This window comes from Drosophila sulfurigaster, chromosome 3, assembly GCF_023558435.1.
Source record: "Drosophila sulfurigaster albostrigata strain 15112-1811.04 chromosome 3, ASM2355843v2, whole genome shotgun sequence".
Classification (NCBI taxonomy): Eukaryota; Metazoa; Arthropoda; class Insecta; order Diptera; family Drosophilidae; genus Drosophila; species Drosophila sulfurigaster.
Genome location: NC_084883.1, coordinates 49880068 through 50168425, shown reverse-complemented (window position 1 = coordinate 50168425; position 288358 = coordinate 49880068). Strand labels below are relative to the sequence as shown.

Sequence of the window (288358 nt, the reverse complement as noted above, 5' to 3'; positions counted from 1 at the left end):
AAAAACCACTCAAGCATACTTTCCCCGGTCGAAAGTGTGGGTGTGGGTGTAAGTGTGAGTTGGTTTGCCATAGTCAAAAGTTACAAATGCGCGCCGTGAGTGAATGCCATTGATCAGACAGTGAGACGTGGCAGTGAAGCAGAGCGGAGCGCGGGGGGGCAGTGGCTAGGTAGCAAAAATAAAGTCGTAAACCTGAAATAAGCCATCAATGGCATTAAAACCCAGTGACGGTGTCGCCAACGCGCTGCTTTTACAGCTAAAATCCAACACTCCAATCCGAAGCCCTCAACTTGCCCCAGCTGCCTGCCAGCCAGGCTCTTTGCTTTAGCTTTTGCTTTAGCTGTAGCTGTGTGTTTCATTTGTCAAAGTGCTTGGCGGCACTCTTCGAGTTCTTTTCAGCAATGACTGGCACATTTTTTTTGCTGCTGCTACTTCGTTCTTTTTCCTGGCGCTGCTGCTTTTGACTGCGGCTTTTACGTATGAGTAATCTTATAGGCGGGCGGCGTGCATTACTCATACGCCGCATGTGCTCGCCAAAAATCACAGTCAGGAAGCACGGGCTCACATTTAAAGTTTGCTGATTACACAGCAAATCATATAATTTCGTTGTTGATTTTTGCCCTGTCTCTTCAGTGTGTGTGTGTGTGTGTGCGTACTTTCGTGGCGTCATCTTATTTAAAAATCAATATTTGCGGCATTACGTGTGCGGCATATTAATCATACGCACCGCTGTACCAAAAAGAGTCCACTTTGTGTTGCGTTTCGCCACTCAACTCTCTCGCTCTTCCTTTACGTTTCTAATAACCAGGAAAGAAAGCTTCATTCGAGAGTACTCGACTGTGAGATACCCGGTACCTATTGTGAATAAAAGTAAAACATTGAGGTATTTATTATAAAATATATTATACCAAATTAATCTACCCAAAGAATTAAAATATTCCAACTTAATATTTGGTATAGTTATATAATGCTACATTTAAAATCTACCATACCATAACAGGTATACCATATTGTCAGCCAAAGCATCTAAACCCGTAGAAAGTACGCGTTTTTTCCGATACAAAAGTATTTCTTTAATAACTTCTACAACTCTTATAAAATCAAAAACCTATTTTTAGAAATCTTAAATACTATAGTCATTATTGTATGTACTTCAAATTTCAATTAAAAATTACGCTTATTATTCGACTTTTTTCGAATTGCGGAGGATGAGGTGGGTGTGCCACAAAAATAAAACAAACTTGATCTGCGTGTAAACATAACAAATGCTGTCGAAAAAAAATTATAGCTCTATCTCTTATAGTCTCCGAGATCTAGGTGTACATACGGACGGACGGACAGACAGACGGACGGACAGATATATCGTCCAGACCCTTTATGCTGATATAGATTTATGGGGTTGGAGACGCCTTCTTCAAAGTTATAATACCCTTCTACCCAATGGATAGCTGGTATAAAAAGAAAACTTTCGCTGCCAATACGTGTGCGGCTTTGAATTGGCCACAGCGTCAGTTGGACTCCCCGCTGGGAAGTTATTTGAATATTACCTAGAGTTACAACTGGGAGAGCGACACTTGCACCTAGTTATAATAAGCAAACTTTTCACGCGGCTTAAATGAAAGCAAAATTAAGTTGAAGTCAAGACTTTGCTTTCAACTCGAAGCGGGAATATGCATGTGTTGTGTGTGGGGCGCAGTGTTTGCATTTGGGACACAACTTGATATGGCTAAATGAAGACATTAACTTTGGCGCTGGGCGAGGGCAGAAATGTTTGCAGCATAACCTGCAGCCAAAGCTGGTTGCATAATTGCCATGGCCGCAAATTAGTTTTATGCCGTGCGCGGCTTGGAGCTGCTGCTGCTGGTTCATCTGGTGCCTGGCCAGGCTGAAAACTACTCCTACAACCAGGCAGGCGAAGGCAAGTTGCCCAGACTCATAAATGTTTGAACAGGGCGCTGCCACAGACGCGCCGCAGCTCTTTGTGTTGCAAGAATAACGCTTCCGGTTTGGCAGATATTCAACATGGTTGCCGTTCACTTTGTTTTCGTGCTTAGTTACTTGTTGTTGTTGTTGTTGTTGTCGAGTTGCGTTTTTGTATGCATATTAATTGGATTATCTAACGTGTGCTCACACACACACATATACACATACGTATATGAGTGCACGTTAATCTCTGGGGGATCAGCGAGTCCTGGCCATGCAATTGTTGAAAAAGCATTTGCGCAAACAATGCGCTTGGGGGCGGCTGCTGACTGCCTTAAGAGAGCGAGACCGAGCGCAAAAAGACGCAAAATCAACATTAGATGCGGCCTGTTATCCTCCTTTCTCCCTCCAGCTTCTTTTTACTGCATAAATCAACGCACGGCGGGGGAGAAGTGAAAGCAGATACGGCAATAACAGCAGCTGCTGCTGCTCTCGCTCGCTAGCTCAGCCTGGCAGCTTGTCTAAATATTTATACAATGCCAATGTAAATTAAAAAACAAAGAAAGAGAATGGGCAACAAGTTGAAAACATTGTTAACAAATGCAATGGCTGAGTACGAGAAAAAACACGAGGTAGCATTAGCAAAAATAGAGCTTACATGGCTGACTAAATGCTCTGTAAACTAATATTTAAGTTGACTGATTTAGCATAATTTCAAAATCATAAGAGAGTAGACAGCAATACGGTAGGCTAACTCTTCAATTCTATCTATAAGTGAATAAATAAGGAAAAAAAATCAATACAATAAATTAATGTAATAATAGAACAAATAATTAAATATAAAATACAAATTTAAGGCAAAGGAAAGCAATTCAAACTTTTTTAAACAACAGTTTAGGCTCTTACTTTTAGTATTGTATTTTAGTATTATAATATTATAGTATTATAGTATTTTAAATTATTAAAGTATTGAAGAATAGTACTTTAGTATATTATTATTTCAGTATTTTAACATTTTAGTATTTTAATATTCTAGTATTTTAATATTCTATTAATATTTTAGTGTTTTAGTATTTCAATAGTTTGTCGTTTTAGTATTTTGGTATTTTAATATTGTAATATTTTAGTGTTTTAGAATTTCAGTATTTTGGCATAATACATAATATTTTAGTATTTTGATATTTTAGTATTTTTATTAGTATATTCATTGAGTCTACCAATAAGTGATGAAGTCTTAATATCAATATAAATGAATTATGAAAAAAAAGTATTGAAAAATACTATATTTCATTTTGCTCTTCAATATAAGCAAACTAATTTAGCGTTCCTATTAAGTTTAGCTAATGTTGTTTTTGTGATTTCACCCTTCTAATATTTTTAAGAATAAACTTTCTTTATCTCAGTTTAGTTAGTCAATCGACTTCCTCAAAGTTAGAGCACTGTGTGTATGTGAAGTCATTGTAGCGTTAACTAAAGGGCTGCGCAGACAGACAAACAGAATCAAACAGCCTCAAATACTAGACGCCAAAACATAGGCCGCTGTTGTGGACAGGCATCATTAGGCTGTCCGTTGTGGACTAATAAACTACAGAGTGTGGCACAGAGCAATGGGAAAGTATGGGAAAGACACTGATGCAGAGTTAGTATGCGGCGTAACTAAGCCATGAACGTAGAGAACACACTCACTCTCACCCTCTCTCCTGGTCCACCTCGAGGATTATACAAACCGAGAAACAAGTAGCTTAAAAACGCTTGCGGCATCTGGCACAGGTAACCAAGGGAGTTGAGTTCGTGATTCCGCTACTGCCACTGGACACCTGGTTACCTGGAATCAAAAGGGGACACCTGGACACCAACGAATATAAAAGGGGTGCTGCTGTTACTGCTGCTGTTTTTGTTGACTTCACATATTTGATGCTGCGTGGCTAAATTAACAAATAAATGGCATGTTGCCGTAAGTCCTTTGTTCAGCTACGAAGAGTTGAAGTTGGAATTGGAATTGGAGTTGGAGTTTTGTGCGTTGATTTGCTTCGCTGCTTCTTTTGCAATTTCATAAATTCCCCGATTCAAATGCGTAAAATGTGGCCAAGCAACCCCAGGCAACGTTAGATTATTTACCTTTCCTTTCGCATCGTTCTCTCCCCTGCATCACAAAGGAAACACAGCAGAGATGTGAGTCAATGCGAGAGTCGAGCATTCGTGTCCTTTTTGTATTTGACCACAAACAACATTGCACTTGCCTTTGTTGCATTTTTGTGCGTCTGACTTCCTGCCAATCTCGATATCTGTCTGAATTCATTCTCTTTCTACCTCTCTACTCTGCTTTTATGAGCATTGCATACATGTATGTGCTAGAGAACCTCAACTGGCAACTGACTTGACTCGATAGTCGAGTCCAAAGCGTAGCGTAGTTATGACTTTGTCACAGCAGCAGACACCGAATAATGTATGAAATATTTAATTAAAATCCTTGAGTTAATATTTATACTAAAATCAATATTGGCAGAGCAAACTAATAATGGTTTATCAAACAGGTACGGTGGGGCATATTGTGTGTGAAACGAGTGCACACATTCAAGTTAAAGCTGCAATTCTGTGCTATAAATTTGGTATAAAAATTGTATTTTTAATTGCTAAATGCAAGATTTGGTCTGACTATTGATATATCTAAATACAGTTGCTTATATATTTAAAAAAAGTAAACATTTTCTAATATTATCAATAACTGTCTTTATGAAAAAAATTGAATTCGTACACTTATTGCTTTTGTTTTTAATAAACTAAACTTCAAGTTTCTTAATTCGTACATAAAATACAATTTTCAATCCAGTTTGGAAATATTAAAATTTCTCAACAATACCTAAGCTGATATATTTTAGGAATATTATTAAAATTTCTAGATTTAAGTAAGGATTTTAAAACACAGTATTTCTTAAACATATTAAACTATTAATTGAAGATGTATTCTAAAGATTACTAGTTCATCTTACGTAAACTATAATTGTGATTTTATGATATATCATGATATTATGATATATCATGATATTTTTATACCCGCTACCCATAGGGTAGAAGGGTATTATAACTTTGTGCCGGCAGGAAATGTATAAAGTATATATATTCTTGATCAGCGTCAACAGCCGAGAGAATCGAGCCATGTCCGTCTGTCTGTCTGTCAGTCCGTCCGTATGAATACCTAGATATCAGAGACTATAAGAGATAGAGTTATAATTTTCGTTCGACAGCATTTGTTATGTTTGCATGCAGATCAAGTCTGTTTCAAATTTCCGCCCCCACAAACTGACAAAACTCGAATAACTAGCGTAATTTTAAAGCTAAGGTCGAATTTTTCTATATTCAATAATAACTATGGTCTTTGTGATTCCCGAAAATTTGGTTGCGATCAGATAAAAATTGTCGAAGTTATTGAAAAAATATTGTTGTATGGGCAAAAACGCCTACTTACTAGGGGTATATATTGAATGTAGTACCATATCAATATACCAAATATACGATTTGATATAATTTTCGTATTTATATGGCATATTCTACACCGTAATATTTTGCTTTTATTCAAAATGGCTAGCTGGTATTTCGCAGTCGAGCACACTCGGCACTGTTTTTTGGTTGAATTCATCTGTAAAATAAGAGGAAAATAAATATACTTATAGCACCCACTATAATACATTGCTTTGTGTAATTATTATTACTTTTTCATCAACTAATGTTGCAAAAACATAATTTGTTATGTATTATTAGTAACATTTATGTTTAGATAAGAAACGAATATGTGAAGATCATTTCCTAAATTACATTAATATTCAATGTTCGACTGAAAGGATATATACGGGATAATCATTCATAAGTTTGCCGACTTTTAAGTATTTGCACCTCTATAGCTAAAAAAATTTAAAATTTGCTACATCAAAATATACAATAAATGCATTAAAAACTGATCTATTTCCATTCAAAAAATAAATCGCTGCATTAGATAGTCGATCGTTTTATTTTTCAGAACGCAATTTCTTAATGCACCAATTATATATATGTTAAATGATTACATAATTGAGTCAAATATGGGAATTTCAGCTTATCAGTTTATCACTTTATCATCGCTTCTTTGGGGCGAATTAGCATCTTAACTTCCTCAAGTAAAATGAACTTATAGTCAAACCAAAGTAGATCTGGCCCATATGGTGCATTTAAATAACTGCATAAGAAACAACAAAAATCTATAATTATATACATACCTTCGAAAATAAAAATTTGAAATATTTACCCACGAGTACAATAATTGTACCACCAGCCACTTTCATACAAGTCTGCGCAATTATCATAATCATTTCTGTCGTTGTCGTGATCGAATGTTGAGAATTTCATGTTTTCAGACTTTCTCATGTCATCAAAAAAAAACGAGTTCCACTGAATTCACCCAAACTCAGTGCATATCCATTATCTTCATCAGATATTTTGAAGTCGTCATAGCGAGCGTAGTACGTTCTTCCATTCTTATCAACCAAATGTATGTAAAGTTCGAAACGCTGCAAGCTCGTGATACGATGTATTTTCTCTAGACCAAGAAAGAAATCACTTTCAAAAGAACCGAAACCTTTGCGATACGTTGCCCAATCCCTATTGAAATTCTCATCTCCCCCAACTCGTTGTTGTATTACAATCCATCCAGGTCCAGCTAACTGACTATCGCACAAAACATTGAATAAACCTATGCCAGAGACATTGAGTTGATTAACTCCTGAATATTCTCCGAAAGGGATGCATGTTGTGGGATTTAATTTATCAAGTTCAGATTGACTTAGCTTAGTTTCACATTCTGTTAACTTCAATTGAATCTCTTTCTGTTCTTCTCTAATGTTCTTTGATGTGCTATTTAATTTGTTGATTTCTGAACGACATAACTGAATATCATTTTCATGATTTATTAATATAGATTTACTCTTCTCTAATTCAAATTCGAGTGTTCTCTGATGTTCTGTGTTATTTTTAATATATTCATCTTTTTCAATTAAACTAGAATTAAAAGATTTTAATTGAATTTGACAATTTTCTAAGTATGTGGATTTATCTGTTAGTTGTTCTTTTAATTTAAGAATAATATTTTGTTGTGAATTAATTTTAGATTCAGATTTATCAACTTTATTTTGACACAATTGCAAATCGCTTTCCCCTTTGATTACTTTGTTTTTATACTTATTTAATAGAGCTGCCTCCTTCATGAATGTTTCATGAATTCTTACAATTTCATGATATTTTTCCATAAGATCAGAATTTAATTCACTTATCTGCTTTTCCTTAGTTTCACTTTGTTCTAACTTATTTCTGACCTGTCTAATAATATCGAGCAACGGTTTTACAGTTCTTTGGTCTGATTCATACGTCTGATAGGAAGAAAACGTATACACTTTAATCACTCTTTATTCTTCTTAGTATTATGTCTTTGATCTCACTTCATCTACAGTTGTTGTAGCCACCAAGAATATTTGAAGGACCATCAGTAACAAAACTCCGTTAAATTTTATTCCGCCCATTTTAAATGTTTCGACTGCCCGCAAACAATATGAATTTGGAACTGAATATTTCGTTAAAGTCAGTGCAGCCGATGTGGATTCCGCTCAATAGATCTGAACGAGAGAGGTCACGTAATGATAACCGAGAGTCTCAGTCTAGATTCTCTGTCGGCAGAAGAGATTTCAATGTCGGATGATTGTTTGGAACTTTTTTTAAATCCGAAAAAATAAATAAAATAAAAATATAAAAAATATATAGCATCAACATTGTTTTCAATTTCTTTCAGTCGCGTGTTGACATTGGGGTCAATCTCCGAAGTACTCGAAATTATGCCCGAATACTTTCAAAACGACAATGGAATGCATTTTTATTAATACATATGCTGACAACTATTTTGTTAGCAAATTTAAAAACAACTTGATTAAGTTAATAAAAGTATAATTATATCCGCTACCCATAGGGTGAAGGGTATTATAACTTTCTGTCGGCAGGAAATGTATGCAACAGGTAGAAGGAGGCATCTCTCCACCCTATAAAGTATATATATTCTTGATCAGCGTCAACAGCCGAGACGATCTAGCCATGTCCATCTGTCCGTCTGTCTGTCTGTCCGTACGAACACCTACATAAATCTCAGAGACTATAAGAGATAGAGCTATATTTTTCGACAGCATTTGTTATGTTTCTACGCAAATCAAGACTGTGTCGTGAATTTTGGTATACATATATAGTACAATAATAACTATGGTCTAACTATGATTCCTGAAAATTTTGTTGCGATCAGATAAAAATTGTCGAAATTATTAAAGAAATACTTTTGTATGGGCAAAAACGCCTTCTTACTAGGAGTTTTAGTTGCTTTGGCATAGAGCCTGGTATATTTTGCACTCTATAGTATATCTTGAATGCAGTATCATATCAATATACGAAATATATAATTTTGTGTATTATTAGTATTTTTGCGGTATATTCTGTTGGTATATTTTGAAAATAATACAGCAATATTTTGCTTTTATTCAAAATGGGTAGCGGGTATCTCACAGTCGAGTCTGCTCGACTTTCATACTTGTTTTAAATAAAATATGTTTATTAATTACAAAATATATTTTTCACAACTTATCTGCTTTCTAACTTGATTTATTACGAAAAGTCAACTATTTTAGAATTTAATTAGCGCATGTCGAAGAAAACATATGTTTTGTAACTTTGGCTGTTGACTAAGTGGTTTGCTTAATCCTTGACCTGATCCTTAATATTTTTTTTTTTTTTTGGGCATGTGTAAACAAATTCCTTATTGATTGCAGCGTTGTCAGCAAATTTGTTCACCTGAAGCCAATTGCTGTGGCAGTGCAAGTGGCATGCAGCATGAAGCATGAGGCATGTGGCATGTGGTTTGGGGGAGCGGCAAGTCATTCGGACAACTTCTCAATTAAATTAAATGCAAGTGGCGGGAGAACCCGAAGAGAGAGAGAGAAAGAGAGAGGGAAACGTGCTGAAGAGAAACAGAGTTGAAGGCTGCAACTGAAACTCTTTAGTCATTCGGGCGCTATAAATCTCGTGCTGTGAAACTTTTTTAAAATTAAATGACACAAACACACACACACACACACACACACTCTGACTCTGTTACACAGAGAGTAAAGTGCATAAGTGTGCGTGCGTGCAAAATGCATTTAATTTGCAGCAAAGTGGCTGTCGGGCCTCCAATGTCGACTCTGGCCAGGCATGGGCACAACTACAGCTCTGACTCTGACTCTGACTCTGCTGACTCTCTCTCTGGCTTTGGCTCCAGTCGTGTCGGCACCGTCAGCACGCCAGCTCAGCTCCAACTCCCAGATCCAAAACTTCAGTTTCAGAAGCAGCGACAGCAACTGCGACTGCGATAGAGGCAGAGGCAGAGACAGCGACAGGAGCAGCACAACGGGCGGGCGGCTTTTAAAATGATAAAAGTCGCCGCTTGTCGCGACAATGAGACGCCGACAAAGCGGCGTAAATTTCAATTAAATGTGAAAGCAAAACAAATTTTAACTTTACTCGAGAGTTGGACGAAAAACGTGTCGCTGCTTTGGCTGCCATTTATTGGCCGGCTGCGTTCATGCGACAGAACATTTTGTGATTGCATTTGGTAAGAAGAAAGGCTTACAAATAGTGAAAAATATATCCTGAAACATTCAATGAAACAATATTTGAATAAAACGAAAATATATAAATACAAAATAAATTTATTGAATTGAGTTTCTATTGAAAATAGTAGATTTTTGAGGAATATAATTATTGAAAGGAGGATATAGGATATATAATTATTGAAAATACAATTAAAAGTTTCTCAATACATATATTTTTTTAAATTCTTTGAAAATCCAAATAGCATATAAAGTGGTTCAATGGTATATCATTAGTAATCTGAAAGCCTTTGCTGGTTAGATTTCATTGTAAGCTACTTTTGTAACAATTCATGAATAGAAGGTTGAGAGGTTCATATCTCTAAATAAGCATTTTCTCTATAATTAATACATTTTTTAATTTGATGTATAATTGATATTACGGACTAATTAGTAGCTACAATTTAAATTCAGTAAAATAATGATGATATCGAAGTTAAATATACAATATCTAAAATAGTATATTATAACTGTTTTTAAATATAATATAATTAGTAAAAATTGTATTTAGTCCAAACCTAATTATTGGGACGTCGTACTTTTTTTTAGGAAGAACTGAAATAAATAAACTCTTTACATCACTTATTCTTTGTGAGTTTGAACAATAAGTATTTTTCCTTAAACAAATATATTAAGACTAAAAGCTCATGTATCTTAATTAACATAAAAAGTACACAAAAGCAAGTAATGTTGCTTAGTTCCGTGGACAATTATCTGTTTGTGATTTCAAGCAACGCATGAACCTAAAATACAAATGCGAATATGTGAATATGTATGTTATGTGTGTGTTAGTGTGAGAATGCGAGTGTGCGTGTGCCTAAATGTAATTGTGAATTCCATATTTCAATGTGATTGTGTGATTGTGTGTGTGTGCATGTAATTGCCATGACCCTCACGCTGAATGTCTGCGAATGTGTGAGTGTGTGTGTCTGTTGTAGCTCTTGTTGTTTTTGCGTTTGTTATTACAACAATTACTTGAAAAATACTCCGATATCAGCGGCAACGGCAGCGTCAGCGTCGACAGCGCCAGTAAAATTATTTAAATGCTTTTGTGTGCGGGGATTACAAGTGAAAACACACGCACACACACACGCACACACATACCCACACTAGCGCGCATTTCGATGTGTACTCTGAAGGATACACACTTAAATGGGGGGAGTAGGAGGAGGAGGACGTGGGGGCAAGGCCTTGTTATACAAACACAAAAACATATAACAGCTCCCATTATGATGCAGCTATAGGGCTAATGGGGGACTGAGTGTGTGTGTGTTGGGGGCTGTGCAGGGGGCGTGTCATGCATGTGCGTATGTGCGTATGTGTCCGTCCCTCTGTCTGGCTGAGTTCCGGGCTAGGCCCCGGCGCGGCCGACAGACAATTTGGTTTAATTGATAGTTGGGATAATGTAATTATAGACAATTGCGTTTCATGCGAAACCGATTTGCTGCTGCTGCTGCTTCGATTATAATGAACCTCCCTTCACTCTCTCTCTCACAATACTCAAGTGATCATCTGTGTGTGTGTGTGATGCACTGCAACTGCAACTGCAACTGGAAAAAATGTAAAAAAGAGTGAGAGAGATTGACCAAGTGGCGGCCACTTTTGTAGATAAAGTGCGGCCAAGTTGAGAGCTGTTAAGTTGTTAAACATTGGGAAGCCCTCGATGACAATAATGGTGCTCCATTGAATAAACCAAACATTCACTTCCAACCACACACACATCCAAACACCATGGCAATGTAATAAGTGTGCAATGATTGTGCTTTAGCGTTTGCAGATTATCAGCGAATTGAATGCGTCGCAACCTGTGTGTAACTTCAGTAATTAAGTGTGCAATAAACAATCTCTTGGCTTCGTGGAATTCTTAATAATGAGTGTAATTTTTCTAGGAAATTTGTCTAGGAATTCACTTTTGTAAGGTAAATACTGGAGACAATAGCTAAGAGGGCATTGATTTTTAACGTATGAAGTCCTCAGGCTAAAGGGTAGTCGGAATGTGATATATGTATGTACTCTATGATGGCTATAATATGTGAGTTTAGCATAGAATCAGAAACAAAAGACTTTAAATTAAAGACAACATTAAATTATTAAAGTAAAAGTTTTCCAAAATGAGAAACAAAAACTTTAAGTTAAAAATATATTTAAAAATAAAAAAAATGTTTTTGTTTTTTGCGTACTAGTATAAATATTGAAATAGAAAAGACAGTCAAAATAATCTTGTTTAGTTGTATTATGGTATAAAATGTGAAATTTGTGCTGTTGGATATTTGATTCTCTCATAATATTTTTATAGGAAGTGAAGGACTTATTTGAAATGAAATAAGGTTAGTTCTTGATGAATTTTCAAAAAAGAAGTTGTTAGAAGAAGTTATTAGCAAGAGTTACCAATAAAAAACGTTATTATTGTTATTCGTATACTTGATATAAATATGGAATGTGAATAAATGAATCTTGGAATTGAATGAAAGTAACCTTTGCATAATTATGAGAAGTATGAAAAATATTGATTGTGAATAAATGAATCTTTGAATTAAATGAAAGTAATTTTCACAGATGAACAAGGTGTAAAATTTGAATTTAATTTAGGAAACTAAGGCCTGAATAGAGATTTTTATTATAAGAAGCACAAATAAACAGTAAATTTTAAAACTTAACTTTAAATATATTTTCTTTAGTGCGATAAACATTTGTCTAATGAGCATTAAAATATATTTTTTCTTAAGTAAACATACAGTGCAAAGCAAAAATAAATGATGAAATGTTGTATGATGAAACGTAAATTGTATTTTAGTAAACAAAGATGAGTAGGGCAAAAATAAATGATAATAATTGTTTTGTATTATGTTTCTCTTTTCGCTTATACCCCACTACAGCATTCCGCCTTTCCAGGGTAACGAAAAGAATGTGTCGCGCCATAGAGTCCGTTGGCGTTGGCCATTCAGGCGGCTCAATCAACTGTCGCTAATTGGCAGCATGGGGGCCAATGGGGTCAATGGGGCCACAGGTACATGCAATTAATTATGGTCATTTTCAGGTGTGCATCAACTAAACCCCAAAAGCAGCAGCAGCAATAGCTGGAGCTGGAGTTGCAGTTTAACTTGGAGTTGGAGTTGGAGCTGCATAAGTTGGAGGCAGGCAGTTTTGCTGTTTGACGCCGCGATGCCTGTCAAATGAACGGTGGCTAAATAACAAAGCGGCGCCGTTTTGCAATGACTGTTGCATACTTTTGTGCGCGACTGTAATGGAGTGCGTGGAGCTGGGAAATTGCATTGAAAATGCGCGCAAACAAGCGCATAAACGTTGTTTCCCCTATCCCCCTTGGATTGGGGGCAACTACGAGACAAATGGAAACAAATGATGAGGTTTTTTTTGGATGTTACTCTTTGTTCTTGTTGTTGTTGTTGCTGGCGTAAAATGGCGCCCAATTGGCAATTGTCGCTTCCGGCGGCTGATTGGCTGCACCAGGCCAAATCGAAATGGACAGAGGGCAGAGAGAGAGAGAGAGAGAGGGGGCAAAAAGAGTGTGAGTGCAGGTGGAATGTGGCAAGAGACAACGCAGCTGGAGCTGAAGCCGGAGCCGGCATAATGTGCATCCGTATCGATGACAATCACCAAATCGCGCTTGCCAAATGCACACCAACAACAACAACAGCAACACAAACAACACATAAATAGCTGCTGCACATTTGCAGTTGGCAACCAGACATTGTGGCGGCTTTTCTTGATGCGTTTTTATGATGGGGCTTTTCTTCTCCCTTCATCCTCCTCTTCCATTTCGGATGCATGCAACTGATTTGCGGCCGTTAAGTGAAAATTTCATTGTAAATTGAGTCTGGCATTTAAAATATTTCTCAAAGGCTGCAAATTGACTTCAAAAGGCATTTTTTTTTGCAAGCCATCACTTTTGCGTAGTTTTCGCCTTTTGCCCAGGCATCTCACGCGGCATCGCGGTAAATGAGTCGTAATTATTTTCCATCGACTTTTCCGGCATCGCGGAAAAAAAGTGTGGAAGGTGAACGTTTTAACAAGTATATTTGAGTATAATTAGTTTAAATTACATTTAAAATTCGTTTGCCGGTAAGTATCGATGTATTAATGTTTAAGTAAAGAGCGAAAAACTTAGTGCAATACGTATTTATATATTAATGTTAAAGAAAGCTTATTCAAAGTTGTTGAAGTTAAGCAACTCGTATGGCTAAAGTCCCGATTCTTGAAATATACAATTTTAAGTCGTTATAATTACTGATAATTTGGTTGCAATCAGATTAAAATGGAAGAAATAAATTTATGTGGCAAATGAAACTGTTTCAGTCGGTTCTTTCTTGATAATTTGGAATATTTTGTACTCTATGGTATATATTTAATGTGTAACAATTTAACAATCTAGTATAATTTGTACTCAATATATATAACTGTATATCAACATGCATTCAGCGTATTTTAGTATGTTTTTCTATATTATTTCGGTATATTTTAGGAATAATACTGAACTTTTTTTTTTATTAAAAATTGGTAGCTAGAATAACTTAGTCCAGAACATTCGAAAATATGTTTCTGACTTGTTTATAAAGATATTAATTGTTAAATAAGTTTTCAAATTTTCAGTTTGATTAAAGGTGAATTCAATAGGCATAGTTACTTTAAAAAATTGAATAGTTGGTGTTTAGGTATAATTTAAAAATATAGCTAATTTAATTCTATAAGGCTTATCATTTGATTAAATCGTAAAGACACTTAAGTAAAGTCCAAGCGCATTTAATAGAAAAAGTGCATAAAATTGCAGGCTGCGGTATAATGAACTTAGCTGCAAGGCTTGGTCAATCGACATACCCTGTTAAATTTGTGATGGAGGAGGTCTAAGAAGGCATTTAAAATACGGATTCAATACAATATTTTGACAATTTTACGAAAAAATATATTTTTTAAGATCAAAAAGTTCTGAAATTAAAGAATTTAGTTCTTGAAAAGAAAAAGAAATAATTTAAAATCTTTTCAGGGCGAATGTTGTAATTTCCTTTCTCTAAATTTATAATTTCTTATTGATATTATATGCATTATAGACTTGTCAAGTTTCGATAGAATCTTAGTATTAAATTATATATTTTTATATTATTTTTCTACCATGTCAATCTTCGTGTAAAGGATATTTTTCAGGCAATCAATCTCAGTTGTTGTTTTGAATTTGCAGTTGTTGTCTCATTTTGTATTGAAGTTTACCGTGCTTAAGCAGGCAACGCTACTAATAAAATTAATCAACTTTAATGCACTTTAGGCGCCGGCTCGTGCCCCATGTTGAGTGGCTGAGATAACAATAAAAGGAATCCGGCCATGCGGCAGACAGTGGCAGCATTGGCAATGGCAAAATGAAGCAGTCGTGGTTGTAGTAGATGGTGGCATTTGTTCTGCTAATGTTGTTGTTGCCGTTTGGCTGCAGCACTAAATAATTTCTAATAAAATAAAATAAATAATGAACGCAGCAAGGATACGATGCCATTGCAGCTATCCCAGCTAGCTATATAGATAGTAGAAGAAGAGCTCTTTTCTGGGCTCAGTCTCCGACTCAGTCTCTCTCTCTCTCTTTTAGGTTCGTCCCAGCTCTGGCCATATTGCGCAAATATTGCTGCAAGCTGCCTTTGGCAATGTGTTTTACTTTTATTGCACTCGAGCCGCCGGGCGCTGCACATTTTTAACGCCAGTCATAAAAAGGGACGAGCAGTAAGGTCGTCCTACTATCCAGCTGTAGTTGCAACTGGAAGCTGCAGTTCCCCGTCTTGGCCAACACTCTACTTCACTTCCCTTCCCTTCTCCTCTCTTTCTTTCTTTTTTTTCCAATTTTAAGGCTGAGTAGCGCACACGGCGTTCGCCAAATGACCGTAGAAATGATTGCTTGCTCGGATTGAGGGCGTTTGGTTGTGGGGCTCCGACTTTGGCCCGAGGTCGAAGCTGGAGCTGGCAACGGGGTTGGGTGGGGTGAATGGGGACAACTGCGTAACTAGGCAACGACACACAGCAAGGGTCATTGGTTGCTATTGCCCCTGGGGTAACCCGGGTAAAGCCTTCACAGTATTTTCCTCTGTTGTTATTTGCCTCGGCTTATTTGCTAAAAATAAAATCAAACTGCATCCCATTCACGACATAATAAAGGAAATTGCGTGAAAAGCGGCTTCAAGCGAAGCAAACAAAAAAAACAAAGTTCTAGCAAATTATAGGCTAAACTATTTTAAGTTTTAAAGATAACACTTCCAAGTTGATCAATCTGATTGGCAATTTTAAATATTTTATATGATTTGTTTATGTGATGCTGTAAACAAACAAACATATCTTTTCATTGAGTTTTTATATAAAATATTGATGCACGACAAAAGAAAACATTTTCGTACATTTCATGATTTCAAGTAAAATAAATAAAGTTTTTTTTTTTGTGGAATTTCCGTTTTGATTGGTTGTCAAACGAGAGCAACAGGGATTAAAATATGAATTTATTGCTTTACAATCACAGTTTATGCAACGAAATTTTAATTCGTTTATATTGTAGTCTTTAATATTATCTTAAAGAAACCGTTAATGAATTAATCAATTTTTAATAGTGTGCAAAGATTGTATACGTATTTATAGCATTTTCTTGATATTCACTGTCTTTTTAAGTCTAAAACGCCATCCTGTAAGAATCGTTAGTAAAGTATAATACTTAAACTTAAATTATCCGAAGATTGAACTTGTTTAAAAAAAGACTTGCTTATATAAACATTGAAAATAAAACTAACTTAAATGAAAGGAAATTATATTTGATTGTTTTGTAGAAATTATGTTTAAATTTAAATAACATTTGGACAATGGAATTAACACAAAAAGTTGAGTGAATTAAATAGATTTGAAAGAGTTGTGATGACTGGTTAGTCTCATTTTATTAAGTAAATACAATATTGAGTAGTTTAAAAATATATTGCAAATAGAATTCACTGCTCTGAACTTGCTCGAATGGAAGTAATTGTGTTCCTAGTAGTGTCCCTGTCCAGCTGATAAAGTTTCTTCTTGTTTTATTATTGTTTTTGTTGTCAACGCAATTTCAATTTATATTTATGACCTTTTAAAGCCATTTTATGAGCTGCCAACCTCGCGACACACCCTTCGTCTGTCCTTCCCCCCGCCCACGCAAGAGTTCGTGCAGCTCATGTTAATGTTATGACGCATTTTGCGATTTTAAAGTAATAAACTTGGGCAATGATCAGACCATCAAAAGCGGCGGCCATTAAACTGGCAAACTGACAAAGACTTTGCCACCGAGCAGACAAGCAGAGGGAGAGTGACGCTTCGCTGTTGGACCCTCAGTCTCTTCAGTTAGTTTTCGGAAATTGGCGCCTTCATTGGGGCCCGGCCTGACATATTGAGTCACATCTATTAATCGTGTGGCAATCGAGTTGCGGGCCAAAGACACTCTCAAGTCGGGGGACTGTCGGAAATGCCTTGCCATCAATCAGCCAACGACTTCATTAGACACATTTGCAGTCGCAGACGCAGTTGGAGTTGAAATCGATGCGAAAGTTGCTGCCCAATGCGCAGGACAGCTGTCCTGTCAGTTGCCGTCTAATTAGGTAGCCAATTTCAAAATTGCCAGCCTTTTTGGCAACTGTGAAAAAGGTTATTAATATTTGTCAACTGGCCAACTAGCCAACTGGCCAACTGACAACGGGTGGTGTGTGAATGATCTGATTGCAAGCCATAAAATCAAACCGAAAGCGTAAATAATTGAACAATTTTTGCAAATAACCAAAAGTCCCCGGAGAGCGGCCAGACATTAAATAAAGTATTGTATTTGAAACGAGCAAATATGCTGGAAATTATAATAATTGCAGCTGCTTTCAATGGGAATGTGGCGTATACGTAATATTTTTAGTGTTATTGTATTAAATTCAATTTAGATATAAATACTTAAATTATGAATAAATATGATTTAAAATTAATGTTTTCACAGTTGCATTTCTTAATTCATCGAGTATAAAGTTACTGATGTCGTAAACTTAATAAAGACATTATATTATTAGATATATCTAGAAACATATTTATATTAATTGCATTTACAATATATATGTTGCAGACTTACTTTTATATTCATTTTGCCCTTTGATTAGTATTTCAGATTGAAATTGACTGAAAAATACATTACGTATACTTAATATTTCTTATATATTGTAATATATACATATTAAAATTGACAGAAAACATCATTTTAATCATGCAATCTATATAGTCTTGCATTCCTCCTCCAATTTTTAGCTTGTTAACAGGGTATGCACATAGCCCCGAAAAATGGCTAAGCACTTTGTTTACATTGTTAGCTATTTATATCGCCAGCCTTTTTGGTTAGAGATCTCTTTTGTTGCCGCCTCCACTTGTGTGTCGTTGTCGTCGTCCATCTGTCTAAGTGTCCAGACGGTTTGTGCGTCTGGCTTGTTGCTTGGCCACAATTCGAATTGTGGTTAAATTGTATTTTGTCGTCTCTGCATTTTTGAGACATTCCTAAACGGTTTGCGTTGGTTTTTGCCATACACTCTCGCACACACACTCAACTAAAGGTCTAACATGCTGTCCACTTATTGGCAACTGTCGAGCTCAGCTCTTGCCAAACACTTTGCGGTTTTAATTTATATACAAAACTACAACATACCCTCCATCTTGCCCCCTCACTTAATTTAAAATCGGGTTATAGTTTTAGCTAGCACATAATCCGAATGAGTAAAGTTTTCGACTGTCAGGTGAAACATTGTTGTTGGGTTGCAACAAGACAACAAAAGTTTTAAATAAATACACAAATTTATAAAGGAATCTATATGCAAAAATAAAACGCCGAGCTCATGTCACTTGAGAATGTATTAAATTGTTTGTTTTAGGCGCTTTCGCATTGCATTGCAAAGTGCACAATTCTTTTACTTGGTAATTGCATTCGAGTGAAATCCATTAGATAATTGAAATCGCCAGATAAACGTTTCGATTTGATTCGTTATCGATACGCCAGCAATTCCTTTGACTTTGGCCACACACAAGCCAAGCATTGACGTTTCTTTCACCCTTTTTTTATTTTCGATAATTGAATAATAAACGTGACGCTGCTATAAACGCAGTTTCCACTTGACATTTTCCATGTAACTTGCTGTCTTTATACTTTGTTTAAAAAGAAAGAAGAGTATATGCATTATATGGGTATTGAGAAATGTTTGTGGAAGTGGAGAATGTATTTATTTGTGACATAATAACAAACAATTGAAAATCGAAGATCTGTCAGGTGAACGCAGCTTCATTTAAAGTAAATTAATAAATCAATTTCTTTTAAAATATTTATTTTATTTTATTTGATATGTAATTTCTATAAAATGTGCACTAATTTTTCGCATTCTTTGTTTTTAAAAATACAACATATTTTTATGTTTTTTTTTTTATATTTTTTCATTACAAAATATTGCTTTTAATTTCTTAAGTATTTTTACTACATTTTCTACATTGTTTTCTTTATTAAGAAAGCGTATTTCGTTTTCGTTAAATCAACACCAATTTTTCTTTTATATTTTCTCATTTTTTTAACGACACGCTTCACTTGGCTCGTTACAATTTGCCAATATTTACCTGTTCACCTCGCTCACTTGCCCTCTTGCATTTTGAGTTGCATATATTGTGTCGTCGTCGTCGTTGTTGTTCTTGTGCGTTTTAGCCAAAAGCTTTTAGCTGGACGCAATCGCTGGAGCGTATCACTCGTTTGGTTCTCTGTATGTATGTATGTCCTTTGATCCTTGGATCGCTGCATCAAACGACATTTAGCTTGCGCATAAAGTTCACTTCATTGCCAAGTTGTTTTGCCATGTTAACTATATTAGTATCAAGCCATCACCCACTTCGCTACTCTCTACTTCTCTCCTCTTCTCTTCTCCACCCATTTCATGTCGCTGTCAAAGCTAACAACCTGCCGAGTGCCACATTGATACGACAGTCTGTTTTATTTGATTAACTTGCAAGTTGCAACTCTCGCAAGTTGCAAGTTTCGACTGGCATGCAATTTGCCGCAATTGCTGCAGCTGCACACGACTCTCTGAAATTATAATAACAATCAGTTTGCAAATATGGCAAATGAATAATACAATGACAGAGAGCAAAGGAAATGCTGAAAACCAAAACGAAAAGGAAAAGCAAAAGCGAAAAGGAAACGAAAGAATTCCACGCAAATCGCAGGACATGTTGCCGCCTTTTGCGGCATAGACAGATGTCAATCACTTGCTCTAGCTGAGCCCCTCAGACGCGTCATACACGATATGGACTTGGTGCAAGGAGTTTGAGTTTGACAATCCTTGTGGCTACACTGCGATAAATTGTAGACAGACTCGATAACTTGGGTGCAAGATACTGTACTGAAAATTTACATCAATTTTGGCGTTAGACAATAGTCGATATTTTAATAACTAGTACACTGATTAAATAACTAAAAAAAATGTTCCTGTAGCTGGGGTCTACAAAGCCTAATGTCTACTCGGGAAATGCAATTAATCTTTACTACATATTGTATTGACTTCTTATATCCGCTACCCCTTAAACAAAAATCGAATAACAAGCGTAATTTTACAGCCAATTCTGGTATAAACAATAATAACTATAATATTGCAGAGAATTTGATTGTGATCTATCCAAAATTGTTGAAGTTATTTAAGTAAATCTTTCGTTTGGAAAATTACGTCTAGTGCAATAGGGTTCTTTAGAATAAAGTCTTCGGTATATTTTAGTATGTTGGTGGTATGTTTTTCGGTAAACTTTTGAATAATACGACAAAGTTTAGCTCTTATTCAAAAGTGGTAGCGGGTCTTAATGTGTTTCCTTAAAAAAATTATTTGTGTTTTTGGAGCATTTATTCACGTGCACTTGTGAAGTGTTCATGTTCTTCAAATAAAGTGCTTTAAATAATATAACATTTTATAATACGCTCTTATAAACTGATATCTTAACGGGTTCAGATTATATTGCAGTAATTATGCATTGAAAAATATATATTTAGATTTACGTCCATGCTTCACTTTCTTTTTAGAGTCAATGTTACATATAATATAATAATCTTTGCAATGAGAAATTAAACAAAACAATTTATTTTCGTAATTCTCTCTATATTATCCTTAATACTTTCACTCAAACTATATATACCTACATATGTAGCAGCTATCTGGTGTACTATTTTTCGCAGTGCATTGTGAAGCTTGATTGATTTTTTAGCCGCAGTTTGCCGTTGACTGCGTACTCCACGTTCTCTATCGTGCTCATTCTCCTCGTTGTCGGTGCTGCCAATGCCTGTGGCCGTTGCCAGGCATATCGCGTAATAATAGGGACTCCGCCGAATGGCAGACTCTCCTCATGCAGCAGGCACAGAGAGTGAGTGAGTGAGTGAGTGAGGCACTTCAGCTTGAGCCGCAGGCACTTGGCAGCCCACAGTGGGCACAACAGTTAGCTATTGCCTGCCATTGTTGTTGGGGCTGCTGCTGTTCTAGTTGTTGTTGTTTTTAGCGTTTTGTTTGATATTATCGTCTAGCAACGTGTCTGGCAGACCGCGTGACGTAGGCAACATCGACGCTCACGCACACGAATGCAATGCACTTCCGCTTTCAATCTGATTCTCTTCGCAGCCGTTGGCATAATCAGTAGCAAAAATTTGACACGTTGCACAGCACAAACAAAAAAATGTGCAAAAAGAAATGCGTTTGGCTTAGTCCTTTAGCACCCATTGCCAGCGGCTTTCCGCCTTCCATTTTTCCCACTTTTTGATGTTTGCTGTTAACGTTCATTTCAGCGCCATTTTCTTCTGTGCGTGTGTGTGTGTGTGTGTGCATGTATTTGCATATCTGTTTTTGATTTTTGTCGCTCTTGGCGTATATTCAATTTGACGTCGCTCTCGACGACGACGATGTTCCCAGCTTCTGCTGCCTGCTGTGCAACCATGAAATCAATAAATCTGCTCCACTGTTTGAATCCAATTTATCACTTTGCAGACTTTTCGCGTTACCTTTTTTCCCCCCCATTTTTTTGTATTTTACATGCCACGCCCCCACAACGTTCAATCAGGCATTTATGAAGTGGCAAACAGGCGTCACCGATTGGCGGCTTATCCGCGCCAATGTGCAATACAACTTCATTAGGTAACGCGTCGTATGAGTAATGTGTTTGTCGCCCTCCACCGCCCATTTAGCAATTTCTTATGCAAACCTAATGCGAATGATGCGTTGCAACCACACACACACACACATACACCGATACAATGGCAACGCCTTTGCTTTGGCAATCGATCAATAATGAAATTTAGTAAAATATTCCAGCGCACAACAAAAGGGGCAAAATCGCGTTTGACGTTTAGTCCTGCGGCGCATATTTTGCAGCTTTTGTGTGTGTCCTTCCGCATAATGCCTGGCATACTTTGTGTGAGCGCGATTAAATTGCGGAAGAGGAAGCCTTTTATTTATTGTAATATCCCTGCAAATTGAATAAACAAAATTAAGAAAACACAATTTGATCATTTCTTTTTTTTTACATTAAATATATTTAGACGTTTTTCATTCAAAATTGTTTTTGTCACGCAACTGTGTGTGGCTTGAAGCGGCGGCAACTTGCACTTTTGGAATGTCTTGGCGTCCTTTCCACCTTGCCACACTCACCACACACACACTTGCTACAGAATCTGCAGTATATATATATATTTGTTTTTTGGGAGTTTTCTTGACATTTTCTTTTATCGTTTAGCAAACTTCTTACATCAAGTTACATTTATATAAGTATTTTATAATTATGTTTTTTTTTCGGGTTTTTCGTTTGCTGGTAAATATTTCACTGTATCCGCTTTTTTGTTGTTGTTTGTTGTGTGTACATTTAAGTTAAAATAATTATGTAAGCTACATTTAATTGTAATATTATTATTATTATATATATATAATTAAAATTACTTTTCCTCGGTGCTATTTGTTTACCAAAAAAAAAAAAAAAACAACACAAAAATTAACAAAAACAGACAAATTTTATTTTCATTATAAGCGAAACATAAACAAAATGCTGGCAAAGCTTCAAGTTGAGAGCAGGAACTCAAGAGTCTTTGGTTTACGAAAGTTAAGTTAATAAGCTTATGCCTAATTTTTGTATATATAAAAATTTGTTTGTAAATAAAGTGTTTAGTTAATTTATTCAATTTATTACAAGCATTTAATGCATTAGATTGAGTCACTAAACTATTCAAATATTTCACTTATTTCTCAAAGACCGCAGCTGGGGAATTGCAAAGCAAAATGAAAGCAATTGGTTAAAACTAAAGAAATTGAATAAAATTTGTCGAACAAAGAACACCAGTGAAATGTGCTCAGAAATTTCACTTTTTGCACATTTTTTTTTTATTTGAGTTTCTTAATGTGCTTAGTTCTAATCAAAACTCTAAATACATTTAGCTTATGTTCATTTGCCTAAACTAATTTTCCATTGTTTTTTTTTTGTTTTTGTGTTTTTTTCTTAGTTTTTTGTTCAAGTGTTGTTGTTTTACTTTTGCTTTTTGCGTGCTGCTAAACTGTCAAGTTTTCTTTCCCGCTTTTAGTTTGTTGGCTATTGACCAATTTTCTTTGAAGTATGCTTGGCTTTTTCTTGTTTTCTTTCTCGTTCATTGCGTTTTTATTTTCACATTTTGTTTTGTTGTTCTTCTTTGTTATCTGCTGATTGTCCACTAAAAACTATGCTTGCTTCTAATGCTTTGCCATTTATTTTATTTTCCTTTGTTCTATTTGAACTCTGTAATATAATTATATATTTTCGCTTTTCGTTTTTTTCCGTTTTTATTTGCTTTCTGTATTTTTACACTTATTTTGCAATATCGGGTTTTTATTTGTTTCATTTAATACACATTAATCAAATATATAAAAATGTTGCTGAGTTTTGTCGTGTATGTAAATTATATTTTGTGCATAATGAAATTGGCAATAAATTTATTGATGAGCTTAAATAAATTGAAATATGCCCTTATATGTATATTAACTTGATGTGTACTCATATGTAAGCACGCATGTGTATGTGTGTGTCTGTGTGTTATCATTTTTCATATTCGATTTTAATTTTTATCATTGGTTTCTCTATATAGAAATTGCATTACCCTTTCCCCCAGCTTGCATTTATTACAATACAATTAAACATACAATACAAATACAAATACAATAATACATGATACACGCATACACATATACACACACATAGTATATTTTTGAGAATATACTATATATAGTATATAGTATGTGGTGTGTATATATTATCATAATTTACCTTTATTTATTCAGTCTTAAGCTACAAAAATCGTTATGCATATTTCTGCTTTATGTTTTTTCTTTTTTTTTTTTTGGATTTTTCTTTTTTTATTTTCGTAGTTGTATTCATTCATACAGCTGCTAAAAATTTGAATCTATTCAAATGAGTACTTTAAATTCGCAATTTATATTTGAATTATTATTTATTCACTTATTCACTTTTCATTTATGGTTGAGTGCAGCAAATGAAGATGTAAAAGTAAAAGTTGGGCAAAAGTTCTCTGGAAATATGGAAAAGTAGGCGACAGTTATGCTTGTTTTTGTTTTTTGGGCGTGGCAGCAGCAGTTGTAAAGACTAAGAAGTGAGTGTGAGTGTGTGAGTTTGTGTGGCTTACAAACTAGAAAGCAATCTTAATTGTTATACGTACGTTATATTTATACTCGTTTATAGATAGAACATTACGTTATGTATCTAAGTATCTGTATCTAATTTCAGCTGCGGTTTTTCGTTTCGGTTTTTCTCGTTTTTTTTTTTGGTTTTGTTTTTACAGGCATGCCTCTTGTGGACCTTAGTACACTAAAACTGACTCTAGCTAAGTTAGTTAGTTGTTGACCTCACTGTACCTAAGACGTTTAGCGCTTTCCAAGTTTTATTTACTGTATTGTAGTTGTGTACCTTGCTCAAGTTTCAAACGAATCTCAAATAATTCAACTCTATGGCTAGTCAAAACTATATGCTATGTAGTACAGTTAAGATTTTCGTTTTTAATACGGTTTTTTATTTCATTTGGTTTTGAGTTTTTTCTTTTTAAATGAAACGCCAGTTTGCTCGGAGGTTTTCAATTTGTTTTTGGTTTTTCTTTTTGGTTGTAGTTTCGGTTCTGTTCGGTTTTTTGGTTTGAAGTTTTCAAGAGAGTTTTTGTTTTAAGAGTTAGTTCGAGAGAGACTAATATTACAGCTATCAGCTAGGATTAAATTAGTAGGTTAATCGAATTTTTTTTTTGCATTTTTACATATTTACAAGACTTTAGTTTAGATTTCACGTTTCTGTAGCTGTAGCTTTGTCTGTGGTGTCTGTGTGTGTTTTTGTGTGTGTATTTTTGTTTCGAAGCTCGTTTCCAAAATAGTTTTTGCCATCTCACCAGTTGAGAAGTTTCTCTCTGCATTTAGCTTTCACTTCTTGTGCTTCTCTTCCTGCTTGACGAACAACCAAATGAATGCTCACGAGTATTTACAGCATGCGAAAACTCAGCGTTCAACCGAGATTCAGAAAACTGACAACCGAACTGAGCAGCAGACAAACAAGCAGCTGCAGTGTCTGCAGTGGAGCACCATTGATCAGCTGATCCTGTCCCGCATTGCTGCGCACATCCATCAGATCTCGTGACAGTGGCAATTCGGTGGGATCGCTCAGTTCATCGTGGCAGGGCAGCATCTCGGGTTTCAGCATAAACAGACGCACACTGATCGAATTCTTGGTGGCAAGTGCATCGAGTGCATCACCAATTGGTGGCTGATGCATCAGCGTATCCACATCATTGTGATTCATCGAACTCGAGGCGGAGGAACTGCCGTAGAACGAACTCTGTTTGTGTAGATTCAAATTGTCATCCATATCGAGTCCGCCATGTCCCAATCCAAGCCCTGAAACATGTCCTCCATTCGCCTCGTCGTAGTAATCGTAGCGTTTTTGCGTTTGTGCCACGGCTGCCACACCAGCCACATCCTTGGGCTGCGGCTGCTGTTGCCGCTTACGACGCTGCCGCAACTTCGATTCGAGCGCATTATTCTCGGCGGCATCATCCGTAAATTGCCGCTGGCCACGCATCGCTTGACGCGATTTACTCGACGTGCCGTGTTTCCGTGTGCCGATCACATTGCTGCCATTGAGCTCATCGAGTGTCGCATAATTGCTGCTCACGCTGCTCACACTGTTGCCAATGCCGCCCATGCTGGCGCTGTTGCTGCCAATCGCCGTGAAGCCGCCAATGTTCAGCAGATCGAGTATGTGCGATGGAACGGGGTCAACGAAATGCGACAGCTTTGGGTCCTGTAACGTGCAAATGAAATTGTCCAGCGAGTCACGCAGCTGCAGGTGACGTGTGCGATTTTTCAATTCAAAGATCCATTGTAAGCGGCAATCGCAGATGAATTTGTTGTCTGCAAGTAGAGTAGAGAGAGTGTGGATATGAGTTAAAAGGAAGTAAGAAATGTAAAGTCGAGTGTGCTCGACAGTAAGATACCTATTGTGTATAAAAGCAAAAGGCTAAATTTGGTATATTGATGCAGTACTATATAAAAACAAGGAAGAAATCTACAATGAAATGTACACGTCAGTAACATAGCCTCTGTCCATTTTGAAAAAAACAATATACCAAATATTTATACCGCAAAATACTAAAAATATACCAACGGATATATCTGGTATATTGGTATAGTAACACACACAAAATACCATTGCGTATAAAAATACTAAAAATATACCAAAACGTATATTTGGTATATTGATTTATTGATATAGCATTATATGAATATATATATATAATCTACTAGATTGTCAGCCAAAGCAACTAAGATCCATACAAGAGTATTTCTGAAAAAATTTCAAAAAATTTTATCTGAAATTGTATTCTCAGGAATCATTAAGACTATAGTTATCATTCTATTTAAAAAAACCGTGACACTACCTTTAAAATTCAACATGTTACTCGATATATTTCTATTTTCATGGGCGGAAATGGGTGTGGCAAATATTTAAAACACACTGGATCTGCGAACAAAGCGATGTCGAAAAAACTGTATCTCTATCTTTTATAGTCTTTAAGATCTAGGTGTTCATACGGATGGACAGACAGCCAGACGGACATAGCCATATCGTCTCGGTTATTGACGCTCATCAAGAATACTTTATAAGGTCGGATTCATTTCCTGTCATCACAGAATAATAATACCCTTCTACCCTTTGAGTAGTGGGTATAAAAAATATAAGAGAAAGAGAAAAGGCACACTGAAATTGCTTTTGTCAAGTTGTCACCCAATCCCTCCCCCAAAAAGTGTGGCCTATTGTCTAGTCCAGGTGAGTGTGTGATGTGTGTGGTGTCTTCTTTCGTTTGATTTTTGCTGCTGGCTAAGGCCGTCAGCTGTTAAGTGGCCGCCAGCAACAATTGGCTGTCATTTGCTGGCCAGACAACGACTGAATCGGATATGGATTCTGTCTAGCATGACCTGACCAGACTCACAGACTCCCAGACTCTGAAACTTCGAGACTGAGGCCAGTTGGCAGTCCGTTTTAACTGATTTTACCGTTAAATTCGTGCCTTCTGCCTGACTGCCAGGCTTCAATCGCTCGCATGTCCATGCAACTTAAACGCCTCAATGACATTTCCAATTTAGACGACGCCACAGCAGCAGCAACAGCAACAGCATCAGCAACAGCAGCAGTTGCAGTTGAAGCAGCTTTCCAGAATCCCACAACGATTCCCCTGCAGCTGCAGGATTTTGACTGTGCCTGTCTGTTGCTCTGTCACTCAGTTGAACGCCCGCCCAACTTTGCCTTCAACTACTTCTGCTGCCGCTGCCTCTGCTGCTACTGCTGTCAATTATTTTGTAGCTCTCCAGTGTGTCCTGCGTGCCACAGATGACAGCATGAGGACGACACCCAAAGGAAGAACGACGTAGACCGCCTGCTGCTGCTTCCACTGCGTCTGCATCGATTTTCATTCGATTCGTTTCGAGCGCAAACCAATTTGTTGTTTGGTTAGTTAAGTTTGAATGGTTTTAGCCCCCCAAATTGAGCACATAAATGAGGAGCGGAGCATCCACAGAGATTCTAATGAAAATCGTCGTGCACTGAGCCGTTCGCTGAGAAATCCCCATCATTAAATCGACTTCAACAAATTATTTACAGCATTGGCCAAAGACAATCTATTCTCGAGCTGTGGTCATATATTTAGGCATACTTATAGTTAATTATTTAGCATCAATTAAAAGGCTTTTAATTTGATCTATAAATCTTTGATAAACTTAACTAGTTGCGTCACAATTATACCCATTAAAAAATCAGTTTTTAAAGAGTGTATTTTTATGTAGTTTCGAGATTTGAACAGCTAGAAAATAAGCATTAAATTATACCTAAAAAATGGATTTAATAATTAGGATTTAGAATTTATAGAAATATATATTTTTTGATACCATGAAACTGGGCATAACTTTTAAAAAAGATTAGAATTTTTAACTAATTTTATAATCATACGAATTAAGTATTAATACTTTGGCCAACAAGGTATATTATATAAATATTTAAGTCTTAATTAAAAGATGTAGAAATGCTCAGCTTGAAACTAAGTATACAAAATATACTACTTTTATACGATTTCATTAAAAATTGGAAAAAGTTTATCCTGTTTTTTTTTGGCCACACTGCACTTATGATTAATAGTTTATGGCTTAGCCTCAATTAAAAGGCTTTTAGTTTAATGACTGATAACGTCAGCAAGCAATTCATCATCTAATTAATGAACTATTAAAAGAGCTAGTTAAAGGACTTATAGAGTATCTCCTAGTCAGCTACACAACGTTATCTTTCTCAATCAATTAACACTCTAACCACTAACAACAATATAAAGCTTTTTGTCGACTTGCAGTGCAGCCGAAAATGAGCTGCCTACTTTGCGTTGCCTTGGCAGGGTCAAAAGATGTCGTCAGTGGGTGGGTGGGGGGTGGGTGAGGAAAAGCTAGTTAATGTCCTCGGCTGGCAAATCTCTCGAGTATAATTAGGCACAGTACGGTGACACAGTTTTGCATGTCAACATGCATAATTAGCATAAACGTTACAAACAAAATATTGACTCTTTGACTGACTTACTGACTGTGTGTGCGTTGTTCTGTGCTGAGCCTAGCTGAACCGACTGACATACGCAGTTAAGAGCTCTGCACATCATTATCCTTGCACACACAAGCCAGACTGACAATGAAGAGCAAAGGATACAATGACGCCAGTCACTAGGCCAAAGCTAACTGAAAAGGGGCGGAGAATATCAACAATTGGTAGGGCGATGATTGGTACAATAATTCGTGGCATATATTATCTCTTCTGTGTCTGTGTGTGTATGTGTGTGTGTGTATGGTAAAGCCCCAAAAACTTGCCACAATATGACAAAAGAAAAGTTTCGTTGGCAAAATAGTTGGTAAATTAGTCCCGAGCAGCTGTACAGAAAAATTCTAATTTTCCATATGAAAACACAAAAAAAAACAGTATATAAAAAGCATAAATAAACTTAAATATGCAAAGAAGCGACTCCCGGAAAATGTTCCAAATGGCCAACGACAACTTGGCAACATTTAGCAAGCAAATTACAACAAAATTAACATGATAATGAAGTGCCACCACACAAAAGGGCGAAGGCAGCCAGAGAGGATGAAAACTGAAGCCAGCTGAAAACTGGCAGCTGTTTGCAAGCTGACCAAATGACAATGACTTGCCACGACAATGCGCTCAAAAATAGAGAGAAAAAAAAATAATGAATAGATATTTCTGGTTATATACAAAAGCAAGTATATAAGGTTACACTCACACACACTCACCAACGACGAAGCTAAAGCGAAAGGACACATGGAGATACTTTAGTCATATGACGAACTTAATGTGCAGCAAACTTTCCCTCTGTGCATAAAATACTTTTATATTTTTAATGATACTCGACCAAAGCGGTAGGAAGTGTTTTGGTCTGCTGCACACACTCCACACACACTCTACACACACACACCCACACACACACACACACTCTCTGACACACACGCCTGTCTCGTTTTGCAAGCAACGAACTTCGACTTGAAGTGCTGCCCAACTCCCACTCTTCTCTCTCTTTGTCTCTCCGCTGCCCATCACACTCTAGATGACTTTCAACTCTACCTCAGACGGCTGCCTGCCACATGACGTTGCAGCTTACTATCTTTCCATCTCCTATTTTTTTTTGTCTTTTTATACCCGCTACTCATAGGGTAGAAGGGTCTTATAGCTCTGTGCCAGCTGAAGTTGGCTCTTAGTTGATTTGACTGATAATCTGGTATATATTGTGTACTTTGGTATATTTTGAATGAACTAGTATTTTGATTTACCAAATATATAATATTATATAACAAATCGATATATTTTAGTATTTTGTCAATATATTAATTTAATATATTTTAATAATATTGTCGAGCTGGTTGGTATATTTTGAAAGTAACAGTATATCAATATATCAAATATATAATATAACAAATTGGTATATGTTAGAATATTATTTTGGTATATTTTAAGAATAGTATCGCATTGTTGGGAATGTAATAGTAAATCGATATACCAAATATAACCATCGGTACAATTCAGTATTTTTGTCAGTATATTAATTTAGTGCATTTTATTAAAAATGGTTAGCGTATATTTTAAAAGTAACAGTATATCAATATATCATCTATATAATATTACAAATTGGTATATTTTAGTATCTTTTAGTATTTTATTTCGGTATACTTTAAGAATGGTATCACATTGTTTGAATTGTAATAGTATATCGATATACCAAATGTAACCATTGTTAAAATTCAGTATTTTTTCAGTATATTCATTTTGTGCATTTTATTAAAAATGGTTAGCGAGTATCTCAAAGTCGAGTGCACTCGAATGTAGTTCTCTTACTTCTTTTTTTAAGGTTTTGGCGCTGCTGCAACAGTCGGAAACGTTTTTACGGTTAACAGAGGACATTTACATATATATAAACACACACACACACACCCACATTCACTGCAGTAAGTGACATGCATATGCGTCTATGTGCACATTAAATTTTATTATTGTCATTTTCATAGCCATGTCCAAGCGAGTGGGTTGAACTCAACCTCAGCTCCCCTTTCCTTACTTCTCTGACTAACAAGCTCTAAGAGCCGTGTATGTGTGTGTGTGTGTTTGTGCTGTGCCAACAGGCAGCCAGCCAAATTAGACTCAGCTCAACTTTGTTTGGTCAGTTTTAATGCAAATATGTTGGTCCGTTCGTCCGTCCGTCTGTCCCCTCTGATTGTCCTTCGTCTTCTTGTCTGTCTGTTTGTGGAGCAGTTCATGTGTCGAAACATATTCATAATTAGTTGTCATTTCCATTTGCTGCAGTTGCACATTCAGCGTTGCGATAGAAACGATATGATAACCAGCTATAGAAATTGCAGCCATGACAGAGGAATTCTTTTGTTGGCCATTTTCATTTAAACACGATTTGAGTTCTTACACCCAGCAAGTGGAATGCGACTTTCTCATATCTAAAACAAAAGCTGCAATTCAAGCTAAGTAAAGTTCTTAATTTGTTTGGTACATATTTGTAGCATTAGACTTCATTATTGCCCTGCAGTATTATGCAAAGAATTTTTTATAATTGCTTTCATTAATTTAATATTTGGGAATTACTTTTTAATGTTTTATTATACCAGCTATCTAAAGGACATAGTTTCATATGTCAAGAATCGGCTGCTGCAGTTGGTTCTTAGTTGCTTTTGGCTAACTTTATGGTATATTTTATGCTCTATGGTACATTTTCAACGTAATAGTATATTTTAATATTCTTTGCAAGGTATTGCTCCTATTGAAAATGGGTAGAGGGTATCTTATATTTGAGCACACTCGACTATAGTTTTCTGTGTCGTATTTTTCAAATAGAAACTTCAAACTTGGAAGAACTTGTAGTATTTTAAGTTAATTAATGAATAGGAAATACATATTACTTCAAAGTGTTGTGTTTAGTTTTTTGTATTTTCGAAACAGAATTATGATTGATATATAAAACATTTCTTTTAAATGGATTTTCATATTATATAAATAATTAATACCTCAAAGTTCAACTTCAAAGTTATATTTTTTAAATTAAAACTAAGCATTCCGTCAGTTCACAAAATACTTGTACAAATTCTGGCTTTTTTATAACATTTCTTAATTAAGAACTCTGCATACTAATTTGCTTAGTTTCTCTCATTTTCCAGCTTAAATTTTGTAGCATTTCCACACTGTCTTTATACTTGGAATTAAAAACACACAACAACAAAAAAAAAAACGCTACCCAATTAAACATCATAAGCTGTTTACATTTTCTCAGTTTGCTGCCCCAAAAATGGTTGTCAAAAACAATTAATTTAAATTAATATATATTTAGTGGCAACTTCCTTGTACCTTGGCCCTCACGCTCCTCATCTTTCGGGCCTTTAGAATCGATGTATTTAGCTTTAATGGTGCTGGGGACAGCGGCTGTCATACATCAAGTTGCGGCCTTGGAGCTCACTCTAAATGGCATTTCATTAGCCCAAGTTTTTGGTTGGTGCCCCAAAGTCCCAAACGGCGCAAAAAGAAAAACATTTATTTTAAATTTAATACACTACACACACACACACACACACACATACAGACTTGCACACTTACACACAAAGGAACAAAGCAAAAGGAAGAGAAGGCAGCAAAAAAATTGCAGGTCCGTTGCTTTAATTGGTTGATGGAGGGGAGCGATTTCTGCTTTGCTTTTTTTTTATTCGCTTCTCTACTTGGTTTGGTTTATTTTGTTTTCTTTTTTTTATGAGCAGAGCTTCTTTTTGGCGCTTTAACCCAGGGCAGGCAGCATTTGCTTCAGTAGATTGAAAAGAGCAAAAGAAAATGCGCGAGGCAGCTCGCAGTTCGCAGCTTGAAATATCAACACACAGATGCCAAAAGTTGCCGCACATCATGCTTCCCTACATACCTCCATCCCTTCTCTGTCCGCTTCACCTCAGCTTACCCGAAATCAGCACAGATGCTGCTGGCCTAGTTACCGCCTTTGTTTCTGACCGGATCCCGTCCAGGCTCTCTCTCTTGGTTGGTACAATGAATGCCGCCAACGCCAACGCAGCTTTGTTTGAAATCAGCTCATTTTTAGGTGGTTTTTTCGGTTTTTTTTTGGGGGGGGGAGCCGAGAGAAGGGGGCAACTGGCCAAATGCGAGGGGCAATGTGGTAACGTGGCAACTGGGGAGCGCGCTGGTTCGTTTGTGGCCGGGCCAGGAGCCTTTGGCTCGGCTCTGTGACCCGCTAACGCCACCAGGGGACAGCACGCACAGTTAGCAACTTGGCGTAGAGTTGCCTCACTTGGCCAGCTACTATGCCACGCTCCTGCCTCTACCCCTTCCTCACCCCCTCTGCATGCCTGCTGGCTGCTGATGCTTCGTACTCTCGCTCGCTCTCTGGAGAGTTTTATCATTTTTTATTACATTGCTCGAGAGCGCTATGTATGCAAATGAAGTCGAAAGTTTCGCTTTGTATAGTTGCCCCGTTAGTTCTGGCCAGCTGGGAGTGCCAAATGAAGGAGTGAGGCAGAGTCAGAGTGACTGGCAGAGTGGCAGCGTGTGGCAACGTGTGGCAACAACAGTTGGTAACAAGCATTGTTCCGACGAGCAGTCTTCGCGGACTTCTCTATTCTCATCTTTTTGTTGGTGCCCAGTTCTATTATGTAACAATGTGTAACACTATTTCTACACTTTCACAGCAAGGTCAGCACACAGGTTGTTTTAGCTAGAGTAATCAAAAAATGAGAGACCTTCGTAGAAATATCTTAAATTACGTTTGAAGCAAAATTTGTTTCTAATTTCTCATCTTTTAAAACAACGAACTTAAGGAGTAGAGGTTAACCTTCTATAAAACATATGACTTCCATAGTTTATGGCTATTTTATTTTACTTTAAAGGGTTAGAATCCTAATTAGTAATAACCAAATTATTCTAATAAATTTTACTTTTTTAGTGGTTACGTAATATTGAAATATGTTTAAGTTTACACCTCAGTAATTTAGTTCTCAATTATTTCCTTCCTCATTTTGATTGAGATCACAAAGTAATAATTGTTGAGCGTTTATAAAGTGAAGATTTCTTAAAATATAATATTTTAAAGACTTTATATCTAAGAAATAAAATGTGTATTATTCTGCATTTCTAAGTTTCTTTAGCAATATTTAAGTCTAACTTGTTTTAATAACACAATAGTGCACTAGCACTCTTTATTTTCAGAAAATTTGATTCTAACCTTCAATTTTATCAAATAATACGAAATATAATATATTGTAATATCTTTATTTAAGGAACTATTTTGTATTATATTTTTCCTTAATTAATATATAGTTGTTAATCAGTTATAAATTGTTCTTGCAGCTTGCTTGTGTGGATTCATAATTCTAATAAAAGGCAAAGTGCATCAGGCATATAATTTTCTCTCTAACTATACACACATTCCCCTCATATGATTCTCGTTCTTTGAATTTCAGAAATAATGCGTAGATCAAAGGTATAAAGGCAGTCTTAATTATAATATAATCTACTTTGAGGACATTACAATGATCCTTTCCTTTGGTTGAAGAGTATACAGACTTCATTACATTTGTGAAATCCTCTCTTTGCTTTTTTCTGCATTCCCTGTGTTTCTTTTGACTGTTTGTTTTTGTTGTGCCTTCACATGGTTTATTTTTTTATTTTGAGCCGCCTTCGTTTTTTAATGAGCCTCCGAGTCCGAGTTGCAGAATATTTTTTGTGCGTTGAGGTTCCCTTTTATTTAGCTTGTTTTCTGGCTTGTTATGGGCTGTGCGTGATTTCGCACACTCGTTCACAGTGCGTAGGACAACTCACAGATAAACAGAAAGAGAGGGAGAGAAAGAGGGAGAGGGAGTGCAAGAGAGAGGGAGAGAGGGAAATATGAGAACTTCCCTAGCACAGAAGATATTTAATTTTGTTGCCTGCTTTTCAGGCGTCCTGCAACTTTACTCAATTTATTCAAAATCAAATGGGTTTTTTTCTCTTTATTTTATTTTATTTCATTTGCCACGCCCCTACCTCCAGGCACTGTCTGCGCTGTTGCTTCTATGTATGTGTGTGTGTGTGTGTGTGTTTGGCCATTGAAAGCCATTTCAATGGCCGTCGCTTTTCTCGCCAATTTTCTTTATGCTGTAGTTGGGGTCAGTCTCGTTTTTTTTGGGGGGGTGGGCTCATTGAATGTTTTTATTACGCCAAATGAATGAAAACTGCGACTGGACTGGACCCTGGCTACAGTTGTTGTTGTTTTCGTTCTCGTTGTTGTTGTAGTTATTGTTGTTGCTCTCTTATTTTCGCTTGCGAGAAAGCCATAAAATTATATCACTTGTAAAGATTTTCACAGCATTCTTCTTCTACTTGTGCAAACCAGCTGCCACAGCAGCAGCAGAAGCTACTTTTTGATTTTATTTCGCTTTGCTGGATTTCAGTTTTCGTAATTTTAATAACATTTTATAAGCAATCTTTTAATGTTGCTCTGCTGCTGCTTGCTTTTTAAATTTTGCCCACGCAAAAAATAAAAAAATCGAATGGAAATTGTAAAAATGTAATAAACAAACAGAGATAAACGAAGAGCGAAGCAGAAGAAGTAAACGGATGGCAAACGGCGACTTTCAATCAGCAAACAATTACAGTTTATTTCTTTCATATCAAATTATTTTTGGCAATCGAGCGTGAACTCAAATAAGCAGGCTGAAGATCAAACACTCGACACAGACAGACAGTTGCCAGGATGTCGCTTCAGGCAGTGCTTCACTCCCCTTCCCCTTCTCTCTTCCCCTTCTGCGATATCCTGTATGGCTGGCAAAAGGGAAAGTCATTGCAGGCGATTTAACAACTACGCTCGAGGATAAATATTTTATGAAATCGCATAAACAAATCAAAGACGAATCACAGACACACCAACAGCAACGCAGCAACAACAAGCAAGAAAAATCACTTTGCAAAAAACGAAAGCAAATCAAATGGGAAAGCGAAAAGCGGGCAGCATATAAAATATACAAGCATATAAAAAAAAAAATCAAATGCGCCGATCAAATATGACCACTCAACCGCGTTAAAGTACAAACACACACATACGCACGTACACACGTACACACAAACACACACACTCATAAACATTAGCCCTTCGGCTAGGCATTAAGTTGCCTTTTGCCAAAATATTTGCACAGCTGAGAGAGGGAGATGAAGAGGGAGAGTAAGAGAAACCGAAACTGAGGGTGAGCTAGTAATGTGTTTGTTATATGCTAAATCGCATAAAAAATAATACAGCAAGACAACAATCGAGACAGATATGCGCTCATAACAATAACAAGCAAAGCAACTAAACAACAATAGTTGTGGAGAAGGAGGGGGGAAGCTAAGCCGCTGCCTCCCCCGAGGAGAGAGAGAGCAACATGTTATTACCACCCTCAGTGAACCCTCGAGTTGAGCTTTGCTTTATTGAATTGTATTTAATAAAATATGCGAATATTGGCCTGAGAGGGTGACCTCTTCACCCTCTTCCAAGGGTTGCTCGCAAATTATATAAATAAATAATGAGTCTGTTGTTATTTCGGTGATTGCACCGAAAGTTGTGCAGCGATTTGCGGCTAAGCGTTGAGACGTTGAGTGAAAGGCGAGTCCATTAACAAGCACTGAGCACATCGAGTAAGACGTGGCCATATATCAAACTGACATAAATTGTGCACTCAAATGTCTCCCAAGTCCAAATGTGTAGTATAACCCTGACCAGTGCCATCCATCAATGCCAACACGTTTTGCAGTGGCAAGATATCGTTCAATATATGTAGTATATATATAGACATATTGTAAATTCGAAATTATTACATGTGAGTTTTGCTTATTTATGACCAACTGCATTAATCGATGCGACATTCAATACACATTGCATTGCATTTTATCGCATGCTGCTGGCCCCCAAAATATTCAATTAAATGTTTGTCGCTCTGACTGCACATTCAATCGATGCTTCTCTAATGAGTTTTTCGAGACAGCGCCCAACGGCTCTCTCTCTCTCTCTCTGTCTCTCTCATTATAGTTTACAATTAAGTACGTGCACACAAATAGATATGGCAAATGAGATAAATAAGGCACATTTCTCTCGCTCTACTTTGATAAAGTGCTCTGCAGTTGCTTTTGCTTTTGCTGTTGCAGGTGACACACATTAATTAGAAATTGTCCAGCAAAGACGTAAGAAAATAACAATAAATGCTGCTTTGATCTATTTGACAATCGATTTATTGTGAAATATTGTTAATTCGTAGCTCAAAATGTTTATTTATTGTGAGCTGCATGGGACACAACTTTGACTGTGAAAATGATTATAGAATTGCGTTTAGATAAAAGCATTTTTAGGTGAAATGTCATGTTCAAGCTATCCTAATTAGTATGAAATCTATAATTGCAGCTGGTTTTTGGGTCTGATTCTGATTTTATTAATGGATTAAGTTAAATACTTAACACCATTTATAATAATTTTATCTGAAATGCATATCTCTTCTTTTGTCTGTTCAAACATTTCTAGGATTATAATTTCATTTATTTGTTTTGTTCTCATGCATTGAAATCAACCTTGACACACAATGAAAATATGAAGATAAATGCAGAGAATATTATAATTATTGAAGTATACATAAATCTGTTAGGCATAAAGACTAACGAAATTACTTATCTAATTATATCTTATCTCCTATTTTATGTTCACTATTTCTTGCTGAAAATTATTGATTGTTTCTTATTTCAAATTGAAGCTTGTCATCAATTGACCAATCAGTTGCAAACCTTTCTCACTTTAATTACTTTTAAGATGATTTAGAGGATTCAGTACAATAATTTGGTGTAGCTAAAGAAATGTATGTATATCCTTTTCAAATGACTTATTCTATCTTTATTGTCAACTGCTGAACTTTTTTTCTATTCTGGTTTGAAACTTTTCCTCAATAAACTCATGTAAGCTTTATGGACATTAAAGAAAATATGCAACTCATGTAATTCAAAGAACTTAGAAATATTCTTCAAAATGTTGGTAATGTCACTTTTAAACTTTATTATCAACTGTTTAACTGTTTTCCTTTTTTAAAATATAACTTTATCTCGGATTCTAAGATCCTCCTTTATCTGCTTTTAAATTGATATTGCATTTGATTAATATTTAATTCTCGCAGTTCAAACTTCAATATATTCCATATCAAATGCCATATTCTACACTTAGTGTCAACTGTTTAACTGTTTTGCTTTCTCAAAAGTGTAACTCTTCATCTATAAGTCGACGTTAAACGTGCCTCCATCAACGGCTTTCAACTTGATGCTACCCCTTAGCATAATGGCTTAAAACACACATTGCCAAATTAGGTAATACGCGGAAAAGCAATAACAAAAAGCCAGTAGCATGAGATTGACTGAAATGAACTATAATCAAAGGCATTTTGTGTGTGTTCTGGGCGCTGACGAAAAACCGCAGGCGCAAAACCCATCGACGGCAGTCTAATCTGCGACTGCCTCCAACTACGTCTGTCTTTCAGTCTGTCTGTCCTTGCATACATTAAGATAGATTACCGCACACATATAAACACCCACACACACACACAAATCAAGTGCTTGCAATGACAGCCATGAATTTGTATTAGAAGCAAAGCCAACATGCTTTGAGAGGTCCCCAAATAGTAGCAACAACAATAAGTGAGTTACGCTCAGTTTGCCAGTAAATCCCCGAATGTGTGTGTGTGTGTGTGTGTGTGTGTTGAGTGTCGAGGGGAAGGGGGAGAAATTGGCTTACGTGGTACAAAATTAACACGCCTAATGCGTTGTCTTTGGCATCACACCTTTAAGTGCGCATAAATTATAAACAAGCTTCATTATGATGCCAGCGAAATTCAGGAAAACTTTTTGGGGCGACGCCTAAAACTATGCAACGGCTTTTGTGCGCTCCAATGACTAAGCCAAACAAGCCAACAGCAATTGAAACCAGTTAAAGGCGGCTGCTGTCGCTGCTTCCGCTTCTCCCGGTTTGCTGATTATAATAAATTTGAGCTAATAAAGCGCGCTAATGTGCAGGCATCAGTTAAACTGTGACAAAGGCAAAAAAGCAAGGCTTAAAGTTGACTCGCAACTGTTTCGTATTTTCTGAAAATCATTTTCGTAGCTGCTTCGCTTGCGCTTAATTGACACATTTGGCAATTTAAAGTGTCGTTGGGTGAAACAAACTAAGCAAAAACTAAGCAAATCCTATAATTCGATACAGATAATGATGACAATTAATTTCAAGGGGCGATTTAAAGCGACTTTTGTGGAGTTTGCGACAGCAATTGATGTGTGGCGGTGAAATGTGTTATAAAATATGCAAAGCACTGAAAGTTAACACACGCACACACACACAGACATGTGTTACAAGCGGCAAAGAAATGATTGAGAGGGGGGGAAAGGAAGAGAGGAAAGCAAGTTGGCCGCAAGGCGTACAAAAGTTTTGCACATTAAACAATAAAAACTCATTAATAATGTGCATTTAAGTTTTAATTGAACTACTTAATAAGGCAGGGAGAGAGAGTGATGGCAAAAGGGGGCGTGGTGTGGCATGTGGGCGGTTGTATGCTTTAAAAACATGCGATGTTGTTGCTGTTGTTGTTGTTGTTGTTGCTGTGTTGTGAAAATGCCGCTGGGCCTTGTCAAGCGACATGAAAGGAAATTGTTGTATGCTCTCATTATACATGGATAATGGCCGCAGACAAATTGCACTACACACACACACACACACACGCATATGTGTGTATGTATGCGTGTTATCTTCTTCCTTCCTCTTTTTTTCTTGTATGCAGTTTGAGTTTTTATTCAATTGAAATGTTGCTGCTGCATAGAAGAGGTGCGTAATTAAAACGATGCTGCAGCAGACAATTAAGCGCATGCCACACACAGACAAATACACACACACACATGCACACTCACTCGTACAATGAGCTAAAATGAGAGATGAATTTTGTGTTTAATTGCGTTGACAGACAAAAGTCTTTAAATTTATGGCACGTCGAATGTGAGTGGGAGCTGAGTTTTAATAGTCCGAAAGAAATGCGGCAGAGTTGTCAAGTTGCCGGAAATTGAATTCTAAAATATTTATAGTGGTGTCTGTGTGCAAGTATGTGTGTGTGTGTGTGTGGGTGTGGGTGACTAAACAATTGACTGTAGCATACTTTTTGGGGCGGGTTGATTTATGCAGCGCTTTTGCAAATGGAACGCAAATGAAACCAAACCGAAACTAGTGGGGGAAAAACAGCATGAAATGCTACTTATGCATGCAGATCGCACCGAGTGTGTGTGCGTGTACGTGTGTGTGTGTTTGTGTGTATTTGTGTTTGTCGAATTATACAATATGTATATAAAATTTGCTTGCTGGGCAATCAAATTGGCAGCACGACAGCACAAAAACTTATTAGTGTGCGCATACGTTTGTCTCCCACTGTGTATCGATGTGTGTGTGTGTGCGTTCGATGTGTAACACAATGTTTTGAGCCATAGATTTATTGGTAGCAATCAGTAGGATTTGCTGCCTGGATAGGAAACAGGACATCGACATCGACGTTGACTATCGAAAGTCAATTTCGGGTGCGTGTCACATGCTCATTTGTCCAGTTTATTGGGCCCCCCCCAAAAACATCATTTGCTCTCGTCCATTTTTCGTTCATGTTGCAGAGGCTGGCTTCATAGTCTCCTTTTATGCCTTTCAATAAATTCACGCTTCCGGCCGCAATGCCTAATACCTGTTTATTGTTGTTTGTGTCGACATCGTTTCTGTTGTTGTTGCTGCTGTTGTTGTTATTGTCGAACAAATGCAATTTTAAGCTGCAACACATTGCATGCATTATAAATGAGCTCAAAACCGCCTGCAATAGAAAGTTTAATTCAGTGTCCTTTTGCCAGAGGATTCGACACGGCAAGCCACGGGATTTACTCATCGTCCGCTCATCATGCCAAGTTAATCCCGGGGATCAGCAACAAAACACAGCCAAGAGAGAGAGAGAGAGCAGCCAAAGCACGCAATGATGACAAAGTGCGAAATGATGACATCTCGAAGGCAAAAGCTTTTGCCAAACACCAACACCAACAACAACATCATATATTATAAGTTAATGACATTCTGATGAACGTAATTGCGTACAACTTGAGATGCACTTCAGCAGCAAAACATGTTTTAATGCTCCACATTCAGCTACTACACATTAATTGCATTTAAAATGCAAATCAATGCAACAAAATGGGGAATATAGTGAAGGCGAATGTTTGTATAAATATTAAATACAACAAATATTAGAGAATGCCTTAAATCTGTTTATATATCAAAAATACAAAATTTAAGAATTTATATATTAATAGTATTTTAGTATACTAAGTAATATTTAATACCTATTTAACAAATGAGAATTATTTAAAAAAAAAAAAAATAATAATTGTACGATTTATTCATAAAAAAAGTAAGAAAATAAGAATATAAAAGCAGTGAGGTGTTATTACTAGAATATACTAAATTAATATACTAAATCCAGTTAATCGATTTACCAAATAATATACTAAAAATACTGAATTATACCTAAGATTTTGATGTCTTGAAATATGTCTGTTTACATATCTGTAAACATGTCTTAAGCAATATTTAAATAATAAAATCATTCAATTCATCCGTTATATTTTAACTACTGTTATTACATTCATTTGCTTATCTAAACTATAACGAAAGTAAACACAACCCTAAAACGAAAACTATTTGTGCAAAAAAACACCTGCACCTCAATATACAGAACCTATCTATCTATATATATAGTAAATGTGTATCACTGCGAATTTAATAAAAAATTCCAACAAGTTGCGCGCATGAAAATTCATAAAGTTCCAAACAGAAAAACTTTATTAACTGGAAAACATTTGACAGCCAAAAAAAAAAAAAAAGATGAAGCGAAAAATGGGTAGTGGAGAGTACAACTTTTAGAGAAATAATCAAATTGCAGTTTTCAGCTGTCAGTATCATGCGAATGCCATGCATGGGGCTTTTTTTGAAGAGGCACAACAAAAAAAAAAAAAAGAAAAGAATACACAAAAAATCTGTTAGAAATCCTATTTATATTTCGAAACAATAACCATTCAATTCGAGCTAACGACTGGGGTCCAGCTCTACAGCGCATAACGAACCAATTGAGCCGGACACGGACTCGTATGGGGGATTCGCTTTTGGACCTTTTGGGGGTGCGAGTGTTGTCGCATTTATTACCAGTGTTGCTGCTGTGCAAAAACTGGCATTGGCTTTAAAGTGAAAGCATTTTGCAAATGGTTCCTAGGTCCACTCTGGCCACAGGCGCGACGACACAAACAAAACGTGCGACGCATACAAATAAACAAGGCTCAAACAGAAAAACACACCCACACCCCCATTCACACCCCCCCCCACACACACACACACATGTGAACTGTGGTTTGCTGGTCAGCAATGTCGTCCTTAGAGCGACGCGTCGACCAACGGAATTGAAACAAATGCCACACAGCACTGGGCGTGCCTATAAATTTTTTACAAAATACGTGGGCATAGGTGCAGCTGTAGCTCTGTAGCTCGGTAGCTGCAGCTCAGGCCATGCCCTGCCAATGGGACAAACAAACAACACACACAATACACACAGCACGAGTCTTCAAAAGGACAAAACTCGAGCATTGTTTAGTGGCAGTGTTTGGGCTCGCAGACATCAAATGGCATTTAAATGCAGGCAGCATGTGTGCTGGGTAGAACAGAAAGAAAAGCGAGCGGAAGAGTGGGTGGTAGAGAGGGAGGGAGGGGCAGCTGTGTCTACAGGTGAGTGTGCACTTTAGCTTCCAAATTCCAAAGCAGTTTAAGCGTCTGTTTAAGCTGCAACACTTAAACGCTGAAAAGTATGCTATACTATTTGCTATATTTTATGGCTGAAAAGTATGCTATACTTTTTGAGCATAATACTGCTTTCATTTGCTTCGATTGTTCATCTAAGATCGGAACGCTTAAAACTGCGCTTAAATTGCGACTCCTAGACGTTAAAAAGTATTCTACACTTCTTGCTATACTTTATACCCGAAAAATATGCTACACTTTTTGAGCATATTACTGCTTTCATTCGCTTCGATTGTCCATCTAAGATTGGAGCGCTTCATTCATTCGCCTGTCAATGGCAATTACATAAAAGTCAATCCTCTTCCACAAATCACAACGTGCTCGCTGAAGCTTAACGCTTTTTCTCTTTCTCACCCTGTCTCTCTCTCTTTCGCTCTTTTAGATTACTAACAATCTGTCGTTCTCTGCTCATCTCCATTGGCATCTGTGTGTGTGTCTTGTCTCTGGGCTTCCCAAACTGTTTGATGCATGTGCTGGCAATCTGTTAAGGTTCATGTACATCATTTGTCCTGGCGCTAATGGAAATCCCTCAGTTGATGCCACTTCACTTCACTTAGCTGGGGCGTAACTGCAGCTTCAAACTTGATGTGCATTTGTCAAATAGTTGTGCTTCAGACTGAACCGAAGCTCAGCTCATGGCGCGTCCAAAATTGTGTTGCACACCTTCTTTGCCAGCTGCCAACTTCTCCGGATAACTGCACCAAAATTCATCCTGGCGTTCGATTAGTTGACGCGCAGTTGCCAAATACTTTGGCCAGCTTTGCTTCGCCTCCTTCGCCAAGTTCGCGACTCCTTCACACTGCTCTCTTCAAAATGGTTGTCACTTGGCATGTGATGTGGCCACGACGAACGAACAGCAATAGTTGCTGCTGCACGTTTTATGGCCACACTGGCGGCGGTGTCGGCAACTTTATCCTTAGCCCAAAACGTCAACGTCTGTTTCGAGTCATCCTAGCTGGTGACGTTTCTCACATGTTCGCTGCAATTCTGTTGCAATTTTTATGTGCTTTTATGCACTTGAGGCTGCTTCTGACTGCTGCCTGTCTGTCTCACTGTCTGTCTGTCTGTCTGTCTGGCTGGCTCTTCCTGCTGCTTCCTTGTCTAAGATCTTCCACAGAGTAGTGACCTGCCTCACGCGTCAACACTTGCACCCAATGAACGAAGTGTTGCATCTTTTAGGCGTCTTCTTAGGGAGTGTTTTTTAGGTTCATTTTCTTTTTATTTATTCTTCTTTTTTTTGAGTTGGTGTGCTGGCAACTTATAAATTTGTTATACGGCAAATTGAGCACATTTTTGAGCATTTTGCCAAAGACGTGCAAGTTTCCTGTGGCTTTGAGTTCTTGCTCTTGCTCTTGATTGAGGTAATTCAGCAAATGAAAAGCACTTAGTTAATTTATCTGCGAGTTGCTCAAGTGTTAAAGAATTGAGGAAATTAAAGGCAAGGATATGCAGCTTTTAAATTGATTAATTGTAAGCAAACATGTACCGCGAAATGTTAAGAACAAAGTGGAGTTTTAAGTTGTCTTAAATGAATTTGATTATATAATATTCAACGAATTTTTAAATTGCCAAATAGTGGTTTCATTTTCCATTTTCATAGTTTATAATTTGCCCTTTAATATTTTAAAGCATTTTATTTTACTATTGCTTTCATTATTTTATCTCTCCATAAATTTGTAGTTTAATATTTTCAATAAAAAATGCGTCTGCCTTAAGTACCCTTAAATATTTAATTTCAACATTTCTCTTCCTTCTATAAAACTCAGCTTGCTGCTCTCAAAAGCCTAATCAATATATTATTTCATTCCATGCTTCAATTCATCGCGTTAATTTGCCTTTTCACACACGATTCTCTTGGATTTTTGTTGGTGGTTTAAAAGCGATTTCCATGGCATTCAATAAAGTGAAAGTGTTTGGTTCATTAGAAGCTTTGAGCGCAACTTTGCAATGTCAGCAAAAAGTTCAAAAAATTGAATTACAAATTTTTTTTTTTTCATATGTGATTATTTTTGCTATTTAACTTTGTCGAACTGACGCAGCGAGAGTTGAACATGAAGTGTTCTAATCAACCATTTGACGCTGCAATATGCAAAGTTAGCTTAGTGTGTGTGTGGATGTGTGCTGATGTGAGTAAGGCTGTGTGTGTGGGTGTTAGGGTGTGTTTGTTGGGTCTCTCTCGATGTGTGTGTGCATAATCACTGCACATGAATTAAAAACTTTTTGGCAAGCGAAAATATTTTGCAGTTTAAAGCAATTTGAAGTCATTTGTAGCCAATTTACAAATGTCTGACTGCATATAAGCGTAGTTAAGTGTGTGTATGTGTGCTTATGTATGTGTGGCTGTGTGTGCATAGTTGCAATGCAATTACGTCTCTATACACGCACGGCCTTTGTATGCCAATGCGCTCAGACTTAGTGTCTTTCAGCGCTGCCTGTTTATGGACTCTGAGCACAGACTGAGTTCTAAAGGGTATGATAAGCTATGTATAAGTTAAAAGTAGTTGGTGAAAATCATAGATATTTATATTAATGTAATATAAATTTGACATTGAATTGAGCTCCTAATTTATTTTTAAACAATTTTGAAAAGAGTTGGTAAATATTGTTGCTTTTTATATAAGAATTTCGCAATGAATTCAGCTCCTAAGTTAATTATTTATTTTTCAGATTTGTTATTCCAAATATAAGTAGTATTCATTAGATTCAAATTGTCAAATTTTTAACATTTTCGCATGAAAATTCGACCTTTAGACTGCGAATGTCTTACAGATCTTTTTATAAGTTGATTAGGACTTACTTCAGGAAAAATTGGTTTAATTTTTGGTGAAATTTTTAAATTATATGTTTGGAATTTTCATATTTAAAAGAATACAAATTTAATATTAAATTCTTATTATTCTGTTTTCATTATTATTATTTACATCCATATTTTCCATTTGTCATTACATGTCTTCCACTAGTCGAACATACTCCTTTGATTACAAATTGTGTTTTTTCATTTTATTTTTGACTTAAATGAGTCATGCTAATGGCAAACCATTAGCAAAAATTTCACTTGCAGACACAGACACATGTGAGCTGATGAGAGTGCCTCAGTGTGTGTGTGTGTGTGAGAGTGTATGCCATAATTAAGTTGCATTTGTTACTGCCATTTGTGCGTATGTGTGTATGTGTGTGTGTTTGCATGTCGACTGCGACTTTGTTAAATGAAAGAGAAATGCGATTTTGAAGGCTGTTGTTAAATATTTAAATGTATTCCTCAGGCCGCAGGCACACAAACTATTTCTGTTTCAATGTATTATTGTTACCGTCGTTGTTTTTTGTCCTCGTCCTCGTCCTCGTCCTCATCATCATTGTTGTGGTTGTTGTCGCTGTTTTGTTATTACTGTGATTGTGATTGTTGCTGCTGTTGTTGTTGTTATTCTTGTTGTTACAGGCGCTGATTACGCAGCGTTTACGTCAAAGTCTAATTGCGGACTAGGCTAAAAATAAAATTGCTTAAAGTGCACGAGAGCTGCTTTCAAGGCGATGCGCCAAACAGGTCATTAGTCAGCCTTGGCAAACGCATTAAATACCCTGTAATCTCAGCAAAATTACTCGCAAAAGCATATAATGAGCACTTTTGTAGGGAATGTCATTACTTGGTGGCATATTTTTTAAGAATTTGAAATCTTAATTTGAGGTAATTTGTCACTGAAGAGCGTTACACATTCGTCACCTGAATAAATAAATTATTTTGACACTTTTGGGCGTGAAGTTTTGGGTTAATAGTTGATGAAATAATGTCATAGAAAATTTCAGAAGTCTTATTTAAGATTTTAACTAATGTAACTTCTTAGGTGTATTTTTTTTGTCACACAATTTCCTTTTAAATAAATAAATTATTTAGACACATTTGAGTGCTAAGAGTTGCTGATATAATATTGTGAAATATTTCATTACTTTAAGTTATTTTTTTGCTTATTTTATCTTTATTCATATATATTCCTTGGCACACATTTTCCATTTAAAACTAAATAATTTTGACTCTTTTGAATGTGAAGTTTGCTAAATTATGATGAATGATGAAATCATACTATATAATATTTACATTATCTTTTTAAAGATTCTTGAAAAATGCATTTATATTCTTTTGCGGAAACCATGCAATTATTAGGTCAAAAGAAAGCTTTTATTGACAACTGAATTGGTGCTCAGGTCAAACTTAAATTGAAAGCTAAATTGATGGCTTGAAATAAGTCTTAGCCTGCCATTATTATAATTTCAGCCAAGGCTGTTCTATGAAGAAAGTGTGCACTGCAACTTAAAGAGTTTTTAAATTTAACCTAATTGCCATATCTTCCCAAAAGTCAAGTGAAAACTTTAGTTCATAATATTAAAATTTTGGCTTAAATCATTTTAGAACTTATATCATCTTTTCGAAACTGCTTTGAAGAGTATTTCTGCAACTAATTGCATTTTCGCACTTTCGATTTCCAAGCAGAATAGGCAAAATATATTGGCAACGGAATTGAAGGCTTGTTTTAGATTGTTTAGCTGAAAAAGATTTATGCTTAGTTTATACCCAGCAATCTCATCTTAAATTGCAAGAAAAACGTTTACCCAAATTCTTTGTACAACTTAAATTATCCGTTCAGCAATTGCAGTACAGGATATACTTTCAACTAATTGCATTTCTCACTTTCCATTTCTAAGAAGTAAGCCGAAAATATATTGACAACTGAATTGAAGGCTTGGCCTATTTCACTCACTTAATGTACAAAAGTGACTATGTGTATTTTACGTTCTTTTTTTTTTGTTTGTGGCTAATAAATGCGCGCATATAATTGGAATTATTGTTTTTTGATGTGCACTTTGCCAGTGGTTGACAACCACATGAAAATGCGGTACAGTTGCACTTAATAATTCACTTTAATTTATCTTTTAATTGGGCTAATCAACACGCTAATAGCCAGCGCTATTAACTTGCCCACACACACACAGTCGGAGTTCTCACGCCCTCGCCTATGGTCGTTTTGTTGTTCACATATTTTATTGTTATGAGTTTTGCAATGAAGTCGAGGAGTGTAGACACAGTGAGAAGGGGGACAGGACATTCATGTTGAGTGGCTCGAATGCCGTTGGCCGCTTTCAAAATTGCACTTTAATGACTAATTTGGTTTTTGTGCACGCCGCTGGCGGAGTCCGAGTGTTCAGGTCCAGCGTATGCAATTAACAAAGGGCGAGAGTGAGAGGCAGCTAATAGGTATCACAGACTATCTGTCTCGCTCTTAGATACAGTCACACACACACTCATAGTCTGCAAGTGTCGACGGAAGCGCACACTTGAGCACTGACGATATGACATTTCCTTAATGAAGCCAACAAAACACGCACACTCTCTTTCTCCTTCTTCTTTCTTTCTTTCCTTTTCCACCTCACACTCTGTCAGTGTGTGTGTGTTTGCTGGCTAATTGTGTGCTTTGACAAAACCTACAAGACCCTGGGTCACAGTGTGCGCTGTCATAAAACTTTATGCTAGTTCCACACAAACCTCAAACAAACCTAAGCTGAGCTCAGCTCATTTGCACTGAACTGGCGCACAGGGCGTATGTGTAATTATAATAACTTGCAAGGTTTTTTTTCTGTTGTTTTTGTTGCCCCATCAGTTTGCTGCATGTCATTCACTCAGCAGTAGTAGTATAGTAAGTACATCATCACTAAGTTTTCTCCCCTTCCCCATCCTCCCAAATGAGCTGTCAAAGTTTACATTTTCATCGTGTAAGCTATGGCAAAACTACGAGAATCACAGAATGAGAACTCACCTGACACCAACAGCTCGCTGGTGCTGTTGACCAAATTGTCCATAATTGGCTGAAACGTGTAGAACGTCAGCGTTTCCAATTTGTTGGCCTGCACATTGATTGACAGCAGCGCCGGTGTTCCACGCAGCAGACCATTGTCAATTTTCTTCAGCAAATTATTGCGCAAATTCAATGTCTTCAAATTGTTCAGACCATCCAAGGCACGCTCCGAGATGCGCTGCAAAATTATAAAGAAAGAACAAATTTTATTTAGATTTATTGAGAAATACTAATTAATGAAATTCAGCGAAAAGTAGCTTATTTTTTTGTGAATTTAATGATAAGTACTAAGAAAGTTAAACACAAATCCGCTCGACTGTTAAATACCCTTTACCCATTTTCAGTAAAACAATACGGTGTGTAAAAATAAACCGAATTAATATAGCCAAGAATACCAAACTAAGCCGAAAGCTTAGTATATTGTTATACTATTATATTCCGAAAAATATTAAAATATACCGAGGGCTGTAATTGGTAAATTGTTATACCGTATTATTTCCAAAAAAATACTAAATATTTCGAAGACCATATATTAGTGTATTGATGCGCCACTCCTTTAAAAAAATATATGGATCTATTTGGTATATCGATATACTATTAAGTTCAAAATATACCATAAAGTACAAAATATACGAGTGTGTTCGACTAATGAATCATTGTACTTTTAAATTGTAAACCTTTTCATGCCGTAGCTTAGAGAATACACTGCGGTAATATTATAAAAAAATATACCAAAAATACTTAAATATACTGAACGCTATAATTTTAATGTTCTTAAAAATACTCAATTATACCAAAGACTATATTTGGTATATTGACACACTATTGCAAGATAATACTATAGACAATATTTGGTATATTAACATACTATTACATGCTCCAATTATACTAAGAAAGTACAAAATATACATGTGTGTCCGGCTAATAAAGCTGTCCGCTGAGGAAGTTTTTACTGTACTTTTAATGTGAAACATTTTTCGTGCTTTAACCTAACTTGTCTTTAGACTATTTATTCGTTACCTCAATGCAATCAAAATAATTTTTCATGGCACATTATTCAGATGCTACATTTGTTTAGCCTAACTCTGAAATGTTCTGAATTTTTATGCATCACTTTCAATTGCTATTTTTGGACTTTTCTAATTGTTTTTATAGCTTTATGCAACTGAAATTGTTGAGAAACTTTTGCAAAGTTCACAATGAATGATAATAAAATGCAACTAGCTGGCTTTTTTATGGGAAGTCTTTTAGAATTTGTGCTAAAATGCATTTGTTTTAGGAAAAATATATATCATATTTAATTGTATTTATGCAACAATATCAGTTTTCGGCGAAAAACTGTTGGCGTTCATCTTTGCTAACCTCACAAACTTGTTGTTGTTGTGAGCTTTTTATGTTTTGCTTGGGTGACCGAGCAAACAAAAAAATATTTGCTGCCATTTTTCCGCATTTCTGCGTATTATTTTCATTGTTTTTCCAACGGTTTTCGCTGTTGGCCCCACGCTTATTGTTCGCGTGAATGTGTGTGTGTGTGTGGGTGGGCACGTGTGTGTAGTGTGGGTGTGTTATTGTTGTACTCTCTGTCTTTGTTTGTGTATTCATTTATGCATATACGACGATATATATCTGGCATATGTAGATGCATGTTTTTTTAACTTGTATGTTCCAATTCGTTTGTCTTGAATTTTATGATATGAGAACGAAAGCAACAAAAATAGAAGTGTTTATTTTCGTGTAGTGAAAGTTGCTCCATTTATTCGCTGTCTTCTTCGCTGGAAGTTACAAAACTCGAGTCTCTTCCTGTTTTTGCGCTATTATTTAATATTCAATATGCTTGCTCTAGTGAAATGGAAAAATTATGCATATTAAATGCCAACAATCTAAAGAGAGACATGTGCCGTTATTTATACAACTCCGCCTCGTCTGCCAATTGTGAAGACATTGAAAAATACGCGAACGTGTTTCTTGGTCACAACATGAAAGGGCACAACGAAGCGAAAAAAAATACATATACTATAGATAGGGAAATACCCCAACCCTTATTTTTTTTGCTTATATGACATATCTCGGCTGTTTGTTTGTTTGTTTGTTCGCCACACTGATTGACATAAAAAAATATATTTTATTGCGATATTTTGTTAGTTTGATGAGCGGCACTTGGCGTTTTTACGAGGCGCCGCCAATTTATCGGCTACAAGCCAAAAAGAAAAACCCAACAACAAATAACAACAACATGAAATTGTTGTTGTTGTTGTTGTTATTTATGCGCGACTTTTGTGGCAACTACGTAAACAAAAGTTATGATCAAGAAAAATGGTAAACATGTCCCAACACTTTATATAATCCGACAGACCAAAAATAGAGACAGCTAAGCTAACGAAATTAATTGGTGAATCAATTAATTTACACAAGTTTTTTTCAGGCATTATAATTTATTTAGATTGGAATATTAACTGATTAAAAGTTGTTGAATTGATGTCTAGAATTTCATATGTTTTTTTGATGAACTAGTTATATAGAACTTAAATGCTGAGACTCTCTTTATAGTTTTTAAAATATTTATTGTTTAAATTGCGATGCGTAGTAATTGAAGAGTTAAATTCTCTTATTTTATGTGATGCTTGTTGAAATAGTTTCTTAAATGTTTATCAGCTAAATGGCAAAATGTAGAGCAACTGCAGTCAAGTGTAAAAGAGGCAAAGGTCATGTTGCAGCATGACATTTATGCATCAAAATGTGGAGCACAGAATATGGCAGCATGTTCAATGGATGCACGTGGCATGAAAATGGAAAATCGCAGTGAATTTAGCTCATGTTATGGATGCCGCAGCATTGTAGAATAGAGCTCCCTTAAGACAAGAATTATTGATTACATATATGAAAGAATTTTATTCACATAAAAATATATTTTAAATTATATATTGGAGATGAAAAATTCCTAAAAATTGATTGAACATTTTTCTATCTTTTTAACAACTTTAATTAACTAATAAGAATGGATTCTAAGCGAATGCCTTTTAAATTGTTGGTATTTATTTCAGTATTTCTTGATATTTAATTAATGAGAAATCTTGAATTTAGAGCACAAAATATATTTGTGTCAAGGCTTAACTAAATTTTGCTTCGCAAAACAAATTCGCCATTTTTCATTTATTGCTATAAAATTCTAATAAATATTTTAATAGTTAACTTGAAAAATATTTAGTAGTTTCATTCTCAATTAAACTTGACAACTTTGTAGAATCAAAAAGCTGCTTGCAGTGTTTTAAAGTTGGCAATTCAATTGAATGGACACATTTAAATGATTGTTCTAGTTTATTAAGCTTAAATCAAGACTGCTAATGCACTTGTTTGGCTGATTATCTATTTAATGCTGAGACTGAAGCTGCTCGCACTTGCTTAGCTTTTTTTTATTTTGTGATTTTTTTTTTGGTGTGCTGTTGTGTCAGTGAAAGACCCCGAAAAACCCAAAGCAGCTAAACCTTTTAACAGCAAAATGATTTATGAAGTACACAGGCCAGACAAGATAAAGAAAAAGAAAAGAAATATAAAGAGAAAGGGAGAAAGAGAGAGCGAGAAAAAAGTGAAATGGATAACCCAAGCAAAACATGCAACGCAATTTGCTTTTATTGAAAACGACAAGAAAGCCCCCAAAAGAGGGCAAAGGAATTTTTGGTAGCAAAAGCAGAGTCAAGTGAAAAGCATATTATGCGAGAGAAGGCGAAAGGGAATTCCGTACCCAGAAAAGCGAAACAATGCGACACTGAGGCGATAACAAGCCCAATCATTATGGCTATGACTATGACAGAAAAAGAAGCCACAGTTGGAGAGGAGATTGTCAGCAGCAGCTACAGCGAAGATGCTGGCCAAAAACACTTGAACAGCACTTGAGTTGCCAGTGTAAATGTGTGCGAGTGTGTGTGCGTGTGTGTGTCCTAGTGGCCTGACACATATGCGAGTTGTCTGGGTGTGACATGATATGCGAGCACTTTGTAAAATGGAAAAATGAAACACGCAGCAAAATGAAAAGCAAAGACGTTGGGCGAGCTGCTTCTAACAATGTTGAACCAGGATATGCAGGATTTGCGCTTATCGTTGTTAGCCCACACACACACACACACACACTCATACATAGAGATAGATGTTAGCTAGCGACATTTTTTATTTACACTGGCCGTGGCCATTTTTATGGCAGACACACAGAAGGGTCCTTGCATATCAGATGGCGAAAAGGAGTGCCATAAATCCATTATTCCCATGATTTGTTATTCAATATTTTGTAAGTAGATTAACTTGCAAAGGCGCACATTTGTTTGCCACACCAAAGGCGCTGAAAGGCTAACACACACTCATCCACACACACTCATCCACACACACACTCTCAGCGTGTGTGCTCAGCTATGTATCTTTTTTGGCCTCGAGAATTAAGCTGTCGCTTGTGTTTTGTGGTGGAAGAAGACTTTCCTCTCTCTCTCTCTCTTTCTCTCACACTGGTCTCCATTCTCTATCCCACTCGCTTCTCACATAATTTACCAATCTATTTATCATATTAGCGCCTACTCGGCAAACAGCAGGCGAACTACACTGAACACTGAAGCTCAGCTGAGTGACCACTTAAATCACCACAAAAATGGGCATTCGAATTGAATTTATGACACCCGGCCTGGCCAAGTTTTGTGTTTGTTGTGTTTTCTGCTTTGCCCCCAAGGATGTGCTATTTATGAGTCTCTCTGTCTCTTATGGTCAGTTGGCAATTTATGGCCACTTAAGTGAGCCATGAGATAAACTTCTTGTTCAAGAAGAAGAAACAAACATAAACAAAAAAAATTTCCATTTATCTATACGAACTCACCTCAATTCGATTGTCATCCAACTCCAGTTCACTCAGACTCCACAGTTCGGCAAAAACGGTGTCGCCAATAAAGTTGAGATTATTTCGCGTCAATTTGAGTAGATTGAGATTTCCCAATCCACGGAAGATTTCACTGGTCAGCACATTGATTTGATTGTGAGCCAAATTCAAATACGTCAATCGCGCCATATCCACAAAAAGTCCTTCATGCAACGTGCTAATGTTATTGTTGTTCAAATACAAACGTTCGCAGTGCGGAAGATTTCTAAAAGCATAACGATCCATTTCAAAGATTTGATTGTGCTCCAAGTTGAGTTCACGCAAACGTATGTGATTGGCAAAAGCATCCTGATCGAGTGCCATAATATGATTGTTGTTTAGAATAATACGCTCGAGGAAGCTCAAACTGGCAAACGCATAACTCTTGACGATCTCCACTTGGGAGTACTCAATGACAATGCTTGTTAAGTTTTTCAACGGTTCAATTATCATGCTGGGTATGTAATCCAATCGTGCATTGTTTTGTATGACAAATTTGAGTTCACGCAAACTCTTTTGCTGATAGAAACGCGTCCAAGTCGTGTCGTTCTGGTGCAGACCTTCAGAGAATACCCAGCACTCGGCCTTCTGAACGGGTATATGATTCTCATCGGGTGTGCAATAACACATCAGTTTCATATCACGACGACGCGTGCAAAAGCCAGTGCTGTCCATGGGTCCGTTGTAGCCAGTGCTGCCTGTATTCGAAACGGACGACGATGAGCTGCCATAGCCAGAGCTGGAGCTGCTGCGATAGTATCCATTGCTGCTGCCCGACATCGCTGATGAGCTGGACATGGAACCAGAGACGGAGCCGGAGTTGCTGCCACCGCGTCCACGACTGCGTCGCTCTTCGCGTGCTCGTGATGCCACCGGCGCAACGAGGCAACAACTGAGTAGGAGCAGCGTGCAGATGGCGAGTTGAAACAGTTGCGACGCCATTTTATGGCGCTGATGATGCGGCAACATTGAAGCGTTCACGTGGCGTCGTTTGCCTGCAAAATACGAGAGAGAACAGAATGACTCAGTCAATAAAATTTGTTTATCTGCAGCTAAGCTTGAAAGTCATAAAATTCTTGGTGGGAAATGATTGAAAATTCTCGTTGTTGTTGTTGTTAATGCTGTAGCCACAAGTACTACGTAACGCCGTCAAATTCTGTTATCTCTTTGATGATATTATTATTATTTTATACGCGAAAAGCAAAAGAAAAGTTTCAACTCGAATTGCGCCCACATCAAAAATGTTCGTCGGAAAAACACCTCGTCAGGGATAGGAATATATATTTTTTTTATTGTACACTGAATACGTCTTTCAATTGTTCGCATTTTCGGCTGGCAAAGTTAAAACGCTCCATAAAAATTGCTAATTAATGTTGTTAACTTTTTTACTTTTCGCTCGTATTTCATTTATCTCGCTCTCCCGCTCCTTCTCTCGCTCACTCCGTCTGGCTGTCACTCTTTCGCATTTGGGTCTTTCTCATTTTCCGGTTTATTCAATGAAAAGTTCATGACATTGCTGTTTTCCTTTTTATACCCGCTACACATAGGGTAGAAGGATATTATATTTTTGTGCCGGCAGGATAAGTGTGTAAAAGGCAGAAGGAGACTCCATAAGGTATATATATTCTTGATCAGTATCAACAACTAAGACGATATAGCAATGTCCGTCTCTCTGTCTGTCAGTCTGTCCGAACGCTTTTGTATAGTCAAAAAATCCAACTTACTACGGGTCATGACAGCATTGTCTGAAAATTTGATATATTTTGTACTCTATGGTATATTTTGTAATCAATGGTATATTTTGAATGAGATACTATGTAAATATACTAAATATAGCTTTCTTTATCTTTATCTGGCATATTTCGAGCTTTGCATCATATTTTTCATGTATTACTATATCCATATACCAAATAAAGCCTTTGGTTTATTTATTTTAAGTATTTTACGGTATATTTATTTTGTATATTTTAATATTAATACCACACGGTTTGTCTTTTATTCAAAATGCGTACCGGGTATTTCATAGTCATGCACACTTGACCGTATCTTTCTTCCTTGTTTTTTTTCTGTGTGCCTCCTGCTGACTTTTTGCTGCTTTCATTTGACGCTCCGCTGGCTTCCTGTGGCGTCGGCTCACTTTGTAGGCTGCCGCTTCCCCCTCCCCACTCTCTGTCTATCCAACCCTTGAGCTTGGACTGCCCCCCATAAACAAATTTATTGCGCTCATAAATAACTGCAACACTGTCGCTGATTGTTCGCTCGATGGCAACGGCTTCATAAAGTGTCCTGCCTTCCACTTTCCACTGCTCCACTGTTCAAACACTAGCTGCTCCGCTACTCAATTGCATTTCAAGTGTCATTTGGCAAAGTGCTCTCTAATTACGCTCGTATTTTTAATAAATTAATAAGTCACATCTGACATTGGGCATATTTTTCGGGTTGTACCTTCCTCTCTTCGCTCCCTGCGTTCTCTCTTTGCTGGCTGGCATAATGAAGTGTAAATAAGTTATTGGCAGTTGTCAAGTGAGTCATCGTTATCGCAGTCAGGCAGTGATTTGCATAAAATATTGTCGCCAGGCTTAAAAAGGAGGGGGTGTGAGGGAAAGGGAAAGGGAAAAAAGGAAAATCCCGAAGCCGAAAGTCATTTGAGTTATTGACTTTGGCATGCTTCATTACATTGATTTTCGTTATAAATTTTAAATAAAACGATGATAAGTGTTTTGATTGTTGCGTTGCGTTTGCTGCTGCTGCTTAACAAACATCCTGCCATATCCTGCCCACTACGATTGTCTATCTCTGTCTGTCTGTTGCCGCCTGTCATTGCCTGTCGTCAGGGCAAAAGTTCAAGGCTCGACGGGCTCACACCGCAGGATTAAGAACTCAAAAAACACTTAAGAGCAACAGCAGCAGCAGCAGCCAAGGACTTGATGAGTTCAATTTAAATATCAAAGCAAAGTGAAAACTAAAATGCCAGCAACACACACACACACATACACACAGGAGTATAGAGTGTTATTTAACCACATGAGAGCCACAGCTGTGAAATGTAGCAGGATATGGGAATTTTGTGAGGTGGCACACTTTGAAGATATTTCTTGGTTGGCATTTTTAAGTGCGCTGTCAAGCAGCAAATCAAAAAATATGTATCACAACGTTCGTCTGTCTCTAGTATGTAATTAGATTTTCAAGTGTGTTACACACACGTCGATATCCATGTATATTCATTGGCAGAGCCACAGCCAATTACTCAACTGCCTGCCAGCAATACTCAATGGGAAGGGGAAGGGGAAATTTTGGAGGAAGGGGAAAGCTATGGCACAGTGCAAGCAAATGAAAAATCAATTTGTTGATTATGCATAAATCATAAGATTTATGCGACTTCTCACAGTGTTCATAAGTCATTTATCAATGGCAAAAACTTTTTGCCAGACAACAAAATGCGACCAAGCGCCACAAAAAGACACATTCACACACATATAAACTCACACACATACATTCACACTCACACCCATCGATACACTTTCGAAGCAATAAATAGGTTAATAAACTGCCAGAGAAATCCAATCGAAACTTAAAGATATCTGCTGAAATTTACAGCAAGCTGTATTTAAACATGATTGAAGATCCTCTATTGTGAAAATGAAGTGCTGATAAATCTTGATTTGTTGCCAATTGATTTCTACTTTCATTTGACAGAAATATATTACTGCACTGATTTTCCGAGCTTAACAAAAAAATGTTAGAAAAAAGTGAAAGCAAATTAAAAATGCTGTCAAAAAGCAGATTCGATGTCAATCTAACAAAAAGTGTTACTTTTTCAACATCCATTGATGGAAATGCTTTATGTACAAAAGCATTGCACATATTTTATTTCAATTTAATTTTAACTCTTACTTTAGAAAAAAAATTATTTTTTGTCAGTGAAAAATATATGGTGTACATTAATACTATATAACTTTTTTAGTACAGATAATATACTACTATACATCACATTTTATAATTAAAAATGTTTTTAAAGAACTTGAAATGTCAGTGAATCATTTGAAATTTAATACGACTGTGTTCTCATATTTTAAATAAAATTTATTTTTCTACTTCAACAGAAAGCAAGCTTGTGCTTATTTATGAATTGAAAATGAGAATGCCACAAACAAAAATTATACTTATAATTCATTGAACTTGAAACATTTATGAAGCAGCCATGGCAACGCAATTAAATTTGCTGCTTGCAGCCGCAAAAGAAATATAGGCTAAATTGGAAAATATGAAAATGGAAGATAAGTAGAAGGTATCACATTAAAGCGGAAGATAATTGGAAACTCATTTTCGGTATGACACATTTATAATGTTTTATACCGGCTATCCATTGGATAGAAAGGTATCATAAAGTGTGCGTATCAATATACCATCTATATAGTTTGGTATATTGCAGTAATTTTTAGTATATTATTTTGGTATATTTAGAAAATATTACTACACTATTTCGCTTTTATTGACAGTAATGGTTTTATCAATATACATATGTATATACGATATATACGTTTTGGTATATTTCAGTATTTTGCAGTATATTAAATTTTTATATTTAAAAAATAATACTGCACTGTTTTGCTTTTATTGACAACAATTATTATAACAATATATGTACAATATATATTTTAATATATTTCAGTATTTTTTTTTCATTATACATGATTGGTCCATTTAAAAGATAATACTACTGATGTTATTTAGCACGGGTTGCACCCTGGACTATAGTTTTCTGATATTTTTTAATAAAAGCTCAAATTTGTAAAAAAAAAACAAATAGTAGATTTAACAGATACATTCAAAATGTTCTTCTCAAACCAAAGTGCAAACGAAAGTGCAAAAAAAATGCTATATCTTTTTTTTCAGCTGAAAAGTTATGTTTAGAAATTGCTGGTATGCACGTAAAAAGCAAGTCGTATAGTATTATGATTATTATTATTGTTAGATTATGGAAATGTGAAGGCAATATTCATGCTGGCATTTCGAAGTGCAGTGCAATCAAGAAACGTAAACAAGAGACAAACGTAGCAATAACAACAGCAGAGAACCAAGAACTGAGAACCAAGAACATAACTGAACGGAACAGAAGCAGCACCAAACACAACCTTGACAACATGGAAAATTATCCTTGCAGGCATAAAAGCAGAAACTGACATGAGACCTTCTTGTGCTCCTTCTGCTTGTGTCTTGTCTCCCTTGCCTTGCCAACATCCTGATGTTCCTTGGCTTGTTTTGCCCCCACCTTCCCCCTCGTTCAAGTTGTTTCAAGTGTGCAAAATTGCAACAAGAAGCCATTTGTCTTGCTGTTTATAATTTCGATTAAACTTTCAAAGTGCGAAACGCATATGTTTTAAATTGTGTGTGTGTGTGTGTGTCAACAATACTGGAACGTCTGCTGCAAAAGTGTGACAGAACTTGTCGACGTCGACCCACTAGGAAATTGGAGCAAAAGCCGCAGCTTAGCTGTCAGTTCTCCCAGCGACCACACGAGCTTCCCCAGGGGCAGCTCAAGATGAGAGGGGGAGAAGAGTGCTGTGTATATTGCACATAAATTGTTGCCAATGCTTGAATGGAAATTTTCCTTGGCTTGGCAATACTTTGGCTCTATGCTTTTGTTGTGTGTGCTCTGAAGCTCTGGCACTCGTTATGGCCCTGTTTGCAGACGACGAAGTCAGGCAACAACGTCATGTCTAAGGCAAAGGCAAAGGCGAACGGCAGAGAAAAGTTTGCTTATCAGGCCGCATTGAATATAAACATAACAGCTTTCAAGTGGCAGAGGATGAGTGGAGGTAGCTGAGTGGCTGAGTGTGAAATGAAGTTGTGCAAGAAGCTCTGAAGAAGACAATGCCAGTCTAAAAATCTGATCTCGTTGCTCCTACTGTTGTTGCTGCCAGTGTTGTCTGCGTGTGGAAATTGTTTTCAATTTTCGTTATTTGACAAATGGTGACACTTCCGCTGTGGCATAAACCCCGGGCACCAGCAGGACTTTAACAATATGTCTGCCAGCTGGGGGCGCCTCTCTCTCTCTCTCTCTCTCTATCTCATTCCCCTCCCTTTCCCTTTGCGTGTGTATGTCATGAGGTTTTGTCAACAATAAGTTTATACGTCAGACAACGACGACGACGACGACGACGACGACGACTCGTTGTTGTTTATGACATGCCCGTGCGCTCATCATCATTGCTCTGTCGCACACACATTATGAGCGGGAGTGAGCGAGTCACCCATTCTGGACAGGGCCAAGGACAGCAACAGAACTAGGGACACAGGACTCTCTGAATAAGTTTAAGCTGTGACATGCCACACATGGCCAGCGGACGTGCTTGACTTTGACTGACTGCTGCTGCTGCTGCACACACAGACAGTCACCATTCGCTGACAACTTCCCTCTTTACTCTTCTCGCTCTTTAGTTTATTTGGCTGCAAATAAAATGGTACAAAACAGTTGGCGGACAGTTGGCGGCATTCTTTCGACTTTATTCTATTCCCTTCTCTTCCTTTTTCGCCTCCTCTTTTTTTGGCCAAAGTGCATGTCTCGATTCGAGTCAGACTCTCAGAGTCCTTGACAAATGGCAAACAAAGCTGGAGCCCATCAATCAAGCCAGTTATGACGTTCGCACGTTCTTCGCTCTTCGCTTCATTTTATTTATTTTATTTTTATTGAAATGTATAAATTTGATTTCTTTTAGTTTATGCTTGATGCTCATTCAACTTGATTTGCTTGCCTCACCGAAAATGAATTACAATTGCCACTTGGCATTGTCACATGTCAGCAACAGTAACATTCCCTCCGCTTCCACTCTTGTGGAGCTCAAGAGGTGAACAAGTAGATACAAGTCTGCTCTTTATGTCTGCAGGTGGTTTATGAAAATGTGATTCATCAATAAAAAAAGGAAATCAAATGCTAGACAGGTGATCTATTTATGTTGATTACAGCTCAAAGGACTAAAGTAAACGCTATATTAATTGGGCTGCAAATAGTCATTAATAAATAGTATGGAAAGATTTACACCAAAGCATTCTCATTAAAGAATTAGTATGACACAGAAGAATAGAAATTACCCAAAAGATATTGAATTGGTTTAAATCATTCAAGTCAATTCGCATATGGTTTCTATTTTAGTGAATTAACAAAACCGAATATAAAGTATAAAAGAAATATAAAACATATACATATGTATATATTAAAATACCCCAAAAATACTGAAATATATCAATTGCTCTATTTTTGGTATATTGATATAGTGCCATTCAAAATATACCATGTAGTCTAAAATATACCAGATAAAAGTAGTATAAAATCATTTGTTCCTGACATAAAATGAAAGGTACTTTGTTTAACATTTTTAAGTCAAATAAAGAATAATATTTTTGTCTTTACAATTTAAACTAAAAAGATTATTATATCTTAATTAAATTAAAAAATCTTAAAAAAAAACTTAAAAAGCAAATAAGAATTATTTATATAACTTGCTCTTAAGTAAACTAATTTTGATGTTGCACTAAAAAGACTTATTTTATATCTTTTTCAAATTGTAAAAATTGAATAATGGAATAAAACAGCTTTTGCTATATTATTTTATTATATTTTAATTTATTGAAAATATAATATGGCGCTTAGCAAAATAAAAAATAATAAGCTATTTTAAACAACTTTTTCCCAAGAAAATTTCTTTAAAAAATGCTTGAGGCACTCGCATTATTAGAGCTCAAGCAAGTTTTCAAAATGTAGAGTTGATGTTATTGAAGGTTCTTCAAATTGAAGAAGTCGTTCAATTGAACTTATTTCAAAAATCTTTACAACTCTCAAAACTAGCTCTTCTTATTTTTCTCTATCTCTCTCTTTCTTTTTCTATCTCTGTTATGCAGCACAAGCGAAAGTTTTAAGCTGAATGTGAAGCAAGTTTGGAGTGTGTGTGCTGAAACTTCGTCGAGTCAGTTGTTCAATTGAATGTATTGCTAGCACAACAGAACGCAGCAACTGCCAACTGCTGCGAACTGCGAACTGGGTCAATACCAAACACACACACACACACACACACACACACATACACACACACACACACACACGCTATTGACATTTTATTAAACTGACGACACATCAGTTTTTTGTTTGCTTCTTTTCTGTCACATCATATTACTGGTGATTATATTTATTGTCAGGGTTGTCGCACTCTATAAATATTTCATAAATAGCTTGTGCCATTTGCATGTGACGAACGCTCCAAGTTTTCTTTTTTTGTCATTTGCTTAACCCTTTTGCTGTTATTATCATGCGAAAAAGTCATTGCCAGCTGTCACATGGAAGTCTCCTCTCCTCTTTTTCGCCCCCTACTTCCCTACTCCACGAGTAGTCCCTCTCCCTCAAGTAGTTCCTTCTTCCCTCCAGTTGAAGAGCAGCTTTGTCAAATCTGCACACATTGTAGTAGGAGCTGTTAGTGCTGTTCCCCTCAGTTCTCTTCTCGTTGCAGCTTCTCTTGCGCACTTTTGACTACTTTTCAGTTAGGCAGCATCCCCCACTTCACTACCTACTGTACTTTTTTTTTGGCTTTTAGCATACCTGTCAGCAAAATAAAATGAAAAGTAGTTTCAGTGCAAACTTTCGCTCATCGTCGCCTGCTGCCTTATTGTTGACACATATTTCTCGTTATATGCAAGTGACTGCCACGCCCCCGCCCCCGTCCATTACGTTGGCTGTCATTTCACTTGGTTTCCTTTTCTTTTTTTTTTCTTTGCATTCTTTTCACTTAGATTTTCGTGGCTGTGCTCTCTTTTATTTGCCCTTTTTTGCGGCAAGTGTAGAGCTTTAACTTTTGATGCACAATTTGTTTGCCAGTCTGCAGTCCCTCTCTCTCTCTTTCTTATCATCTCTCTCACTCTCTCTCCTTCTTGACTGTTTAATACTGAAATTGGCAGCACCTGGCTTAAGTGTTTGGCGGCTGGCTCGACTGTCCTGGCAGATAAGTAGTCCTTGGGCCTTGCCTCTTCGCTTTGCTTGTCGCTTCCTCAAACTTGCCACATTTCTTTCGTTCGCTCGTTCGTTGTCTTTTTGGCCAAAGTCCCCTTCACAGCTGTGTGTGTGTGTGTGTGAAAATTATTATTTTGCGTCGTTGTCGTTGTCGTTGCAAGTTTGTTGCAACTTTTTTCGACGCAAAGTGAAAATTTGTCATGCTCGTTGAGCAGCTTTACTAAGTATGTTCCTGTTGCCTTGATATAATAAATTCCTTCAGTTTAGCAAAAATGCTCACGAAGACAAACACAAACATAAACAGCGAAAGACAAACACAAACACTACAAACACACACAAATGCACACCAAATATCTCTTGCACAGGGGCCAACGAAATTTTTGAGCCGAAAATGAGTTGTCCTCATCTCGTTCTCTCTTCTGGGCGAAAACTTTTAACTCGACTGTCAAATATTTTAACAATTTTGCATAAAACATTACGAAGATGCTTAGCAAAAGCTGCTGACGAGCTAACTGTCTCTCTCTTTCACTCTCTCGCTGCATCTCTTTCGTTCCTAATGCCAGCTTAACATTTGCCATATCTTTATCTCTTTTATAGCTCACATGTCTGAGCTGATGATTCTGAAAGTGAATTTCAAATAAGTGCCAACTCTTTTCCCCCTCTCTCTCTCTATCTCTCTCTTTCCCTCCCTCTTCCTCTTTTTCTACTAATACATTTCAATCCCCCACTTAATTAGCTAAGTTGCCTAGTTTGTTTTTGTCCCAGACAACTGCTTGGATTCATTTCTAGACAACTCTCGTCTCTCATACTCACCTTTTGATTAAGCGAAGAAAAAGGGCCGCGTCACGTGCGGGCCTCTGGAAAACTCTAGATTTTTCCGCTGACTAATAGGATGAGCTGCAAGAAAATAGAGAAAGAGAGAGAGAGTGAAAAAACGTGAAAGCAAATAAATAAATATGATAAAAATCAGCAGTGGCAGCTATAAATTTCGAAGTACTTTCATTTTCGGGGGCCTGAACAAATATCTATTAGGGCATAGACGTGTTTCCTCTACCCTAACAAAGGGCATAACAATTGTGTTGTTTAGTTTGCAACATCAGCAGAATGATGCAGCATTTTTTGTATGATTGACAGACTTTGTTATATTAAGCACACATTTTATTTAGATTAAGAAACGTACATCAATGAAATGCTATGGTGACTGTGCTTAGACTCCTATCTTAAAAAATAAATGAAAAGCGAGTGTATTTAATTTACTAATTATTATTAAATTTATCGCTGCTATTTATAGTATATATACTGCTATTTCAAAGTTCACAGCTGTATATATATTTTATATCAAAGTAAGGTAGGGTGAAAATTGAAAACTAAATCTATGATATTTCAATTGTGCAAAAATAATATTTATTGCATAATATAAAACACAAAAATATTTAATAGTAAAAGTACTCTTATGTGTCAATACCTTAAATTCTTTTATGCAGAGAATGCAGAGAATCTAGAAGACTAGAAAAGGAATCCTGATCTTAAAGACTTTTCTCAAAGTAAATCTGTGACAAATCTATTATTTGACAGAAGAAAAGTAAAATAAAAACAAATCTAATATTTGACAGATTTATTTACATAGGAAAAAATAAAATAATAAATCAATTAGAATGTACAAATACTGTTTTACGACTACTGCGAGTTTTAGTTGATTTGGCTGACAATCTGGTATATTTGGTATACTTCTATAAAATATTTTTAATGTAGAACTGCAACGATATACCAAATATGATATTCAGTATATTTTTGTATTTTTGTGGAATATTATTTGGTATTGTTTAAGAATTAAACCGAAATATTTACCATGCATTACCATACCATACATTATATAGTATAACTATCTTGAGAATTGTCAACATTGTATAAAAAGGTTATCTGTAAGCACATCTAATCATAGACAATCAGAGGAAGAATTCCCCTCGTATTTTTTTCGCTCATTTGATGCTCGTAATAATATTATGACCCGTCACTTTTATAGAGTACCGAGTAGGCTAAAAGGGGCGTGGTCAGGTTAGGTTAGGAAAATATGCGCAGCAGAAATCTAATTGCGTTAATTTCTCAGGTAATTGTGGCACAGCTCGGCTGTTAGACGACCGAATGGGGACCAGGACATGCGACTACGTAAAAACTATTAACACGCGCAGCTGCTGCAGAGAACGGGAAGGGGACAGGGCAGAGGGAAAAGGACAACAGCTGAACCACACACATGTGTGTTACACCAGGGGCGTTGGCTGTAGGAGGAGGCGTGGGCGTAGTAGTGGGCGTGGGCTGTTGCGCGTTATTCAAATAGTTTTATTTTCCACACGCGCCTCATAATTTGCTGCGTGTCCATTGTCCATGTGGACGTCGACGTTGCTGATGATGACGACGACGAACCGAAGCAATTCCCCAGTCTGTGGGCTTAAATGTCACGGAGCATATTTAAGTAGTGGAAGGTCTTTTTTTTTCGTTATCGGGGCATGAAATGAAATAATTGCATTTTGCTGCGCCTACAAAAAAATAGAAGAAAAATACTTGCCCCGCCCTCGCACACAAGTGGCGCCACTTCCTCTGGTGGGGCAAGCAATTAACTCTGCCCTCTGTTCCCCTCTCTTCCCTTCCCTTCCCTTCCCTTCCCTTCTCTTCATAATCTCAGTTTATACACAATTTACATACGCTTCTAATGTCGCTTTTTTTATGCGTCTGCAATTATAATCGTTTCCATATCTATCCCCATCGCTGACCAATTTCTGCTTTTTTTTCCTTTCCCCGGTTTTTTGTTCGTTGATAATTATGCCCGCATTATTCGAATAATATCCCGCTCTCTCTGCAGTACTTATCTGAATTAAAGTCTAGGAGTTTAATAAGCTTTATGTGCCTCATAATGATACGTTGCACTTGTGGGAGTAACAGTTGCTGTTGCAGCCACACACACACATACACATATATACACACTTATTATCGTAGCATTGGCATCAACAAGCTATAAGCTATAAGCAACAACAAACTGATTGCCGTGACGAATGTCAAACAAGTTCAACTTGTCGCTTGGCGGCTGCCCGGGGCAACCGACAAAACTGAAACCAAAGCTCCCAAATACATTGACAATTCGTTATTAAGTGGGTGTGTGTGTGTGTGTGTGTGTGTGTGCATATGCATATAATAAACTTGTAGCAGGTTAACTTCATCACCCTTCCAACTCCTTTCTTGCCCCTTAGGGAATGGAAATTGATGACAAACTGTTGTAAGCAATTTTTGTGTCTGTGCAACATTTGAAATGGCATCAGTTGTAATAAAAATTATTTGCACACAATATAAAGTTTTTCATTTGCAAATAGTTCACATTCTTTGTTTTTAGCAATTTCAGTCTATTGAGGAAATTAAAATTGACAATATTTATGGCACAAAATAAAATAGTAGAAGTCTACGTATGTATGACAAATTCAATAACTCTTATTTATTTTATTAAAAATCGGCTATGAACCGTTGAAAAACAAGTAAGAAAGATAAAGGCGAGTGTGATCGACTGTGAGATACCCTGTACTAATTCTGAGCAAAAGCAAAATGGGACTTAACTTCAAAATATAATAAATCAGTGTAAAACAAAAATACTTTATGCTTACGGAATTCTGTTTTCAAAATATACCATATAGTGCAAAATATACAAGATATTTATTTTGAAATGTACTTGGTCTACTTTTTTTAAAAAAATAACATTTTGGATAATAAAACAAGTAAGAAAGTTACAGTCGAGTGTGCTCGACTGTGAGATACCCGCTACCCATTTTTAATAAGGGCAAAATATTGCGGTATTATTTTCAAAATATACCGAAAATACTAAAAAAATACTAAAAATATACCAAAGGGTATGTTTGGTATATCGATACAGCACACCATTCAAAATATACCATAGACGACACAATATACCAGATTGTCACCCAAAGCAACTCAGACCCCTAGTAAGTAGGCGTTTTTGCCCATACAAAAGTATTTCTTTGATAACTTACACAATTTTTATCTGATCGCAACCAAATTTTCAGGAATCATAACTACTATAGCAATTACAGTATGTACCAAAACTCGTAACTCTAGCTTTAAAACTACGCTTGTTATTCGATTTTTTTGATTTGCGGGGACGGAAGTGGGCGTGGCAAAAATTTAAAAAAAAAAAACTTGATCTGTGTGCAAACATAACAAATGCTGTCGAAAAAAAAATTATAGCTCTATCTCTTATAGTCTCTGAGATCTAGGTGTTCATACGGACAGACGGACAGACACACAGACGGACAGACACACAGACGGACAGACGGACATGGCTATATCGTCTCATCTGTTGACGCTGATCAAGAATATATATACTTCATAGGGTCGGAGATGCCTCGTTCTACCTGTTACATACATTTCCTGCCGGCACAAAGTTATAATACCCTTCTACCCTATGGGAAGCGGGTATAAAAAGCATTTGAGAAATATGCATTGATAATTCTTAGGACATAAAAGTAAATGTTACTCATGTATATGTCAAATTTAATAACTCAGAATAAATTTATTTGTGTTATATTAAGGAAAGTCGACTATAAAGCTTTGACATTGAAAAATATTCTTTTGTTTATCTTATATAAAGTAAAGTCAAGACCAATTTCTTGATGTATGTCAATAAAAAAACTTAAAATTGACAATATTCACGACACATATTTTATTGGAGGTCATATATTTTGTAACTTTTAAAGTTTTTGAAATACGGCTACTGTTTATCAGTATAACAAATTTAATATTTCTTTTGGTATTTTTATTTATTTTATATAAGTATTCTGTGAAATTTAGTTATTTCAAATTGAGTGCCTAAAAACTTTGCAGATTCTTAAGGTCATTTTAAATTAAGACATTGCATTATAAATAAATTTTAAACTATGTATTGAAAATTAGAAATTCAAGAATTTTGGATTTTTATTCAAACAATCTTCACCTCAAATTAAAATTCTTTGTGTGACCATTAAGGACAGACTTGAAAATTTCAAAGTTTGCTTAACAGCTTTGTATCAAAAGTTGGGTGATAATTTGAGCGACTTTTGTCGACAAATATTTCACATAAATACTGCTGTTGCAAGTGCTGGGTTAAACCTGGTTAATGAGTTCATTTCCAGTTGCAGTTGTTTCCTCTCTTCCTCACTCTTCTCTCAATCTGCTTAATAACTTCTAAGCTTAACCCCCGCCCCTCAGAGTCATTATTTGCAAGTGAATAAAGTGCAGAAGTTGCTCGTGCAGCAAAAGAGGAAACGAAAGTTGCTTGCAGCAAACTGCAGCAACGTTTCCATTTCATGTGAGGCAATAAAAATTTAATATAATTACGCACAATTTCCAGTTGAACTTTATGACACACACACATACACATGAAGTATATAGAATTCACTTTTGTAGACTAGTTGCTGTGACTTTTGACAGCGTCGTGGGTCGCGTTCTGACTGCTCGCTTTTTTGCTTTTGCCTGAGCAAAAAGTTTATGAGTCGCCACCAAGACAAACATAAACACTTGTGAAGACACAAGGGATGCTCCAAAGGGAGTGGGAGGGGTTCAATCGAGGGGATGCAGCTGATTTCATAAAGTGTAACAAGCCAAAGCTTTGAGCTCGGCGACAAATAAGCGAAGCAGCAGCCAAGCAGCCAGCCCTCGAGCTGCCTGCAAGTCGACAATAAAGCGTTGCGCAAAAGTTTACAAGTTGCCTGTGGCATGAAGTAGCCGAGTGTTGTGTGTGTGTGTGTGGCTCCACAACACACACACACGAACACACTTCGCTGCGAGTTAAATATTTGTTTCTGTTTCGCTTGTTTACATTGAGGACCCCAAAGCAAAGTCGACAGCAGCAGCAACAAGAGCAGAGACAGGAGTTTAAGTCGCAGCAGCAGTTGATGCTGATGCTGTTGCTGTTGCTGCTGCTGTGGCATATCTGTCGCCCAGAACTTGCATTTTCCACATTTGCCTCCGGCAAGTTGTTATTTCTTAATATCGAGTCGCTGCCGCAGTCGCTGCCTCAGTCGCAGTCGCAGTCGCTGCGGCGAACTCTCAACCCGCGGGCATATGTCAGGCGACTTAACCTTTGACAGGCGCCGCTGTTGGCTACATCCTGTCCCCTCCCCTTCTCCTCGACTTTCCACCATTTTCCCACTCACCACTTAGCCATAAATTGAGTGGCGTTTGTCTGCTGCTTTTGCTGCTGCTGCTGCTTCTGTTTCTCTTGCTGCTTCAGCCAATGTAATCAGATCATTTTGTACGCTTCAACAAGTACGCGAAACTTTTATTTGATTTGAAATGAGAAAATCTTTGATAGAACGTGCCTCAAACACCATGCCACAAAAGCAACAAAGTTTCTCTACGCTGCTCTGGCCAATTAACCTGTTGATATCCCAGATGGATTTTAGCTTCTTGTTTTTACTGCTTCTTCTTGTTTATGTTCAGCTGAATTTCATAATAATTAATTGAAAGTTGTGCAGAGGCATATTCGGTTGACTCTTTTGAAATGGTCTCAAGTGTAATGTCAAATTTGCGTTGCTTATAAATTCTAAAAAAAACGTACAATATATCAAACGAAATCAGAATCTTATAAGTAAAATGTGTACTAGTTTCATCTGAACATTTAATGAGAAATGGTAATTTTAATTATTTTGCTCAATTACAAAATAAATTTAATCATTTTTATTGAGTTGAAATGATTATATTAAAATTTATTTTACTTCTGTTAAAAAGAGTATGGGAAGCCTGCGTAAATTCAGTCTTAAAACAAAACTTTCTTACCAGTTAAACTAAGATATATGAGACAAGTCAGAAAGCTACAGTCGAGTGTGAGATATCTTCGAATCATTAATTGATTAATAAAAGCAAAACAGTGCGGTATTTATTTTAAAATTAAAATATCGCAAAATTACTGTACTAATTTCGAAATATACCATAAGGTCCAAAAATTGTCACTTTGTTTCTTAAATATTTATTAAACACTTTCTTCCATTTATTTGATTATTTCATTTACATTTTCTTTTAATTTATAATATATTATATTTGCTTTGCTATGCTATGTATTTTAATGTGATCCCTTCATGGTTTGCTTAATAATCCGAAAATAAATTTGATTACTTAAATGAAATCAAAATTAAAAAAAAAAACAAGTAAGAAAGTTACATACATAACAAATGCTGTCGAAATTAGAGCTCTATCTCTTATAGTCTCTGAGATCCAGTGTTTCATACGGACGGACGGACAGTTGACGCTGATCAAGAATATATATACTTATAAAGATGCATTTTATTTTGAATATTTTGTACAGTTAATTCATCTATTTAAAAGAAGTTTATTAAATACTCTTCTTGAATTTGCTTTAAAAATTTAAATAGCTAGTCTAGCTTTTTGTCTATTCCTTGCCACAAAAATTTTCCATTTACTAATTTACCAATATCAACACATTAATGGTTAAAAGCTTTCCACTTTCCCCGCCACTTTCTCTCTCTCTCTCCCTCTTTGCTTTCTGCTTGCTCACTTTAGCTGCGCTTCCCGAATGTGTCAATTGGCGTTAATGTAATTATGTAATAAACTTGTGTTATTTGGTCGACAGAGCAGGAGGAGGAGACGAGAAGGGGAAGGAGACGATACGGGGGTGCAGCTGCCAGCCAGCCAAGCTAACAACAGGCAACAGCCGCTAATATTAATTAGGCAGACAAAGAAGAAGAAGCAGCAGCAACAGCAGAGGGCAACAAGAAAATGCTGGTCACATTTTTGTTTACATTTTGGGCGCTTGAATTGAGCTCGTGTCGTCAGCTGGCTATTAAAAGTGCTATGCTAAATGGCCATAACAACTTCCGTGTGCCACACACACACACACGCATCTATACACACACACACACACTCACACACACACACACTGAGACTTGCCTCACCCAGTAGCCAGGCTAGGCTCTCATTTACAACAATAAACAGCAGCATAAAAGCCATGAAACTGATTTTTCACGCCATTTTCGTTTACATTTTGCCATTGTTGTTGTTTTTGTTGTTGCCTTGAAACAGCTGAACAGCGCTGCCAACGCATGTGTAATTAAAATATAATAATTTTTGCCGAACAAAAGCAACAGTGGAAAAAAAAAGCACACAAAACAAAAAATGTTGTGGAGAATACAAAAAAAAAACAGAAGCTCGCTCTCTGCTTTCTCTGTGTGTGTGTGTGTATGTGTATTTATGACGAAAGTTTCAAGTGTGCCAAAGAGGAGAGGTGGGGGCGTGTAAATGGATGTAGAGCAAGAGGAAGAGATGGGCTGGCGTGTTTCAAGGCAATGATGATCATAATGATGGCCACTCTGCACGCACCTGCCACAGACTCGCCTCAGTTCTTGCCTCCTCCTGTAAATGTCCTTCACCTTTGTTTTTCGCTCTCTCTCTCTCTCTCTCTCTCTCTCTCTTTTTTGGCAGTTGTTTTCATATTTTTGCTTTCCGCACATTTGTTACGCACCATAAATGAAAATGCTCATATAAATATTTCATATTTTAACACACACCAAAAAGAGAAAGAAGAAAACCACCCACAAAATGACAACAAGTCGTCGCGTTGTTTTGTTTAGTAGCATCTTGTGCAGCGTTCACCTCATTTCAGAGTAACCACCCAACGCACCACCCACTCACCACCCACTCACCACTCACCAGACACCACACTACATTTCACTTTTCAGTCGAGAAATTTCCGCCCATTAAATTGACATACGCGCATTCGCCATTCGCATTCATTTCCTCTTTCCATTTCGGTTTATTTTTTTCTTTGTTATTTCTTCTGTTTTCTTTTTTTTTCGTTTTTATTGCTCTCCCTTTGCCTGTTTGCACAAGTTTTGTAATATTTCGGGTTTATGTTTACAGTTGGCAAACGCATTAAAATCACAGATTTACATTTTTTTATCCTTCGCTCTTCGCTTTCTTATACAACATATAAATGTATGTGTGTGTCCTGCTGAATTATTTAGTGTTGTCACCCTGTTCCCCTTCCTCCCCCCCTCTAGCATTTGTGCAAAGTATTCGTATTATTGAATTTGAATTTGAGTTTCTTTTTTTGTGTAGACTGGCGACAGCTTCGAGGCTTATTGTTTCAAATGTCCCCGACGCAATCTCGAGAATGTAAACTGTTGATAGCTTGCTACACACACACACACTTACACTCTTACACCCTTGCACACACTTGCGTCTTAAGCGGGGGGCTTAGGCTGTGTGCCAAGTTGAGCATGGAAATTATTTTTTAATAAACACAAAGCACTCGCTCACAAAGGGGAACAAGAGACACACACACAGGCAGACAACTGAACTCAACTCAACGCATCCGCATTCGCATTCGCATTCGCATTTACTCTTGGACTGTTGCAGAGACTCACCGGGTGGGGGGAGTGAAAGAGGAGCAGGGGGGCGGTACGACAGGAATCTCTTGTTTTCGCTGCTGTTCAGCGAATGGCAACAGCGTCGAGCGCAAAATAAATAAACCCACTTTAATATGCGCTCGTTATATTATTTTCTTTTCATTTTCTTGATTTCGTTTCCCTTTGCTTTTGCGTGCTTCTCTTCTTCACTTTTTCTCTCATTTTTCCTCGCTGCTATCATGTTTTTCTTTCAGCTTTCTTTTTTTTATTTATTTATTTATTTATTATTTTTTTTTGACGTGTTGTTCTCCCACCTTCTTCTTCGCCCCCGCCTGACATCGACCCGTCGGTTTCGCTTGTTTGAAGTGCCACGCTCTATTTAAAGGCAAATTGTCTGTAGTCCTTTTTACAAATATTGTGTTTCTTTCTTTTGCATATTTATCCGTTGCTTTCTGCTGCACTCATCCTCCCCCCCCTCTCCCCTCCCTCACCATTTTGTTGTGGCACAGCCAAAAGACAAACTCGCTGGCTGGTTGGGAAAAAAAAATGCGCTGCTAGCAACAGCTTCGCGTCTAGACATTGTGGAATTAGGTAAAGCAAACGGGCCAAATAGCTCTGTCTCTAAAAATGCATAACCCCACCAACCCCCCTCTTCGCCCAAAGTGTCCGACAAACTCGAGACGTCGACGGGGAAGGGAAAAAAACTGAGGGGGATCGACGTTGGGGCAGCTGAGAACTGGACGCTTGAATTAGCATTTGAAGCAAGTGCGCTGACCTGTGGAACAGCAGCTGCAGCAGCTTCCCTCTACTCCCTCCCTCCCTCCTCCTTCCCCTTCTTCTTCTCCTTTTCGTGCTCGCTTTTTTATTGCATCCACAATGCGGGTCAAGTCACTGGGGATAGCTTTAGAGTGCTTCACATTTCAAGTGGATATTATTAGGGGATTGCATTACGCTGTTCACCAAATGCTAAATTGCCCAAGCTGAGTGCTATCATTCCTCACTACTACTCCAAACTCTGCTTTGACTAAGCGACTCAACTTAATTGATCTGAGCTTACAACTAAAGCGAGGATTCCACTTTTAACGCATTCTACATAAACCTCAAATATTCATTTGCTTCTAAAAGCTGAGACAACAAATTAAACTAAATATCTTCCATTCAAATAAAAGCATTTTATTTTGAAAAATTCGAGCTATTTCTTTCAAATCTTAGCTTAACTTAAAGCAACTTATTTGTCATATAAAAGATAGCAACGACTTTTTCATTGGATTGTTTTGGGTTTACTTTGACTATATTTAATTTACTCAGTTAAAACATATCCTATGTTAATATCCTTAACTAACAAAACGGTATTAAAATATGCCTAATTGTTATTCAGTAAAAATACTTAAATATTTCGAATATTAGTACACTAAAAATATACCACAAGATATAAAATATACCATATGGTCTTATTGCATTATTAATGGGCAGAAAGCAAAGATCAGGCATATTAATATTGGCGACATTTCTATCCAATGTTAATATCCAAACTTATAAATGTAATAAAGCCGCTACTCATTTTCAATAAAAACAAAACAGTATTATTCATTAAATATACCAAATTATTATTTAATATTTTACATAATAAAATTACAAAAATATATCAATGTCTATATATTTAGTACATTGATATAGTACTACATTCAAAATATACCACAGAGTACAAAAAAATACCAAATTTTTAATCAAAGCAACTAAAGCCCGACTGCTTCAGCCTTTTTTTCCATACCAAGTTTCTCAAAATTATTTTTCATATTAATCATATCAGTGTTCATAGGCTTTCATTGTTCCACAAGTTTGTTAATGATATGTAATTAGAACTTTCTACTTCCTTAGCAACTGTCTGTTCTTTTTTCCTACGCTGCTTTCGTTTTAATTATAAACATTGAGCACACTAAACAAATAAACAACTTCCTACTTTTGTCGCTTTATTGGAGTTATAAAATGTCACACAAATTAACTAATTTGCTTACCAAAACTATTAACAGCTAATAGGTTTATGATGTTCAATTGCTGTTGTACTTTATGGCTAAACTGTTAAACATAATTTATATTCATGCTATTCTTAGTTGCTTTTGTATTATATAAGATCTATATTAAATATTTTTATTGTATAGATCATATCTTTTACAAAATATTATTATTGTATATATTGTAACTATATATTATTTAAGATCTGTCTATATAATAATTTAATTATTTTGTGCATTATTTATCCTAATAATCAATGCCACTAATTGTAAGCGTATAATTCATAATTATAAGAAGTTAATAATAAATCTCATCATTTTTACATTCTGTTCATTTGTTAGCTTAAATTTTATAAGAAATATTTTGATTGGATGGTATTTAAAATCGAAATGTTATTATATTATGGTCTAACCTAATTGATTCGTTTCCTAATGAAATCTTTTTCTAAATTTCGATTATTTCACTGCAGAAAAACTGTTTTGATTTCTGATTTACTTAAGTTGGCCAGTAAGGCAACACCTTTGTACCTATCTTTGTTATCATTTCGTTATTATTTTTAATAAAACAAAAAAAAAGAAAAACAGTTTTTATTGAATAAAAGTTTATTTCACTAATATATATATATAAATACATTTACTATAGATTCAAGTAATCCAAGTAACTAAAGATAATCTATATTCACCGTAGGAACATATAGGGTTACCCTAATTAGATTGTAGATTAATTATAATCATTATAAAATCTAAACACCTCAATTCACTGATTTGTATACATGACTGCTAAGCACTTTTAATCCGCACTCATGATACGCACATTAGGGTTGCGCTTTTAATACATGTAGCATGGTAACCCTAATGTGCATAACTTTCCGCTTGGTTCAGTGGCCTTCGCTGCACATAAATCCGAGCGGAACAAGAAGAAGAAGAGAAGAAGAAGAAGAAGAAGAAGAAGCAGCAGAAGTCGCACTAGAAATACGCAGATCCATAAGGGCGCCTAGTTTCAATTACACACGCACTTGGTGAATGTTAGAATGGGGGAGAGGGAATAGTAGGGAAAAGAGAGAGGGAGAGGGGATGAGGGAGCAGGCTACGCATAAAGTACAGTCCCCACCATACTCCTCCATATACATTCTATATACACATTCGCTTCGCTCTCTCTGCAATTGTTGCGCCTTTTATTTGTTTGCTTTTTGTTGTCGCTGTTATTGTTGCTGCTGTTGTTGCTTCTGTTGTTGTTGTAGTTGTTCTTGTCGTCGTTTCGTGTCATTGCCTTTGTTTGCTTTTTGCAGCCTTTTGCACCCGCCACTCACCCGCTATTTCCTTGTCCCTACTCTGCCTCGTGTTTATTTTCTTTTTTTTTTATTCCTATATATATTTCGAGCATGGCGCACATTACACATTTACACACAAAAGCGAAAGCGGAGCAAAGAGCACGGACACGCTGTGGCACGCATGTTGCCTGCCACCCCCCTCCTCGACTTACCCCTCTGCCCTCACTCACCCCTTTTCGGTTTGCCAGACACTGCGCTCGGCACTCGTTAAAGGTAAAAATTTATTGTGTCTTATTATTATTTTTTTATTGACAATACGTGACGCGTACGCCAAAAAGGACAATCGCTTTCACTCGCTCTCTCTTTCACTCTCCTTCTCTTTCTCTTTCTGTGTGTGTGTGTGTGTGTCTGAGGATCCTCGCTGCTGCTTCGCATACATAAAAAGATTTTGTTCAATCGATGGCAAGCGCCTTTTGTTATTTTATAATTTTCGATTGTTTTGTTTTGCTTTGCATTGCTTTCGTCCTGCTTGGGCGCCGTTGTCCTGTTTGCTTTTTTTTTCTGCTTTGTGGCTGTCGCCAGTTATTTGTTTTGTTGTAGCCTTTCGTCTGTTATTACGTTTATAATGCCGACAACGCGCTTTTGTTCGCTTTCTCCATTTTCAGTCTCTTCTCCTATTTTCCTCTTACTTTCTCCCACTTTTCCTCACCCATCCTCAGTCTCTTCTCCACTTTCTCCTATTTTTACGCCCTCATACTTTGTCCTGGTCAATGCCATTAAAATGCGCTTAGACCTTCAACTAGCAGCGTTAATTATTATTTGCAGTTCTGTGTGTGTGTGTGAGGGGAAGGGGGCAGCTAAAGTGCCGCAAATCGAAGATTACGGCAAACAATTAAGTTAATCACATCTGCTTTGCTTTATTTCGCCAGCGACTTCAATAAAGACATTGCGCATACGCCCCGTTAACGTGCTTACCCAAAAACCAAAAACTTCGACAACAATTTGCCAAGCCACCCAAAACACACTAAACGAATGAGTGAGTGAGTGAGTGAGTGAATGAGTGCACAACAGTCAGACGACGACGACAAGCGTTTATCTATGGCATCAGGGAAAAAGTTTTGTGCTTCGGGTTTTGCTTTTTGGTTGCTGTCGGTTTTCTGGTTTCCTACTTTTCGCGCTGCTCGCCTGCCCGAGGTTAAGTTTTTCCGTTTGCTTCAATTAATTTTCATTTGTTTACTAATCTAACAAATTAAACTAACGGTAAAGGTTTCGCTGCCGAGCGGAAATTGGAAAGGATTTCAATGGCCTCTGGGCAAACGTCTTCGACTTCATCTCATCTCATCTTCATCTCATCTTCTTCTCATTGTCAGCTGCCTGCAAAATTTTGTAATCATAATTAAGCTGATGTTTTCTTTTTTTTGGCTAACAAAATGCGCGGGCTCAATCGATAGTTGGTTTTCAATTACATTCGGAATTTGTTGAGCAAACGTTTTGTCGCATTTGTATTTCGATTTTTTTTTTTCGATTTTGTTCCTCTACTCATTCAGATTTTTGCTATCAATTTATGCATTTGCCATTTCCTGACCCTTTGACCTCACATACATATTGCTTATCTGCTGCTCGGTTGAGCTCTGCTTTTCCATTTCCTTTCTCTGTGCTCGTTTCCGTATTTGCAGTTGTTAAACAAAACCAATTTCTACCTCTACTCTCTCTCTCTCTTTCAGATGCTATGCTAATTAATTTTGCAACTCGACCCACACACACACACACTCACATCGTTCGCTCGGTCGCCCTTAGGCATTTGTTGGCTAGCCAGAAAATATTTTGTGTTTGTCTTGGTCCAAAAATAATTCATTCTCACTCTCATTGCCCGCATTTTGGGACTCGCTTTCTTCTCTCTCGCCTGGAATGCGGCTCTTTGATGTGGCCCACAGCCAAAGCAATGGCCACTTAAGCAACAGCAACGATATTTTAAACACATGCAACACAGCCGACTTTCAACTTCGAGAGTCGCCAAATTAATTGGAGCACTTTTTTAAAGCGCTTCCTTGCTACACACATTTTCTCTGCCCCTTAACTATTTTAATACCCACTACCCTGAGGGTAGAAGGGTATTATAACTGTGTGCCTCCAGCAAAAGTATGGAAGAGGAAGAAAAAGTTATGTTTGACTCCATGAAATATAAAAAGACTATAAGAGATTCGCTTTGTTTGACAATCTTGGTATATTTTTTTACTATATGGTATATTTAGAATATAGTAGTGTATCAATATCAATATACCAAATATAGAGTTTAGTATATTTTAGTATTTGTTACACTATGGTATATTTAAAATATAGTAGTGTATTGATATCGATTTACCAAATATAGAGTTTAATATATTGTAGTATTTTTTACTCTATAGTATATTTATAATCGATATTCCAAACGTAGCCTTCGGTATAGTTAAGTATTTTTTGTAGTATATTAATTCGGTATATTTTAATATTAATACACGGCTTTTCTAATTTTTATAAAATACATATAATGTAGTAGTGCATCGATATAGCTAATAAAGCCATTGGTGAATCTTAGCATTTTTTACTTTATGGTATATTTTACATGTAATAATATATCAATATTTCATATATGTACATATATCCTTCAGTATAGGTTATATTGTCATAAATATATTAATATACCAAATATAGCGTTTGGTATATTTTAGTATTTTTCAGTATTTTAATTTGGTAGATACAAATAATGATACCGCACTATTCTACTTTTTGTATTAGTATATTACACCAACTATAGCCTTCGGTATATTTTTTCAGTATTTTAATTATAATTGGTATATTTTAAATGCAGTAGTATTTTGATGTACCAAATGTGGACTTTGGTATATATTAGTATTTTTGTGGTATATTACTTGTTTATATTTTAAAAATACTACTACTCTGTTTTACTTTTATTACAACTGTGTTGCGGATATCTCACAGTCGAGCACACTCGATTGTCGCTTTTTTTTAGTTGTTGAAATATTTTATGTAAAAATTCTTGACGGAGTCGCTCGCTTTGGCTGCTTGTCGCGTCAAATGTCGCGCCGAAAATTATACCTCTAAAAAACTGCAAATGGCAAATAGCAGTGCAGAGTCAGGCAGGACCCCAAAGGACCCTCTGTGATCCTGCTCAGCACACTCGCGCGTTGTTGTCCCCGTCGTCGTCGTCGTCCATTGTGTGTGTGGCCAACCAAACAACTTGGGCATTTTTCCGGCTTTTCTTTTTTCGTTGACGTTGACGTGGCGATTGCTGTTGTTGTTGTTGCTGTTGTTGCTAGCAATGTGGTTGCTCGAGTTGCTGGTGTTGTTGCTGTTGCTGTTGCTGCTGCAGCCACGCCTCGCACACTGAGTTCGTTTTATGTATTCAGTCTCAGTGCGCTCACTTGACTTTAATTCTTTTTTCACACGCCCACTTCGCGGCTGCTGTCCCCCATCCCCCCCTCCCTCCCTTCTCCTCACTCTTCGCCTGGCTGGCTGGCAAGTGCAATTTTCTAACAGCTCTTAAGTTGCAGCAGCAGCAACCAGCAACAACAACAAGCCCTTCGACGACCACAACAACAACATTTTTGCTTGTATTCGTATTCAGATGAGCATGTCAGTTGAAAGGTGCGCCAAGCTTCCCTTTTCCCTTCTACTTCCTCCCCCCCTCTCTACAACCCTCAACATTGAGTTGTAATTGCTGAACATGCCAAGTTTTCTGCAATTTTATGTAGATTTAATAGCTTCCTGGCCGCTCCCCACTTTGGCATTTTTTTCCCTTCTTTCTTCTGTGTGCTTGTCTCACATTTCATTTGCCTTGCGTGACATTTCATTTGTGTGGCGCTCAGATTTGTAGATAAGAATAAACCCATTCTTGATCTCTTTTGCCTGACATTCCCGGTCAAGGCAGCAGCAGCAGGTGTAAAATTTAATTGATTCGAGCTAAACAACGGAACAACTGCGGCCAGCAGCCATGTCAGTCATGTCAACAATCGCGTGGCTGACTTCACAAAACTTACAACTTTAGAAAGAAGAAAACTCAAATGCCGGAAAAGCTTTCGCGAGCACGACCAATAACTTCCGGCTCTCGACTTCAACTTCGACTTCGACTTGGACTCACTTTCTTTGGCGGCAATTACAATCGACTGACATGTTAATTGGCAGGCAAAGCCAAGCCCAAAGACTCCACTCGATTTGCCTCGATTGATTGCCTATGCTTTCTTTCTCTCCATTGTTCTGCCAACTGTCAGAAAGTTTTGTGCAACAATTGAATTAAGTCCAGAGTTTATTTAAAACAAAAGCCGCATCATTTATTTTAAACTAAATCTGACATAGAATTTATACGCGCTTTGTTAAATTGAATCAAAATAGCTTGCACAATAAAATGTTTTTAAAGATATACTTGTACACTATGTCCATCACACTGTATTTCAGAGACTATAAGAGATTTTAGTCTATAGTCTTTATGATTCCAACAATTTTGTTGCGATCAGATAAAAAATGTAGAAGCTATTTTGTTTAGTTGCTTTGGCAAGTTATATCTTGCACTCTATGGTATATTTTGGGTAGTATGGTATTTTTTTTGTAGTACTATATCGATATATTTACTACATCGGTATATTTTGCACTCTATGGTATATTTTGAGTGGTAAGGTTTTTTTGTAGTACTATATCGATATACCAAATATAGACATCGGTATATTTTGCACTCTATGGTATATTTTGAGTGGTAAGGTTTTTTTTGTAGTACTATATCGATATACCAAATATTCTCTTCTACATATTTTACACTCTATGGTATATTTTTGTAATACAATATCAATATACCAAATATAGACTCCGGTATATTTTGCTCTCTATGGTATATTTTGGGTAGAATGGTATATTTTTGTAGTACAATATCGATATACCAAATGCACCTTTCGGTATGTTCAAGTAGTTTTGGAGTATTTTATTTTGGTATATTTTTAAATTAATACCACAATGAGTATTTGGCACTCTATGGTATATTTTGAGTAGTAAGGTATTTTTTTGTAATACTATATCGGCATACCAGATATAGACTCCGGTATATTTTGCACTCTATGGTATATTTTGAGTAGTAAGGTATTTATTTGTAGTACTGTATCTATATACCAAATATAGACTCCGGTATATTATGCACTCTATGGTATATTTTGGGTAGTATTGCATATTTTTGTAGTGCAATATCGATAAATCAAATTAACACAGGTATCTCAGAGTCGAGAACACTCGTCTTTACCTTTTTCACTTGTCTACTAATGACTAATATTTTACCAATTATTATTCAAAAATATTTCTATTCACTAGTCGATTTTAACTCTTTTCATTTGCACTTTACTTTAATATCAGATTTCATTGTTTACTTATGTTATCAACAACAGCTCGTTAAACACTTTTGTCTCAAACACACGTGAATAAAGTTTACTTCGTTAAACAAATTTCACAATATTTTATTAAGCAATGCCATTGAATGCTTTTCTTCTCATAAGAAAACAAACACGAGCAGCTTTATTTTCTTTTACTTTTTTTACAATACGTTTGCTTTGCATTTTTCATAATTCTCATTGTTTGAATCAAATGCTGAAGGTTTCAGTGAATAAATGGAGTAGGTAAAACAGAAAGTAAATAAACACTGCAAGTAAAAAACAAATAAATGAAAATATGCTTTCACATAAATTGTAAATATAAATATTGCTGTTAATAATAATAATAACATAAGATTCTGATTGCTTGGCAATGATTTTAAATTCACTTTCACTGTGTATAAAATATGCAAACCAAATAAAAATGCAATATATAAATTCAATATGAAGGTCAAATATATTTACATTTGCTAAAGAAAACGTTGATATTTATAATATATAAAATGTATTTATGTAAATAAAACAGTTTGTAAAGTTGGAAAGCAACAAAATATATTTCAGAGACTTTCGCAACATTTTTTGGTACTTTACTCAAATTTCATAATTTATAAAAGCTTTTAAATTTATTGGCCATCAAATTTAAATTATATGAAGCTATTATTTTCCATAATGAATTCACATTTTAATTTCAACACAATCAAAATAAATGAGCTTAACTTTAATTTTACGTTTGATTAAATGAACTATAAATTTGAGCGTAATAATGAAAAAGTATTTTCTATTTGTAATTTGATATGCGAAACTAAAATAGTTCTATTATTTGACTCGTTCATTTTTTTAGATGTTAACTAAATAATACGCTTTTAGTGCCGCTTCAATAAGTTAACCAACAATTAAAGCCACTAATTATTATTTTTATAAATTATTATAGTTATTATAAATACAAATTATTCAACATTTGCAAAGCTAAACTTGTTTAGCTAATTATTTGTCTCGTTATTACTATTTATATTTATTATTTATAACAATAATTACTAATTTGATTTAAAAAACTAATAAAAGTTGAAGATATTTTTACGTTCATACATTGTATGGAAAACTAAAGTAGATTAACATTCTGACTTTTTCATCATTTATAGTTAATGTTCATTAAATGAAATGAAAAAATATTTTCTAATTGCAAATGTTATGCAAATTTTGCATAGTTTATCTATTTGACTCGTTTATCATTTTTGCTTTTATTGCTTTTTAATTTAGCCATAAATAATTGTCAATAATAATATTTATGAATTATTGCATTTTAATAAAGTTTTGTTTGAAAATAATATTTTCTATTTGTAAATGAAATGCGTAACTTTGTAAATCGTTTATCATTTTTGTTGATATTTGCCTTCAGTTGGCACTTCAATAATTAAGCAGTAAACTAATAATCTATTTGAGTAATCACCATTTCATAAAATTTCCTAGTAAAAAATTTGTCCTGAATTAAAATCGTTTAACTATTTTCCTACCTCACAATTTGTTGTTCCTATTTTCACTTCAATAATTTGACTATAAATTAACGACAATAATTATCTATACGAATTATAGTCATTTAATATATTTTTTTTTGTAGTAAAAAATATTCCCTATTTTTAAATTAAATGCAATACTAAAAGAGCTTAATTTGAATTTATGATTGGTATCAATTTCAGTTTGCTCTTTAATAATTAAACTATAAATAGAAGTCAATAATTTTCTATATGAATAATCACAATTTGATAAAGTTTCCTAGTACAAAATTGTTCTAATTTGCAAATTAAAAGCAAATATTAAAATGATTAAACTATTTTACTAGCTCATATTATTGTTGTTATTAGTTTCACTTTAATAATTTGGCTGTAAATTAACGTCAATAATTATCTATATGAATTATAGCAATGTAGTAAAGTTCTTCACCCATATTTCTTCTGCAACTTAAATTTCGATTGCCGCATTTCCTATTGCTTCATTTCTAATCTTCCTCAACTGCAAATTGGCAACATGAATATTGGCATTTCAGTCATATCACTGGCAAAAGTTGCAGCTGCAATTGTATCTGGAGCTGGCTTTAAGTATCTGTTGGATACTTTGGCACACATTTTGCATTTCAGTTGTAATTGCAAGCAATTGAATGCAGCAGTCGGATAAGTGAAGTAGCAGCAGCAAATGGCCAAAGGGAGGGTGATAGAGAAGGGGGCGGGCAGGGAGAAGGGGGCGTGGTTGACGGCAAACAACAGCGAAAAGTGCTGTGCGCTGCTTTTGCCTTTGCGGTAAAGTGGAGCAAACGCTAAAAGCTGTTTGTTGGAGTCCCCAAGAATTGTCGCGACTTTGCCTCATGATGAGGTAGTAGTTGAAGAAGAAGAAGCAGAATCAGATGAAGTCGTGTTTTCAGGGGGCGTGGCCAGTTTGCCAGTTGCCAGTTACCAGTTTGCTAGCTCAGCTCTCGGTTTGCCCAGCAATTGACGTTGCGGTTGCATTTAGCATTTTCTCATGCAATTTATCTCTCCACTCTGTCTCGCTTTCGCTTTTCAAGTGAAGTTGGCTAAAGTATCTACGACTTCTATGTGTGTGTGTGTGTGTGTGCGTTTGTTTATGGCTTTTTATTTGCTCACGACTAAGCCCAGTCAGCAAAAAGAAGAAGGAGGGGGGAAAAGAGTTGGGTTTTGGTCTGCTTCTGTTTGTTTCTGCGGTTGTAAATGCATTTTTCAAACAAATTGCAAATCATTGCCTAACAATAGTTTCCCCCAGCATCCACTGTGATTCACTCTCGGTTCCTCTTTCACATTCACTCGCATTCTATCTCTTTCTCTTTGTGTGTGTGGCTTGTGAATCTCCGACCACAATGACAGTGATTTAGTTTTTGGCTCGAAACATTTCACATACGCAGTCTATTATATTCAGGGTTTTTGTAGCTTTTAAGCGAACTCTGCTCCACAGTTTTAAAAGCGAAATTTGTGTAATTTGTCAGTTTTTGGAAAAGGAATCACATTAAATTACATTTATGCCGTGTCGAGTGTCGAATTGAATTTAGCCAAAGAACTTTTTTTTCGCACACTTTTCTTTTTCATTTCAATTTCCACGAATTTCTAGATGAGAGATGTATTCTGTTTGATTTCCGTCCGTCTGTCCGTCCGTCTGTTCTGTTCTGTTTTGTTTGCTTTATTTTTTATTTGCGCCAAGTTTCGTTAAGTGTACGCTATTTAGGGGGCAAAGAGGCGCCTCTCAAAGTAGTCTCATTTTCAGCACTTGCCGCGCTCACTTTCCACATTGTTATTTGCATGACGTCCATTGACCCACAAAGCATTTACAACTCTCGTAATGCGCCCAAAAGCAGGCTGCACAAATATTAAACTTTCGTTCGCTCGCTCGCTCGCTTTTTATTTTACTTTCGCATGAGTTGAACTTACTTGCTATGCGGATGATTACGACAGCGATGATGACGTTGATGAGAGGCAGCCAAAAATTAATTTCTTGTTGTTGTTGGTTTGTTGCTTCGTAATTGCACGCACTTTAAAGTTGTTCTAACTTGTTGCACTGTATTTTTTTTTTGTGTGCTAAACTCACTTTTTCACTGCGCCTTAAAATAGGCAACACTTCTTTTGTTTTTGCTGTTTGCTCGTCTTCTTCTTCTTTTATTTCTTGTTTGCTGTGTTTATCAAAGATTAACGAGACGCACGCACGAATCGCACACGGACACACTCGTTATTTGGGGGCCGGGGGTGGTGCAAGGGATCACGCAAAATTTCTTCTTTACGTTTTGTGTGTGTGGAGCAACACGTTGTTGACACAAAGACCGCCTAACGAAGACTAATGATAGCGTTTGTTGTACGTTTGTAGCACTTGGGGAGCCAAACACGACGCACAGCAATTTGTAACTGGCAGCGTTGCTTGCACGACGAATGTTAAATACGAACTGATTGCTTGCCTGCCTGCTGACTGCTTGCTAAGTATCTCTAACAGACACTCGTGTCTGCACTGCTGGACGAAACGATGGCACGCGAACTGTCTTCGGCTCTCGGCGAAGCAGCGCTGTGGCCGTGACAAAGAGGGTGAGCGAGAGTCCCAGTGGGAGTGCAAAGAGCGCTGCCAAAGAGCAGCGACAAACGAAACGAAATGGAATTGCTGGGCATAGCCGTGGCAGCGCTGCCGCAGCGCATTGCTAACGAGCTGCTGCCCACCCCCATGCAGCACAATTGAGATGTTAAACGTTTCATTTCGTTTCCATTCGTCTCTCGCTCAGCTTATCAATTGCGGCGTGCTCTCTTTCTCTCTCTCCGTAACTGTTGCTTGCTTTGGCGTTTCGCTTTCAGTTTCCGCTATATTATATGTGTGTTCCAATTTTGCTCTGCGCCTGCGCAACGCACGCTCAATGCGCTCTTATCTTCAAATTGAAAGTCTGCTTTCAATTCAATTGCAGTTTGCTCTTTGAACGTCGTTGCGTGGCCCGGGACAATGTTTCAGTTCAGTTTGTTTCACAATTGTTGCTGTAGCTGCCGCCGCTGGCGCTTTAAAGCGTTCTGTTTGTCAGGCTTAAACTTTTCATTTTGGGTCTGAGTTGTTGTTGCTTGTTTCGTGTTTCTGTTGTGGCGCGCAACAGGTTCAGTTACAGAGTGCGATTGCTTTCAACTTTCAGCCTGCCTTTGCCTGTGCCTTCGCCTGTCTATGGGCTTTGATTGGCCTTTCTTCCTGGCTGGTTTGGCAACACTTTGCTCTAGAGTTGTCGCTCACCTTGTCGTGTATTTATTTATTTGCAGTTCATTCAATTTCGTTTTTTTTTTTTATGCAAATACGTGCACAAAATCGTTTTCTGCACGCTTTGACTTTGCCTTGACTAAAAGTCTCTCTCTCGCTCTCCGTCTCTCTCTTAGGTGTGCGTGCTTGTGTTTGTGTGTGTGAGAAGTCGTGTATAAATGAATTTGCATATAATTGTTTGCATGCTGAGTGCCTTTTAATTGATTTTATTGGTTTGCACAGCAACAACAACAACAACAATGACAACAACATTGGCAACAAGCAACATTTCTCATTTTATCGCGTGAGCTATCTCCGTGGCCAGTTTATTTACTTGTAAGCACTTTTTGGCCCAATGATTGAGTTCGTATGAATTCACAATGTGTGCCTCTTATTTGTATTTGTGCTTGTTATGATATCCTGTAAACATATTATAGACTTAAAGGGTATGCTAGTGATTTATTTTATCAGCTGCACTAGAAATCAGAAACTGTTTAAAGACTACTCCAAATCATAAAATTCTTATTCTTTTTTGTTTTGTTCTTTAATTACATTATATTAAGGAAAAGTAAAGTAGTTTTCTCATTATTTCTATATCCTAATGTTAAAAAAAAGAATGCGTATAAGCTTCACATTTATTATAGATATTATTTCTATACTGTTAAATAGAAAAATCCGTATAGGTTCGATCCATATTGATATGGAAGAAAATTATCGATCTGAAAAACTTTTTTAATTGTTGCTCAGTTTTACATTTTGTATATGAATACCTTAAACAATAAGTTTCAAGAAGCCTTTCCACTGTATTTTGTATAAGGGGAAGCATACATTTTTTATTAAAGAATTTTTATTGAATCAATACAAATAGCGTGACAGATTTGAGAAAAGGAATAAGTTAATAGTAGACTTGATTTGAGTGACAAATCGGAGTGTCTAAAATCTAAGAAAGGAAACTACAGTACACACATGACTATTAAAACCACTTTGTTTTTCAGCTAATTATTAATTCAGAAAAAATCTAATTTCTTTACAATATTTTTATATGAAGCGAGAATGCGACAAATTTAAAGAGAAAATTTGTTTAAAAAATCGATATTTTTTCTATTTTATTTATCTATGAAAGCTAACTCGAGTTTCTTAATTATTCCAGCTCAATATTTTAATAACTACAATTTAAATTTCTACAGAGCGCGGATTTCTTGGACTTAGTATAATAATTGTTGACTATGCATACTAAAAATTGAATGTAACATTCGAAGTACAGAGTAAAGTAATTTTACTATTACATTTTGTTTTTCTATAATACCAGTTTGACAGTAATACTTTAAAAGTACTAAATAACAATCTAGGTAACATAAATAAATGTCAGTATTCATTTAATTGCAATTCAGTAAAGAGCAAAACATAAAATAAATGGGAAAATGAACTAGAAAGAGAAATGGAGTAGTTTTTAAGCGAAAACTCATGTTTTCAATGTGTTTCTAATTGAATTAATAACAGAATGAGAAAATCATTTCAAATATACGAATGACACTCAATTGAAATTCTGAATGGGAAAGAGGAAAAGCGATAGGAGTGATAGAGAGAGAGAAAGAGAGAGAGCAAGGAAAGGAAGAAACTTTTTCGAAATAAATCTGAGCATCTTAAAGCAATTATTCATTTCAAGCTTACCTCAAAATGTACTGCAGGGTATAATTGAGTTCAGCAGAGTGACTTGCAGCAATTATTATACAAATGAGCTCATTCATACATAACATAAATATGTTTAAATTATGCAGTTTATAAGCTGCATTGTTTTATGTAGGTCGTAAATTGTGGCCTCAACTCGGCTCTCTCATAATTATTACGATAACGATGATGAAGTTCGTTCATAGTTATTATGTATTTGAATGAAAATCGATATTTGAGATTATGTGGTCTTAAATGCGTAAAAAAAAAAAAAAGCATTTAAAGCTTGAGTGAGGCTCAATTTTAACGGAGATTAAAGAGATTATGAGAAAAGTGTAGAGAGCGTGACCGTGGGGCAAATTGCAAGACTAATTGATGGATTAAGTAGCATTTGCACAATGGTCAAACAGAGTCAATGCAATTTATAAGCAGTCTTTTGTGCAAAGGAAGCAAAGGTTAAATACCTATGCAGATTAATGGTGAAATGGAGTAATAAATGCATTTTTATTGTTTTACAGAAATTGTTTTATATACAAACTAGTTCATTTATAAATTATTCGTAGCTGCAACTTTAATTCAGCTTAGTAGCAGTTTTGATGAACACAAAATTTACATATAAAGTTACGGTCAGACGGAGGCCCGACTATGCCTCACGCTAGCTAAGCCTGGATTTTAAATTTGCTTGACAGAAAATCCAGATGTAATATATTTTACTTGTAGCTGCAACTTTAACTTATATCAGTAGCAAATTTCATGAAGCTAGGTTTAAAGATTTACCGGACATTCGCTTTAAAAGTCACGGACAGACGGACAGCAGGACAATACTAAAAGTTTTTAAAACAATTGTTTATTATATCAAAAATGTATTTTACATCTAATTAGTAGCTGTACCTCCAAGCCATAACCGTAGCAAATTTCCCCAAGTTTACTTTAAAGCTGTAACAGCAATGTGCATTTAAAGTCACGGACAGACGGACGTCAGGATAATACTCCACATTATATAAGCCTACATTTTGAATTGATTTCATAGATAATACAGCTGGTATTCATCTAACTTTTAGCTGTATCTCAAAGTGATATCAGTACCAAATTTCCTAAAGCTTACTTTAAAGCTGAAGCAGCAATTTACATTTAAAGTCAGGATAAAACTCAATCGGCATTTACCTTAAACCTTGTTTTAAAGCATAACAAGAAATTTACATTAAAAGACCTGGACATACAGACAGCAGGATAATACTACAAGTTAGCTAAGCCTGCATTATGAAATTGCTTGATAGATAATACAGCTATTATATATGTAAATTTTAGATTTATCTCCAAGTAATATCCGCAGAAAATTTTACGAAGACAACCTTAAACCTGAGGCTGTAATTTCCATTTAAAGTTTAGGACAGCCGGACGTCAGGATAATACTCCACATTAGATAAGCCTACATTTTGAATTGATTTCATAGATAATACATCTGGTGTACATCTAACTTTTAGCTGTATCTCAAAGTGATATCAGTACCAAATTTCCTAAAGCTTACTTTAAAACTCAAGCAGTAATTCGTATTTAAAGCCATGGACAGACGGACGTCAGGTTAAAGCTATGTAAACTAAACCTGCACTTTTAGGCAAATCATAAAAAAGTGGATTGGTTTTAAAGACGTTAATTAGTTAACTGGGAAGTTGGAGCAAAACGTGTTGACCACAAATTTTAGCGGCAAACGAAAAATTGTGGAAATGTAATCAGGAAAATTGCAAGGATATTTGGCAGGCGGCGTGAAACTAATTTAAAACAGCCACCAACTGTAATTAGGCGCTAATGAGTTATGCCCCCAAAAGTGGCAAGCGTGGGAGTGATGAAGCGAGAGAGAGAGAGAGTGAGAAAGAGGTTTGGTTGCCGCAGCAACCCGAAAGGGAGCGACAGAGAGAGAGAGAGGCAGAGGAAGAGGAAGAGAAAGAGCTTGCTGCCTGCAGTTGCTAATCAAAAACTGCGATTCATTTGGCCGGCATTTGAATGGTGCCACAGAAAGCTGCAGTGTGGCACACAGTGTGCTTGTCGCGTCTCGCTGTCAGCGACAGTTGAGCTGTTGGGCGCCAGAGTGGGCGTGGCACTAAGCCACAACTGTAGCTGAAGCTGGTGTCAATGACTGCAGCTGAGAGATTGAAAGAGAGAGCGAGAGAGAGAGAGAGAGAGTTGGCAAAAGGTGATAATAATCAGACAGGCCGTTTTAACAAGACACACGCACGCCTTGCCCCCAAACAGCCACGCCCCCCGTTCCAAGAGATAAATAAAGGGAGTAGGGGTAGAGAAGGAGAGAGGGGAGTGATGCTATGGTAATCCATCTTCCATCTTGACAATGGTTGCTCTGGACAGCAGCAGCAAGTAAGCTCTCTCTTTTTTCGCTCCTCTCTCTCTTTCTCACTTGCTCACTATCTTTGGCTGCGGGGCGTGCTGAACACTAAATCCAGAAGAAATCAGATACAAATATCTTTGGCTCTCACTGTGTCTGCTAACTGTAAGCACCAACTGTAACTGTGTCTGTGTGTGTGTGTGTGTGTGTAATTATGGTGGCATCGCAGAACATGTCGTTGACAAGCTCAAGTTGGGACAGTCACTCAGTCGGTCATATCAAGTGAACTGCTCCAACACACACACACACACATTCACACACTCGCACACACAGATAGAAAGCACTACCATAAAAGACAGGCACACACAGAGATTTGGCCTGTGGGTGGGCCATAAAGCAGGTCCGCATGTGTCCAAGTTCGTAAAGTTGATTCATTCATTGCAGAAAATTTATATGGCCATGACGCGTGTTGTGCTGGCTAGAGGAAGGCGGAGGCGGGAGAATGTAGGACACTGGATTTGGAGGAGGATTGTGGAGGAGACCCTCGAAAGCATCTAAAGCACAACTATAAAACAAGTAAGACTGCGCTAGCTAACATACAAATGTAAGTCTACTGGACAGTAAAATACGCTGTCTTTAGTTTTAGCCATCAAGCAAAGCCGTTTTACTTCTACTCTTCGATTCCATGAATATAATTTTTACTACTATTTTAATTTAAATTGAATTGAATGAAACGTATTATCAAGTATAAGTTAAAGACGAAACTTATTGTTATATAATTTTTCGAATTTATATACTATACATATAAAGCCTGTATTTTTTGTTAGATATATTTAGGCTGATGTATTATAAAGTATTGTTCTCAATAAAATTGGTTGCTAACTTGGAGTATTTAACAAATTTAAGAGCTAAATTATTTTTTTCTACTATTTTAACTTCATGTAAGATTAAATTACAAGAATTATGTTGTGGTAAAGCTTCAGCCTCTTAGCTCTTACCCTTTGGACAGTCCGCCAAAAGTTGAAAATTTCAGCCTTCTAGATCGCGCCATATAATTTGCTCATTAACAGCTTATACAATGAATGCAAAGTTCAGACTTCTAGCTCTTACCATTTAGCATGTGCGTTGTTAGTCCGTCAAATACAAAGTTCAGACTTCTAGCTCTTACCATTTAGCATGTGCGTTGTTAGTCCGTCAAATACAAAGTTCAGACTTCTAGCTCTTACCATTTTCTTTGCATATTAATAGCTCATACAATGACAACAACTTTCGGCCTCAAAGCTCGTAACATTTGATCTGTGCTTAGATACTTGAGTCAGTATGGAAGCTGTCAGCCTCTTAGCTCTTACCGCTTGGCCTGTGCGTTGATAGTTCAGTCAGTCAGATGTATAAAAGTTCAGCCTCCCAGCTCTTACTATTTCATAGCTTATACAACGATTAAAATTTTTAGCCTCCTAGTTCTTACCAGTTGGACTGTACTTTGATAATTCAGTGAATGAATAAAAACTATAGCCTTCTAACTCATACCATTGACAGCTAAGCTCGTAAAAAAATGAGTCAATTAGAACGAAGAACAGATAATGCAAGTTTTTTTTTGTAGATTTAAAGCTTGATCTAGTAAATAGTTAAAATTATTCTATATAGTATATTAAATATTGTTATTTGGAATTTCTTAATTAAAATATATAGGCCTTAAATGTATACGATTTATTCTTGATTGAATTCATTTGATTGGTTGATTCATTTTTTCTAATAACTCATCTTACATTGTCACAGGCTGATGGACAGACAGAATTCGAGCGATAGAGACATTTCAGCTTATCAATTGTATTAAGCCTATTACACTAAGGCCAGTAACAGATATTTCCACAAACTTAGCATACCCTTCCTATGAAAATGTGATTCAATGGTCGCGAGGTATAATAAAAAAAAGCAGAGAAACAGCAGCAGCAACTAAAACTAACTATAGCCTCAGCCTTGGCATGGGGATAAGGATGAGCTGCTGCTGATGCTGATGCTGATGAAGCCGCTGACAATGACAATGACGATGGAGCTAATGCCACATGGATGCTCCCCCTCACACTCTGCATCCATCCCCCCTCCTCCCCTTCCATCTCGTCATCTCTCAGATCACGCATCACGCTGTGTTCGCTGTTCGCTGTATGCTGTGCGCCGCAGGCATCCGTTTTGAGTCAAATGATTTATCTCACAGCTGGCTGAGAAGAGGAGCTGAGCTACTGCTCTGACTGCTCTGCCAGCGACTGCGACGATGACTGCGACAGCTTCAGCGACTGCGGCTGTTTGTTGTAAATGAAAGCGCCACATCTTGGTCGCCTATTTGCTTATTTGTCGTGCTGCCAATTAGACGGTCATATGTCAGGGACACTGAGCACAAGCAAGCAGCGTCCTTCAAGCCGCAAACGTTTCACGATTCGCATCTAAATAAGAAAGCTGCAGTCGACTGCACAAATAATCTAAATTTAAACTAGATGCAGTAGAATGTGAATAAGTGCAACTTACTTTTAAGTGCGAATCTAAGTTAATTGCATAAAATTGTAGTTAAATGAATTACACATAACTGCATATTTCAGACTTTTTGACTTGCATCACTGAGAGAATGGAAAACAATTGTATATAAGTTTATTTTTATGAGTGCACATATACTAAGTTATGTATGTATATCGGAAATTTCTACATAAATTCATTGCATTTAACTGCACATTACGGACTATTTGTCTCGCATATCTGAGATAATAGAAATCACTTTTATATAAGTGCATTTAACTTCAAACTTTGGTTCATTGCCTTCAGTTCTCATTTAGTATTAAAAACTATTACATTTAAATTTATATCATATAAGTGCACTTACATTTAATTAAGCATCCAAGATACTTTCATTAAATTACACTTAATGGCATTTCATAATATTTGAAAATATCAATTATTACTACAAAATGTTAAGTAAATGATTAAATGCGACTTATGCTCAATCTACTGATTTAAATGGATTGCATTGCACTATTATTGGGACTTATATTATTATTTTGATTGTAAATTCTAGTTATCATTATGAAGAAATTGAAGTACGTCATATTATTTTTGTATAAGTTAGATTCGATTTTTTTTAAATATTGTGATTAAATGTAGTCACTAACTCTTCGCCTTGGACTTAAACAGAAAGCAGACTGAAAAAACAATTATTAAGTTTCACAAACTCTTACTTTTCTGAAAGTTCATAGAGCTCAACGCATCGCAGCCTTTTTCTTGCGTCTCGCAATCTTGGCCAGCTCTTGATCCGTGGGCCGTCGATCGCTATATCTCGCCACCCAGGCTTCGGCTGTGCTATAGAACTTCTTGGGATCGTTCTGAAACTGACTCGCAATATCCATAGAATAAGGATTCTCGGGTTGCGGATCATTGATAGTGGCAAGCAGCACATTGAAAATGGTGTCCATTCGAGAAGTGGGAATCCAATGTTCCGTCTCGAGGATGGGCAGACAAACCTGACCACGTTCATTCACATTCGGATGATAGATCTTGGTGTTGATGTGCAAACGAGGCGGACGAAATGGATATTCCTTGGGAAAGTCCACTTCGAGTTTAAAGGCACCTTTGTCATAGGGCGGAGTGTTGGGCATGAGCAGAGCAAACCACTTGAAGATGTTGTCCTTCTCTGCCTCGAGGAGTTGCACTTGCTTCAACTCCTTGTAGCCCATCATTAGCTTGAGTTCGTTCTGCATGCGCTTTGGCCCATCCATGATGGGCTCCTCCTTCGCCATGGTGACTAACCAAAAAGTTTCACTTGCTGACTATTTAAAAATTCAGCTACAATTTTGTTCAAAGTGTTTCTCGCAGTGTACTGAGAGAGAGAGTGAGAGAGAGCGAAACAGAACTCTAGAAGTAGACATAATGCATGTGAGTTGGAACGTAAAAAATCCTTTCACATTGACGTTAATCCCCGAAATACCCGCTAAAGAAGAGAGAGACAGAGCGAGAGCGAGAAGCGAGTTTGTGATGTGAACAGACTCTGACAGGCAGCACATTAGGATCAACTGGGAAATGTGGAAAAACTGCGAAGAACTGGTCAAAGCAAGGCGAAGTCAGTTGGCAAATGTCTGAAAGGTTTCGCCCAGTACAATTCCACAGTAAGCAAAAGGCGCAAAACTTTGTTGTTGGCCATCATAACTCCCTGTCTCGTGTCCTGCCTCATGTCCTTTGTGCCTTGAATTATGCAGTGAGCGATGTCGTGTCGCGTTTGCCTTGATTGACATGTGTGAAGCAGTCTACACTTTTGATATGATTGCCATTGACATTATAGTTTTCAATTAGCTGAACACATCAGGGAAGAGGAGAAGCTCCTGAATCCCGTGCAAGGAGGAAGTAGGAGACTCTTCACCGCAATTCCAGCGAATTTTCGTGCTCATAAATATGTAAAGATTTGCCAAAAAGCATCATAAAAGCCCAGTCAAAAGGAAAGCAAAGGCAATGACAGATGAGTCGACGCTGTTCGCTTTCTCTCCTGCTTTCAAGCTTGATAACAAAAACATGAAAATTAAATATCAAAAATATGCGAAGCAAACATACAACAAGGAGCTCTGTGAGCACTTTGTGCGTGTGTGTAATTATTTATGTTGGATGTCATCATGATGTAAATGAAACCAAGACGAGACGCTCATTCGTTCGCTGGTCTTGCTTGGCCGGAAACGCAGCATGACGTGATGTGCCGGGGCGCTCAAGCATAATTAGGATATACAAAATACATAGAAATATATCTTGATGTGTGCCTAAGTGTGTGTGTGTATGTGCGTCATGTGTGTGCGTCTGTGTGTAGTTGTAGCCGTGTAGTCGTCGTTGTTTGTGTGCCAAATAACAAATCTTGAGCTTTAAGCAGTGATTCGCTTTTGTAGTCGACGCGAAGATTACCTGTATAGTATACCTCAATACTTTATAGTATATATTGTAGATCTCAGTCAAAAATGCATTGTTACAATGTTTAGTAATAACAACAATTGTGAAATTAAGCCTTTAGAAAGAATGCTCAATTTTTGACTTAGAAGAAACTTTGCAAGGCAAATTGAGAAGTTATCGATGTCGGTATTATGCAGATTAATATACTGCGAAACCTTCTGTTAACTGACTTCTCAATTAAACGGTCACTCCTCTTAAGTAAGGATCTTATGATATGATTGTTAAGACCTCTACTTTGGGCATACTTTGAAAGCCATTTTCAGCAATGAATTTAATTATAGTATATCGATCTTATATCAAACAAGAAATTTTAGTGTTTTTAACACAAATTCGATATGTAACATTCCTGGACAACAATACTATATACATATATAATAAATATTTTGAGAATTTCTTGTATTTTGAATAAATTTACGTTAAGAACATCTACATATAACTGATGTCTATCAGTAGAACGCTCCTTTTTGAGCATCCTTTTCATATGAAGTTTAGCATAATTTTTTGCTTAAAGATACTTACAGACTTATCATAATCGCTTTTTTTAAACTGATCTGATTTTATTCAGAAAACATTTGACAAATCTTTGCTTTACTGTCATACGTTTCATATATAATATGTAAATTGTTTGTCACTGCAAAGCTTACAATCGAGCTCTGTTTTATGGAATCTTACTAATTCCCTAGAAACAGATAGCTAGTGCTATTATTAGATTTGAATTATGTTAAGTAGTCTACGTTGCTAATAATATGACAAAAATAATAAATATTGATATATACTTCTTTTAGTAAGTAGTTTTCATTTCTGAACTGTTAAGCCACAAAACTGAATTAGTATGTACATTAATTGCAAACATATTAATGCAAACCAAAACAAAGATGTAAATCATGAAAAGTGTTTGTTGCAACACTGAATCGATTAATCAGTATTATCGATATCACGTCAGTGGCCTAAAATGCCCCACGCATGAGCCCAGGAATAGCCTGCAACAATAAGATAAATGCCTGGCCGAGAGAGAAAAGCAAAAAATAAAGCAACCAAACCCAAAACAACTTGAGGGCGAAACGTGGCAGCCAAGGCGTCTGACAGCGCTGCGGGACGCAGAAGGTTGCTTGGGGACGCGAAGGGTAGAAGAAGAGATCGAGGAGATATTGTTGTGTTGTTGTCGCTGTTGTTGTTGTTGTTCTTCCTAGTGTGTGTTGTCAGTGATGCCATCAACATTGCCGCCATACTTTTAGCATAAACAGCCGGAAGCGGAAATGTTGATGACGCTGTGCGATGCCGTTCGTAGATCTCTCTCTCACTCTCTCTCCCACTCTCTCTCTCTCTCTCTCTGTGTGGGTTTTTGTCTGTGTATTTCGTAGCATCATCCGCGCGCCTGCTGTCAGTGCCACTCCCAATCTGCAAATCCAATCCCCCGGCCCTTGAACGCGTCTGTCATTTGTTTAGCTGTCATTGCCGGCGTATTGCCGTTGACAGCTCTCGTTGGGGCAGCTCTGGGAGGGAGAGAGGAGAAGCAAGGGGAACCAGCAGAGAGAGAGAGAGAGAGAGATTTGCGATTTTTCTGGGTGTTTGTTTGGAGCCAAGGCGCATAGAGAAACTTTTGCTATGCCAAATGAAAAATCAGCCGAAAAATTAGCCGTCGCCGCATTAAATCTAATCTGATCCGATTTTCTATTACCAATTGGCTGGCTCTGAGTGGCACACACGCTCAGTCTGTGTGTGTGTGTTGTGTCTGTATCATGATGTCTGCCACTTGCCACACAGATTTCCGCTCTCCCCTCTTCTCGCCTCATGTCCGCATATGTGCATTTTAATCTTTTTATCGCACTCTAACACTTTGCGCCTCAATTTCTGCCTTCAGCTTCTGGCCTTCACGCCTTTTGTTCCACGTAGGCAGTGCTTCATTAGTCCCCCTTTCCTCTTCTTCCCTCCCCTTCATTCTTTCTTTAACTCCGCGCGAAAAACGTCGCGTGCGGCTTTTTGGCCTTTTTTTTTGTATTCATTTTCATTTCCATTTCCATTTCCGGCTTGTCATCGACCCTTTTAGCTGCCTTTTTGTGTGTGTTGTTGTTGGGGTGTCGCTTTCGGGTCTGTTGAGACCCTGATATATGAAGCGATTAACATTAAAGGTGCCTAATTGATTTGGGGCAACATTGCAATGCAAAAACACTTGTGTGCGGCAATTTCAAAATGTCTGTTCAAGTAAAATTTTCATTAAGAAATTATCGCTCGTGTTGCTCAAATTTAAATTAATTATATATGGTTTATCATAAAGTAAATGGTGGCATGCAACCATACGACAACTTGCCACCACATGCCGCAGGCACAAACACACACACACACACATGCAACAGATTATTTATGCCTTCAGTGAATGAACCACTTCGATGGAGAGAAAGAGAGGAGAGAGAGGAGGATGCAACTGAAGTCGACTGTCGAAGTACTCGTGTAATATTAAATTGCATAAAGTAAATAAGAGCACACATTCACACACACACACACACTCCCACACACACCCACACCTGGGTGCAACTCGTTGCGCCTATCACAGTGCCTGCTAAAAGTTGAGGGTTGCATTTCGGTGCAATTGGAATCAGTTGCCAAATGAGCTGGAACAAGTTAAATAACTTAATGAAACGTTTTTCAATCTATTTTTAATACAAAAATGTTGAAAATTCGTTGTGAATATTGACACTGTCTGGTTAATGAATTTATTTTTGTGTTTACACTCAGCGTGTTGACAATTTGCGTTGATATTGATGCTGTCTGCGTAATTAATTCAAATATAAAAATAATTATATTTACTTTTGAATTGTTGGGTAAAATGTATTCCAAAGAACTATTTGCACCTTTCTTACTTGTTTTCTATCAACAAAGAATATTAAAGTATTCGCAAAATTCATAGGAAAACCGGAACCAAAAGAAGTTGATTATTTAAAATAAAAGAGAAGTAATTAAATGATATTTTTAGATGGCACTTAACTGAATATATACAATTTTAATTATATTTTGAATTTCTTTTGTTATATTTTGTACATTTTCTACTCAAGATGCATAATATATTAATATTTTTATTACTTAATAGGAATGTAAAAGTTTTTAATTCTGCTCAAAGGCAAGGCAAAAGTGTGGAGTAAATATTTGTATAAAATTATTCCATAACAGAATTGTATTAACCATTAACCAAATTTTGGATTTCATGTAATATCTTTTTCGACATTGTGTCAACACTTTTATTGCCTATAAGAAGATTAAAGTAGCAGCCGCAATTTGAGTTAAAGCCATAACTCATGTTAAGCCTCGTATAGCCATTAAGCTAGTTTCGGAACTAGTTCACAGCGAACCAAAGGAACCAAGATAGTGAACCACTTCTAAGACTGCAAGAGGCTTTCAGACTCTCAGACGGCTGCCTTGCCTATCGAGTGCGGATTAATCAGGACTCACTTTGTCATAAATAATGCAAACTGAACCGAGCGTTGCACAGACAGGCAAGAAGTGAAAGAGGGAGAAAGGGAGTGAAAGAGAGGGGGAGAAAGGGAGTGAAAGCGAGACGCACACACGCTGCAGGGCATTGCTCAATATGCAGTTAGCTGCTCTCAAACGTGGTGCAATTACTGCAAACTGCGGCTTTACTTTCCAGCTCCTCCACTTGCCTGTCGTCTGAGCTGCTATCGCCTGGTTGCCTGCCTCGTCTGCATTTGGCTTTCTGGCAGTCAACGGCAACGTCATTTGTACTTAATGACTTTTCAACGTCGTGTGCGTGCAACGTCGTCAGTTTGCCTGCGCCGTCGTCGTCTTCTTGAGGCCCAAAAAATAAAACAAACCTCGCTTATTGCATTAAAACGTTGCAGCATTTAAAGTGCGTGTTGCCACCTGTTGCACGTCTGACGTTTAATTGTTGCACGAATTTAGTGCAAAAATAAAACAACGCTTTTAGCTGGCTTACTTGATGCTCTGTATGTTATCACTCTGACCCACATCTCAGAGCTTAGAGCGGCTTAGCTCTGCTGGCCGCTAAGTAACTAAGTGCTCGTAAGTAAAGCTCATATTTCGTACCACATAGCCACTGGCAAACTTCAAAGCTATCTTCAAAGCGCCTCAACCCAAAATCCAAAATCCAAAAAGAAGAAGGCAACAACAAAATAAACAACGAAAACGGAAAAAAATCTAGAGAAAAACATAAAATAAATCGCTAAAACATCCAAATCAATGGGCAGCCACACGGCAAAACAAACAACAAAAGCCTTGAGTGTATGTGTGTGTGTGTGTCTGCTTATCATAAAATGTTTAATAAAACACATCTGGCAGGCACTGTGAACTGTGAGAAGAGAGCGCAGGTCGCTCACAACAAATATTATTATATATGAGCCACAGCGGGATTTGCTTGCTTGAAATGGGACCGAAATGCGGCACGTCGAGTGAAAATGATTTAAAATATTTCTTTTGACAGCGGCGCAAAATGTTTTTCCTTTCTCCTTTCTCCTTTCGCTTTGCCCCAATAAGTATGCTAGCCTTTTTTCCATCTATGTTGCTTGGCTAGCGCTTTACCCCAATAAGTATGCTAGCCTTTTTTTTTGTATTATTGCGCTTTAAGCGCGCGGCACATGAAGCTGAAGATGAGAAAGTGTGAGGCTATTAATAATAAAGCAAAGTCTAAAACGAAATTCAATAAGCGTGATTTGAACAGCCAAACGACGCCTGACTCCAAAAACCGGTCAACAAGCATACATCTTTCTCTAGAGAAAGAGAAAGGGAAGGGAGAAGGAGCAAGAGAAAGAGAACTCCCGCCCCATAATTTAACTTCGACTGGTCACCGTCGACGTAGACTTCGACGTCGTCGTCGGCGGGTTTGGCAAAATATTTAAGGCGGTTGGCCTAAGGATGCCAATAAATCAAAGTGGAAAAAAGGTTGCCGAACAATGTGCGGCATGTGTAGAATTTGCTTGTGGACCACACACACACACACACACACACACACACACGCGTACACACACAGAGACAGAGAAGGACAAGCACCCATACAACATAGTATGTGTGCACTCAAAGAGTTGTCTGTTCTCGGAAGTGTGAAAATTATTGAGTCTGAGTCGTTTCATTGTCTTTAAACGGCATTTACCTAACGAAAGAAAAAACTAAATAATTTATTTCTTAAATTTAAATAAAGATCAATCAAAGTGGAAAGGTTCTCTTCAAGCAATTTAAACAGTCAAATCTAAATTTAAATACAACCAAATATGAATAATTTATATGTTAAGTTTAAATAAAGATCAATCAAGGGGAAAATGTGATTTTTAAACAATTTAAGGACTTTAATGTGAATTTAAGAACGACTTCTAGAAAAAACCTTTTGTTTTTTCTCTTTCTGACTTTCTAAAAACTATCAAATACTTTATTTATATATATAATATATTTTAAATAACAATTCATAGACAGAGTCAAATAGTCAGCATTGTTATAAAACTATTAAAAATATGAATTAGTTAAAAAATAAAGATTTAGGTTTAGAAGAAGTAAATTAGACAAAACAATTAATTTTGATCTATATAATTTGAATACAGATTGAAGAACAATAAACAAAACATAAATAAATATTTCATTTGAAAGAAATGCCAATAATATTGCTCAAAACTATTAACATATTTAATTTTTTAACAAAATATCGATTCAAAAAAGTATTTAAATATTTAACTTGCACTACAAAAATAAAAGCTAGTAATAATTACATTAGTTGGCAATAAATAAAATGTCATTACATAATTTTTTATTTCAGAATTAAGCAATCCTAATAGTTGATTTAAAGCTATTGAAATTTAAAACCAATTAAAATAAGCTTCTTAAAAGTAAAGTAATCCTATTGAGAACTACTTGCACCACAAATTTCATAAATTCACTTCATCTTAAAATTTAGATCGACAACACCAACAATTAATAAAAGTGAACAATATACAAATAAAATCTAAACAAAAAAAATGTATTCAACTACTTAATTTGAAAGAAAATCCAACTAGATTGCCTGAAAACTTTTAAAATATTTTAAAACGTAATACAATATATGAAAAAAATTAAATCTTTTCGAAAATCGAAAACTTGCTCCTAAAAATCTTATAAATTGGATTTAATTCAAAAGCAGACAGCAACAAAAATGCTTAACAACTAAATCAATATAAAATTCAATTGATTAAAAATGCAAATGAAACATAAAATGTTGGTAAAAATATAAAATAAAGAATTTGAAGCTTTAAAGGTCTTACACCTTGGACTAACAATTTCCTGGTTATATCCACAACGAGAGCCAAAGGCAAGTGTCGGAAATCTATAAGCAAGTATTTGACCAACGTGCAACGTGCAAATGTCCAACAAAGATGCATGCCACAAGCAGCTAAAGAAGCGGGCGAGGGAAGCAGGGGAGGGAATAGAAGCTGGAGGGGAGAAGAGCAAAGCAGAACAGAGCAGAGCAGGCGTGGTGCGTGCTAAGAGCGCAAAGCTTGTAAGCGGCTTAAAGTTGTACAAAGTTTTTCAAGCGCATTCGCCAGTCACCAAAGGCGGCAACGATGGCGATGACGATGGCGATGGGCGAAAAAGTTATGAGTGGCTCTGGATCACACACACACACACCAACACACACACTCACTTGAAGCAGCAGACAAAGGCATATGTAAGCTGGTCGCGGCTCTATTGCAAGTCCAAATAATAAAGAAAAACAAGTAAGAAAGCTACAGTCGAGTGTACTCGACTGTGAGATACCCGCTACCCATTTTGAATGAAAGCAATATATTTTGCGGTATTATTCTCAAAATATACCAAATATACTACAAAAATACTAAAAAATATACCAAATGGTATATGTGGTTTATCGATATAGTACCGCATTCAAAATATACCATAGACGGCACAATATACCAGATTGTCAGCCAAAGCAACTCAGACCCTAGTAAGTAGGCGTTTTTGTCCATACAAAAGTATTTCATTAATAACTTCGACAATTTCTATCTGATCGCAACCAAATTTTCAGAATTCATAACTAATATAATAGTTATCATACACAACAAAATTCGTAACTCTAGCTTTAAAATTACGCTTGTTAATCGATTTTTTTTGATTTGCAGGGGCGGAAGTGGGCGTGGCAAAAATTCGAAATAAACTTGATCTGCGTGCAAACATAACAAATGCTGTCGAAAAAAAATTATAGCTCTATCTCTTATAGTCTCTGAGATCTAGGTGTTCATACGGACAGACGGACAGACGGACAGACGGACGGACGGACAGACGGACAGACGGACATGGCTATATCGTCTCGGCTGTTGACGCTGATCAAGAATATATATACTTTATAGGGTCGGAGATGCCTCCTTCTACCTGTTACATACATTTCCTGCCGGCACAAAGTTATAATACCCTTCTACCCTATGGGTAGCGGGTATAAAAAAACGCAGAAAGGAAACTTCGAGTTGCGCCACCGACAGCGTCGCATCGTCGTCAAGTGGCAAAGTGTGTGGCATGCCCCGCTGGAGCATGTAAAAGGATTAAGTTCGCTTAATATCATTGATGAGCATCGTCGAGCCACACCCAAGCTGCTTCCCCCCTCCCTCTCTTACCATCCAGCAACTTCTCCCTTTGTGTCAAGACACAGAGCTGAGATTTGCTTTGAGCTGTTGAGTCAATACTTAGCTGTTGAACGGAAGTCGCAGCTGCTGCATTCACATTGAGACTGTGGCATGCAGCAAGAGATATTTAAGCAGCCACCACCCTGCCACTGCCCCATTCAACGTGCCACAAATGCCAAGGTCACAATGTGGCTAATTAAAAATGCAGCAGTCGTGGCGGCTCGTTTTCGCAGGCAAAACAAATGATTTTATGAGCACACAGCACTTTGAACAAAGTTCACTTTCGGCAACTTTATGCAAATACCTTGTAAGTGCGTAAAGTCCACAATGAAGAAGCAACAGAAAACAAGCAAGAGAGAGAGAAGCAAGCAAAAAGTAGAAGACAACACGAACATAAAAAAATGCAATCGAAACAATACACAAATGTAATGAATATTTACGAATCTGAACACAGAGTGCAAAGCACATGCGAAATCTCAAAAATATTCCCACACATATATTATCAAAAGATACAAAAAAAGAAGAACGTACAAGAGAGTGGGAGGCAGTGAAAGACTCGACAGACAGACAGATTGCCTTTCGTATTTACGCTCGAAAAATTACAGAAAATTTTCATTTAATTATGAAAAGTCTTGGCCTGAACACTGAAGAACAGAACAGAACAGAACAGAGTAGAGCAGAGAAGCAAGAGCTTCCTTCCTTCGTCCTTCCTTCCTTCCTACGAACAACTTCATTTCACACTCATCGCCACTCCAGCCACGTGCTAATTAAAAGTAAAAGTTGAGAGCGCTCAGCTCAACACAAGGTGTGGAACAGCCCTCGATAAGCAATTTCGAGCTAAGGGTAATCACAACTCTATCTTTTCCACCAGAGACTTACTTACCCCTTTTCACAACACACTCATACACAATGCTGTGCACACACTCTCCCTGGCATACACGCACTCTTGGGTGTCGTTAGAGCTGCAATGAAAAACATTGATGTACTTCAATTAGTTTTTTCATAGTTGTCGTAAGGGTATTTCAGATATTATGGTTACTATGAATCGGTTGTTGAATTGGAAAATATATTTCTGAATATATTTCAAATATTTTGTATTCGAATTTGTAGAATTATTTTGGAAAAAATACAAACTTACTGACATTATTAGTACTTTTGGGAGAAATACCAACAGTATTTTTTGGGGAAAAAATTTAAACTGGTAAAAATTTTTAGTATCATTTTGGAAAAAGATAATCTAATTTCGAACTTTTTTTTGTAAGTTTGGTCTATTACTTAGTAAATAATTAGGAAATAGACAAAAATATTTCAGTTCATTTCGACGTAAATTTGAAATATATTTAAAATATTCAATCGTTGATTTATTTAAATATTATTTTTATTTAAATATAATATATTAGCTATATTATTAAGAGAGGAAAGTATTTTGGAGCGTTTCTACAAGAAGATGAAATAAGCATTATGGATCAATAAACATCAATTAACAAGCGTAATTTTAAAGCTAGAGTCAGGAATTTTGGTTTATACAGAATTAGTTTATACAATTTAATATTCAATATTTTAAATGTTGTACAATGTAAATAATCCAAATACAGCATTTGCTATAATTTTATTATTTCTGTGGTACATTAAGTTGATATATTTGATCAATTTCAATTTTATCAATTCCAAATGGGTAACAGCACACTCGACTCTATCTTTCTTACTTGTTCATATTAAAAATCTGTATTTCTTTATAGTTGCAAATGCGTCTTTTTATTTGCTCGGCTCAAAAATATATATTTTGTATGACTATTTAATTTTTTTTAATACATAAGCAATTTAACTTGTTATTCCACGCCCTTCCATTTCCATTTTATTTCCTTTACTCTCCTTCCTCTTTAATCCCACTCAAGTAAGAGTATTTCCTGTGCAACTTGCATTTGAAAATTTCTCAATAATTGCACTTATTACTGCTGTTGGTGTTCGTGTTGTTGTTGTGTGTTGTGCAGGCAAACATGAAGTCATTGGACAGTAATTTCAGCGTCATAGTCAAAGTCTTGTCATCGTCAAGTCAACATCAATGGGGATTCCCCCGTCCCCTGCTGCCGCCCCCCCTTCCACCAATTGCAAATGGTAGTGGCATCATCGTTTGGCTTGATTTCCCATTGCCGAGCAAAGCTGTGAGCTGAGAGAGCTGGCAATCTGCGAAGTAAGCTGGCTCATATTTACAAAATGTCTAATGAAAATATTTTCTTCGCAGCTCGGAGATACTCGAAGACATCCGGCAACAGATCCCAGGCATCGACTGTCTCCAAGAGACAACTTACGCTGAAGAGGGAAAAAATCAAATTAGCTGCATGAATGACGCTGGCAAATGCGCTTGCCGGATTAACAGGGTGGCCAAAGAACTGAATATATGGGACAGAGTAGAGCTGCTGAACAGTTCAGGACTGGGACAGATAAGATGTGTGGGAGGTGGGCGGTTGTGGGAGGCGTGGCAACTGCTACATCAATGGCAGTTTTTATTTTTGTTGCCTTCTTTGTTTGGCACTGAGAGCCTTGGCCAGGAAAGATTGCAATGGCAATGTGCCTGCTCTTTGTGTGATTGATGCAACTTCATGTTTGTGAGCTAATTGCTGGCTTAAATGAAGAGGAAGACAGACTGAGAGAGAGACAGAGAGAGAGAGAGAGGGAGAGCGGGAGAGAGACCTCTTATCGCATTATAACGTTATGCTATTCACTTGTTTACAATTTTTTTGTCATAATTATTTTACAAAATGCGAAAAGCATCAACCTAATGACCAGCAAAGTCCTGCTGAATGGCATAGAAAGAGAAGAAGATAGTGTAAGAGAGTGAGGGAGAGAGAGAGGGAGACTCTACTCTGTTAATACGTGTAGCCTTGATGTCCTTTATGCATGTGCATGAGTGTCTGTACCTGCAGCACCCTCTTGCCCTCCCACACAGGGGCAAATCTGGGAAATCTCAACTTTTAACTCTTTTCTCAATGCTTTTGAATGCTGCATGAGCCGAGCAAAAAATCAGATAGCGCATTTAAAATAAGTAGAGAGCACAAAGCGCACGACTGAGTAGATGAGCACAACACAACACAAAAAAAAAGAAGCATCAACAACAACAGCAACATCAATGGGTGAAAAAACATTGCAGAGGGCGACATAGAAAAAAAAGCAAAAGGCAAAAGAAACAAGCCAGAAGCATAGTTGCCAGCAGCGTGTGGAGGAGGAGGAAGTGGAGAGGGGAAAAGTCGAGGAAAACTGAAAAACTGTATCAAGTAACTGAGCCGCGCCAGAGCTGCATAGTGAAAATGCAACTGTGCGGAAAACTGTGCGAACATTTTCATTTTCAATGCAACTCTTGGCACACAAATAGTGAGACACACAGACAGACACATTCACACACTCACACACACACACATTGGCAGCAGAAAGAGGCAACAACTAGTAGCAAATAGACAAGTTTAAGTACAAAACGTGGCGCGCGTACACACATTCGAAACCGGGGCAACAGCAAAAGAAATCGCAACTGGAATCGCTAAAAATCGCTTAGAAAACCGGGAGAAGCACACATACTATACACAAAAAAAAGCGAGTAAGAAAGCTAAAGTCGAGTGTGATCGACTGTGAGATACCCGCTATCCATTTCAAATAAAAGCAAAACAGTGCGGTATTAAATTTAAAATTCACCAAATTAATATACCACAAAAATACTAAAAATATACCGACGTTTATATTTGGTATATTGATATGCCACATCTATAATATACCAGAATGTCTGCTAAAGCCACTTTGCCCTTTAGGTAGGTGGTTTTGCTAAAATACTAAAAATATACTGAAGGTTATATTTGGTATATTGACATTCAAAATATACCAGCCAAAGCAAATAAGACCCTTAGCAAATGGGCATATTTGCCCATACAAAAGTATTTTTTTTAAATACCTACTAAAATTCGTAACCAAAAATATACCAAAAATAGATCTCTACCTTTCCATTATTATCGATTTGCAAAAGCGGATTTTAGCGGGCAAAAATTTAAAACAAACTTGATCTGCATGCTTCTTATCTATTTCTTATAGTCTCTGAGATCTTGGTGCTAATACGGATGGACGGACAGACAGACAGACGGAGAGATGGACATGACTAAATCGTCTCGGCTTATGACGCTGATCAAGAATACGTAACATATATTTTATAAGGTCGAAAACGCTTTCTTTTGCATGTTACATTTCCTGTACGCACTGGGTTATAATACCCTTCTACCCTTTGGGTAGCGGGTATACAAAAATAAATATAAAGAAAGCAGCAAAATTTGTAGATGCAATGCGAACAAAAGCATATGGGCGTTGCAAGTGCAACGCGGGCACCTCTGACTGCCGACTGCGGACTGCGGACTGCGGACTGCCGAGTGCCGGGGTTTTTCTTTCAATTTGCAACATTTGCTGTTGCCGTTGCACGTAGTCCAAAAATAACTTCCGACAACTTTGACTGATTTTTTTTGCTACTGGCTGCTGCTGCAAAATTGCAGGAAACGATTCTATTTAAAGTTGCCCAACAAGTCCAACCGAAAGTCTATCCACTAATGGCAGCGACATAAATACATAGAGAAAATACGGTGAAGGTCGCCAAAGTGCTTGTGATATCTATGAGATACAATTTTGGGAAATGTAAACGTTTAGTTCATGACAAGTGGGTAACCCAGCTCAGTTCAGCTCAGTCTCATCTCAGTGTGGTTTCTATCTGTATTTCTATTATATTATACATACGTAGATACATATATAATTTACAAAAAATTCAATTAGCCACGCTGTCCAAAACAGAAGCCCCAAACACACACACACATACACATACACAGAAGCAAAGTCAATAGTTGGAGCTCAGCCACCCACCATTAACAAAATAAACTTTCTCAACTGCCAATCAGCCGGACAGCGGACAACGGCCAACGGGCAGCTCTACAGAGTTACTCTGCCAGCCAACAACAGTCAGTCAGGAAGCCTTTAATAAACCCACATAAAACTTGGCTAGCCATTACTACTACAATGCCAACAGTACCATAGTGCACAGTGGTGCCACATTTAATCCCATAACATAACCTAGAACTTTTTGTAATTTTTTACTGCTTCTAAAATGACACAGTGTAATGGCAAAGAATCAAGGCCAAAGCATTCAAAACTGTACTCTGTAATGGAAGTGCATTATAACATAATGATAATTAAATGTGGTAAAACTTTGTTCAATTATGATTCAATTTTGCGTAAATTGCATGCCAGAAATCAAGGCCAGATCGTTCAAAGTTTGGTCCACATTTTGTTTTGCTAAATTACGTGAAAATAAAACTTTTTCGCATCGATGGGAAATTTTCCATAAATATAATTGGCATATATGCCAAGGTCAAAACAATCAAGTTGAGAAGGAAATTAAATTGGTTATAATTGGAGTATGTGTGTGTTACAATACTAATTTTCTACGAATGAAAATCGAATGTTAATTCAAAGAAAAATAGTTTTTAATTTACGATGCTCTGTTTTATTTCTTTGCATTTTCAACAATAATAATTGGTATATTGGCCAAGGTCACAACAATCAATGAGAGACAAATAAAATGTTAATTTAATAAAAATCAAAATTAATGCAAAAATCGTTGTAAAGATTAAATGCGAAAATATTCTATTGCATTTTTGGTGGTAAATCTGCTTTATTTTATGCTCTATAGTATATTTAGAATGTAAGAGTACATTTATATACCAACTATAGCTTTCGGTATATGCCAAATATAGAGTTAGGTATATTCAAATGAAATAGTATATTTACATACCAAAAACATTATTCGGTATGTTTGTAGTATTTTTGGTATATCTATTTGGTATATTTTGAGTTTTACTTCGAATCCATTCGACTCTCTTTCTTATTTTGCGATCATTGGTATATTTAGAATCTATGAGTATATTTATATACCAAATATAGCGATCGGTATAATTGTAGTATTGTATATAACAATAATACGGTATAATAATTTAACACTTTTTACACTTTTTTATTCATAAGAATTAATATAACAATTTATGAAAAAAACGAAATTTTACATTTACATTTTGTTATGTTTAATTCATCTGCTATTTTAGTATATTTTTTTCCAGACTGCTAAAAGTATTTTAATATTATACCGTTTTGATATAACGACCCCTTCACTTTTGCTTTGTCTCAACCTCAGTATTATTACAAGAAGTTTCACTGTGCACATGAACCATTAACAAAAGTTTGTTAAAAAATAAAAAACAACATTTACCAAACTGCGCTTCAATGTTAAATGAATTGTTGTCTTAACTACTAGACAAGCTGAGGGGTTATAGAGTCTCTTGCTCAGCGTGTGTTCAAAACAAAAAAAAATGTTGTGGACTGGCGTGAGGTGGCCGAAAAAGTTAGTAAAATTCATTTTTGGAAAAGTGCAAAATAAGGTAGAGAAAAAAAAGAGAATGTAGAAAAACAAGAAGAAGAGCAGACGAAAAAAATTGTGGCGGTTGAATAAAAAAAAAAGTTTAAATAACTTTGGCAACTAAATTTAAGTTGCAAGTGTGCGAGAAGGGTAAAGGGGCAATGGAGGAGACAAAATCAACGAGGTGCAAGAGAAGAAGTAGAAGAAGAAGAAGTAGCAGAGAATCTGCCCAACAGTCGTGACAAAGTTGGGGGCCAGATTCTAGTTGTTGCTGTTACTGATAAAAACTGCAGCAGACGCAAAACTAATTTGCGTGGTTATGTAAATTAGAGTTGGAGTTGAGTTGAGTTGAGTCTGCGATAAACTTGTTGAGGGTGAAAAGCGCTAAAAAAAGCAAAACATACACAGAAAAACAAAAAGTATCTTGCACAATGCGTAAAATGGTTTTTGGAGGCTGCTGCACCTGGTTGTTTGACCCAAACCGGAGGCCAACTCTCGACTCTCTCTAAATGCAGCAAAAACAGACTCCAACATCAACGTCTGTGGGCGTGGCCAAAAGGCATTCGGTTTACCTGCCTTGCTGTGTTGCACTCTGTGTTTGTTTGTTTGTTTTTGTAGCCTTAATCCGAGACCACAGCACAGATAACAGAATCGTTGCACAGACAAAGATGCCACAACCCCTCATCCCAAAAAGGCGCCACAGGCTAACAACTAAATAATGTGCAGAAAATTTAGTGTCGAATCGTACGAGGAGCAGAAGTTGTTGGATACCAGACAACAGACAACAGATACACATGGCAACCAGGCAGGCAGCTTAGATAATTTTTTGTCTCTGGGAAAGGAAGTTATTTAAAAGCATCAGAGGTAGGCATATTTTCGGGGACCCCCCCAAAAAGCTGGCAAAGACATGAGCCCAATTGTGAGTCAAGTCTATGAGAATGCAGCCAGCAGACAAACATTGAGTGCTCCAAACTCAGCTGCATTGTCGGTCGACGGTCGTCGGTCGTCGGTTGTCTTGCCAACCACAGCAGTAACAGCAGTAACAGCTACAGTCGAAGCCACACAGGATGCTCAGGATACACAGCAGGAGTCGCGTCTGAACTCGGCACCTAAAGTCATATTAATAATTTTGTAGGGATTTGATCCTGCCCCGCAGCAACGTCGCCTGTGAAAAGAGCCGCAACAACTTGCAGTTGCAGCTGCTGCTGCAGCAACATGCAGTTACGAATATGAATGTGAATACAACTCCGAGTGTGAGTGCAGAAATGAATGCTACTGCTCTTTGTCTCTGGGGCTGCCTGCCATACCATTTTGCCTGCTCGGCTCTGTTTACATTTGCAATGCAAACGAATAACTCGGCACCAAAATGCACAAAAATTTCACTTGCACCTGTTGTTTGGATATTGAATGGACTTTGATTTTGCCATCGAATATTCGACTCGTCTGCTCTGCTCTGCTCTCTGAAAATACAGACTCATCATTGTGGCAAATTGATGATAAGAATCCCTCCCAAACCAACTTTATTAGCATCGCTTTAAATATTGTTTAAAGAGCTTTCAAGTAAATACGAAAATATACATTGAGCCCAAATATATCTGGTTTACTTTGTGCTTAATGATATATTTCGAATGAAATACAGTCTTCGACTCCAATATTCTATTTGTCTCAAAATACAGACTCATGATTGTGGCAAATGAATAATAAGAATCCCTCCCAAAACCAACTTTATTAACAGCGCTTTAAATATTGTTTAAAGAGCTGTCAAGTAAATAGAAAAATATATCATTGGGCACAAGTATATCTGGTTTACTTTGTGCTTAATGATATATTATATTTCGAATGAAATACAGCCTTTGACTCCAATATTCTACTTGTCTCATAATACAGACTCATGATTGTGGCAAATGGATGAAAAGAATCCCTCCCAAACCAACATTATCACCGCTTTAAATATTGTTTAAAGATCTGTCAAGTAAATAGAAAAATATACCATTGAGAACAAATATATCTGGTATATTTTGTGATCAATGATACATTTCGAATAAAATATAACTTTAGACTTCAATATTCTACTTGTCTCAAAATACAGACTCATGATGATGCTAAGAATCCCTCCCAAACCAATTTTATTAGCAGTGCTTTAAAAATTGTTTAAAGAGTAAATCGAAAAATATTTGTATAGTTGTCAATCTGGTATATTTTGTGCTGAATGGTATATTTTGAATCAGATATAGTCATCTGTGTATTTGTAGTGTTTTTTTGTGCAATAATTCTGTATATTTTTTATTTGCCATAAATTCATCATTTTTGTCACTAAATAACTTTCATTTTCTCTTTTGTCATTCTGCAAACATTTCATATTTAAAGACAAATGTGTTTATATACTAATCGGCACACATTGATGCCATAAATTAAGTACGATTTGTATAAATATTATATTTAAATTCCACTCACACAATTCTTTATGCCAACAAACAAATTTTGAATGTTTTCCTATTTTGTCTTATTTAAATAAATTATTTATTTGCAACTGTTTTCTTTTTTGCTCGTTTTTTGCTGCTGCTGTTGTTGTTGAGGCTTTTGGTAAAAAATGCGATTTGTCTGTGATGCGTGAAAATATTTTCATTTACTTTGTGCCCGCATTTTGACCACTGCAACCGCATTTGGCAAACATTTTAAATACCTTTTTACATTTTGCCCATTAGTTTTCATTTGATTGTTGCTGCACAGCATTTTTGTGATTTTTGTGTGTGAAAAACTTATCCAGAGATTTTCCGTTTGCCGTTTGTTCGCAGATTTATTTGATTTCGACACAGAGCTTTATTTTTCAATTTCAACCATGCTTTGGGAATGAGAATATGCCAAACCTCGAGTTATATGTCAAAAATTTCCAATTTAGTTGTGATCAAATAGAATACGTTAGTTTACCGTTTGTTTTTGTTATTGCTTTGTTATTGTGTTGAGCATCATTTGATTTAATAATAAAAAATTGTAATTGCATTTTGATTTGATTATTTTTATTTGTCGCTGCGGTGCATTGATTACCTCACGCTTGTGGCCGCAATCTGTGAAAATGATAAACGCTTTTTCCCACCACATCTCGGCTGTCGCTTGATTTAATGATTTTTCTCACAGCACCCGCAAAGTAAATAGTAAATATTTACATTTTACATCTGCTCTGGCACCTACGGACCACAACACACCACATCACCCCATGCATTTTCAATAAAACAATCAACTGTCGAAAAAAATATAAACAGAGACAGTGGGACGTCGCTCGCTCAGGATTGCCCAGGATGAAGGTCTGGGGTTCTGTCCTGCGGCTGTTTTCGGGGTCAGAGGACCACCAAAGTTGATTTGCATGTCATTAACAGGCAGCAGTCAAATGGAATCGCATCCCAATCGAATTGAATCACATCCAAACTGCCGTCTGCTAAAAATAAAATTCTAGAGTTTCAGTTTACTCCACGTCGTTGCCACGTGCGGCAAGCGGCGTGGGGAATCAGGCATGAGGCATGAGGCATGCGGCATTCGGTGGTTGCACTCTGTGGCACTCTGTAAACAAGCCGCCACTAAAAATATCACATGTCGAAGTAGGCTGCGGTTGGGTTTGGGGTGCCAAACTAATTAGTATCTGTGACTCCAGTTGAGCACTCATAGCTCTATTCACAATATTCTGTGGGAACTGCTGTAAATATTTGACTCAGACAAATGTGTGAACTTTATTCGAGTTAATTTCCTTTTGCTTTCCCATGAAATTCTTCATAGTTCTTCAAACACATTAATATTTTAAATTACATCTTGATTTGTGTAGAAAATCAATTTTTTAATTCACAACAGAGCACAAATCAGATACGCACTCTAAATATAGCAAATTACTTTGAGCATGAATGAAGACAAACTCTGATTTCTATAGAATCTTTGGGGTGAATAGAAAATAAGTATAGTATACTTCTATCTTTAGCACATTCATTGTGTTGCTTCCTTTATACATTTTGCAAAATAAGACAGCTTTCATAGATGCAGTTTAAATTTAGTTTACATCAGAAATTATCTCTCGGAGTATTTTCTTCATTGTTTCATTAAAACAGTTGAGATTAAGGTAATCTTTGAATTCAATAGAATTTTTATAGTTAATAGAGAATAAATATTATATGAATTTATCTTTTGCTCTTTTATTGTATTGCTTGCTTTATTAATTTTGTGAATTAAACCAACTCTTGCTTGCAGTTTAAATTTAGTTTACAACAGATATTATCACGAAGTATTTTCTTCAACATTTTATTAAAACAATTAGTATGACTAAAAGCAAATTGCCTGGATGAAGGCGAAATTTGATTTGAATAATATATAGTCGAAAAGAAAGCCTATAATCTCTGTTACTTTGTGGTTTCCTCTATTCATTTTGCAAACGAAAGCTTTTTATACCCGTTATTCATCGAACGGTATTAAAACATTGTGTTTGTAGAAATGATACGACATTTAAAAAATTATTTTATATTGCAAAAAAGACTGCTGCAGCTATGGAATATTTTCAATGTAAAAGTATGTCGGTATATTTTAGTATTATTTTTAATAAAAACTTTTTATACATATGTATAAATAATAGCGTACTCTTTTGTATATTTTGAATGTAATATAGACATCTTTTTATCAATTTGGTATATTTTTATATTTTAAAGTAATATTATATAGATATACTAAATATAAATTGTTGTATGTTTTTAGTATTTTTTTTAGTAAATCGCATATTATTCAGTATCTCACAGTCGAGCACACTCTCCTTTTTCTTTCTTACTTGTTTTTGCATAATTTTATTAAAACAATTATAATTACTAAAAACAAATTGCACAAAACACACTGCTGCTCAACAGGTTTCGCAAAAAAAATTCTAATTAATACACAATTAAAACAAGCATAAACAATCCCTTAAAGCTCTACAAATAGTTTGTGAAAACTTAAAATCATATATAGTAAACATATATTGCAGCTACCTTTGGACCAGGCGCGTAAAAAAAGCTATCGTTGGGTCTCTGCTTTTAATTAAACTTGGCTAGACAATTGCATAAAAAATTACAGAGACAAAAAAAATAAAACAAATTGTGGTTAAAGTTGTGTTTTATTTTTTTTTTTATGCTTTATTCGTCGGCGCCATTTTGCAGCAATCTGTGGAAATGATCATAAAAGTCTTGTGCAATCTCAGTTTTGTGTTTTAAAGCCAAACATTTTGTTGGCAGTTCGCTGTTTGGAGTTGGCAGTTGGCAGTTGAATGGAAGTCGAGGTTTATTCTTGATATTTAACGAGCGCTACGGGGCGCTTATCTATTTGTTAGATGGCCGCGAGTTAATGAGAAAAATGCATACGCATAAAAAGCATAAAAACGACGTCTAGTTCCGACACATAAACCTGACAGCAGCGAGAGCATTCAAAAGGCAACAGCAGACGGGAGAAGGGATTGGGGAAGAGGGAGCGGGACTAAAGTGATGGACCAGAGGCACGGGGAATTCAAGAGCTTCAACAATTTGCCATGGCGCACTTCACTTGAATTTTACGAGCTTGTCGCTGCGTTCACTGTTCTGCGTTCTGCGTTCAAGTTCTGGCTCTGCCTCTGGCTGCTGATGCTGCTCCTGCTTCTGCTGCCCAGACAGACACATAAAGCAGACGCGATCTCAGGCGTAATAAAATCGTAAAAAACACAAGTCCAAAAATGCCAGACAAAACCATTCATTGTATTGTGCCTGCTTGCGTGGGTGTGACTATTATGTGTGTTGTTGGTGGTTTGTTGTTGCTGTTCCTACAAATTGTACACAAATTACACAAAAAATTTTTAATTTCAACTTTAATTATGGCAAAAAGCAAACGTGTGAGAGGTTTGTTGGCTCTTTTGGCCAATTTATGCCTCTTGGCGCCATCGACTGCCTATCAAAATTTTATTTACTTTTCTCCCTCCGAACTCCGATGTATCGTATTTATTGGTCGCACAAGGCGCTAGCTATTTATAGCCTAGTCCCAGTCGAAAATGTTTGTTTGAACCAGGCTAACATGTGGGGAGGAGGGAGGTCTCTTTTGAGGGGAAGGTAGAGGTGCAGCAACCGCTGCAGTTTCCCACAAAATCCGTTGAATTATTTTGGTTTCTGGCTGTGATTTGGCAATCGGCGCTTTTTGGGGGTTCTGCTTGTTCTAATTTCACTCGCGTGTGTGGACAATTTATACCCTGGAGCCATTGGAAAATGGCAATAACGAGTTGCTTTAGTTAGGCCTTTATGATGTTTGCCAATGTTTGTAACGATTATTGAAAGGATTTTAGAGAAAGAGTAAGTTTAGTCTTTAAAATTCAATAAGAGTGTACGTGAATTAAAGTTTGAACATTCCTTACTTAGTTGTAATTTATACTTATTTAAAAATTATAGAGCCTATTCACTAGTAAACTTAGTCTTACTTTGAAAGTTTCTTCATTTGTTCATTAGCTTGTCTTTGATATAAACTTTAACATCTAAACTTAATAGTTCAAGAAAATAAAATTTAGGGAATCAATATAAAGTTTTTTTTTACTTATATCTATTTGAAATCAAAATATTCATACTTGAATTTATTTTATCCATATGAAGAATTCCTTTTGAATTTTCATATAAACCTTAGCTCTCTCCTATAAATGTAAATATCATTTTATTTCTGTATTTAGAGTGTTCTTACTTAGGGAAAGCTTATCAAAGCCTTTTTTGATTTTCCGTGTGCTTAAATTGATTAAAGATCTTCTTCTACTGAAGTGCATTTTTTAATTTACTTTAAATTCTTTTTTGTTTCTTAAACTATCACAAAAACTATCGCGGAAAAATATTTTAACTCGGCAGTTGAAGCTTATTAAGAACATTTACTACCTTAGATTTATTCATATATTTAAGCTAAAATAAGAAACAATGCTTATTACTTAATTGTAGCATTCTCTCATAAAAAACTATATGTACTTTACAAAAAAAAAGAAAATATAATGTATAGATCATTCCAGAGTATCTCAGATTACAGTTGAGTTGTGTGCAGAGTATTTCACTTATTTTGCTATAAGTTGGACACGCTTAGGAGGCAAGAGGCATGGCGCGTTTGCGGCTTTTAGCTGCACGTTGCAAATAAATTTAACCAGCAGTCGAAAACGATTTAATTTGCGGTTTTTCCCAACACAAAATGGCGCGCTCAGAAAACTGATAACAAAAACACACACGAAATAAAAAAAACCGAAAACTTATTTGGGGCAGTTGTCTTCAGTTTATTGTTGTTGTTGTTGTTTGTTAGCGAACAAATTGAAATGCAAATTGTTTATTAGGAACGGTGAAAACAGGGGGCGAAAACCAATTGGAACAATTTATCATATATATTTGAGCACCATTCCTGGTCAGTCGAGAAGGCATTGCATGGCATCGCTCCATTTGTTAACGGACAGCAAATAATCGATTTTCAACTCATCAAACTGTGCATCAAAGTCAGCGAAATCATCAGCGTTGCAGCTGCAGCTGCTCGCTTCAGTTGGTGTGGCAAAAACGCGTTGCAAGCGCAGCCAATGCTTGGCCAGAATGTTGGCCAGCATAAGCAGCTCCTGCAGCAGCTCTTCGTCATCGTTGTCGGTCAACAGAATGCAGCACATCTGTTGCACGAACGTATTGTGCGCCAGCTGCAGCTGTGGCAAGCTCACACTCAGCTCCAACTGGGCAACACATTCGACTGCCGCTTGCTGCAATTGCGGGAGCTTTAGTTGCTGCTGCAAAGCTAGCTCTAAATTGGCTTTACAACTCTGCAGAGTGCCAGTGAAATTGAGCGTCGGCAGCTGTTGCAACTTGCGTATGGCCACATGCAACTGCAACTGCCTGCGATAAGCGATATTGTACAGATCGAGTTGTGAATCATAGATGATGCAATCGAGTGCCGCATCGCATCTGTAGAGCAGCGACAGTTGATCGAGATCCGCACTTTGGAGTGCCACACTGAAGGGGTATGCCACACGCGTGTTGTGCTGATCGAGCACTTCTTGCAACTGCTGTCTGGCCAGCGCAGTGAAACCTTGTTCCAGTTGATGCAAAGCAATCTCAAGTTGCTTAGCAAATTCCTCAAAATCGAGCAGCAAATAAACTTGGCGTAACTCTGCCAATACTTGTTGCAACTTCAGCTGTTCGCGTATCAAGTGCACCACAAATGAATTCACGAGCAACACTCTTGGCTCCAGCACACGATCCAACGAGCGGCAGATGAGTTCATGCAACGGCGCATAACTGACACAACTTAAGCACTGCTTCAGCAGCTCGTCGATGGTGCAAATTTGGGGCAGCTTAAAGTCCACCTGCGATTCTTTGTAGTAAGCATAGTACATGCCACGCAGCTGCTCGTTGTCGGTGGCACGCAGCTGGCGAAAGATGTCCGGCGCCTTGGGCTGTTTCTTCAGAGGCTCTAGCTGATACGGTCTCAGCTGAGGCAGCAGCGTCTTGATCAGCATGTGATACAGTGATTTCTTCAGCAGCGCATGATGGACGCCCACAAAGTGTCCCAGACGATTGGCATCGAAGAGCACAGCCAACGATTTGCCTGCGCACACAATGTGCCGCTCAATGATCTGATAGATGGGAGATTGAGAGAGCTCCGAGGCATCTTCACTCTCCAGAGGACGCATCACGTACTGTGTGCGTCCGTCGATGAGTTGCTGCTCTGCAGGGAACTCTGCGTACCAGTCCTGAAAGTCGCCCAGCAACCACCAGCTATCCAGAAACTGGCAATACACTTGCAGCACATGCAGCAGCAAGGCCGCAGCGCTGCCACGTCGCCCCTCGGCATCCAGATGTGCGGGCAATGCGGCAAGTTGCAGCAGATTGTAGACAATGTATTGGCTGCGACAGTGCGCAGCGATGCATAGTTGCTGTTGCGGCGGCAATGCGTAGCTGCTAACGGCCAGACTCCACAGCAGCTGCAGACGTGGCAAGCTCGGCCGCATGGCACGCAGCAGGCAACGTAATGTGGCCTGCTTCGGATCGATGGCCACGCGCTGCTCAAAATAGGTGAGAGTCTCCACAACGGGTTTGAGCAAACGCCGCAAGGCCGCTGTTAAACTGGACAACGTCTCCAAGTGTCCCTGCTGATAGCAATCGATGAAGAGCTGCAGCAGTTGCATGTGCTGCAACGGTGCAAGAAACTTCGAGAGCAGCTGCTGGTTGGTCGCATTGGAGCGCAGTTGCAACAGTTGCTTGTCCACCTCGAAGTAGCGACAGCTGCGTGGCTGAAAGAACATGGCGAGCACCTCGCGCAGCAGAAATCCTTCCTCGCCGTATTGTTGCACTGCCTGTTGCACATCTTGCAATGGCTGATGCAAGTAGTTGCCAAAGGACACAGCAAAAGCGGCCACAGGACGCGGTTCATTGGGTGGCTCATCGATGGTGGCTTTCGGTTGTTGTTGTTGCTCCTGCAGCTGACTGAGAGCTAGAGAATATCTCTGCCGCGCCTGCTCCAGCTCGGCTTGATCCTTAGCTGTCTCTTGTTGTGGACTCACTGCGCTGGATTCGTGTGAGGAAAGCAATGACAAATCCAACGATAAATCCACCGAGGATGGATTTGTGGCTGCAGACAAGGAATTGTCTCCAATGCTATCCAATTCGCTGTCGAGATCAAATGAACGCTTCTGCAGCACTTCCCCTTGTTGCTGCTCAGCATTGAATCTGGCTTTCTTCTTATAGCTGTAAGCCCAGTCGAGGGACCGAAGCAACTGCTCGCGACAAGCCATCAGATCTTTGAGATACATTCGCGCCGTGTTGAAGGCACGAAAGTTCACAGAGAGCATAAAATCCAGCACGCTCCATTTGTGCTCCTCCAGCAATTGCTGATCGTCGAGTATCACCTGACTCAGCAGCTTCACTGTGTCTCCTAGTTCCCCGAGGCATTCCAAATGAAATCGTTCGATAAAGTTCGTTAGATTCTCCTCAACACTATCGTATGCATCCGCCGGTTCATTGTGATTTGCTATGCAAACTGTGGCGTATTTCAGACAATTATCGTAGTCGACATGTTTCTGCTGCTCGTCGCATTCGAGAAGATGTTGCAGCAGATGTGGCAAGCAACGTTCAACGATTTCCTGCTGCATCTTACATAGAAAATATATATATATATATAGAGATTTGGATTGTACTATATATCAGCAAGCGAGCTCGACAACTGAGAGACTGCGCGCTGCGAACTGAGAATTGAAAACTGAGATTCACCGCCTGCTGCCATCGAAAAAGGGGGGCACACAAAAAAGGATTGATGTTAGGATATGTGCAGCTTACAAGTCTGCTGAAGTCCTGTTGGAGTCGTGGCTTATGGGCGCTTAAGGCAAATTCGAGCATGCAAATTCCTGTGGCATGCAGCAGCTGCAACGGTATGTGCAACACCGGATTCCAGCCAGAGACCAGAGACCGTTACCGATACCGACACCAAGCCAGAACTTTGACACCGCTGACCTATTTCCTAGCAAACCATATAAGCAGCAATGTGTGTGTTGATGTTCAATAGCCTTGTAGAATGTGCGTACTTTGCTTTATTTTATTGTCTGACAAGATAAATACCAAAATATTGAATATGCACAGGCAGCCAGGACATCGACACCCCAAGTAAGATCCTTTTGCAGCTACCTCTTCCTCTTCTCCTCTACTCTCCTCTCCTTGTACTCTGCTGTCAACTGACCCACTAACAATAACTCAAATGCAATCGAGCATATTTGCTGCAGAGAGCAAATAAACCGAACACAGCTACAGCAAAAACAACAAGAACAAAGAAACGGACACGCAAACGTGCCACAATGGTTGTGATTCAACAAGAGCTCAATGCGAGAGCCTGCATAAAGTATTTTAAACTTAATCATTTAGTTGAACAATTTCACAATAAGTGTCAATAAGTTTTAAATCCTTATTTACAGTTCAATGTGCCTGGCAATAAAAGTGTCACAATCAAGACCCAAATTATTACATTCCATTTGGCGATACTTGCGAGAGACGACTCAGGTGCCAAGTTCGCTTAAAGTGAATTGTAACAAGTGGGAAAGTTGAGTTTGCTGGACTATTGAATACCCTGCAACTCCATAGGATTGATTACTGCTTAAATATGCCTAAAAATACTATAATACATTCAAAAACTACATTTGGTATAAAAAAATTTATCATAACTTTAAAAATTTGTCACTACTACGAAAGAACTGCTTAAACGGAATAATTTATCTCAATATCATAATTTAATTTTATTGAAGATATAGAAAAAATTATTATATTTGGTTGTTAAATATACCATTTCAAAAAAATCCCTTAACCTAATCTGAAACAAAAACTACAAAAATCTGAATGTGAAATAAAACAAAATATATTAAACCATAACTTTAAACATAGTCAAAATAAACAAAATATACCATTAAAATATACCATTAAATTATAAAAATACCATAACGTTATACTATTGTACTTAAAGGCATGTTCAATTCGTTGACACTTTGTCAAACTAAGCCTAATTTAATTGTTTTTGGAATAACTTGGAAATTTCTCATTTTCACGCTTACAAATTTTCAGAATGTAACGAAATTCTAAATTTAAGATAAAACTTTTTTTTCGTGTTGTATTAGAGTAAACAATTTAAAACAAACTCTATATCTCATCAGTACTAAGCTATTCCCTCTGATAGAGATATGTAAATGTACTGCAATATAAGTAAATATTAATACTTTCATTGTCCAGTTGTAACTAAACGATTACCTTGCAGGTAAAAAGTACTTAAATGTTGATTTACATTTATTATAACACACATTTATTTATGTATGTGCATGTTTATTAAATGCTGCTCCACTGCACTGCATTTCACATTATCGATTTGGCTTCACTGTGCTGCTGTGCCACAAATATATATTTGTTGGTGTCTAAAAAACCAGTATAGACAACAAATTTGTTGAGGACTCTTTTGACCAAAAAAAGAAAGTTTTTCAAGCTGCGACTGAGATTCAGTCTAGCTGTCAGACTGTCTGGCTATTCGACTGTTTGTCTGATTGTGCGGGAGTGCAGAGATGAGAGGAAGCGACGGGGAAGGGGGGCGACTGTTGGCAAAACAGCAAGTGAAATCTTAACCAGAAAACAAAAGCCGAAATGTAGAAAAACAAGAGAAAATTGTTTGAAGGGAAAACTTGTGAGGGTAAACTTTTTGTCGCACTCGGCGAAAAGTAAGCGAAAACTTAATAAAGATCGCAGCTGGCGTCGACGTCGACAGCGGCAGCGACGTCAGCAGTGGGGCAAACGCACGCACTTAAGCGGGCAACATTGACAGCCCTTTTGGTCAATGGCAGCGACGACGGTGACGGCGACGACGACGTCGCAGCAGCAGCAGCAGCGACCACAGACTGTCGAAATTAAACCAAACTGAATTTGCACTTACACTTTGGCCAAACGCCGCCGTCGCTGCTCTTCGACTTTGGCAAGTTGTGTGTGCGTCTGTGTGTGGCTGCCACACGGACTGACTCCTTGCAACTCCTGCGCGGGCGCGCTATCTGTGTGAGGCTGTCGAAATTGTCACTTTCGCAATTTGCTCAGTGGGTGCAACGTTGGCATTTGCTGAACACAATGGCTTGCTTGCAACTTGCCGCATGGCGTGCGTCAAGGAGCGCGTAAGTGACATTTATGCGCCTGGGCGGCAGCGTGCAACGTGCAACGTGCAGAGTGCAGCGTGCGGCAAGTGACAAACTTTTGGCCACCAGTCAGCCAAATGCAAAATCAGCGAAGCGAAGAAAGAGACCAAGAGAGAGAGAGAGAAGGAGAGAGCAAGAGCGAGAGCATCAAGTTTGTTTTAATAAATACTTTCATTGTGTATGCAGCAGTGGCAGCATTACCTGCCTCCAGCTGAGTCACAACAGTCGCTGGCTGTCGTGATGATGAAAAGTTTTGCGCAAAGAATTTACTCCGCTCATCGACATTTCTTTTGCAACGCACAATAGATGCAGCCTCCGGGAAACAATCAACAGCCGCAGTTGCAGCCACAGCCACAGCCGGCAAATGCAAAAATTACTCAATTTCGCTCTCTCACTCATTCAGGCTTTTGTTCTCCACCCGTTTTTATGAACTCTGACATTTGAGTTGTGGCAATTAAAAGAAAAGTTCTTAAGTTTTTTGTACGACTTACGACTGCAAGAAATAAATATGAAAATTAAGACACAGCACACCAACATCATCAAATCTCTGTGAGCGACTCTTCTGTTCTCTACACAACATTAGCTGCAGGGCCAACAGAGATGTTGCAAAAAAGGACAAAGCAATTTTTGAGATACAATTTCTTAACTCCTGAGGCGATTGTCTGGGTTTTGCTCCCAAAAAAACGAGGGTACAGCAATATTTTCGATATTTGTTTATTTGTATTTACACTGAAAAAAAAACCAACTTCTAAAATCAAGAATTTAAATCTTGAAAATTGTATTCTGAAAGTAAAACCATTTTAAGATCAAACTATTAAAACTATTAGAACACTAAGTTGAAAAATGCTTTAATTTAAAAATAAGACCGAATATACTAGATAAATTCTAAAATATTACTAAGCTTAGTTAGAAACAAGTAAGAAGGCTACAGTCAAGAGTGCTCGACTTGTAGATACTCTCTAGTCATTGTAAATAAAATCAAAACATTTTCGTATTATTCTAAAAAATACCGAATAATATACTACAAGTGTACTAAAATGTACCGAAATAAACATTCGATGAAGTATAACATACTTAAAGTAGCATTCGGTATAATTTTAGTATTTTTGTGATACATTAATTTGGTATATTTTAAAATGAATACCGCAATGTTTTGGTCTTGAGAACACTAGCTTTATTAATTGTTTATCTATTAATACGATTTGCGGTATTAAAAGTAAAGAACTTTTTTATTTTATCGATAAAAACTTGGTCTTATATCAAATGTTTCTGAAATCAAGGTGTGTTTTCTGTTTCTAAGATCTTAGACGAAAATTCTGAGTATTAATACTTATGTATATAATATTTTGATTTAAGAATATTCTTTTCAGTGCACACATTTTATTTATTAATGCCCCACAGAACTGAAACTGTTTCTGTTTACTTTGACATTGGGGATTTTTGTTTTAACAATTTTCATGTAGTCTGCCTTTTGACCCCAGTTGTTGCTGCCACAAGCAACAAACAAACACCTTGCCCCCTCAAACTGTTGTGTCTGCTTGTTCGTTAGGCCTCATTTAGCTGGGCAATAAACTATACATTAGCATTGACTACCGGAAGCATCAACGGGAAAACATGTTGTCTATTTTTGAAACGCATGCAACAATGCAACACATCTGGTGCATCATCATAATTTCTTTTTTTGTCTTGTTTGGAGCCGTAGGCAAAGTTAATTAGTTGTGATTTTTCAAAGAACATTCAAATCGAAGGCAGACCCAAAAACACAAACAAATCAACTCAACTCAACTCACAACTCGCAACTCGACTGAGCTCGAGGCGTGGCAACGAAGGGAGGAAGAAGCATGCAACGGGGCCGAGGCACATGTTGAGTGTATAAAATTTTGATGAATGTTTTGTTTGCGGCAGCTTTATACTCGTCCAAAAACGGGGGAGTTGCATGCCACACTCCTTCTGCCCCCGCGGGGCATGTGTGTGAGTGCATGGACATGTTCTGGTTGTGATGGCGTGTGAGTCGTTGGTCGTTGGTCCGAGTCCATCAGCGTGATGATGCCTGGGATGCAGCACACATGTGGCACAAGCGCCCGAGGCAACAGCCACAAGTTGCCGCACAGCAATTGAATGTGAATTATACTCGGCTATCGAACACTGAGCGAACTGAGCGCCAGTGGAAGACTGAGCCAGACCTCGGTCAGGGCCATGTTGCAAGCGTTGCATGCGTTGCACGTGAACTGCTGTGTGTGCGGCTGTGTGTGTGTGGCAACAGATGGGGACCACATAAATTACACAGTATAAACAGACTGCATCTAATTAACAGGGAAATCTGTTGAAAATGCATGCAACACAATCTCATCTTAAAGATATTTGAGGTGGGGCAGCCGCAACACACACACACACACCCACACACATGCGAAAATGCTGAAGGGCAGCATTTACTTAATTTCCCAATCAAATTCACTCTGTCTACGCCGTATAATAATTTAAATATCTTACCCGCCGGGCTGAGTATTTTTTTTTGCTTCCTTCTAAAGAGGACAACAACAGGAAATGCCATTTCAGCTGCGGCATGCTAACAAGCCAGGCAACAACAATAGCTAGTAAATGCGTGCCATTACAAAACTGCAAGAAAAAAGGCCCAAAGACAGCAAAAGCAACAGCAACAACAGCAACTATGACTGGCATTGGGCGGGGGAAATGGAGGAAAAACTTAACTGCCGCGAGCTACACACGAAAACACACACAAAAAGGCAGAAAACGGCAAGAAATTAGTTTTCTCTGGGCGAACGTTGCTCTAGTTGTTGTTGCTGTTGCTGTTGCTGCTGCTGCTGGTTGCTGCTGCTGTTGTTGTTGTGGTTGCTGTTGTTGCGGGTGCAAAGCTGCCAAAGGAGGACAAATGCAAAACACACAAACAAACAAACAATACGAGTGAAACAAGCAAGCGAGTGAAACGAACACAACAACTGAGGCAACAAAAAAGCAAAAAAAAAAGAGCAAAGCGGGCTGCATTAGGCTCCGGAAAATGCCTTTTGCGAGCAGGAAAATTTCGTACATGTGTGTGTGCGAGTGTGAGTGTGGGAAAAATGGCAAAGTCGTATAGTTGTTTTATACGTTAAAGGCGAAATATGCAGGCCACAAACATTCGCAGTCAACGTAAACCTCAAGATACAGAGATAGTCGAAGAAGGAGGACGACGACACAGACACAGACATACAGACACACAAAAAATACATACACAAAAACCCATATAAACAAAGGCATGGCCATAATTGAAGAGCGGGGGAAAAGGAGGCGAAGCAAACCTCAGCAAGGATAAGCTGATGGCGGGTTAATAAGCTGCCCCCAAGAAATGTATTTCAAATGCAAATAGATTGTGCGGGCCGCACACAAATCCCAAAAGATTAAATATTTAAATGGATTTCGTGGAAAACAAAAAGAGTTTTGTCATGTTAGTAAAAAAACGATGTTTAATAATAAGAAAATGATTAGGAGATAGTACAGCTTTTTTGTTGACAGTTTAACCAAATTACAAAGATGCTTAGCAGTTTTATGAATAGTGTTCCTTATTATTTAGAAGAATAACATGATTAGTTGCTAGTTTTAAATTAATTATAGTTTAAGTCAAAGATTTATTTCTCTAGTCGTATCTAATAGATACCATCTACAGAAAATATATAATTTTGAAATAGATTTTTTAGCAAATACTAAAGACGTTTTCAATATATGATAAGTACAATAAAGTTGTTACAAAATATCCTCCAACTAATTATATATTTAAATCGATTTAAAATACAAGAGAAAATGCTTTTTTGGAAGGCTATGTTCCTCATTATTAATGAGATTATAAGTATTAGAAGTTGAAGCAACATATTTGCAGGCAGTAAAACTTAAATATATGATATATGTGTCTCAAGTCATATGAAGCCATAATCTTTTTTCCATATTTATGTTAGTAACAAATATGATTAGTAGTTGGTTTAAAATTATTCGCAAATAAATGAACTACAAGATTTGTATCTGTAGTCGTATCTAAAAGATAATATTTTTCGAAAAAGAATGGCGTTCTTAAAATAAAAATTCCATATTCCTTATGAATAATAATACGAAATTGATTAGAAACTAGCACAAAAAAATTCAATTAAAATTTGAATATAATGATGCTAGAATAATATTCTTATTATTCCGAAACTAGTTCGTAATAACTATTTGTAGAAACATGTGCATCTATTAATATATTATTAAAACTGAAAAAGCTTTTCCATATTACCGATAAAACAAAGTATTTTGGAAGACAGTTTAACTGAAAGATATGTATCTCAAGTCGTAACTAAAAGATAGATAATTTTATCATAAAAGAAGACATAATCTCCTTTTTGGGCATATGTAAATTTTTGAGATTAGTAGTTGGTACAAATTATTTGCGGACAGCTTAACTAAAAGATAGCTATCTCTAGTCATAACTAAAAGATGTCCATCCATCGCTGCCCTGTAGCTAAAAATGAGCCATAATCTGCTTTCAGGGTATATGCAAATGTTTTTTGTGTTTGGCAACCTGAAGTTGTCAAGTGCCAACAGTCATTGATACGCTTACATATATTATTTTGGACCCGCACAAGGAAAAAATGCTGAATGAATGGCCCGGGGCACAAATGAATATGCCATAGACACACAGGTAAATACGTTTCGGTTGTAAAGAAAATAAAAATTGTAAAACATGATGAAATTCTTGAGATGCCTGAGGGTGTTGGGGCCGAGGTGCTTCATGGCCAGCGCTTAAGCTTAACTTCATTCAAAAGTTTTTTGCACCCACTTCCGCTGCTTCTGTTGCTGTTGCGGCACGTGTTATGATCAGCAGGTAACTGCGATGCTATGCGATGCTATTACCTCCGTCTCCCCTCTATTTCCCCCTCTTGGTTTGTGGCAGGCAGCAGGTGTCGCCAACATACCAAAAATTTCAATAGAGCTGCGAAAGTTTCATTGACTTGACAGCTGAGAAGCAGCCGAAGTGTGTTTTCGGTAGTGTGTGTGTGTGTTGATATTTCACAATAAGTTGGCCCAAGTGTAATTGTTACCGTTTAAATTTCCATTAAACGTGGCGCATAGGCAAATGGCTCTCACGTGAGGCCCGCGGCGAGCTTTGCCATGAAAGCCAAAGCGGCCCCAGAAGAAGCAGCCAAAAGCCGTTTCACAAAATATGTCACAACATTTAAGCTGCGTTTTAGACAACAACAACAATAACAACAATGGGGGCAACAAGCTAGAAGCCCAATGAAAAGCAGAAGATGTTGAGGGGGGAAGGGGACAGCGACGGAAACAATGGCGACGGATACAACAAAAGGCGACCGCTTTGAAAAGGCCGCCCGCTATTAACAAACCATAAAGTAATTTCTTGCTTTCCTGCACGGAAATTAGACATTTTGTCAAGGGAACACTCATCTTGGACGTCGACGTCGCAGTCGCAGTTGACGCCGGCGTCCAGCAGCAACAGGGATAACAATAACATGAACAATAATAAGTGTAGCCAGAGAGAGAAGGGAGAGAGGTGGAGGAACACTTGCTGCCAAGTTAAAAGTGAAAATATTATAATGAAGTATGTTGTTAGCTGTTTCGAGATTTTCCAAATGTATCCATTCAAAGATATAGCTGGAGAGAGGTTTGAGCGACTCCTGAGGGTGTTGCGTCTGCAGACGGACAACCAGATTGAAGGGGACGGGGACGGGGAGGGTAGCTGGGAAAACATTTTATAAGTAAACAAGCAGCGGCAACAAAAGTTTGTCTATTTAAAAAGTTTTGCGCTTCATGCGCAAAAGTTATAAAACATGAAAATATTTCTTAATTATTTTTATAAACAACGGCAGCTACGTCTTTGGGTCGCACGGCCTCCTTTTCCCCTCCCCTTTCGCCCCCTCCTGCTGTGCCTTACCCCTTGTTAGCCAAGGCCTAGTCTGAGGTTTTTACAGCAAGTACGTGGGTCGATTTGTGTCTTGAAACTTGTTTCTTCTCATTGTTGTTGTTGGTCTCCATTTGTTGTTTGTCTTGCTGATTTCTGGAACACATTTTGCCTGAGGTCAGGATTCTGTTTGATTAGCATAAATACGACTAATACAACAGCCAAAACAAAACACAACAGCAAAAAAAAGGGAAATTTTCAATTTTTTTTTTTTCTTTCTGCATGAAAAATTAATTAGTTAGAATAAAATGCCATACTTTGACTTACATTGGCTTAAACGGTTCCCAGAAAGCACCTGAAAAAAAAAACAGAAAAGTTCTTTAAATATTTTTGTATTCTTAATTAATATATTGAAATATTTATACAAGTATTTTCCTAGTATTAATCCCCTCGCTACTCGGTACATTTTGATTGCCGTTATCTGCATTTTATGATGCTTTTGCCACCGCATTTCACATTGGTTTTATGTGATATACGACAGCCATTAAATGTGCCAAAAATGGCCAAAGCGAATGGCAATTCAATTCTGTTTTTCTCTACTTGCCATTGCAGTTATGATTTATGCAGCTCGCGGGAAAACTAACAAATTTAAGCACAGGCAAATGGAATTGTCAACAATGTTTAAGGCGACATCCATTTGACTATTTTCCCAAAGACTAGACAACTCAGCTGGGCTATAAGCTGGCAAGCACTAAAGAAGAAGAAGAAGTGGAAAACGAAGGAAGGAAAACACCAATAGGAATTTCCATCAAATTGCTGCCAGAAGATGAGAGGAATGTTTGCCATTTAGGGTTGAGGTCTTTAAGCACTCGGTTTAAGAATGTTGCAAAACTTTCCACTAGATAATTACATTTATAATTATGTTGAGTAAGCTGGAAGGTGCTTGAAAGCTTTGAATATTTTGTAAACTTCTGGATTAATACAATATTGAATTTATTGTAAAAGTTTGTTTAAGCATTTGACTTAATATTAAACTAATTGCTAGCCGCACCTTAAATAGAAAATAAAATATAGAAGGTGTTTAAGCTCTTTATTTTTTAATGTTTGCGGAAATTTCCGCTCGATAAATACTTTAGAAATTTACTTGAGTAAGCTGAAGAATGCTTGAAAAGAAACACAAAATGCTGAAACTGTTTTAGAGATATAAATAATTGTAAAAGTGTTTCTTAGACTTAACCTATTTTTAATTAAAGTCAAAAGTGCAAGTCCTCCTATTGTTGAGAACTTTAAGCGCTCATTTATTGGCAAATTTTTCCATTACATTTTTAATTATGTTGGAAAAGATTGATGAATGCTTGAATGGTAGGAAATTCTCTAAAATGTTAAATCAATGGCCTTGTAGATATCACAAAACTTAAAGGTGTTAACCTCAAACGTAATAAATAATTTATTTCCCATTTAAGTCTAACATAAATGCACTTTCATTGTCGATGTTTTTAATCATTCGAATAAGTAATGTCACAAAACTTTTCATTAAATAATTAATATTTCAGATTATGTGGCAACAGCTGGAATTATATGACATTCTTTTAATCTTTAAACTGGCCTAAAGACATCATAAATTCATTTCAGTTCTTTGGCTGAACTTTAAATTAATGACTTATTTCATTAATATATTATTGTTAATAGAACTACTGTTTAAATTTGTTGCTTAAGTTAAAGAGTGTCTAAAATATATTTATGATAGTTCTTTAAAATCTTCAAGTATAGATTAATAGACATAATAATCATTTGCAAGACTTTTGGCTTTAATTTAAACGAACTACTTTCTTCTCATTAAAGTCAAATACAAAGACATTCCTTCTATATAAATTGCTGAGCACTAAATGTGAGCAATGTGAGTATCCACTATTAAATTCATCTCGTAATTTAAACTCTATTGAAAGTGTATATGTGTCGGAAATTTGATAACTCTTTTGTTGTGTGTTTAACCTGCAGTTAAAGCTGTTCGTTTCGGCGCGTTCGTTTCAATCGAGCTGTATCAACACGCTGGCAGCGTAACATTTCAATTTGCTGCAACAAATGCTCATAATTTATAAATTTTAAATCTATTTTTCGGCAAACGACCTGCGCGCGAGCTTCGTTTTGCGGCATGCCACGCAGACAGAGGAAGTGACGGGGGCAAAGTGGTTTGAAATTGGGGAATGCTTTGTTGCTGATTTATTGAAGTTGCTGCTGCTGCTGTAGTTGTAGTTGTAGTTGTTGTTGCTGTTGTCGGTCATGCTGCGTTTTCCATTGTCTGGATTTTTGGCACTGTTAACCCGATTTTCCACTTTTCATGCGGCAACGTGAATAGCTGTGCGGCATGCATGATGATCGTGTTTACGTTGCAACCTCACAGACTCACAGACTCAGAGCATCCTTTCGTCCTTTCCCCCAACTGCGACTACAACTGGCTGCATCTGTAGTCGATGTCACTAATGGGGCGCACGTTCAAGTCAAGTCACGTCACCTTTTGGCTGTGCAACTGCGACGAAGTCTTGACTTGGTCTGGCTGCCACCGAAGAACGCATTGCGAAACGAGATCACGTAATGCGCCGCGAGATTTTTGCAATTTCATGTGCCTTCCCATATCGGAAAACTATCTTTCAATTAAATTCCATTCCATACATTGCCTCACAGCGCATCGCATTCGCATCCTTTTGCAACGCTTCAATTTCAATCAGAATCATATTTTTGACACCGTGTGTGTGTTTTTCGGTAATTGTGCCACACACATACATAGAGAAAACCGCGTCAGCTGATAGTTTTAAGTAATAAGCGAAAAATCAAAACATTGTCACAGCTGCCGCATGCAACGTGCCACATGCAACATGCGACGCTTTGTTAACATTTGCAAACGTTAATTTGATTATGAAATTGCAATGAAAATATTTTCATTGCATTTTTCGGGGTTGGCCGCGTATAATTTTAAGCTATTTTCCATGCATTTTCCCAGCAATATACAAATATTTTTGGGTCACGAGCCCAATAATGAAATTTATCATGATGCCAGCAAACAGCTAAACAGAATAGAACCGAACATAAAGGGGGCAGGACACAGAGGTGCGTTCGGTTGGCAGTTTTCAACTTCATTTAATTTAATTTATTTTTCAGCAGTGACAAAATTTATGTAACAACTTTGGCCTTGTCGTTGTCCTTGTTGCTGTTGTTGTTGTTGTTGTTATTATTTGAAACTAATTTGCATAAAATGAGCGTCGAGTGTTATTTGGTTACCTGGCACATAAAAGCACACACACACAGAAACAGATACAGATACATTGACACTGACACTGTCGCACATATGTCGTGCTGTTGTTTTGGCCCTGAAGCGGTCAAGTCGCAATAAATTGCCTCCTGATGACTCCTTTAAAAGCGGACCAAAGCAGCAAGTCTGCAATTCGATTTCGTTTTTATGGCGCATAAATTATTCAGAGTTTGTCTATAGTCTATAAAATGTTGAGGGTCGTTAAGTCAGCTCACAAGCTGAACGCTTTGCTGTTTCTTCAACATGCTCTTCTTGTTTTTGTAGTTTGCTCCTTATGCCCGCAGGACGTGCGCTGACCTTGTATCCCTTTTTTTTCTAAATAGACAATTTGCCCCTGCTTTACGCACTATTGTTGAATGGCCCTTTCCTCCTCTGCTTGTCCACTGGTCCGATTGTCCGGTTGCCGTGGCATAAAAATCAGTTTAAGCTTGTGCCACAGCGCCTGGATTTATGCTACAGTTTCTTTTTTACCCGTTACCCTTAAGGTAGAGGGTATTATAACTTTGTGCCTGCAGGAAATGTATGTATCAGGCAGAAGGGGTCAGCTTGGACCTCTTAAAGTATATACGTATATTTTTGATCAGCGTGAACAGCCGAGACGTTATAGTGCTATCTGTCTGTCTGTCCGTCCGTCTGTATGAACAACTAGATCTCTTAAAATATTTGCCATGCCCACTTACGCCCCGGCAAGTCGATACAAATCGAATAGCAAGCGTAATTTTGAAGCTGAACTCGATTTTTGGTACAATAATAACTACAGTATTTATGATTCCTGAAAATTTGATTAAAATAAAAAAGTTATTTAAGAAATACTTTTTTATGGACAAAACCGCCTACTTACTTTGGTATATTTGGAACTCTACGGTATATTTTAAAATTAGAAATATATAAATAAACATAATATATGTAGCATTGGATCTATTTAAATAGTATGTGTATCAATAGTAGTTAGTATTAATTTGGTATATTTTTATACCGCATTCTTAGTTACTAAATTTCTCAGTTGCTTTGGCTGACAATCTGGTATATTTTTACCTTTATGGTATATATAGCCTATGATGTATTTTAGTAGTTTTGCGGTATATTAATTTGGTATATTATAAGAATAATACCTCACTCTTTTGCTTTTATTCGAAATGGGTACCGGGTATCTCACAGTCAATCACACTCAACTGTAGCTTTCTTACTCGTTTTTTTTGCCATTGTTTCTCTATATGTTGCTTTTCTTTTCGCTCTCATTTCTGTCAACAATTTTACGAGTAAATTGAGAGCCACAATCGTTACGGCAAATCACTTTTAGCTTAGAGACTATCCAACAGCAATAAGCAGAGAACCAAAAACGAAACTCTTTCGCCTTTTGTGCAAAGTTTTATGGCTGCGGCAAAGCTGTTTAACTTATGTGAATACCCTTTAGTATTTATAGAATGCAACTTATGAGCAAATACCTAATAGTATTTTGTAAAAATAGATCACGTGCTCGTTTCACGTTGCACGTTTTTAATATCTAATGGAGAATTGGAACTTGCACAGTCAAGTTATCAATATTAAATCAAGACTCTTCATTGTTGACTCTCTGCTCAGTCTGTCTGCGTAAAATGCAGCATCATTGTTTGTCCACTCAAAGTTAATGTACTCCAGCGATGTCTTGAAGGGCAATGCTAAGGGCCAAACAAATACGCATGAAGTTGCGCTTTTTGCCATATCGCAAAACAATTTGCTGTTTGCTTAGAGCCAAAGTCAGGCCAAACGCATCGTCAGACGAGACGAGACAGAAGAAAAGACAGAAGGCAAAGGCAAAGGCAAGGCGAACGGAAGTGCTTTTTGTCCTTCTGGCCACTGTGACCCAATTAGTTTAAAAGCTCTGTCACATAATCAATATTATTTCAGCAGTATTATTACTTATTGGTATCCTTGGCACAAAATGTTTTTAATCCCTTGTATTTTATATTTTGTTTTGTTTGTTTTCTGTTTTCTATTTTCCATTTTTTTTTCATTGTACATTAATTTTGCGTATCAAATTCCTGGAAAACATTTCAGCTATTCTGTTTGTGTGTGTGTGTGAACTGTGACACGCTTGATTTGCAAATTGCCCAACAGACGCATTAATAAAATAAAATAATGTATGAATAAATAAAATTTAATTTTTCGTAAAAACTGACAAACAGTCCCCAGTTAGTTGAGACTCAGTCTCCGACTCAGACTCAGCAGAAGGCAACTAACAACCCACTGCAACAACAACAACAACAATGACAATGGCAACTTGTCAGGCAAAAACATTTTTTCGCTTCTTTTTCTTTTTTTTTTTTGGTCTGTTTGTTTGTTTGTTGTAGCATATTTGAGTGTATTTGCACAAAATACGTGAAATTACGCGAAAAGTTGGGTTTCGTCTGTCTAACCGACTGTCTGTCTCTCCGTTTGTCTGTCTGCTTTGTCTGGCTGCCGTTCCAGCAACTGTTTACATCAAGACGACGCCAAAGGCAACTGCCTTCCACTGGCCACCAAAGGGCCGCTGGGAATGAAAGGGAGCTAAGTGAATGGGGAATGTGTGTCCTGACTCGACTCGCTTCGACTCGAGTTGAGTTTTTGGCTGCTTGTTATGTTAGTTGAACTGGCCTGAAACAAATGCCATTTAATTTTGATGGCAAACGGTTGTGCCACCGTTGGGAACACACAGCGAGTGGAATGCTACTTGTATACTATGTGGGCCACAGGGCGTATGCGCAATGTTCGCCCATCTAAGTAGTTTGGCACAGCGTATATTGTTAAGCTTAACGTGTGGTTATCTCTAGATAACTACACAGCTACACAGCGAGTACTCGAAATCCTTTCACCTCAATTTTTAATGCACTTCATGAGTATGCGAATTCGTATTTCCCTTTCTCTCGGTGTCTCTGGAGTTATTTCAATTTCAGAGTTAAATATGTTTCACTTTATGCTTGGGAAATTATTAATGAGCTGCTTGGCATACAAGTTAATAATCCGTTGCGCAACAAAGCAGCAGCAGCATGGCTCTCTACGTGGTGTGCAACTTTACAGCGGAAATCTCATTTGTCATTCAGCCGGCCATTTATCAGTTGGCATTTAAAAAGCCATTAAAACCGAATCCGACAAACGCAAGAATAAAAATCAAAATAAAACGAGCAAACGCAAAAAAAAAAAAAATTAAATTGAAAATGAAAATAAAAATGGGGAAAATGGGGAAAATAAAATAATTTCAACGCTTTCGCAACTTTGGCGCAGGAAGCAGCCGCAAAGGAATCGACGACTGCGAACCTGGAGCTGGCCAAGTTCCCGCTGCCAATTCAATTCATAATTTAAAAGCCAGAGAGCCGATTGCGTTTGTCTGCCCCGCGTGGCACGTTCAACGAGTCACAGCAATAAATTAATATAAAAATTCCTCACGCTCAGCCAATAAGAGAGAACATTGAAGCATTTTATCGCAGCGGCCAGACGACACACACACAGAACCGAGAGACAGAGGCCCACGCAGGCAAAAGCAATGACTCCAATGACTACCATTTCTCAACTCCACTTTGAGAGATGTCCAAGATGCCAGCACACGCGACCAGTTTGCTTTTGATCTGACCCTCAGGACAGCAGCAATAGCAGAAGCAGCAGACATTTGTGGTATGCGCGACTAGAACATTGAGTATTAAAAACTATTCAACATTTATGGCATACTTGAGAAGAGCGACAGCGAGTGGCAATACTACAATCGTCACTCAATTGATTCCCCAAGACGAACTTTTGTGTGTGCAACGAGATAAGTTTAACACAATAAGAAAAGAGAGAAAGAGAAGTTAGCATAAACCGCAGCAATTCTTTTCGCAAAGCTAATTGCAGTCGACGTTTAAATCGTTGCGTCCATCGATTTATTTGTGAAAAACTTCGACTCGAAGACTTGAGGCTGCTGGCGCCCTCAGCTACAGCTGTCTCTCAGTTACAGTAACAGTCGATATCTGCTCCACCATAAAAAGGGCAAAGTTTTGCATGTGACCTCGTTAGAGAGTCTTGGCTCGGCTGGCAAATGGTTGACTGGCTGTTGCCAATGTTGTGGGACAACTTAGTTAATGGTTTTGTCATAAATTTTAATTCGATTGCATCAGTGGGTGTGTGTGACGGCAACGGCGACGGCGACGTCGCTGTCTGAAAAATGCATTAGAGGCGGACAGAAAACTTGGACCAAAGCATGTGGCACATGGCATATAAGCGGGTTTTGCACAAGTTTTTGATAGTTCGGCTGGCCGCAGCCACAACTTCAAACCAGGCTAGACACAAAAGCAGACGACCGACAGTCTGTTGCGTTGAGCACTCAATTAATTTATGCATTCACACAGAACTTTAAAGGAAACTTTAAATGAATTGAAAGCTTCAGATGAGCTGAAATTTTCGCAGACAAAAGGTGGCAAATTCTTGATACGTGGAAAATGCGTTCAATTAATGAATTTTAAATGCATTGTCATTGTCACTTCCTTTGGCAATGGCTACAGTTACCAGGCGACGGCGACGGCATCGGCATCGGCCTCGACCACGGCCCTGGCTCACGCTGCGTATGCGTAACGCGCTATTTGCAAGTCAACCGCCGCTTCAGGCACAGAAAAGGGACAAAAGACATTACTTATCTTTGTGTGCGGTTGCCCAGGCAAGCAGCATGCCACAGTGGGGCAAAAACTATTTGTCAACTAAACTCAAGTATAAGAAATTGAAGTTATATTTTGTGCATAAAATTATTGCTGTTTATAAATGAGTTTCATTTAAACTTTTATATGTAAATATGTTTTAGTTTTTGTACTACTTCTCAATAGTTTTGTTGCCAGTGTGCGTTGCGTGCGCTGACTGTGAAAAAGGCTTACGAAATGATGCTACGGCCGACTCGCATTAACTACAAGGATAATTCCGCGCGCCAGGCATGAAAAAATAACAAGAAAATGCCAGGCATCGTTCATTACCTGGCCCCAGTTCGCAGTTCGCAGTTGTTGGTTGCTTGTGGCTGAGGCAAGACAAGAGCGACAAGACATCCGTAATGTTTTATTGTTGTAACTGTCGCCTGGCGCCATAATATATAGTCTGTGGCACATCCTGGCGCTCAACTCTATAGCTATAGCTATAGCTGCTGCCTGCTGACACAAATCACATGCAACCTTTTCTTCAGCCAGCTGTAAGGAAAAGAGCGGGAGGAGGACGCATTTTTGGTGCTCGTACGTGCCCGCATTGGACAGGTGGGCGGACCTTGGGTCCAAGGTTGTTGAAGGTACAAAATTATGTAAGCTTAAAAGTGGAATTAGTGTACATCTTCCACAGTCTCTTACTCGCTTGCGTCTTTTGGCGCTGTGCTTTTGTGTCTGCGTTTGTCGTCTTCCGTTTTAACAAATGTTTTGTTAGCGCGACGCTCTCAAGTCTTCCGTTTGCAAAAATTATGCGGAAACGGAAGCGACAAAAGGAAAACCACAATTGAGTGGATGTGTGTGTGAGTGTGTGTGTGTGTGTGTAAGGAATGTACACACTTGTACACTCACTTAAATGTGTGTCTGGGTTTGTCCATATGGCTCGACACGTGTGGCCCACACATATTGCTGCTGCTGCTGATGATTGCTCACCTGCTGTTGTAGCTCACACTCTCTCTCTCTCTCTCACTCTCTCTGTCAACGCTACGAATTAGGACTATTCAATTTTCATTATTGAATAATGCCGGGGAATTGATAAAAGCAATCCAACAACTATTACAACAAAAGCTGATGAGGCAGACGCACGTGCCGCCCGAATGAAAATGAAATGCACGTACGCTTGCGCCATTTTTAGACGACAAATAGTGCGTGTCCTCACACACAGGATGCGTGAGCCGATGGCTAAAAATGTAATTAAATTTAGCCCAAAAGTAAACCGTGCACTTCCTGCTTAGTCAGGCAAAAACAGCCAATAAAAAAATGTGCTGGAGATGGAGTTGCGAACGATTTGCTGCTGAGCAGTCGCCCATCGATAAATCATAACAGATTCACATAATTTTTATCGTTTTGCACAATTTTGCATATGTCGCGCACACTTCAAGCTGTATGTATGTAGGTGTGTGTGTGTGTGAGTGTGAGTATGCGCCTCGTTTGGGCTTTCAAGTTAAACGTTTCAATAAAGTCGAGCACCTGTCAATAAATCGAAATTGCCTCTCGTATTATTTTTATCGTCTACGTTTCGTTTACATTGCACAAGCTCAAGCTGCCGCATGTCAGATTGCCAGCGGCCACGCCCATACCATACTTGCCACAGTGCCACACAGAGAAAGAGAAAGAGAGTGGAAAAGAGATAGAGAGACATATATAGATACCCAGTTGCTCGCCTGCAACTCCAGTGACGACCTTAGATATCTCCACATCGCCATCTTGTTCCACTTGAGCGCGTCTGCGGGTTTTAGACTTGCCGCTTGCCCCACTCCCCCTCACTTCTCTACACTTCCCTCCTAACTTCTGCTGCTGCCTGTCGTCTGGCAATCTCTCTTTTGTGGTTTCACATTTTCCATTTGAGCCGTATTTCGGTTTACGGTTTTTCATCGTCGTCGTCGTCATCGTCGACGTCCTTTTGTCTTAGCCGCGTTTTAATTCAGTTTCACCAATCGAATTTTCGGCCAGTTTTCATGCCATTTCGTTAGCTGCAATTAAAGCGCCTTTTGAAGTTCGTCATATGTTCGCTTGCCTTTTGCGTTTTCGTTTGCGTTTGCGCTTTAATTTTAATCCACTTCCGCTTAAGCAGCACCAAAATGAGATCCCCATGCGCCATCCTTATGAAAATTTAATAAGCAGCACACCATTATCTGAGCTCAATGGCGGATGGTTTGCTTGGGTGGCGCCAAGTGCTTTCGCCTCCCCACTGATGATGCGACTTGAGCAGAAGCATGCCACCATCCAAGGCACATGTCGTGGCAGCCACAGCAAGAGCAACAACAACAGCAACATCAAGAAGAATAAGAGCAACAACTTCCCCTTCCTCAGAATTCACATGTGTCATGTAAAAAGATTCTTAAACAAGGAGCAAAAAAAAAAAAACTTAAAAATGAAATGCGTTTCTTGGTTTTGAGTGTCAGGTGTGAGGGGCAGGGGCGATTTGAGTTGTGCACAGTGGGACGAAAATAAGTAAACGTATTCAAAGTGATTTATTTAAACTCTAATTGTTATTTTTCAATTGATTTGTATTGTAGTTTTAAAAAAATAAAAATAAATTGAACATTTTAAATTTATTAATATAACTCAATTTTTATGGGATTTGTACTTTTTCTTTGTCACTTAAAATTCACATTTATTAAGTTTTTTTTTTTAAATATTTCAGAGATGTACATCTTCTGGTTTATTTGATTTATATTGTAGCTTTATAATTTGGAGTCAAGTGCACATTTTGGAATTCTTAAATTTCTTTGCAACTGTTCTTCATCTTTTCGAGTATTATTTATTAAATTATTAATCTATTTCAATATATTTACTAGATATAATTTTCCTTTGTCAATTTTTTATTATTGCAGTTTTATATATTAAAGTAAACCGAACTTTTTCAAATCGCTAATTTAGTTAAATTCTAATATTATCTGAACTGAATGACAACAAATATTTTTAATGGATATAAGAAAAGATAAATATAAATAACGCATATAAAATGATTTATTTATTTGGGCATACTTTTATATTGAAATAATTTAATTTGAATATAAAATTTATTTGTATGTTTGATTATATCTTTTTTGTATTTTTAGTTAATTGTATACCTTTTATATATTTTATATGTTTTCTTACTTCCAATCTGAATATTTTTATACTAACAACTACATATCTAATTAAATTCATATGCCTTTATCTGCTGCCATCTGCACTTAAGCTTAACTGATTCTCACAGCTGACAAACTGCGTAATTTTATGCATGTGACTCCACTGTGTGCAACTGTCCTTGTGCAAGTCGTTGCTCTCGAGGAGCAACGCAACAAACAAGCGAAATATTATTTACGAGCTGTCAAATCCCAGTTAACATGCTTTATGCAGAGCCTGTGCACGAGTCATAGTGTGTATGTGTGTGTGTGAGGGTGTGGGTGTGCGGGTGTGTTGTTGAATTGCATGACGAGGCAAGAGACGAGGGTGTGAGGGAGGCAGTCACAAGGAGCACAAGGATCAACGACGGGCAACAGGCATAATAAAATAAGAAGCATAAATAAAAATAAAAAAAATAAAATGACGGAGAATAAGAAGAAGAAGCAGGCGGCCAAATGAAACCACGAAAAAATAATTTAAATTTATGTACTTCTGTTTATTTATTTGTGCGTCGCATTTCTTTCCACGCTCTCTCGCTGCTTGCAACATCGCGACGTTTTCTCCGCACACACACACACACAACACATTAAATTCAATTTGCATGAGTATGTGTGTGTGTATGTGTGTGCGTGTGTGAGGTCCTTGCCTGCCACTCAGCGTCAGTTACAGTTCGCTTGGATCGAAGGCTGAGTTTTTGGGGCCGACGACGACGACGACGACAACGACGAAGATTGCAAGGACTTTCGCAGGCGATGGCGACCTGTTGTGTTGTTTAAGGAATTACTTGAAATGTTAAATGAATACACATGTCTGTGCATGTGTGAGTGCGCGTGTTTAAGTGTGTGTGAGTGAAAGGACATTAAGCAGGCACGAAGTGTGAGTACAAGATATGCGAAAATTCATATAAGAAAACTTGTTGCAAAAATGGCGAGGAATATGTGAAGAAAGATATATTTTACCAAGTAATATATACCAAATGAATAAAAGTTAAAATTACCGAGGAAAAAAAGAGTCAAAGTTTGGTATTTGAAAATACTAACAACTGTATTTTTTTCATAAGGTAGAAATATAAAAAATAATTCATTTTAATAAGTACAAAATAAATAAAAAAAACAATCTATATACCAAAAAAATTTAAATCTGCAATTTAGTATTCAAAAATACTAATATAATACTAAAAGTGTATTTTAATGTCACATTTGAAATCAATACATTTTCGGTATAAAAATTATTGGTATTCAAAAATACTAATATAATACTAGATGTATTGTTAATACTAAATTTTCAATTTATATATTTTTGGTATACAAAATTGATATTCAAAAATTATAAATTAATACAAAAATTATTTTTTAATATAAAACTTTTTTTTCTAATACTGATATCAGTGTTTATTATGTACTCATATCAGTATTTTTTAATACTGAGTTTTAAATATATCCTTATTTGTATATATAAAAATACTGTATACGAAAAAATACTAAAAAAAACATTTACTACAAAAATATAGCTTTCAAACAAATAAATGATTTGTTAAATAAATCCATGATATATCTTTTTTACAGGGTATGTCTGATGTGCCCACCTTATATCCACTTATTATGGCTTGTTTATTCAGAACTCGCTGGGTCGAAATATATTTATGCGTTGCTGTTGCTCATATGAAACACTGTCAGTGAATGACTGTATCTGTGTGAGTGGATTGTGTGTGTGTGGGAGTATGTCGGTGGGTGTGTGTGTGTGTGTGTGTGTGTGTGGGAGAGAGGTCTGCTTGACAATGTGTGCGTCAGCTCGACAAGTTTCCTCAAAAAACGAGACAAGTGGAAATCCGTTAAAGAAATACGTGAAACAGATAAAGCAGCTGCTGTTCCTGGCACACAACAACAACAACAACGAGAACAATAACAACAACAACTCGCTGTCTATGCGTGTGCAAGAAGCAGGCTTATATGTGTGTGTGTGAGTGCACAAAGATATGTCGTCAGCAGCAAATAAAAATTAATTGAAAAATGTTTATCAAGGACTTTATGATTAAAATGCAGAAACAAGCATAAAGCAGACACACACACACAAAAATCGAGACTAAAAGTGAGACAGAGAATGAAAATGAGAATGAGAGAGAATTAAGCTGACATGGAAATTATTAAAAAATGTTCGCCATTACTTATGCGAATGCTGGGCATCAGCAAATAAATGCATCATTCGCAGCTTATCCAACTGAAGTTGCAACACTAAACTACTTGCCACGTGGCAATATTGCAAAATGCTGCTAAACTTAACATATGCGCATTTAGTATGCTAGCAACAGAAGCAGCAACAACAATAAAGCGTTGGCGCAAATATGTATTAAAATATTTTGTGGCAAATATGCGCGCACAAAACTAAAAATTATGCAACGCATTAAAAATTTAACAAGCGCTTATCCGCTTAGTGCAACGCCTGGCATGCAGCATGTCAACACAAAAATTGGGGGGCGTGGCAAGAGAGACGAGGCAAGTTGTCAGATTGGTTTGCGGGAAGATTGTGGGGGGAGGAAGGGGAAGGGGAGCTGCAGCTCGAGTTCGTTGCCTGTTGCCTGCCACTTTTAATATTTTAATTTTGACATTTACTATGCCATAGAGCAGAGAAAAGAGTGATAGAGATAGAGCGAAGTGCGAGTGAGCTGCAGATCATTGCTGCTGCTGCATAATGCCGTCGAAATGTTGCATCAACGCAAATTGGGCAGAAGTAATGTGCAAACATTAACACAAAAATCAGAATCCAACCTAATTGGCAGCAGTCACAACTTTTGTCAGCGTTGCCAACGCGCGCACATTTGCAATTATAAATTCTCGTTCGCTCTCTCAGTCTGAATTATATATGCGCCAAACGAATCTAGTGATATGTTTGCACTTGGCTAACAAGCATTCAGAGCCCAGGGGAGGGAGGAGGAGAGTTGAGCATGAAGTTCTGATTAAATCAGTGCGCACTTACTGCACATGGAATACATCAAATATTTAATTAAATCGCGTAAATATTTTCTTTTTTTTCGAATATGTCAAAGCAAGAATGACTGAAAGTTTTTTTTTTCTGTGATGAATATTGTTTAGAAATGGTTTGAATATGAAATGAAAATATGCTGTATGTAAATGATTTTTGTTGTTCTTGTTTTGGGTGCCGACGCTAATCAACTTCAACTAATTAAAATATATATATTATCACAGCTAAAATGATATTAGACAAACATTTTGCTTGCTATGATTTGTTGAAAATTTAACAAAACAAATATTGAATTAATTATGGCCACGCTGTTTGTTTTGCATAAATTTAATGATATTCTAAATAATCAAATTCAGTATGAATCTAAGCTAAATTCAATAACAAGCTAAATAATATTACTTTCATTTAATGTAAACTAATTTAAATAATACATAAATGTTTACGAAATCCCAATATTATTTCTCTCATAACTTAAATAAAATAAGAATTGAAAAATAACACAAACATATTTTGTAAATTAACAAACAATCATACTAACATTTAAATTATTTTTTATAAAATATATAAATGACTTTTCTATAATATAATTTTCATTGTATTCATTCACTAACCTATTTTGATTATATCGAAATGTTTCTAATATGAAATGGAAATAATGAAACAATTTCTTTAAAAAGTAAATTCTGTGAACTTATGCGAAATTAAATAATATAAAATAATAACAATCAAATAATATTACTTTATTGAATTAAAAAAATATACCAAAATAATATACCGCAAAAAAACTTTAGTATACAGAAAGCTTTATTTGGTATGTTGATATAACATAATACTATATTCAAAATATACATACAAAAGTATTTCTTAGATATATAATATAACTTCTACAATGTTCATCTGATCGCAATTCAGGAATCGCAAATACTATTGACGCTGATCAAAAATATATATACTTTATACAGAAATGTTAATAATATGGCATTCAAATAGTTTTACTTTCATATCATTCATATGTAAAAACAATTTTAATAATATGTAAATATTTATAATATTATATAATAAAACTAATTTCAATATTATGTAAATATTTATAATATAAGCTTTTTACACACTAAACTAATTTAAATAATATAGAAATACATGCAATATGAAATGCAAACAGTGTTTCACTTATTTTATTCATCTGCTTAAATGTCACGAGTGTCTCCCCTCCTGGTCGTTAAAATTGTTGTTCTATCTAATGGTTTAACCGTAACAATTGACACAACGATTGGTAGCTGTTGGCAGCTCGGGGGCGCCACAGCCACACCCAAGTCATTAGGGTGGAGAGAAGGAGGTGGGAGGAGAGAGAAGGGAGGTGGGTTGTCTTGTGCTTAAGCCATCTTGTGGAATTAATATTTAGTTGAAATTTTTGCAGTGCATTTAACTTTATCTGCAGTTGGCAAAACCCAACAAGGCGAACAGCCCGATGTTGCGGTTTGCCCTCAGAGTGTGTGACAGTGAATGAGGGAGGGAGAGAGAGTATAGAGGGAAAGAGAGAGAGTGAGTGTGTATTTTAAAATGCAACAGATGCGCCAAATTAATGCGACCATTAAATTGTATTAGCGTGTGCAAAATGTAAAGCGCATTTCCCGCTCGAAACTCAAACTCTGCAGCAGCAAGGGCAAAAGCAGCTTGTCATGCTGTTTCTATGTGTGTATATGTGTGGGTGTGGGTGTGCGTGTGTGTGTATCTGTGTGCAAATGTATCCGGATGCGCTTTGGTATCTCGCCCGCAGTTAGTGTGCGTTGCATTTGCTGCAAATTTGTGTGTGAATAAACATGAGAGTCGTTGCATTAATGCGCATACAAAAGCCAGCAGCACACTCCAAACTCTGCCACTGCCACTGCCACATGCAGCACGCTATCGCTAGCCACCCACAAAACATCGACATGGATTTAAATATCCCAGTCAGCAGACAAATGCATCCGCTCAATGCTTAAATATCAGAGGCAACAGGAATACAGCTGCAGCAGCAACAGTAGCGTCAAGTTTATGTGGCATGCCACAAAACATACACACGCACACGCACACACACACTGCTGCCTTTTTGCAATAATTTCATGTGCTCGTCTGTCTGTTTGTGTGTGTGTGTTGCATTCTTATTAGTGCAGCTTCAACGCCAGCAACACCGCAGCAACAACAGCAACAACAATCAGCTGCAACAAGAGAATTTAATATCGAGCGCTCGTTGCAACGTGTATTGAGTGCTCCAATGGAATGTTTAGATAAAATAATTAATTATCCAGTATCCTTTATATTTTATTCTTCACTACAAAAAAATATGTGGCATTAATTAGGTGCGCGGCTGTGTGTGGAGATATTTATTCATTAGTCGGCAGCATAATTTGCTGTTGTTGGCATGCTTTGGGGCAGCAACAGCAGCAGCAACAGAAGCAAGCGAAATTAGCGCCGTTTGCTGTTGCAATTACAATTCGAACAACAGCCAGAACAAGAGAAGCAGCAACAACAAAGAACGAGGCAAACTAATAGGCTTCTAATTGGAACGTCGTTTTGGACGCGCGCGCGTTTTTCGTTAAAAGCGCCAACGTCGGCAGTTGTTGCATTTTCGTTAGCTCTGAATTTGTATTCCAATTAAAGCACATCTGTTACCGCAGGCAACTAATTTTACACACCCACTCATACATACATATATTCAGAGAATACAGACACCACAACACACACAATAGTACAAAGCGAGTGCAACTGTTGCCTCTGCCCCATTAGTAGCAGCAGCCAAATCCAAGGCACACACATAATACTCCTATAAGCGTATCCATAACCAAAGCGCGCTTCAGGCGCAGACTTCACCTGCTTCCCACCCCCGCTCCTAAGGCTTGGATGCATTGTTAACTTGCCAAATATCTATTACTAATTGTTGGCAACGGATACAACAACGGACACATGGTTAATTACAACGCGACTGCAGTTGTGTGTGTTTGAGGTGGGGAGGAGGAGCGAGAGTAAGCTGCAGTAACTGGTTAGGTAGGCAAATAGAACAAGGAAGGAAGTTAGAGTTGAGTGTGATCGACTATGAGATACCCATTAGCCATATTTATACCTAAAATATATTAAATGAATATACCAATAAGATACAAAAATAATATTGATAGACTACTACATTCAAAATATACCACAATACTAAAAAATACCGAAAATTATATTTAATATGTTGATATACTAATACATTCAAATTATACCAGATTATTAACCAAATCAGTTATAACGTGTCTTTTTGTTTTGTGAGCTTCCGATTTACTCAATTTTCGATCAAATCTGATCGCGTTGCTTCCTTCGGAAGTCAGGACTCTCGAAACAGAAGAAAGAGCTATAATGAGGGCAGATCTATCATCAATAGTCAATTCTCATAATAGCCTAGAGAGCGTTAAATAAATATGTATGGGTAGGCATTTGTCCTACTACAGATTTTGATTGATTGATTGATAAATTTTCATTTAATAGCAACCAAAGATAATAGTTATTAATCGTATGTACAGAAATCTCTGCTTTTACATTTATTTATGGTAATTCTTTTGAAAAGGCTATAACAAACTTGAAATTTATAGATATATTTATTTTAGTCTCTGAAATCTCGGTATTTATACGGACAGACAGACAGCCGGACATAGTAGACGCTGATCAATAACGTGTCTACATACTTTTTGTCAGCTTGTTACATGCTTTTGCTGTAGACACAAGGTTGTAATACCATTTTCCTCTACAGATAGCGGGTATAAAAATGATATTGCACTTTGGCATGTGCAGCAAACTCAATCCTAATAGAGCGTTGTCTGATTGATAGACTAACTGACTGACTGCGAAAAACGATGTCCGAAGCATTTGGCTATAACCTGCTTTGATTTCTGATTAAACGGACTAACTGAAATGATCTAATAAATATGAATTAAGCACGAAGCTTTGCCCGCAGCAGCTATAATTATATTAATGAACAAAGCAACTTGCAGAGGGATAAATAGGAGAGTGGTGGGGAGCGGGAGGGAGAGGGGGAGGTGGAGGTGGAGAGAGTTGGGTAGCGATTTAACAATGCAGCCGCATATATTTGCATAGGAATATTAATGCCATAATTATTTGCCACATGGACACAATGCTCAAATGTGTACAATATTTAGCATGTCTGTGCTAACAAGTTGATTTGTGTGCATGCGCATCGCTGTATGTGTGTGAGTGTGTGTTTCTGTGGGTGTGTATCTGTGTGTGTGTGTGTGTGTGTTTGTGGGTATGTGTTAATATCTGTGCTGTTGCTACTGGCGATATTGTATTATTGCATTTGGGCATTTTGAGGCTGTGAAATATTTCGGTTTCACTTAACAACTGCTTGTCGTTGTTGTTATTATTGTTGTTGTTGATGTTGTTGTTGTTATTGCTGTCATTACTGCTACTTGGGGTTATGGGTTAAGCATATACACACACACATATGTAGCTGACATAATGCAACTCAATTAATTTGCAATGCACAATTGTTATTACGCTTCGGAAGTTGCTGAAGCGCAGCATACTTTCATGCTGTCAATCAGTCAGTTCATCAACTTTTGTGGCTGCATTGCTCTTGTGCAATTTTAATCAACTACTTTAGGAATATATTTAATGCATTAATGATGCCAAGGCCAAATGCAAAAACTAAGCAAATTAATTAGAAATTAAGTCGATTAGTTTAGCTTGCCAAATACTAAGTATATTATAGTAATTGAAGCTGGCTGCGATATCAATCTGTCTCTGACTGTTTGTCTGTCTGTCTGCTACATGCCACAAGCAATAATCCACGCCATGTGGCAATGAAATCGACTTAAAGTGCACGCAGCGCGCACTTCGCGCATATTGAATGAATGCACATGGCTTTTATTATTGTTGTTGCTGTTGTTGTTGTAGCCAGCTGTGTGGCAGCTTGGGCTAAGTGCGGATTAAAGGTGAAATAACGCAGTGCACAGCGAAATGTGGCAGCAGCAGCAACAGCACCAACCACCACTATCCGCCACCCGCTCGTCGCCCGTCGCCTAAGCCAAATACCACTCAAGCCGATCCGCAGCTAGAAATAATGCCCTTGCATTAGCGTGCAATTTGCTCATTTGCAGGCAGCCAGTTTTACGACGCAGCAACCAACTACCAGCCACCAACCAGCTATGTGCCACCCAATGTGGCACTCACTCAAACTCAAACCCAAAACTGAACATGCACGCGTACTTAGCATTAATCCTGCTCTTTTACCGAGGCTGCATTGCATTTATTTATCAAACAATTTCAATATGCTTATACTGCATAATCTCTAACCAGCGACCTTCTCCCTTTCTCCCTTTCTCTCTCTATCTATCTCTTATTGAATTGTGTGTATGGTATATCTATTGTTTTATTGCATAATGGCTCAAGTGTCTCAGTGTCTGTGTGGTGAGTGCGTGGGTCTGTTTGTTTAGGATTAGAGAGCGTAACGCAGCGACGTTGTCCAAAGTTTAACTCGTATGTTTGCCTTTCGGTTTTTGCAACCCCTGCAATTCACATTCACCATTCATCGAATTAGAAGGGGAGAGGAAAAAACTACTAGTAGGAAGTGTAGGTAGCAAGGTTTTTCGTTGGTGGTGGTGGTGGTTGGACGACCCTTGACCCTGAGCTCTAATTTGAGTTTGACATTTATGTCAATATTTGGTCAGTCATTGTTCGCACTCGACTCCTTCTCTCTCTCTCTGTCTCTCTCACTCTTTGGCTTTATTATATTGTTACGCTTGGTGTCCTCATTGCGAGCCTTGTTTGTTTGCCTGTCCGACACCCCTCGCTCTCTCTCTGTGCTGGCTTTCTTTTGTATATTCGTTTGCCTGTGGTTTGCCTGGGCTGCCACATGCGGGTCACCTCGCTCGCTCGCTGGCTGGTGACACCAACTCGGACACGGGGACACTAATAGAAATTTATTGAACATACTAAAATACAATTAAATAAATTATGAGATTTACTCAAACCCCAACCCAACCGGACTCGCAACTCGCAGCTCGCATCTCTTATAATTTTTTTGAATAAGCCCCAGCGGATGCGACCCGCTTTGTTTGCCCATTCCTTCCCTTCCCTTCTCTTCCCTTCCCATTCCATTTAAGACTCCAGGTAATTGGGGTATATAACCATGGGTTGTGTGAGATAATCGGAGTGCGTGCCCGGCTGCGTTCAGGTGAGCAAAACTGTGCAAAGGATTTCTATTAAAAGCCGCAACAAAGTAGCGTAAAGTAAGACAAAGTAGAGATGCCACAGCGCCTCGCTATGGCTGTGGCACTAAAAGCGCAACATGTTGCCTCAAGTCGAGTACAGACGGAGTAGCAACAGCAACAGCAACACCAACGCAGACATAGACATTGCCTACTTTGTCTGGCGCTCATCTACATGCCCGCCCCGTAAATTATGGGAGCCGTGCACGTCTGGTCATTAAGCCAAATAAAACCGGCGCAAGATTTATACACGCGCCCCTGAGCCGCAGCCCACAGTAAGAAGAGGCGTGTTGCCAGGCGGAAGCTTCTGGGTAACTTTCAAATGGACTCAACCCAAGCTCGGTGTGTGTATAAAACAAAAGAAACTCCAACTCGGACTTGAACTGCCGGCATGGGTGCTAACTCAAACCCTGATTTTTAGGGGATAGCGTTAACTTTTTGTTATAAATTTTACTGCTGCTCCTGCTGCTGGTCGGGCACTTAATTTCCTTGCTGCCGCGCAGCACATACGTGAAACTCCCAAAAAAAAAGAAATAATAAAGAATGGTACAGTATAATGTGGTCGACTGTAAGATACCCGCTACTTCTTTTTGAGTGAAAGCAAAACAGTGCGGTATTAATATTAAAATATACCAAATTAATATACCATAAAATACTAAAATATATTAAATATTACATTTGGTATAAAAATTTAATGCTACATTTAAAATACACCATAAAGTGCCAAATAAACCAGATAACATTGTGGTACTACTATTAAAATATACCAAATTAATATACAGAAAAATACTAAAAATATGCCAAAGACTGTATTTGATATATTGATGTAATACTGCAGTATATACCTGCTACTAGTGCTGTATTACCATTAAGATATATCAAATTAATATACCATAAAAATACTAAAATAAACCAAATACTATGTTCGGTATATTGATTCAATTATTCATTCAAAATAAACCATAGAGTGCAAAATAAACCAGATACCATTGTGGTATTATTATTAAAATATACCAAATTATTATACTGCAAATATACTAAAATTTACAAAAAGCTCGATTTGGTATACTCATTTAATACTGCATTCAAAATATAGAGTGTCAAATATACTAGAATACTACAAATATACCAAATGCTGTATTTGGTATATTGATGTAGAAGCTAAAACAACTAGAACCCGTAAAAAGTACATGGCTATATCGTATCGGCTTTATATATACTTTATAGAGTGGGAGATACCTCCTTCTGCTTTTCACATACATTTCCTGTACGCACGCAGTTATCATACCCTTCTACCCTATGGGTAGCGGGTATAAAAAGGTGCAGCCGCGCAACAGTTAATCTTAGTTACGATTAGTCAGGCCAAATAAACTTATATTTGGCTACGAGCAGCTTCAGATTGCGTGACTAGTTAATAAGATCACGTAATTTATTTCATTTGCCTGCCGCATGTCGTCGTCGTATTCAGTTTCCTGACTTCTAAACGCCAGCTGTCGAGTCTGTGAATAATAATAATTATAATAACAAGAGCCAAAAAGGGTCGAAGCTTAGTAATTTGCTCTAATTATAGATATAAAGTCAATTTTCAATATGCAAACAGCTTATCATAAACAATTATCTGCATTTTGTGTTGAGTGCTTTAAATTTCCAAGTTGAAATGCAAAATATGAACAATTTTTAATGTATTTTACTTGGAAGTTTTCGGCTAAAATTAAGTCATAGTTTGCAGTTTTACTCATAGTTTATAGACAGAGAAAACTTGAGAACATTTTCAAAGACCTTCGCCAGATGCTAGATGCTAGCCAAGGAACTTGTGTACTATGTATACGAAACTGCAGTTGGTTTCTATGTAAATCGCAACGAGAGAAAAGGGAGAATAGTTTTAGCATAATTTGTTGCTGGTTTAAATGTTGAATTACGAGTAGTTAGTGCAACTAAGTACTGAAGTACAATCTCAGTACTCTATCTCTGTGTGTGTTTTATTTGTATTTATGTGTGAATGTGTTTGTGGAGGAGGGAGAGACAACTGTTAAGCACACATTTTGGTCTGGCAAGTCAACAAAGTGGCACGGCGTTGAAACTTTATCCAACACTTGGTACACTTTTTGGCCAGATAGGCGAATGCGAATTGTCTTAGCACTCTCAGAATCGTGTGCAACTTTGAAGTGCATTGCAGCATTGCCAACATGCGTCACGCACTCGCAGAGCCAAAGAATAGAATCTGAAAATATAGAAGCATAGAATTTGAAGAAGAAACTCCACACAACCATTTACCCATTGTCTTTTTTTTTGAGAAGAACCCTCGCCCAAAAGCAAATGTCTTAAAAATTCAAGGCAAGTGCAAACTTTTGGCCCAAACACTTTGCGCAGTCATAAAAAAAAACTATATCGCAGGCGTAAGTCGTAGTTGGGAGTCGTAGCTTGGCATAAAATAAGCAACAACTGTAAAAACCTAAAACCAAACTAACTGCAAAATGGTTTACCCTACTCGCAGTCCTTCGTACTTGGTCCCTTCCATCTGGTCTTTAGTCTTCATGGTCCGCATGGACCATGGCCCAATGGCCCCAAATGCGCACTAAAAATTACTAAATTTTCGTACGCAACATTTGAGCCAGCCAAGCTTGAAAGTTGGCCCATGCTGTTGGACCAATAAATTGCCTTGGCATTCGGTTTGGCTTTAAGATCTCGCCAAGCTGTTGAAAATGGTCTTGGCGGTGGTTTGGCTTCTGCTTAAACACACAAAGGCCAAAAACCCAAGCCAAGCAAGCCAGCCAGCCAGCAAGCAGCCAACCAACCAACTATCGATTGCGGACCCTTTTTGCCACTTTTGGGCGCGAGCTTCGGTGCCATTGTTTGCCATCGTCAGTGCAAATACCCTGTAATTACGGTGCCAAGGGTAGTTCGAAATATTTGTAGTCAAATTTTGTCACCCGCTTTAGAGTTAACCCTGAAGTATTCTTTTATTATTTTAGGCATTGGTTTTTGAAGTTAGTCAACTACTATAGCTAATAAATTACATCTTAAAATCTCTTAAAATTAGTAAAGTGTATCTTGAAATATCTAAAAAAATGTCAACAGTTAAAGGTATGATTTTTCAACACACCCATTTTCAATTTTAGAAGTATTTTATGCCTTTTATAAAAAATTATTTCTAAACTTAATCAGTAAGTTATTTAAACTTAGATATTGTATCTTAAAAAAATTTTAAATATCTCTTCTAATCCAAGAATAATATTTAAACATAGTCAACTCTTAAAGTTTATAAATTTTGCCCATAAAGTTAATTTTGATGTAGTCTTGGCTTGTTTTAAGGAGCGATGTTTAAACTTATTAACATAATACTATATCTTAAAATATGGCAAAAAACAAATCAGACATTTCAATGAGGGCATTCTATGATTTTTCAATTCTTTACGTCTTAATTTTGCTACTGAATCCAAACTAATCCTCAAGAATTCTTAGCTTTATTTAATAACTTAAAATTTATAATTTGTATCTGAAAGATTGCAAAACGTTCCTCTTGTTTCAAGAAGGATATTTAAAACTTACTCACTTTACCACCTGACTTAGCGCTAATCGAGATGTATTTGTTGCACATCTAAGCTAGTAGAAAATATTCCTCAGTTTTAAAAGGGTATTTGCTAGTCGCAAACTGTCTGCTCAAGACGTTTATCTTAGCCATTTTTGTGCGCTCTAGCTCTTGCCGGGTTTTGTTATAGTTCTATTGTTTTATTTGCTTTTAATTTTGCGAAGTAAGTTTTTAAGTGCAGCCAGCATCGAGCGTCTGTTTAGCATCGCAAGACTTTGCCATTTGCAATTTGCAATTTGCCATAGGGCGCCATAATTATTTTGTTGCAATTAAAAGTCTTGACACTGTCGGCATTTGAATTTTCCCTTCCTCACCGTCCCAAACTAAAGTAACAGTTACAGCATTGCAGTAGCATTCAAGACATAAAATTGGCATTGGCATTGGAGCCGAAAACAAAACTTACGCCAAAAATATACGAGTATGAAACTTGCAACTGCAAGTGCAATTTTTGTGTGCGCAAAAGTTTTGCGTAGCAAACTTCATAATTATTTCCTGCATATGTGAAGTCGCTACACTGCGACAAAAGAGGTGGAGAACGCAGAAAGGTTGCAGGTCAGATTGCTTTAATAATGTGAACTCTGTGTGTGACCTTCAGCATTTTGATGTTTGTCGATTGCCATTTGCCATTTGGCATGCGGCATTTGATTGATGGCCTCAAAGGGTGGCGCACTCAATTCCAAAAATCAAACAGTCTTCAGCCTTCCCTTCCCTTCGCATCGCTTTGGCTCGAAGAATGCGCGGCATAAATGTTGCAGGTAAAATGCTGCCATAAAATTTCAATTTCTGCCTATTAATAACACACAATGCCAACGCTTTTGTTGGCCAAATATAATAATTCAATGCGCCAGCTATTGTTTTTGCCATCCTCCCCTTAAGATGAGGGAGAGTGTTCTTCTCTTCTCTTTCATGCCCATTTTGCATAGAACGAAATTAATTTTAAATTATGCATGACCAAGAAGAGCAAATGGAGTGACGGTGGTGTACGTTCGCTAACCACTGGGGATTTCGAAATTTTCACCTGCCAACATTAACCCAGAGTATCGAGAGAGGGGAGAAGAGGCGGCGAATGTATTTTGGAGTATCTGCACCGTATTAAATTTCGCTATAGCGCAAACTTAAAGACTCCCTTCATTTATATCGCCTTTGGCTGGCTGGCTGGCTGGTTGGAAGTGCAGCAGCACGGTTTTTACGAGTGGCGAGTTTTTTGCATTTATTGAGTAATAAAATCGTAAATTTTCCGTGCCATGTTACAAGTGAATGCGCTGGCTTTTTCCACTTTACCACACTCCGCTTACTTGCCAGCTTCCTCTCTCTCTCTCTCTCTCTCGTTTTTTCCTTGTACCTTGTTCAACAAGCCGCAGGCATTGCAATTGTTGGCCATTCAACAAGCGTTCGCAAAAATGCTGCCTGCTTGGTTCTGGCCACAGGTGCCTCATGCTGCTGCTTGGCCTGCTTTTTAGTAAGCGAACTGACTTGCTGACTGGCTGACTGGTTGCCACCTTCTAACGAGGCATGGCCCCACCCCGCCCCCCGCCTCTCCACGCCTCGCAGTGTGCGCGATTCCTTTGTGTGCCATTGTCGAAAATTGAATTTCAAATTATTTTCACAGCTCTCACTCGACTTGCTTTCTGTCCGGGCACGCCCCCTGTGCTCCCTTTGGCCTGCCCCCCAGCTGCTCAAAGTCCACTTGACTGACACTGAGCCATTGGGCCACGACTACAGTTGCCACACTTTTGCTAGTCTCTCTCTTGCTAGTCTCTGACTCTGACTCTGACTTTGACTCCGGCTATGTCTCTCTATAGTCCGCTGTCTGTATAATCGCAGCTTTATTAATTTTTTATCGCCTACTTGTGCGGCTATTTTTTGCATTTTTATTGGAAATTAAAAATGCTAATGTCTCTAGCGTGCTCAGCCGCGTGACGGCTTTCACTTTTCAACAACTTCTGGCCCTGGACTTGGCCTCATTTCTCTACATTTCTCTCTTTCCTTTTCTCTCTTTTGCTCCCTTTTACTTTGCCAGTCCAGCGCATTTAACGCTATTTTAATTTGTACTCAAAAATGTATAAAACTTAGTTACTTCCAACGTCTCCATCTGTGTGCGTTTCTCTGACTCTGACTCTGACTTCGACTCTGACTCTGTCTGGCTTAATAAAGTCGCTGCCTTGGCCGCACTTTGATCTCTCATCTCTCAGTCCACTGGGATTGCTGCCATTGCTTTTTATGCACTGAGCTGTTAATGATGTGGCAAATTATTATGGCAACTGTCGATTGCCGAATGTCCAGAGTTTGAGGGCGGCAACACTCCTCGACTTTTGTGGGTTGCTTTCTTATCGAAATGCATTCAAGCTGAAGCGGAGCTTGTTTTGGCCATTTGATTGGCCCGCGTTTATTGTAAAGTTTTCGATACGCTTTGGTTGCCTTATTATTCCTTTGCCGACCCTTGGGGTGCATTTGTTCAACACACATAAATTGCGCTCCACATGTCGCGACCATAACCATTTTGTTTTGTCCAAGCAATTTGCCAAATTACCCAAGCTGTTCTTTTGCTTGTTAAAAATGTATTCAATTGAGTTGCCAAGTCGAAACAACAATACGCTACTTTTTGACTTAAAATTAAGTAATATATTAGCTATTAAAATATTCATGTCAAAATGAACATTATTGCCGTTATGCTCTGCGAAATGAAAAGTGGACTTATTTCGTGCATTTTTGATTCGCGTGCCGCTTTGCCTGGTGACGGGCTTATAATTTCTTGACAAAGGTGCATATAATTTGCACAGCTTTTAGACGCTAAGCGCGGCCAGTCACGTGCCACTTGGACCCAGTTTACAGCCAGTTCCCTCTTTCCCCAAGTTCAATTCCCATTCTCATTCCCGCTTTTAGCCTTGAAAGTGGCGCCTAGCTCTGCGCCTATCAGAGCTATCCAAGTCAAGGCAAAAGCAGGCGCAAAACAAAAGTCAAATGTCATGTTTATGTCATGTTACCTTCTTTTGCTGTTGCTGCCGCTGCTTCTGCTTTTCTTTGTGCGCTTTATTTCATTTTGCCTTTTGTTTGCTTTCTTTTCTATACCCGCTACCCATTGGGTAGAAGGGTATTATAACTTTGTGCGTCGAGGAAGTGTATGTAACAGGTAGAAGGGGGCATCTCTCCCTATAAAGTGTGTATATTTCTGATCAGCCGAGACGATATATATCTATGTCTGTCTGTCTGTCTGTCCGTCTATTTGAACACCTAAATCTCAGAGACTATAAAAGATCGAGAAATCATTTTTTTTTCGACAACACTTGTTATGTTGACAAGTATCTTTCAAAATTGTGTCCGCCCCAGCAAGTCTATAAAAATCGAATGACACGCGAAATTTTGAAGCTAGAGTGGCGAATTTTGGTATAGACTAACAATTTTGTTAACATCGTATAAAAACTGTATAAGTTAGTTAGTTACTTAGGTAAAAAACGCCTACTTACTACGGTTTTTAGTTGCTTTGGGTAGCGGGTATCTCGCAGTCGAGCACACACGACTTTAACTTTCTTACTTTTTTTCTTACTGTTGTGCGTATTGCGTTTCTTTTTATTTGTTTGAAAATATTTCACTTACACTGACATTTCGCCTGCCGCTGATAAAACTTGAGCAACAAGACAAGCCACCTCACTCCTCCCTCCTTCTTACCATTCCCTTACTCTTCCCTAAGACGACCCCTTCTTGGACTTGGCTGACAGATGCCTGTGTGTTGGGTCCCACACGTCGTTTTATGACATTTACTTTTATGACAGGTATTTGTGTGTGCCCCTTTCTTATGCAAGCGTGAAAACCAACTGAAATATTAATTTGCTATTTTATTGCGCATACGCCGCGTGTTGCGCTGCATGATTTATGGCATTTCGGTTGCAAGGCGCACAACCCCAAAAATTTAACAACAGATTGAATTGGATTTAATCAATCTGGGAATGCCGTTTATCATACATACAACTACTAGAAAATTTCAACAATTTTAAATTAAAATTCAACAAAAAGAGGGGAATGAGAAAGGAGAAAAGATTAAACTAAACGGCTCGCTGCTCATTTTGTGCTGGAGATAAGCAGTAGCGCAGCAAAAAGAATTAATTCAGTTAAAAGTTTCACATTAAAAGCAACAACAGCAACAGCAACAAAATGTGAAACAACAATGGACACTGGGAAAACAGAAGAAGAAGAAGAAGCAGAAACAAAAAAAAAAACGAGTAGCAAAGTTGAAAACAAAACTTTTTAAATATGCTCGTCTGCTTGTTGGCTTTGCCTTTAACTCCTTTGGCGCTGCTGGTTTCCTTTTATTTCACATCGTTCGCTTTTTGTTTTTTTTTTATTTTTTGTTTTTGCTCACGTTTTTATTTTACTTTTTTTGGCAACTGCAGCAAAACAAATTGCAAATTAAGAACTAATTGGCTTACAGAACCTAAAGCAGCCATTAAAAGGCGAGGCTAAAGGTAAGGCAACTTAAAAGCCGCTTTCACTTTAAACTTTGCCGCAACTTGAGCGGCCAAAGATCACAGGGAGAAAGCGAAGTAAAAAGAAAATGCTCTCCTCAAAAGAAATCAAAGAGGTGCGAGTTTCGCTGCCTTGAAGATGCAAGGCGTGTGGCAGCCAACATTAAAAGCGCAAATGCATGAAGAGGCAACACAAACAACAGATACTTTACAGCTCGTCCAGCTGCCGTTGCTGATGCCGTGCTGTTGTATATAATTAAAAAGGAAACAACAACTGCTGAATGGCAAGGACTGTCAGCAAGACGTTCAAGTCGTTCGTTTTAAATGCTGCTTTAGCCTTAGTCCAATCCGTTGCGACCTCGAGCTGTTGCTTCTCAGCTTGCTGTATTTGTGTGTTTTTGCGTTTCCGCTTCGTTTGGTCCCTTTTCTTTTTTTTTTTCTTGTTTTTGTTTTTGGAGCATCCTTTTTCAATTATTTAGATAATTATTTGCACATTTACAGGCACACTTGCAGCCAAGGGGTTATACATACATATATACGTATATTTTGTTGACCTGTTAATTCGTTCTTCGCATCAGTTATCACCTGGCATCACATTACGCATACGCCGCATGCGCTGAGGGGCCACTTGACACTTTTTATGTGGGCCAACGGTGGAGTGGTGGCACAGGCTTCATTCCGTACTTTTCATTTACTTAATTTATTCAATTAATTTACACTTAAGCATATCAGTGACTGAGACCCGCTCACTCACTCACTCACTGACTCTTTGACCTGTCAGCACATTATGAACTCAAAATAAATAATAAAAGCCGTTAAAATGAAAGAGAGCAGCCGTCGATGTCAAGCGCTGCTGTCACTGAATTGAGCATTGGCCAATCAATGCAAACAGCATCGTAATCGCATTGACCAGGCCAACAGCAGAAGCTGAAGCAATACTTGGAGAATACTCGACTCGAATTGCTGCTGACAGCAACTCCAACAACATCTCCAACAACAACAGCAGCAGCAATAATAACAACCGCAATCACAACAGCTACAGCAACAGCAACAACAACAACAAGAACTACAACAATGAAATAAATAAATACAATTAAAGTTCTTATTGACTCTTGTGTTAACTGCTGGCCAGTGACATTTCAAGATGAGCTTGTGGTGACAGCCAATAAACAAAAGATGCACACAAAGAGAAACACATCATCTCAGCCATCCGATTACCTCGTGTCACTATTGTCGATTATACGCCTGAAGTGCACGCACAATTGCTACTGTCAATAAGAAGGTGAATTACAGTCAATTTATCTGCCATTAATATACAATATACAATATCTATTTGAAATTAATTTGCCACTTTCGCTTGGCAATCGAGAATCAGCAACATGAGTAATAAAATTGATTATAATAAAGTCTCAAAGACTTTTGGCATTCACAATTATTAAGAAAGCTAAATAAGATAACCAAACAAAGGAATGTTAGACTAAAGAAGATAATTACAGGTAATTTATTTGAAATTATTATACAATATATTTTATTAAATTTTAATAACAGTATGTTTTAATTTAAACATATTTATTAAAAAAAATTAGTTGAACGGCAAAAAAAATAAATATAATTAAACTGGTACTATAAAAAAGACAATTACATTCATTTTATACGCAATTATGAAACAATATCCTTTTGAATTTTGTTTGCCACATTGCTTAGCAATCCGCAATGGGTACTAAAATAGATACAATAATTGTCTGTAAGGGTTCTCGGCAATCTTAATTATTATGAGGTATCCGACAGACAATAAAGATCGCCAAAGAAAAGAATAAAAGCCTAGAAAAGATATTTCAGATTACCAAGAAAGTAAAATTATAAAAAGGTAATCATTTCGGCAATATGGTAAATAAGAGATTATAATAAATATGCCGTGCAATAATAATTATCAATCAGAAAAAAAAGATAGATCGCCAAGCAAAAGAGCAAGAAGCACTTATCAGCTTAACAATACGAAATTAACAATTCGACTTTAAAAGATTTCCCTTGATTCTGTAGTCTCCAGAGTCTCTGCTATTTCTGTTTTTTGCCAAGTTCTTTTGAAAAATTCTGATGTAGTCGCTTATGTAGTAAACATTTTAGATGCTAGACTTCTGACCTCTGGGGAGTTCATTGCACCCACGCATATTGAAGCTAAGTAGCTGAGAAACGCATTAAAATTGCAACAGTTCATGGCTAGCTTCTAGTATTTTCGTTGAATCACTCGTAGCTAACCAAAAATTCGGCTGGGCAAATGCTTGGGAGCCAAAAAAAGCAAAGGCTGGCAAAGTAATCACAGCAATGGCTTTTGTGTTATTTCATTTGCAGTGCAAAGTTGTTCAGTTTGCAGTTTGGCTGTTGGGCAGTTTTTAAAAATTAACACACAACACAAGACTCACACACACACACATGGATGGAGTGTGTATAGAATTGCAGAGCAACAACATGTTGGCAATCACAACGAGCGCTGCCAGCACTTCCGGACAAGCTTTTTTAAGGGGGAAGCCTGCAGTTGCCTCTTCTCTTTTATTATTATTATTTTCGTTTTTCAGAACTGTTTTTCGTTTTATTTCATTTTTTTGGCTAGTGGCTGGGCAAACATTTGAAAACTTTTCACATTTACATCCAGTGGTGCTGTTAGAGCGTTTTATTAAATTATGACACACGCTAGCCAACAGCATACACACACTCAGCTGAGTGCAACTGTAACTGGCCTGAGGACCATACGACTAGTTGCTCCAAATGGGCTGTGAGAGTGTGCGAGAGTGTTCAGTCCAGTCAAGTTGAGTCATAAGCCGCCTCCAGTTTCTCCCCTTTTTTTTTGTGGAGCGCATAAATTTCATTGCTCTCGAGTCGCAACTGCAAATGAGCCACACGAGTCACACTCTGGGGGTCATTGCGACATTGCTGCTGCTCGCTGCTCGTTGCTGCGACACTGACCATTTACACATTTTTAAGCGACGCTCAACTAAAAATTTGCGACCCTTTCGCGGCACGCATAACAATGCCAAAAGCCTGGACTCTGCAGGGCACCAGGACATCAGTCAAGCGGACTGGCTTAATTAATTATGTCGTCTTTCAGTTTAAAGGCGTTTAAGCAGGGATGGTTCTTGAAAAATGCCACTGCCGCATGCCGACAATGAAAAACGCGACCGCAGCGCCAGCAGCAGCAACAGCAACAATGCAGCTGACTGACTAACTGCCGCCGAGTGACCCAAATTATTCACGACGAAGCTGAGGCTGAGGCTGAGGCTGAGGACTGCGGGCATCATTGTGAATAAGGGCCAAGGGGTTGACGACGACGACGACGATGATGATGGCTTGATGAGTTGCGAGATGGCAACAACAACAACGGCAGCAGCGCGCTGAGTTCGCATTGTATGAATAATTTTTTGCTCGTTTTTCTGACAGCCCGCAAAATGAAATGAGGGAAAAGGACAAAGGACGATACTGTTTAAGCGTATGCAAGAAATCTTTGCCAAAGTTAAGTCAAGTCATAAACGAAAGAGAGCGAGAGAGCGTGGGACATTGTTCGACCTGTGAAACTTTGTTAACTCTTTGGCAGTGAGTTTATCAATAGCATAGTTAGCTTGCTAAGCATTAATAAAACGCAAATAAAACGTTGGCAAAGCGCCTGCACAATGCGTCGTATACTTGACTTTCACCCTCACTCTTTTGCTGCCTCTGTGTTGTTTGTTGTATGCAACTTCAAACGACGCACGCAAAGCATTTTTGATTAGGCGCTCTCGGCGCACGTTTCGTGTTTGACTTTGGGCACAGCGGCTCATGCGACGTATACGCAATGTGAACTTTGCCCTCAACATGGCTTATTTAAGCGCTTGCCATCAATCCTTTGGCTGATGCTCAGCTAGTTAACCTACCTCCCTTCCTCCTCTCCGCCCGCTCGCTCGCTTTTCTACTTTCAGGTCTTTCTTTTACGCGCTTTGACATTTTAAAAGCATTTTTATGTTGTGTGAGTGACTTTTGCGGCTAGCATTTATGGGGAATGCGAATGCGAAAGCGAATGCGAATGTGATTGTGAATGCGAATACGTATGCGAATGGTTTGCCCTCTCAGAGTTCAGCCAGCTGCTTTTTTAGCTGTGCATCAACAATTCACTTCGCTTTTATTTTTTGCCAGCTTTTATACAGTTTTGCCTCTTTTCTAAATGTTTTTTCTTTATGTTCATTTTTGTTTTAATTATTCGCAGTTATTTAAACCATTTAATAGCTATTTATTTGTGTGTTTATTATATATAGGAAAAAAATGTTGCTCAAGTTGATGATGGCGCTCTGCATTAACAGCTAATTTTGTATTTTGTTTTATTTTTCACATAATTATATCGTAAATATTTCATGTGATCAGAATTAATTAAAAGTGGGGGATAATAACACGCATGATATTTTATATTTTGTGTGTGCAATAAATTGGAATTGTGCTTATTTATGCGGTCGGATCATCCCATCAACAGCAGACAAAATGCATAAATGTGTATTTGTAGATGCAACCACAAAATGGTGCGAATATTGCGGTTGTTAAGCAACTGCAGAGACTTGAAATTCGAGTTGATGTGAGTGCAGAAATTACTTTTTAAAAATTAGTAATACGAAAAGTTCCACACACACAGAGACACAAACAAACATTAAACATATTAAATATCTCGAATAGATACTTGCAATCAAATAAAATTGAATTGAAATCCTCAGTTTCCCTTTGCTCGTTTCTCCATGGCAATTTCAAGCAATTAAAAACCCAAAAATTAATTGATACAAGGCATACTTCTTCTATGTACGTTGAGGAAGCAAACCAGAATCCATCATCTGCTCACTATGATTATTTTTTCCATTTTTTTCAGTTTCAATCTTTTGCTCTCTACCTTATGCTCTCTGTTTGTCTGTCTGTGTGTATTCATCAGCATGCAAACGTCTTTCATACCTTTATATATTGGACTTTCCTTTTTGCCACACCCAACAGCAAGGCAACTCAACTCAACTCAAGGCAATCAATGGGTTACACACTGATTCCATTTCATTTTTTGGCTATTTTTATACCTGCTACCCCTTTGGGGTCGAAAGGTATTATTTGTCTGTGCTTTTAGGAAGAAGGCAGCTCCGACCCTAAGAGGTATATATTCTTGTTCAGTATCAACAGCCGAGACGATACAGTCATGTTTGTCTATCTTTCTGTTCATCCAAATGAAACACATAAAATTCGGAGACAATAAGAGATAAAGTTACAACTTTTTTGAAAGAACTTGAGTTTGCATGCAGATTAAGTTTGTTTACACTTTTTTTGATCCGCCCAACTCCTCCCCACTCGAAAAAAATCGAATAACAATCATAATTTCGACGCTAGTGAGTTGACTCCTTAAAATTTGCTTGCGATCAGATGAAAATGGTAGAAGTTATTAAGGAAATACTTTTGTATGGAAAAATGGCTTACATGATGCGCTGAAATGGATGTCAGTATGGTATATTTTGCACTTTATGGTATATTTCTCATGTAGTAATATACAAATATACCAAACGCAGCGTAAATTTATAATATATGGTATATTTTAAATATAGTACTATATAAATATACCAACTATACACGTTGGTATATTTTAATACTTTTGTGGTATATGAATTTATTATATTTTAAAATTAATGCCACACTCTTTCGCTTTTACGAAAAATAGGTATCGCGTATCTCACGGTCGAGCACACCCAACGGCACCTCTCTTGCTCTTGCTTTTTTTCCTCTCTGCCTTTATTTCTCGCTCGCTTGCTTGCCACTCGGAGAAGCGTATGCCATTTATTAACCAAACTGCTATCAGTATCTATTTCTCGCCTGCAACGAACAGTGCAAAATACTTTTCGAAACTTTCAACTAAACTAAACTAAAATGACGCCATTGTGGAATGGGTTGAAGTTCGGGGATCAAACTGGAGGTCAGTTGGCGTCTTGTGACTCGACTTTCGCTTGCATGCACTTTACACACTTTCCACTTTCCACTTTGCTAGCGCCAGAGAGCAAGAGAGAGAGAGAGAGAGAGCGCGTGGTCTTCCTTCGCCGAGTTTCAGCGTTTGTTTGACGGTCAAAAGTCAACTCGAAGTCGAGTTCACTTCAAGTTGAATTTTGTTTGCTGGGGCCAAGTGGGGCACAGAACGCTGCTTCTCCTGCTTCTTCTACTGTGGCTGCTGTTGCAACATTCGCTGACTTGGTGCCTGGCTTGGTGATTCATTGCTTTGACGCTTTGACTTCTATGCGCTTACTTAGTTGTTGTTGTTCGCTTTGCTTTTCGCTTTTTTTCGCTTTTTCGGTGTTGTGTTTGTGTTTTGTGTGTCCTAGTTGCGTGTCAGTTTTTTTTAGCTTTCATTTTCATTTCCTTTGTTGTTGCTCATTTAACGCACACGTCACACTCAATGCCAGGTTTAAAGTTGCATCCCTTCGGCCACATAAAATTATGACTCAATTTTTTGGTATTTTTATGCTTATGCCATTGTCAAAAGTCAGCTACACAAGCACTGGCCGTCGTCACGCACAGCACAAAAATCCGCAAAATATGTTTTAATATAAGTTTTGCCAGCCATCGTAGCTACGAAGAAGCCCCGAAAGTTTTAAGCAACTCTAATAATATTAAGCGTATGGCATAAATATTTAAATTTCATTGTCACTCGCACTACGGCATACCGCATTTTTATGCAAATAACGCTGCAATTTATTTTGTTTTGTCACGAATGGCGCTCCAAAAGATACGGGTAAGAGTATAAAAGACACAAAAAAAAAATACCAAAAAGAACCGAGAACTTGGAACAAAAGCCATGGGGAGCAGCTAACTCAGACCAGGCGGAAATATTAGCAAACATAATAATATCTATACACTAGGCGAACCAAAGATACTTTGCTCTAGACGAACTCTTTGAGGACATTTAAAGTTATTTTCTGTAGGGTTCAAGTTAAGCCAATAAATTCGCAATTCAAACTACAAATGAGTAGAGTTTGGAATGGTGAAGGGATTAAGACTCATGCCAGTTGAAATCACTTCAAGTAAAGCCTTTTAATTTACCCTTTAGCATTGTAATTCTCCAACTAAAGTGTACATAGAGAACATACGCTTCGGTGTGCATTTGACTGCACCCTTCATTTGAGGCTTTTGGCAGCTATTTGGTGAAAAACAAAAGGGTTCTGCCAAGCAGTGGGGGGTCGGGCAGTCGGGCTCGTTGAGCGACCACAAAGTTGATGGGGCCAACCAAATGAAAACATCAAATGACTTGTTTGGCTTTGCCATTCCTTTTGCCTTGGCGCGCCTCCTGTTCATTGGCAATGCTTTTACTTTTGGCCCTCTCACCATCAGCAGGTGAATCGCTGCTGTCGCCGCTGTCTGGTTGATAACTTGGCAACTTGTGTTTGTCTGCGGGTTCTATTCACTTTTTTTCTGTTTTGCTTTTGTTTTTCTTTTTTTGGAGCTGTTCAAATTATGCCGAGTACGACGACCGCCAAATGGCAGGCGAAAGCAAACACACACAATACACACACACACGGAGGAGAAACACGGACATGGAGTTGGACATGAACATGGACACGGACAATTGCGGAACGTGAGCGGCGCGACATGCCAAAATCGAAAGTAGGCAACATCAACATCAATTGTGGGCGGGGCACAGAGCACGCTGCACACAAACGCCAAATGGTGGCAAAAAGAAATGAACTGAAATAAATTGTACGTTTCCTGAGCAATTTCCATGCCCCACAACTGGCAACGGACTAGCGACTGTGGCAACTGTGTATGGACACAGTTGGTGTTGGTCGTCGTTGTCGTTGTCCTTGTTGTCGTCGATGTTACAGCTGCTGCTGTTGGCAGGGCATTAAATAAAACGTCAGCTACAACAATGCTAAAAGTGCTAGCAATCAAATAAATTCAAACGTGACCAAAAATATCCACATATTATCCACTTTTGTTACTGGTCGCACTTCCCTCTCCTCTCCAGCCAAGTGGTTAGGCTAGAATCAGAATCACAATCAACACACACCCAAACAGAGAGAGAGAGCCACAACCACAGACCCCCCAAAAAAAGCCGCCGCATTGTGCAATTACGAGTATTTTGAGCAGATTTGCGTCGCGTCATAAATTTTGTGGACTCTGCGAATGCGAATAAAGTGGCTGCAGCTCAGACATCATCATCATCATCATAAGCATTCAAACGTCATCATCGTGCACAACATGAATGAAGTCTAGACGCAGTAGGTAGCCATAGAGCATAACAATTCATTGAGAACATAATCGTAATACGAAATACGAAATACGTTCGGCAATATGTTGAGTGCTGTTTGGCAAAATTATGGTTAACTCAGCCAAGAACTATGCAAATTCTCTGTCAAGACCAAAATACTCCAATACTCCACTTGAAATTTCTGCATCTTAGACTCGGCTTCATTAAATCAACAGCAAATGCGATTTATAATTGAGTCTGTGTGAGTTTGTGGGCAAAGTCACTTTAGAGAATGCACTCTTCCATTTACTTGTCTCAACTCGTATCGCATTTTGTTGGCATTGTTCTCGTTCAGCTTTTTTTATGTTTTTTGGCAGCCGTTCGTTGATTTCTTTTTGCTACTCTATACTTTATTGGATGAACGAGTATTTTAGTTTTGTCCCAACTTGAAATTTTATTGCAGAATAAAGTCGCATCTTTAATTCAAAGTTAATATAGTCTTCTTTGTCTATAAATCTCAGAGATTATTAAAGCTAGAGTAGTGAAACTTCTAGAGAGTATCTCTTAGTCGATCACACTCTACTTCCGCTTTAGCTGCCGCAAAATTGCATTAAATTAAGCGCATAAAAACGAGACGGCATGACACATTTAATATATGCATAAGCAAATTGCTTTATTAACAGTTCAAACACCAGCGACAGACTTTGCCCCTGAAAAATGCAAGCATGCAACAGATCAGTGGAAGAGTAATAGAGATGAGAGAGAGAGAGAGAGAGGGGGGGCATGCAACGCGTGTGTGCAACGCCGCGTCTGCTTCGTGACTCATCGCCAAGCTTTTCGCATTTTAATTTGATAAAAATAATATTTATCATGCTAATGGCTTCATTTCACAACAAGCACAAGAGACAATGCAAAATTTTAGTATACAATTTGGTGGAAAAAAACTTGAACACAACGTTGCTTAATCATTACTGACAACTTGTCAACTGCATGTGGCACAATATCAATAGCAACAAATTAGAGAACTGCACTGAATACATTTTAAATTAGAGTTAAAGTTTAAATTCTTTGCTCTCTCTGAGTTTTTCAAAATGTTTTGTGTTAATTAGCATCATAAAATTTTAATATTACATTAAAATACAATTCAACCAATTAATCTGCTGCTGAAAATAAAAAAAACAATAGCGATAATTAATCTGAATGAAAACATAAATATCATAAAGCGGAAAATTAAGCACGCATGCTCAGCATATTAAAGCTGTCTCAAAAAAATGTATTGCATTCTAGCTCGAGAGCTAAACTTCATGAATATTTAACGCACCATGACTATTTTAGCTAAAATGAAACAAATTGATTAAACCAAGATTTTGGTCTTCAAATTAAGATTTTTGGTCTAATAAGACAAGAAAATTAAAATCGTAATATTAGAAAGAAATCTTGAATACTAGAACATTTAATAAAAGACCCAAGATAATTTTTTAATAAGAGGAAAAAATCAAATAATTTTTTTAAGAACGCAATTTTTAGGACAAATGTTTTTGACTTTAGAAATAAGTTTTTCAGAGTATTTAATATATTAGCATTAACAATTTAAAGATAAGTTAAAACAAAAATCTTTAAATTGATCTGCTGATTAAAATTTAAAATCAATAAATATAATTTGAAAAAAATAAAATGAAGCACGCATATTTATAAAACTGTTCTGATAGCGAATTTACATGTATAAAATACATAGTTTAAACATAGTTTATGATTTTATCATATATTTATTCAAACTACGTTTACAACGTAGAGTACAACAGAGACTTTAACTGAGACAAAGGCAACAAGAAATAACTGGCAGGCGGCTGTGGTCGGTGCTTGGCTATTGCTGTCCGCTGTTCATTTCATTGCGCCGTGATAAAAGGATTAAATGCTAAAAGCATGAATTTAAGTCTCTGCAAATGTCATTTTCATTTTCATTCCACTTCCGAGTCTCAACAATATAAGCAGCAGCGAGAATGAGAACTGCGACAGCGACAGCAACAGTTGCAACCTGAACTCAGACAGACAGTTGGGCATTCTGAAAACTTGGCTCGGAAAATCCAATACGAAAACTGTATTCATTAGTGGCTAAAATACTGCAAATGAGAGACACAGAGACACAGACAGAGACAGAAAGGAGAGTGGAGAGCAGGTGGCAAGGATTGAGGACAGCTAGACAATGGCAGCAGGCAACAGCAACAGCAACAACAACAACTCTCTCACCATTTTCACTGAGGCAAATTACATTTTGTGGTGCTGATAAAAATCATTTAATGACAAGACGCGCGCCACACAATTAAGCCATTTAATTTAAATGAGATTAATCATAATTACTAAGCAGCAAACGGTGAGAATCCACAGAGACAGAGAGAGGGAAAAGCTAAAGCGAATGAAGAGAAGCCAGAGATTTTCATGCCTTTCTGTTTCGATTCTATGCGACAGTTTACCTTGTGAGGGAAGTCAAACGATTGACTATTCTGTGCCTTGACCCATGTGTGGCAATGGAGCGCAGTTGTCACGCTGACCTCACTTTCAGTGGCAGCGTACTGACTTAATTTACACTCAAGTCACAGCAAATTAACCTAATGCAAGTCCTGGGGCTGCGATTCTGAATTAAAACGATGCAAAGGAAAAACGACAGACAGCAAATGTGAAGTAAACACGAAGAGATGACAGATAAGACAAGTACACTTTCAAAAGCTAAAGTTCTATTCTTTCCAAGTAGGTTATACATAAGAGCAAACATCATTTATTTTATTGGGTGTTCAAGTATAATAAATTAAATGCTCAACAATTATAAATACTTTATCAGATTATTATATTTTCTGCAAAATAGTTTTATTATATTTTTTGTACTTTACTTTACTTTTTACTTACTAATCGAGTAAGTAACTTTAAGTAACTTTAATTTCGAAATATATTTAATTTTGTGTTATTTTTATTTATAACTAAACTAAACGTTTAAGAAATTTTCGAGTGTCGAGTGTGTTCCATTTTGATAGTAACAGAATTTTAATAATAGTAACAGAATGTGGTATTTTTCTTAAAATGTACCAAATTAATATACCACAAAAATACTAAAATATACCAAAGGCTGTACTTGATATATTGATGATATAGATAGTATTCAAAATATACCATAGAGTACAAAAAATAACAGAATGTCAGCCAAAGCTTCTAAGCAATTAAAAATATTAAATTTTAATTTATGCAAGACTTCAATTTCAGATAATTCTTTTCGATGAGCTGTAGTTCTACTACTTTCGACTATCTTAGAGTATGTAGAATTTGTTGCTGGCAATCAGCGATTCCGCTGCTGTTGTTGTTGGCGTGAAGCTGTCGCTTTAGCTGCTGCGATGCAATTTATGAAAAATAATTTAAATATCAAAAGGCTTTCGTTTTAATTACGCGCAACACAAAAACAAAAGCAATAACAAAAGCAAATACAATGGCAAAGGCAATGGCAAAGAGCAACAACACCGAGAGCCGCACCAAGAGCAACAGGAACAGCAGACGAAGAAGCAGAAGAACCAGCAACAGCAACAGTAAGAGCAGCAAAAGACACGCGGCAGCAGTCAAAAGCTGTGGCTTCACAACCGAGCTCCCAAGTCAGATTCAGACGCAGATGCAAATGCAAGAGAGAGTAGGGAAAGATACCCAGAGAGAGAGTGAAAGAGTAAAAAGAGCTCGAGTGAGTGCTGGAGCAGCTGGTTGGCTTTTGCAGAGGCGTAGACACTACTTTAATGCCGTAGCAGTCATTTCCATGCCCGCTGCGTTTAAATAATTAATTAAGATTGATGCAGACTCATTTGTCTTGCTGCGCCAAGGACGAGTGCGGCGGCGGTGGCGGCGGCAACAGCAGCGAGCGGGCGGACGGGAGGAGCCAACCCGTCGAGCAGGATATGAGCGCCAGACCAAACCAGACCAGGCCAGGCCAGGACATGCCACGCCTTCTCGCCGCCTCTTCGCCACGCCTCGACGGGCGCGCACTTTGCATTTTGCTTTTCAATTTATTTTGTTGATGCTGCGCGTGTTGCCTTTTTGTGTATATGTGTGTGTGTGTGTATTTTCCTTGGAACTCTCGCGCTCTGTTGTCGTGTTTTATATCGAAAGATTTTGCATTAGTTTGCATTAAAATTTCACTTTGTTGTTTGACGCTTTAAAATCTCCACGCTGAACGGACTAATGCCACGAAAATTTTCGCCCACGCAGCACTCGACTCGATGTCTGTCCGACTTTTAACCTCAGCATATAGTTGCACCCTCTCTCCTTCCCCTGTTCTCCCGCTCTGCACTCAACGCCAATGAAGCTTGGCGCATTGTTGGCTATAATTCGCGTACATTTTGCAGCACACACACACAGACATACAGACAAAGTTGCATTTGATGTAATTACATTGTAATGCCACCGACCCCAAGCCCCATTCGATGTTGGGAATGGGGGAGGACGCTTTACGCTCAGTAGGCACGCATGAGGGCGCTTCGCTTGCCAATTCGGCGGATTACAATGCAAAATGAGTTTATAAACAATGCGCACAATTGCCAGACAATGCCAATTGCCAAAGAGATAAAAAATAATTGCAATTGACTATCCGCGCAGTAGCACGAAAAAAAATAAAAAGAAAGCTACGGTCGAATGTGCTCGACTGTGAGATACCCGCTGACCACTTTGAATAAATCCAAAACAGTACAGTATTTATTTTAAAATATTTAATATGGTATATTTTAAAATAAATACTGTAATGTTTTGCTTTTATTTAAAATGGGTATCGGGTATCTCAAAGTTGAGTACACTAGACTGTAGAACGTAAAAATACTAAAAATATACTAAATTTTGTATATTGATGAAGTATTACATTTAAAATATACCATATAGTGCAAATTATACCAGATTATCGCTAGTTAATTTTAAAGTATACCAAAATAATATACCACAAAAATACTAAACACATACCAAAGATGGTATATTGATATGTTGATATGGTATATTTGGTATATTGAAATAGTACTACATTTAAAACATACCATAGAGTATAAAATATACTAGATTGTCATTCAAACCTGGTAAGTATTCGATTTTTTTCGAATTGTGGGGACGAAGTGAGCATGGCAAAATTTTGAAATGAAAACTTGATCTGCGTGCAAACATAACAAGACATAACCAACGCAAATAATATCTCTACAGACACACATACAGACGGACATATGGACATGGCTATATCGTCTCGTTTCCTATCAAGTTAAAGATCGGAGATGCCCTTCGTCTGCCTGTTACATACATTTCCTGCCAGCACAAACTTATAATACCCTTTTACCCTATGGATGGGTATAAAAATCGCTACGATTTTTTGTGATTTTCATCAGATCTGCAAGCCGACGTTAAAATACACTAAAGTGCTTTATCTCTTTAAGCATGTCGATAACTAAAATATGCTGCAAACAGTTCAATATAGTCTACGATATCTGTTATGTTGCTCTGCTTTGTGTGTGCTGTTAATTGGGCGCAATGTGTTTTTGTGTGTTTGTGTATCGCTAACTTCTTGATTTTCCGCATGCATTTATTTATTTAAATAATCCCATTTGTTGTTGACCGGCACATTGCATATCAAAATTTAAATAATAATTAGTGGGGCGCGAAAATCGCTTTAAATGAAACAACGGCGCGCAAATTGGCAAATAGCGTAAAAATAATGGCAAATGAAAACATAAAATTAAAAACAAAAGCGTTTTTCTCTATTTTCATTTGCGACATTGTTGTTGTTGTTCTTGTTGCTGCTGCCGTCGCTGCTTCTGCTGCTGCTACTGCTGTTGCTAATGAAAACGAAATTAATTAATTTAAAACAACAATTGGCTGGCTTGGCCCTCGCTACGTGAGCGGACGGACAGTAAATGCTCGGGGGCGCCCATGGCGTATGCGCAATTTTCAATAGCTCGCAATTGCTTTACTGTTTACTGTATGTGCGCGTTTATATATGTTGTTGCACATACGCAGTGTATGCTCATCATATTCATTCTCATATGTATATGGTGTGTATTGGTAACGCCCACGCTTTGGCTTTGGCTTTGACTGTCATGTCATGCATATGTAATTATTCCATGGCTAGCAAAAGCGATTCGCAAAGCAAATGTCGGCCAAATGTTTGCGACGTGTAAACAAGCTTTGAGTGCTCAGATTCACCTGCTTGCCGGCAACGGCGACAGCGACTTCTCTCATATTAAAAACTCAACCCAAACCCCGAAAGCCGAAAGCCTAAAGCCCCAACTCAACCCCTTAAAAAACCGTTTGGAAAGTTGGGCAAACAGCGGTGCGATGGCAAAAATTGTTGCATATTTTCATTTTTGCTACGCTCTTTTTTTTATTTTGTGTATTTGAAGGGGAGCGAAGAGGGAGGACGAAGGGTCGTTGGCAAAACGCACAGCGTCGCAGAGCGACACACAAACTACAAAAGCACTGGCAGCAGCTAAAAGACCAAAAAGGCCACGTACTTAGCCTGATTTACACGTTGCCATGGAAAGTCAGCACCCAACCTCGAGAGTCTCACAAATTTGCATCACAAATGTGTCTTTTTCAGGTTGCTTGACTTTGCATAACCCCTTTCAGCATGCAAACCCTCTCAAAGTAATAGGTCGACTCAGAGCCAAGAGCTGCGAGTCTCTGACTCAGTCTCTGTCTCTCTCAGTTAGAGTCTGACTCTCAACACAGACTGGGGATGGGATGGCTTTATTTCATATTTTCTCTGGCAACATTTGCGTACGATTTGCATTACAAAGCAAACGATGCGAGTTGTGCTTTTTTATTGGCATACAAAATCTAATACGACGCCCACTACTTTTACATTTTATACTCCGCCTTAGAATGCTGTTAAGCTGCCTAATTAACAACCTAAAAAAAAAAAAGTAAGTTTGCCTTTTTTGTGTATCTCTCTTCAACTTTAAAGTGTTGCAGCTACTATCACAAAATTTCAATTAATTCTGTCAGCTCAGAGTAATATTAATTGTCAGTGTGTTTGCAAATAAGAGTATTGGAAATATTTATGAAAAATCTTTTGATGTCAAATTTCTGGTAGACTTGCAATTTAGTGCACTGTTTGCTTTTGTTTGTAAAATGCTGTTTGCTGTTTGTAAAATCATTTGATGCAACTGCAGGCAGCCATCAGGCAAATAGCATGAAACAAGAGGCAAACATACAAGCACTTTGATATAGTAAAAGGCAACAAATAATACACTCACTCATTCACTCACTCACTATCTATGCAAATATGCATAAACAAAAAGCCTAGTCTTCATTTGTGTGTGTGATTTATTGAAATGCATATCCGAAAATACTTTTGGCAAATTGCAAGAGCTAACGGACACATATAGAAAATTCTTGGAAAATAAACTCATATTAGATATTTACCTGCGAGTTGTTTTGACGAGTAAATCTGCAAGTAAAAAAAGAAAGTGTTAAATCGTGATTATTTAATGCAGTTAAACACAGTAAATTAGCAAAATGAGCTATTTAATGATCCAACAGAAAAAATGTTAATTAACTAACCCGTTGCGCACAAAAGTAGGCAACGGAAATTAACAAACTTCATATTGATGAATTGATGTCAGTGTCCGCAAACACAACAACTACTGTATATGTGTGTGTGTGTATTGACTACGTGTGCACTTGAGCTTAATTGTTAGTCAAATTATGCAAAGTATTTTGCCTGCTCATGTTGCCACGTTTGTCCAACGTCAAGTGTCGCCTGTCCGTCTACGCCTCCTACTCCGCCTCCCTGCGTTTGATTGTGCACACATTATTGGCACTGCAGTGCATTTGTATTAGTGTACACACACACACACATGCAACTGACGCTTCATTTGTTTAGACGGCGTCCAATGGTCCATGAAAATATTCCAAAATGGCGTCCGGCAAACTCGCTAAAAGTTTAACCCAAAAATCACTGTAGAGTGGGTTAAACTCGGCATAGTAAATAGTCAGCCACCCACACACTCACACACACACACTCGTGCAGTACACATGTTAGTTGATCAATACATGAGCTTATCGTGTGCATTACACAAATACTTTTGTATTTTGTGAGTACATGGGATATTTACGGCATTTAAATGTCGTCTAGCGAATATCCCATATGCGAGTCATTTTCTTTTTACTCCCCCCTTTTTGGTTGTGTGTGTATGTGTGTGTGTGTTTGTTTGACATTTAATTCCAATTGCTTTTACCTACAAATTGACATTTTGTGCTACACACAAAATGCCATCTAATACACATGAATGAATTCCGCGAAACGTTTTCTGCCACATTTCACCAAAGTTTTACACGAAACGAAATCAAAACTAAATCCTTAAAGCACCAATTGAGGCGAATTTGTTGTTTGGAATGCCAGCGATTGGCATCGAGTCATTTGGCATATCTGATTGTGTGTTTCTCTCTCTCTCTCTACCTCTCACTTTCTGATTCTCATTCTCTCTTATTTGGATATGAAACACCAAATAAAACTTGTACATATGATGTGGTTGATTTTTAATTTTTTTTCTGTTCTGTTGTTGTTGTTGCTTCAGAGTAGAGTTTACAATTTATGTATTGCCGTTTTTAATAGCTATAAAGCATTTTCATGTTGCTGAAAGCATGTCGAACTCATACTACAATAAATGCTACTATGTACTTTTCTTCTCTTTCTTCCTCTGTTTTTTCTTCTATCATATGTGTGTGTTTGTGCGTTTGTCTGTCCTGTTTATGTTCCATAGACAGTTTTATGCATTTTGAACATGCAAACTTATGGAAAAAGCCTTGTTGATGAAATTGTAGCTGGGATTGGGTTCGGGATTCGAACAACGAATTTGAATTGAAATAGGAGTTGGGTTTGGGGGTTAGGGGCTAGGGTTTGGCATAGTAATTAAATGTGTCTCTGGGGCGTCATTTGGTTACAGTTTTGGTCCTTGTCCGACGACTTGCAGCTATTCATTAGCGTTACCGTTAATGTTATTAGCATAATTCAGGGTGCCATAAACACATGAATTAAGTAACGTATTGATTGACTATACAGATGCGACAGAGGCACAATTTAACACGCTCGACAAATGCACAAACATGTCATTTGTATCTCTATCTGTGTGTGTATCTGTCTCTGTATCTGGGCAAATGGCTAACAATAAGTATAAATGTTTACAAGCAATAAAACTAGCAAAACAAATGGCATACACACATAATCCAGAACACACACACACACATACACAGAGAGCGTCATAATGATATATAGACCGCAAATGCTGCACACATTTACAAGCTGCACACACGCAGACAACGCAGACAACACAGACAAAAGCTTTAATTGTTATTTTAATGATAAAAATGGAGACAAATTACATTTCGGTAGCATGCCCCCAAGAGTCTCTGCCACAGTCATAAAAACTAATAACAAACAATAGCAACAGTTCATTGTTATTGTCGGTTCTTCTGGCAGGCCTAAATTGTGGGTACAACCAACGCACACACACGCAGACACACACACTCAAAGTCGCATGTGGGAGACGAACCTACAAATCGACTCATTCGGCAAATTTATTGGTTTGCATTAGCGGCAACGGAAATCAATAAAACCCGTGTGCTACGATTAATGTGTGCAACGATCCGCACAAATTGAGCACACGCTCCAAATTTGGATGTGTGTGTGTGCTTGGCATCTTAAAGATACAAATGTATCTATGGCGTTTGTACAGCTTTAAAAGCGACACATCTCAACGCACACACATTACGTATACGCAGTGTATACATATTCATGTTAGCTGCTTAACGCTACTTCCGTTGCTCCTACCTCGGGGCGCCATTGCATGTCAAAGTGCAATTTAACAAAATCAAAATACTTAGAATAATTTAAGTTTTAATTGGCGCTGAGCTGAAAAGTTGACGCTTTGGCGTTGGCAAATATTTCCATAGCCAGTTGCCAGTTGCAAGTCGCAAGTTGCCAACAACACAAGTTGCCACGCCACGCCCACAATGTAAAATGTGCCAACAAACTGCAGTTAATGTGCGGCCCATAAATAATGTATGCCAAATAATAAATTAAATCAAAGAACAAGTATGCACAGTTGTCGAGGAATTTAACATGGATTAAAATTCACATTGAATATTGACAGAAATTTCTCTTTCTCCTTTTGCTCTCTTTGACTTCCTCATCGATTTACGTATAAAGCTAAAATACCTTTGCCCTCTTGGCTTTAACGAAAATCCCTTTAAATATCGTTTGCGCTAAATTCGTTGACGCAACTGGGCCACATTCCAAGTTCTTGACACTTACGAATTCATTTCACTGGCGCACTTTATCACCAGCAAGCTAGATAGGAGAGAGTAAAGAAAGAAGAGAGAGGGGAAAGGGGAAAGGCGAGAGAAACATCTAAAAATTGAATAAAAATGCACTCAACGTGCAATGTGCAGGGCAAAATGTTGTTGCCATAGTTACGTGTATTTCAAGTGCATATTTTGTTTGATAAATTGTTTGCCACGTTCCAAGTCGAAACAAAAAGCGAGGCGAAACTCGGTTGCCGGCTGCTGCTGCCGGCTGCTGCTGTTCCCCAGCTTTCGTTCCATTCCCCAATCCCTCAGTAGCAATCCCTAGCCCGAAAAAGCAAAGCAAGAGAGCTCTCTCTAACCCTTGCCGCTATTCCCGCTGTCATTCCCAAAATGGGCGCCCGGGGAGTCACAAATATGGCAGCGGCTTTTGCTAGACGCCAGCAGACAAAATTTATAAACGCGCGAGAGGCTCCAACTATGTGTGTATGTGTATGTGTATGTGTATGCTTATATGTATGTGTGTGTAGGTAAAGTAAGTAAAAGTCTGCCCCGAGGCGGTAAACAACCTGACGACGAAATATGAAAGTGTTAAATGGCCAGGAGAGTGGGGAGGAAGCAGCAAACTCTGACTCTAGAGTTCTTAGTCCTTAGCCTTGTGACTGTGACTGTGTATACACGCCTGTCCTGGTATCTATGGCGTCTTTTGATATTCTGCTGACAGAATTGGGTCATTGCCTGCAAGCGATTAACATGCAAGCTCGAGTCCAGGAAATGGGTCTAGGGTCGAGCGTTGAGAGAGAACTTTAATCTTGACGAACTTTTAACTGAATTATGCGACCAAAAACAGCAACAGCAACCAAACACATGCATATGCAACATATTTACATACACAAATACATCACACTCATATGCTTAGACCTAAATTAGTTGATAGCACACGGCCTCCAATTACAACTACAACTAAAACTACATATGTGCTATATGTGGGCCAACCAAATATTGTGAGTCGCCGCTTCGCGTCAGCTGTAAAAATATTGTGGCGAAAAATTCCACTGCCAATTTGTGCTAGCTTTTTTGGATTTTTGTGTACGTGTGTGTGTGTGTGTGTGTGTGTGTTGAACGGCAACGCGACAACGGCAACGACAACTGAACGGCAACAGCTGCATATCAAAATATTTGCGAGGCGTGTGACAGTCGCCCACTTGGAGATTGGGCCAAATTGCGAGTGCTGATGATGTTTTTACCGCAGCATGAATATCATGCGACAAACTTTTTAGACGACGACGCCCATCTGTTGGCCACCACTCCTGACTCACTCCACTTTCGACTCTCTCCCACTCCAATCTGTGTCTGTTGCCAGCCGCAACGAATTAGGTCAGAAGTTGCCATCGACAGCAGCGAATGGTTGTATGTGTGTGTGTGTGTGTATGTGTATGGGGCACAACTCTCTGTTACTTGCGTTTCTGTTGGGCTTCAGTTGGGGTTTTTAATGAGGCGCATTTCATAATCAACGCGTGCATTGCCGAGACCCGCCACCCGCCCATCTCATCCAGCGGTTGCCTGCCATTGACGGCAATGTCGTCGTTTCCTAGTTGGTAGCTGGTAGTTGGTAGTTGGGTTGAGTCGGCTCGCATTTCCGTGTTTGCCATAAATTCACATGCCAGACGGGGAACATGCCTTGTGCCACTTGAAGGCAACTGGAGCCGCAACCGTTTCACATGAACCGTGTCAGTGTATGACAACACCAGAACCCGATACCAAGGCTTGAGCTGAGGTAAGCGGACACAAACCGAGTCACCTACGCTTCATATTAATAATGTGGCAAATGGCACAAAACTGCAACAAACAAGTCGGCAATCTCGGTTAGCAGCATGACAGAAACTTGCATAAAATAGCTGGCTACAAGAAAAGGGATCGACTGTGAAATACTCGCTATCTACGGAAATTTTGTAAAAATATACCTATTTAACATAGCGAAAAATACCAAAATATACCAAACATAGCGTTTACTACTTCCACATTTTCAGTATACCACAGAATACATAATATACCAGAATGAAAACCAATTCACTATATAAACTATGGGACGGAAGGTACATTTGGTATATCAATATACATTCTTCCACAATGAAAACATACCACAAAACACAAAATATTTTAAAATTACAAGCAATGTAATATTTATGGTATCATAGTGCGGTATTATTGTTCAAAATATACCGAATAAATACTACAATATACCGAAAACAATATTTGGTATATTAATATAATTGCCTGCCTGATAACCACTGCAATAAAAATATTTACGGTGCCGGTGGTGGCCAAAAAAAACAAAAGAGTGCGTTTAAAATACCGAAAAATACTACAATGTACCGAACAATTCTACAATATACAGAAAACCATTTGTAGAAAATTACGTATACCATAGAGGACAAAATATACTAGAATGGTTCTCATAAAAGCAAAACAGTGCTGTATATTTGTAAAAATATACCAAATTAATATACCAAATATACAAAAATATGCCGAAATTTATACTTCGGATAACAGTATACTTCCACATTCAAAATTTACCGTACACTACAAAAATACCAGATTGTTGGAAATGCCTTTCTCTTTCAGTCACATGCATTTCCTGTTAGCAAAGTCATAATACCTTTCTACCCTTTGGAAAGCAGGTACAACAAGAAAGACAACATCCCAAAGGAAAAAGGCAAAAGCCAAAGCAAAGGCTAAGACTTGCAGCAGACTTCATTTGTTACGATTGCTTTGACAATGTTGCTGCGTCATTTGATGCCCATTTGCAACGCTGCCTGCCACAGCTAAAGCTATCACTTTCACACACAGCTCTTATCTATATATAGGAAGGAAGCGTAGTTAGTAAGCTACAACTGGGTCACATTGATTACGATAATTCGATAAAGTAATTTAAATTTTCCAAGTTTTTCAAACCTATTGCTTTCATTTATAACTCAATTATCCATAGGTTATTATTTCTCGTTATTGTTGTTGTTGTTGTTAGCTGCTGCTTTTATGACCCACTTTGTTGATAGTTTTGTGGCGTCGATGGCTACGCCCACAAATCGATAGCAATCAATTGTGTTAATCACATGCAATTACCTTTCAGCGCAACGCAACGAAATAAAGAAATTGTTTGGTCCCTCTGCCTCTGCCTCTGCCTATGCTCTGTAATTTGTTCAAATTGAATATTACGCATACGCACCGTTAACTTTGCCAACGACACTTAATGCCTCAGCGTGTGTGTAAGCGTTTACGTTTGCTTTGTCGCCATTCCCAAAGACCCAAAGCCAAATAACAGCCGTCGATAAGCAGCGCTTAATCAGATGCTCGCCCATGAACCAAGCATTCTAACACACACACACACTCACACACAGAGACACACACATGCCCAAACACTTTCAATGGGTTAGCTTTGCGATTGTTGTGCTCGCCAATGGCATTCGAAGACTCAGTGGCGCCTCCACATACCTGAGGCGTATTATCCACTCTATTAACACGATTAGTTACACAAATACAAAGGCGCAAAGCAGCACACGAAACGCACACACACACACACGCACACAATGAGATACACACGCACACACGGCCGGAACTAGGAAATGGCAAAAGGAAACAAAACATTAGCCTGACGCGCCGCCTGACAGCCAGCCTTGGCTTGCCTTGCCTTGGGTTGCGTTGCCTTTCAGTCTGCCTGGCTTGAGGGCAAACTTACTTAGCAAATAAACATTGATTAATTTGTTGACAATACACACAAGCAACACATACACTTACACACTCACACAGACAAAGGCAATGAATGCGTTTATCAGTTGAAATGGCTGCTGCCTCTTTGACTATTGAATAATGGCAACGCGTTTGCTCGTCGCATAACAACTAAAGCCACAGACGAAGACTGAGACGCAGCTGGACTTTCGATTGTGACTCTGTAACTGGTTTGGGAAGTGGGAAAGTGGGATGAAGAGAAGTGGCGACAGTGGACAGTGGACATCTGCTCGCTGCCCGCTGGGTCGCTCAATAAACTTCAATAAATGTTAAAAGGTTATGCACGCATCGTTCTACAGCTTTTGACTTAATGGATTTCGCATTGACGCCCATAAATCTTCGGCCAGCAAGTTCTCCCCTTTTGTGTGTGTGTGTTGTGCCGGACGTTGACAGGTGTTGTCGTTCCGCTCCCCCTTTTATCCATCGTGCTGGCTGTGCTTATGCTGATCAACAGTTTGCACATTGACAATTATAGTTGATTGCCATGTGCGAAATAAAATTCCACTCAAATGCTCGACTGACTGATTTGTCTGCGCTGTTGTGGACGCCACATACGGAAATATCCGTAGCGCTTGTGTGTTGGCCACAATTTGAGGGGAGAACTGTGCGTATGCGTAATTTGCAAACACTTTTCGGCTTCAAAGAGTTTTGGCAAACGCAATTGAATTAATAGATTTCAGTGCCGAAGCAGTCAAATAGTGGATCTATGCAAAACCGCCAAGGCAATACCTCAAGTTCATTTACTAATAGCATTCAATGCACTTAATATTTCAAACTAAAGAGCCGTGTGGCCAGCAGCGCATTTGCAATGCCTTTTGTTCAATTGCGGACACCGCAAAAGGGCCTCATTCAAAAGCAATTTAAATGCTCATTACGGCTTTAAACAGCAAACGGAAATTAATTGAATTGCCGTTTTTTAACCGCACACACAACACACATGGAGACTCACACTCTCTTAGTGAGGGAAGATATTCAAGCAGTGGTATTCAGCTAAGCCGCAGCCACAACCGATACGACACTTGAACAAATACACAATCAGTCCATAATGTGCAGGGTGTATTTGATTAAGGAGTGAGGCAGAGTGTCGAAGAGGTGTGAAGGGGAGTGGCTTTGAAACAAAAGCCCGCAAAAGAAAAGAGCTTAGTTTAAGTTACAACAAGAACAAAAAGCGAGCACATTCACATACACACAGGAAATACAATCGATTTGCTTTGCTTATTTCATTAAACAAAACTTTTGTGTGCAATGCAAATGAAAGACAACAAATAACAACAACAGCAACAACAACAAAGAGACAAAAAGAGCAACGTAGTGTGAGGAAAAGCGCAGCAGCAACAACAACAGCATGAATATTTACTCGATACTCAAAGCACACTCGTTGAACTACTACTCACGAATTGATCCGCTTAGTGTTGATTGCTTGCATTTCATTTAAAAGAACAAAAGCAATAAAACAAAAAAACAATAAAATAAAAAACAAGAGCTGCAAAAGTGTCGCTGTGTTATTTGTTATTTGTGTTGTAGTTATTTCTCGTGGTGGCAGCGTTTGTCTGTGTTATTTTTGTGTTTGATGTGTGCGCAGCAATGAATGCAATTTTTAGAAACTAAGCTTTAAGTGTTTCTGGATTATAAAGCAAAAGCTTTTCTACTATTTGAATGCTGAAATAACTTCAAATATTGCAGCAACTGCTGTGCTGCAGGAAATTGTTTTCACTCTGTTAGCACAAAAAACTTTCGCATTGAAAGGGATTAGAATGCAATTAAGATTGCAGGCGCTGTTAAGCTACGTGAAGCTGAGCTTTCCTGAAAGCTTTCTATTAATATTGAGGAGTTTCACGATTTATGGAAATTATAAAAATATATAATATATATTTTTATGTTCATAATTTCAGTTGTAGTTCCTTATAAGAGCAACATAGTGTGAGGAAAAGCGCAGCTACAGCATGAATATTTACTCGATACTCTTTATATTCTTAAATTTTGTATATATGTATTTTAATTTTCGCCAATTTTCTTATTTTAGAACACAATACTGAATTGGTGATAAATATGTGTAATTATGATTCCTCATATGATATTGTTTATATAATTAAATATTTTATTTTAACTATTTGCAGAAGAATTAATAATATTTTGAAATTTATGAATTAATCTGTTCAGATTCGAGTAATATGTAGTTTATTGGACTGTCAAAATCTACATAATAAATAATTTTGCAAGCCATGGGGAAGAAGCGCAATATATTTTTGTGCCTGCAGAAATTTGTTTCTGTTTTCTTCTCTTCTGAATTTAGTATGTATTCAATATACCAAATATATATTATGGTATATTTTAGTATTTTTGAGGCATATTTTTGGTATACTTTAAGAATAAGACCGCGCTTTTTTCTTTTATTCAAAATGAGGAGCGTGTCTATCACAGTCGAGCACACTCGAATGTAGCTATCTTAGTTGTTTTTTTCTAATTTCTATGTAACATGTATCTATTTTATTAGACTGTCAATATCTACATAATAAATGATTTTCTTATTATATTTAATTCTGCCTAATTTTAATGGTATTGATACTTTGTTAAACAGACAAATTCGTTGGTTCTTCAGCACACATTTAATGCGTTGCTCAACTATGTATTGCAATTGCTTTTTTGGCTGTCACATTCGTAAAATTTACCACACAAGTAGTTCGCTATTATATATTCAGTTTCGTTTGTCATTTGCTTAGATACCGCAGTTTGCAAATGCAAGCCAAAGCTTAATTTATGTAAACACTTAAAGAGCGCGGAAGACAGAGAAAGAGAGAGAGATTTAGAGAGAAGGCGAAGCTAGCAAACGATTTAAGGCCATCGATATGCTTGACGCGACAAACACTATAAATTTAAATGCTCATATCCTGTCGTGCAAGGACCCAACGATAAGAGCCCAAGCATCGAATCCAGTTGCCGCACTTTCGGCCTTCGTCCTCCTCCATAACCCCTAACCCCTAACCCGATTTTTGGGGCTGTGCTCTGGTGCGCCTCATGCATGACTAAAGATGCAAACGCCGCCGCCATTTCGGTGGTGGCTCAAAGTGGAAATTACTTTGCATTTTGCGCAAAACCACTTGAACCACTTGAAACGCTGTGCTGCGTTTATTTAATGGCCTTCGCTATTGCTGTTGCCGTTGCCTCTGAGACTTGACGTTGGTCAGCTAACTGCTCAAAGTCACTGTCGATAGGCAAATATTTGCCAGCTGCATTGGGAAACTGTGAGCGGTGAGCTGTATGCTGTGAGCTGTGTGAGTTTCGTAGTTGGGTGTTGCCTCGACTTTGGCCAGGTTTATTTACTCTGCTTTGGTAGCCAATTAAAAGCGTTAACGGCAGCCTCATCACACACACTTCTCCTCCTTCCTTTACTCCTTTACTCCTTCTCGCTTTTCGCTTTTGATACCCTTTGACACTTACGGCTCGGTGGGCATGGTTGAGATTTATGTTGGAAGCCACGACACTAAACAGCTTCCGCCATTAAACATGAACGCATATTTTTCGTTCGCTCATAACTCAGGCGCATATAAACAAGCCACAGTTGTTGTTCCTCATGTTGCTGTTGTTGTTGTTGTTGGGTGTGTTCGCATGGCGACATACTAAACTTAACTTAAATATAAATTATGAGCATCTTAAAAAGCCACAGCGAAAGGATAATTTTCATAAATATTAGAGTTGCGTTGTAGCTGGTTGGCAATTGCGACAAGACTGTGTGGGGCATGAGACGTTGGGGGGGAGAGAAATGTGGCAGCAACGCCTCGCAGCTTAGTGCAGAAACCAAATGCTGCCAACTGTGTGCATACATGAGACTGAGTCTGAGTCTGAATGTGTGTGTGTTTGGTGTGGATATCTTTCTGTGTATCTGAGGCTTGTTTGCTGCCACCAGCAGCTGAGAACAGGCTTGGTTTTTTGGCTGAATGCTTATAACCTTCACGCCCCCTGGAAGCCAAACGTCCCCCTCACATAAACACACAATTAAAAATAATATTTTCAACGTGGTGGCAATTAATTAGTCGCCCACACACACACACTCACACACTCACACTCTCGCACAGCAAACAGGAGATACACAGACAGACAGACAGCAAAAGAGCTTGGGTAATGAGAGTCTCAGACTGAATGTGGCAAGCAGCACATGTGCCCCAAACACACACACACAGAGGCACGGAGATGAAGCTTTAAAATGGAAGAAAGCACGCTGCGATTATTGTGGCCATGCAGCATGCGCGCCACAATTATATTTTCTTCTATTTTCTGCCTTCTACATTTTTTTTGTATTTTTAGAAACAGCCTTGAGGCTGCTTATGAATACAGCAGCTATTAGCTGCGGTTTTTTGAGATACTATTTGTGGCAGGCTAAACATTAAAGTCAGGCTAACGTGAAGTGAAGAGATGTTTTGATAGAGTGAAGCGTGCCAAAATGTTGTGCTAAAAACTGTGAACGATTTAGTTGAGGTGACGTTAAATTGTGTTAGCGTTGACGTTATTGTAATAGGTAGACTAGATTGAGTCTTCGCAAATTGTGTGATTTTAATATGGGATAATTGTGTATATCTTCTATATATATAAAAAAAAAGTTTATAAACTACTCTCACCCTTTAATCTGTTGATTAATCTAATGTAAAATGTCTCTCTCATATGTACTTCTCGAGCATGGAGCCGAAATCAACACCCGTTCGAATAATTTCAATGAAAATGCATTGTCACTGGCTAGCTACATGGGTCATTTGGATATGGTGCGTTACCTTCTGCAAGCCGGCGCTGATCACGTGCACTTCGCTCTCATAGCGGCTTCAATAAATGGCTATGTCGAAGTAGCGCGATTGCTATTAGACTCTGACCTAAAGCTTTTTTATTTTGTATTCCCTTTTTTCCATTCACTGCAAAAATTGCGATTAATTCATTTACAATGAAATCGGAACTTGTATTTAACTCAATGGTTCGATTTATATGAGCTACTTGCACCAAAACCCTTTTAGTGATTTAGCAGATTTTGCGCTCAAAATCTTTTTCCTGCCATGGTCGAGCGCTGAAGTTGACCGTATATTCTCACAAATGAGCCTTAAAACATTAAATGCGATATTGCATATAAGGTAAGTTTTGAATTTAAATAATTAAAAAAAAAAATAAATTAAATATTAACTTTATATATGTATTGGACTAGATAGGCATGACAAATGTTGCCATAATTATGAGTAAGTACGAGTACTTAGTTAGAATTTCAGGAAACAAAAAGTACACGGACAGTAAGGAAGCAGAAGAATTGGACGAAATTATAAGTATTTTGTAATGTTAACAGAAGAAGATATGAAATACTTTTTATTTTATTTTTTTATTTTTAATTTCAATATTTTATTCTCAAATTAATTTAATAATAATTAATTAAAAATATACATACTATTTGAAAAAAAAATATTTAAAAATTTAGCAATCTTTTTTTGGCCTTTTTTGTAATTTTTAAACATTTTTAGCAACTTTTATTCTTAAATCTAGCAACTTTTACTCCGGAGAATCTGGCAGCACTGGTTACGCTGAGTTTGATATCTGCTATCAAGCCACGGCGCCAGCTTAATGATTACTTAACCACATTAATATTTGCGCCGAAGCTCGATGAGCAGAGGCTACACGATTTTCATAAGAGTACTATAAGAGCAAGAAACAATAAAAATGTACTTCAGCTCTCTGGCGGCTGATAGAACAGTTCCTTATCAAACAATTCTAGAACCACTTGAGAATTGCATTAGTCAAGTAAGTAAAATTTACTGTTTACATTTTTAGTTTATGTAAACAAATCTGCAATAATGCCATACAAATTTGTAATTGGAGAACGAAATATTGCATACTTTCAAGCTGATCATTCAAAGAACATAAAAAATCAAGAAAGCTACAGTGTGCTTGACTCTGAGACGCAAATTACGCATGTTATTCGAGTTTCATCGATTTGCGGGGACGAAAGTAAACGAGGCAATAATTTAAAACAAACGTGATCTACGTACGAATATAACAAATGCTGTCGAAAATTATAGTTCTAAGTATTATAGTCCCTGAGCTTGATCTCCTCGGTTGTTGACGCTGATCAAGAATATATATACTGTTGAGCTACTAAGCTTTTTTAGTAGCTTTTACGTGTACAACTATTGTTTATACAAATTAAACGGGCAAGTTGAAATTTAATGGTTTATTGTCGTGGTACATATGGGCATATAATATATGTAACCACTTATATTTTTGCTTGAGACTTGAGCAAGTATCAAACTTTGCCATCGACACCATCTATAAGAGAGAGAAAGAGAGCGAATACAAGTAAGTCAACAATTAGCCGATCGAAACGCAAGAATTATAGGATGGTGTTCAGTTGAAGAGAGAAAATTTGGGAGATTTTTCATGTATAATTTGGTTGGACTTTATTGTCTCGTACTCTTTACAAAAGTGAAGTGCTTAGTTCTAACAGAGTCGATATATATTATATTATATAACGCTGAGCTTGGGCAGTCTGAGTTGTGGCGTGATCGCTTTCCCGCCTATTATTATATATTTAAAACAGGCAAGAATTATGAAGAATTCTTCACTTTATTGTAAAATTCTTTTGAGAATTATATGCTAGTGAGAATTTTAGGCTTCAGTAAATAACATTTCTTTTAGTAAAATACAATTGAGTATACTATAAATTAGAATTGCCATGTAAAAAATATGTTGGTCTCATTACTTCAATTATAATTATCGTAGAAAAATGCTATTGAGTACAAATTAAATTTAATTACAAATAAATATTAAATAAAAATTCGTTATCATAATATATAATTTAAAATTTTGTTACTTCTTTAAAAATTTCTTTGAAGTAAAACACTATTGCATAAAAATTATTTTGTCAATGCTCTCTTCAAAAATTTGTTCGATCTTTAATTTCAATTATAATTATCTGTAAATAAATAAATATAAAAAATTGTAAAGCTATTTTGACTTAATCTTCTTGTACTTCGCTTTTGTCAGCATATTAAAATCTCTTGGTTGCCAGTATTTCATTTAGTATATTATGTTTATTTATTCACATGGCAGGCAAGTTGGCAACTGTGACTAGTTGTTGCGCTCACATAATATTAACGTGGCGTATTTACAGATGTATTTGTGTAGTTGCTCCCAGTTTTAGCCACTTCTCTTTGGGCCATAAATCCAAAAGCGCGAATTGTAAGCAAAAAACTTACGAATAACTGAGTAGATTGCCCTTCCCTCTCAGTCAGTCTCTCTCTCACTATTCCCCCTCCGGTCTGTTCTTCCCTCTCACTCAGCCTCTCTATCACTATTCTCCCCCCGGCCTGTAACTCTCCTCCCTCCCTCATTCCCTCTCGTTCTGTTTAAATGTGGGCGTTTGGCGCTTATCGCGCCATGTCTGTTTGTCTGCCAGCCTGTGTGTGTATGTGTGTGTCTGTGTGAGTTTCTGAGTGCTTAGCTGTGATATATTGTCCACTGTTCTTTCCACTGTTGTTGTTGTTGTTGTTGTGTATTAAAAGTTCATTGCTTGCGCATAAAGCACATGAAATGCTCCGCATTCGCACTGCTTTCTAAACAACCGCAGTTTGAGTTTTGTCGTTTGTCGTTGCAGCTATTAAATTCCCATGCTTCCCCCTCGTTCCCTTTCCCTTCCTGCCTTCAGTATAACTGTGTGTGTGTATTATGCAAATTTCAAATTTTGTTGTTTGTCGCGTTACTCGTAAAAACTTTGCGCCGTCCGCACATTTTTCGGTTCGCTGGCGTTCCCAAAAATGTTCTCTGTTTGTGTGTATGGAATTCTATGTCAATGCATTAAGCTCTTAAATAATGGCAAATGGCTCTAGTTAAACTGCAAATAATGTTGAATTAAAACGCCTTGTTTGTGTTGATCAAATGAGCTGCCATATGCTATGCTGATTTATTGATTTTCAATTGAGCGTGCAAAACTTTTCTTTAAAAGGGAAAAAAGGGAATAAAATTAACAAAATTTAATTGCGACAGCTAATGACTTTAGGACAACAGAGAGCAGTGGAAATACGCAAATGTGTAAGCCATAAATGATAACAAGCAACCGCATAAACCGCTTTACCTGCCATCCAGCCGGGCAGCAATCCCCAACGAAAAGCGAAACGAGTTGGAAGCCAACCACCGACCGGAGTAGCCACAACCCACAGCCACGTGGGCGCACGCACACACACTCGCACACCCGTAACATACACACACTCGTATCACTGTGCCATAAAACGTAGCGAAACCCAACCCAACAAACGTCCGCAAATTGTCCAAAGCCGCTTATAAAGGTAAACGCTGGCCAAAACACTTTTTGGGCCAAAACTAACACACAAAGTGCTGCAGCATGCCAGCAGCAGTAGCAACAAGAACAACAACAAAAAAATACCCCACAAGTTGTGCACCAAAGTGAAAAAGTAGCACACGAAATTCATAAATATAAAAAACAGAAAACGCAAAAGTATAGAAAAAACAGTTGGGTCACGCCTCGACTAAAGGATACATACTCGAAAACTCATAGCCAAAAAGTAGGTGCCGAGACTTCTGCTGCTGCTACTGCTGCTTCATTTCAATTATTATAATGATGACAATATTATGAAATGTCCGCAAACTTTACCTAAAACACACTCAAAGCGGCAGCTAATTAAAAGACCCAAAATCCGGCTGCTTTACAAATACTCCTGCCAAAAGTCCAAAGTCATGGGCAGCGACAACTAGACCGATGAAAGCGCCTGCCCCCAAAATCGAGGTGAGTCGAGTCGAAGAGCCTGCCGTGTTGTTGATAACCCAAACAGGTCCTCGAGCACACAAATCACATAAATTCCAATTGAGTGCATAGACGACGACGACGAGTTGCCGGGCTGCCAAAAATAGATGTAAATTTACTATGCAGTGGCTGGCTGCCCACACTTGGTCTGGTGTCCACAGTGCGTATGATTAATTTGCTTAATTTCATGTGTGAAAGCAAGCATACACATACATATTTGAATGCCTATTTAAATACTCACTCTGTAGCTCATTTATAAAATTAGTTGAAACTACATCAATATACAATATACAAAAATAGCAGCAAAAACTTTTGAAGAGCTCAAGAAACTTTTGCCAGAATATTTATTGTATGCTTAGCAGTTAGTGTAGATCGCATCTTTATTATTGCAACTAAATTGTTGTTAAAGCAGATAGATTGTACTTTATTATTCCTCCACATTAAACTGGTCTACAAAACTTTGGCAGTTCCACACGCTTCAGCACAACAGGCAGCAACAAATTAGAACAACATCTTCATATGCTGAGTGGCATCAACATCAACAGCAGCAGCAACAGCAGCATCGACAGCAGCTATTGAGTGTTTCTCACAAATTTTTGGCTGCTGTTGCTTTGCCAACAACTACTGGGGAGAGCTTCGAGTGTATCCTTTGTCTTTAAGTGGCATTTAACTTCAAGTGCCTCACGCTGGCGAAAACTTTTGCCAGTCAAATTTGTGAAATTAATGCGATTTGGCCTTGTGCTTTACCATCGAGTTATGTGCATTGTCGCATGCTTCATAGACTCGTCCTTTGATACACAACGAGAAGTCTAAGTACTATATAGTACTTCGACTATATATATTGACTGTTGGCGGTGTTGCGGTTGCCCCTTAAGTTAGTCAAAGTTTTGCAGATTTGCAGTTAGTCTGATTCAGCTAAGCATTGCTATGGGCGCCGAGCCAGAATCAATGCCAGACTTCAACATACAAAAATGAATGTGTATGCATACATATATGTGTGTGTGTGAGCCAACAAAAGCGCAGCTCATCCATTTTGGGTCGTTTATGCAGAACAAACTTATGTCATGCATGCATAAATATACAAGTATTTATAGTTAGATATTTATGCCAACCAGAAAAATGTGCCAGCAGCTCAAGGAGGGACGAAGGGAAGAGCGATAGGTCACCCACAAAGCGCTCACAACTGCGACCCTAAAGATTTATTGTGGTGATTTATTTGCCCTCTCTCTCTCTCTACTCTCTATTACTTATTTTTCCTGTGTAGATATAGAGTACATTGGTTTCGCTTTTGCTATGCGTGTCAGAGTCCAAGAGTCTCCTTTAGCCTCCGTCTTTCTGTCTGTCCATCAGTCTGGCATGCTCACAGCTTATTTATTTATTCATTTTCTAATTTATTGATGTTTGTCTGACCCAACAGACAGCTGAAACTGAAAACGTTTTGGCCCAATCGCCAGATGCTGCGCTGATTAGCCCTTGAGCTGTGGGAATGAGAATGAGAATGAGAAGAGGAGAAGAGCCGAAGAGAAAGTGCTCATAAAAGGCAAACTTAAATATAATCGAAGATGTTCCACAAATCACTTTTTTCTTTTGCTAGCAAATAAAATTCATTTTCTCTTCACTTTCTGTTGAGCTGGTTTTTATAGTTGATTTACTCGACTTTTTTCTTGTTGCTTTTTGACGAATTTATCTTTAATGCAGTTTGAAATAAATATTTCGAGGCGATTGAGTTTCCTGAACTTCCTTTGACTTTAGCTTTGACTTTGACACTGGCTTCGGCTTTGCTTTGCTTTGCTTGTTTGTGTCTTGGCAGTGAAGCGCGAAATTTGAAAACAGCAAAAAGACGCGCAAAGCGGTGAAATTTGCTCTTGCTTTGGGCGCTAAGGGGCCTAGATCTCTTTCGCTTTCTTTCGCACTTTCTCTCTGCGGGGCTAAAAGAAATTGATGCTAAACAAAAGCTAATTACGCGCTCACACCTCTGCCTTTCGAAAGCGGTTGTCAAAGCCGCCAATGCCAGAAACGCCAACAGCAGGCAGGCAGCAGCAGCAGCTTTTGCGATAATTAACCAACATGGCGTATACGTAATTTTTTGTTTGGTATTTTCACTGCCCGCGAGCTTCGACTTGACTTTAAGTCCATTTAATGCCCATCGATTTAAAGATATTTCTAAAGTAAGTGAAATGTTTTCAGCTATTCAACGTAGACACAACTCACTCAGACGCACATCATTTTTTTTTTTTGTGTGTGTGCATGGCTGCTCCATTTTGTTGGCACTTGGTTGGGTTTTGTTTTCAACGCCAGCGCATTTTTCGCTTCATCTTTTTACTTTTTTTTTTTTTTTTTGTGTGCGCGAGTATTTTTTATGCATTTGCATAAAGCGAAATGTATTTCCAGGCTGCTGACGCTGACTCTGACGCTGCGCAGTTTTTATTGCACAATTCCTTTTGGCTATTGCTGCCGCACACAGTTGCATTTTAATGAGGAGCGCCAGTTTTGTGGCATGAGACTTAGTTGGACACCTGACACGTGTGCAGACTTCTTTCAATCAGTATCCGACTACGCTCCTCTCCTGCCCTGCTCATGCCTAACTGTCTGAGAGGGTCTGCGTAGGTTGTTTGTCTGTTTATCTGTTTGTCTGTTTGTTGTGCCTGCGATTTGTTTGTTTATTTGTTGACTTTCTACGCCCGATTTCCCGTCATTATAATGTCCTGACTCTGGCTGAGGCCGGGCACTTGTTGCCCTCTTCCTGACTGCTGCCTGTCACTTAATTAAAACGTTGAAAAATCAACACAAGCTACGCTACGCTCACGCCTGCCTGCAATAGGAGAACTTCAAGCTTCAAGCGCCTCTTTATGGCTTCGACGAACTTTGGTGGGCGTGCTAAATAAATGGGGAATAGCAGAGGTCTGAAGTGCTGGCATCGTTTTTTTTCTACTGCCGCTGCGCGTCTCGAGATTTTATCGCCAGCCTTTGGCTGATTGTGCCAATTATGGAGCGAAATGCGCGAGTCGCCCTCAAGTGCTTTATGCACTTTCAAATCATAATAATAAATCCTAAAAGCGCTCTCGGCAATGGGCCACCAAACTACAACAACGATGAACAACAACAACAATGGGGAACAACAATGCGAAGAGCAAGGAGGCGAAAAACCAAGTGCCATTTGCTTTTGCATGAACGAAATCATTTAAATTTATTGTGCGCTGCATTTCACGCCCTGCACTTTTAATCAGCCGGCACAATTTTCGGGCATTATCCAGCAAAAGTTTTCTCTTTACGCTATATTGAATTTCTATATATTCCGACACACTTAACCGACAAAACTTTTTGACGCCCCAAAAAAACGTTGAAACTCGCTCTGAATAATGGCAGCTCATTTTTTTTCCTTTAAGCTAATCGCTGAATTTAACATTAAACAAAAATTTCTATCTACTTCAGTGTTTGACATTTGCTGTGCGATTTAATCGTGTTTACTTCCGCATCAAAAGCTGATTAATTTTTTAAATATTTATGTTTTTATCGTAATTGCATTTAATCATAATTTATTAAGTCAAAGCTTAAAAAATGTTTGAGCTTAATTAATGCAGATTAAAATGTAATTTAATTTGCAATAATATTTGTTCAGTCCCCAACCAGAAGTCGAACGTCAACTCTTCTATTCGCTGCAAGTTCAGCGATAACTATTATTGTATTGAGTTGCTTTTCAACGCATTTGGCGGTGTCACACAGTTGACGTGATTGATTGATTGATTGATGGTGTCACTTAAATCGCCGTCTGCCACACACTCATACACACACACACACACCCCAAATAATAACATTAAGCCTCAGTTTGCCACATTCAAGTATGGGTATAAATAAATAAATCAAATAATAAAAAAAAAAAGAATGAATGTGATTGTATCAACAACGTAAAATAATTAAATCAACATGAATGATTTAACGCTACAAATGCAATACACAAAACTTTCATAGCACCCACTCGGATCACAACATTTCTACGCACACACACACTTCCCCCCTACACACACACATGTATGAACCACAGTCGCTATAGGGCAACATTCGGTGTTGACAAGTGTTGACAGGCAAAACAAAATATAAAAATTGCGAATGAAATAATATAAAAATGTAGCACAAAGTAAAATTTAATTAAATAAAACAAGTGAACTGAAGAATGCGAGAATATACGACTACTAGATATGCTAACCTAAGGGCATGAACAACAAATTAGAATGCAGAAACCTTGGAGAAAAACAACTCTTAGACTAAGAATTGTTCTTAATTAAGATTTGCATATCTTTTATAGATAGAGTTTCTAAACTTTTGTAGAGTATTTTAACTATAAACTATAAATCGTTGAATTACAATTGTTACCCTAAATCAACCAACATAATAAATCATGTTTTCTTCCACAAAAAATCAAACACTGAAATATTATTTTGAAATTTGCATTAAACTAAAGTTAATAACATAAATAAATGCTCAAATTAAAAGTTTGTTTTGTGTGTCATTTCAAGTCAAGCCTAGCCGCCCATGGCAAAATATGCAAATTCTATGAATTGATATTCGCCAAAAAATACTATATTCTATATATAGTATTTTCCATTACGAATATCTATGCATGTTTTGTGATTGTTTTTTATACCTCTAACCTAAAAATTTAGCAATCGAATTGAATAACAAACAGAAAACTGTCCGAAAATGTTTTTCATTTTATTTCCACATTTTTTGTGATTTATTTTCTTTTTTTTTCAATAAATAACTGGGAATTGTCAAAAACAAGGCAGCGGATATTTGGTAGCCAACAAAAATGCATTTAACTGGTCAGCGGTACAATAAATGGGCGATGCGGCAGCGTATTGCGTATACGCCACCGTAACACACACACACAAGTGTTGGAAATGGGTAAATGCAAAGAGCGAAAAAAAGCGAGAGAAAAGCCGCTACAAAAGGCAGCAACTTTAATCAATATTGAAGCAGTTTTTGAGGCCAATAAATCATTTCATAATCAATTTTGTCGCTGACATGTACCTCGCTCCCTTATGCACACATACATATACATATGTGAAGGGGAGCCTATGTGTGTGTGATAATGTATATATGTGTGTGTGAGTGTGGCTTATAGCGATGCAAAAGGTCTGAGAATAAAAGAAGTGAGCGCGGCACATGGACAAACACAAAAACTTTGGCCACCTTGTGCGCCATGTGCGCTGTGTGTGAGTGCAATAAACAAACCACACACACACACACATACACATACACGTGCAGCGCAGTAACGCAGTGGTGTGTGCAACAACGTGAAGTGCAAAAAACAAGCAACGCCAAAATAATCAACAGATGTTGCAAACAACAACAAGCGGCAACAGAGACTACCACGAAAAACTGCCTATCTCGCGTCTGTGTGTGTGCGAGTGTGTGTGTGTGTGTATGGGTGTGCGTGTGTGTAAATGAAAAGCGGAAGTTGAAAGTTCAGCAAGACTGACAGCGTCAGGCCAGAGCGAGGTCGCCAGCGTCAACAATGACAGCAAGAGTAGCGCGGCCCCAAAAAGTATGCTACAAAAACATAACAGAGTGTTGCTGCTGTTGTTACTGCTGTTGTTGTTGCTGCAATTGTTCTTGTAGTGGTTCAGAATAGTTGTTGCTGTGCTGTGGCGCATTGTGCGAACTTCAAGCGGAAATTAAGTGTGACCTCTTCGCGTGGTTGTGAACAGCGAACAGAGAACGGAGAACGGCGAACGGCGAGCGAGAGAAAAACAACGAAAAAGTTGGCAATCCAACGTGCATATCAATGCTGCGACTACAACGGACATTCGCACACATATTTGCCCAAGTGCTGCTCTGACACTCCATTTGCAGTTGCAGCTGGCAAACAACAACAACAACAACAACATTGCCGATGCCTCCCCATTGGTGATTGTGTTTGCGTGTTGTGATGCGTTCAAAATTGTATTTGCCTAGCATTGTGGATGTGAGTGAGCAGAGTGTAGTTGTAGTTGTTGTAGCTTGTACTTCTAACTGTTGTTGTAGGATGTGGGGACCTGACCTGTGTGTGGACTGTGGCGCGGATGCAACGCCAATTGGCCTTTGGGGCACTTTGATTTTTTCATTGGATTTGATGAGTGCGTTTCGTTGCGTTCGCGTTTTTAGTTATCAAACATTTCCAGTTGGCTAAAAGCCAACGATACGATGCGAACTTCCATATACATATATAGTACTACTGTCACATATATATTCACTGCGATATTGCATATTGGCAGCAATGTAATAAAGGCGCTCAATCGCAACCAATTGCTGCAGCCAGCCTCTAATCCAATTTGAAAATATGGCAACTGTTGATGGTGATTTAAGAGCAGCGAAATTTTCACAACTACAAAAAATATGAACGCATTTCTTTTATATTTTCTTTTTGCTGCTGTTGTCATTCGCACTCCATCAGCTGCATGTCTTACTTTGCTTGCCACATAAGCAGCTTTTCGACTTGCCTCAGCGGGCTTGCTTCATATTTCCCCGCATTAAGGACACTCATCTATCAGGCAAGCAGACTTAAGCTCGGGATTAAAACATTTCGCAAACATCAACAGCAACATCAACGACAACAGCAACAGCGACAGCAACAGGGAACGGCAACAGCCACAGCAATAAAATTATCAGTTTCGCCTGGACAAAGGTCACACACACTCAAACACACACTCACTCAACTCTTAGTTGCAGGTGAAACTTGGTCGGAATAAAATACGGAAAATGCTATTACAGAACACAAAGTGCAATGATTAATCAGATTTATTTGTCAGTTTTATTTCGTGCTAAAAGTGTCAAAGAGAATATTTATAAAAGTTTATTAACACTAAGTACTTCGCACACACACACACACACCGACACACATCGAAAGAGACAGAGCGAACGAGGGTGAGTGAGTGAGAGAGCAAGAGAGATGGCGCAGCACATTAGAAATGACCATAAAATACAAACAAAACAGTTGCCAAGAACAACAAACCAGGACGAACAAGCGCACAAGTTGAACGTCCTGGAAACGTTCCCAGAAGCAAACTTCAAGAGCAGTTCGAGATGTTGTGGAGCAGAGCAAAAAAAAAAAAAAAAAATATGAGAGCGATGTGGGAAAAGAAGAAAAAAACTGGCACAGCACAAAGTGCACAAAACGTACTTAGAATCGTCTTTAAGTTCAACATAAAGAACAAAAAAACAACAACTTGGCCAAAACATAAATCCCATCAACACAAACAAACGGTAAGTAACCCACACACACACACACACACACACATGGCCATAGCAACAGCTAGCAGCAGCATATTAAGACTGATTTTGGCCTAAAGCAGCCGCTGGGCAGCTGGCCAGCATATTTAGGCGAATATTTATGGCCAATGGCGACGACGACGTTGAATCCGACACTCGGCGCGACTTTTTGGCAGTTGCTGCTGATATGTGTATGAGTGTGTGTGTTGTATGTGTGTGTGTGAGAGTGGGCGACAAACAAGCACAAACATGAGCAGTTTGAGCTGCTTTCAAACTTGCCAACTGTCTGCTGTTTATTGACAACGACAACAACAACAAGAAAAACCACGACAAAAAAAAACACGTAAGAAAGCTTTAATCGAATGTGCTCGACACTAAGATACCAGCTATATATTTTCAATAAAAGTAAAACAGTGTGATATTATTCTTTCAATATACCAAACTAAAATTCTGAAATATTTCATTAAAGCAAAAATGGCCCATATTATTCTTACAATACGATATAGCCAATTAATAATGATATATTTGGTATATCGATATTGTACTTCATATAAAATATACATAGATTACATATTATACCATATTGTCAACCAAAGCAACTAAAGACAGTGAGGAATGATTTTTACTATATACCAAACAATGCTTATACATACCAAATGATAATTTGGTATATCAATATTGTACTACATTTAAAAAATACATAGATTACACAATATACCAGAATGTTAACCAAAGCAATTAAAGACGGAGAGGGAAGATTCTTACAATATACCAAATGAATATACAGAAAAATATGAAAATATACCGAAGGCTAATATTGGTATATCGATACAAAATATTCCAGATTGTTCACCAAAGTAACTAAAGACAGACAAACGAACATGACAATATCGTCTTGGCTGATCAAAAATATATGTATGTATATACTTTATGTGGTCGGAAATGACTCTCTGCCTGTTTCGCTGGAGCCATAATACTCTTGTACCCTGTTTGTAATGGGTATAAAAACAAAGACAACAATCGTAACAAACCAAACTAACCGGCAAAAATGACACTGAGCGACCCAAAACGCCAGCGAAGCCTGTGACTGCCAAATAGGATCTACTTACAGCGGGAGTCTCGACCCCCAACTGAACAAAACAAAACAGAACAGAACTGAACTGGACCCGACAAGTGGCAGCAGCTCACATGTTATATAAGTGTGCCAAACACACACACACATACAACACACACACAGTGGAACCAAAAACAAAAATACATTTTAGATTATTAGAAAACTCCGAACTGAATTCCAAGGGAATTGATGAGAACGAAATGGAGCTGAATGAGAAATGTGACAAAAAGCAATTGAAATAGGATTATTATTATATTGATATATCAATAAGAGAGAGACACACACATTTGAGATATGACAAAGTTGAGCAAGTTTTTGCAAATTACTTTAAACAACAACAAAAATAAATTAGCTTGAATTCTCAGGAAAAATTGTGAGAGGCTGCAATTTAATAGATCATCTTTCAGCATATGAAATGGAACCAGTGTAGAGAGCAGATCCAAGTTGAACCTGCGCCTGTTTTTGTCAACCAGAATGGAATTTTTCGATTCGTTTCGTTTCATTTCGTTTTGGTTTTCATTTTGGGTTTTGTCATTTTGACAAACGAAAACAACATTTGATATGCCAAACACATGTGGAGACGCCTGGGAACGTTTTGGCACACGCCCTCGCTTCAGTCTCCCTTTTGTGAACATTCTGCCGCCCGGCTGTCAGTTGTTTGCGGTTGCAATGGAATAACAAGAGCTGCGACTGCGACGACGACACGACAACGTGGCGTATGAGTAACTTAATAAATTTGACAACAATGCCGCGCAAAGGCAAACAAAATGCATCTGGCAGCCGCCAGAGTTGTCACCGTTTTCGGGCAACTGCAATTCCCAACTATTATTGCCGTTGTCACTTCCATTGTCGTTCCGTCTGCTGCTGCTCCTGCTCCTGCTGCTGCTGTGCATTTTCAATTTGTTTTCGTGGCGCGGCCTGTAAACAAAATCCGCCGGAAAATACGTAACAAGCGACGCCTCGCGTCGCTTACGAAAAAGCCAAATAGCCAAAAGAGTCCAAAGGAAATGCCATTTAGTCGCAACACGCATCTATTTCCCCACCAACCACTTTTCCTGGTGTCGTTTGGCTAAAGTTGACAAGCGTGTTAAGACCCCTCTTTTAACTCCACACCGATCTATGTGTGGCCATTTTATCAGTGTTTACAAATTGACCAATGTTTATTCAGTTGTTTGCTTGTTGTTGTTTGACTCGGCTGCTGCTGCTGCTGCTGCTATTGCTGCTGCTTCACGCTGTGTTTTGTTATCAACCATTTTTAATAAATATGCAGAGCTGACCACAAAACGCACTTTGGCTTATTGAAATTGCAACTGTATCCAAACACACGCATACACACACACATACACTTACACACACAATGCACCAAATGCAAATTTACCCTCTGAACCGAACTGAGCCGTGCCAGCCGAACTCAGTCGAGTGCATTACGGCGAAATGCAGAACCAAGTGCCACAGTGAACAGATGCATTTTTAGGCAATATCACTGTTGCGGAAACAAATTCTGAGAGCCTTTTTTAGGGTAGAGTATTAATATTAATAATGGATGCAGTCGAAGTTAAAGCTGATTTGATGCATCAAGGGTGCTTCATTTGAGTCAGAAAAAAAGGTGGTGATAGTATTTTAAAAATTGTTTATTGAATGTAAAAATGTAAAAGTCAATTTGATGCGTAAGAAAACTTAGCATTGATTAAAGTGAAAAGCTATTAGTTTATAAAAAAAAAACTTGCTAATAAATGCTTTTTTGAAAATTGTTATTCACAAATTCGCATGACTAGCACTCGTAAGAATTTTAAACGCAAAGTTAAATCCAAATTGTTGGCTCTTTATTGAAGATGACAGAACAAAATGACGTTGTTAACATAATTACTTAACATAATAGAGTGCTTACAGTGCACTGTTAATTAATTAATTTTGTCAGATTAAGAATGTTCAAATTTACATTATTCCAACATCTTCAGAATTAAATTCTTCGCATTTCCTTTTTGAATAGAAACTGAATTGAATTCTGAATTCTTTTCTTTTCAATACTTCAAATTTCTACCTTTTACAATTTACCCTAAACACTAAAAAAATCATGAGAAGCTTTTTTTGGAAATTCTTCTAAACAGAATGCTCTTATGTTAGGATCAACATTTTGCGATTTAATTTTTTCCAATTCAAAGAAACTAACTTACATTACTAATACAAAAAATAAGCTAATAAACGAATGAATTATTTGTACTAGTGAAACTTCAGAATTTCTTTTTTTCTCGACGAGAATCGATTAAAGAAATTCTTCTAATCTGAATTCTCAATACTTTTAGTATTTATATTTAATTATTTGCGTTTCTTCAAATTTGAATAAACTAGATTACATAGCTTTATTAACACTTCATATAAAAACATAAATTATTTTACTCTGAATTTTTGAACTTTAATTACTTGAAATACCTTTTTAATATCATAGTGTCATCAATACTCTAACTTCAATTCTGTTTCAATTTATGCATACTTAAAATCTAAGACTTATTTCGTTGGTAGGTTCATACGCTACGTACATGACAAAACATCGAAACTATAATCTTTAAAACCTTCTGAAAAGTACTGAAGATAACTATGTATAATCATTCAATACTCACATATTGTTTTAATTTGCTAATTTAAATTTCTACAAAGAAAACATCTTTTCAGCTCCCAAACAAAAAATGCGAGACTAAATTTCAAATTTATTTTGTTTTATTTGGAACTCGAATTCAAATCTCTCTTAGTAACACATATTTGCGGTTCAATAATGGAATCCAATTTGAATCCAACTAAACTAAGCTAATCAATTGAGGTTATCCAATAAATAAAACGAAGAGATCAATTTGCAAATGTTAAATATTGAATATGTTTCAGCTTTTGCAGTTTTAGATTTATTTAATTTCTATGAATTTCAATTAAATCAGCGTCGATTTGTATCTCAATAGCTACAACAGAGTATTTTATAAGCTCAGTGTTTATTTGAATCGAAAAAGTGGCAGCTACTTTTCACAGTCTTTTGTCATGGCAATATAATCAATTTGCAATTTTGGTTGATGCTAAATGAATGCTGCATTTGTTGTTTTTTTTTTTTTGTATAAAAAGCTAAAATTGTTGGTTTCGTTTCAGGTGGATTTTCTTTTTGGGAGTTTTTGACCGAAAAACGTTGATTTGCATTTGCTGCTGCTGCTGTTGATGCTGGAAAAATTACAACTGGGGAAAAGCCGCTTAACATAAATTTCCATTGCAGTATCCACCTACAACAATTCGACTATATATCTTTCTCTATCTGTGTGTGTATGAGTGTATAACTAAACATTTACATTTCATTAAAACTAAAAACAACACACAAAAGCAGAGTGAGCACGACACGAAAACGAAAACGAATGCGAAAAATGAAAACTAACCAAATACAGAGATAGAAACAGACGCAGACACAGTCAGATACCTGCAACTCGTAGTGGCATGTTAGCAGCATACTTTTGGTGCAGCTTTCTCCCCTTCTCCCCCTCCCCATCTTTTCCTCTATCTGCTGCTTTCGCTGGCAAACTACAAGTTTGTCGTGCTGTTGTCGTCAGCTCGTCTCAGCTCGCGTCCTCTGCAAGGTGAGTGCCACTCGAGAAGCTGCTGCCTAGCTCTGAGCTGTGAACTCTCTATCTCTCTACATGTATGTGTGTGTGCATCATATCGCTTTTTAAAACACACATACTTAAACTCGACGTTTTGCACTCAACGAGCTTTTACACAGCGGCAACAAAGTGCAACAACAACAATGCTGCTGCCACTCTCATCTCTGTCTCCATCTCAGTCTCCGTATCAGTTTGTGTTTTATTTTCATACGCAAAAAGTTGGCCAGCTTGGGATGTGGTTCATTTGGGCCACTCGCGCGCTAGAGCTCTGAGCTCTGAGCGCTGAGAGTAGCGAAATAAATAGTATATTTTGCCCGAGTGCCACTCATGGAAATTGCACAAAAAACAACAACAGCTAGCTAGACCCGGACATGCGGCGGATACGTATTCTCTGACTCTTGCTCTTGCCTATGCCGAGTGCCTGTCAAATATGAATTGGCCGTAGCCGTTGCCGTCGCTGTTGCCGTCGCTGTTGCCGTCGCTGTTGCCGTTGCGCATGGGGCACTTACAGCATAATAACAAGAAGTAACTGTGCCCATTTACATGCAACTGCAACTGCAACAACATTTGTTGCCTGGCTGACCCAATTGGTGCCTTTTGTTTCCCAGACACCAAGAGTTGGGCCAAAATGCCGCCTAATTATGGCGCATGTTTAGCAGCTCTATTCAATTAGATGTAATGCACGTACGGAGCGGTACAGTGAGGTACATTGCCATAACTTAAATCTCAGCAATCAGTGCTACAAAATGTGCTGCTGCTGCTGCTGGCCAACATTTCATACTAAGCAACGTGCCCCACACATTTGTTACCTGCCTTCGCTCCATGCTTGCCTCTGCTTCAACGTTTAATTAAAAAAACTAAAGCAGCTGCAACAGCAATCCACTCTCTCTCTCTCTCTCTCTCTCTATTTCTCTGCTACGTTTGCTGTTTACACTTTCTGCTTTGCACTTTGCACAGCTCACACACAGTTAGCACTTTTCAATTTCCAATTGTGCAGCATAAACTCAATTTGTATTTTTCCAACATTTTGCCACAATTCCTTTTGTATTTATTGGGCGGGCACACTGCAGTCGTTAAGAATTTTTACTAGCTGTCAGCATTTTTTTCCTGTTGCACTTAACAAGCCACCCAAATACATGCAAAAAAAAACTTCGGGAACGCGAATTTAGAATACACTTTATTTTAAACATTCGAGTTCAAATTAAATTATAAAATACATACTTGTATTATCTTAGGAATCGCAAGCTATAACAAATTCTAGGTTTGTCGAAATATTAGACATAAGATGTCATATTAGCAAAGTACAAGAATATATTTACATATATTTTATGTTTGAAGAAGTTGAAAAATATAACTAGAAAGCTAAGACTGTGAGATACACGCTACGTATTTTTAGCAAAAGGAAAACAGTCGGGTTTTATTTTTTAAATATATAAACTAAAGTTAATGGAAAAAATACATAAATATGCCGAAAGCTATATTTGGTAGATTAATATACTATCACATTCAAAATACATCATAGAGTACAAAATATACCAAAGCAGCTGCTGACTGCAGCACCGGTTTTTTTGCCATATGCAATTTGTTCTTTAATAACTTCTACAATTTTTATCTGATCACATTTAAATTTGCGGGAATCATAAGGAATATAGTTAGTCAGCATGTAATTAGTTTCTGGTATTCAAAATTTATAATTTAAATAGTTAAAAAGCAAAATTGATCAAAAAGTTTTAAGTCCAACACATTTTATTTAAATTTTCTATAAATATTCATTTATTTTCTATAAATCTGTGTGATTTGCTTCCCAAAATATCTCTTCTAATTTCTTAACATTACTTTAAAGTTATTAAATATTTGCCTAAATATTCTAAACATTATTAAAATTAAATATAGAATTTAAAAACTCTTGAGCATACGTTAGAATATTGAAAAGGCAAATTTGCGCAAATTGAATATGCAATAATTGGCTCGTTATGCGTTAATTGCAGTGCGAGCTCATTATGCTGTCTGTCTTGGGCTGCTGCCCAAGCTGATGATGCACTGCTAATGACTCCTCTTCAGAGAGAGAGAAGGCAAAAGAGTGAGAAAGAGTTAAGTGAAAAGTGCCAAGGCGCTGGCACTTAGCAGCCAATAAATTGTAATTCGACACTAGCAACAGCAAAAGGAGCTGTTGAGCCAAGACACACACGCACACACACACACACACACACACTCGCATACGCACACACATTCTTTTCCATTTCGCTTGTGAAATGGAAAATTAATTTTCAAACGATTTCAGTTGCTGCTTTTCCCTGTCGCTGCAGCTGCGCCATCAAAGTTGTCGCGCGTCTTGAATCCATTCTTGAACATTGCGCCTGTGTGTTAAGTGTCACATTCGCATGTCCCTTACCCTCTTGACTCCTCTTTCCTCCTCCCTCTGGCCACCCTCTCAAAACACTCTCAGTTTCTGTGCACAATTTTTATATTAGTTTCATTTATTTTGCTTTATTTTGCCCACACCCACGTTGCCAGCATACAAGTGGCAAATAAATTCATTAGTGGCACAAATTAGTTGCATGCAACCGGCAGCCGAGACCAGCATCGAGCTGTAGCTGCAACTCTCAAGCCAAGCCAAGCCAAGCCAAGGCAAAGGACACTAAAGTGCTTTCAATTTCAATTAAATTTGCTACTCGCTGCAGTTGCACACACAATTCTGCTGTTCACTGTTCGCCTGCTGGCCTGCACTTTGCCACACCCACGTCTCAGATCCGCATGACCTCAGCACACTCCACCACACACTTCACTCCCCTCGCTTGCCTCGTCCACAGAGTGCGTGCTGACTCAGGGGCACACTTAAAGCTCGTTTAAGCGCTCGTTTCGTTTCATCTGCTGCTGCTTCTGCTTCTGCTTCTCTGGCTGCTTGGCCAACCCGTTTAGCCCCGATGCGAGCGCGGCGTGCTGATTATGTAATCAAAGTATTTGCCAGCTAATTTATCGCCGCCAGCCTTTGACCGAGCATACGCTGCGTATGCGCAACATTAAACAGCTTAACAGTGACGTCACACACTCAAACACACACACACAAGCAAAAGGGAACAGACGATAGACGCTTGCAAGACTGATAGATTGGGGCAATGTATAAAATCGATGGGTGAAACATATGCAAACCGAAACGAATTGCTGCCAAAGATAAAGCTGAATATTTAGCTTAACCCAAAACGCAGCCGTTACTCATTTTGTGGCGAAACTTGAAGCCTCAAGAAATAATATATGTACGTATGTGCGCGTGGCAACGTGAGGCGAGACATAAGACGAGACGTGAGACGAGACGTGAGACAAGGCGGAGCAAATTGCGGCACATTTGTCGCGCACAAGCCACATTGCTGGGATACTCGACGCTCGAGTTTTTTTTTGCCCCAAAGTCATCTATCAGGCGAACAGACACATCGCATCGCATCGCAGCATCGCAAAGAGATGCGAGAGAGACAACAACGAAGCGAAACAGGCAACAATCAGCAAGGAAATTACAAACATGTGTACACATTCATATGTGTATGTTATGTATTTCTATGTCGCTTCTCTCTCTCTCTTTCTCAGCGACGTCTCAACTCTCGACTCCCAGCTCATTTGTCAATACACACGTAGCGTTGCTTCCTTTCCGCTTCGTGTTATCCCCAGCGTTAAGTATGCGCTCTGTGATCCCCAGGCAAAAGCCCACAAATGCCTCGCATTTGTAGCCGCATGAAAGAAAGCACAAGGAGCCAAAGGTTGGGAAGTGGGGGAAGCACACGTATGATGATGTGGATGGAGGCAGCAGCAGGTTGCCGCTTTTAAGTGTACTTTAAATATCACTTAACGCATTTAACGTTGATTTCGCAGCCTTGACATTTTATCTCCTTATGCCATATTTGTTTTGCATATTTATTGGGCGCGTATTGCGCGCCGCTTAAAGCGCTTTGAAGACGCTCCTCTGTGTATGTGTGTGTGTGTGTGTGTGTGTGTGTGAGTGTGTGGGTATGCGATGTGCTTGCCATTAGTAAACTGATATTAAATTCAATTCAATTTTGACTAAACACAAAATGATGTCATGCATATGCGAAGAAATTAAATTTCGCATTTTAATGAGCCATCAAAAAAGCAAAAATATATAAACATAAATGGGAATCCAACCCACAGGAAGTACATCAAAGTGAAGCCAATGTCTCTTACGACTTATAAATACCCTCGATTAACTAGAAATGATTTTTAGTATTCAATTTGATTTTTTAAAAAAAATGCTTAAGTACTTTCCGCATTTGTAATGAACGCATTCAATCAGCTGCATAACTCATACGCCCCACTGGCTCCACTGGGTATGAAGCATAAGAAGAAAGAGAGATTGAAAAGCAAAGCTAACAAAGCCCCCAAATGCTTAAAGTTAATTTAAATTTAATTAGGATTTTTTCGACATTGTTTTTTAGGCACCACAGAGAGAGAGAGAGTGAAAGGGAGAGAGAAGCGCGCCAGCGGAAGCTTCCAGCTCCCAGTGGACCAACTGTAAATGAAAATTGACGCAACGCAAGTTTATTAAAATGCGATTTGCATAAGGATGTGACACAGAAGCCGACTGCCGACTGCTGACTGCCGACGACTGCCGCAAAAGTCAAATGTAAGGCAAGAGCACAATCAAAGCACACACAAGCACAGAGCCAATGAATTTTAAATATTTTCACAGCTCACAGACAACGCCCCAAAATGAGGGACACGAATCAGACTGCAAACTGAACAGAAACTGACTGAAAACACCCAGACACACACATTTGACACGGACAAACAGACGGACAATGACACACAAAAACCAAAAAAAAACACAAAAGCAAACAGAGGAAAACAGAGGAAAAAACAACAAAAGTCGGAAAAGCCAACCAAGCGCATTAATTTTCGCTTTTTCGCCTTTCACACGCATTTGATTTGCGTTCAAAACTCAATTAAAAGTAGCCAAGGTTCTGACCAGAGAACGAACCTTTGCCCTGACAGTTCTTTATTTCTCACACAATTGTTGAATATAAAACTGTTTACCTGGTCATTAAGTTGATAATGGCGTCAATAGACGCAGTCGAAGAAGCCAACCCCGAGCAAGAAGCAGTAGAAGGCTAATGAAAAAAGTTGCGTCAGGCGGCGGCAGCAAAAAAAAAGGAAATGAAAACAATTCGTTCGTCCGAACTGTGTGTGTGTTGATATAAAACAGAAATGTGGGTAATATTTTATGCAAGAGCCCAGAGTGTGTCTATGATTAGTCTTTCTGTCTCGTCGAAATGGGCAACTTGAGTGAAAGGACAGCGCTCTTAGCTCTTAGCTGTTAATTGTTAACTGTTAACTGTTAGCTGACAATAAGCTGAGCCGAAACAAAGGCAAAGTTATCTTCCTTCGTTCATTTTAATTGGAAATTCAACCGATTTTTACACTTTGCAAACGAACTTTAAATACTCTTGCATTATTTTGATTGTAATGTGACTTGAAAAACGTCAGTCAGGGACACAATATCGTTAAGTGACATCGATATTATTTTACAAATTTAACATAATGTAATTGATTATCGCTTATCGATAGAGTTTTAAATTTAAGTTATATCACATTTTTCCCTGCCTTCATCAAAGCATAAATTACTCATTCGACTCGTTGCAGACTTTGTTACAAAGTTGTGTGAAATAAATTGTGAACACTTGACCAAATTGTTATGGCCTTGCTCACCGTTTGAAGTGTAACCAAAATGAAATTACAATAAAAATGCGCATCACACTCACACAAACGGCGGCAGCAATCAATGCAACGCTGTGGCACTTTTAATTGCTTTGCATAGTTATAGATTGATATACTACCGAGTGAAAGCTTTAGCCTTATTGCACACGCTTCGCAGAATTGCAATCGCAATCGCCATTGCCAGTTGCCAGTTGCCGTTGCTATCGCATTTAGTGGGCAACGTTGCAGCAACAATTGATGCCGCTTGGTCGTCAGTTTCCTGCCACAACAATGATGTGGCATTGTCTCCTCCTTCGCCTCTCAATGCAGTCTGCTGTCTGCTGTCTGCCGTCTTCTGTCGTCCAGCAAAGCAGCTCTTCAATTGCACAACGGAAACTGTGCTTCAATGGTGCAATAAAAACAGAATTCACCAACCAGGAAGGCAGCTCAAATTGAAGTTGACCGCCTGACATTAGAGCCATGCGAGCAATTGTCTGCCACACAGAGAAACACACACACAATCACACTTGAACAGTAGTGAATATGCATTGAGCGCTTTTAATAAATAAAATAAAACTTAAATTGAAAATTGTTGTCATCGTAAATTGATAATAATTAATTTTAATTGCATGCAATGCACACAGTTGTCCTCGTTGTTGTTGTTGCTGTTGTTGTTGGTATTATGGCCATTTGCAAATTGCATGTGAAAGGCATGTGCATTGAGTAGCATCAGTAGCTGACTAAAAAAAACAACAAAAAGAAGAAGGCTTCCCTCTCTCTTATTCCTTGCCACATCACGCATACGCCGCATTGTCAGCGCACATAAAAAAGCCATTAAGCAAACAACATTAAAATTAACTTAAATATTGCACAAAAATAGCTGCAAAGCAAAATGCATTTGGCATATTTGCTTAATCGCATTTTCCCTTTCTATCATTCATGTTTGTTTTCCATTTTTAATTTCATTTGGTTTTCCATTTCATTTCAGCTCAGTTTCCAGTTTTTAGTTTTAGTTTCAGCTCTGGTAATTGCCAAAAAATTATTACCATTATTATTATATGTGGCAGTGACATCGACATCCACATCAATGAAATGTATTTCCACTTCGCTATACACAAATTAATTACAATTTGAATTAATTTTTGATATTGCAATTCTTTTTCGCACGCACAGCTTCAATTACAAACACATCTATTTTGTTTATCTATCTCGATGCTTGTTTAGATAAATATTTGCTAATGTGCAAAATTAATTGGAATTGTTTGTTGTTGCAAATACGAAATTTCGGTTATTTGATAAGCCAAAAGCAAACTATGAGATTCGAAGCAAATAGAAACATAAAAAGCATTCGATTGAACGACCTTACAACGAAGCAAAGCATGAAATAGATTCATTAGTTTGAAAACATATATGGGAATATATAATTTATACTTTTGATAAATTTTAGTTGTGTATCAATTATTGATCTGTTTCATTAATAATTTATCCAAGTTAATTATGATTTTATGTATATTACTTTTGATGAAGATAGAGAGAAAAATCAATCAATTATTGAAGTGTGTAATTATAAATTTACTTCACGTAAATATGATTGATTGTTTCAACTGTTAACTAATCCACTCTCTGCAAACGCATAAAAAGTAAAGAGTATAAATGGATGTCTAAAATTAACCTGGCTATATTTGCACCTACAAATTAAAATTTCAATTAAATTGCTGTGGCGCATTGATAAACATCCAGCCATCTATCTTTCTATCCATCTATCTTTCTGGTCGACTGGCAAATTGTTTTGTTTGTCAGCCGTAATTATGCATGCTGTGTGCATCTTACAGATACTTTTGCATCTGTCGTACAACGACGACGATTGTCAATGCATAAGTAAACTAATCATTTGCATTAATAATTCAATTTCAAAGTGTTTCGACTGATTCTTCTTTGGCTTATGACCAGTAATTAATGCTAGCTTCTTTTAGGAGGGAAAATCTCATCTCACGAAAAATGTCGAAATAATTACAAATGCATTTTTGGGTCGTGATCAAAAAGGCAAATTTGTTTATGCGTGTGCAATTTGGCAGGCTAAGCAAAATATTTAGCAAATATTTGATAAATTACTTGAAGCATTTTGTACGTTTGTGCATCAATTGACAGGCAACAATGGCAACAGGATTACACACAATATTTTGTGTGCCATCTGCCAGGTGAAACTTGTGTTGTGAATTCTCTCTCTCTCTCTCACACACACACCTGCAATTTATTGTGTCGTTTTATTTTCTTCAGGAATGTTGTGCATAAATACAACAAACAAAAGGCATTTAATTCAATAACAGTAAATAATAAATACCTCATGAAACAATAATAGTAGAAAACAAAATTCTTAGGCCAGCATTGCCAAATTTCATTTGATTATCAACTAAATCACGTTTGGTATTTCCTTTATCAATAACTCTTATTATTCATGCGAGAGTGTGTGTGAAGCACACACACACACACACACACATTCACAATCCGAACTTTATTCGTTCACTTACCGGAGTAGAAATAAAAGTTTTTGTGGTGAATTCACGTTCGAGACTTCACTTCGAATTAGTTTTGTCGCACTTTTGAAGCCACGTTTGCAAAAGTCTTTTCATTCGGCCAGCCACCAGGCTCAATAAATTAGCAGAAGCGTCAGGCACAAATCCAGTGACAATGACTTTTAGTTCTCCGCACACACTGAAACACACACGCACACACGCACGCACAGAGCAGAAGAAGCGGAAATGTGGCAGCGTATTAAAAACTCATTAAGCGACCAAAGCCAGCTCCAAACACACTCGTGAGTGTGGCCGTGTGAATGTGAGTGAGTGTATGAGTATATTTTTTGGTTTTTAATTTATGCAAATATCGACCGAGTCACACACACAAACAAACACACACACTCACTGCTTGAGAAGCTGCCAAAAAGTATGCTATGCTTTTTTTTCCTGTTGGCCAACGAAAGTAAATCGAATGTCAACCGCACTCACACACACATGCACACACACACACGCATAGAACGGCTCGTGAGTGGCGTGAGTCTGTTGTTGTGTCGTGAGTTGGGGCAGCAGCACGTGCGATACGTGACCTATGCCAAAGCGACCAAAACGTTGCTTTGAAGCTGCCAAAGCGACTTCTCCTGGCTGGAGTAAGCGATTCCGATTACGTATACATACGTAAGGAAGAACAAGTCACTGACGAGAGACGAGTGTACACATAGACTCACACACATACACACACACTCACGTGTCGACCAAATCCGCTTAAGACAAACTGACGACTGATTCTGTGCCACGCAACGCGGTGCCGCAAGTTGGGGCAACTTGGCCCCAAATTGGCGTCGGCAACGACGACGACGTCGACGGCGTCAGCGTCACAGTCAGCGTCGTCAGCATAGCCTGAGCTTCAGTTTCAGCTTTCAGCTACAGCTACAGCTACAGCTGCTCGGCTCGGCTACAATGGCTTTAGCCTGTCGGCAAACTGGCAACAACAGCAACCCAAAAAACAGGCAACAAACGGAAGGGGCCACAGCACCCGGACCTGCGACACTGTCAAAGAGCGTGAGACATCTAAGAGAGAACAGGCAAGAGAAAGCACTTTGAAAAGAGAGCGTGTTTCATTGCCAAAGCGTTTCAGCGTGTGCGGCATGTGGCATGTGCGGCGTGTGGCGCAACTGGTTAGTCAGCCGCATGGAAACCAAAATGTGTGGCATTGGAAGTTTTACGATTTGCCTTGCTCTCTCTCTACTCTGTCTCTCTCGCTGTCTGTGTGTTGCACTTGCCTCACAGTTGCTGCACTCTCTCCTCGCTGCTGGTCACTAACATAACATAGCTTGCCGGCAACTGGCGTCTGTTTTGTTTGCCCAATTAAATGCCACATATGTCATGGACTCCCATGGACCCAGCGAACTGCCAGTTGCCATTCCTGCCCCGTTGCCCCTTCCGCTGCTGTTGCTGCTGCTGCCCCAATCCCCCAGCGAGTATGCAGTTTTTTAATTAATCATTAATAGGAGCCACGCTCGGCTGGCAACCAAAGCAACCAAGAAGAAGCCAGCGCCAAAGCAGATAAGCTGCTGCTCCCCCAACAGAATGCCAAATTACGACGACGTTGTCGTTGTCGTTGTCGTTGCCTTTGATATGCCCCAACTCCGTGCCACAACTCCAGCAGCGCCTCCAACTCCAACCACAGCTTTAGCTGCAGCTGCAGCCGCAATTAGCGAGCGGCAACATTGCAACTGTTGCATCGTCGATGCAAAGTCCCCAAGCACGTCTCGTGCACTGCAACTGAGCCTATTTCGCTTGCTGCGTGTGTACGAGTATTTGGCGACATATGAAACCACGCTGAAAACTAAAAAAACAAACACTAAAATGAAAGGCACAGTCGAGCGTGATCGACTTCGAGATACCTACTACGCATTTTCAATAAAACAATATTCTAAAAATATACTAAATTAATATATCGCAAAACTACTGAAGTATACAGAAAGTTATATTTGGTATATCGATATAACACCTCATTCAAATATATCAAAGCGTACAAAATATACCTTACACTCGCAAAATACGTACACTCGTTTCCAATATAACCATATACTGAAAATATACCAAATTAATATACCAGAATATACAAAATACCAAATGTAAAATATACCACAGAGTACAAAATATACCTGATTGTCCAGTACTACAGTCAAGTACGCTAAGCAATTCCACTATAACCATATACTAAAAATATACCGAATTTTTATATCGCAACAAATAATTTGGTGTATATATTTGGTATATCGATATATATATACATATATTGCATTCACAATATATCTAAGAGTTCAAAATATACGAAATTGTCTAACAATACATTTAAAATATACTTAAGCGTAAGCAAGCCAAAGCAGCTGAGACCCGATTGCAATTGTCGTTTCATGCCATACAAAAGAATTTTTTTAATACCTTACACAATTTTTATCCGATCGAAACCAAATTTTCAGGAACCATAAATACTGTAGTTATTATTGTAGGTACAAAAGCATAAGATTGTAGCCTCAGAATGACGCTTTCTATTTGCGGGATGTAGGAGTGGAACAATTTTGATGCTAACTTGATCGCTGTTTCCTATGGTCTCTAAAATTTAGGTGTTCATACGGACGGACAGACAGACTGAACGACAAACAGACATGGCTATATCTTCTCAGCTGTTAATGCTGATTAAAAATATATATACTTTTTAGAGTCTTTGCTGCCTGCATCTGCCTGTTACATACATTTCCAGCAGAGTTATAATACCCTTCCACCCTATGAGTAGCGGGTATAACATTGACAGCATTTCACATTATGAAACAACGACAAGTGAATACACTGCAGCAGATAAGAAAGTTGCTTTTAGTACTCAACTTTTTGTAGTCTATAAAAGGGAAATACACTGTTGCACCCTACACTTTGCCAGCTGCAAGCTACAACTGCGAGTCTCTTTGGCTGTTGCCGCCCTAAGTCAACAATTGACCCGCGGGTCGTCTGCCACCGCAGCTCGATTTACATTCGTGCCTCCCTCAGCTCTGTTGTTGTGTGTGTGTGTGTGTGGCTGCAAATACAATTTGCTTCAGTCGGTCGAACATATTCTGGATTTCGCATAATTTTATTGGCTGCGCTGAACTTCGACGACGACAGCAAACAGAATCAACAGTTACCCAGTTGCAGTCGCTAACGCTGTCGCAGTTTTTCCCTGGCGACTCTCCCCAATGCATTTTTGTAGGCGCTGAGTGCAACAGCGGCCATATGTCAGAGTCATAGACAGAAGCAGCAGCAACTGCAGAGCCAGAGAGTGTGATCCCTTTACCGAGAGCACTTATGTTTTGCATATGCAATCGCGCACATAATCAACGACTGCGACCCCGGATTGGGAAATCGAGAGGTCTCCGTTGGTTTGGCGAGCTGCGAGCTGCGAGTTGTGAGTTGCATATGGCAAAAATGCTAATTAGGCGTAATTCGCATAAAATTCGCAAACATTTCGCTGTCATTGGCAGCGCCAAGAGTCATGGATTCAACTCAGCTGTAGTATTCCATTTTTTGTTGGAGGGGCTTTTTGATTTACGAGCCATGCCGCCTATCAGCAGCACATCAACACAGCACCAATCGTCAGCTCATCCGTCATCGAAGACCACACCCGGAGTTGAAAGCTGATGCCCGAGCTGCGAGCGAATTCCCTCCAATCACATTCCCCAGCAATCGCAGCAACAGCAGCAGCCTGATGAATTATTAAATGTATGCTGTAAGCTGACGTGATTCTGATACTTTGGTGGATTTGTTTTGCTTTGCTTTACACAAACACATACACAAACACAAACATAATCAGCTCATCTGCGTTGACATGTGTATTTGACCAGCAAAACGCTTTAAGCGAAAGCAAATTGAAAGACTTATCCTTGACCTTGTCTCTGGGTAAGCAGTAAAAAAAAAAGAGAATGCAAGACAAAGCGGAATAGCAAGAGACAAGGACTTGTCAAAGTTGTTGCAACTAAGCAACTTGTTATGTTAATTAAATAGTTAGGATGATGATCAAACAATGCCGCGCCAGCAGCATCCAGCAAGCAGCAAGCTCCAGAGAGAAGCATTACTCAATTGAGTTTTGCATAGTTTTGTGTTTCGCCAGCAGCTGCGACTAACGATGCGTAGCAGACCAAGGAAATGCCATGGAATGGGACAACAACATTCACTTTGCGCAAGTACTTAGCAAGCTTAGCAGCGAGGGGAGGGGGAAGCGCACAACTATTGTCAACAAGGCGTACTTTGTGTTTGGTCGCCGAGGCCGAAAATACCGCTGCTGCTGATGCTGCTGTTGCTGTTGCTGTTGGTGCTGCTGCCATTGTCATTTCCTGTACGCTGAAAGGATTTCAATGTCACACGGCGGCTGTTTAGCTGTTTCGGCTGCTAACTTCAGTCTATCCTCACGGCCAGTCCATTACATTAACCCACGAGAGCGCATCAAGTTTCGGCGACCACAAAAACGTCACAATGAAAATTCATGAAAATTTCTCCATCAGTCGCGCGTTCGCTCGCTCGCTCGCTCGATTTGCCATCTTTGTCTGATTTTTGGGCGAATGCCTTGGCTCTTAGCCACTTTTGTGGTCAATTAACGGGACGCTTTTTGCAGGCCTCAAGTTTGCTTTTGTGTAATGAATTTAAATGACCCACTGCGTTGCTATCTCTCTTCCCTCTCCCCTCTCCTTCTCCTCCGTCAAGTGGCATAAAGTGTGTCTCCTCTGCCGACACCTTAAGCCAAAGCACAATACACACAGCAAAACTGGATTGCCATTTCCCTCAGCTCCTACACACAACAACAACAGCAGCAACAACAACAACAAGCGCTCTCACACGTTGTGACAACACCTGTCGCCGAAAAATTTTCAACAATTTAGCTAATGACTTCCATGGGTGGCCTGTGGGGAGCTAGACGTCGTAGATGTGGCTAGCCAAGGCAAGCCGCTCAGTAAATACCAAATTAATTATATTCCATGCAGTGAAATTAATCAAGTGTTGCGTCCGCACCCCCATCGTCAGCCCCCATCACCGTCGCCATCGCCAGCGAAACCAAAATCAACTATGTACACTTTCGACCTGAACTCTATTTAACCCCGAAACAAGCCAGAAACCTGTCTTAGCTCTCCCTCTCCCTCTACCTTCTACCTTCATCCTTCTTCTTTGGTCGCCCACTGCATCAAGTTCAGCTAAAATCGTTGCCCAGCTTGGGCCCATTTCATTAATCACACTCAACACTTAGGCTGGGGACTTGTTCTATGGGTTTGGGGATTTTCCGGGGGACACGTTGAGCTCACTTGTGGCCAATGTCAAATGGTTTCGCTTCTACCTCGAGATTATTTATTATTGTTTACACACACACACACACCCGCACACCCGGACTTACTCGCACACCAACACGCTGCGGTAGCAGCTGCATGCTGCACTCAGTCAAGGCGATTGACTTTTATTGGTGGCAAGACTTGCACTTAGCCAGGAAATTAGAACATGTGTTTGTGTGTGTTCCGCGTCTTGTGTTTTGTTATTGCAGTTAAATTTTGTGTAGCATAATTTTGGGCAGCCGAAACAAAGAGCTTAACAGCGGCGACAACAACCGCAGCACCATAAACGAAACTTGGCATTTTGTATGGCAAGCAGTTTATAGCAAAGCGGTGCTTGGCTAAGCTAGCCTAAAAATATGCCAACAACTCTACAAAAGGGAAATTCACGTGCGCCGCAAAGTATGCCATAAAATAAATTATAAGACTGACGCCACAGCATAGTGCATGACTCAGCCGCTGGGGGGCGCTGCAACGTTTACCTGCTAATGCTTTATCGCTTTTCACACAGTTCAGTCGCGCGATCGGCGGCATACGAAACAGGTGTACAAGCGAAAACTGCATGCGAGACTCGCGCTGTGATAAGAACAACAGCAGAGAAAAAAAAGTACACGGTAATTTCAATATCAAATAGTCGAACGATTTATCTAACCAAAAACGGAAATCAAACTGAGGCAAAGTGCGCAAATTAAATGACATAAAGCTCATAAATGAAAATAATACAATTAAGCAATGCGCTAACAAAACTTGCAACTGTGTGAGTGTGACTTGTTTTCGAGTGCGTGTGTACGTGTGAGTGTGTGTGTGTGTGTGTGATAAGATAGCCCAGAAACGCGACGCTGGTGATAAGCGTTGGTTAAAGAAGACAGCGCATAAAACAGTGTAAAAACTTAAACACAATACGAATTAGTCAGCAGTGCAGAATTGTAAATAATCAACAATTATTTGCTCTTCTAAGCCATAATAATTTGTTTTATATATATATACTGTGTGTGTACAAGTATATATCATAATTAAATAGGAGATATGCTTATATGAGCAGCTTCCGCTGTTCGCTTTGGACTCTGGCTTGGCCATTTAAACAGTGGAAAAAAATTATATAAATTAGGTTACGGCTTTGCTGTCACACTCAACTACTATACTATATATCATGTACCATATTCATATCTCTTTATATATCATCGAGTTGGGGCGCTCAATCAGCGAGAAATAACATGAAAAAAAAACAAGCTTGCGGAATCGAAGCGCAGCGAATTACAAACAACAAATATTTTCGAATACAAATCGGAAATAATTACGACGCTGCGAGCCTATGATTAACTCTGAGGGAGGCAACAACGGTATCTCGATTTATTTTTGATAGAAAAACTGACGGCACACAAAAAGTGAAGTGAAAAACTGAGCTGAAATTTATAACTTATCAAATTCACATTTAAGGCTTAAATAACAACTTAATAGAAGTGTGTTATTTATAGGTCTGAGTTGTCTATTTCTTTGTGCCAGTTCCCAGTTCCACAGCCGGTTTTATGCGACAACAACAACAACGGGGGAAAGCAAAAGAAATTGTCTAAGAAATAGCGTCGTAAATAGCGTTACACAATCTCGCAATCTCTGGCATAACATCAGCACAAGAATAACTCTTCTGCCCAACTTAAAACCGACCTGCAATTAGTCGACACTTACCAGCCCAGGTCGTTGGCCATAAAAAGCAGCCACAACAACAATAAAACGCAACTGCCCTTAGCTATTCTCGCATTTGTTTTTGTTTTGTGACGTCATATTAAGTGAACTGAACAATTCAACAAAACAGCAAACAGCAATGAAATACGTTTATTTCGTTACAGTTTTGATTTTAATTTAATCTCTTTGGTCATTAACTTGTACACATGCAACAACTTGCATTGTTGTACAGCAATGTTTTTGTTTTTGTTTGTGTTGTTGTTGTGGCTGTGGCTACCTCCCGCTATCAGCTGTGCACCTTTCACAGCTCACACTCTCCAGTGCGGAAGTATTAATATTGCATTTTTAATAAATAGTAGCAACAACAAAAACATCAACAACAGCGGCAAACACAACACAACACAAGAGCAAAGACAACAATGCATCTCATTCAAGTGCAGAGCTACGAAAACTAGCTCAATAAATATTTAGATACATAACACATCGAATAACGAATACACTTTCTACGAGCGAGACACGTAAATAAATAAGTAAAATATATTTTAACGAATAATAGTTTATTGGTTATTGTTTACTTTATTTACAATTCATCTTGAGATAATTTTATTTTACAGACTACTTTACATAAAGCACATAGTTGAAAAAATGCATATGAAGTTTTAAGTATTGGAAATTCTGTCAGTTTTATGTTAAGCAAAGTATAAAACAACACAAACGTTATTATTGCTTAATATAAATATTCAGTTACATTGATAGCGTTACATTTATTAACACTTTCACTATATCTAACATTACTTAAATTGCTTGATAGCATAACATTCTTTATTATTTTAAGTATGCTAAACATTGCTTAACTGACAAAAATATTTATGAAATTTCTTTGAAGTATGCTTATACAGAAATGATATATACTCGTAATAACATAATCTTTATCTTGCTAAAATATTATTTGATAGCATAATAATCATTAGCAATTCATCTACTTAAAACTTCATTTAGGATTACTTGACAACAATAATATTAATTAAAATTCTTCGAAGTCTGCTAATGCATTAATAATCTATATTTTGTTAGTTAAAGTTTATTACAGTAGAGTGCCCCAAAATGCTTATCAAAGATAAGCACAAAGACCTATGAAGGCCATTTAAAATTAAAGTGGAACATACGTTGCAATCAATTACCAATTAGATTGACTAAGCTAGCAATGAAGACAGATTGGTCTTTAAGCATTCCAAATGCTGTTTGATCATCAATTTAAGCTGTGATTCAAACGTGAATGTTTTTAAAGTGTGGCATTCTATTTAGTGAGTTGCCTTAAAATAAAAGATAGTCTTAACAGACTTAACAATTTGTATGTTATGTATTTTTCTTGTTGCTTTGCCAAATTCTTTTCTCTTGGCCAACCAACTGACAATCCGGAAATGCCCATAAAATGAGTGTATATCAAACACTTTATGATATTGCGCTGAGCGCAGCTTTCAAATTGTCAAGCGCAGAGAAAGAGAGAAAGACAATGCGAGAGAGCGTCAGATAATTAGAGGAAGAGCAAGCGAGAAAGAAAAGTCGATCCCAGAGAGAGAGAGAGAAAGAGAGAGAGAGCGCAGCGAATGCGCAATGGGCTTGGCCTTAGTTCTAACTTTACCTCGAACTACACCGCTGCTGACACCGCCACCACCACCGCCATTAAGGCACACACACCTCTGGCATTGTCGCTACCTGGTGGGTGACGTTAGTCGCGTTCGGTTGCCGGCAACAAGAGGAACACAGCGAGCGCAGAGAATGCGATTAGAACACTGATAAACAACGAAATTCAAAAACAAAACAGCGCAAAACTCGCAACAGTGCAAAGTGAAGCATGTAAAAAAGCCCCAAAAGATAACTATGGTAATATCGGGGAAAGAGAAGAGAGGGGGAAAGAGGCTACAACTGAGTGTTAAACGGTGCACTACAAATCTATTTTAATTGCAGTTGAAATTGTGGCGAATCCAAAGTGCAAGTTGAAGCAACACAAACATGGCCTCCAGCAACATCAGTAGCCCCAAAACGCCAACAACTCCAACAACTCCGACGACGCCAACGACGAACAGCGATCTGGATAGCCAAGTGAATGTGGAGGATTTGCCCATAACCTTCAAGGTTCGTACCGCCAAACAGACCGCATCATTTCACACCGAAATGGATATTTAAATTGTTGTGTATGCTGAGAGTGTGCTTCAGTGCGTTTAACTCCGACTCCAACTCCAACTCCGACTCCTCCACCAAGAGACACGCACTCGTCACGCTTTGTTGACCCTCTGAGAGTCGCATTTGAGCATTTTTCGGCTGAGCTCTGTGTTTGCCCCACATCCGGTTCGCATCGGATGCAAATGAGTCGCACGTTCAGCGAGTGTCGCATATAACGGGCTTTGGTCCGGAAGTAACTTGAAAAAGCCAAGCCACAATTGTTATAAAGGTTTTCCCACTTTGTTGCAGGTCAAATACATTGGCTCGGAGGCATCGCGGGGCTTGTGGGGCATCAAATACACTCGCCGCCCGGTGGACATTATGGTGGGCGTGGCCAAGAATTTGCCACCCAACAAAGTGCTGCCCAATTGCGAGCTGAAAGTTTCGACCTCAGGAGTGCAGCTGGAGATCATTTCACCCAAGGCGAGCATCAACAACTGGAGCTATCCCATCGATACGATCTCGTATGGAGTTCAGGATTTAGTTTACACGCGTGTCTTTGCCATGATTGTGGTCAAGGACGAGACGAGTCCGCATCCCTTTGAGGTGCACGCCTTTGTCTGCGACAGTCGCGCCATGGCACGCAAGTTGACCTTTGCCCTCTCTGCCGCCTTCCAGGACTATTCGCGGGTGGTGAAGGAGGCTTCTGGGGAGGATCAAGTGGATGACACACACAACGATTTAATCACGCCAACGAGGCAAAAGTTTGCCATCGATCTGCGGACGCCCGAGGAGATTCAGGCGGGGGAACTCGAGCAGGAGACGGAGGCGTAGATCGGGACTTTCCCCTCAGTCTATGTGTATATGTATGTGTGTGTGTGCTTTTTTGTAGTATCTCCGGGGTGCGGAAGTCGTGTCAATTGTGATTGTCATAGTTACTTATTCGACTGCAGAGTGCAGTTTAGTTGCTGTTGCCTTTTGTTAATCATATTCTTCTCTCTCTGTCTGTCACCCAGTATTTGCTGTCCTTGTCTCTCACCTGGTAGTAGCCTCATACAGCTAATTACCCAAAGCTTAAGCATAAAGCAACTCTAAACAACAATTAATCATTTACGTCAAAATAAAATTAAAATATAAAATCAACAAACCAAGCAGCCAACAAGTTTTTGCCATCTTTGTCTTTTTTTCTGATTACTTCCTCTGCTTATCACTAAGTCATCGTATCTGTAATTAACTGGTTGTCGCTTTAACTGATTGCAACTTTCGATAACTTGTGTCTACATCAGCTGAATCACTTTTACTACTTTCCAAGAACACATGCTATGCTTATCGACTTCTTAACTTTTACTAAACGTTGGTCGATAAGACGCTTTTTAGCTTGTCTATTTCGTACAATTTGTTATTTATAATTAATGACTTGTCAATCTGATGAAAATAACTATTACATGAAAATAAGGTGTTTATCTTTTTGACAAGCAACAATTAATTAATCATCACTGTGTGTTCAATTTGTTTTATCTAAACATTTTTATTACTTGTGGCGAATACTTTTAAATTAAGTTAGTTAGTTCTTTTTTAAATCAAGCATATAGCGAGCATATACAGAAATTGTGAGTATCAGATAGAAGGAGACATCTTCGACCCTAGAAAATTTAAGCATTTATTCTTGATCGGCGTCAATAGCCGAGACATTATATCCCTATCCGCCTATCCCTGTCTGTCTATCAGTCCACTGTTCCATCTGGAATAATTTGAACTCTATGGTATATATTGAATGTTAATATGACATATGACAAATTATTTAGTATATTTGGTAGGTTTCTTATTTATTTTTAATGATGTTGTGCCAGTATCATCATTGGCCAAATGATTTCAATATCCGGCATGACAGATTAGTTGCCTTGTGATGTTTCTAAGCACCTTTTATCACAATTGAATTTATTAATTTCTGTCTCAGCTTGATTTTCAGAAATTTAACAGCTCATCAGTTCATAATATCTGCAACATATTTGGACGTCACTCAACTAAGAGATTAATAATTTTGTTAACTATTTTTTTCCAATATAATCATTAAATTGTTTTTCCATTCTATACTTTTTATTTAATTATTTAATATTTCTAGTATGTATCTTACATATTTGCTCATTTGCTCACATTATCTAATCTTTTGATAATAATTAATTGAAGTTTTATTAGTTTCTCTTTATTAATGATGCCTAGTGTGACGAATTGTCACATTGGAAATGGCTAACGTGGGAGATCCCACCCACGAACAAAATATTAATTACATACCTGATTAATATTTTAAGATTTTTATGTAAAAGTTTTTTTTCAATATTTTTGTTTTGTATTTGTTTATTTAACGCAAAAGGATACAACAATGATAAACTTAAAATTTCAACTCTCGTGTGCGGTTTTTAGAGAAGTGCAGAAATGGCCATAAAACTAGAAAATCAAAAAATAGTCATTAAAGTTTGCCTAGGTGCAAATGAGTGGGACAGCCGATTGCCTCCTGAATTAGACTGGACCGGATTAGACTGGACCTCGGCTTAATGGTTTTGTGCTTTGGGAAGAAAAGAAAAGGAAAAAAATTTTTTCCAGAACTGAACACGAAGCTTGGGTGCATCCATTTTGGTTTGGGTTTTAAGCTTATCCAACTGTTGCTCTGACTTCTCCACTTCGCTGACAGTCACGGGCGCCATCTGAACCTTGGACATGCTGGGCTCAGCGATGGATATACGTTTGTAAATAGGTAGGATAACTTCTTCTTGCTCAGCACTCGATGCGGGTTCAGGCTCGTGCTCAGCTACGGGAGCTGAGGCAACTTCGGGAGCAGTCGAGCCTGCAGGAGCTGCTTCGAGCTTGGGCTCTTCAATGATTTGGTTGCTCTCTGGCTGCTCTGCTGACTGTTGGACTTCCTGTTCTACTTCCTGTTCCTGTGGCTGCTCAATTGGTGTCTCAACTGGTGTCTCTACTGGCGTCTCAACTGGGGTCTCAACTGGCATTTCAACAGGCGTCTCATTTGCCTGCTCAGGTGCCTGTTCCTGAATCTCCTCCACAGGCTGCTCAGCTGTCTGTTCCTTAATTTGTTCCACGGGTTCATCCACTGGCTTTTTCTCTGTCTCTATTGGCAGCCCCTCTGGCTGCTGAGCTGGCTGCTCTACTAGAATCTCAGCTGGTTGCTCTACTGATAACTCATCTGGCTGCTGCTTCTTCGATGGCTGTTCCACTGGCTGCTCAATCTCTTGCGACTTTTTCTCCAAGGTCTCGGCAATCACAGTAGGAATTTCCTCAAAGGCGTCAACGGGTTGCACTTCATTCAGTTCCATCTTAATTGGGGCATCCTGCTCAGCTACCGTCTCAGTCTTATTTGGCTCTGGCTCTGGCTCAGCTGCAATATCCACTGGCTGTGGCTCTGGTTCTGGCTCTGGCTCAGTCTCCGGCTGTGCAATGGCAACCACTGGTTCGGAAGCCTCTGGCACAGGTTCTTCTACAACAGCAACAGGCTCGGGTTCAACTGCCTCAACAGGCTCAACGACAGGTGCTGTGGTGGCAGGAACAGGTGCCTTCCTCTGGGGTTTGTTGTAGGTAACAGCGGGCTTGCGACGATTTGGCTTTGGCTTGGGCTTCTGCACCTTCACAGGCTTCGCAGGATCCACGACGGGTTCGGGCGCGGGCTCGGCAGGCGCAGCAGGAGCTTCGCTCTCCTCAGGTTGTTGATCGATCTGCTCGTTCTCGGAGGCTGCCGCTGCAGATTGCTTCTCTTCTTCTGTGGAGACGCCAAAGTTGCTGTTCAGCTCGTAGTATCTGTAGCTTTCCTCACACTCGATGGTCATGTCCTCGCGACGCATGCAAGTGAATGATTTCTGGGCAAGTAAAGGTGTTAATATAGTTAAAGAAAGACATTTTTATACGCTTACCTGACTGAAATTAGTCTCCTCAGGGCAGATGAAACTCCAGCGGAAGGTGTTCTCCTTGCCATCAGCGTAAGTCACTGTCAGACAGACATGGAAGATCTGGCAATCGTTCTCCACATCAGCATAGTAGCCATACGATTTGTTGGCACACGAAAAACTATCCGTGATGTCCGCTCTGATCGAAGTGGCATTGCTGGGCAACGTCAAAGTGCCCACCAAGGGAGCAGCTGCTTCCGCTTCCGTTTGCACTTCTGATTCCGTCTCCGTCTGCGTCTGGGATTCCTGAGACATTGCAACGCTATCCTCGTGTGCCTTTATGGGCATATTCTTCCTCTGCGTAGAAATTATAGGAAAGATATTATTATTAACCCAAGGTCATTCAGCTAACGATCTACTTGCGACGCATGCGCAACTTGCGCATTTGAATCACAACGCAGCACGTGACGTGACGTCTTTATACCTGAACCGTGCCTAAGAGGGCAGTCGAAACAAAATTTCACGAATCGGAATCAAATTCGATATCCATCACCCACCTCTTGATTGAGTGGTCCCGCGTTGCAGCAGGCGTTCAAGATGATGAGGGCACAAATGTACTTCCACATGCTGTTGCACAAATTGTTCAGTTATATGTTATGTATATACAGTGGATCACAGCTTATTTCAACCACCACCAACCGACAACTTTGAGTCAGTATACTGGCCAAACTAAAAGAGGTATTAACTTTATTTAAACGCAGGATTTTAGTTTAATGTTTTAACATACAAGATATTTTTTCATTTATCCTCTAATTTTTTGTTTACTATATAAAATTATTAAAAACCAAAAAAATGCCAAAAAAAAAAGTACCACAGCTTGAGTTGGATGTGTGTTGATGTGTGCTAGCTAGCTCTCGCAGATAGAGTGGATTACTCAGACATTTTTATGTAAAGACTATGACGGCTGACGTCAGAGAAGCGACGCGAAGGCAAACGCGAATAAATACTGAGATTCAGTGGGAAAAGTATTGTATCGTATTCTATGTCCAAACCAAAACAAGTAAGAAAGTTACAGTCGACATCTTTCGAGCGATTGCATATGGAAAAGGTTGCAGTGGTTTATCGCTCGTTCTCGCCCTATATTATCGCATCGCTTCTCGCGCGAGTTATACATTTGTCACCACTTACCACTTCCCCATCTCATTTGTCACCACTTACCACTTACCCAACACTAACACATACAAAGCATTCCATTAGATCGGGATTGCGATCGTCAATTATGTAAACATAAACATTCAAGCTTCCACTATAAACTAATAACCCAAACTGGGACTGCTAGCTTCTTTAACGTAAACATAAACAACCAAGCTTGCAATCTTTTGCAACTGAAACTAATAACGAATCTCAACCCAAGTCCCAATATAAACACTAACCACAACTCCAAAGTCAGAATATGCTAACGTAATTATAAACAACTTAGACGGTTTGGCTGCCGCCAACATCCAAGTATATAATAGCACTTCTTGCACAGCTTAACTTTAGTTTGTATCAATTCTCTGAATAAACCAGTTCAAATCTACAACACTGTGTACATTCTTATTTATTAAAATACAACTCATGTATATATATGTCAAATATATATAACTGGCGCAGCCGGTCTGAACGGACGGATAAATTAATAACACACTAAGAAGTAACATTTGAACTAGCTGAAAAGGCATAACAAGTGTTATCGAAAGTGAAAAAGTTAAAACAAAAAACAAAACACACACTAAGAAGTGATATTTGAACTTAGCTGAAAAGGCATAACAATTATCACCAAAAGTGAAAAAGTGTAAAACAATAGTGGAATAAAAAGGGACAAAGTCATAATTGTGCAACTAAACTAAAAACTAAAAAAAAATATATAAACTTTAAAATGAAAAACGAAAATATAAACGAAATGCAGCATTGCATTCAGGCTCTCACTCAAATTGTTGTTCAACAAATGCAACTACCAAATGTGAACTCAAAAACAAGAGCTAGAAACCAGATTGAAAAGGAAACTCGATATCTTCCAACATTTACTGGACAAGATGGTACTCTCCATGGATTCATTGCTTCAGTGGACCAGATTATGCAGGAATATGCAGATGATGCGGATCAGGTTTTCAGCGTTATATTCAACACGAAGATTCAAGGACAGGCAAGAACAGTTCTCACCATCAACACACCGACAACATGGGAGGAATGTAAGGAGAAATTGCGACATCATTACCGGCCAAGAATGGACCAAATGGGTTTGACTAGGAAGATCAACAATCTCAGAGTGACATCTATTAAAGATTTAGATATTAAGGTAAGGTACATAGTGGAAGAAATAACAGACTTTGCTGTATATAATATTAATATATATTAAGTTCACTATTGATTCAACGAATAAAAGAATTATGTAGCTGCAGGCTCCATGGCAGTCTCGCTAATGCCATTAACAACAGTGCAAATGGTTAGAAATGAAATTGCTAAATATATCGGTCTAAATTTTGGAAATTTAAATCAAAGATTGTTAATTCGTAAAAATACCGAGAATGACTCAGGTAACAATATTGATCAAAGAAATAATAATAATAACAACAATAATAATAATAATAACAACAATAATAATAATAAAAACAACACTAATAATAATGGCAATTTTCCAAAAAGTCAAAATACTAGGAGACAATATAAAAATCAACAACAAAATAGGAATAACAATACTAATCCACAATACAATCATAACTATAACAATAATCAACAAAATCAGAATACTAACAATAATCCACATCAATATCCAAATAATAATTACAATAAAAATGAAAGTCAAAATGTTAGACAGAATTCCCCAGGGGCAATGAGTGTTGATAATATAATTGATGAGGATAATAAAAGTACAACAAGTGAAATCCCTAAAGATTTTTTTTACCCAGTAGCCTCGGATGAAAGAAAAATTTTAATAGAAGGAACAAGTGAAGATTGTAAATTTACTTTTTTGTTAGATACTGGATCCACAATTAGTATATTAAACACAAATATAGTGCAGGAAAATTTTTACAAAGAATTGAAAAATATTCAAAAATAATTCATACAATTAATGCAAAGTTTGAAACTAATAATTACTTAGTTATGACAGAAGCACCAAGAGAATTTCAATATTCTCCACTAGTTCGTTCAAGATGGGTGGCTTTACCCTTGGATAAATCATATGATTTTCTATTGGGTATGGACTTCACAAAGAAACAGAAAAATTATTGAAATTAATCCAGCAGACGACAATTTAGAAATAGAACAGAAACTCTTAAACAATATTAATAGGGGAACTATTGGCATATATTCAGAAGTACCAGATTCCATTTACTATAAAGTACAATGTATTATAATAGACAGTTTTAAAGACACGAAAAATATAAAATTCTTAAAATGTACAAAACGAGCAGTAGACATAAATGACGAACAGGAACTTGCAGTATGTACGTATGTATGTAAGTTAAGACAAACAAACGGTCTGAGTCCGCTGACCGAATATGACACTGGCCAAATAGCTGAATAAGCATTTGACCGGATGTCGTTGCATAGCCGGCAACCACGACATATTTGCGTGGCCGCTATGAAACGATCTCGTAACCATAAGTTGCGGGATTGTCTTGTTTGAATTTATGTATTAGTTCATTTCTTTATTCGAACAGAGGCACATCGGCCCTGTAATAAACGTTAATAAGAAATACTCCGCCTTTTATCTTCAAGTTCTTGGATTTCAGGTGTTATCAATTTAATCAAGTTCTTGGTTAAAGTAAAACAACTTAATTGATTCAATTAATTGGCGCCCAACTAGTGGTAATTTTAATTACCCGCGCGTGTTTTAATATCGCGTTATACGACATTAAAAAACAGTGTCAAACACTAAAACCAAAAAACAATAGCAAACGCTAAAACCAAAAACCAAAGTGACAGGGGCGAGTCCCTGCTACCGTTCATTCAACGCAGAGTAGCAGGGGTCAGCAAAAAATTTTTAATCGACACGGGCGCTGCGAAGAGCTACATAAAGCCATTTCAGCAACTAAAACACATTACCCCTGTCGATAAGCCATTCTCGATTTATTCAATCCATGGCTCAAACGAAATAACTAAAAAATGCTTAATACAAATCTTCGGCGTAACCGCCCCATTTTTTTTACTAAACAACCTGTCGACATTCGATGGCATTATAGGCCATGACCTCCTAGCTCAAGCGGGAGTCGATTTGTGCTTAAAAGACAAGCAATTAAGGGTGGGCTCCAAATCCGAGACCATCCAATATCATAAATGCGTAAGCGTTAACCTCACGACAGCAGCAGATATAGACGCCCCGTCGTGCGTCAAAGCCAAATTCGCACAGATGCTAAAGTTCAGGGTCAATGCCTTTGCTGACCCAGACGAAGCATTACCGTTCAACACTTCGGTTGTAGCAACCATACGAACGGAGGATGAGGAACCTATATATTCTAAGCTATACCCTTACCCTATGGGTGTGGCCGATTTCGTCGATTCAGAGATAAAAAACCTCCTTAAAGACAAAATCATACAAAAATCCAAATCACCGTATAATAACCCAATTTGGGTTGTTGACAAAAAAGGTGTAGACGAAGCGGGTAACAAGAAGAAGCGTATGGTAATAGATTTCAGAAAACTGAACTCAAAAACCATTGCGGATAAATACCCAATGCCAAACATATCAATGATATTGGCGAACCTCGGACAAGCGAAATATTTCACGACACTAGACCTGAAGTCAGGCTACCACCAGATAACTCTGGCGGAACGTGATCGCGAGAAGACCTCATTTTCTGTGAATGGAGGCAAGTACGAGTTTTGTAGGCTCCCGTTCGGTCTAAAGAACGCGGGAAGCATCTTCCAAAGAGCCATCGACGATGTGCTCCGTGAAGAAATTGGCAAGATATGCTACGTCTACGTAGATGACGTCATAATCTTCTCAAAAAACGAAAGTGATCATGTCAACCACGTTGACGTGATTTTGAAAAGGTTAAGTGAAGCAAACATGAGGATTGCTAAAGAGAAATCCAAGTTTTTCAAAACAAGCGTAGAATACCTTGGTTTTATAGTCACCGATCAGGGAGCTAGGACTGACCCCGAGAAAGTAAGGGCCATCCAGCATTACCCTGAGCCAAAAAACCTGTACGAGGTTAGATCCTTCTTAGGTTTGGCCAGCTACTATAGATGCTTTGTAAAAGACTTTGCTGCCATCGCAAAACCGGTGTCCGACATCTTAAAAGGTGAAAACGGCTCAGTCAGCAAGTACAAATCAAAGAATATTCCTGTGTTCTTCAACGAAAAACAGCGCAACGCTTTTGAAAAACTGAGAAATATTCTGGCGTCGGAGGAGGTCATGCTAATGTACCCTGATTACAAACAGCCATTCGATCTGACCACCGACGCCTCGGCATATGGTATTGGGGCAGTCCTATCACAGAAGGGCCGTCCAGTCACAATGATTTCTAGAACTCTCAAAGACAGAGAGGCGAACTACGCTACTAACGAGCGTGAACTCCTAGCAATTGTATGGGCCTTAGCAAAGCTTCGTCAATACATTTACGGAGCAAGAGAAATCAATATCTACACAGACCACCAACCTCTGACCTTTGCAGTTTCCGAGGGTAACCCCAATGCAAAGATAAAGCGTTGGAAAGCCCGGATCGACGAGACCGGCGCCCGATTATTCTACAAACCTGGGAAAGAAAACCACGTAGCTGATGCATTGTCACGACAAAACGTGAATTCCCTTGTAGACAACACTCCAAGCTCTGATGTCGCTACGATACATAGCGAAGCTTCCGCCACTTACACCATCGAGACCACCGATAAGCCAATAAATTGCTTTAGGAATCAGATCGTGATTGAGGAGGCAAGGTACCCTTTAACTAGGAGAGTCATATTGTTCCGAGAAAAAACTCGGCATACTCTTCATTTCGTTGACAGGGAATCTTTATTTAAGGAAATTAAGGTTGCAGTTAACCCCAAAGTGGTCAACGCGATCCATTGCGACCTCCACACCCTCGCCCAGATTCAAGATGAACTGGTTCGAACATTCCCAGCAACGAAATTCCAACATTGTAAGAAGATAGTCGCCGACATCTTCGACATCAATGAGAGAAGGGAAATCTTGACGGACGAACATAATCGCGCCCACAGGGCTGCACAAGAGAACGTCAAGCAGGTCTTAACAGACTATTATTTCCCCAAAATGACAAAGCTCGCGAACGAGATAGCATTGAATTGTAAGGTGTGTCGCAGGGCCAAATACGACAGACACCCAAAGAAACAGGAATTAGGCGAAACACCAATCCCTTCACATACGGGGGAGATGTTACACATAGACATCTTCTCCACCGATAAGAAATTCTTCCTCACTTGCGTTGATAAGTTCTCCAAGTTCGCTGTAGTTCAGCCCATCCCGTCGAGAACCATTGAAGATCTGAAGCCAGCAATTCTTCAATTGATGAATTTCTTCCCAAAGGCTAAGACAATCTACTGTGACAATGAGCCCTCATTGAACTCACAGACAATCTCAACAATGCTGACCAACAGTTTTGGAGTCAACATTGCGAATGCTCCACCGTTGCACAGTGTTTCGAATGGGCAGGTAGAGCGATTTCATAGTACCTTGCTAGAGCTTGCTAGGTGTCTAAAAATCGACAGGAAAATAAGTGACACAGTAGAAGTCATTTTGTTGGCGGCAACGGAGTACAATAAATCAATACACTCTGTCACCAACAGAAAGCCGGTCGATGTAGTTCAGGCGCGTTCAGACGAACCGCAAGATCAGATCCAAAGCAAAATAAAAAATGCTCAAAATGCGCTAAGGATCAGAGAGAATGCGTCGCGGCAGAATAGAGTCTTTGAAGTTGGCGAGAAAGTATTAGTTAAGTCCAACAGAAGGCTGGGAAACAAGCTGACGCCATTGTGCGAAGAAAGAGCGGTAGAAGCGGACCTGGGGACCACGGTCCTAATTAAGGGGAGGGTGGTCCATAAAGACAACATTAAATGACCCCCTTTCTTCTCCTTTTTTTTAGCCACTAGGCATTTATATTTTTTAAGCCACTAGGCACGCTAGTATTAGTTAGTAATAGTTTTGTTAGCCACTTGGCGCATTTGTGTTTAGCCACCTTGGCATAAGCTTCTTTCAATCTTCAATTGGTGGTGGGTAACCTCTCTAAAAAAAAACTAAAGTAAAAATAAAACACACATTTCACCCTACAGGTTTGAAATCATACTTGTCCTTTCCTTGTCGCTGGCTTCGGCGCACATCACCGACTACTCGCACGCCAAGTACATCCCCATCATAGATGGGCAAGTCCTGGTTTGGGAAGAGTATGCTTATGTAAAGCATTCCGCGAACCTGTCGGAGTACGAACGAGTTGTGGAAGAGACAGTCAAGCTCATTGACGTTTTTCCGCAATCTCACATGAAGAAGCTCCTGGTCGTAGACACGGTGCATTTGCAGGACTTGCTAGAGGCCTTGGGTACGCACCACAGGGTCGCGAGAAGTATAGACTTCCTAGGGTCCATATTAAAGGTTGTGGCGGGTACACCTGATGCAGGTGATTTAGAAAGGACTAGGTTCACAGAGACGCAACTTATAAATTCCAACAATAGACAAATAGAAATAAACACTAGAGTTCAAGACCAAATTAATAAACTAACCTCCACGGTTAACCAAATTTTAAAGGTAACTCAAAACTCACAAATCGACACAAGTCACTTGTATGAAACCTTGCTGGGTAGAAATAGAATGTTGTCGATGGAGTTGCAAAATTTGATGTTGGCTGTTTCACTTGCGAAAGCTAACATAGTTAGCCCTAATATTTTAGATCACGCAGACTTGAAATCAATTTGGTTAGAGGAACCCACCAGCACACCGATAGGTGACCTTATGTCCGTCTCGTCCGTAAAAGTCCTTCAGTCCCCTAACTCATTGCACTTTATTATCAAATTCCCTAAAATAAAATTTGCCTGTAGAAAAATAACTATTTACCCTGTCGCCCATAAGAATTTCATTTTGAGGATGCCGGACAACATCATAGCCGATTGTGATGGAGGAACTCACAATCTTCAGAGTTGCACAGTCTCGCCGGGGGCCACATTTTGTCGCTTGGCGACAGAGACCTCATGCGCGAGGGAAATACACGCAGGAGGCACGGCACATTGCGAGATTCAGCCTAGCGACTTGGAGGCGATCACCGAGGTAGACGAAGGGATTATCATAGTCAACGATAATCCAGCAATGATTCAAGTCGACAACGGTACCGAGATCAGGGTGCTGGGCACGCACCTCATCACCTTCAACGACAGAGCCAGAATCAACGGGACTCTATTCGTCAACCACAACAACGCCCAGAGTAGGGTCCCTGGCATCGCCAACTTCCCTATCTTGAATATCACCGCCAGCCAAGATATTCTGAGCCTCCCGTTCCTTCATCGATTAAATGAACGAAACCTGGAGGAGATCGAGAAATTCAAGGAAGAAACCGGATCGCATCGCATCTACAACGTGGTGTTCTCCGTGGCGGCTGTATGTTGTGCGCTCATCTGTGTCGGCCTCACCTGTCGGCGCATCATCACTGCGAGAAGGTCTGCGAAGCGCCTGAGGGACGTCGTTGCAGAGATAGGGTCGGCCGAGGGCGGCCTTAACCTCGAGGGGTGGAGTAGTTAAGACAAACAAACGGTCTGAGTCCGCTGACCGAATATGACACTGGCCAAATAGCTGAATAAGCATTTGACCGGATGTCGTTGCATAGCCGGCAACCACGACATATTTGCGTGGCCGCTATGAAACGATCTCGTAACCATAAGTTGCGGGATTGTCTTGTTTGAATTTATGTATTAGTTCATTTCTTTATTCGAACAGAGGCACATCGGCCCTGTAATAAACGTTAATAAGAAATACTCCGCCTTTTATCTTCAAGTTCTTGGATTTCAGGTGTTATCAATTTAATCAAGTTCTTGGTTAAAGTAAAACAACTTAATTGATTTAATTAATTTGTATGTATGTCTGCACTGCGCTGTCAAACGTTTGAGCAGACGAAGTGCACGTATGTTTGTATTCGGAGAGAGAGAGCAAGTGCTGCTGCAAGCCGGTGCGCTTGCGAACAAGAGAGAGTGCACAAAGGTATGTGCGTGTGTGAAAAGAGAGCGAGAGCAAGCGCGGCTGCAAGCCGGAGCGCTTGCGGACAAGAGAGAGTGCACAAAGTATGTGTGTATGTATGTATGTCAGCGATTATCGCGACATACAAAACATAAAACGGACAAGAATTAAAAGCAATACGAAATGCTTGTACACACAGCTTGGATTTTAGTTATTATGTATGTTTATATATGTATGGAATATACAATATATGTATAATATTTGCACTTTAGTAGCTCTCTTAATAATTTACACTTTTCACTAATATGCACTTGCACTTACAAAAATAAACACACATGCATACATACGTACGCGATTGGCGGAACAAAAATATAATAATATTTTATTATAAATGAATGTATATAGGATTAACGCAGAAAAGGTCGTCCGAAGCAAAAAGGAAAGCAACTTGGCAAAAGATGTTGGAATCTTTTGCACAATATGTCGGAAATTGAGGGGCGGACGACCGTGGGAGAAGTGATAGGACAAATGGAAAAAACTTGTGATACTTATCAGCGTAGTATGCTGGAATGCCGATGATAATGGGGATCCGGCTCGAAGGACCAAATGTTCGTGGGGGCGCTGAAAAGTTCCAAGAGTTCTTCCTTTTCCGAAATGAAAAATACTCGCGGTTTTTTCTTATAATAAATAGTATATTTATTGGGAAACTTTTCGGGTTGTTGAAGACGCACAATTGGAGGGTAATTATACCGTAGCGAAAGAGGTGAAAATTAGAACTGAACTTTAGAGAAATGCCGACGGCATTTCGTTGATCTATGCTGAGCGCGGCTCAGCGGTGGTGAGTTGTGGGAGAGAGAAGCTGAGAGCACTGGAGCTTGAGTGCATTCTTACGCACTGAGCGCATTGCTAGTGAGCGAAAAAGCTTTGAGTGCTTTTCGGTCAGCGGAGCGGAGGTGTGCCTCTCACTTAGCAATGCGCTCGCATCAACATACGACAATATAAAGAATATCGAAATAGCAAATAAGGAAACATTAATTGATGAAATAGAATTACTAAGGGCAAAAGTAAGTTCTATCACTCCATCAACACGAACAGAAAGAGGTATTTTTAATGGAATAGGCACCGTACATAAATGGCTATTTGGCATTATGAACAATGAGGACAGGGAAGAAATTATAGAACACTTAAATATAATAGATCAAAATAATCACAATGCAATCACTAACTTAAACCAACAAATTCACATTAACAACCATTTTAATAATACTATTAACACACTAGCAGGCATAATCCATCAAGACAGAAATATGATAGAACTTCTTTCAGCCAAAATGAATAACCAAACAAAAGAAACAATAAAAAACATATTATTCAATGATCAAATGAGAACTTTAAAAAATATTGAAGAAAAATTAAATTATATTCAAGAAACCATTGCATCAGCAAAAACAATATATTTTACCAGAAATATTATCAAAAGACGAAATAAATAAATTTAAAATAGATTTTTATAAAATTAAATTAATCAGAATGGGCATATTAAAATACAAAAACAACGCAATTGTCATGGCAATCAAGCTACCCAAAAACTTTGTAAAAACAGACATCAAACTCATAACTGCAATACCTAACAGCAACAATATTCAAATTGATCAAAAAAATTTACTAATTACTCAAATTTGTAATAAAATATACGATTATAAAGAAAATGTAATTTTAAGGGAACTAACATTAAGTAAAAGCTGCACAATAAACAACAATTGTAAATTCAAATTCAACAATAAATCCAGTATAGAACAAATAGATGATGAGACAATAATTGTAAGAAACAGTAAAAACGAAAAATTAAAACAAAATTGCGATCAAAGAAATATTACATTAAATGGAAACTACTTAATACAATTTGTTAACTGTAAAATTCAAATATTATCTGAAAACTTTGCAAATGAACAAATAGAATTTTATGATAGATTTTTTTCCCAACAAACTTATTGAACCAATCTTATAAAAACACAATAAACTTTGAACACTTCTCAATACAGAACTTTGAAAACATAAAAGAAATCACAGAGTTAAAATTTCATAAAAAAATAAGTTATGGCATTTCAATTACATTTGCAATTATTATATTAATATTAATATTTTACTTGTGTATAAAATTAAGACCTAATAATATTCATGTTAATTTTAAAAGAATTCAGGAGAATTCAAATTCTGGCGATGGAGGAGTTATACATTTGTCACCACTTACCACTTCCCCATCTCATTTGTCACCACTTACCACTTACCCAACACTAACACATACAAAGCATTCCATTAGATCGGGATTGCGATCGTCAATTATGTAAACATAAACATTCAAGCTTCCACTATAAACTAATAACCCAAACTGGGACTGCTAGCTTCTTTAACGTAAACATAAACAACCAAGCTTGCAATCTTTTGCAACTGAAACTAATAACGAATCTCAACCCAAGTCCCAATATAAACACTAACCACAACTCCAAAGTCAGAATATGCTAACGTAATTATAAACAACTTAGACGGTTTGGCAGCCGCCAACATCCAAGTATATAATAGCACTTCTTGCACAGCTTAACTTTAGTTTGTATCAATTCTCTGAATAAACCAGTTCAAATCTACAACACTGTGTACATTCTTATTTATTAAAATACAACTCATGTATATATATGTCAAATATATATAACTCGCGCACTCTGACATCAGCCTAAGAGCCCTAGTAAGTAGGCATTTTTGCCTATACAAAAGTATTTCTTTAATAACTTCCACAATTTTTATCTGATCGCAACCAAATTTTTAGGATTCATAACTACTATAGTAGTTATTGTATATACCAAAATGTGCAACTCTAGCTTTAAAATTACGCTTGTTGATTTCTTACTGATTTCTTATTGATTCTTACCAAGTATAAAACGCACACAATCTTCACACCCACTAATATGCGTCCATATACGCTGGCGGTCACCAAAGAACTGTCGACCGCGTTTCTCGCAAATTCAGTGGGGAGCAAAAGTCATTCCATGTAGCGAATAAGTATATTCAACCGCTCGTATGTGTATCGTATCGTATGTGTCTCAGATGCGTTACCGAATCTCAGACATCAATTCTAGGTTTTGTTTTATTGCTTTTGTTTTGGTTTCGTTTGTTCCGGAGAAAAAGTCGTTTGCGTATGTATTGGTATACATTCACACGCATAGGCAAGCAAACGTTTAATTGCGATCGTGAATTGAGTGTGTGAAGAGAACAAATAACTTTATAATGTTTGGGGAACGCTCCATATCTGTTTGAGTTAGTGTCGTGGGTGTAGCCTAAGTTGGGCGCTGCAGGTAGACTACGAGGTTGAAGTCTCACCTCTGCGCGACAAGAGTCCAAGGAAGTGGAGCAGACAACAAAAACAATTAGAGGATCTGCAAGGAAGATCGTTATGAGTTTTTCACAGCAAGGATACACGATTATAGTGAGCTTGACTTACCTTCTGAGGATGTAGTGTTGGTGATCCGTTGCTCCATATCTGTTTGAGTTAGTGTCGTGGGTGTAGCCTACATTGGGCGCTGCGATAGATACCGGCTGGTCACAAACGATCTAGGGGGGGGATATTGTTACGTTTTAGATATCGTTTGTGCCAGCAATGTTGAGGGTGGTTATCGATATATCGCGAAGCGATATATCGGTGGTATGAAACGTAACTCCAGGGGAGGGAGGGAGTTTTAAACTGCTCCTCCTGTTAAATAGGAGATGTAAAAGGAACGTCAACTTTTTTCACTAGAGGTGCATGTGGGTTTTTGCTGACTCGAGGAGTTGATTTTTGATGAAGGTTGGAGAGAAAAATATAAAAAGAGAGAGGAAAGTTTTTGGTTGAAAGAGTTGGCGTCTGCAGAGAAAGTTGTGTGCTTATGAGTTGCTGCAAGTGCGTGTAAGCAGTGAAAAAGCAACAACAACAACATCAACTGCAACAACAAAAGCAGCAGCAACAACAACAGCAACATCAACTGCAACGACAAAAGCAGCAGCAACAACAACAACAATAATAGCAGCAATATCAACTGCAACAAGCAACTGCACAAAGACTTGCAGCAACGGCAAAGAATCACAACAATAACGTTGCAAGCAAGAAGATCGCCAAGCATGAGGCTTTAACAGCGGCGACGGCAACAACAACAACGTCAACCCCAGCAGAGAGCGACGGCAGCTACATCCAAAGCAACTGCAACAAGCAACGGCAACAACAACAACCACGACTGCAACAACAACGACAACGACAGCTACAACCAGAGCATCACCGCTGGACAAGTGCGGGCTATCGTCGCCGCGAGAAGGCACATCACGAGAAGCATCCACGACGTGGAATAGTGGGCGAGACAACGCATCAACGCTGAGGCAGGAGAAGGAAATCGACTGGTGAGTCCGTTCCAAGCCCGCCCTATTTCCGACCGCCAGTGCGCTACGTCCAAACATTCGCAACTGTCGTCACGTTGCGTAAACGTACGAGGGTGGGCTGATAAATAGTCGGCCTTACAAAGAAAATACGTTTTTTTTTTTAAATTTTGCTTTTTTATTTCTCAACATAATCTCTTTTTAGACGTATGCATTTGGACCACCGATCCTCCAGTTTCCCAATACCTTCCATAAAATAGGATTTGTCCAGGTCCTCAAAATAGGCGTTTGTTTCACAGATTACCTGTTCATTTGAATGAAATTTCTTACCCCCAAGCCATTTTTTTTAAGTTTGGAAATAAATAATAGTCACAGGGTGCTAAATCTGGAGAATAGGGTGGATGGGGTAGAATTTCGTAGTGCAATTCACACAATTTCGACATGGCGACATGGGTTGCGCTTATTTTCCATTGTGAGCAATCGCGGCACCCATCTTGACGAAAGCTTTCTCATGTGTAAAAATTCTTGTAAAATGTTTCCAACGCGTTCCCGAGAAATGTTTAGAGCATTTGCTCTATATTTTTTTTGCCGACCTTTTTATTAACCAGTAAATTATATATTTTGTGAAGTAAATAAAATTTAAATTAAAGTACAGTAAATTAGAGTAGATCCGAATTTATTTTCTTGTAATAATGACAGAGTAGGGACGACAAAACACATTAGAATACAACAAATTATTCGCGACGGGATATATACATATTTACCTTTATGAATTTACATACATGCATGATCTCACCTCACCATATCGCCCCTTAACCAATCCCAAGAGCTCTTAGGCAGGTCAAGGTATATGATTAAGCGACTCAGATAAATATATATGTATATACACTTATATACGAACATGCGTATGTAAATTGATGAATGAGAACATACCGATCTCTTGAATGCGTGACGCATAGAAGTCATCCTTTACGCCGTTGTGGCTATTTGTTGTTTCGCTCGTCCTACTGCGTGATTTTGTTTGATCTTGCTCCTTTGCCATTTTGTCCAAATATTTGTATGATATCTGTAAATAAAAATAAGTAAATAAATTAAATGTTAGTTATTAAGAAATATTCATGAATTATATAATAGTGATTACGTTGAACATGGTTGTGTGAGTTTCTCAGCATGGAGGGAAGGGGAATTCCACAGCACTACGCCGGATGAGGAGCAGCCACCGATATGGTGGCCAACGCAAGGGAGATGTCGCCGATGTAGCCATCTCAGGCAGGGTGGGTACGCCGGGGTCCAACTGGGCCCTATTCAAACATAAAATTGAATCAGTGAGTGTATTTATTGTTGTTTTCTTCGTACTTACCGTCGTCAATAGGTTGTTTTGGATTTCCTTTTGTTTTTGCGCAATTTTCAATTGCGCGGCAGCTGTTTTGTTTTTCTGTTAGTAATGCGTTTCTTCTGTTATAAACAGCTGTTAATATCGGTGAAATTATCGATTGTGCGGTCTGCGGGCCAGGGATGGAACTCCACCTGAGTTCCGATGAGCCAGCCGGCACGGCCCCAGGGAAGACAACCAGTCCGTAACAGGAGAAAACCATCACACTTTACAATGTACGCGCTCCCAAGATGCTTTACCTACTTGCTATCACTGCTCAGAAAGTCATATGGCCAACTATAAAGGCTGCCAATGGTTCCAGGAGTTTCTGCGTCGTTCCACTGCACCTGCTAAGGGCCGGAATAAAGCAAAGCCGACGGGTCGGACGAACGTTAGGCCTCTCGAGCAATATCCCAGGCTGCAACAGGCTCGCCCTAGCACAAGATCCCAGCGTCAAGCGACGCAACAACAAGACCCAACCATGCACCAATCACAGCCTGGCACTTCCAGCAGTGGCCTCTCTTATGCTGCAGTTGCTAGAAGTAATGATGGACCTGCTCAGCGTCGACTCCATAACCTCCAAACGCAACAAATACTGCAACAAAAAGCTATGAGCCAGCCAGCGGACACTGTTCAGACACTGTTACAGCAGCAGCAGATACAATTTCAAAATTGGCAGCAACAACTACAACAACAGCAACAGCAGCAATTCTTTCTGTGGCTACAGCAGCAGAAACAGGAGCAGGAACAGCAACGCAAACAAGACAACGATCGTCTGGAAAAAATGGTGCTTGACATGGCCAACACGATTCGTCAATGGTCTGGAAGTAAATTTAACTCCCAGCTCCAGTTTAACGTTCCAGAATCACAATGAATCCACTAAAGATTCTTATTTTGAATGTTAACGGCATAGCTGGGAAAGCCAAAGAGGTTGAACTCTTTGCGCACAGCAATAACGTTGACATCATTCTGCTGTCTGAAATTAGGCTCAACCGAGGACAGACAGTTAAAATCTTTGGATATGCTTTCTATCCCGCCTACAAGCCATCGAACAATAATCACAGTGGAGGCTGCGCAGCTGTTTTAGTAAGAAGTACTCTACGCCACTTTCCTCGAAGAATTATCGAGACACTTACTACTCAAGTATCAACAATTAAAGTTGCTATTGAACTAGGAGATATGGAGGTTAGTGCTATATATTGCCCTCCAAGAAATAGAATTGAAGAAAGAGACTTCATTGATATACTTCGTGCTAGCGGTCAACGATATCTAATTGGAGGAGACTGGAATGCTAGGCACTGGATATGGGGTGACACATACAACTCACCCAGAGGACGCGAACTCTCTGAAGCCGTCGCTGCTTGCGGTGCCAAAGTTCTCGCTACAGGATCTCCCACAAGGTACCCATATGTTGACAAACACACGCCTACCTGCATTGACTTTGCCTTATACCATGAAATTCCTGATTTGCTAATTTGCTTGTCGTCACTGTTAACACAAACAGTATCAGCGTCACTACTTCTCCGCGGCTCATTACTAAACGCACTAATTTGCCAGCATTTAGACAGCATTTAGGCTCATTACAATTAAATCGAGCCCTGGACTCTGGAGATGACATAGAAGAGGCAGTTGACATACTGACTGACTCCATACACAGGGCTGCTGCGGCATCAACTCCACCTTCCGTTCAACCAGATGCAATCGAATACGGAATTAGCCTCACAAGGGAAGCCAAACAGCTTCTTGCAGAAAAACGACGCCTCCGAATACGTGCTATCCGTTCTCAAGACCCTTGGGATCGATTAATGTGGTACCGGAATACAAGGCACTTGAAAACTATGTTAAGGCAGCTAAGAAGTGATTTCTTCGAGCAAAAACTGGCAGCACTAGACTACACGGTTGACGCTAACTACTCGCTCTGGAGATGCACAAAAGCCTTGAAAAGACAACCCTTCAGGCAGGTTCCAGTACAGTGCCCTAGTGGTGGCCTTGCCAGAAATGAAGAAGAACAAGCTAATGCGTTTGCAGCCCACTTAGAAGCTCGAATCACTCCATTCGATTTTCCCTTAACGGAACAGGTCAGGATCACGCAACACCATCTACAGACGGCTCTGCAAATGTCACTTCCCATTAAGCCAGTGAGAACTGAGGAGATATGTGACGTCATCAAATCATTAAATACTAAAAAAGCTCCTGGCATAGATAGGATATGCCATCGCACGTTGAAGGTTTTGCCAATGAAGGCTATACTCTCTATTGCTAACATTTTCAATGCCATGCTAAGAGTACAGGTGTTTCCAAAGCAGTGGAAGATGGCTACGATTGTGATGATTCACAAACCAGGCAAACCAGAAGCTGAAACAGAATCTTATCGACCAGTAAGCCTGCTCCCATCGTTATCGAAGGTATTTGAACGACTTATTGCCAATAGACTCCATGATGTCATGAGAGAGCGTCACATCTGGCCGGAGCACCAGTTCGGTTTTCACGAAGGGCACAGTACAGTGGAACAAATTCACAGGCTCGCAAAACATATCCTGCAAGCGTTTGATGACCTAGAGTACTGCAACGCAGTCTTTATAGACATGCAACAAGCCTTCGACAGAGTATGGCACGATGGCCTTCTGTGTACAATAAAAATGGTGCGACCTGCTCCATTCTACGGAATCTTAAAATCGTATATGGATAGACGCGAATTCAAGGTCAGAGTTAGAGACTCATTTTCTTCAACATGCCAAATGAGAGCTGGAGTCCCGCAGGGTAGTGTTTTAGGACCTCTGCTGTACTTCCTATACACTTATGACCTACCCATCCCAATGGGTGCATATATGGAAGATCCCTCCAAGGCTCTCATTGCAACTTATGCTGACGACATTGCGGTATTATACAACTCTCCAAGCAGCGTAGAAGCTGCAAACGGACTCCAAGGATAACTGGATAGCTTGGCAGCTTGGTGCAGAAGGTGGAATCTGAAGGTTAATTCCACAAAAACAGTTAACCCGTGTTTTACGCTGAAAAGATTAATCTCCACCACTCCAGCTATTCACTTCGAAGGCGTGACACTGGAACAACCTACCTCTGCAAAATATCTTGGTATCGTTCTAGACAAGAGACTCACTTTTGCGCCACATTTAAAAGCTGTCACCAAGAACTGTGGGCAAAGGCTACAGAAATTGCGCTGGCTGCTCAACAAAAGAAGCAAAATGTCTCTTCGAGCAAAAAGAGCAGTATACGTATACGTATACGTATACATTGCATAGTGCCAATCTGGATATATGGAATGCAGATTTGGGGGATTGCTGCCAAATCAAACTACAAATGCATCCAAGTACTGCAGAATAGGGTGTTACGGCGAATTACAAACTGCCCTTGGTACGTGAGAGGATCCACCCTACACCGCGATCTGAAAATACATTCTGTAGAGGAGCAGATTGGCAGATACACAAGCCGATATAGCGATAGGTTGCTAACTCATAAAAACAGACTCGCTAGGAGACTACTACCAGCTAGACCGTTGAGGCGATTGAAGCGTCAAGGGTTCGCCAAAACGTTCACCCAATAGTGAACTTCTCAGAAACACCTTAAACTAATATGAGGTTTGGCCCAAACATAAACATTTCTTGTACCTGTGTTGTTATAGTACTATTTTGTTCTTGCTGTACTGGTTCGATACTTAAATAAAGAAGCTAATTAGAAAAAAAAAAAAAATTGGCATTGATTTTTAATTCATTTCATTCATTGATTTAACTTAACATAACTTAATTTATTAAATAACATTTCTTTTCATTTTATCTGTAAACTTGTTCACGCTTTTGTTTTAAATCATCTATTTAATTTTAATTCATGGAATGAGTATTATAAAAAACTTTACTTTTAATTTGCAAATAATTTTAAAATTGTACAATTTAACAGCGCTTTGCTTTTTATTTTGTTGTAATTTTTAAACTGGTACAATATAGAAGCGCTTTGCTTTTTAATTTGTTGTTTTCCAATTCGTTATTAATTTTACACTTTTGCAATTGAAGTACCGCTTTAATATTAATTTGAATTTTTAACTATTTTTGTGAACAAATGAACTTTTAAATTTTTAAATAATTTTTCCAACTTTTAACTTCTTTGTATGCATTTTTCCAAATTTTAACATAATTTAATTTTCAATTTTTTTGTACAATTTTTGCAATTCAGCACTACTAAATTTTAATAACAGATTTTAATTTTAAATTGTGCTGAGCGGCGCTACACTGTTAAATTTCAAGCTTTAATATTTTGTTACTATTTTGTTTTAAACAATGTAGCGCATCATTTTAAACTTTTTAAATTTGGTTTTAATTTTTCATATCTTCACTTTTAACACACACACACACTATTTTATATATGCGAACTAGTCGCTGATGATCAGATGAGGGGTATAGATGAGATGAGATTTTGATGAGATGAGTTGATGAGACTAAAGTTGAGATTAAAGATGCAGATTCTGGCCAAGAAGACGATGCGCAGGGGTGCTGCGCTGGCGGCTCAAGCAGATGCCTTGGCGCTACGCCGGCGCAATAAGGCGCTCTGCTCGGCAGAAAGATGTCGACGGTGTCGCTCACTGGCGCTTCGCTGGCCGATAGTACGGCGGCAAATATGGCGCTCAGTGGCGCTGCGCTGGCCGCTAGTGCAGCGGTAAATATGGCGCTTCGCTGGCCGCTGGCGCGGTAGCAAAGATGGCGCTCAGTGTCGCTGCTTCACGCACTGTCGCGCTCAAAAAAGAGCCAAATCACAAGGCCAAGAAAATAACGAAAACGACCTGCGGAATCAACAACAATAAGCAAATAACATCTACCAGAATCTATTACTATCAATTCTTACCAAGTACAAATGCACCAAGAAAATTCTAACCTCTTGTGTCTTGATGCAAAAATTTTCCACACAATTGCCAATATGCGTCTATGCACGCTGCCGGTCACCAGAAAAGTGCTTTGACCGGAACCAGCGCACTATGTTGAATTTGACCCGTTTTCGTGGCCAAAACTCATTTTTCGCAAGTATTCAAATTTCCGTTGTTTTAATGTTACCATGTTGAGAAATGATCAAATCGCGATATTGTATACCTAAAATGTTAACTTAACAGTTTAATGTTAAAATAACAGCTGTTAAAGTAAGCTGTTGCAAGCAGACAATACGTGCAGTGTTAAATGTTAAATTTGCGATGCAATTTCAAATTGGCATATCTCCCACAAAAAAATTATTAAATAATAAAATTCAAAAGGAATATTACTTCATCAAGTTATTACTATGTGTTGATACTAATATGTTGAGTGTTTTGTTCGTATTTTTCTAACAATTTCTATATTTAGCAAGTGTTGTCCCCTTGTCACTTTTCGAAAGAAAGTTGAACTTTCCAAAAGGTTTTAACTAAAATGTTCAAATTTGTTCAGTGAGTGTCCATATACATTGTGTAGATTTGTCAATTCTGAATTCATAATATGTAAGCTCATTATGCGTTTTTGCGTTTTTTTGCTTAATTTGAATTATTAGGGAGCAACATTTTGATCAGAATTGCAGAACTGGTAAAGCCTTTGCGATTTTTTTTTTCTTGAATAACTTCCATATTTAATATCCGATCTGAACTAAATTTTCAGGACGCATTTGAAATAGGACATTAATCTAATTACTTGACAACAAGAACATTAATTAAAATTCTTCAAAGTCTACTAATGCATTAATAATCTATATTTTGTTAGTTCAAGTTTATTACACTAAACTTCCCAAAAATGCTTATCAAAGATAAGTACAAAAACCCATAAAAGTCATTTAAAATAAAAGTGGAACATTCGTTACAATCAATTACCAATTAGATTGACTAAGCTAGCAATGAAGACAGATTGGTTCTTTAGCATTTCTAATGCTGTTTGATCATCAATTTAAGCTGTGATTGAAACGTGAATGTTTTTAAAGTGTGGCATTATAATTAGTGATTTGCTTTAAACTAAAATACAGTCACAAGATGTAACCATTTGTATCTTATGTCTTATGAATTTTTCGAGACATTATATCCCTATCCGCCTATCCCTGTCTGTCTATCAGTCCACTGGACCTTCTGGAATAATTTTAACTCTATGGTATATATTGAATGTTATAGTACATATTTATAACTAATATGACTTTTGGTATAGTTGGGTATTTTTTCGGTATAATTATTTAGTATATTTGATAGCTTTCTTACTTATTTTTAATGATGTTGTGTCTATATTGCGCCAGTATCATTGTTGGCCAAATGATTCCAATATCCGACATAACAGGTTAGTTGCCTTGTGATCTTTCTAAGTGCCTTTTATCATAACTGAATTAATTTCTGTCTCAGCTTGATTTTCAGCAATTTAACAGCTCATCAGTTCATAATATCTACAACGTATTTGGACGTCACTCAACTAAGAGATTAATTCATTTTTTAAACTATTTTTTTCAATAAAATCATTAACATTTTATTCCATTCTACATTTCTTATTTAATCACTTAATAGTTATAGTATGTATTTTATTATTAGCATTATCTGATATTTTGCTAATAACTAATTTAAGTTTTCTTAGTTTCTCTTCAGTAAGTGATTATTATAAATGATGCTTAGTGTGACGAATCTTTTTTGTTTAGGTCGTATTATAGTTAGCCATCTCTATCGTTCAGCGGTTGAATGCTCATTTTGCCAAAGTCAAACACTCAAACCAATGCACGATGGAGATGGCTAACGTGGAAGATTCCACCCACCAAAAAAATATTAATTACATACCTGATTAATTTTTTAAGATTTTTATTTAAAAGTTTTTTCAATTTTTTTGTTTTGTATTTGTTTGTTTGTTTGTTTAACGCAAAAGGATACAACAATGCTAAACTTAAAATTTCAACTCTCGTGTGCGCTTTTTTGAGAAGTGCAGAAATGGCCATAAAACTAGAAAATCAAAAAATAGTCATTAAAGTTTGCCTAGGTGCAAATGAGTGGGACAGCCGAAGAGTCAATTGGACAGTCGAGTAGTTGGGAGTTGCCTCCGGGATTAGACTGGACCTCGGCTTAATGGTTTTGTGCTTTTGATGTGGGCGATGTGGGCGGGTTTTTTGTAGTGCTTTGAGGAGAACTCACAAAGAAAGAAGTTTGCTCCCTAGCTGGCATCGGCACGAAACAGAAAACGACGCTTGCGTGCATCCATTTTGGTTTGGGTTTTAAGCTCATCCGACTGTTGCTCTGTCTCCTCCACTTTGCTGACTGTCACGGGCGCCGTCTGCACCTTGGACATGCTGGGCTCAGCGATGGAAATGCGTTTGTAAATGGGTAGGATAACTTCCTCTTGCTCAGCACTCGACGCGGGTTCAGGCTCGGGCTCAGCTACGGGAGCTGAGGCAACTTCGGGAGCAGGCTCAACAGCTGAAGAAGTCTCAGGAGCAATCTCTTGCACTGTCTCCTCATCAGCTACAGGTGCCGACTGCTGCTCTGTCTCCTGTTTGTCTTCGCTGTTGCTCTGAATCAACGCCATGGGAGCTGCAGCACCTGGTGTGAGGATTAGTTCCATGGGCGCGAGCTGCTCGTTTTTGGGATTCTGATCGAGACGCTCCTTGACGAGCTCCACAATGTCATCGATGCTGATGGGTGGCATATAGGCAGCTGTGGCCAAGCTCATCTGAGGCTCAGCTTCAACTGGCTTTTGTTCTGGCTCAGCTGGCAATTGAGGTGCTGTCTCCTGAATCACTTCTTGCGCTGTCTCAGACTCGGCCTCTGGCTTAGATTCCTCTACTGGCTCTGGCATTGAGACCACTTGCACTGGAATTTGATAGTCAGCGGGCAGATGATTCAGTTGCATAATGTTGTAAATAGGAGAGTCCTGCGTCAGTTTCAGTTTGGGTTGTGGTTCTGGCTCGGTGTCTCCTTCCAACAGTTGTTCCTCAACGGAAGCATTTTTGTCGATGATCTCTGGCTCTGGAAGCTTTTGCTCCTCAATGGATACGTTGTCTGCCTGCTCCTCTGGTGTCTTAAGCAACTCTGTTTCTGGCTTCACTTCGCTCTCTTGTGCTTGTGGCTGCTGCTCAATGGTCTCGGCCATGTCCATGGCAGCGCTGGCCAACTCAGTCTCAGTTTTCTCCTCATGCTTGCGCAGCGTATTCAGAAAATCGGTGATCAACTGCTCTGCCTCGGCGGCCATGGCAGGATCCACAGGCTTGAAGCCACCAGCTGTTTGCTTCATGCTCTCATCAATGTTGCCGCTGTTGTCGAGCATCTCTTCCACCAAAGGACTTGGTTGAGCCATCTCTGGGGTTGCGGGCAGACTCTCGGGCGCATCAGCTGGCTTGGCTGCCTCCAAAGCTTCAATGTTATTCAGGGCTTCCTCGTTGGAGTTGCTGGGCTCCACAATAGCTGGAGCTGCTTCGAGCTTAGGCTCTTCTGCGATGGTTTGACTAATTTCTGGCTGTGATGGTTGCTCTATAGGCTGCTCAGCTGGCTGTTGGACTTCCTGTTCTGCTTCCTGTTCCTGTGGCTGTTCAACTGGTGTCTCAACTGGCGTTTCAACTGGTGTCTCAACTGGAGTCTCAACTGGCGTTTCAACAGGCGTCTCATTTGGCTGCTCAGCTGCCTGTTCCTTAATCTCCTCCACTGGCTGCTCAGCTGTCTGTTCCTTAATTTGTTCCACTGGTTCATCCACTGACTTTTCCTCTGTCTCTATTGGCAGCTCCTCTGGCTGCTGCGCTGGCTGCTCTACTAGAATCTCAGCTGGAATCTCTACTGGCAACTCAGCTGACTGCTGCTCCTCCGCTGGCTGTTGCACAGGCTGCTCCGCTGGCTGCTCAATCTCTTGTGGCTTTTCCTCCAAGGTCTCGGCAATCACAGCAGGAATTTCCTCATAGGCTTCAACGGGTTGCACTTCATTCAGTTCCATCTTAATTGGGGCATCTTGCTCAGCTACTATCTCAGTCTTAACTGGCTCTGGCTCTGGCTCAGCTGCAATCTCCACTGGCTGTGGCTCTGGCTCTGGCTCTGACTCAGTCTCTGGCTCAGGTTGTGCAATGGCAACCACAGGTTCAGATGCTTCAGGCACAGGTTCTTCGACCACCTGCACAGGCACAACTGGAGCCGTGTCCACAAACATGGTCTGCAGCTTCAAAGTGGGCTGTGGTTCACTCAGCTCCGCTTGAGCTTGGATGGCCTCGGTGACAGCTGCTTCGCTCTCCTCGACTGGCTTTGAGGTGGGCTTGTTGAAGATAGCGGGACGCTTGCGTATGGCATTGAAGAGTTCGTTGCGAATGGGCGCGGCAGGTTTCAGGGTCTGAGGCTTCTCCTTGTTGGGTCTGGCATTGAAACGCTGTGGCTTTGGCTTAGCTGCCACAGGAGCAACAACAACAGCAACAGACTCGGATTCAACTGCCTCAACAGGCTCAACGACAGGTGCTGTAGTGGCAGGAACAGGTGCTTTTCTTTGGGGTTTGTTGTAGGTGACAGCGGGTTTACGACGATTTGGCTTTGGCTTGGGCTTCTGCACCTTCACGGGCTTGGCAGGTTCAACGACGGGCTCGGGCGCGGGCTCGGCAGGTGCTGCGGGAGCTTCGCTCTCCTCAGGTTGTTGATCGATCTGCTCGTTCTCGGAGGCTGCCGCTGCAGGTTGCTTCTCTTCTTCGGTGGAGACGCCAAAGTTGCTGTTCAGCTCGTAGTATCTGTAACTTTCCTCGCATTCGATTGTCATGTCCTCGCGACGCATGCAAGTGAATGATTCCTAGGTAAGTAAAGGTGTTAATATAGTTAAAGAAAGAAAGTTTTATACGCTTACCTGACTGAAGATAGTCTCCTCAGGGCAGATGAAACTCCAGCGGAAGGTGTTCTCCTTGCCATCAGCGTAAGTCACTGGCAGACAGACATGGAAGATCTGACAATCGTTCTCCACATCAGCATAGTAGCCATACGATTTGTTGGCACACGAAAAGCTATCCGTGATGTCCGCTCTGATCGAAGTGGCATTGCTGGGCAACGTCAAAGTGCCCACCAAGGGAGCAGCAGCTTCCGCTTCCGTTTGCACTTCTGATTCCGTCTCCGTCTGCGTCTGGGATTCCTGAGACATTACAACGCTATCCTCGCGTGCCTTTATGGGCATATTCTTCCTCTGAGTAGAAATTATAGGAAAGATATTATTATTAACCCAACAGGCGGTCATTCAGCTAACGATCTACGTGCGACGCATGCGCAACTTGCGCATTTGAATCACAACGCAGCACGTGACGTGACGTCTTTATACCTGAACCGTGCCTAAGAGGGCAGTCGAAACAAAATTTCACTTGTGTTCTAGTTTTTGGCGTTAAGTGAAAACTGAATTACCCAATGTCGCCCCCTCCCTATATATCACTATCTATTTTTTGGGACCCTCCTCCCTCACTTGTGTGCACTTCGCACCTGGCAGCTGGTTAACCTTTTTGGTCAACGCTGCAAATCGATTGGACTTTCGAATGGTTCGGTTGAATCGCTTGAATGTTATCACATCATATTTTTAACCATATCGATTTGTTATTTATATGTACACTTCAGTTATGCATTTTAATTAGTTTGGACAATCTAGCTGGCGGCTTTCAGTCACGCAGCAAAAACATTTTGGCGGGGGAATTGAAGTTGAAGTTGGTTGAAGCTTCTGGAATATTTGTGGATTTTATGAACAATGTTTGCTGAGTGATCGTGGCAAATTTAGCAAAACTTTAAGTTTTATAATTATTTATGAGAAGATAATTTTTGGCAATTTTCAAGATGTTTAATTTGGAAGTTAATTTGATGCCTATATTTTTTTTTTTAGAAATAACATTTCTCTCTACTTGTAATATAATATATAATATTAAATACTATTAATTAATTTTAGTAAATATGAATACTATGTGGAACGATTCTATATACATGAAAATTTACTAGATTTATAAAAATTCTAATACTTTCTCAAAGAATAGAATCATGTTGTCTTATTTATCTTTTTTTCTGAAAATATTATCTATAAGTACGGGTCATTTCTGAAGTTGCCACAATTTACTCATCACGCTCAATTTTTAATAAATAAAAATTATACATTTAAATGTATTTATTTGTTCGCTATTGTTGTTTCATTATCCGTGCGATATTAGCACCAAATACTCGGTTTCGATGTCTTTATGAGTCTCATTCCAATTGCCAAGTGCGTTGCCCATCTTGGAACCAAAGAGAATGGTCTGTTGGCATCCAAAGCCGGCGAAATAGTTTGTCAGCCATAAATAGACAGAAGTAGAAGAAGGGAACCTGCAGCTGTCTCTAAAAATACTCCTCAGCGCTGCAGTTAGCCGTTAAAAGGCTAAACGTTTGGCATACCAACTAAGCACTAGCTGAGTGAAGACAGGCTTATGCAAATGCCACAAGCAGCAGACGACGACACTTTTTGAGTATGGAATGACTAAGTCAACTCCATTAAAATTTCAGACTATGCCTCGACAAGGCAAGGCAAGCCAGAAGGCACATTTCATTAACAGTTTTTCATTGACCGTTTCGATTTCCGTTAGCGAACGGAAGTCGTCTGCAATTGCAACCCAAACGAATCGGAATCGGAATCAAATTCGATATCCATCACCCACCTGTTGATTGAGTGGTCCCGCGTTGCAGCAGGCGCTCAAGAAGATCAGGGCACAAATGTACTTCCACATGATGTTGCACAAATTGTTCAGTTATATGTTATGTATATATATTTATCACTTTTGTATATCACGAGAACTCTTCTTTTTGAATTTAATTGCCTTCTTTTGCACTTTCCACTTAATTGCTAATGCACATAATAATAATCCTTTGCGATCGATTTAAAGCGTGAGTTGTATACAGATGTGTGTGTGTCGGGGCGTATGTGTGTGTTAATCCAATTTGGCGTATCCAGGCGTATGTGTCACACGCGATCTGTGTAGATCTGTCTATATAGAGTAAACCAAAGCTTGCACTCGCACACCTGTGAGGCACCGTTGGCTTCCAAATACGAACTGCGACCGACGAACCAATGCGACGCCCAATTTATATATTCTTCACTTTGATTTATTAAGAATGCAAAAGGTAGAGAAAATCCAACAAACGACAACTCGCGCACACACACATACACGTACACATTGTCACTTACAGGTGCGTGCGGCAAAGAAATGTAGGCGACAACAACAACTACAACGATCGCACTCACTATCACAATTACAATGGCAATGGCAAATGCTCACGTTGTTGTTGTTTTTGTTGTTTCTTTTGCCACTTCGGCTTCGGCTTCTGCCGCGGCTTTTGCTTCTGCTTGTGCTGTGTAAACGTGACGTGGATGCCAGTGGAACTTAGTGGAACGCATGTGGTGGAAGCCAAGCACCCAAGCTAAGCACGAAAGTAAAGCAGTGCAGCAAGCAGTCCAAATGATCCTACAACAGGAGAACCAAATTTTAAAATGCGACAAATAACGAATTTAAGATTATTGATTTTCTTTCTATTTTAATTAATAGATTTTTATTAATAACACATTTTAAAATAAAATTCTTTCCGTTCACTTGTAAACTTTGCTTTGCTATTGTGATAATACATATGATCTAATTAATATCATTATTGCTAACCTACAAAAATTTAAAAATAGGTCTTTCGTACAATCATATTTGCTTCAAATAATGGTGTAAAAAACTATAGTGATAAATATGAAGTTTTACTTAACTTCATATAAATAACACACTGATCAGTTTCGTATTATTTGTACTCACTTTAAAGGAGTGCTCATAAATAACTGAACCCTGTCTCATACTCAAATGCCGCCTGCTTATTATGCCAGACATATTTAAAAGACTCAATCTTCTCCAGCAAGTCTACAAGATCAAAGCCCACAGATAGATGCCACTTTGAATTGCCGCCCGTAAAATAAACATGCTGTTGTTGGGAGACGTTGGAACACTCATATAATCGTTATTCTTAGCGCCAGCAGTTTGTGTGTACAACACAAATCAAATCGAAACTCCAAAAGTAATTAATAAGAAAAAATTATAAAATTACTACTAGCTCGAACTCGTATACTTTAATGGCAACTAGCTATTTCCGATGCCAATGGCCTCAGTTAGCTTTCGCTTTTTGCTGTGTGTGCGCACTGTACGTGATTTTGATAGAACAGTGGGATGGGAGCAGCGAAGGGCGCTGAGGAGGAACACCGCCACCAAACAGACTTATTAAATAAACTCGTTAAATTAGAAATTCATAATTGACGCGTAATACCCGGTACGTGTAGCCAAAAGGCAAAAGGCAAAGGCACAAGCTACGTATGTCGACCAGTGCGCGAAATGGTAGCAAACCATTCTAAATTATTAATGCGCCTTAATAAGCGTCGCTTGTTTTGGTCTCTATGTGAAAGCCACAACATGATGATATTTCGTTTGTTGCATAATCCTTTCTTCTCCTCCGCTTCTCTACTCGCACTCTCTGCCCATGGCAATGAACTCTAACGAAGTGTTTTCTTCTTTATTCTCCATTATTTTTTTGGCCAATCTCAGGTGTGTTTGGTTAGTTCTCTAAGTGCTGCTAAAGCTCCACTTGGTACACATAAAATTGCAATCTCACGTCTGAGGCAATCTTTCGAGTGTAATCTCTGGAGAAGAGTGCGAGAAGCAGAAGAGAACCACTGAGCAGACATGTTTATGGATAAACAATTTTCTTGGTAATCAGACTATCAACTATGCACATAAAATTTCCTGGAAGTGTGACACAGAGAAAAGGAAATAAGGAGAAGATATGATGCCAATGGGTGCTAATCGTAAAAAAGTTGAGCTCATAGTTTGTAAATGCAATGGTTATAAAGAGTAAAAAAAGTAATTTGCTATTATAGTATATCAAGTCGAGTCTGCTTGTCTGTGAGATACTTACTACTTTGTTCAATAAGAACAAAACATTGCGGTAATACTCTTTAAAATTTACCGAATTTATATACCGAAAATACTAAAATACACTAAGTGCTATATTTGATATACCAATATACTATTAGATGCAAAATATACTATTTGGTAGAAACCAATTCATATTGTTTGCCATAGAAACTAAGACCCGACTGCAGCAACAGTTTTTTGCCATGTAAACTGATTTCTCAATTTTTTTTTTCTCTTCACTGCTTCATAATGCCAAAATAAACAAAACCAACTTTTCTATTCAAAGTCTTATATCATTTTTTTAAATTGATCTTTGAAAAGTAATTTCGTTTCTTTGTTATATAGATTTATAGATCTCTTTATAGATTAAAATTTTTATGTTACAGTAATTTTCTCCATTATTTATTTAAAATCCTGTGTTCTCTTTTCATTGCTTAATAAAGCCAAAACAAGCTCAGTTTATTAGTATAAAAGCCTTAAAAGAAAACTGAAATTTTCCATCACACATACCTTCCACATATTTGGTAATGATAGACGCAAAAGTTGGCAGCACCTTCTCCAAAGAGTCGTAATCTTTAACTATCCACCCATATATGGTAGATGGGCAGCTAAATTGCTGTTAAGTAGTTGTAAAGCCTTCGAGCATGATCATTAAAATACCAACATGGATTTTTTGCGCACTTAGCAACAAAGTGATTTAAGCTGCACTTTTGGCTGAAATACAGAAGGAACAGACAAACAGTCAGACAGACAGACGAACAAAGTGTAAAACGTGCCGAGATAAAGCGATTGACAAGAGGGCGACGTGTTAAGCAGAAATTCTATATATGAAATGAAATGAAGTGAAGTGAAGTGAAGTGAGTTTTTGCTGGTGCTGGCAAAAAAACATGACTGGAATTATGATAATGAAATTATGAATAGAATGGAGTGGGGCAAACATTTACTCATAGAGGGGATTGCAAGGGGAAGGGGGAGGGATTGCTGCACAGCATGGTCATTATGGAAGCACTGTAGAAATTGCAGACTTAATTTCAGACTTTGACTTTGACTTTTTCTTTTCTTTTGAACGTTTTGTTATTTTTTTTTTTTTTTTTGGTATTTTTGGTGGATTTTCTTATTGTATTTTAATGCAATGGGAAACACGTGTAACTTTCTAAAATGCAAATCAAAGTGCAATGGAAAAATATCATGAGCACTTTTCAAATTTTAAAATGTCCCAAGTCGCTGGACACGTGGGCGTCGATCCCCCTCAACACCCCCTCCCATCAATAGAGGGAAAGAGATAGAGAGAGAGAGAATGTGTCGTGCAGTGCGTATACGTGATGCAGCGACACTTTCTAGTGCAGCACTTAAATTAATTAAATGTTGATATCATTTCACTCTTCTTGCTGTTGTTGTTGTTGTTGTTGTTTTTGTTGTCGTGTGGCGATCACATCAAATGCCTCAACTTGATGGCAGCAATGACAGTCGCACGTCGCCGCCTGTCGTTTAGTGGAGCAGCAGCAATAAACGCGCTTAGAAAATAATTTGTATACACTTCTCTCTCTTTTTTTTGCATACGTGGCGAACACTTCCTTCGAGTTCTATACAAGCTCAGCTCTGATATTTTTTTTGGCAAAACACGCACGTTGCCCCACTGAGGCGAGGGTTTAACCGTTATTTCACCGACATCCATCGGCCAGATTCGCCAAACAAATTTTGCACAAAGAATTTCAATTGATTTTTCGTTTTTTTTTTTTGTTGCAGGAACTCAAGAAGAACATATATTGAAGATTGGTATCTACATGATATATGGCCATTGGCCACACCCACCCAAGACTGTCACGGGGCTATCACCGCCCACAGTTGAAGTTGAAGTTTAGAAAGTGCTGAAATAAATAAACTAAACTATTTCTCTCCCTCCTCGGTTTTGATGATCATCAATTACTTATGTGCCACACGTTTGCAGTCACCTCCGAGAGGCTCCCACGCAGTAGTGCAGTCCTCCTCCTCAAGGGGGCAATCGAATTTTTATGGCCAATTTCATTGATTTTAATTTTGCTAATGATAAACATTTCTTTGCACGAACCCCAAAGAAACAGAAGCAGTAACACAGACACAGACACACACACTCGAACACTCTTGTGATTGCTGCCTCATGATAAGAGGCATGTTGCGGCATGTCAATTCGCTTTTCTTTCGCCTGCCCCCCGCATGTTGCATGTTAATGGGCCAAGCAACACGAGGCTTTTCTTTCAATTAGTGCAGCACTCTATGTGTGCTTTAAACAAGGTCAATATCAATACAAGTGGCAATAAAACGTGTCAGAATGCATGTGAAATGTCGTGCGATCCGACTCCAAACTGGACCTTTGATCACTTTCTTTTTGGTCGGTCAGAGTCAGAGTCTGACTCTGTCTCTGTCTCTAGGGGGTCGAATATCAATCAATTTTTTAACTCTTGTCATCCGTGCATCCCAATCACAATCCATCAATTGTTATCCACAATTTATTGACCATAAATTGGCCATCTTCCAGCTTGTTTTGACGTTTGTCAAACACAAAACTTAATTGCTTATTACAATTATTGCCAAACATTTTGCCAAGTTCCCCCTTAAACCAAAATTCATCCACTCAAAATTCACAACACGCATCGCGCATGCGCAAATTGTCGTGGCAACGAGACAATCGAGACAAAGCGACACAATGAGATACAACAATCGTGGTGACTGAGCACTGAGCATTGAAGACCGAAGACACCCATCCGCAATTTGTCTAGCGCATTTATGGGAGCACGTCGCACCTATTTGGTATTACGGAGCAGTTCCATCGCCCAGAATTGGGCCACAAATTAGAATCAAGTGCACGGCGACACAGGTGAAATTTCGAAATTCCACATAGAATTGACCGCATTCTGAAATTATTCGCTGTCTTCTTTCTTTTTTGCCAGTTATTATTGGATACTCTGCAAGTCAAAACAGGAAGTGAAACCGATATAGAAACATCTGCTCGGAATACGCAAGATATACTAAAAATCCCAACTGAAGATGTGCTCTGCTCCAAAAACAAAAATTTCTATTCCAAGCTCGCGAATAAATTTATAAACTATCTCTTGATATAAAATGAATATATGTGCTGTACATATTTTCTGTTGAGATTTCTGTTTAGTTTTAGTACAACTTTGAAGATGTAAAGATCACGAAACTATGATTTACTACAAAAACTAACGCGTCAAGTTTTATCAAAGCATTAAATTAAATAACATATAGTCCAAATATTCACAAAAGTGATTAAAACGAATAAAGAAAATAAAAATGAAAGAAATAAAAAAATGTGTTTTTAATAAAATCTGATTTTCATTCATGTTGATATTCAAAAGTGTTTTTAACAGAAAGTAATTTCCAAAAATAAACAAATTAAAATGCATACAACATTGAATAAAAAAAATTTTAAATATCAAAATATAAAACATTTTTCTATTTTACAATTGCAAATATAGTTTACAAATTTAACTAATTTCCAAAAAATAAGGAAACGTCTATGAAATTAAAATAAATAAACAAAAAATTCGAAAGTTTTCATAAATATAAATTCATTATTTGATATCTTTTAATATCAAGCAGCCAATTAAATGCAGTTCAGAAATAAATAATATATTTTATAAATCCCTGGAATAAATCAGTGCCTATAAAAACAAATATTATTCCAAATAACATATTTTTGGCAAGCAGCTCAACTCTAGAACTGAATTAAATATAATTACAAATTGAAAATAATTTTCTTAAATAAATCAATGTCTTCAAAATATTAAATTCCAAAAATTTCCTAACCCCAGAAATGTATATCTGCTTACCAAAAATCATCACTGCTGAAAAAATTCAAATTCCACTTTTAATAACAAATAAAAATGCAAATAATCATTTACAGTTCTTGAAGAATTTAATATGGTTCATAATAAATAACATACGAGTACAATAAATAAAACGAATAAATTACTTAATGCTACAATTAATTTGTTCTATGTTGAAAAAAAAATTGATAAAGGTATCAATTTGGGATTATTGCACTACATATAAATCAAGATAAATTTCTACTAAGGCGGGGTTATAGCTAAAATTGTTTTACTGGCATTTGTGCTAAAATTAATTTCGAATAACTAGGACTATATGGGGATTATTTAATAATCAGCATCATATTACGATATCGAAATAAATATTAGGTTAGGTTAAGTTAAGCATTAAAGATAAAATATGTAATGCTGAATGTTCCCATGGGGCGCACTCACTGCCACTGATATTGATTGCGATATGCCAGATAATGGGCATCTTGGGCCTGTTGCTGCTGTGGCTGTGTTCTCAGCTGATAGCTGTCCGTGGAGGAGTCCACGTCTTCGATGGAGGGATCCGTTTGCAGCGAACGCTTCCAGTAGCTACCCTCACCGCCCCAATCATCGCCATGGTCCTCGTAATGGTGCTGATGATGAGCATGTTCGACATAGACAACCTAGTTAGAAACAATTCAAATACGGCGTGAAGTGAGAAACACCACAGGAAATACCAAAGAGCCCAGAGTGTAAGAGCTGTGACATGAACATGATATGGGATATGATATGATATTATATTTGAATGAATGATGAAGAGCAAGGGGAACAATCGATTTGTCTTTCGCAGGGGGAAAGGGATTTTCGGGGGATAACCTGAGGCTAAGGCTGAGGCTTTAGGCGTTACTCTAAGACACGCCCATACTTACACATTGTGGGGAACATTTTTGGATACGCTACGTTTTTGTTTTGCTTGAATTGAATTTTTTATGGGATTTGCTTTTGATTTATTTTGAATTTCTTTTACTGTTAATTGCTGTAGCTGTCCAAAATTAATACCATATCTGAAACCAAAGAGGTCTGAATTTGTTAGCACACGGAACATTTTCGAGGTATGTAATTTATGGAACTGTTTTGGAAAAAAAAAAAAACGGAAACCGCAGCTTGAAGTGAAACTTCTGTGTAACTGTGTACGAATTCGAAACTTATATACATATTTGAAGTGCTTTACCATAGGGAGAGAAATAGAGTAATAGGAGAAAAACAGAGAGAAAATACAGATTGGCAAACGTGAAGTTTTTGCCAAAAACAAAAACAATTGCTGTACTTGAGAAACAATAATTTCGTATATAACTGAAAAAAGGGTGCAGAAGATCCATTTAGAACAAGAAAACATTGGTCTCATAACCGGAACAAGTTGTGTTCGTGTGTGTTCTCCAGAACAAAACCAAAAAACACATTAGCAACATATTAAGGTGAACACAACGGACGCCCATGCATGGGCCACCTCAACTCACCTTGGACGGTGTGCCGCCACGCTTGACATCGATCCAGAAACGCGCGATATTGATGAGAAGTCCGATCAGCGCAATGGCAAAGAACTTGATCTGCAAGTGAGCGCCCAATATCTTCAGCAGCAACTCGATTTTGGCCTTCAGCAGAGTACCAATCAGCGCCAGCTTAGCGAGTGCCTTCCTCTTCTTCTTCTTCTTACCGCGTGTAACTGTGAATCAAGTTGCATCGATTAGTTGATGATCATCACAAAATTCATTAAAAAAAAAACGCAGTACAAAACAAAATAGTAAATCTTTCAGCGATATTTATCGCTTGGGAGGGTGGTGTTTGTTAGTATGAACTGCAGTGCGCGTAAGTGCGTTAACGGTAACGAAACGGTAACGATAACACAACAAGCATTCGAGGCAATTTATGTACAAAAAATAACTTAAATATGCGAGCAAAAAATCAATTTGGGCACATCAATTGTTTGCTCGTTTAATTGTAGCTTAAAAATATCGATTTGAATCTTTGAACTGCATGCTATGTAGTATAACAGCTTAAACACGCACGCAAACCGCCACCAATGAAAACTGCTTGCTCAAGCAGTGCAAATAATTTGGTGTACATGCTTCGCAGCTGGCTGCTACGACATGCACAAGTTACATGTGAAACGAAACGAGTTGGAAAAGAGATTGCGACTAAACACGCTTGCAGAGTAGGCTAAAAATATGTGTTAAATTAAAAAGTGAAATATTTAAATGCTTAAGCACAGTGAAGAAGAAAAAATTAAAGATATTTTATACTTAAATGAACATATTTGCCTACTCTGCAAGTGTAGTTAATCGCCCTCTTTGTATACACTAATTTATACAAACTAAATCTAAAGATAGACAGGCACTAAGTTGTGCTTAGGAAACGGTGCGCTAAAGTCATTGAAAACCACACGCAGCAAACAACACACACCTCCGTTACTTCTACCATAATTTGTTGAGAATTTATGCTTGCGCTTTCCACCGCCGATGCCCACTCCGCTATCGACCAGCTCTTCCAGCAGCTCCAGACCGAGGGGATCGCTTGACTCGTGATCTTGCACCAGCACCGTCGAACCTTGTTGACCCTTCTTCTTGCGCTTGCCACGCTTCTGCTTCCTCTTAAACGGCTTTGCACCACCTTCATCTCCGCCATGACCATGACTGACAATCGGTGAATCGCTCTCGTGCCCGAAGTCCACATCGTGATGCTCTGGCGCCGCCTGGACCACGACCAATGTGGCTGGTTGTTGTTGCTGTCCCTTCTTTTTGTTCTTCTTCTTGTTCTTCATCTTCTTTCGCTTACCGCCGCCGGGCTTTTTCACCGCACCCGCCGCATCCTCTGCGCCATCCTCGAGTTCTATGAACTCTACGCCACCTGAAGTGCCATCTCCATCTGCGCTAAGCACCGAGTTTTTCACCTCTTCATTGGCATTTCCATTTGCATTGGCAACTTCGACATTGGCGGCGGGCTTCTTCACAATTGGAACACTTTCATTGTCGGGCTCATCTTCCGTTTCATCCTCCTCGGCATCGCTAGTTTCCTGTTCACCATCCGATCCATCCGCCTCATCCTCTTCCTCGCCGGTATCCGCACTGTCGGCAGCATCCCCTTCACCTTCAGCATCAGCATCAGCTTCGTTGTCCGTCTCATCGTCATAGTCGGCGTTTTCACTATCACTGGACGCCGCTTTCGGTGCCTGCAGATATTCATATTCACGGCCAAGGAAACTACGAAACGAATCAGAAAAATTAAAAAATTCATCAGAAATGGAAAGAGATAAGAAACCTGAAACACTCGAAATGTTACCCGTCCATCGTTTCGGCGAGATATTCCTTCATGTATTTCGTGCCAATTTCAATTTTCTTCAGCAACGTCGATGGCTTCTCACTTATGGGCAGCTCGGAGGCGCTGTAGCCACGTCTCTCGAGCGTTGCGTTCAGCTGTCGATCGGCTTCCACTGTACAACATAACGCAAAATAATAATAAAACATTTAAGTGAATTTTGTAATTACCAAAATGTAGTAAATGTAATTACAGCATTATTGCCAGCAATTAAATTTGACATTATTTAGATTTTTTAAGTTCATTTCGTTCTCTTTGTTGCTCTCATTTTCTCTCAGCTTTGTGAGTGCAAAAATAAAGCAACAAATGCACTTTCTGGGTCTTTAAGCAATTTGCAAATTTCACTGACTTTGATTTTCTCTCGAGTGCATAAATCATAAGCCATAAGCTGAAGAGCAGCAGCGCGACAGCTAAAAGCTTTTGTCTTGTTAATTAAGAGTGGACAATTAACACCTCTTTCACTCTTGACGCCGCTGCTCAGAGCTTAGACCTAACACAACTTTGTCCAATATGTTTGCTCACCTTTCAACTTTTGCCATTGCACCGACAACTCGGCATCCCACACATCCAAAATTTTGGCCGATCGCTGGCGAGCACACGTCCAAGGTTCGTCACGTATGGGACACAGAGCCAGATCCAAATATGGTGAGATTTCTGCAAAATAAAAAAGAGAGAAGAAGATGATGATGAACACGATAGAGTTTTGGTCAGCGGAATTTGGTCTGATTTTTTGGCGTTTGCCGCTTTTCCAATTGTAAATATTTGAGTGAAAGTACGCACAAAGCCAAAACGACGGACGACGGTACAACAACAAACAGTGATAACACCTTGTGTGGCAGCAGTTGCAGTTGGAGTCGCATCCGAAGCAGCCACTTGTGGCATTGTCAGCGGCAACTTGCCGCATACCTTGTTCACGACATGGCTAATGTCTGTGGTTTTCTAATGGCCAAGCAAAGCACTCGAATGCGGTGGCATCCACTTAAAGATGCAGTGAAAATGCTCGCAATTAATCAGAGTGCAGCTGGCGGCCAGTTCCAACAAGTTAATTGCCCGCAAATTAATTAAAATTCAATCAATTGCGGTGCCCAGTGAGCGACAGCCATCACATGGCAATATATTTGTGGCAAGCGCCGACGATAGTTGATGATTTTTTTATTTTGTGAAAATTTAACAATTATTTTGATTACTTTTATTGCCTAGCTACCTTTTAATTGCACGTTGCACGTGGTAGGTTACACGTTGCCACAGCTGCAGCTGCAAAGTTTTTGGGAAAATTTTACTTTTCAATGAGCTGCGTTGTACTTTGACCCAAACAGCGGCTAATAGTGTCACAGCGATGAACATTCAATGCCAAGAGAAAGCTGCGCCTCGTGTGCATCGTGCAACTAGGATGCGACATTTGAGCCTGTGAAAAATTGGTTGTTTATCTTGCAGCAGTTGTTGCTGCTGTTGCAGCTTGTCGTGGTGACGTTAAACCGATAAAAATCCTTGTCTACAAAGCCCACGCCAAGAGCTGCCTCCTCAGCATATTTTGACATTTGTTTTGCCAACTTTGTTTTGTTTTCGGTAGTCTTTGGCAACTACCTGTGGATCTTTTCACTTTTTTGGCTCTAGGCAAGAGGGCGTGCGATCAATGCTAATGCACTCTGAACCAAGTTCAATCCCCTCTCACATTTGTCTCTCTCTCTCTCTGTAACCCTTTAGTAACTGACATGACAATGCCCATGAGCTTGGGCTCGAGCTACTTAATTTTCATTTACAATTTGAACTTTCACTGCAATTGAAATTTATGCGTCAGTCGGTTTATTAAGGCATTGTACAAAGTACAAAAAGAGGCGTGGTCAATGCGAACTGAACTTGATGATGGGTGACGTGTTTATATATTTGCATGCCACAGCCAAAGAAGAACGGCTCATTGACTGCATGTAAAAACAAAACACAACAAAACTGTAAACGTTGCTCCGGCTTTTACACATTTGGGCCAACTGCAAAATTACAACCAAACTGCCAACTACCAACTGAACATAACTGTCCAGCCATATGCCATAAATCGCAGTTACCTATAGCCAATGGGTAGGCATAACAGTAGCTCATAAAATATTAGCATAATCACCTACGAATTCTCAAAAGATAAAGTTGTTAAGTTTTGAAAAGCCAACAATTTGAAAGTGAAATACATTGTGATTACTCCACGGCTCAATGTATTTATTTAGCCTGGTTATTTAGTTTATTTTTTGGTGCTGAATAATTTATGAACACATTTTCACTGCATTCAATGTAAATGCCAAATAATATGCCAGCTCTGTGCTAGTCTCTTTTTTTCAATTTCCAGTTTTTTTTTTAAAGAATGCAGAACAAAGAATTTATCAACTTATGTGTTGGATTAGAAATAGAAACTTGTCCCCCCAAAGAAGAAACATGCTTCATCGTACCGTTATGCCAACGAGCTGTCGTTGTTGTTGTTGCGACCAAAAGAGAAGAAGAAATAAAAAACAAGCTCAATAAACTTTCACTGGTTTCGATCCATGACTTGGAAGACACCCGCAGACGACAGCAAACAGCAAACAACGAGCTGAGGAAGATCTACTAAGCAAATCGCGGACATTTTGAGGTCTGGAAATGCGATCTGGAAAAACAACATCAGCCAAAGCCAATGTAATTTAATCCTACACACAAATAAACTGACAGACGGATCGAGGGGGGGGAACTGAAAGAGGGGGGAATATTTGTTGTTCGGCATTGTATGTGACTGACCAAAGTCAGTCACTATTAAAAAATGAAATTTCATTTCATTTCGTGGAAAAACTCACTCAACACTTTTAGTTTTTCCATTCATTTAGTTTTTTTTTTGCGCTTAAAAATGTCGCTTTGCAAACGGACATGGACGCAATTTTGTTTTCAGTTTTACAATTGCACGAGTAACACAACGAATCAAAATGAATGAACAGAAAACACAAACAACAAAAAGCTAACCCAACCAGACAAGTTGTAAGCACATTTACACACACTCCAAGCACACACCAATGTATGATGGTTATAACCCAATTATGCGCATTTTTCAGGTTGTTTTTTGTGTCGTCTCCCCCACAAACTCAAACGCAAACTGTGCCGACTCCACTTTAATTCACTCGTATTGTGGACAAGCGAATCTGACACCATCATACACCAAACACCATATCATGACTTGACTTGACTGACTTGACTAAGATATCAACTTGTTGGTCAGTTTGTTGTTTACTTTTGCTACTACTATTGTTGCTGCTGCTTCTGTGTTATTATTATGCTCTTTAGAAGTTAGGGTATACTAGCTGATAGACCTATTTTTCATATGGTAACAAAGAAATTTAGTTAAACTGAATATTTCTCCAAATTTCCGAATTTAGTTAAAAGCAATAAAGATCTATGTCTATGTTAAGAAACTATGAAACCTAAACCAATTTTTAATATTGTATTTTTTTTTTTTTGTGGATTTATTAATCTAAATATCTGTTTAATTTAGTTAAAAATTAAAGCAATAGCTAAGCTTCAATAAATAAAGCAGATTTCGCATTATATAAGGCTTATCTTTTTAATTATTTAAGTAGGTTATTAAAACATTAATAAAAAATTAAATTTTTAAGGTAGGTTATCTAAACTTTAATTGCTTCTTTTTTATTTTATTTAATTTTATTTTAATTATTTTATTCCTTCATTTCATTAAAGTTAAGCTAATATTTTTAATATGTAATAAGAAATTCAGCCAAACCTAAAGCATTATTCAATATTTTCTTGTATATTTAAGTAGATTTGTTAATCTGCATGTCTGATTTTTTTAGAGCTTAGAAGCTTAAACAATAGTTAAATTTGTTATCCAAAGTGGATTTCGCTTTATGTAAAAGATTTCTTTAAAATTAGTTAAGTAGGTTATTAATTGATTCTTTTATTTTTTTTTTCTTTTCAATAAAGCTGTTCTAATTAATGTTTTGCCAATGTTAATAAAGCCTATTGTAAAGGCTTTGTTGTATCTAATATAAGTATTCATATTCAGATTAATATCTATTCATTCCAAAAAATATGTAATTTGATTCACAAAAAAAGAAAACAATAAATATAAAAGAAAAATTCTTTAATTTAATTCAGCAGTGTCAAAATTCTTTTGTTTGTTAATTTAATTTGTGAACTGTGTTAAGAGGCAAGAAATATCATTCTGCAAATTATTATATGACCAACTAACCGAGTTTCAAAAGAAAAGTTTCTTAATTTGTTGTTTTTTTAAGTATGAAATAATTTGTGTATTAATTGTTCTGTTCAATATATATAATATTGTTTTTAAGTATGAAATACATTGTGTATTAATAGTTCTCTTCAATTTGAATAATTATAATAATATTATAATTATTTTTGCTACATTCATTCAAGCAAACAAAAGTTAAACAATTTAGTTTGCTTCTTTCACAACAAATAAATAAATTCTTTAATTGGATAACTGTTTTCATTCAAAGAAAAGAAAAGTTTTGTTTCGTATAAATAGTTTCTTAATTTGTTAACTGTTTTATTCAAACCCACCCGATGACAAAGCTTTTTAAGCTAAAACTGTTCTTTCGTTGACACAATAATCGAGAACTTAATCACCAAATGGTGATTATCAGTCTGTTAATTAAGTCTTCAAGCTGAAGCAGAAAAACAAATTTTCTGATTTCTTGTGTATTTACTAGCGCATCTAAACTTCGTTCTATAAAACAAGTCTACTTCACATGTTGCTGCTTTTTATGTGCCTCTTCCTTAATGACTCGACATTATGTACAGTTTTGTTTGCCGCCTGCGCCCCCTTCCCGCCCCTGACACACCCCCTACAAGACACACCACACTTTGCTCTGCGAAATCTGGCAAACCTGCGTAAAAATAATCTGTCTGTGCTTAACGCTCAACAAGTTCTAGTTGAAGTTATAAGTATGACTTGAGTATGACCCATATTACATATGGTTGTGTTTGTGCTTCTATGCTTCTTCTTCTTCTCTCTCTGGCACCTTCGCAACAAGTGCAGGCGACCGGCTAATTGCTCGACTTACACATCAGAACTCAACTGAAGTAAAGACAATATGGAATATGGAATATGGAGTATGGTAAGTACGAAGTGAAAAAGTGTTGCCGGTTTTTACGAGTTTCTTCTTTCTGAGCTGTCGTTGTTCGCATAACGTAAGAGAGCATGTCACCTGCTCTAAAAAATAAAGTCGAAACCCCTTTTAGCCATATTAAATGCGTATTCTTGTTCTGCTGCGTTACCCATGCAGCAAGTCGTTTGCTAATTAAAGATATCGAGTTGAATTCGTGTCGCCTTGTCAGCTGTCAATTGCCACATCAACTTAGGTTGGGCTGATCAACAATAGATAAGACAGAGAGAGAGAGGGAGAGTGGACTAGCTCCAATGGCTAGTCGGGCAGTCGACTATGATATAATGGCTAATAAATTTTGAATGCGCTCTCACATTCAACTTAATGAGCAAAAAAATTTCACTGCAATAAAAAAAAACGAAGTGTTTTTGATTATGTTTCTTTCGGTATGTTTGTTTGTTTTGTTTCTCTTGACTTGTTTTGTTTACGCGTTTACATATGCCAAAAAGAAATTGTACATTTTACATTGCCGCTGAGTCATCCACACGAAAATGTTTAGCTCCAAAACCAAAAAAGAACACATATCTTCGATCTGCATAAATTTATGCTTCCACATGACTTGCCAGAATTGAGAACTTACGATTTAGTTGTCGAGCAATTGGCTTAGCTGCCACAACTGGCGACCAAGCCCGAGACGAGGTGGTGGCAGGTGCAGGTGCGGCGGCAGGTGTGGCAATTGCAGCCAGGCTCCAGGTATGCGTCAATGTGAATGACATGAGCAAACAGCAGCTAAGCAGCAGCTGCCCAGCGCCCGCTGTGGAACGCTGCCAATCCATATTTAGTTAGGCCAACTAACTAACACACAGTTACAGAAAAAAAAAGAGTTGGAACTGATGGAACTGATACCGTTAAATGTTACAGAACTGTTGCAGTCTTTTCTTCGGAAAAAAAACAAACACACACACTGATTTATATACACTTATCGACACGCAAAACTACAACGGATCTTTGTTCCATTTTTCTCAAAGCACTCTTTTGATGTGTGTCTTTGTGTCTTATGTTCAATAGAAGTCACCGAAGCCCGTTCAATTAACGCACTTATAAATATTCAAATTCAAATGTTCATCGGCCGGCACACAGGAAGAGGCACAACTAATGTCTGTTACTTCGATCTTAACACGACCAAGTTCAAGGTAAGATTGAGCCATGACGCGCATACGTAAGAAGTTTTATACCAAACCATGCAGCTCACTTCGAGCTGTTGAGTTCCCAAAGAGAGCGTAATGTGAAAGCTGCTGCTGCTGCCGTCGTGCTCTTCTGTGGAAAGTGAGCAACCGCATGTGGCCAAAGAGCCAAAAGAGCACACAAGACACACCACAACCGCACACACACACACACACACACACACACTCGTAGTTCACTATGGGCATGCTTGTTGTAGGCGCAACATAGCGGCTTCTCCATTTGAATATGTGAATTTTTTTCGGTTTTTTTTTTTGGGGGGGGGGGGACCCAAAACTGCGCCGTACTTCAATTTAGCTGTCTACTTAAGACACATCGAGTGTCACATGAGGTGATATACGAGTCTTGTAAATGGCATTTGCAGAACTTGTTGCCTTCAGCCTCGACAGGGATTAGAGTTGGGCGAAGGAATTGCATTTGAATGTCGTGCATTGAAGGGTGTATTTGAAACTGAAAGTCTTCAATCCTTGTCGAAGTTGAAATGCGAAAGTGTTTCTTAGTTTAAGAAAAATGAATTAAATTGCAATTATTCCAACACAACAAAGCAAGTATAGATTTATATATTAATATGCAAATTGCTTTAATCCTACTTCAATGTAAAAATATATTTAAATTAATATTAATACCCCTAACTGAGACATTTACCATGTTTACAAGTTTTTCTATCGGCGATGAAAGTTAATAACTCGAATCTGGATGTGCACATGTCTAAAGCTTTTGTATACGTTTCAATAACAACAACTTTCAGATCCTGTGTCTGTTCATTTAACCTACATATGTATGTACATCAATCAACTCACATTTTTCGTTTATAGTTTCTATATTTCCTTTGAAGCTTGATGTGCTTTCTTAAAATATAAATTTAAGAAAAATAATCTAAAATTAAGATTTTAATGTTGAAAAAATCTTAAGTCTAGATGTCTTATGCTGAAATTTCATTCTAAGATTAAAAACATTTTAATTTAAGATTTAAATCTTTATTCAAGAATGTTTTATTCTAGATTTAAAAGTAGATCTTGATTTAAGATTTCTTCGATTATCTGATTAAGCAAATTAAAAGTAAGAGTTTATATACTTTGATGTTCACTTAATATTATAACATTTTTATACTTAGTTAAATAGAAACATATGAAATAAAATCGAATAACTTTAGACAGAAGGCTTTGTTAACATTAAAGAAATCAACTAAATACGTATCACAATATAATATTTAAAAATAAAAATGAGAAACTCAAAATACTAAGTAAACTACAAACTTATAATAAATAAAACCCAAAAGAGTAAGTCACTTAAGTAAACTTATTTTATTAATTACCAAACTGTGCGCAACGAATACTGCAAATCATGCCCAATATTTTAAGCACACGAACCCTTCATTTAACACCCATTTGGGAGTCTCACGCATTGCGTCAACTAATTTATTTGTTAATGTAATTAACAACACGTTTACGCAATTGATACAGTTGCATCATTTACAGATTCTCTGACAGCGCTTTTTTTGTATTTTAATTCACAAATTTTCTCTAGCAAACGCGACAAAACGAAAGTTTTCTAAAATGTTTGTCAAGCGAAATGCAGCTTGGCTGGCCCAAAGCATTTTATTGTGCTGTGTTCCTTTATTGACCCTGTCAATTATCACACTAATGTTATTTAGATGTAGGCTTTTGGGCAGAGCCCAGCCCAATCCATGGCTAGTTAAGTATATTCATGGATCCGCATGTTGGAGGCGCAGTCTTCAATCGCCAGACCAGTTAGTTTATAGTGTAAAGATCTTTTATTTTCAGTTTGCTTGACAATTTCTACACCTGTCGATAGAGATGACAAAAGGAAAGTTTGCAAAAAAAATAAATTAATAATAATTCGCTGGACAGCGGAAGAGTGACCAACAAAAAAAAAAAATAAAAATCAAATACCAAAAACATCGAATGACGAAAACCACTCAACTCAACGGCGATCGCATTTTGATTTTCGGATTACGAAATTACGAATTGAAATTAACAGTCCAAGCACGTGGCGCAGACGACGAGTACTCATGCGAGTTGTATCAATTTCACTTTCTTTCTGGTTAAGATGCGAAAAATGTCAATTAAAAAGGAATAGAGGAATAGGGCAAACGCAGACAGTTTGTCAAAGGTAAAAAGTCTGTGGCCACGATGATCACATTGACATCCTCTTACGTCCATGCTCATGTCCAATTATCATGTTAGCTGGCGAGTGAGATCAGACAGCAGGTCTCCAGTTGATTGCCCCAGTCAGTCCCAGTGTCAACATTGGCATTGCCATTGCCATCCTGTCAGCTGCAATTATCCATATTTTGCAGCAGAAAAAGACAAAAGCCGTTGCCGATGGTCTATTGTCGATTGTCGGCTGGATGGCTGACTGGCTGACTGGATGGTTAGACTGTCAGAGGCACATGATTTGTAGCCAAACAAAAATGCAAGTGGCCATAAGAAAAACCTTTCTGGTTTATTTCAATAATCGGCATTGGCAATGCGTTAGAAAGCAGTGAAATTTGTGTGATCAGCTAAAGCGACTCTTTAGTTTGGCAGCAACAAGTTGTAATATATAGCCAGCCACGCACTTGACCATGCGAACAAAGAGGCAAGAATAACACAAGCTTGTTTGGTAACACAACAAATATACCCTGTAACAGGCAGGCAGAAAATTGACAAGTCATTGTAATGAGTTTATGTTGTCTTTAGAGTGTAATAAAATTAAGTTTAACAATTTGTTATTCAACTAACATTTTATTTACACGTTTATACCTTTTGCTTTTTTTCAATACTGAGTATTAATATTATATGCGCCATTTTATTTTAGTCGGTGAGACTAATTAATTGGCGCGTTAACGAGCAGCTCTGCAAAAGGCATCGCTGTGCTTTTTCCGTTTTTAATGACAACGCCGCCGTAGACATAGACATCAGACCACAGACAGAAAACTGCAGACTGCAATCTGCAAAAAACATACAACATACTACTACTAGAGACAACAACATTGACAACAACTGAATGTCAACCGCATGCACTCGTTGGCAAGGACAACTGACAATCAACTTAGCCGCTTGGCAACTTTGGCGACCGTCTGGCGTTGGCGATTTGATAGCGATTAATATTTAAAGCACTGATCTCCGCTCAGGCTCCTCCCATTAAATGTCTCGCGCTGTCTGAACAGGCTTTAATTGTGCACACTACTGGAGCCGATAAACATTTATCGAACACGGAACGAGTCTTTAATTTGTTACAGTTGTCAGATTGGTTTTTATGCGCCATTTGGCTTCTGGTTTGCCAACGCATGAATTTTGCTTTCTATGGCAGCGAATGTCACGCGCTGATCACAAATTTTAATTACGTTTAGTTATTGTGGCAAAAATTGCTGTTTTATCTGTTGTCTCTTTTGAAAACAAATGACTTAGAGCACAAACTTGATTGATGGGGTTTTTATTAAAATGTAGCATACTTTTGTGCTGACATATAAATTATTCCGAAAGGTGCATACACAAAAAGTGTTGCATACTTTTGTATGCCGCCTCAATGAGATTGAGGTTTGAAGGCAATTGGAATTTGTATTTGTTGCATTAAATTAAAAAACAGTCCACAATTTGTGGTTGAAACAAAATGAATTGGATTAGTGTAAATTTAGTGTACATATAAAAACATTCAATGAACTGTTCAACAACCATTCACTGTATCCAATTACCCGAAGTATTCTTCCATTGGATAAGCAATCAATAATAATTATTTAATTACCCAAAAAATGCATTAATCAACAGCAAACTAACCAGACGAACTTAATAAACCAATTAACTAAATGGGCTACGCTTTGTTATACAGCAATCAACTGCCAATCGACGCTCTGATTGATCTAATTTCAACTGATCTTTCACTTTGTGCAAATATTTGGAATTTTAAATGAAATTGAAAACCTCGAAATTATGACCAACAAATTTGAATCGTTTTGCTTTGAAGCCCGCAGAGGCGTCTCTAATGAAACGTTAGCCCGCACAAAAGAAGCCGTCGCTCGCTTAATCCCGCTAACCGTCGCTCGTCTGTTACCCAAATTGGTAATGTTTTTTCTGCTCCCCCTTTGGCCTTTTCCATCGACTCGTATGTAAGCAAAAGCTACCGTCGAGACGGTGACTTTGACTTCCATTTCAATGTTCGCGATAATGTCGATGATTAGACGGCAAAATGTGGAGTCAGCACACGCCCATTGTTGAGCTCGGCGCTCGGCGTTCGGCGAAAGAAATCTCCAGCGGTGGCACTTGTCAAAAGCCCAATTAATCAAGCGCTACAAAGCTGTCACATTCGATTCCCTCAACATTCGCGGGAAGAAGACTTTCTTCACAAAATTGATCACCAGACGTGGCCAAAGCTGTCACGGCAACGTTGCTAATTATTTCAGTAGTTTGTGGTTATATATTTTGTTTTAAATATGCTTAAACTTTATTATAAATAAATAAGTTACAGGCGTTGGTTCATCTTACAGCTATTTACAGTGAAAATAATTTAATTAACTTGTAGGTCCTAACTCAAACGGTTTTAATTACGTAAAGCTGCGCCCCCATGAAAAGTCGCTGACTAAATTGTTTACTCGGTGGTCGTTGGCCGCACTCTGAAAGCCCCCCCGCGCCCAATCAGCGTATCAAACTACGCGCCGGATACTTTGTGGGCAGCAGCGACATGGGATCCGTGTTGTTGGGCACCTCAACGTGTTGCTCCTGATACTGTCCCGTTGGCATATAAGCGCCATATGGATCCGAGCGACTGGCCCAACCATTGCTCGACTCATAGTTGTAGCCAACTTGGTTCGCCAGCTGTGCTTGGGTCTGAGCATTGCCGTGAATGTGCAGATGAATCTCCTTGCTGGGTGGAGGATGATGAGGCGATGCTGGTCCCGAGCCACTGAGTCCAGTTGGTCCCCACGATTCCTTGGCATGTGGATTCCAGCCGGGATAACTGAAACTGGGTGCCGCATTCTCATACGAGCCAAAGAGACTTGTCTTGAGGGTCAAGAATTTGCCCAAAATAGCCAAAGCATTCATCACGACGAGCACCTTGAGCAGGAACAAAGATTTCATGCCGATGGCCACGAGGAATGCCACCATGGCTGAGAGCACGCCAAACTTGAAGATGATGGGTATCAATGCCATTTGCAGACGTCGAATCTTGCCAAACGTGCGGCCCTCTGTGAATATAAAGTGAGAAGTGAGAGATTATTTATTAAGTGAAATAGCTTTTCACGCTTTGGCAAAGTTCGTTGCCTCAGTCTTTTGGTTTTTCATGAAAATTGCTTATTGAATCGGTATCGTTGGCAAATTAAGATTTGTTTTTATTATTACAATAATGATTTCATTAACAAACAGACCTGAACGCCGCCAAGAAAGTCCATTAAAACAAAAAAGACGCAAATAAACACATAAATATTTTCTCAGCGTTGAAAAATGTGCGTGGCTCTTTTATTTTTGCTTTGTTTTGTTCGCTGTTTTTTTGCTTTTTGTTTTTTTGATAAATATAATAATTTACGCGAGTCTAGAAAAAATGCGGAAAGTGAAATTACAACGAGGTGCTTGCTGTTGCCATGAGAAATCAAAATACCAACTCATACAGCGAGGGAATAAATATACTCTGTGTGTGTGTGTGCTCAGGAGTTAACACCTCTTAAGCATCTCTCTATGATCGCATGCTATTTTTGCTTACTTATGTTATTTCATATCTTCGTCGTTGTCTTCTTGTCTTCTAGCAAGTCAGGTTTCATTGAAAAACGAAAGTGAATCGAACAACGGACGCAAAGCGATGTGAACAAATTAAAGTTGATTAGAGCAGTCGCTAATCAGTGGCAATCAGGCTTTGGATTGCGTAAATGAAATCAACGCCTCACTAATTGTTTGGGCATTTGTAATTTGGAGCACTTTTGCTGTTGCAGCTGAACTCTACTCACCCACGGCTGATGCTGTGGCTGCTGGTTTTTCATCGTCGTCGCCGAAAAGACTTTCACTCAGATCGCTGCGCAGCCAACTCCAAAGTGTGCGGACCATGCCCCAAACACTCAGATCTGTGGGATCAACGGCAGGCTTCACTTCGTTCTTGTTGTTTGTTGTGGCTACTGCGGCATCCTTATCAGCTTGCTTCTTCACCTTCTTCACCTTCTCCTTCTTCACTTTTTCCTTCACCTTTTCCTCCTCATCATCATCATCGTCGTCGTCGTCATCATCATCGTTGTCATTGGTAACGGTATCCTCATTGTCATCATCATCATCATCGTCATCGTCATCGTTGGCCGCGTTTTCTATAGCTGCCTGGGCAGCTTCTACGGCTGCTTCGACTGCCGTCTCTGCATTGTCTTCATTGTTATTGGCATTGGCCGGCGGCTTTTCGACCTTTTTAGTGATTTTGGCGCCCAATGCGCTGCTCAGACAGCACAATGCCAGCAGCAAGGCGAGCACCGAGCGTCGCGCACTTGAACTCTTTGTGAGAAACTGAAAGTACAAATGGGAGAGGAGAAATTGTTGTAACGAGCGTATGTATATATGTTTAACTGCATTGTTCAGATATGACATCAAAAAGCCGCTTGAGACGCATTTCATCATAGTTGTCTATACGCACACGGAAATTGCGTAAACGAAAGACTTAGGAAACGAACCTGCTGCTAGACCAAAATGCCCAACGACCACTTCACTTGCCATCGTAATAACAGTTGTGAACACTTTTCAGAATGCACTAAACCCAACCTGCCGCCACTTCAACGCACTCATAAAACATTTTATGACACATTTTTTTTCTCGCTTGCAACAATTTCCATTTTGCCGCTAAACGCTGTGTCGCCTTTTATGTAATTCCCCCCCAACCTCAACGAACCTCAACTAGTTCGAATACAACACAAAACAATAAGAAATGTGTCAACATTTGCCAAAGCTGTCGTTGTTATTGTGGAGCTTAGCTCTTAAGTTGTGGGCAGCAATTTATATGTAAATATTTGCACTATGTAAATGATGCGCACGACGGAAACCCGACTTCGTCACTCGTAAATCATCCACATATTTTGCGACATTAATTAGACAAACGGATATTACGAAAAGCTGTTGGCAAAAAAGTGAAATTTTTTAAGTTGATTCAACGATAAGAATTAAGTGTATTAAATAATAAATTTGTTAGCTTTGGGAAACAAAATGAAGATGATATCATTAAATTGTCTCAAATTGTCGTTTAGTTTCCAATTTGTTGTAGTGACATTGTGAAGAGATTAACTTTGTTGAACGACGTTTGGAAAACCAAATAAATTTAAAAGTTAAGGGAAATGGCTTATTAAACATTTAAGATGACAACAATTATGAAGCTTTTTCATGTTCAGAATTGATTTTATTAATTAAAAGTATTTAAATCTTACTAACAACTGCACCGCAGGGAAAAAGTTAGGCTGCTATTGATATGATGACTATTTTGATTTTGAATTCTTATTTAATGTACTGTCTAAAGGAACAAATTACTTTTCACTCAGTATTCATAATAATATTTATAACCATTTAATTGATAAAATCAACTACTTCACAGGAAATAAACTAGGCCGCTTTTAGTTTATGTTTCTAAGTCTAAAATACTTCTTATTTAGAATTGCTGTTTATAATTCAATGTATTTAATTGTCCCAAGCAACGCAGCTTTTGGAATTTTTTAATGAAACGATACATTTAAATTGTGGATCTTCTTTTAATACATTGTCTCTAAGCACAAGTTACTTCTTAGTCAGCATTTATGTTAATTATTATAAGTATTTAATTTCAACAAGCAACTGTAAAACGGGGAACAAATTCTGCATGTTTTGATAGCGGAGCTTTTAATCGACCTTTTACTTTTAAGTACAAGCTACTTCTTACTCAAAATACATGTTCATAATTAAGAGTACTTAATTGTTACAAGCAACTGCACCGCAGGGCACAAATTAAGCCACAAGCCCTTGGCACAATTTGTCTTCTAGATTGAGTCCCAAAACTTGCAGCCAGAAGCTCTTAGACCCCTACAATGATTGTGTAATTACTGATATTATTCCCAACATTTATCCCCAAAAAACTGAAAGTCATCATTAAGTTGCTTTTCATTTTCAATTTTCAGAACCTATTAGAAACCCAAAAAGAGACGCCTCTGCACCTGCTTCAACCTGCGTATAGACGAAACCTATTTGTGATTTCTAATTGTCTTGGCCCCAAAATATAAAAATTTCCCTGGAGCGTGGCCAAGTGATATCTCAATTCGGTCAAAACACAAAACACAAATAAAGTTCTGAACGAATCGCGTAAATTATGTAGAACTAACTAACGGTTGGCATCATTCCATGTAAACAAAAGGCCTCCTCCAGCGTCCAGTTCACTGAAGATTAATCAAAACACAATTCTGAGACAGTTTAATTAGCGAAGAGAGAGGGAAAAGAATTCGCATTTCTAGTGGAATCCGTTGGCTTGACATAATTTGTTGCTGCTTTTGTTCCATTATCTAATAAGAATTGTATCTAAAATATTTCATTTTTTTTGGCATTGTGCGAACATTTTTTTATTAATTCTCTGTCAAAGCTATTGTTAAAGTTCTTTCATGCCGATTTGTGCTGAATTTGTTATTTTGCTTCATTTTTTTTGTGTGGTTGAAACTGTAAATGGAAATCTGCAGTTTGGCCTTGATTATACATAATACGAAATTATTGACTCTGTTATTATTCAAATAACTGCAGTTGCAGTCAAAGCAAATCGAAACTAAAACAAAAAGAAAGGTTCGGAAAAAGAAATGCTGTTTACGATGATGCAACAGGCGTAGAAATTCGAATTTTATCTGCCTTTTATTTGAATATAAACACAAGTGATAATAAACAATATAAGTAAAAAAGGCGATCGACTGAAAATTAACATATTTTCCGTTTGAACTGACTGATTGATACGACCGACACATAGAAGGTAGTTTTTCCAGCTCAGTTTCACTTTGGACTCTGTTTCCAACCGCATTCAAAATTAATGACTTTAGCATAATTTAATTTACATCTTTAGCTTTTAATGTCGTTCGTCGATGTAACTGAATTTTAATATATTGTATATTGTACCATTTGGTGAAATTTTGAGGCTGACTTGTATTTCGGTTTTTTTTTATTTTCTTCCCCCTCATTTCTTGCTGTATAAATATTTAAAGAGCTTTAGCCAACAAAATTTCGCCAGGCATATTTCAACGAATTGGTGTTAAATACTTTACTGCCAAATTTACTCTTGGGTTGGGTTAACATTTATTTAAATTTTTAGCACTTTTCGCCAATCACTGATGACTCAAATTAGTCTTTAAAATGGAAAGTGTTAAAGATAAACCCTTGTTGTTATCGAACTAATTCTATATTATTCTAGTTCAAATCAACACCAATTTGACTAAAGTTTTTTTAACAATTTAACTATGGGAATTGTCTTTATGTGTTTTGATTTGATTACGAGCAACAATAATTTACAATTTGTCTGTGTTATTGTCTGCGGTGATATAAACAAATTAAGCTAATAAAACGCTGATTATATCAATTAAATGTATTAAACTTTTTTGTTTGTAGAGCAAATATTGTAAAATTGTGTATACATTAATGATCAAGGTTAAATTATGGAAAATATTGTAAAGTATTCTCAATAAGTTTCCCAAGCTTTTAGATACATTTTTTGTTTGGTTTGTTTGTCAATAAATTTTAGATTCTAAAGCAAATTTTGTAAAATTGGCTTAACTTAGTTATGGGAATTATTGTAAATATTCCCAATAAATTTTTAATATTTCTTTATCTGTTTTATGTCTAAGTATCTTCATAAATGTTATCGACAGTTAAAATAACATCAGCTTTTTTTAGAGCAAATGCTGTAAAATTAAATAAAATTAAATTCTGGAAAATATTGTATATATTCTCTAAGCTTTCATATATTATACCTTTTATTTATTTCTTATATATTTCAATAAATGTTATCAACTGCAGTTAAATTTATAAGTGTTTTTTGTACATCAAATATTGAAAAATTTAGTTAACTTAATTTTTGGAAAAAAATTTTAAGGCATCACAATAAATTTCTTGAGCTTTTAGATAACTTTATTTTAGTTTGTCTTTTAATAAATTCTAGCAATGATGTTTAATTTAATATGACATTATTGTAACGCAAATATTGTAAAATTAAAAAAGCTTTTATTTGTTTTATGTGTGAGTGGGTAACTCAATAAATTTTAGCGTAATTTGTTAATTTCTTACGAGTTTTCTGTAGAGCAAATACTATTAAATTGGGCGTATTCTCAATAAATTTCCTATTTTTCCAGTTATCTTTCTCTTCTGTTTTATATCCGAGTAGATAACTCTATAAATTTTAGCGACTTTTTGTATACACGAAATTGTAAAATTGGGCGTACTTAATTTATGGAAAATGTTTTAAATATTCTCAATAAATTTCCTTATCTTTCATATCTCTTTTCTTCTGTTTTATGAGTGAATAAATTTTAGCGACTGCAGTAAAGATTTATACGAGTTTACAACGGCACCACGCCTACTAAAAGTGAACATAATAAAAGCATAAATAATAAACAATCCCTCAGCTTGCCCTGCTTCATTGTGTCATTGTGTCATTTGTCGTAAAACTATAACAATAATCATAAAACTAATAAAATCGTAGAGTCTTGTTGTTGTGTATGCAATTAGGGCACGTGTTGGACGTGAGGCACATAGATGAATGTGGCATATGAGTAATTACGAGGCTGCAAGCGAGCATTATCTAATGGTAGTTAAAGTCACAGTTCATGACACAAAAAATTGGAATGGAAAAAGCATTAAAAAGACGCTTTAATAATAGAGTGCTTACAACAGCTTTGCTTTGCTTTGGCAATTGAATAAAGAAGAAAGTTTACTTTGCTAGTTTACTATTATTTTTTGGCCAGATGACAAATAACAATATATAGAATGCGGCCAACAACAAAGGCACAATTGTCAATTGACAAATGACAATTGACTTGGCACTGTTATCAGTCGTGTCGACTCCTTTGAGTCGAGCTTAAAATCGAGGTAAGTCGGTCGCGCAATGCGTGCCAGGTATTATAATGAGAGACACAGAGAGAGATACTTGTACTCGGTATGTTAAAGATACGATCGAAATTTGTATCGTGCATTTGTTGTCGGTCTGACTTACCAGCATAATGATAGCTTTTCTTTTGTGTGTTTGGCAGCTTTGGCGGGATAATGATTTTGTTTTTTTTGGTGTTATTTGAGTGTTTTCACTTGTTTACTGTGTTTTGTCGTCTCTCGCTTGTATCCTTAATTAATGCATTGAACTTTAAAGTCTTCGAAATGCTCGAACGACTTTCACGCAACCACCGAAATCGAAAACGAAATCAATCTCAACAGCAATAGCAGCAGCACACACGCAAATTGGCCGTTTTGCCTTGCTTGTTTTGCCAGCCTGTTGCCAAATAAAGAGAAGCAGTAGCTAAGGAGATTGGCTTCGCAGATAGATAGAGATACAAATAGTAGACTCGCGTCTGCTGCGCTTGAGATGTGCCCGTTGACTGTCAGTTGGTTACGGTCTTGGCCAACTGGTAAGGTCTTTGGAGACCGAGCGCGAATCTTGCTCTCGGTTGCGGACCAGTCTTTTTGACCAGAGCTTCTTCTTTAACGTGTTTACGACGACTCTCACAGCAACGCTACTGCTGTTGCTCTCTCAGTTACAATTTCGTTTTCAACACTTTCTTCACAATTTTCCCCTAAACGGCAGCAGCAGCGAACAGCAACAGCAGACGATCTCTAAAAGTGCCGACTCAACTTGGTGTTCCATTGTTGACTTTATTACGAATAGTCGTGCAATGGGCCAGAGACAGCAAAAATGTCTTTTAGCGAACGTGACAAACACGCAACTGACGTCACATGCACTTAACGAGGGGGAGGAGAGAGGAAGGGAAGGGGAGGGGACCGAACAGTGCAGTGTACTCTACTCCATAGTCATGCTTGACCCAAAGCCCCAACCCAAACAATATAACAGGCCCAGCCCATTTTCAACTATGTTTGCACAGTTGTTGCTCTAGTGTTTTAGGTATTTGTCTTACCGCTAGTTGCACCTGCAGTTGCAGGGTATAACAAGTTGTGGCTACCCTCTGTGACCCCGTGAGACACTTGTTACAAAGCACAATTCTTTGAACTGCACTTAATAATAGTTCCTTTAAATTGTAGTGTATAATTCCTTGTTAGAGCATTTGCAGTTCGTCTTTTGCTCATTTGCATTTCTTGTATTTTTTTTCTGTCTGTGTAATCCAATCATTTTTGCCGGCTGCCTCTTACCCGCGCTTTTGTGATTGTTTTTTTGACCCATTTCCAACTTCAGCCGACGCTCTCGCTGTCTGTCTCTCTCTCTTTGGTCTCTCGCTCATTCTCTCTCTCTCACGCTGTATCCATGAACTCGACATTCACCAAGTGCCCTACAACCAAACAGCTGCTTTGCATGATAAAAGCTCACGTATTCTCTGTCATTGATAAGCAGCCTATTTATAACATAATCGAAGAACATTTGATATGATGCAAAGAAGATTTTTGATGTGTCCCATCAATCCATATCATGCATAACATAGCAGCTTACAGTTACAATGGGGCGTAGCTCCAAGTACTACCTTTCTATTAAGCGACCAATGTGGGTCATAAGTCAACCAACTACTAATGATGAACTTGTGTGGCTGTTGTTGATGAAGTGCAGCAGCTTTAGCAAGTTTCAAGTTCATTACTCTGCTCAAACATTTGCCAAGTTACATAATGGCAACAAGAGTAGCATGCTACTCGCAACTAGCAGCCAGGTGTGAAATCCGTTAAGCACACCACACTGTAATATGTACAAAGTGTGTGGTAATCGGCCAGCGCACTTTCAGGCCTAACCACAAGAACAAAGTGGAAGTTTATGTTTTGGGTTTTTGGGCGGCAGCTTATTTGTTTTTTTGTTTATACCCGATAACCGTAGGGTAGAAGGGAATTATAAGTTTGTGCCCGCAGAAGGAGGCACTTCTAACCCCATAAGTAATATATATATTTTTTGATTAGTGTCAACAGCCGTAACGATATACATAGTTATGTCCCAGATCTCAGAAACTATTAAAGATTTTGCTTTCATTTTCTTCTACAGTACTTGCTACAAATAGATCAACTTAGTTTTAGATTATTGCCACTCCGATTACACATATACGTAACTACAGTCTTTATGATTGCCAGAAATTTGTTTAAGATCTAATAAAAATAATGTTATATGATAAAAAAAATGCTGTTGCAATAAGGTCTTAGTTAGATTGGTTGATAGTTTGGTATATTTGGTACTGTTTGGTATATTTGAAATATAATAGTATATGCCAAATATAGCCTTCGGTATATTTCAGCTCTTGGTATAGTAGTAGTAATATAATAGTATATTGTTGTATTTCAACATTGGTTAATAATGACATATATTTGGTACTCTTTGCTACATTTCGAATATAATACCAAATATAGCTCTCTATAGTATATTAATATACCGAAAGTAGCCCTAGGTACATTTTTTGGTACACTTTAAGAATAATACCGCTATGTTTTGCTTTTATTGAACATGGGTAGCGGGTATCTCACAATCGGGCAGGCTCGACTGCAACTTTCTCACTCGCTTTTCCATGTCAAAAAGGTGTCATAAATGTTCTGATGGGCTCTACGTGTATTCTGTAACGGTTTTCCCGCGCCCAACGACATGAGCTGTCATGCTGCTTATCAAAATGATGTCATTATGGATTATATCATTTGCATTTTTATGTGCGCTCTCACACGTGTTGGTAACTGTATCACACCAGACAAAAGAACATAAGCACTAAGAACACCACGATGACTTTCTTACAAAAAACACTTAAAACATTTTATTTAAACAACAGCGAAAATAATAATAACATATTCTGACAACAACGAGTCTATTTTTTACCCCAACTATTTTGGTAGATATTCGAATAGTAACTCTGCCAGTTGGGTGTGCTAAGCGAGGCATACGGATTGTAACTGTTGTTGTTGTAGTATGTGGGATACAGATATTGGCCAATCACATAGGGCCAGATGCGTATCTTGGGATCGTTGTAGTAGTAGGGCGTGGCAGTGGGATAGTAGTAAGGATACGGCGTAGTGTAGTAATAGTTAGTCAAGCTGGCGAACGTTGGACTGGGCGTATTGTATGGATTATATGGCGTATAGTACTGAGCTGCAGCAAGCTACATAAAAAAAAAATATTTTATAAAATAAAAGAATATTTATGAGGATATTTTCAAACTCACCGCAGTCAGCGAAACCAGCAGAAGAACTGAATAGAATTTCTGATATTTCATTGTGTGATTATTATCCAATTGGGTTGCGAATAGTTGAAGCTTTAGTGCACGACTAACTGCAGAACACCAAACGGTGTTACATTTTATAAACCGTTTCAACCAGGAAGTTGCAAATTTCACGCCCTGACTCCGCTTTTTTCGCGCAGCAATTTCATCTCATGTGCCAGTCTCTGCTTTTTCTCGATACCCTTTCTGGCGTTGCGTCATTGAACTTGACTCATCGGGGTTATTTACCCAGAGTCGGTGACTCCCATCATGGGCAAAAAAAAATCTATAACAATTTTCGACAATTTGTTAATGGACCTAAAACATTTTGTCACATTAACGAAAAATCTCTAGAACATTTTTTTGGTGCTTTGCGCAAAGCCCGCAAATAATCATTTCATATAGTTGTACAATCCATGGTTTCGATTTATTTTGTTGTTCTTGTTGTGCTTACAAACAAAAGAAAATTATTTGTAAATTATACAGTAATCTGACGACGGCCTCGAATTGTTGTAGTTCATGTTTTGTTACTCATGCTGCTGCAGTTATATTGTTGTTGTTATTAGTTAGTGGCCTTCTATTTACATTATTTACACGACTCTCATTCAATACACAATACTCAAAATTAGACTACATATACAATTGTACAATAAAACGAAACTCAACAAAAATTGTCAACAAATTTTCTTAAATTAGTTAACATTTTCATGGAAATTTACTCTCCATTTAGGGCTTTTTGCGTTTTTTTTATCATTTCATTTTCACATATGTTTTCTTCAGTTTACACAGTTAATTTAATTTGTTTTTGCTCCCCAAAGACAATAAATATTTAGTTAATTGCATTTAGTAGTCCTCATCATCTTCATCTGGCGGATCCGTGGCATAAGTTAACTCATTCAGATAAAACCATTTCTAAAGTAAATGAAAGGGATAGTTAATTAGTATTATTGCTGTATTTAAATAAGCAAAAGTATGCTCACCGGCGACTCTGTGCAGTTAAAATTATAATCCCAATCACATATTCTGTATTCCTGATTAAAGCTCGTCTCATTCGCGCACAAATGCGGTATTCGATTGCCCTCCTCATCGCACATGTGGAATATCTGTAATGTAAGTGCATTTTTTTAATGGCATACTTTTAGGCGGCGCATAGAAAAGCCAGCAAGCAGTTGTGGCAGTTGAACTGCTTACTTTCACTTGCACTACTACTAACACTGCTTACCTGGCAATTGTACTCCATGTCCGCATAGAAGCCCACCGAACGCCGCTTGCAATCGAATGAGAATGTTATATTATCTAAATTCGTCCATTCCTTCGTCTTGTGATTCTGAAATACTGGACTGGCTGGCTCCTGCGCTCTAATCGCCACCAGCAACAGGTGAGCTGCAAATATAGAAATTAGCAAACCGATTAGGCAAGGCTCTTAAATAGGAAATGACCATCAGCAAAGTAAAAAGCGACTTGAACTCTTCAGTTACGGTTGAAGTTTGCATTTTGAAATTCCTCTCCATGCTCTACTTAGTTGTGCGATGGTTGCCAACTCTTTTGTGGCTTATATTATATATTTGTTAATGTGGCTCACGCCTGCGATGCCTTGCGATGCGGCCTCAAAGCAAATCGTCTAATCGACGCACTTGGCATTTAATTTATGTGTCGAGTTGTGTGTTTGCGCTTGCGTTTGTGGTCTTGTCTGGTCGCGTTATTGGGGCCACAACTCACCTAGTAAAACGCCGGAAAGCCATAAAATTCTATAACTGTAAACCATTTTTGTTGAGCTGCACATTTTGGCCTCTGTTTTGGTTGCTCGCTTCGGTCGCCTCGATCGCCGTCGTTGTCGTCGTCGCAGTCGTGTGTCTTCTGTGGCAGCTCCGCTCTCTTGATGTCCAAAAAATGCAACGCGTCTATTCCCTCTCTCTCTCTCTCACTCACACTCGGACTTTGAGTTTGCCGCGTGCTACGCGTCCATTTAGCTGGCACTTTTCAATTAGGAAGCGTGACTTTGTTTATGGCAGCAGGCACATGGCTAAAAGCAGCAAAAGAAAAAAAAAACAAGAAATACGTTAACATTAAATTGCTGTGGCAGCTGCAATAAGTTGTCAGTTAATTGGCGGCCAATTTTGGTGAAATATTCATTAACTAATATTACAAAATCTTCATCAACACAACAACAACAAATCTCGTCGCAATGACAGCCTCCATTTGCGTAGAGTCGTCTTTATTTACATACATAGTCAGAGAGGCTTAGGCCAAACCCGTTGAGATATGTCTGCGTTTTTTCTTTTGCCTGAGTCATGCGGCGGATGCCGCTAATGGTAAATTTTTCCCACTCAGCTGCCAGCTGACGTCACAATCATCAAACGCACCCGCATCCGCAACAGGATCGAAGTATGTCTAGACGGCAACTTGACCCAGTTTTTGGTGGCCCAGTGTCTAGCAATTCTATGCTATGCTATGCGCTGACTAATCGTCATTTAAATTTGAATTTGCATTCATATTTCATAACAATCATTTCACATCAATCATCCGACTTGCGGCTGCCAAATTAACACACACATGGGCACAACAAAAGAGTAGGAAGAAATATGGAATGTCTGAAATGCCATTAAAAGACAATAAGTCAATGGCAGATCCAATCAGCAATAGAATTTATTTATGCAAACTGCTCGGAATTTATTTCATTCTCTTTTTTTCCATGTACCATGTATGTTTCTTTTTTTGGAGAGGCTTTTGTTAATCTTTTCGGCCAATCGCTGAGAAAAAAGAAAGAAACCATTTTAAAATGACCTTGCTCACGATTGTCGTTGTCTGCCTTGTTGTCTTCATTGTTGTTGTTTTGTTTGCTGTTGCTTCGGCTGCTGCTGACGTTGGCCGGCTCCAATTAAAGTGTCAACCAGGTCGAACTGCAGCCACGGCCTCAAGACCTGAGCGCAACCCGATTGAGCGATTAGTGAGCCGCAGTCGCTGATTGCATTTTATTGTGCGTCGACCAATCTTCTTTCTCTTTGCCAAATCCTTGACATTTTTGTTGTTGTCTTTCTTGTGCTGTGATATTTATGGCTGCCGCCTGCGTAGACAACTGCAGCGATTAACATCGGCTTAAGTCAGCGTTGCAGACAAATAATCGTAAATTGTTTCGCGGCAACACGACGCCCCCGCATTCCCAACTAATTTGCCGGCAACAACGACAACAACGACAACAACACCGACAACAACAGGAACGCAGCCCAGACTTAAAAATATTTCCAACTTTGCCCGAGCCATATAATGAATGATATGCAGATTTTTCTTTGACTGCCGCTCGTAAAGTGAAGGCGACGTTAAAGGTCATCAGCAGGCCAACCAGACAGTCGGCCAAGCTGCCAACCAGTCAGTCAGCCAAAGGACGGCTGCCAAGTGAGGTGGGAGAGGGGAGGACAAAGACAGGGTTTATACCAAAAACTCATCTTCACACAGCTGAACAAAGAGGCGCCTGGAAGATGACACAGCAGCCACTGTTTGTCTGTCCATTTGGTTTTTTGTCTTTCACCTTTCGGTTGACCATGGCGCCTGCCGCAATTTGAGGCACTACCCTTCCCCTCAACCCCTGCTCCATGCCCATGACTATTGTCAGAGCCAAAGCTTTTAAGCGTGCGTCGAAATTTCCGCGAAGAAACCTCTCAGCTTACAAGAGTTATTAATTATAGTGTATTTAAAAATATCTAAGGAATTTCTGATTCAATTAGATATAGATATAGATATAGATATAGATATAGATATAGATATAGATATAGATATAGATATAGATATAGATATAGATATAGATATAGATATAGATATAGATATAGATATAGATATAGATATAGATATAGATATAGATATAGATATAGATATAGATATAGATATAGATATAGATATAGATATAGATATAGATATAGATATAGATATAGATATAGATATAGATATAGATATAGATATAGATATAGATATAGATATAGATATAGATATAGATATAGATATAGATATAGATATAGATATAGATATAGATATAGATATAGATATAGATATAGATATAGATATAGATATAGATATAGATATAGATATAGATATAGATATAGATATAGATATAGATATAGATATAGATATAGATATAGATATAGATATAGATATAGATATAGATATAGATATAGATATAGATATAGATATAGATATAGATATAGATATAGATATAGATATAGATATAGATATAGATATAGATATAGATATAGATATAGATATAGATATAGATATAGATATAGATATAGATATAGATATAGATATAGATATAGATATAGATATAGATATAGATATAGATATAGATATAGATATAGATATAGATATAGATATAGATATAGATATAGATATAGATATAGATATAGATATAGATATAGATATAGATATAGATATAGATATAGATATAGATATAGATATAGATATAGATATAGATATAGATATAGATATAGATATAGATATAGATATAGATATAGATATAGATATAGATATAGATATAGATATAGATATAGATATAGATATAGATATAGATATAGATATAGATATAGATATAGATATAGATATAGATATAGATATAGATATAGATATAGATATAGATATATTTATAGATATAGATATAGATATAGATATATTTATAGATATAGATATAGATATAGATATAGATATAGATATAGATATAGATATAGATATAGATATAGATATAGATATAGATATAGATATAGATATAGATATAGATATAGATATAGATATAGATATAGATATAGATATAGATATAGATATAGATATAGATATAGATATAGATATAGATATAGATATAGATATAGATATAGATATAGATATAGATATAGATATAGATATAGATATAGATATAGATATAGATATAGATATAGATATAGATATAGATATAGATATAGATATAGATATAGATATAGATATAGATATAGATATAGATATAGATATAGATATAGATATAGATATAGATATAGATATAGATATAGATATAGATATAGATATAGATATAGATATAGATATAGATATAGATATAGATATAGATATAGATATAGATATAGATATAGATATAGATATAGATATAGATATAGATATAGATATAGATATAGATATAGATATAGATATAGATATAGATATAGATATAGATATAGATATAGATATAGATATAGATATAGATATAGATATAGATATAGATATAGATATAGATATAGATATAGATATAGATATAGATATAGATATAGATATAGATATAGATATAGATATAGATATATATCTTTTTGTATAGTTTTGAAGAAGTGTATTCAAAGTTCGACTTATTCTACTTTCGACTTTAATGTGCAGCGGCGTTACTTTTGACATTTTCTGACAAGCGTGAGAAGCAGCTGAGACCGCGACTGTGACTCGGAGTGAATCTTTTGGGGTCTTGGGGGACGTATCCATGGCTGGGCCATCAATTTGCTTAGTGGTTCTCAACTTACATAATCTGCGAGTAAATCCCATAACAAAACCCAAAAAGTTGAGTCGCACTTTTCGCCATTTGTTTTTTTGTAATCATGTTTTCTATATGGTATTTATTGCTATTGTTGTTTTGCTTTGTTTTGTTTTGTTTTCGATGGTGTTGTTGTTGCTGTAGTTGTTGTTGCTTTTGCATTCCATGAGCATGCGCGACATTTTTTTTGGAAAGTTCGTTTTGAATTTTGTTTGACGATTCGGAAGTTTGTTGGCGTCGATTTGCGAAACATCGCACTAATTTGTTAATTTCGACGCGTAACCGAGGGCGCAATGTTTGATGGCTTTTTTTCGAGGGGGCCCATGTAATTTATGCAAATTGCAAATTATTTAATTTGTCGTAATACAACAACAACAGCAGCTAAGCATCATCAGCAGCTGTGGCAGTGGCAACAACAACAACAAGAAATCCCCACAATTTCTGCTTAATTTGAAGTTTCGAATTTCGTTTCGTTTCTTCGCTTTTCGTTAAAAGAAAATGCAACGTTGAAAGGCGAATAAAATGACAACAACACAAGACAACAATCGAGTGGAGGAAAAAAACAACTAAGAGGAAAAGCTGAGAAAATTTTTGGTGTGTTTGCTGCAGCGGAAGCGTCGCTAATTGGCGGAACTGCTCACCAACAACAACAACAAGAGTAGAGAGACAGCAGAAGAAGCAGAAATACGTATATATAAAAAAATAAAATGTTGAAACGCCAGATGACGACACTTGAGACGACTTATGGCCGCCGCCCCGTTATCGGATACCACACTTACATAAGTGCAAACATGGCTTAATCATCTCACCAAGCTCTAAAGCCTTCCCAGCAGCAGCTCAATTGATTAGACCAGCTTTCTGCATGCTGCCTGCAGCTGCAGATTGAGATGAGATCGAACTGCTATTTGTGGCGCCTCGCCAAAGTAGCGACAAAACAACAGGCGAAGCAGTTGACACTTGGACTTTTGCACACATTTTTCAACGCTATTAAAACGCCGCCAGCAGCAATGACAAACAACAATAACAACAAAAACAGCAACTAAAATTTCATTTAATTGATCAACAGGCAAGAAAACTTGTTAGCTGACCAGATTGACCAGACAGCGCCCCCTTTCCGTCCGCATTCACCACCCCTCGAGTGTTGGCCTTGAAAAAACGGTACGCAGAAATGCGCTTAATACGAAAAATCAATATCGAAAAAAAACACACATGCAAAAAGTATAAAAAGTTGATCGACGAAACCGACAAAAAAAAAAAAACGAAAAAACAGCTACACAAAAATATGAAGAAAAAACCTGCTCTTGGGGACTCGTACTAGGCGACAGATAAAAGTAAATTTTAAAAACGAAACAGCTACACGAAAGCGCGCTAATAAAACATAAATTTCAAATATACGAGTGTGTGTATCAATGTCTGTTTGTTGGTGTGTGCATGCCAAAAGCTTAAACAAATAAATATTGCAAATTGAACAAGTCAAAAAAAAAAAAGAAACGAAAATAACAGGAAAAACCCCCCCAAAAAACTCTGAAGACTCTTAACTGATTTCAAAGATTGTCAGTTGAGATGCCTTCATCGATATACATATCTATTTGGTCTGAGTTTTTTAAATGCCACCATTAATAAAAATTAAATGTGCTAATTTAAAAACAAATAATGAAATTGACAAAATTGCTCGAATCAATTTGCTATTAATTAAAATGTTTGATGGCAACCACAGAGAGCGACAAGACAGTTGCTAAATAATGCATGACTCGCATACTAATTTCAAATCAATGGGAAATTCAATACACACAAGAATAACAGTAAAACTTTTGTGTGAAATAAATTGTTTACACTTTCAATGATAAATATAAATTTAAAGGTAAATTGTTTTACTTTTTTATAGAAACATATAATATATTGAAATTTAAAGTTAAATTGTTTGACACTTAAAAAATTATAAAATATCTTAATCGAGTTTTTACTAATATACAAAAACTCAACATGTATTTATTTTAAATACATTCTTAAACACCTTCTAATCCCTAACAAACAATAAAGAGTTTTATAGTATTATTTTTCAAGTAGTTATAAATCCTAAATTTATATTTTATATTAAAGTTGAAAGTGAAATTTCTTTACACTTTCAATAGAATTAAAATACCCATATCTTGATTAAAAAAAAAATATATATATAACATATACATACTACTTTTAAGCATAATCTTAACCAAATAATTTAACTTAATAAAAAAATGTTATTAAAATAAAAATGTTAGAAAAATTAAAATTTTTTAGAAGTTCTATAATTTGTATTTGAAGGGAAATTGCCTTACATATATCGAGCAAGGTTATAATAAATCACGTAAAATATATATTCATTTTAGGTATAATTTTAAACACTTTAAAAACATTGATCTTTAAATAAAATGTATAAAATTTTGTAGCATTGCTTTAAAAGCATTTTAAAACATTTAATTTATATTTAAAATATACATAAGATTTATGTTAATTTTAAGTAGAGTCTATAAATACTGGATCTATTATAAAAATTATAGGATTTGAATTGCATTATATAAATCAGTTTGATATCCAAACACGAAAAAAATGATTTTATAGTCTGATTCAAATTGAAATGCCAATATCGAGCATTTTACGTATAACCTTATGCACTTTAAATAATCCTTAAACAAGATTATACAATTTTTATAGTATTATTTTAAAAGCACGTTTAAATGCTTAATTTATATTAGAAACATACATGAAAAATACATTAATTTTATGACAACTCTAAAAATTTCAAATGCCAGATCGCTAAAATATATATTTTAGGATTTGTGTAGTACTATTTTTAAAATCATTCTAAAAACCTTTCATTTATATTTTATATCAATTGAAAGGGAAAGTGAATTTTTATACTCTGAGTAATATTAAAATACCAATATAATAATCTTCAATAACTGATCTTTAATCGAAATTTTGAAAAGATATACAAATATATTTATTTTAAGTATAATCTTCAATAACCAATCTTTAATCGAATCTTTTAGTACCATTTTAAAACCTAAAATTTATATTTGGCAAATACATAAATAATATATTAATGTTCAGTAGAATCTTAATCACTTCAAATACCTGATCTTTAATAAAAAGTGTAGCTTTTATATAGTATTTAATACTGGCTTCAACCTTTCAATTCCACTTTTTAGCAAAATTGAAAGTGAAATTGTTTTACGCTTTGATTAATATTAATCTACCTGTATCAAATTTTTAAGAAAATACATAAAATTTTAGGTATCTTAAACACTTTAACAACTGATTTTTGAACAACATTTTATAAGCTTTTTAAAACCTTTAATTTATATCTAAAATATACATACATTATATGTTAAGTTCAGAGCACTTTAAATACCTGATCTCTAACGAAATTTATTGGACTTGCATAGTATTATTTCTAAAGCAGTTTAAAACCTTTAATTTATATATCAAATATACAATTTAAACATCTTGAATACAGCAGCCAGCGCCACCCACAAAGTGACGAGTTTACCTTAAGTTCAACATTTAACACTTCCGCTGACGTTATTTATTTTATTCATTATTTATTAATATTTTTTTCAGGTTTAACAAAAGAAATGAGTTAACAAAAAAAAATAAAAGAAAAAAAACCCGCTTTGATTGTTAACATTTGGAGCTTGTCAGCTGCAAAAGGCCGTTGAAAAACTAATAATTAATTAAGATTCCATTAAACGCAACCGCATCAGGCATCAATCGACCGATCGATCGATCGAAAACGAATGAACATTCGGTCGATCGATGGTCTTAAATGCCAACAGTTCAGCGGACAACAACGCAGACAGACAACAATGCTAACAGGCAGTCAACAAACAGCAAACAACAAACAAAACTGCAAATCGTCTAAACGAAATGCCGCTGACCAGCAGCATCTCCAACTCTCAATCTCAATCTCCATCAGCATATCCAGCTTCTTCGACAATTCGACATTAACATATCAACGTTGTTTTTTTTTGCTGCTTTGCTCTCAATGTATTCGTTACAAGGGCAGCAAAGAGCAGAGAGAAGTTCAGTTATCGGGACAGCGGTTGAGATACTCATCATCATGATCATCATCTAAAAATCAGCAGGTATATATACCTATATTTAGATTTGATTACCATTACCTTGCACAATTCGCTATGGTAACAGCCCATCGAAGGTGCTTTGATTGATCGCCTTGATCCAAGCCCAGCCAAAAAGGTGCTGAAGCTCCCCTCTCTTCCTCCTCTCTGCCTCTCTCTTCTCATTTGCGAATTTTGCCTGCGGCTACCAAGTTGACCAAGTGCTACTGAAGTGTCGATTAGGCTGCCCCAAACAACCATTCACATTAAACAATCGCATGAACACGACGATGAGATTTATCATTGTTTCTTTTTTTTATGATTATTTTTTGTGTTTGTCTCTTCCGATTCTTTTATGTGTGTTAAGACACTTCTTGATCGACTGCAACTATTAATTGATTAATTCATTAATTTCTGTGCATTTTGCAACCGGTTTATGAGTGTGTGTGTGAGTGTTTTGTGCTTGGCAAATGCTAGACGGAGTTCAAGGCTCGCCACGTGGCGTATACGTGATGTGCCGGCCAACAAATGGCTGAGCATATTGCAGTCAGCGAGCAAAACGCTTTTCGCACAATTAAGCAGCAACAGCAGCCACAGCCACACAGCATTAACTAACTAACTGCTTTGTAATGTGGCAGCAATAAATTTTATGTAAATCGTTTTTGCTTTTAGCCATTTGTTGTGTGTTGCCAAAGAGAAGAAAACGGTGCAGAGCTTAAACAATGCAAATGAATTACATACCACATTGTAGTATTAGTATAAAGCGCAACGCCAGCGGGCCAAATGATGTGCAAGCAATCGCAACCGCAGTTACACACACACACTAACACACACACACTCAGATACACACACAATGTTCGTGAGTTTGAAAGATTTTCCAAGAATGCGCTGCCAAGCTGCGGCTGTCGTTGCATGCAGCGGGTGGTGCGCTCTATGCTGCCAGTCAAGTGTCTTTTCACACACAAGTCACACACACACAGTCACACACTCACACACATTCACACACTCATACACACACTCTTGCTTTGCTGCAATTACAACAAGTTTCTTGTCGAAGTTATCGATTGCATGCGCAACAACAACTAACTTCAATCGCTGCGCGCTTCGAGCTATTTTTAATCAAGCATCTAGCTTTAATTTATGTTCAATTTATTAACTCCAAGTTCTTCCCAGAATCAAATAAAAAACTTCCCCCGTTCAAGAATGCCAAAGTTGAAATCAAGTTGGACAAGAAATTAAGGCCAAATGCTTTCGTTGGCCTCGTCACCTGCCATTTGTGATTAGGCATCGAAATTCACTCGCTCGCTTGCTCGCTCTGCCCATATCAATATCAAAAAACTTAATGCATAATGCGTATGCGAAAACAATACTACACAAAAAAAAAATGTATTGCATAACAGCAAAGCAAAGCATATTAAAAAAATGTAGAGCAGGGCGCAGGCGCAACAAACTGTAAAGTTGAGGATATCTTATTACCGTTTTACCTTAGTTTTGTTGGCCAAAGGAAAGTCGTCAAGTCCGTCAAAAAGAGACTGCTATCCACACCGCGTTGAATTGAATTGAATTGGATTGAATTGATTTAAGTTGCGTTGAGTGAATCTGCAAAAAGCACTTGACGCATTTGCATGTGCTCGACGTTGATATTGTAACACAATTTTTTATACTTTTTCGTTTGATTATGATTATGATGATTTATATAATGGGCATTTGGTTTTTGCACTGGAAAAACTATTTCTTATGCGGCTGTTGCTGTTGCTGCTGATGTTGCTGCTGTTGTTTCATCGATCGACAATTGTTGTTGGCGTTATTTCGTTTATTTCGCCACCACCAACAACATTATATATATATATATATTTATTTCTTATAAATATTGCTCTTTCTTCACACGCACACACAGCAATCAACAGGCAGCAGTTAACACACACACTCAAACACACACACACGTAGAGTATACACAAAGAGAGCCAGAGATAGATACTCGCGGGAGAGAGAGCACACTCGCGTGTATCCGTCAGATACAAAAAGGCAACAAAGACAAAGCAACAACCGTTCGCTGGCGCGCACGTCGAACGAATAAAACGGCAAAACGAAGTTGAGCCAAAGAAAAACACTTGACGGCAAATCTCAACTTTAACTTTGGCCTGCAAACGCAAAAGCAAAAACACACACACAAAGTAAAAACAAACTCAAAATAAAAACGGAAAAAACAATGTTAACAATTTTTTGTTGTTGTTTTTTTTCTTTTCTTGTTTTTACTTTAGTTTAATGCTGTTGCTTTTGCTATGCTTCGTTGTGTTGGCTGGTAACGAACTTTTGGCCAAATGCATTTGGCTCTTGGGACGCTTCGCGTTGGGATGATGAAAACGTTTGCAAAGTCAGCGCTCAACTGGTTCGCCATCCGCCGCTCAAATTGGTTTTATACGCAACACACTCAGACAACACTCACTCACTGCGCTCAAGTCTGCGGAGCGCATTCAGAGACTCGTTACGATTCAATCTGCTCTGCTCCTCCTCTGCAGCCTCTTCGCAAGAAGCAAAAGAGCCAAACTCAGTTTGGGGCAATGAGTTGAGGTAGGTTGGAGAGTCTCGAATCTGCAGACTCTTCGCAGCGCTGC

General features: G+C 38.0%; 10 protein-coding genes and 2 long non-coding RNA genes across 19 annotated transcripts; 1 reads left to right on the top strand and 11 right to left on the bottom strand.

The window, feature by feature from the left end:
- Positions 1–5459: 5459 nt before the first annotated feature.
- LOC133844578 (fibrinogen-like protein 1) lies at positions 5460–7543 on the bottom strand. 2 transcript variants are annotated; one of them, XR_009894615.1, is made up of 3 exons: positions 6203–7543; positions 5634–6133; positions 5460–5560 (listed from the first exon to the last, which is right to left on the bottom strand). XR_009894615.1 is itself a non-coding variant. In XM_062278640.1 (3 exons), the coding sequence occupies exons 1-2, from the start codon at positions 7467–7469 to the stop codon at positions 6318–6320; spliced, it is 1083 nt and encodes a 360-aa protein (XP_062134624.1). In that variant the 5' UTR covers positions 7470–7540; the 3' UTR covers positions 6035–6133; positions 6203–6317. The 2 variants fall into 2 exon arrangements, 1 of the variants encoding a protein (XP_062134624.1); XM_062278640.1 differs by lacking the exon at positions 5460–5560 and having other exon boundaries at positions 6035–6133; positions 6203–7319; positions 7389–7540.
- A 14778-nt stretch (positions 7544–22321) lies between these two features.
- LOC133842576 (connectin) lies at positions 22322–54342 on the bottom strand. The gene is made up of 3 exons (XM_062275731.1): positions 53335–54342; positions 48444–48660; positions 22322–26065 (listed from the first exon to the last, which is right to left on the bottom strand). Exons 1-3 carry the CDS (start codon positions 54340–54342, stop codon positions 25161–25163), a joined length of 2130 nt encoding a protein of 709 aa, XP_062131715.1. The 3' UTR covers positions 22322–25160.
- A 37992-nt stretch (positions 54343–92334) lies between these two features.
- LOC133844915 (ubiquitin-conjugating enzyme E2-18 kDa) lies at positions 92335–93088 on the bottom strand. The gene has a single exon (XM_062279210.1). The coding sequence runs from the start codon at positions 92992–92994 to the stop codon at positions 92458–92460; it is 537 nt and encodes a 178-aa protein (XP_062135194.1). The 5' UTR covers positions 92995–93088; the 3' UTR covers positions 92335–92457.
- A 9588-nt stretch (positions 93089–102676) lies between these two features.
- On the bottom strand, positions 102677–207229 carry LOC133842937 (uncharacterized). The gene is made up of 4 exons (XR_009894458.1): positions 206425–207229; positions 170758–170782; positions 127096–127123; positions 102677–102749 (listed from the first exon to the last, which is right to left on the bottom strand). It is a non-coding gene; the product is annotated as an uncharacterized LOC133842937 (long non-coding RNA).
- LOC133842689 (uncharacterized) lies at positions 115455–118408 on the bottom strand. The gene has a single exon (XM_062275891.1). The coding sequence runs from the start codon at positions 118326–118328 to the stop codon at positions 115605–115607; it is 2724 nt and encodes a 907-aa protein (XP_062131875.1). The 5' UTR covers positions 118329–118408; the 3' UTR covers positions 115455–115604.
- Positions 207230–212260: 5031 nt separating the features above from the next.
- LOC133843578 (uncharacterized) lies at positions 212261–216991 on the top strand. 2 transcript variants are annotated; one of them, XM_062277192.1, is made up of 3 exons: positions 212261–212374; positions 215409–215576; positions 215913–216991. In XM_062277192.1, the coding sequence occupies exons 2-3, from the start codon at positions 215454–215456 to the stop codon at positions 216435–216437; spliced, it is 648 nt and encodes a 215-aa protein (XP_062133176.1). In that variant the 5' UTR covers positions 212261–212374; positions 215409–215453; the 3' UTR covers positions 216438–216991. The 2 variants fall into 2 exon arrangements, with proteins under 2 accessions (XP_062133176.1, XP_062133177.1); XM_062277193.1 differs by lacking the exon at positions 212261–212374 and adding an exon at positions 215176–215324.
- A 1161-nt stretch (positions 216992–218152) lies between these two features.
- On the bottom strand, positions 218153–220122 carry LOC133840115 (uncharacterized). The gene is made up of 3 exons (XM_062271776.1): positions 220054–220122; positions 219524–219853; positions 218153–219469 (listed from the first exon to the last, which is right to left on the bottom strand). The coding sequence occupies exons 1-3, from the start codon at positions 220120–220122 to the stop codon at positions 218153–218155; spliced, it is 1716 nt and encodes a 571-aa protein (XP_062127760.1).
- Positions 220123–234036: 13914 nt separating this feature from the next.
- Positions 234037–234567, bottom strand: LOC133844419 (uncharacterized). The gene is made up of 3 exons (XR_009894605.1): positions 234409–234567; positions 234190–234349; positions 234037–234114 (listed from the first exon to the last, which is right to left on the bottom strand). It is a non-coding gene; the product is annotated as an uncharacterized LOC133844419 (long non-coding RNA).
- A 6628-nt stretch (positions 234568–241195) lies between these two features.
- Positions 241196–246429, bottom strand: LOC133844223 (titin). The gene is made up of 3 exons (XM_062278128.1): positions 246016–246429; positions 244209–244538; positions 241196–244154 (listed from the first exon to the last, which is right to left on the bottom strand). Exons 1-3 carry the CDS (start codon positions 246082–246084, stop codon positions 241557–241559), a joined length of 2997 nt encoding a protein of 998 aa, XP_062134112.1. The 5' UTR covers positions 246085–246429; the 3' UTR covers positions 241196–241556.
- Positions 246430–252192: 5763 nt separating this feature from the next.
- On the bottom strand, positions 252193–261759 carry LOC133843739 (uncharacterized). 3 transcript variants are annotated; one of them, XM_062277406.1, is made up of 6 exons: positions 261195–261759; positions 255987–256118; positions 255429–255579; positions 254553–255349; positions 253610–253815; positions 252193–252745 (listed from the first exon to the last, which is right to left on the bottom strand). In XM_062277406.1, exons 1-6 carry the CDS (start codon positions 261388–261390, stop codon positions 252554–252556), a joined length of 1674 nt encoding a protein of 557 aa, XP_062133390.1. In that variant the 5' UTR covers positions 261391–261759; the 3' UTR covers positions 252193–252553. The 3 variants fall into 3 exon arrangements, with proteins under 3 accessions (XP_062133390.1, XP_062133388.1, XP_062133391.1); XM_062277404.1 differs by having other exon boundaries at positions 252193–252775; positions 261195–261758; XM_062277407.1 differs by lacking the exon at positions 252193–252745 and adding an exon at positions 253103–253156.
- A 4454-nt stretch (positions 261760–266213) lies between these two features.
- LOC133845098 (uncharacterized) lies at positions 266214–276403 on the bottom strand. 3 transcript variants are annotated; one of them, XM_062279453.1, is made up of 3 exons: positions 276087–276403; positions 267735–268272; positions 266214–266981 (listed from the first exon to the last, which is right to left on the bottom strand). In XM_062279453.1, exons 1-3 carry the CDS (start codon positions 276135–276137, stop codon positions 266431–266433), a joined length of 1140 nt encoding a protein of 379 aa, XP_062135437.1. In that variant the 5' UTR covers positions 276138–276403; the 3' UTR covers positions 266214–266430. The 3 variants fall into 3 exon arrangements, with proteins under 3 accessions (XP_062135437.1, XP_062135438.1, XP_062135439.1); XM_062279454.1 differs by lacking the exon at positions 276087–276403 and adding an exon at positions 272960–273352 and having other exon boundaries at positions 266215–266981; XM_062279455.1 differs by lacking the exons at positions 266214–266981; positions 267735–268272 and adding an exon at positions 275445–276023.
- Positions 276404–276527: 124 nt separating this feature from the next.
- On the bottom strand, positions 276528–287969 carry LOC133845100 (uncharacterized). Of its 2 annotated transcripts, none has more exons than XM_062279457.1 (5): positions 287220–287969; positions 277842–278145; positions 277345–277505; positions 277103–277225; positions 276528–277034 (listed from the first exon to the last, which is right to left on the bottom strand). In XM_062279457.1, exons 2-5 carry the CDS (start codon positions 277903–277905, stop codon positions 276966–276968), a joined length of 417 nt encoding a protein of 138 aa, XP_062135441.1. In that variant the 5' UTR covers positions 277906–278145; positions 287220–287969; the 3' UTR covers positions 276528–276965. The 2 variants fall into 2 exon arrangements, with proteins under 2 accessions (XP_062135441.1, XP_062135440.1); XM_062279456.1 differs by having other exon boundaries at positions 287228–287969.
- Positions 287970–288358: the final 389 nt, after the last annotated feature.

Bases quoted from the DNA above. Each gene is read 5' to 3' on its own strand.
- LOC133844223 (XM_062278128.1), bottom strand. From the start codon at position 246,084: ATGTGGAAGTACATTTGTGCCCTGATCTTCTTGAGCGCCTGCTGCAAC. The intron at 244,539-246,015 runs GTGGGTGATGGA...ATTTCTACTCAG, and splicing joins CGGGACCACTCAATCAACAG to AGGAAGAATATGCCCATAAA. The intron at 244,155-244,208 runs GTAAGCGTATAA...TTACTTACCTAG, and splicing joins AGGAGACTATCTTCAGTCAG to GAATCATTCACTTGCATGCG.
- LOC133843578 (XM_062277192.1), top strand. From the start codon at position 215,454: ATGGCCTCCAGCAACATCAGTAGCCCCAAAACGCCAACAACTCCAACA. The intron at 215,577-215,912 runs GTTCGTACCGCC...ACTTTGTTGCAG, and splicing joins ATTTGCCCATAACCTTCAAG to GTCAAATACATTGGCTCGGA.
- LOC133842689 (XM_062275891.1), bottom strand. From the start codon at position 118,328: ATGCAGCAGGAAATCGTTGAACGTTGCTTGCCACATCTGCTGCAACAT.
- LOC133843739 (XM_062277404.1), bottom strand. From the start codon at position 261,390: ATGGATTGGCAGCGTTCCACAGCGGGCGCTGGGCAGCTGCTGCTTAGC. The intron at 256,119-261,194 runs GTAAGTTCTCAA...TTTATTTTGCAG, and splicing joins AATTGCTCGACAACTAAATC to AAATCTCACCATATTTGGAT. The intron at 255,350-255,428 runs GTAACATTTCGA...TTCGTTTCGTAG, and splicing joins CTCGCCGAAACGATGGACGG to TTTCCTTGGCCGTGAATATG.
- LOC133842576 (XM_062275731.1), bottom strand. From the start codon at position 54,342: ATGTTGCCGCATCATCAGCGCCATAAAATGGCGTCGCAACTGTTTCAA. The intron at 48,661-53,334 runs GTGAGTTCGTAT...ATAATTTTGCAG, and splicing joins TGGATGACAATCGAATTGAG to CGCATCTCGGAGCGTGCCTT. The intron at 26,066-48,443 runs GTGAGTTCTCAT...CTCTACTTGCAG, and splicing joins CAGCGAGCTGTTGGTGTCAG to ACAACAAATTCATCTGCGAT.
- LOC133840115 (XM_062271776.1), bottom strand. From the start codon at position 220,122: ATGTGGAAGTACATTTGTGCCCTCATCATCTTGAACGCCTGCTGCAAC. The intron at 219,854-220,053 runs GTGGGTGATGGA...ATTTCTACGCAG, and splicing joins CGGGACCACTCAATCAAGAG to AGGAAGAATATGCCCATAAA. The intron at 219,470-219,523 runs GTAAGCGTATAA...TTACTTGCCCAG, and splicing joins AGGAGACTAATTTCAGTCAG to AAATCATTCACTTGCATGCG.
- LOC133844915 (XM_062279210.1), bottom strand. From the start codon at position 92,994: ATGGCGAAGGAGGAGCCCATCATGGATGGGCCAAAGCGCATGCAGAAC.
- LOC133844578 (XM_062278640.1), bottom strand. From the start codon at position 7,469: ATGGGCGGAATAAAATTTAACGGAGTTTTGTTACTGATGGTCCTTCAA. The intron at 7,320-7,388 runs GTGAGATCAAAG...TCTTCCTATCAG, and splicing joins CTACAACAACTGTAGATGAA to ACGTATGAATCAGACCAAAG.
- LOC133845100 (XM_062279457.1), bottom strand. From the start codon at position 277,905: ATGTGCAGCTCAACAAAAATGGTTTACAGTTATAGAATTTTATGGCTT. The intron at 277,226-277,344 runs GTAAGCAGTGTT...CTTACATTACAG, and splicing joins ACATGGAGTACAATTGCCAG to ATATTCCACATGTGCGATGA. The intron at 277,035-277,102 runs GTGAGCATACTT...CATTTACTTTAG, and splicing joins TTAACTGCACAGAGTCGCCG to AAATGGTTTTATCTGAATGA.
- LOC133845098 (XM_062279453.1), bottom strand. From the start codon at position 276,137: ATGAAATATCAGAAATTCTATTCAGTTCTTCTGCTGGTTTCGCTGACT. The intron at 268,273-276,086 runs GTGAGTTTGAAA...TTGTACTTTCAG, and splicing joins TGCTGGTTTCGCTGACTGCG to TTTCTCACAAAGAGTTCAAG. The intron at 266,982-267,734 runs GTGAGTAGAGTT...TTATATTCACAG, and splicing joins AGCCACAGCATCAGCCGTGG to AGGGCCGCACGTTTGGCAAG.